This window comes from Tachyglossus aculeatus, chromosome 15 (assembly GCF_015852505.1).
Source record: "Tachyglossus aculeatus isolate mTacAcu1 chromosome 15, mTacAcu1.pri, whole genome shotgun sequence".
NCBI classification, from domain to species: domain Eukaryota; kingdom Metazoa; phylum Chordata; class Mammalia; order Monotremata; family Tachyglossidae; genus Tachyglossus; species Tachyglossus aculeatus.
Window position 1 is genome coordinate 13,083,405 of NC_052080.1, and position 263,017 is coordinate 13,346,421.

At 46.0% G+C, this 263,017-nt stretch overlaps 7 protein-coding genes and 1 long non-coding RNA gene across 11 annotated transcripts; 3 read left to right on the plus strand and 5 right to left on the minus strand.

The window, feature by feature from the left end:
• Positions 1-10,750: 10,750 nt before the first annotated feature.
• Positions 10,751-37,712, minus strand: ARSF (arylsulfatase F). The gene is made up of 13 exons (XM_038757130.1): positions 37,698-37,712; positions 35,995-36,072; positions 34,256-34,452; positions 33,611-33,706; positions 31,086-31,235; positions 26,746-26,867; positions 23,128-23,250; positions 19,139-19,562; positions 16,493-16,629; positions 14,930-15,064; positions 14,187-14,349; positions 12,371-12,492; positions 10,751-11,140 (listed from the first exon to the last, which is right to left on the minus strand). Exons 1-13 carry the CDS (start codon positions 37,710-37,712, stop codon positions 10,755-10,757), a joined length of 2,148 nt encoding a protein of 715 aa, XP_038613058.1. The 3' UTR covers positions 10,751-10,754.
• A 21,565-nt stretch (positions 37,713-59,277) lies between these two features.
• Positions 59,278-101,058, minus strand: ARSH (arylsulfatase family member H). Its single transcript, XM_038757131.1, has 10 exons — positions 101,024-101,058; positions 95,106-95,213; positions 93,081-93,202; positions 88,642-88,767; positions 87,293-87,716; positions 86,257-86,393; positions 65,578-65,712; positions 64,931-65,093; positions 61,242-61,363; positions 59,278-59,678 (listed from the first exon to the last, which is right to left on the minus strand). The coding sequence occupies exons 1-10, from the start codon at positions 101,056-101,058 to the stop codon at positions 59,278-59,280; spliced, it is 1,773 nt and encodes a 590-aa protein (XP_038613059.1).
• Positions 101,059-110,669: 9,611 nt separating this feature from the next.
• On the plus strand, positions 110,670-123,790 carry LOC119937579 (arylsulfatase L-like). Its single transcript, XM_038757132.1, has 7 exons — positions 110,670-110,685; positions 111,676-111,775; positions 114,063-114,184; positions 116,717-116,839; positions 118,891-119,314; positions 122,222-122,354; positions 123,689-123,790. The coding sequence occupies exons 1-7, from the start codon at positions 110,670-110,672 to the stop codon at positions 123,707-123,709; spliced, it is 939 nt and encodes a 312-aa protein (XP_038613060.1). The 3' UTR covers positions 123,710-123,790.
• A 4,001-nt stretch (positions 123,791-127,791) lies between these two features.
• Positions 127,792-152,335, plus strand: LOC119937673 (arylsulfatase D-like). Its single transcript, XM_038757254.1, has 10 exons — positions 127,792-127,864; positions 138,918-139,067; positions 139,951-140,072; positions 141,279-141,401; positions 142,285-142,708; positions 143,318-143,454; positions 144,759-144,893; positions 146,636-146,798; positions 150,553-150,674; positions 151,920-152,335. Exons 1-10 carry the CDS (start codon positions 127,848-127,850, stop codon positions 152,288-152,290), a joined length of 1,764 nt encoding a protein of 587 aa, XP_038613182.1. The 5' UTR covers positions 127,792-127,847; the 3' UTR covers positions 152,291-152,335.
• Positions 152,336-152,400: 65 nt separating this feature from the next.
• Positions 152,401-184,785, plus strand: LOC119937477 (arylsulfatase D-like). Of its 4 annotated transcripts, XR_005454122.1 has the most exons (14): positions 152,401-153,082; positions 155,500-155,624; positions 158,182-158,318; positions 160,598-160,738; positions 164,448-164,569; positions 166,636-166,758; positions 167,973-168,396; positions 171,083-171,219; positions 171,360-171,494; positions 173,304-173,466; positions 174,843-174,964; positions 178,635-180,148; positions 183,365-183,420; positions 184,703-184,785. XR_005454122.1 is itself a non-coding variant. In XM_038756988.1 (11 exons), exons 2-11 carry the CDS (start codon positions 158,296-158,298, stop codon positions 179,003-179,005), a joined length of 1,761 nt encoding a protein of 586 aa, XP_038612916.1. In that variant the 5' UTR covers positions 154,564-155,624; positions 158,182-158,295; the 3' UTR covers positions 179,006-180,167. The 4 variants fall into 4 exon arrangements, 1 of the variants encoding a protein (XP_038612916.1); XR_005454123.1 differs by lacking the exon at positions 155,500-155,624; XR_005454124.1 differs by lacking the exons at positions 152,401-153,082; positions 155,500-155,624 and adding an exon at positions 157,540-157,748.
• Positions 184,786-200,617: 15,832 nt separating this feature from the next.
• On the minus strand, positions 200,618-233,014 carry GYG2 (glycogenin 2). Its single transcript, XM_038756989.1, has 10 exons — positions 232,871-233,014; positions 222,685-222,826; positions 220,241-220,415; positions 218,916-219,078; positions 217,698-217,824; positions 214,472-214,694; positions 212,136-212,276; positions 206,780-206,884; positions 204,210-204,320; positions 200,618-200,927 (listed from the first exon to the last, which is right to left on the minus strand). Exons 1-10 carry the CDS (start codon positions 232,884-232,886, stop codon positions 200,766-200,768), a joined length of 1,365 nt encoding a protein of 454 aa, XP_038612917.1. The 5' UTR covers positions 232,887-233,014; the 3' UTR covers positions 200,618-200,765.
• A 6,055-nt stretch (positions 233,015-239,069) lies between these two features.
• On the minus strand, positions 239,070-241,290 carry LOC119937865. The gene is made up of 3 exons (XR_005454240.1): positions 241,254-241,290; positions 239,783-239,899; positions 239,070-239,279 (listed from the first exon to the last, which is right to left on the minus strand). It is a non-coding gene; the product is annotated as an uncharacterized LOC119937865 (long non-coding RNA).
• A 4,144-nt stretch (positions 241,291-245,434) lies between these two features.
• Positions 245,435-259,304, minus strand: XG (Xg glycoprotein (Xg blood group)). Its single transcript, XM_038757133.1, has 7 exons — positions 259,166-259,304; positions 258,850-258,921; positions 251,339-251,380; positions 250,428-250,475; positions 247,788-247,847; positions 245,669-245,737; positions 245,435-245,499 (listed from the first exon to the last, which is right to left on the minus strand). The coding sequence occupies exons 2-7, from the start codon at positions 258,911-258,913 to the stop codon at positions 245,435-245,437; spliced, it is 348 nt and encodes a 115-aa protein (XP_038613061.1). The 5' UTR covers positions 258,914-258,921; positions 259,166-259,304.
• Positions 259,305-263,017: the final 3,713 nt, after the last annotated feature.

Below are 263,017 nucleotides of genomic sequence, written 5' to 3' on the forward strand. Positions count from 1 at the left end.
GGAAAAGTCACTGAGAGATGCAGCTGCTGTTGCTGACTATAGCGTCATGAGAAGGTGTAAAATAGTGTCACGTCCTCAGAGCACAAATCGATAGATGCTGTTGATAATAATAATAATTATGGTATTTGTTAAGCACTTACTGCTCTAAGCGCTGCTTTGGTACTGATAGTGACAAAACGAGTAAAACTAGAGCATCAATTGTCTCACAGAGACAGGTCGAAAGACTTGGAGATGTGATCAGAAGCAGTGCAGTCTAGTGGAGAGAGCACAGGCCTGAGAGTCAGAAGGACCGAGGTTCTAATTTTGACTCCATCAGTTGTCTGCTGTGGGACCTTGGGCAAGTCAGTTAACTTCCCTGAGCCTCAGTCACCTCATCTGTAAAATGGGGATTAAGAGTGTGAGCCCCATGTGGGACAGGGGCTGTGTCCAATCTGATTACCTCGTACCCACCCTAGTGCTTAGTACAGTGCCTGGCACATAGTAAGCACTTAAACACCACTAATTATTATTATTATAAAGAACATAAGATCACAGGAAATGCCATTCTTTTTAAAAAAAAAAATGGTATTAAGGGCTTACTATGTGCCAGGCACACAGTCTGTGTACCACGTGGGGCTCACAGTCTTAAATCCCATTTTGCAGATGAGGGAACTGAGACCCAGAGAAGTGAATTGCCCAAGGTCCCACAGCAGACAAGTGGCAGAGCCGAGATTAGAACCAGGACCTCTGACTCCCAAACCTATGCTCCTTCCACTAGGCCACACTAATAATAGTAATAATGATGATGATGGCATTTTATGAAGTGCCTACTATGTGCAAAGCACTGTTCTAAGCACTGGGGGGGAGGTTACAAGGTGACAGGTTGATCCATGGGAGGCTCACAGTCTTAATCCCCATTTTACGATGAGGTAATTGAGGCACAGAGAAGTGAAGTGACTTGCCCAAAGTCACACAGCTGACAATTGGCGGAGCTGGGATTTGAACCCTTGACCTCTGACTCCAAAGCCCGGGCTCTTTCCACTCACTGAGCCACACTATTCCTCTATTGGATCAGACAAACAGTTTTTCCAGCCAATATCCCGGCTCCGACACTGAAAACAGGATTTTCTGAAGGAACAGTGTGATAACTGCTCTCTTTGACATCTTTTCTCGTGTTTATTGTTGTTTGATCTCTAAATTTTCCGCCAATGATCCATTATAGACCATTCATATGAGACTTTTTCCAAACCCATGTTGGACGTGCTGATATTTTTGGCATGTAGAACGTCCTGCAGTAAGAATTTCCATATGTATAACACCTGCTGCGTAAAGAACTGATCTTTATGTTTATCTTGAACAATCACCAATAAGCTTCCATAGATACCCCTCTTCCTGTTGTTTTAGGATTTGGTGGAATGCGATTTTCCATTTGTCCTTCACTCTTCATGAGGTTTACTAAATTTTCCATCCTGTTCTTCCCTCCATCACTGTCTTCCAGTGACTAGCTTCCAGAGAAGCAGCGGGGTCTAGTGGATAGAGCCTGGGCCTGGGAGCCCGAGGAACTGGGTTCTAATCTCAGCTCCACTACTGGCTTACTGTGTGACATTGGGGAAGTCACTTCCCTTCTCTGGGCCTTAGTTACCCTCAACTGCAAAATGGGGCTTCAGTAACTGTTCTTCTTTCTGCTTGACTGTGAGTCAAGACTGAGCCCCCTTTTTCTTCTCCTCCTCCTCCCCATCCCCCCCCGCCCTACCTCCTTCCCCTCCCCACAGCACCTGCATATATGTTTGTACAGATTTATTACTCTGTTTTACTTGTACGTATTTACTGTTCTATTTAGTTTGTTAATGATGTGCAGTTAGCTTTAATTCTATTTGTTCTGACGACTTGACACCTGTCCATGTGTTTTGTTTTGTTGTCTGGCTCCCCCTCCTAGACTGTGAGCCCGTTATTGGGTAGGGACCGTCTTGATATGTTGCCAACTTGTACTTCCCAAGCGCTTATTACAGTGCTCTGCACACAGTAAGAGCTCAATAAATACGATTGAATGAATGAATGAGTCCCATGTGGGACAGGGGCTTTATCCAGCCTGATTTAGTTGCGTCTACTTCAGAGCTTAGAACAGTGCCTGACACATAGTAAGCCCTTAACAAATACCATTAAAATAGAGAACAAAAAAACAAGAGTTCTGCCTTTTTCAGTCTATTCCTAATGAGAAATATCTGTATAATAATAATGATAATTATGGTATTTGTTAAGCTCTTACTATGTGCCAGGCACCGTACTAAGCACTGGGTACTGTACTAAATGCGCTTTGAACATCTGGGCTTCCCTTTTTTGAACCTTCTCTGGCTCTTTTATGTCCTCTCTAAGACTCTTCACAGAAGGAGGATGGTCTAGTGGAAGGACCGTGGGCTTAGGAGGCAGAGGATATGAGTTGTAATCCTGGCCCTGCTACGTGTTGGCTGCATGAGCTTGGCCAAATCACTTCACCTCTCTGTGCCTCAGTTACCTCACCTGGAAGCTGGGGGTTAAGACTGTGAGCCCCATGTGGGACAGGGACTGTGTCCAACCAGATCATCTCATATCTACCCCAGTGCTTAGAAGAGTGCTTGGCACATAGTAACAAACACCACAATTATTTTTATTATTATTATTATTAGTAGTAGTAGTTTGGAGAGCTGTGGGGAGCCAGGAAAACTGAGTATGGGATAGAATAAATCCATCAGTGGAATTTATTGAATACTTATGGGTGCAGAGCCCTGTACTAAGCACTTGGGAGAGTGATATGCAATAGTTGGTCAACACAATTCCTGCCCAAAAGGGGCTTGCAGTCTAGACATGCTTGCAGTCTTATGTTGCCAACTTGTACTTCCCAAGTGCTTAGTACAGTGCTCTGCACACAGTAAGCGCTCAGTAAATACGATTGAATGAATGAATGAATAGACGTAATCAATCAATGGTATTGAGTTTTTACTATGTGCAGAGCACTGTACTAAGCACTTGGGAGACTATAATACAAAAGATTTGGTAGACACATTCCCTGCCCACAACAAGCTTACAGTCTAGAGGTTGTGGTCATAAATAGAAGCTTCTATAAGTGTTAGAGTCTTGACTCTAAGTCTTTTACTCTGGTAAAATATGGAAGGCTTTTTATTATATTTTAATTTGTTGTTCATGCCTAGTTGTGTAGAGGTTCACTAAAAGTTTGATGTGCCTTTGGAGAATGACTGGCTGAATTATATTTCTCTATTACCAGCTTGAAATCTGGGAAAAATGGATTTAGTGTGTATGGGATTATAATACATTTTTCAGACAAATATGAGAGGGTTAATATGGAGGAGATTCTGGCTTTGTAATTTGGGGTGATGTATGTGTATGTATAGAGAGAGAGAGAGAGAGAGAGATGACATTTTTCTTGAATCATGTTCAGGAAATGGAACAAACATAAAAAATACTTACTGTATATGATTTATGACATCTGAATTCCATCCATCCCATAGCACTTACATACCTGTCCTTAAAACTGTTGCTTCCCCATATCTATCGTTTATTTTAGGTTTGGTCTTCTTTACTAGACTGTAAACTCCTTGAAGAAGGTATTGGAGCTAACTCTCTTGTGTACTCTCCCAAGTGCTTTATACAGTGCTGTGGATTTATACTATTTTAAATTGTTAGACTGGGGTTCTCCCTTCTTAGTCACATCTAGGGAACTGCGTAGGCTACTGGGAAGAGCTCGGTCCTGGGAGGCAGAGGACGTGGATTCTCTTCCTGGCTCCACAGCTTGCCTGCTGTGTAGCCTTGGGCAAGTCACTTAACTTCTCTGTGCCTCAGTTCACTCCTTTGCAGAATGGACTGTGAGCCCCACGTGCGACAGGGACTGTCCAACCCGATTTGCTTGTATCTACTCCAGCGCTTAGGACAGAGCCTGGCACCTAGTAAGCACTGAACAAATGCCACAATCAGTCAATCAATCAATTGTATTTATTGAGCGCTTACTGTGTGCAGAGCACTGTACTAAGCGCTTGGGAAGTACAAGTTGGCAACATATAGAGACAGTCCCTACCCAACAGTGGGCTCACAGTCTAGAAGGGGATTATTATTATATTATTATTATTATTGTTGTTGTTCTTCCTCCGCTTGACTGTGAGCCCATGGTGGACCAGGGACTGGGTCCAATCCAATTACCTTGTAACTATCCTGGTTCTCATGACCGTGCCTGGCACTGTTAAGCGCTCAAGAAATACCTTTTTTTAAAAAAAAGAGGGATAGCAACCCCATCAAGAACTAAATGGCCACAATGCAGGGACATTAAACCAGTAAAAAAGCTGACCAGATTTCCATAGCTTGCTTAGGGCAAACTGGCAAGGGATCATTTTTCTTCACTAGAGTGGAACCATTCATAATATGAATCAGGAAAGTGAAGAAAAAGGCAAGGGCTTTGGAAAAAAAAAGCAAAGTTTAAGAGCTACACCTAGTGGTACTAATTATTAAGTTTGTTGAAAACATATGGATTTGAGGGGATGAAAGAAGCTATGGAAAATTAAAATTATGTAGTAAAAAAATGGTAAAAACCTTTGTGTCCTTTTTTCTTTTTCCTGGAAAAAGAAAAAGAGAAAGAAAATTGCATTGCAATCTGAAAATCGGTCTGGTTTGCGGAGCTAGTCCGGGATTAAATTGAACGATTTCTCCATCTAGTGGATCAACTCCTGCAGCAGAAGAAAAATTATGGATTGAGTAGTGCATATAATTAAGATAAGCATTCCATAAATCACACTTGCATTTGGTAGTGAATCCCTCTAGTCTAATGGAAAAAATAAAGGGCTGGGAGTAAGGAGACCTGGGTTCTAGTACCAGCTTTGCCACCGCCATGGGCAAGTCACGTCACCCCTCTGTGCCTCAGTTTCCTCGACTAGAAAGTGGGGTTGAAAGAAAACCAGCCTCTGCCTACCTGAGAGATGTTGCGATACTAACATGAGGTAATCGATGTGACACCGCTTTGGAAAAATAGAAGTGCTATAAAAAAGCGATATATGAAAGAAAAGCTCTGGGAAACAAACTGCCTAAAAACGACAGTTTAGGAGTCCCAAAGACCTATTTTGGTACCTGACAGAAAGGGAGATGTTTGGTTTTTACGCATGTTCATCTTTGCACTGGTAGAGATACCTTTGAAGCCACCAGATAGTGGTCTCAAAGCATCCTCTTCCGTCCTTTTTTAGTAATAATTATAATTATAATAATAATTGTGGTATCTATTAAGCGCTTATTATGGCCCAAGCACTGCTTTAAGCACTGGGGTTAGATATAAGATCATTGAATTGGAACCAGTCACTATCCCACATAGGACTCACGGTCTTAAAACCCATTTTGCAGATGAGAGACTGAGGCACAGAGAAGTGAAATGACTTGCCCTAGGTCACCCAGCAGACAAGTGGCGGAGCCAGGATTGGAACCCAGGTCCTTCCGTGCTCTACCCACTAGGCCACGCTGCTCGTCTGCCAACACTCATTCGTTCATTCATTCAATCGTATGTATTGTATCTTGTACATATTTACTATTCTATTTATTTTATCTTGTTAATATGTTTTTGTTGTCTGCCTCCCCCTTCTAGACTGTGAGCCCGCTGTTGGGTAGGGACCGTCTCTACATGTTGCCGACTTGTGCTTCCCCAGCGCTTAGTACAGTGCTTTGCACACAGTAAGCGCTCAATAAATATGACTGAATGAATGAATTGAGCACTTACTGTGTGCAGAGTACTGTACTAAGCGCTTGGGAAGTACAAGTTGGCGGCTCCACGGTTGAACGCAGAGGACAAGTTCACTTTCTCGGTTGCAGCATCGGTGAAGTCTTGAATAGTGGTTTTCATTAGATAGTTCCAGTGTATGGCTATTTAATAAACACACAGACAGAAAGGGAAATAGCCAAATACTAGACACCAGAGGGAGCCTCGAGAACTCATACATTGATTCAGTCCTATTTATTGAGCGCTTACTCTGTGTAAAGCACTGTACTAGAAGCAGCGTGGCTCGGTGGAAAGAGCATGGGCTTTGGAGTCAGAGGTCATGGGTTCGAATCCCGGCTCCGCCAATTGTCAGCTGTGTGACTTTGGGCAAGTCACTTCGCTTCTGGGCCTCAGTTCCCTCATCTGGAAAATGGGGATTAAGACTGTGAGCCCCACGTGGGACAACCTGATCACCTTGTATCCCCCAGCGCTCAGAACAGTGCTTTGCACATAGTAAGCGCTTAAAAAACGCCATCATTATTATTACTAGGTGTTGGGGAGAGTACAATCCAACAATAAACAGACACGGTCCCTGCCCACAATGAGAATTCAATGGAGAATGTAAAATTGATAGGCTTCAATCAACAGTCTTTATTGAATGCTTATACTAGTGACCGGTTTTCAAGAATCCTAACGCAATATACGTAGGGTGCGTATCTTAATTCCCAACAAAGGTTCATCATCCCGGCAACGACCCTTCAGAAACCGCTCCTAAATGCGCAGGAGAGAATGAAATCGGGACGAGAACTCTCCAGGTGCAGTGGGTGGGATTCATTCATTCATTCATTCCATCGTATTTATTGAGCGCTTACTGTGTGCAGAGCACTGTACTTAGCGCTTGGGAAGTACAAGTTGACAACATATAGATACGGTCCCTACCCAACAGTGGGCTCACAGGCTAGAAGGGATCCATAGTTTGAAGGGGCTTCAGCTTCCTCCAAATCAAATTCGGAGTGCTTCTGGCTTCTCATCATATATATGTATGATGGCATTTAGTAAGCGCTTACTATGTGCAAAGCACTGTTCTAAGCGCTGTTTCTACCATTCTTCTCTCTTTAGAGTGTCATTTCTAGCCCAAGCCTGGGTTGACAGAGGCTGCTAGATATAGGGTGGAGAAACGGGTGGTCAGAGCAGGGATAGTTGTTCTGTCCAGGAATATTTCATTAGACGAAGGACAGGGGTATGCAGGCTTGTAAAATCTGGGTTTTAGCAGCGTTCTGTCCGTCCACGATGGGTAATGAGTCTCTGGCATGATGGTGCTGATCTCTAGTGAAGAAGCATTGTCCTCACTCTGGGCTTCAAAGCTGTCCATCACCTCGCCCCCTCCTCCCTCACCTCCCTTCTCTCCTTCTGCAGCCCAGCCCGCACCCTCCGCTCCTCTGCCGCTAACCTCCTCACCGGGCCTCGTTCTCGCCCGTCCCACCGTTGACCTCTGGCCCACGTCCTCCCCCTGGCCCGGAATGCCCTCCCTCCGCACATCCGCCAAGCTACCTCTCTTCCTCCCTTCAAAGCCCTACTGAAAGCTCACCTCCTCCAGGAAGCCTTCCCACACTGAACCCCCTCCTTCCTCTCTCCCTCCTCCACCTACTCATTTCCCCATCTTACCTCCTTCACCTCCCCACAGCACCTGCATATATGTACATATATATTTGTATATAGGTGTGTACATATTTATTACTCTATTTTACTTGTACATATCCTATTTATTTTATTTTGTTAATTTGTTTAGTTTTGTTGTCTGTCTCCCCCTTCTAGACTGTGAGCCCGCTGTTGGATAGGGACCGTCTCTATGTGTTGCCAACTTGTACTTCCCAAGTGCTTAGTACAGTGCTCTGCACACAGTAAGCGCTCAGTAAATACGACTGACTGAATGAATGAATGAAGCAGAGGCCGCTTCTTGAGAAGCAGCGTAGCCTAATGGATAGAACACGGGCCTGGGAATCAGAAGGACCTGGGTTCTAATCCTGGCTCCTCCACTTGTCTGCCTGGCCCACATCACTTTTCCGGGCCTCAGTTCCCTCACCTGTCAAATGGGGATGAAGAGCCCTAAGTGGTACAGGGACTGTGTCCGACCTGATTAGCTTGTGTCTACCGCAGGGCTTAGTACTGTGCCTGGCACATAGTAAGCGCTTAACAGATACCATCATCAGTGGAGTCGCACATATGCTGTCCTGTGGAACAAATCCCATCCCGTCCAAAGCGGCTAACCCTGAGTGGCTTTGAAGGAATCTCATCGTCACTTTTCGGACAGTCCCCTCATGGTGCCCAAATGGGAAGGTCAGTCAGCCCAGGTGGCATGCTATTAGAGAAATTGTGGTAGAGGACCCCAGAAAGAGTGGGAAAGCAATGAAACAAAGCTTTTCCAGGTGCACCCCTTATTTCTCTTAGAAATAGCCTGCTGCTTCCCTTTCTTTCTTTTATCCCTCAGCTCATCCCTCTTATCCCACTCAAGAAGAACCTTTGTTTCTAGATAATCCCAATCACAAGTTCATTGGCGTACTATTCATGGAAAATTTCAGGGAAGATTATATTCAAAGAGGTTTTTAAACCCGATTCACTTTCGTTACACCAAGTAGCTGTCCCAGTTCATTCCCATCACCCTAAAACAAAATTCGGAAAAGAAATTGTTATGTACGGTTAAATCGATTTTTGATCCCGGACTGGACTATCTCCATGCCCTCCTGATTTTGGAGGAGGAAATTAAAGATGATTTTTATAAGCAGTGATAGCAGTCCAGGCTAGGAAGAGGAGTAGGGTCAAATCCTATCACCACAGATATCGTCTCATAGTAGGGATAGGCTAACCGAGGCATGCAAACTCTGAAGAGGAAGGGGATGGAAAAGCGTTGTGGCCTCATGAAGAGATCCTGGGCCTGGGAGTTAGAAGGACCTGGGTTCTAATTCTAGCTTCGCCTCTTAGTGGCTGTATAACCTTGGGCAAGTCACTTCACTTCTTTGGGCCTCAGTTCCCTCATCTGGAAATTGGGGAATGAGACTGTGAGCCCCATGTGGGACAGGGACTGTGTCCAACCCAATTTGCTTGTATCCACCCCGTGCTTAGTACAAGGCCTGGCACATAGTAAGCGTTTAACAAACGTCATAATAGTTATTATTGTTATTCTCTGGACCTCAATTACCACATCTGTAAAATGGGGATGAGTGCCAGGTGGGACCGGGACTGTGACCAGCCTGATTTGCTCAAATCCACCCCGGTGCTTAGTACAGTGCCTGGCCCAACGTAAGCGCTTAGCAAATACCACAGTAACTACCACCACAATGTCATGGAGGGCTTACTCTAATTGATTGCCTGCCTATTGTATATAGAACTAGTAAGAGATATAGTCTCAACTACCCATTTACCTTCCTATTTTTCCTCCTTTTCCGCTCCTATTTTTCTTCTCATTTTTACTTTTGTTCCACTTAATCCTAGACTCGATTCCCCACGTATTATCCCCTCCCCTCTTCTGGGGTTGCAAAACTTATGTCCCAAAATGGGCCATTAGGCAAGTGAATATGGTAGCCAAATCAAGTTGAGGTCAATTTAGGTCAGCCCCTTCCTCCTCTCTGTCCCTCAAAATCCAGTGGGAGAGGGCAACAGGATTTGAAAAGCCTACCTTCCTCGCCCCTCCAAGACCCTCTGGACAATAATAATAATAGTGATGGTTTTTATTAAGCGCTTACTATGTGCAAAGCACTGTTCTAAGCGCTGGGGACGTTACAAGGTGATCAGGTTGTCCCACGGGGGCTCACAGTCTTCATCCCCATTTTCCAGATGAGGGAACTGAGGCCCAGAGAAGTGAAGTGGCTTGCCCAAAGTCACACAGCTGACAAGTGGAGGAGGCAGGATTTGAACCCATGACCTGTGATGCCAAAGCCCGGGCTCTTTCTACTGAGCCACGCTACTTCTCGGCCTGGCTCGAGAGGTGCCCAGCACAGGCACTGGCTGGCGGTGCTGTAGAATTGCAGTCGTGAAATCTCAGGAAACCTCGGCTCAGACTTCCTGACTAAGCTCCCCTTTCCTCTTCTTCCCCACCCCCCTTTTGGCGCCCGGACTCACTCCCTTTATTCACCCCCGCTCCCAGCCCCAGAGTGCTTACGTACGGATCCGTAATTTCTTTCTTTCAATTAATGTCGGTCTCCCCCTGTAGACTGTAAACTCATTATGGGCCGGGAATGTGTCCGTTAGGTGGTTATTTTGGAGAAGCAGCATGGCTTAGTGGTTATAGAGCACAGGCCTGGGATTTAGAAGTTCATGGGTCCTCATCCTGATTCAGCCATTCGTCTGCTGTGTGACCTTTCATTCACTCATTGTCATATTTATTGAGCGCTTGCTGACTGCAGAGCACTGAACTAAGTGCGTGGAGCGTACAGTACAACAATAAACAGACACATTCCCTGACTACAACGAGCTTACGTCCAGACGTTAAGCAGCGTGGCTCAGTAGAAAGAGCCCGGGCTTTGGAGTCAGTGGTCATGGGTTCAAATCCCGGCTCCGCCAATTGTCAGCTGTGTGACTTTGGGCAAGTCACTTCTCTGGGCGTCAGTTACCTCCTCTGTAAAATGGGGATTGACTGTGAGCCCCCCATGGGCCAACCTGATCATCTTGTAGCCTCCCCAGCGCTTAGAATAGTGCTTTGCATATAGCGCTTAATAAATACCATCATTATTATTATTTTTAAGTCACTTCACTTCTCTTTGCCTGTCACCTCATCCATAAGATGGGGATTGATACTGTGAGCCGCATGTGGGACAGGGATTGTGTCCAACCCAGTTTGCTTGTATCCACCCCAGCGCTTAGTATAGTGCCGGGCACATAGTAAGTGCTTAACAAATACCACTATTATTATTATATTGTACTTTCCCAAGTGCTTAGTATAGCGCTGTGCACATGAGCTGACCAAGAATTTATCGTTTTCCCCAAAGCCATTCATCAGTAATGGAAATCTCAGAAAAAAAAAAACCCAAAACAACCCGCTGAGTGGTGTGGAAATGAACTAGGCCGATTTGTCTCCGTCTCCCTGAGCCATGGAATGACCGTCCTCCTTATCGCACAGGCAGAACGGGAAGAGCCCACAGCACGGCTTCCTCCACGCGGAGTACTCATTCTGCTCCGAGAGCACTTGGGGCACGGGGGTCAGTGACCTACGATGACGCTTCAAGGCTTCCCCGACCGTTCGGATCACCGAGTCGTACAGGGGCTCGCTCTCCCGGGACAGGGGCTGGGACTCCGACGGGTCTTTCGAGAGATCGAAGAGCAGAGGAGGGTCGTGATGGGTTACATTTTCCCCAAAGCAGGCGCAAAATATTGTATCGTAACAGGCGCCCGCTCCCTTGGGTTGAAAGATGGGGGTCACATAATGGACCTTCCAGACGGCGGCACCTGGGAAAAACGCACACACAAACACACGCACGGAGAAACAGGGATTAGGAAGACCCCCGGCCGTACGTACAACCTCGCCTCCACTCTAAGTCCAGTCCATCTGCGTTAGGTTAAAACTTCTTTTCACTATCTCCCCTCTGGGGAGATAACCACAATAATAATTGCAGCATTGGTTAAACGAGAAGCGGGGTGGCCTAGTGGAAAGAGCACGGGCCTCAGAGTCAGAGGACCTGGCTTCTAATCTTCTGGGTGACCTCAGGCAAATCACTTGGTTTTGGGCAGGGAAGGGTCTTTTCACTGTTGTACTTTCCCAAGCGCTTAGTACTGTACTCTACACACAGTAAGCGGTCAATAAATACAACCGAATGAATGAATCTTCCAGGAAGGCAAGGCCCAGAATAATAATAATAACGATATTTGTTAAGCGCCGGGAAAATAGAACTTAATCAGGTTGGACACAGTCCCTGTCTCACATGGAGCTCACACTCTTAATCCCCATTTTCCATATGAGGTATCTGAGGCCCAAAGAATAATAATGGCATTTGTTAAGCGCTTACTATGTGCAAAGCACTGTTCTAAGCGCCGGGGAGGATACAAGGTGATCAGTTTGTCCCACGTGGGGCTCACAGTCTTCATCCCCATTTTATAGGTGAGGGAACCGAGACTCAGAGAAGTGAAGTGACTTGCCCAAGGTCACACAGCAGACAGGTGGCGGAGCCGGGATTCATTCATTCATTCATTCAATCGTATTTATTGAGCGCTTACTGTGTGCAGAGCACTGTAGTAAGCTCTTGGGAAGTACAAGTTGGCAACATACAGAGACGGTCTCTACCCAACAGTGGGCTTACAGTCTAGAAGGGGAAGACAGAGAACAAAACATATTAACACAATAAAATAAATAGAATAAACATGTACAAATAAAATAGAGTAATAAATACATACAAACATATATACATATATACAGGGATTAGGACCCATGACCTCTGACTCCAAAGCCCGGGCTCTAGAAGCGAAGTGACTGCCCAAGGTCACACAGCAGACACGTGGCAGAGCCGGGATTTGAACCCAGGTCCTTCTGATTCCCAGGCCCGGACTGTATCCACTAGGCCACGTTGCTTCAGAACACGTGAAAACAAGACCACCCAGCTTTGGAACAATTCCCCCAGGGAATGTCGCACACTTCACCGTGGCCCGGAATGCAGGGGAGGTGGGGGAGTTGTCTCTACTCACTGTTTTTGGGTTGCCAGCGCGCGGCGTGTAGATAAGTCCCACAGTAGTGGAACAGAAACTCGTGGTCTGAGTGCTGAATGTCTCCGCGCAATAATGGCATCAGGTCCCGGCCGTCAATCACCCTGTTGGGGACGGAGAGAAAAATCATTCATTCATTCATTCATATTGAGCACTTACTGTGTGCAGAGCACTGTACTAAGCGCTTGGGAAGTCCAAGTTGGCAACATACAGAGACGGTCCCTACCCAAAAGTGGGCTCACAGTCTAGAAGGGGGAGACAGAGAACAAAACATATTAATAGGATAAAATAAATAGAATAAATATGTACAAGTAAAATAAATCAATAAAAAGAGTAATAAATATGTATAAACATATATACATATATACAGGTATAATAATGATGGCATTTGTTAAATTGCTTATTATGTGCAAAGCACTGTTCTAAGCGCTGGGGGAATACAAGGTGATCAGGTTGTCCCACGTGGGGCTCACAATCTTAATCCCCGCTTTACAGATGAGGTAACTGAGGCTCAGAGAATAATAATAATAATAATGTTGGCATTTATTAAGCGCTTACTACGTGCAAAGTACTGTTCTAAGCGCTGGGGGGATACAAGGTGATCAGGTTGTCCCACGTGGGGCTCACAATCTTAATCCCCGTTTTACAGATGAGGTAACTGAGGCTCAGAGAAGTTGAGTTGCCCAAGGTCCCACAGCTGACAAGTGGCAGAGCTGGGATTCGAACCCATGACTTCTGACTCCCAAGCCTGGGCCCTTGCCACTGAGCCATGCTGCTTCTCATCATTCATTCATGAATGAAATCATTCATTCAATCGTTCAGTTGGATTTATTGAGCGCTTACTGTGTGCGGAGCACTGCACTAAGCGCTTGGGAGAGTACAGTGCAACAGTAAACAGGCACATTCCCTGCCCCACAATGAGCTTACAGTCTAGAGAAGAAAAGATGTCTCCCTCTTGGATCTGAGACCTTTGGACTTTGATACTTGCCCCAACCCCACAGCACTTATGTCCATGGCTTTATATGTCACAAATTACTCATTTATTCACATAAATGTCCGTCTCTCCCTCTAGACTGTAAGCTGGTTATTCATTCAAACATATTGAGTGCTTACTGTGTGCAAAGCACTGTAAAAAGCACTTGGGAGAGAACAGTATAACACCAAAGAGGCCCATTCCCTGCCCACACCGAGCTCACAGTCTAGAGGGGCAGGGAGCGTGTCTGCTAATTCTGTTGTGTTGTACACTCCGAGATGCTTAGTACAGTGCTTTGCACAGAGTAAGCACTCAGTTAATAACACGGATTAATTGATGGATTAGGCAGGCCCGTGACCCCTTGAGGGATATGTACTGAGCGCCAGCTGGGCCCAGGGTGGTGAATTAGTTGCGGTGGAGAGTTATAAAGCAAATCATAGGCAAAATCTTTGACCTCCAGGAGCTGCTCATCAAATAGGGAATAGGAAACACTCGAATGAATCTCGTAAACACAGGGGACAGAAGCAACGTGACTTAGTGAGGACAGCCCGGGCGTCAGAAGGACCTGGGTTCTAATCCCGGCTCCATCACCTGCCTGCTGTGTGACCTTGGGCAAATCACTTCACTTCTCTGGGCCTCAGTTCCCTCATCTGGAAAATGGGGATGAAGACTGTGGTTCCCACGTGGGACAGGGACTGGATCCCACCTGATGATCTTGTATGTACCCCAGAGCTTAGTACCATGCCTAGAATATAGTAAGTGCTTAAGAAATCCCACGGTGACGATGATGATAAAGTTTGTGGAGTAAAGGCGTGATTTCCATACCTGTCTTTTGGCACCGTCCCTCCGCCTAAGGCGGCCATGGTTGGGTAGAAATCCATGGAACTAGTGAGTTGGTTGATGACAGTTCCCGCCGGTAGCACCCCGAGCCATCTGGCGATGGCTGGCACGCGAATTCCTCCTTCCCAGCCGCCCATCCCTTTACCGCCTGTGGGGCAGACACAACCACTTCAGTTTCCCTCCTCTCTAACTTCCCCAACCAGTCAGTCAGTGGGATTTATTTAGCACCTACAGTGTGAGGAGCATTACCCCCTACTACCTCACCTGGCTACTCTCCTATTCCAACTCAACTCTGACAGACAATTCCTGTCCCCTCCTTTTCAAAGCCTTATCAAAGGCCCTTCTCCTCCAAGAGGCCTTCCAGACTAAGCCCTCCTTTCCTCTCTCCCACTCCCTTCTAAGTCTCCCTGACTTGCTCCCTTTTTTCATCCCCCCCTCTCATCCCCACAGCACTCATGTCCATATCTGTCATTTCTTTACTTCTGTTAACGCCTGTCTCCCCCGCTAGATTTTAAGTTCGTTTCCGGCAGACAATGTGTGTGTTATATTGTTGTATCATAATCTCCCATGGGCTTAGTACAATGCTTTGCCCACAGTAAGCACTCAATAAATACGATTGAATGAATGACTGGACGTTACCATCTGGGGGCTGCCTTAGAATACGAAGGACAGCTCCAGCCGATTATAACGACCGATCATAAGGACCGTTACAAGTCACTACAAGTCACCTTTGTATATTCCGTTCCAGCCTCCCATCTGGATATGCCCATTCCTGGCTTCCAAATGGCCTCCGTGGTCTGAGGTGAATAGGATCAGGGTGTTGTTCCCCAAACCGTTAGCATCGATGGCATCCACGAGCTTCCCTGAGAGAATAGAAGGATAAGCTCAGAATCGTCATTTGTGCGGGAATGGAGAATGGTAGTTGGATTTGGTGGCGAGCTGGGGCTGCCGGCTTTCTCAGAGCAAGGGAGTTGTCAGGCCACCCTCTCCTCTGTGTCTGTAGCACCACCCTCCTCCACTTGTCCGGTGGGCAACTCACTTCACTTCTCTGGGCCTCAGTTCCTTCATCTGTGAAATGGGGATTGAGACTAGGAGCCCCGAATGGTGGCCCTGGGGATGTCATTTCACTTCTCCGGGCCTCAGTTCCCTCATCCGGGGTAGAGAAGCAGTATGGCCTAGTGGATGGAGCCTGGCCTGGGATTCAGAATAATAGTAATAATAATAATGTTGACATATATTAAGCACTTACTATATGCCAAGCACTGTTCTAAGCGCTGGAGAGGGTACAGGGTGATCAGGTTGGCTCACAGTCTTAATCCCCATTTTACAGATGAGGGAACTGAGGCACAGGGAAGTTAAGTGTCTTGCCCAAAGTCACACAGCTGACGAGTGGCGGATCTGGGATTTGAACCCATGACCTCTGACTCCAAAGCCCGGGCTCTTTCCACTGAGCCACGCTGTTTCTCTAGAACCCAGAAGGACTTGGGTTCTAATCTCAGCTCGGCTGCTTGTAAACTGGGTGACCTTGGGCAAGTCACTTCACTTCTCTGGGCCTCAGTTGCCTCATCTGGGGTAGAGAAGCAGGATAGCCTAGTGGATACCTTCGGGGCCTGGAAGCCAGAAGGACCTTGTTTCTAATCCCGGCTCTGCCGCTTGTCAGCTGGGTGACCTTGGGCAAATCACTTCATGTCTTTGGGCCTCAGTTACCTCAACTGTGAAATGGGGATTAAGACTATGAGCCCGTTGTGGGACAGGGGCCGTGTCCAACCCGGTTTGCTTGTATCCACCGCAGCGCTTAGTACAGTGCCCGGAGCATTTGACAGATGTCACAATCATCATCTGTAAAATGAGGATTAAGCCCATGAGCCCCATGTGGGACAGAGGCAGTGAGCTTAGGCAAGTCATTTCACTTCTCCGGATCCCGGTTACCTCATCTGGAAAATGGGGATTAAGACTATGAGCCCAATGTGGAACAGGAACTGTGTCCAACCTGATTAGCGGGTCCCTACCCCAGTGCTTAGTACAATGCCTGGTGCATAGTAAGTGCTTCACAAATACCATTTTAAAAAAGGGGAATGACAGTAATAATACGGTAGACACTTAGTAGGTACCGAGCGCTGTGATAGATATTATAATTCTGGTATTTATTAAGCATTTTCTCTTTGTCAAGCACCGTTGACACTGCCACACTGCTTCTAAAGGTTAATGCACAGGCGCTGCTCTTTCCAGTAGGTCTCACTGTTTTTAAAGGTTAAAGGAATGACCCTTTCTGCCGATCTCAGTTCACTCACCCAGCAGGGAGTCCATCTCTTCCACATTGTCCCCGTACAAGCCGTGCTGGCTGACTCCGAGGAACTCCTTCGTAGTGGGGAGGGGCACGTGAACGTGTAAGAAGGAGAAAAACAAGAGGAAAGGGCCCTCCCGGTTTCTGAAAAGACAGAAATTGCCTCATTCCACCTCCGTTGCGCAGTCAAACTTGGATTTTTGTAGCTGCTGTTCTTGGCTCTCTGTCTCGCTGCCGTCACCTCGCCCACGTCCTGCCTCTGGCCTGGAATGCCTTCCCTCTTCAGGCCCGACAGACGACCGCCCTTCCCCACCTTCAGAGCCGTACTCAAGGCCCATCTCCTCCAAGAGGCCTTCCCCGACTAAGCCCCCCTTTCCTCTTCTCCCACTCCCGTCTGCATCCTCCTGGCACTTGGATTCGCTCCTGGAAGCAGACAGTTTCCCCACTTCTGAGGAAGCCCTCTTGAGCCCATCAGGGCTATCGTTAGCCCCGAAGTGGCTGCTAACACTGTCCAAGCAAGGGTGGCCAGTTGACGTCTGAAGCGCCCCGTAATAATAATGATAATTATGGTACTTGTTAAGCGCTTTCTGTGTGCCAGGCACTGTTCAAGCGCAGGGGAGGTTACAGGGAGATCAGGTTGTCCCACGGGGGGCTCACAGTCGTAATCCCCATTTTACAGATGAGGGAACTGAGGCACAGAGAAGTGAAGCGACTTGCCCAAAGTCACAAAGCTGACCATTGGCAGAGCTGGGATTCGAACCCATGACCCCTGACTCCGAAGCCCGGGCTCTTTCCACAGAGCCACGCTGCTTCTCTATACTTGCTTCTCTAGACTATGTTGCCAACTTGTACTTCCCAAGCGCTTAGTACAGTGTTCTGCACACAGTAAGTGCTCAATAAATATGATTGATTGATTAAGCGCTTTCTTTGTGCCAGGCACTGTTCTAAGTGCTGGGGTAGATAGAAGGTAAGCAGGTTGAACAGAGTCCCAGTCCCACATGGTGCTCACCCATTATTCTGCGTTTTACAGGTGAGGGAACTGAGGCCCAGAGAAGTGAAGTGACTTGTTCCTCAGACCCTGAAATCGTCCCATCACTAAGGCTGGACTTCTCTGGGATTGTTTACTTATCTGTAAAACTGGGATTAAGAGTAGAGAAGCAGCGTGGCCCAGTATCCCGACTCTGCCATTTGTCAGCTGTGTGACTTTGGGCAAGTCTCTTAACTTCTCTGTGCCTCAGTTTCCTCATCTGTGAAATGGGAATGAAGACTGTGAGCTCTCCGTGGGACAACCTGATCACCTTGTAACCTCCCCAGCGCTTAAAACAGGGCTTTGCACATAGTAAGCACTTAATAAATGCCATCATTATCATTATTACATAGAGCACAGGCTTGTGAGTCAGAAGGACTGGGTTCTAGTCCTGGCTCCACCACTTGTCTGCTGCGTGACCTTGGGCAAGTCACTTCCTTTCCTCTGGGTCTCAGTTTCCTCAGCTGTAAATGGGGATTAAGACTGTGAGCCCTGTGTGGATTGCGATTCTACCCCAATGTTTAGAACAGAGCCTGGCACATTGTAAGCGCTTGACAAATGCCATGAAAAAAGACCGTGAGCCCTGTGCGGAACATGGACGGTGTACAGCCTAATTAGCTTTTGCCTATCCCAGCGCTTAGTACAGTGCACTGCACACAGATGTGCTCAGTGAGTAGGATTGACTGATCTACCAGCTAACAGTTCGCTTTTTTTTTAATGGCATTGGTTCAGTGCTTACTTAGAGAAGCAACGTGGCTCAGTGGAAAGAGCCCAGGCTTTGGAGGCAGGGGTCATGGGTTTGAATCTTGGCTCTGCCAATTGTCAGCTGTGTGACTTTGGGCAAGTCACTTCACTTCTCTGGGCCTCAGTTCCCTCATCTGTTAAATGTGGATTAAGACTGTGAGCCCCCCGTAGGACAACCTGATCTCCTTGTAACCTCCCCAGCGCTTAGAACAGTGCTTTGCACATAGTAAGCGCTTAATAAATGCCATCATCATTATTATCATTATCACTATGTGCCAGGCACTGTACTAAACGCTGGGGTAGATACAAGTCCTTGTCCAACATAGGGTTCACAGTCTCAATCCCCATTTTACTGATGGGGCAACTGGGACCGAGAAGTGCTTTGCTACGGTCACAAAGCAGACAAGTGGCCGAGCCTGGACTAGAACCCAGGCCCAGGTTCCATCCACTAGACCACGCTGCTTTCACACCCTTAATTTTCCCTCTTCCCTTTGTATTTACCCAGTGAGGAAATGAGGAGTTAGGGGCATTTGTCCATGGCAACCGGGAGCGGTGTCACAACTGATTTTGCCAGGAAACGTCAATGAGAAAAACAGCAAAGGAACCGAACGACTAATTACATGATTAAATGCCCCCTGGCAGTTGGATATGTACTCTTAATTCTCCCCTCCCTTCACCCCCGCAGAGCTTAGGTACCTATCATAACTTATTTTTACATCCGCCTCTCCCTCTAGACTGTGAGCTCCTTCCGGGCAGGGAACGTGACTTCCCACTCTGTAATACGGGACCTTCCCAAGCGCTTAGTACAGCGCTTTGCCTGTGGGAAGCGCCCAGCAAATACCATCGCGTGACAGATGGGAACCTAGGGTGGTGGCACTATACCTCTGAAGAAACGAAACCGCCTCCTTAAGCATGATCAACCCCGCTCGTTCTCCTTTCATGGGCTGCTCCGTGATTTCCTGGTTCTTCATCAGAATGCAGTCCCAGTAGAGGCTGGAGGTGTAACTGGAATACCAGGAAAGGGCCAGGAGGAAGCCAAACGTAGCAATGGAGAGAATGAGGAGCCAGGGAGAGTGGAGCCAGCCCTTCAGCTTCATGAAGACCAGGGTGACCAGAGCGATCAGGAGGAGCTGCATGCAAAGCCACAGCCTCCCCTCGAAGGCCAGCTCCGTGTCCCTGGATGTGTCCGGCCAACAAGGAGATATGAGAGTGAAGGGCATGCCGTAGTACGATTGAAACCCGTAGTGGATTGGGTGGTGGCAGTGGTCGTTGTGAGTTCTACAGTTTAGTCCCTGGTGCCACTTCCCTGAACGAAAAACAAAATCACCTCATGAAAACTGGGGGTCTGGTTCAGTCATTCAGTCGTATTCACTTAGCGCTTCCTGTGTGCAGAGCGGTTCAGAAGCAGCCCGGTCTAGTGGCCGGAGCCCGGGCCTGAGAGGCACAAGAGTCACAATTCATTCAATTGTATTTATTGAGCGCTTCCTGTGTGCAGAGCACTGTACTAAGCGGTTCAGAAGCAGCCGGGTCTAGTGGCTAGAGGTCATGGATTCATTCATTCAATCATCATCATCATCATCAATCGTATTTATTGAGCGCTTACTGTGTGCAGAGCACTGGACTAAGCGCTTGGGAAGTACAAGTTGGCAACATATAGAGACGGCCCCTACCCAACGGCGGGCTCACAGTCTAGATCCCGCCTCTGCCCCTTGTCTGCCGTGTGACCTTGGCCAAGTCACTTCACTTCTCTGGGCCTCAGTTATCTCATCTGGAAAACGGGGGTTGAGACTGTGAGCCCCCCGTGGGGCCAGGGACTGTGTCCAGCCCAATTTGCTTGTCTCCACCCCAGCACTTAGTACAGTGCCTGGCACATAGTAAGCGCTTAACAAATACCGTGATTGTTATTATCATTATTATTATTGTTGCCTTCCCGGACTCAGTGCTGTTTATTGAGCGTCTGTTTCACGCCCATCTATTCACCCCACTTTCAGCCGCACAGCACTTATGTACATATCCGTATTTATTCGTTCATTCAGTTGTATTTATTAATTTCTTAATGTGTGCACACACTGTACTAAGTGCTTGGGAGAGCATGATAGGATAATAGACACAGTTCCAAGCCCACAACTAGCTTAAAGTCTAGAGGGCGTGACAGTCATTAATAGAAATCAACATTAATTCATTGTCATATTTATTGAGCGGTTACTGTGTGCAGAGCACTGTACTAAATGCTTGGGAAGTACAAGGTGGCAACGTATAGAGACGGTCCCTACCCAACAACGGGCTCACAGTCTAGAAGGGGGAGACAGACAACAAAACAAAACACGTGGACAGGTGTCAAGTCGTCAGGACAAATAGAATTAAAGCTAAATGCACATCACTAACAAAATAAATAGAATAGTAAATATGTACAAGTAAAATAAATAGAAAAATATGGAACGATTCACAAATTTGCGTGTCATCCTATACTACAGTAATCCATTAATATCAATAAGTTAAAGATATCATTCATTTATCATCAGACGGATTACCATCATACAATTCATTTATCATCAGTAGTATTTATTGAGCACTTACCGTGTGCGGAGCACTGTGCTAAGCACTCAGGAGAGGGCAGTATAACAGAGTCGGTAGATACATTCCCTACCTGATCACCTTGTAATCTCCCTGGCGCTTAGAACAGTGCTTGCACATAGTAAGCGCGTAATAGATGCCATTATTATTATTATATTATTATATTATACCCACAATGAGCCTTATGGCCCTGATTTATATTAACGTCCTTGCTGGTGGGGGAACGTATCTATCAACTCTGTACAAACCCGAGCACATAGTACAGTGCTGTGCACACAGTAGGCTTTCAATAGATAGGATTGATTGATTGATTGCAGAGCAGGGAACCCAAAGAGAACAGTAGAGTAAGTTGATACGATTCCTGTCTTCAGTGAGGTTTACATTGAAATAATAATAATAATAATGATGGCATTTATTAAGCGCTTCCTATGTGCAGAGCACTGTTCTAAGCCCTGAGGGAGATACAAGGTGATCAGGTTGTCCAACGTGGGGCTCACAGTCAATCCCCATTTTACAGATGAGGTAACTGAGGCACAGAGAAGTTAAGTGACTTGCCCAAAGTCACACAGCTGACAATTGGCGGAGCCGGGATTTGAACCCCTGACCACTGACTCCAAAGCCTGTACTCCTTCCACTGAGCCACGCTGCTTCTCTGCAAGGAGAAGAAGTCTTCATGATTCCTCTCCACAATGAGCTTACCATCTAGTTACTTGTAACCACTTGGGTCATTGCTGTTTGGGAGGAGAATCCCCTCAAACTCTTTAAATTCACCATTCTCCACTTATACGCATGTCCATCTGAGTTACTCCTGTGTATCATCAGGTTGGCTGCTGTAGACTGTAAGCTCACTGTGAGCAGGGATCCCGTCTACCAACTCTGTTATGTTGCACTCTTCTGAGCACTCAGTACAGTGCTCTGCAAACAGTAAGCGCTCAATATATACCATGGATTGACTGCCCGGTGGAGAGAAGAAGCGTGGCTCAGTGGGAAGAGCCCGGGCTTTGGAGTCAGAGGTCGCAGGTTCAAATCCCGGCTCTGCCAATTGTCAGCTGTGTGACTTTGGGCAAGTCACTTCACTTCTCTGTGCCTCAGTTACCTCATCTGTAAAATGGGGATTAAGACTGTGAGCCCCCTGTGGGACAACCTGATCACCTTGTAACCTCCCCAGCGCTTAGAACAGTGCTTTGCACATAGTAAGGGCTTAATAAATGCCATTATTATTATTATTATTGTTCGAGTGGGCCGAACTGGTGCCATCTTCCCGTTTCTTTCCGTGAAGGAGAACAGGTTGGTCTTCTAATAGGCAAACTGGCAGTGCTTATTTTTCCTCCCAGAGGATTCAGGGAAACCTACCTCACCTACTCTCCATCTATAACACGTTATAGTTGTGTTAGTTATATAGTTATAGTTATATATGCTCTGTATATATGTATATATGTACGTATTTATTACTCTATTTTATTTGTACATATTTATTCTATTTATTTTATGTACGTATTACTCTATTTTATGTGTACATATTTATTCTATTTATTTTATTTTGTTAATATGCTTTGTCTTGTCTGTTTCCCCCTTCTAGACTGTGAGCCCACTGTTGAGTAGGGACCATCTCTATAAGTTGCCAACTTGGACTTCCCAAGCGCTTAGTTCAGTGCTCTGCACACAGTAAGCGCTCAATAAATATGATTGAATGAATGAATGAATGAATATAACCCAGCCCTCACACTTGACTCCTCGCCAGCCTTCTCACTGCACCTCCAGCTTGTCTATCTCACCGCCGACTTCTTGTCCGTGTCCTGCCTCTAGCCTAGAATATTTCCCTCCTCATATCCGACAGACAATTACTCTCCCTTCCTCAAAGCCTTATTAAATGCACATCTCCCAATTGCTTAATACAGCGCTCTGCCCAAAGTAAGTGCTCAGTAAATACGATGGAATGAATCTCCTCCAAGAGGCCTTCCCTGACTAAGCCATCCTTTCCTATCCTCCCACCCCTTTATGCGTCACCGTGACTCGCTCCCTTTATTTGTCCCCCATCTTAGCCCCACAGCGCTTGTGTACAAATCATATGTACCTTATATATATAATTTCTTTCTATTGGTGCCTGTCTCCCCCTCTGGACTGTAAGCTCATTGTGGTCAGGGAGTGTGTCTGTTTATTGTCCTATTGTCCTCTCCCAAGCGCTTAGTCCAGTGCTCTGCGCACAGGAAATGCTCAGGAAATGCGATTAACCAACCAAGTGACCGACTCCATCATCCTGGAATCGCAGAGGTGAATCCAAAGAGCTTCCCACTTACCTATAAGCCCCGTGCTATAGCCTTGCTTCTTCAGTAAGGCTGCAAAGGTAGTTTCATTCCGAGGGAGCCCTCCGGAGACATCCAGGGATACTAACACCCGCTTATCATTGTTGGAAGCCATTCCTAAAGACACAGAAGAAGCGGACAATTACCCCAGGTCCCCTCTGAGTGTACTACCAACTGACCGGCTTGGGTTCAGAAATCCAGTTTGGTTTCGTCTGGTGTTGCTTTAAGTCAGGAATGCCACTAGTGGCCTTTCCGGTAGGTCAAACCGCTCCCAAAGTGGGAGCATAAAATTTTTCCTCATTTTCCCCCTCACACTCTCCCCGCATTGTGCCACGTTAGCAGCAGCTTACAGGGAAGCAGTGTGGCTCAGTGGATAGAGCCCAGGCTTGGGAGTCAGAAGGACCTGGATTCTAATCCCATCTCCACCATTTGCCTGCTGTGTGACCTCGGACAAGTCACCTCTCTTCTCTGTGCCTCAGTTCCCCCATCTGTAAAATGAGGGATTAGGGTTGGGAGCCCCATGTGGAACAGGAACTGTGGCCCACCTGATTTGCTGATATCCACCCCAGTGCATAGTGCAGTGCCTGACACCTAATAAGCGCTTGGGAAACATCGACCCCCGGCCCACGTCCTCCCCCTGGCCTGGAATGCCCTCCCTCCGCACATCCATCAAGCTCGCTCTCTTCCTCCCTTCAAAGCCCTACTGAGAGCTCACCTCCTCCAGGAGGCCTTCCCACACTGAGCCCCCTCCTTCCTCTCCCCCTCCCCCTCCCCCCCCGCCTTACCTCCTTCCCCTCCCCACAGCACCTGTATGTATTTATATATGTTTGTACGCATTTATTACTCTATTTTATTTGTACATATTTATTCTATTTATTTTATTTTGTTAATTTGTTTTGCTGTCTGTCTCCCCCTTCTAGACTGTGAGCCCACTGTTGGGTAGGGACTGTATATGTTGCCAACTTGGACTTCCCAAGCACTTAGTACAGTGCTCTGCACACAGTAAGCGCTCCATAAATACGATTGAATGAATAGCAAATGCCTAAATTATTCTTGTGATTATTATTAACCCGCACAAGTTTGCTCGCATCAGAATCGTAGTGAGAAAACTCAGGGCTGGAGAACAGAATCTGAAGATTTTGGGGGGTGCCTGTTGCCTTTCTGTGGGGTTCGAACTTTCCGGAGGGGGAGAGGGTGACCGGGGGAGTCGTAGAAGGTGCTTCAGGGGTGGCCTCGTTCATTGGCGATGGGCGTGTGTCTAACTGCGGGGAGGGGAAGAACCGGGAATCAGCCAAGTCTAGTGGCCTGAGCCCAGACCTAGGGATCAGAGGATCTGGGTTCCAATCCCAGCTCCTCCACTCGTCTGCTGTGCGACTTTGGTTAAGTCACTTCACTTCCAAATAGTGATTTAATCCTACTCCCTCCTACTTAGGCTTTGCACCCCGTGGGGACAAGGGACCAGCTCCAGTCTGATTATCTTATCTTATCCCTAGTGCTTAGCACAGTGCTTACCACAATTGTTCATTTAGTCGTACTTATTTCTAGACTGTGAGCCCGCTGTTGGGTAGGGACCGTCTCTATATGTTGGCAACTGTACTTCTCAAGCGCTTAGTACAGTGATCTGTACGCAGTAAGCGCTCAATAAATACGATTGAATGAATGAATGAGTGCTTACTGTGTGTAAAGCATTGTACTAAGCGCTTGGGAGAGTACAATAGAACAATAAATAGACACATTCCAGCCCACAACGAGCTTACAGTCTAGAGATAGTAAGTTCTTAGAACAGTGTTCAGCGCTTAGAACAGTGCTTTGCACTTAGTAAGTGCTTAACAAATGCCATAAAAAAGTACATAAATTAAAAGCACTAGGGTTTGTAGGAGGGAGTGAACACCACTAGGTTCCTTGGTAGGTTTTTCCCAAAGTGGCTTGTCAATGAGAGGGCATTTTGTGTGGCAAATGGCCAATTTGACCCGTGGTCTGTGACCTCTTCTAGACTCTGAGCCCGTTGTTGGGTAGGGACCGTCTCTATATGTTGCCAACTTGCACTTCCCAAGCGCTTAGTACAGTGCTCTGCATACAGTAAGCGCTCAATAAATACGATTGAATGAATGAATGGTGTGGCCCACCGCATAACTGTTGTTGACAAGTGGGTTATTGAGGCATCATCTTTCACTCTCATGCCTTTTGTTGTCATATGAGGAGCCAAGAGAGTGGTCAGGGGGGTTGGTTTCCCAAAGCATTACTAGATGTTTACAACCACAGTTCCTAGAACGCAGTGAGAAATAAGCTTGCTGTAGCTTGGGCTGGGGAGACTTAGCGTTTCAAGCAAGCTAGAGCGGAGGAAGATGGGGCTAGAGCAGAGGAAGACGGGGCCAACATCAGCCAAGTGAACACCTGAGACCATTCCGATTCCAGCACATTTGGTATTCTCTTTTCCCACTGTCTAAGATGGCTTTCAAAAGCCCAGGATTGTCCCCAGCCAAACTAGGGAATGCGGTCAGCCTCCCAGACTTAAATACCGACTCTAGATTCTCCAGATGCCAGGTGTTTGTTTCATTATTGTGCTCTCCCAAGCACTTAGTCCAGTGCTCTGCACATAGTGAGCGCTCAATAAATACAACGGAGTGTTTTTTGGTTAAGTGGTTATGTGTCAAGTGCTGTTATGAGTGCTGGGGGAGGTATAAGTTGATTAAGTCAGACACAGTCCCTGTCTCTCAAGGGGCTCACCGTCTAAGAAGGAGGGAGAACAGATAATAATTGTTATATTTGCTAAACACTTACTATATGTCAGGCACTGTACTAAGTGCTGGGGTGTACACTAGCAAATTAGGTTGGGACACGGTCCTTGTCCCATGTGGGGCTTACAGTCTCTATCCCCATTTTAATAATGATGGCATTTGTTAAAGCGCTTACTATGTGCAAAGCACTGTTCTAAGCGCTGCAGTAGATACAAGGTGATCAGGTTGTCCCACGTGGGGCTCACAGTCTTAATCAGCAGCGTGGCTTAGTGGTAAGAGCATGGGCTTGGGAGCCAGAGGTTGTGGGTTTGAATCCCAGCTCCGTTGCTTATCAGCTGTTTGACTTTGGGCAAGTCACTTAACTTCCCTGTGCCTCAGTTACCTCATCTGTTAAATGATAATTAAGACTGTGAGCCCCACGTGGGACAATCTGATTACCTTGTATCTACCCCGGTGCTTAGAACAGTGCTTGGCACACAGTAAGCGCTTAACAAACACCATCATTATTATTAATCCCCATTTTACAGATGAGGTAACTGAGGCAGAGAGAAGTTAAGTGACTTGCCCAAATTCGCACAGCTGACAAGCAGCGGTGCCAGGATTGGAACACATGACCTCTGACTCCCAAGCCTGTGCTGTTTCCACTGAGCCACGCTGCAGACGAGGGAACAGGGGGGCCCAGAGAAGTGAAGTGACTTGCCCAAGGTCTCCCCGGCAAGCAGTTGGCAGAGCCGGGATGAGAACCCAGATCCTTCCGATTCCCAGGCCCGTGCTCTTCCCACTAGACCATGCTACTTCTCTCCAGTTTGGGAGGAGGCGACCAGGACTGTTGTGTCTTGAAGGATAGAACAGGGTTTGCGGGGCGACACCAAACCTGATCGGACGGGATATCTGCCGGTCAGGATAGCGGCTCGACTCGGAGTGCACATGGAAGCAGCAGATATGTGCTGTGTCAATCTCACTCCTTGTTTCGCAAGGCGGTCGATATTAGGGGTTCTAAAAAGAAAAGGAAAAATCGGGTTGCAGCCAAAACTATTTTTTTTTCCAATTGTCTCAGTAAAATATCCTGTATTTCCACTGATCAATCTAGTGATATTTACTGAGCACTTACTATAATAAGTATGGTACTTTTTAAGCTTTTATTACGTGCCGAGCACTGGGGTAGATACCAGTTAATCAGGTTGGACACAGTCCCTGTTTTATGGCGCTCACAGTCTTAATCCCCATTTTACTCTAGAGGTGTCTGAGGCCCAGAGTAGTGAAGTAACTCACCCAGGAACACACAGCAGACATGTGGCGGAGCCAGTTTTAGAACCCAGCCCCGTGCTCTGTAAACTAAGCCACGGTGCTTACTGTGTGCAGAGCACCGTGCTGAGAGCTTGGGAGCCGACCTGTTCCCTGCCCATAATGAGCCTTCAGTCTAATCAATCATTGTTGAGGATCTCCTGTGGGCTGAACCCTGTTCAAAGAACTAAGAGAGAAGCAGCGTGGCTCAGTGGAAAAAGCCCGGGCTTTGGAGTCAGAGATCATGGGTTCAAATCCCAACTCTGCCAACTGTCAGCTGTGTGACCTTGGGCAAGTCACTTCACTTCTCTGTGCCTCAGTTCCCTCGTGTAAAATGGGGATTAAAACTGTGAGCCCCTCGTGGGACAACCTGATCACCTTGTAACCTCCCCAGTGCTTAGAACAGTGCTTTGCACATAGTAGGCACTTAACAAATACCATTATTATTATTATTATTAAGGGGAGTACAATAGAAGTAATAGATGTGGCCCCTGTCCTTGAGGACCTTAGTTGAGTAGAGGATTTTATGACAACTTCAAAGAAATTGACCAAATTCACTCTCTTGGAAACACACAAAATGCGTAGGGAGCTGTGCAACAGGGTAGGTAATAATAATAATAATAATAATCATGATAGCATTTATTAAGCGCTTACTGTGTGCAAAGCACTGTTCTAAGCTATGGGGAGTTTACAAGGTGATCCGGTTGTCCCACGGGGCGCTCACAGTCTTCATCCCCATTTTCCAGATGAGGGAACTGAGGCCCAGAGAAGTGAAGTGACTCGCCCAAAGTCACACAGCTGGCAATTGGCAGAGCCGGGATATGAACCCATGACCTCGGACTCCAAAGCCCGTGCTCCTTCCACTGAGCCACGCTGCTTCTATGAAGTAGATAGTCTCCAAAATACAGGAAAATCAAAATGCACATTTAGATTTCAGGTCAAAATTTTCTTCCTTTATAGGACCTTTTTTTTTTAGGGTATCTGTTAGGCCCTTACTGTGTGCCAGGGGCTGTACTAAGCGCTGGGGTAGATACAAGTTTATCAGGTTGATCTTCTAGACTGTAAGCTCATTGTGGACAGGGAATGTGTCTTGATTAGTGCCCAGTAAATACGATTGACTGAATGATCTAGTCCCTGTCCCCCTTGGGGCTCGCACTCTTAATCTTCATTTTACAGATGAGGCAACGGAGGCCCAGAGAAGTGAAGTGACTGACCCAAGGTCACACGGCAGAGAAGTGGCAGAGCCAGGATTAGAAGCCAGGTTCTTCTAACTCCCAGGCCTGGGCTCTATCCACTTGGGCCACACTGCTTCTCCAGTGAGATATACCAGGTTGCCCCTCTTGAAATTTAAGGGGAGCATTGTGTGCGTGTGTGTGCATAGGGGGAAAAGCGAGGTAATTGTACAGAGAAGCAACGTGGCTCAGTGGAAAGAGCCCGGGCTTTGGAGTCAGAGGTCACGGGTTCAAATCCCGCCTCTGCCAATTATCAGCTGTGTGACTTTGGGCAAGTCACGTCACTTCTCTGGGCCTCAGTTCCCTCATCTGTAAAATGAGGATTGACTGTGAGCCCGCTGTGGGACAAACTGATCAACTTGTAACCTCCCCAGCGCTTAGAACAGTGCTTTGCACATAGTAAGCGCTTAATAAATGCCATTATTATTATTATTATTATCAGACATTTGCTCGAAATCCTGACCAGTTGTCACCTCAAAACAGCTAATCATCAAATTAACTTGAATGTATTCATCAGTAGTATTGAGCGCTTCCTGTGTGCAGAGCAGTAAGCACTTGGGAGAGAACAATAGGAAAATAATAAGATCAACATCAAGAAAAACAATTACCTCTTTTTCACTAACATAAGGCACATGGCTTTGCATTCTGACCGTGGGTGTGTCAGTGAGATCAAGTAGGAATGTAGTAGACATTGATGGAATTACAAAAAACAAAAAAAAAAATTGGTATTTTGAAATCTTTTCAGGAGTAACTAAAATGAGGCAGGGGAGAGAACCACGGGAGGAAATTTATTTATTATTTAGTTACTAATATTGTTGTCTGTTCATTCTATCGTATATATTGAGTGCTGACTGTGTGCAGAGCACTGTAGTAAGCGCTTGGGAAGTACAAGTCGGCAACATATAGAGACGGTCCCTACCCAACAATGGGCTCACAGTCTAGAAGGGGAAGACAGACAACAAACCAAAACATGTAGAGAGGTGTCAAAACTGTCAGAATAAATAGAATTATAGCTATATGCACATTGTTAACAAAATAAATAGAATAGTAAATATGTACAGGTAAAATGGGATAATAAATCTGTACAAATATATACAAGTGCTATGGGGAGGGGAAGGAGGTAGGGCGGGGGGGATGAGGAGGAGGACACGACAAGGGGGCTCAGTGTGGGAAGGCCTCCTGGAGGAGGTGAGCTCTTAGTAGGGCTTTGAAGGGTGGAAGAGAGCTAGTTTGGCGGATGTGTGGAGGGAGGGCATGTCTCCCCCCTCTAGACTGTGGGCTCATTGTGGGCAGGGAATGTGTCTATTTATTGTTATATTGTACTCTCCCAAGCGCTTAGTACAGTGCTTTATACACAGTAAGTGCTCAATAAATACAATTGAGTGAATGGATGAATGAATCTAATAGACACTTCCCTGCCCACAACGAGCTTCCAGTCTAGATTATCCCAAGTCATCCATTCCGGGGGAGGACGGTAACCCCCAAAACTTTCTGGCCCAAGCAGGGCTGAGGGAATCGGACTCTTTCCAGCATCAACAAGCCTCAGCTCCATGAGAGGAAGAATTGGGAGTAAAGCCCACTCCCGCCCGCCCATTGAAATCTGGGCAGAAGCTTGGCACCCTAAAAGTAAAGTCTTGCTATTCCTAAGATGTCCAACTGTCAGTCTTTAGTATGCAATTCAGAATGTCCACCTGGCTCTTTGAAGAACAACACTTTCATTCATTCATTCATTCAATTGTATTTATTGAGCACTTACTGTGTGCAGAGCACTGTACTAAGAGCTTGGGAAGTACAGGTTGGTAACATACAGAGACAGTCCCTACCCAATAGCGGGTTTACAGTTCAGGTGAGAGGCACCGCCGCCCCAGACCAGGCTCGATCATTCCAGCAGTCAGAGGTTATTTCTTGAGTGCCCGCTGGGTACAGAGCACTGTACTGAGCGCTGGGGAGAGCACGATCGAAAAGAGTGGGTAGGCATGATCCCTTCTGTTGAGAAGGTCGTGAGAGGCTTGTCGTGTAGTCCTCTCCCAAGCACTTAGTAGAGTGTTCTGCACACGGTAAGTGCTCAATAAATACCATTGATTGCTTGCTTGAAGTTATAGTCCTCTAGACTGTAAGCTCATTGTGAGCAGGGATTGTGTCTATCAGAATGTGTCTGTTATATTGTTGTGTTGTATTCTTCCCTTAGTGTTCTGTACACAGTAAGTGCCAGTAAATACGGTTGATTGTCACCAACTCTGTCGTACTGTACTCTCCCAAGTGCTTAGAACAGTGCTCTGCACATGGTAAGGGCTCGGTAAATACCATTGATTGATGCCAACTCTGTTGTAGTAATAATGATATTTGTTAAGCACTTACTATGTGCCAAGCACTGTTCTAAGCACTGGGGTAGATACAGGGTAAACGGGTTGTCCCACATGGGGCTCACAATCTTAATCCCCATTTTCCAGATGAGATAACTGAGACACAGAGAAGTGAAATGACTTGCCCAAAGTCACGCAGCTGATAAGTGGCAGAGCCGGGATTAGAATCCGCGACCTCTGACTCCCAAGCCCGGGCTCTTTCCAGTAAGCCACGCTGCTTCCCTCTCCCAAGCGCTTAGTACAGCGCTCTGCATACGGTAAGCGCTCGACAAATCTGATCGCTGGGTCGAAGCTTGTCTAGAGCCCTCGCTGCCCAGTTGAGGCGAAATCTTTACCTGATGGTGTCGTTGCCATAGCAACCCAGGTCCCCAATCCCGAGGTCATCGACGATTATCAGCACGATATTGGGCTTGGAGCCAGCCTCCCCGCTCGATCTGCAGGGTTGCCACAACAGTCCCACCAAGGGCAGGAGAAAGAGACCGTTCCTAAAGTGAGCACCAGAAGAGAGACGTTTTAGTAGACAGCTCCCCCACCCAGCCCATTTTTCCCCAGCTCGCATTCATTCATTCAACCGTATTTATTGAGCGCTTACTGTGTGCAGAGCATATCACGTGCATACCTTTAAATTACTTTATAATATGTTGCCAACTTGTACTTCCCAAGGGCTTAGTACAGTGCTCTGCACACAGTAAGCGCTCAATAAATACGATTGATTGATTGATGATTTATAAATTAAGCATTTATTCACATCAGTGTCTGTCACCCCCTCCAGACTGCAAGCTGATAGTGATAATAATCCAAGGGAGAGCCCAGTCTCCGGAGACAGACTTGGCCTTTGGTTTGAGAGAGTTGAGACCCTGACAGTCCCTGGGCTTGGGGTATTTATTGGGCATTTCCTGGGTGCAAAGCACTGAACTAAACACTTGGGAGAGGACAGTACAGGAGCATACATTCTGGGAAAAAGATGAGGAACTGGTGGAGGGAGCAAAACAGCTTGGCTTAGGTGGAAAGAGCACAGGCCTGGGATTCAGAGGACCTTGGTTCTAATCCCAGCTCCGCCACAAAGGCCTGGGAGTTAGAAGAGCCTGGGTCTAATCCCAGCTCTGCAACTTGTCTGCTGTGTCATCTTGGGCAACTCACTTCACTTCTCTGGGCCTCAGTTACCTCGTCTGTAAAATGGAGATTAAGACTGTGAGCCCCATGTGGGACAGGGACTTTGTCCAACCTGATTTCCTTGTCTCAGTGCCTGGCATACAATAAGCGCTTACCAAATACCTCAATTCTTCTTAATCAATCAATCAATCAATCAATCAATCAATCGTATTTATTGAGCGCTTACTATGTGCAGAGCACTGTACTAAGCGCTTGGGAAGTACAAATTGGCATCACATAGAGACAGTCCCTACCCAACAGTGGGCTCACAGTCTAAAAGGGGGAGACAGAGAACAGAACCAAACATACCAACAAAATAAAATAAGTAGGATAGAAATGTACAAGTAAAATAAATAAATAAATAGATAAATAGAGTAATAAATATGTACAACCATATATACATATATACAGGTGCTGTGGGGAAGGGAAGGAGGTAAGACGGGAGGATGGAGAGGGGGACGAGGGGGAGAGGAAAGAAGGGGCTCAGTCTGGGAAGGCCTCCTGGAGGAGGTGAGCTCTCAGCAGGGCCTTGAAGGGAGGAAGAGAGCTAGCTTGGCGGATGGGCAGAGGGAGGGCATTCCAGGCCCGGGGGATGACGTGGGCCGGGGGTCGATGGCGGGACAGGCGAGAGCGAGGTACAGTGAGGAGATTAGTGGTGGAGGAGCGGAGGGTGCGGGCTGGGCAGTAGAAGGAGAGAAGGGAGGTGAGGTAGGAGGGGGCGAGGTGATGGACAGCCTTGAAGCCCAGGGTGAGGAGTTTCTGCTTGATGCGCAGATTGATCGGTAGCCATTGGAGGTTTTTGAGGAGGGGAGTAATATGTCCAGAGCGTTTCTGGACAAAGATAATCCGGGCAGCAGCATGAAGTATGGATTGAAGTGGAGAGAGACACGAGGATGGGAGATCAGAGAGAAGGCTAGTGCAGTAATTATTAATTATTATAGGCTTAATTATTATAGGCTTGTAACACTGGAAAATGTTTTCACCGAAATGCAAAATTATGGAAAAAATGCAAAATCTAACATGCTGAAAGTAGCACACTTCCTGATTAGGCTGGTTTTCCCCACTGTGGAAGCTCTCAGGGCAGGAGAGAAAGAAGACAGTAAGGAGGCAAACAGCGTGGTCTAGTGGAAAGAGGCCGGGACTGGGAGTCAGAGGACTTGGGTTCTAATTCCTCTCTCATGTGTGACCTGGGGCAAGCCATTTCGCTTCTCCAGGCCTCAGTTCCCTCATCTGTAAAATGGGGAGGAAGACCGTGAGCCCCAAAGGGACTGGGATTGTGTCCAACTTGATGACCCCCCAGTGCTTAGTACAGTGCCTGGCACTTTGTAAGCACTTAACAAATACCACTTAAAAAAGAAGACAGGGAGAGAAAGGACTGGTGTGAGATGCTCATATTTACTGAGCGCTTACTGTGTGCCAAGCATTGAATGCAGGGCCTCCGGGATGAGGAGAGAAAGAGCTAGATGGGTAACAACGGGAAGATGAAATAATGAAGGGGAAGAGAGAACAGGCAGAGGAAAGGGAAAGATTGTCGTCCGTCTCTTTCCCTCTGAGATTCTCCTTTTGGGTGCACATTTCAATTAAAACATGACCTTTTTATTTTCTCCCCTTTCTGCCTTTTCCCTCCCCCTGAATGCCTCTTTCCTTCTCCTCCCCGCTCCCCAATTCCACAACCTGTCTGGCCTCCCCGAGCCTAAGGCATACATACTCCAGCCAAGAAACCCAGCCTTGAAATGCCTCAGATTTACCATCAGTCATGGTGCGGACCAGTGATTTTTGACATTCAGAGAAAGCAACAACCTTCCTATGGAAGCAGAATGGAACAAAGGAAATGCTGACATTGAGCATAGGCAAAAAGATGTGTCTAATTAGTGGGATGGGTAGAGGAGAAGGGGGATTTGAATGTCAAGGGAGTTTTACCTGTACATATCTATTCTATTTTTTTTTGTTAGTATGTTTGGTTTTGTTCTCTGTCTCCCCCTTTTAGACTGTGAGCCCACTGTTGGGTAGGAACTGTCTCTATATGTTGCCAACCTGTATTTCCCAAGCGCTTAGTACAGTGCTCTGCACACAGTAAGCACTCAATAAATACGATTGATTGATTTTGCTTTCTGTACACCTCATCAGATGAGATTTCCTGTTAGAGGTGGGAGATATTGATTGAGCTGACAAGCAGAGAGGTGGATTGTGATTCCTAGGTGTAAGGGGGAGAGTCAGCTGCTGAAGAGAACTTTAACATGTTGAAGAACTCATTAGCGGGTGTTGGCTGGGTTATAGTATGGGGATTTGAATGTCAAGGAAGTTTTGCTTCTGTTACACCTGAGTTGAGACTTCCTGTTAGAGCTGGCTCTACCAGAGGTACTGAATCAGCTGACAAATAGAGAGGAGGATTGCAATTCCTCGGTGTAAATCCGATGAGGAAGGGAGTTCTAGTGGTTTGACGAACTCAGGGAAATAGCCTGGGAGAAAAGTGGGACTTTCAGAGCCTAAGAAGGATTGATGTGTCATCATCTGTTCTTTGCCAGGGCTAAATCGGGAGAGGATGCGGTACTGAAACTCCAAGGATAAAAGGAGGTTTTTTATGTAGGAGATGTCCCAAATGAAAATCAGTTTTACTTATATAGTCTCCTTACCAGGGCTTCATCAGGTGTGTCCCAATTTCCTTATCGATTTCTTAGAAGCGGATCTACGATGATAATCTGTAAAATCAAGATGTAAGCATCTTTAAAGTCAGAAAGCTCTGTGTGTGTGTGTGTACATATATACATATATAGTAGATACATATTTTAGATGATTGAGATATATGTATATATAGCTGAGCTATATGAGCTATATTTTAGATTGAGATATATATAAAGTGTATATATATAGGATGATGATGGTGTTGAAGGTAACACTCATGAGCTATATTTTAGATGATTGAGATATAAATTATATAAATATATATGAGCTATATTTTAGATTGAGATATATAAAGTATATAAAATATATATAAAGATATATAAAGTATATATATAAAGTATATATCTCAGTCTAAAATATAGCTCATATATTTATATGATTTATATCTCCATCTTCTAAAATATCATAGCTCATGAGTGTTATCTTCAACATCGTCATCGTCATCATCATTGTCAGTATTTGTGGAGCTTCTTAACTTTTTATAAAGGCATTGTACAAGTCGCTTAATAATTGTGGTATTTGTTAAGCCCTTACTATGTGCCCGGCACTGTACTAAGCACTGGGAGTACAGTGACCGCAAAACTGACTTTTCTTTAAGGGACCTGTGTGGAATATTTAATTTATATATATTAACCTGCTCCCAGACCTTTTCTCAAAGGGAGGATCACCTGAAATCAGTCAGTGGTATTTACTGGGCTCTTACTGTGTCCTGAGCACTGTGCTAAGTGCTTGAGAGAGGACAGTACAAGCGTTGGTAGACACATTCCCTACCACAACGAGCTTACAGTCTAGAGGGGGAGATACACCTTAATATAAATAATCAAGCGCATTAATTAAGCGCTTAAGTGTGTGCTGAGCACTGGACTAAGCGCTTGAGAGAAGACAACCCAGTGGAGCTGTTAGGCATGTTTCTTGCCCACAACGACTTTACAATCTACAAGAGGCATTTAGCTGTCCAGTACCTCATTCAAGCACTGTAACTAAGAGGACTGAGTTTTAGGATGAGGGAAGAGTCACTCCTCCAAAGGCTGGATTCCCTGAAGCACCCCTTAAACGCTCAGACAGAAGCACACATTCATTCATTCATTCATCATATTTACTGAGCGCTTACTGTGTGCAGAGCACTGTACAAAGCGCTTGGGAAGTACAAGTTGGCAACATATAGAGACGGTCCCTACCCAACAGTGGGTTCACAGTCTAGAAGGGGGAGACAAACAACAAAACAAAACTTGTGGACAGGTGTCACACATACATCTACGCTCCCAGAATTCCCTCTGCAGACTCTCCCTCCCGAGAGCACCCAAATTCCCCTTTCACAGCTCCAAGGATTTTCAGAGGGTTTCAGAAAACTGGAACCCATCCTGGAAACAAGGATTTGAAAGTGCCCTAAATGCACAAACATTCACAAACCTCCAACGGCAGCGAGGTCAGGGGACGGTATCGAAGGAAAGGAGAACCAATGTCGAAGTGGTTGCTACGTGCCGAGCACTTGCAAAACCCCAGAAAAGCTGCAGTTCAGTGTTCCACCCTTAAACACATGAGGCTTACAGTCTAAGCGGGAGGGAGAACACGTATTGAATCCCCATTTTCAGATGCGGAAACTGAGGCACAGAGAAGTTAAACGGCTTGTGCAAGATCATACCGTAAGCAAGTGGGAAGCAGCATGGTCTAATGGGTAGAACACAACCTGGGGGTCAGAGGATGTGGGTTCTAATCCCGGCTCCCCTGCTTGTCTGCTGTGTGACCTTGGGCACACACTAATTTGGGCCTCAGTTTCCTTTACTGCAAAATGGGGATTCAGTACGTGTCCTCTCTCCTTGGACTGTGAGCCCCATGTGACACGGGGACTATATCTGGCCTGATTTAACTTGTAGCTGCCCCAGTGCTCAGAACAGTGCTTTATCCACGAGCACGGGCTTCGGAGTCAGAGGTCATGGGTTCGAATCTCGGCTCCACCACGTCTGCCGTGTGACATTGGGCAAGTCATTTAACTTCTCTGGGCCTCAGTTCCCTCATCTGTAAAATGGGGATTGAGACTGTGAGCCCCATGTGGGACAGGAACTGTGTCCAACCCTATTTGCTTGTATCCATCCCAGTGCTTAGTACAGTGTCTGGCACACAGTAAGTGCTTAACAAATACTATTATTATTATTATTATTATGAGCTAATCAGGTTACATCAGTTACCTTGTCTGTAAAATGGGGATGAAGACTGTGAGCCCCACGTGGGACAACTTGATCACCTTGTATCCCCCCAGAGCTTATAACAGTGCTTTGCACATAGTAAGTACTTAACAAATGCCATCATTATTATTGTTATTATTATCCATAGTAAATGCTTAACAAATATCATTAAAAAAATAGCAGAGCCAGGATTAGAACCAAGTCTCCTGCTTCCCAGGCCGGGGCTCTTTCCACTAGACCACACTGCTCCCAAAAGGAGAAAGAGTAAAACATATAAAGAGAAGCAGCGTGGCTCAGTGGAAAGGGCCCGGGCTTGGGAGTCAGAGGTCATGGGTTCTAATCCCGGCTCCGCCGCTTGTCAGGTGTGTGACTTTGGGCAAGTCGCTTAAATTATCTGTGCTTCAATTCCCTCGTCTGTAAAACAGGGATTAAGACTGTGAGCCCCACATGGGACAACCTGATTTCCTTGTATTCCCCCCTATCACTTAGAATAGTGCTTGGCACATAGTAAGCGCTTAACGAATACCATTGTTATTATTATTGTATTGTGAGAAGCAGCGTGGCTCAGTGGAAAGAGCATGGACTTTGGAGTCAGAGGCCATGGGTTCAAATCCAGGCTCTGCCAGTTGTCAGCTGTGTGACTTTGGGCAAGTCACTTAACTTCTCTGTGCCTCAGTTACCTCATCTGTAAAATGGTGATGAAGACTGTGAGCCCCATGTGGGACAACCTGATCACCTTGTAACCTCCCCAACACTTAGAACAGTACTTTGCACATAGTAAGTGCTTAACAAATTCCATCATCATAATAATAATTACTATTATTATAAAAAGGCGAGTCAGTGGGAAGAGTGGGAAAAGAAGAAGAATTTTTCTGATCCGTATCTACCCTGGAGACCCTCTCCCAGCTCTTTCTCCCTTTTCACTCTTACCCTCCTCACCCTCATGTTCCCCTGGGGACATATACACAACTTGGGAAAGGGTTTTTTTAAAACGTATTTTTTATGGTATTTGTTAAGCGCTTACTATGTGCCAGACACTGCACTAAGAACCAGGGTAGAGAGAAGCTGGAGAGTCGTCCCCATCCCGCTGCTGGAACACCCACTCTCTCTCTCCTCTTGTGGATTCACTGTCTGTCACTCCAGAAAAAAAAAAAAAAATAATAATGGCATTTGTTAAGCACTTACTATGTGCAAAGCACTGTTCTAAGTGTTGGGGGGGATACAAGGTGATCAGGCTGTCCCACATGGGGCTCACAGTCTTCATCCCCATTTTACAGATGAGGTAACTGAGGCTCCGAGAAGTTAAGTGACTTGCCCAAGGTCACACAGCAGACCTCTGAAGGGCTCTGTCCCGAGAAGATGCCCTCTTATCTTTCCGGAACGCCCTCCACTCCTTTCCCGAAGCAGTCTGAATCACCCCTGAGCCCATTCCTATGTCAATACAGCATTGTCCACTGTGAGTAAAGACACCACCCCGCCCCAGCCTCCGCTGACTCTGGAGATACTACCCACCAAGACCTGGAATATCATTCATTCAGTGGTATTTATTGAGCGCTTACTGTGTGCAAAGCACTGTACTAAGTGCTTGGGAGAGGACAATATAACAATAAACGGACACATTCCCTGCCCACAACGAGCTTACAGTCTGGGGAAGGGGTGGCGAAGACACAGGGAACTAGAAGCTCTGCCCCCCACTCCAAATTTCATCTAAGGCCCATCCCTTACCTACAACACACACGCCGAGGAGCACTGTTGCCTAGGGAATAGAGCATGGATCTGAGATTGAGAAGGGCCTGGGTTCTTATATCCCTTGTCTGCCGCGTGACCTTGGGCAAGTCACTTCACTTCTCTGGGCCTCAGTTCCCTCATCTGTAAAATGGGGATTGAGACTATGAGCCCCACGTGGGACAGGGACTGTGTCCAACCCGATTTGCTCGTATCCATCCCAGTGCTTAGCCCAGTGTCTGGCACATAGTAAGTGCTTAACAAATACTATCATTATTATTATTATCAGCTAATCAGGTTGGATCCAGTCCTGTCCCACATGTGGTTCACCATCTTCATCCCCATTTTGCAGCTGACTTCACTGAGGCCCAGAGAAGTGAAGTGACTTTCCTTAGGTCGCGTAGCAGACAAGTGGCAGAGTTGGAATTAGAACCCATGACCTTATGACTCTCAGGCCCATGCTCTATCCACTATGCCATGCTATTCTTGTATTTGTCCCAATGCTTAAGACGGCGCCTGGCGTATAGTAAGCACTTAACGAATATCATAAAAGAAACACACACATGTGTTTGACCCCTGGTCAAATTTTGGCTTCCAGATTCTTTCAAATTCCCCGCTCTCTCCCTTGGAATTAAAAAAGACAAAGCAAAAACAGCTTCATCAGGTATATGCCAGTCTCCTCCCCTCAAGCATCCGAACATCCCCAAACTTACCCGGCTGATTTCCCCGTGCGACGAACTTCAAGAAGGAACTGGCTTCGTTCTCCCTTTCTTGTATCCAGTGGACAGAGTGTATCCGGAAACACCCTCTGTAGCCCTGCCAACTCCCCGAGAATCCCAGCGATCCCCAGTGGAGCAGGAGTCTGACTGGCAGAGGAGGAGGAGGAGGAGGCAAGGTGTGGTTGGGGTTGGAGAATTTGGCTGCGGTTGATTGGGTGCAACATCTTTCTTCTACCTGCCCTTGTCCCTGATTAATCAGTCAATCGTATTTATTGAGCACTTACTGTGTGCAGAGTACTTGTCCTTGGCCCTGATTTGCATCACTTATCAGGAGTCTGTGGTTGAGTCTGCCCTGGCCTAACCCTGCTCAGGGGAAAAAAGAACATGGAGGCAAGGGGTGTGTCTCTTTAGTGGGGGGTTGTCCTCTCTCAAGTGCTTTCCACATAGTAAGTGCTCAATAAATGATTGAATCAATCAGTCAGTCAATCGTATTTATTGAGCGCTTACTGTGTACAGAGCACTGTACTGCAGAGCGCTTGGGAAGTACAAGTTGGCAACATATAGAGACAGTCCCTACCCAACAGTGGGCTCTCATTCTAGAATGAATGACTGAATGAATGAATAGTAATAATACTGCTAATAATAGGGGCTTGTTTAGCGCTTACCACACTGTACTAAGCGCTGGGGTGGCTACATGCAAGTTGGGTTGGACACAGTCCTTGTCCAGCGTGGGGCCCACAGTCTCAATCCCCACATTATAGATGAGGTAACCGAGGCCCAGAGAAGTGACTTGACCAAGATCACACAGAATGATGATGATGATGGCATTTATTAAGCGCTTACTATGTGCAAAGCACTGTTCTAAGCACTGGGGAGGTTACAGGGTGATCAGGTTGTCCCACGGGGCTCACCGTCTTAATCCTCATTTTCCAGATGAGGTCACTGAGGCCCAGAGAAGTGGAGTGAATTGCTCGAAGTCACACAGCTGACAACTGGCAGAGATGGGATTTGAACCCATGACCTCTGACTCCACAGCCCGGGCTCTATCCCCTAGGCCAGTGGTTCTCTAGCCACCTAAATGAGGAAAACTTTCTCCTCAAAAGGAGAATCAACCAATCAAGCAGTGGTTTTTCTTGAGCCCTTACTGTGTGCAGAGCACTGTACTGTTTGGGAGAGTACAATATAATAGACACATTCCCTGCCTACCAAGAGCTTACAGTCTAGAGAAGTGGCCTTCCCCTGGCAAAGGGAATGGGAAGGCTCTCAGACTTCAAGGTACACTGATCTTGGCCCGATATCAATTAGTGGTATTTAATAATAATATAATAATAATAATGGCATTTATTAAGCACTTACTATGTGCCAAGCACTGTTCTAAGCGCTGGGGAGGTTACAAGGTGATCAGGTTGTCCCACGGGGGGCTCACAGTCTTAATCCCCATTTTCCAGATGAGGTCACTGAGGCACAGAGAATTGAAGTGACTTGCCCAAAGTCACACAGCTGACAAGTGGTGGAGCCGGGAATTGAACCCATGACCTCTGACTCCAAAGCCCGGGCTCTTTCCACTGAGCCACGCTGCTTCTCTAATAAACACTATTTATTGAGTGCTTACTGTGTGCAGAGCACTGTACTAAGCCCTTGAGAGAGGACGATGGGACAGAGTTGGTAGACACATTCCCTGCCCACAGTGAGTTTACTGTCTAGAGAGGAGACAAATGTTAATCATTGGTGTTTATTGAGCATTTACTGTGTGCAGAGCACTGTACTAAGAGCTCGGGAGAGGACAGTAGAAGAGTATAACAGAGTAGGGGGTAAGTCGTGTGGACCCTGAGTGCCCTGACCCCCTGCTTGACTCTGGGCCCACAGAGGTTTTTCCCCCTCCTTCCCTTCATCAAAAGGACCTGGGTTCTAATCCCAACTGCGCCACTTTTCTGCTGTGTGAAGTTGGCCAAGTCACTTCACTTCTCTGGGCCTCAGGTCCCTTATCTAGTCCGTAATGAGCAGGGGACGTATCTGCTAATTCTGTTGTACTTTCCCAAGTGCTTAGTACAATGCTCTACATACATTGAGCACTCATCCATCTTGCTGCCAAACCCCCACCCACGTCCTGCCTCTGGCCTCCCTCTCTCCTCATATCCATCAGACAATGACTCTCTCACCTCTTAAAAGCCTTGAGGCCTTCTCCGATTTCCCTCTTCTCCCACTCCCTTCTGGGCCACCTGCTCCCTTTATTCATTCCCCGCTGGCAGCCCCGCACCACTTATGTCCGTATCTGTAATCTCTATGTATTTCTGTTAATGTCTGTCTCCCCCTCTAGACTGTAAGCTCGTTGTGGAAAGGGAATGTGTCTGTTTATTGTTAGATTGTACTCTCCCAAGGGCTTAGTACAGTGCTCTGCATAAAATAAGCACTCAACAAATACGAGTGAATGAGTGAATGAATGAAAATATTGTTGCGGAACAATATTTTGCCTCTACTTGCAGTGTATTTTTACACACACACACACACACACACACACACACACACACACACACACACATTTACATGTAAGACTAATGTGTTAAGCAATTATTATGTGCCAAGCACCATAGGAGATAAAATGCAGTCACCTCAGACACAGTTTCTATCCCACATAAGAATAATAATAATAATAATGGCATTTATTAAGCGCTTACTATGTACAAAGCACTGTTCTAAGAGCTGGGGAGGTTACAGGGTGATCAGGGTGTCCCACAGGGGGCTCACAGTCTTAATCCTTATCTTACAGATGAGGGAACTGAGGCACAGAGAAGTGAAGCAACTTGCCCACAGTCACGCAGCTGACAATTGGCAGAGCTGGGATTTGAACCCATGACCTCTGACTCCAAAGCCCGGGCTCTTTCCACTGATCCACGCACATGGGGCTCACTGCCTAGGACAGAGAAATAACAGGGACTTTATCCCCATTCTACAGTTGAGAAAGCTGAGGGCCCAAGAAGTGAAGTGATTGGCCCGAAGTCACACAGCAGGCAGGTGGCAGAGCTGGGATTAGAACCCAGCTCCTCTGATTCCCTGTATTTCTGTTTGTCCTTATACTGTACTTTCCCAAGTGATTAGCCCAGATGGTGGGAGAGTAAGGAAGGAGAGAGAGAGATGTATATGAATGTCTTTCTCCCCCTCTAGACTATATGCTGATTGTGGGAAGGGAATGCGTCTGTTTATTGTTCTAGCGTACTCTCCCAAGGGCTTAGTTCAGTGCTCTGCACATAGTAAGCGCTCAACAAATAAGATTGATTGAATGAATGAATGAATGAAAGAGAGTGATAGAGAATGAGTCCTCCCCATCCCCCCCACCTTACCCCCTTCCCCTCCCCACAGCACTTGTATATATTTGTACAGATTTATTACTCTATTTATTTTACTTGTACATATTTACTGCTCTATTTATTTTGTTAATGATGTGCATGTAGCTGTAATTCTATTTATCCTGTCAGTTTTGACACCTGTCCATATGTTTTGTTTTGTTATCTGTCTCCCCCTTTAGACTGTGAGCCCCTTGTTGGGTAGGGACCGCCTCCATATGTTGCCGACTTGTACTTTCCAAGTGCTTAGTACAGTGCTCTGCACACAGTAAGTGCTCAATAAATAGGATTGAATGAATGAAGAAATGTCTTCCACGTTCAAACATGACGGCTGACTGTGAGATTTCCCTCCCATTTGTGATCGTGGTAGAAAAGACCATCTGTACTTCACCGTAGACACCTAGATAAGTAAGACTTCTCTACTGACCTCTCGGTTAATAGAGGGAAGCAATTTGTGTCTGCCCAGACCCCTGCGGACTCCTCAGAGAAATTCCGGGGAAAGTTTCTCCTGCCTTCCCAGAGACCACAGAACCACAGGGGCCATCTGAGCCGCAGCTGGACATTTCAGAAGTTACTCAGTCTTTTGAGTGAGCACAAAAAAGCAGTATAACAGACACATTTCCTGCCCACAATGAGCTTACAGTCTGGAGAGGGAGACGGACAGTAATAGAAACAAATTAAGGATATGGAAATAAGTGCTGAGGAGTTGGGAGGTGGGGTGGTTGAAGGGAGCAAGTCAGGGTGACGCAGAAGGGGAAAGGAGAGCTTAGTCGGGGAAGCCCTCTTGGAGGAGATGGCTTTGAAGAGGGAGAGAGGCATTGCTTGTCAGGTATGAAGAGGAAGGGCATTCCAGGCCAGAGGCAGGACGAAAGCGAGTGGTCGGCTGCGAGAGACACGAGATTGAGGTACAGTGATGATTGGTATTAGAGGAGCAAAGCGCGCGGGCTGGGTTGGAGTAGTAAAGTAGTAAGGTGAGGTAGGAGAGGGCAGAGGTGATTGAGGGTTTTAAAGCTGATGGTGAGGGCAAAATTTACAGAATGGGCCGGGGACGACAGGGGAGAGACATTTGGTGAGGAAGAGAAGAAAGTTCCTCCCATAGCCCTCAGCACGGTAGTCTTCAGAAGGGAAGCAGAGTGGTCTGGTGGGTAGAACACCGACTGTGATCCAGGAGGACCTGGGTTCTAATCCCGGCTCCACCACGTGTCTACTGTGTGACCTTGGGCAAGTCACTTCTCTTCTCTGGGCCTAAGTGACCTCATCCGTAAAATGGGGGTTATATGTCACCAACTTGTACTTCCCAAGCGCTTAGTACAGTGCTCTGCACACAGTAAGCGCTCAATAAATACGATTGAATGAAGACTGTGAGCCCCATGTGGGACAGGGACAGTGTCTAACCTGATTGGCTTGCATCTCCTCCAGCGCTTCGTAGAGAAGCGCTGAACACATAGCACCAGGAAAAAACAAAAAAAATGAGTCAACCTCCTGTATTCTCCAGCAAGTTCAGGCGGTCTTTCCCAAGCTTCTCCGGGAAGTCAAACCAAGTGGGAAACTGCTGACTTGCAGCTGGCTTTGGAGAGGGCTTTGCCCTGCATGTTCAGGTGTGGCATCTGCTCCAGACTGCTCAGTGGGGATGCCTCAACAGCAAATGGGTGGTTATTCTGTGAAGAAACACTGAGGCCTGGACTCTAAGCTTCCTGTGAGCAGGAATCGGTGCCTGCATGGCCTACCGGCCGGAGCCCACGCTTGGGGATCAGATTCTGGGTTCTTATCCCGGTCCGCACCTTCCCCGCTGTGTGCCCTTGGGCAAGTCACTTGGCTTCTCTCGGCCTCAGTTCCCTCATCTGGAAAACGGGGATTAAGACTGTGAGCCCGGTGTGGGACGGGGACGACGTCCAACCTGATTAGCTTGTCTCTAATAATAATAATAATGATAATAATGATGACATTAACCGCCTACTATGTGCAAAGCACTGTTCTAAGAGCTGGGAAAATTATAGGGTGATTGGGTTGTCCCACATGGGGCTCACATTAAGTCCCATTTTACAGATGAGGTAACTGAGGCACAGAGTAGTTAAGTGACTTGCCCAAAGTCACACAGCTGACAATTGGCGGAGCCGGAATTTGTACCCATGAGCTCTGACTCCAAAGCCCGGGCTCTTTCCACTGAGCCACGCTGCCCCAATGCTTAGAGCAGTGCTTGACACATAGTAAGCACTTAACAAATGCCATCATCATTATTACCAACTCTTCTTTATGGTATTTGTTAAGCGTGTACTATGTGCCCAACACTGTTTTAAGCGCCGAGGTAGGTAAAAGCGAATTAGGTCAGATACAGTCCCTTTCCTGCACGGGTTTTACAGGCTAAGCAGGCAGGAGAACAGGAATGACATCCCCATTTTATTAATTAATTCATTCAATCAATTGTATTTATTGAGTACTTACTGTGTGCAGAGCACTGTACTAAGCGCTTGGGAAGTCCAAGTTGGCAACATATAGAGACGGTCCCTACCCAACAACAGGCTCACAGTCTAGAAGGGGGAGACAGACAATAAAACAAAACATATTAACAAAATAAGAGGAATAGAATAAATATGTACAAATAAAATAGAGTAATAAATCCGTACAAACATATATACATATATACAGGTGCTGTGGGGAGGGGAAGGAGGTAAGGCGGGGGGATGGGGAGGGGGAGGAAGGGGAGAGGAAGGAGGGGGCTCAGTCTGGGAAGGCCTCCTGGAGGAGGTGAGCTCTCAGTAGGGCTTTGAGGGGAGGTGAAGAACAGTTGAAGAAACTGAGGGACGGAGAAGTGAAGTGACTTGTCCACGGTCACACAAGGGCTCGGCAGGCCCGGGCTCTTTCCAGTAGGCCACACAGCTTCTAGGCCGCGCACCACTTCCGTAGTGTCGTCTCCCAAGTACTCTGGACATAGAAAGCACTCCGGAAATACCACTGATTGATTGATATGTGGTGCCGTATTAGGGCAAACCGCGTTCCCTGCCCAGAAGCTTACAGTCGAGAGGCACTAGCTCCAGAAATCCGCCCAAGATGGGCTGCCGTTACAGACTCGGTGGGGAGGGGCTGACGAGATTATTCTCCGATAGTCTCAATTGCCAGCAGGCCAAATTAGCCTGCTGAACCCATGGTTCTCCTCCCTATGGCTCCAGTCCAGTGTTTGGGAGGCTTAGGTGAGACCAATTCAGTAATTCCTTTTGTTTTTTTTTTTTTTTTTTTTTAAAATGGTATTTGTTAAGCGCTTACTATGTGCCAGGCACTGTAGTAAGCACTGGGGGGGTGGATACAAGTTAATCAGGTTGGACACAGCCCCAGTCCCACCTGGGGCTCGCAGTCATCATTCCCATTTTACAGGTGAGGTCACGGAGCCCCAAAGAGGTAGAGAGACCGGCCCAAGGTCCCGTAGCAGACAATTGGCGGAGTGGGGATTAGAACCCAGGTCCTTCTGACTTCCAAGCCCAGGCTCTATCCAGTCAGCTTACCCCTTCCTACCTCACATCACTGATCTCCCGCTCCAGCCCAGCCCACTCACTCTGCTCCTCTAGTGCCATCTCCCCCAGTGGACCCCAGTCTCGCCTATCTCGCCGCCGACCCCTTTCCCACGTCCTCCCCCTTCATAATAATAATAATATCATTTATTAAGCACTTACTATGTGCAAAGCACTGTTCTAAGCACTGGGGAGGTTACAAGGTGATCAGGTTGTCCCACGGGGGCTCACAGGCTTAATCACCATTTTACAGATGAGGGAACTGAGGCACAGAGAAGTGAAGTGACTTATCCAAAGTCACACAGCTGACAACTGACGGAGCTGGGATTTGAACCCCTGACCTCTGACTCCCAAGCCCGGGCTCTCTCCACTGAGCCACGCTGCTTCATATACACCAGGCCACCCCTCTCTCCACCTTCAAAGCATTATTAAGGTCACATCACCTCCAAGAGGCCCTCCCTGATTAAACCTTCTTTTCCCTGCCTTGCTCTCCATTCTGCGTGTTCTACACACTTGGCTCTGTGACCTCTGGGCGTTTGATATTGGCCCCGTCCACCAACCCCACAGCACTCATGTCCATAACTTTACATACTCTAAATTCCCAGTGGAAAGAGCACGGGCTTTGGAGTCAGAGGTCAGGGGTTCAAATCCCGGCTCTGCCAACTGTCAGCTGTGTGACTTTGGGCAAGTCACTTAACTTCTCTGTGCCTCGGTTATCTCATCTGTAAAATGGGGATTAAGACTGTGAGCCTCCCCCCCCCCCCCCCACTTGGGACAACCTGATCACCGTGTAACCTCCCCAGCTCTTAGAACAGTGCTTTGCACATAGTAAGCGCTTAGCAAATACCATTATTATTATTATTATCATCATTATTATTTTATTCATATCAATATCAGTCTCCCCCTCTGGACTGTAAGCTCCGCGTGGGCCGGGAACGTGTCTGCTAATTCTGCTGTATTGTCTCCCTCACATTGTACGGGAGAGGGAGAACAGCATGGCGCAGTGGCTAGAGCCAGGGCTTGGGAGTTAGAAGGTCATGGGTTCTAATCCCAGCTCCGCCACTTGTCTGCTGTGTGGCCCTGGGCAAGTCACTTCACTTCTCTGGGCTTCAGTGACCCCGTCTATTAAATGGGGAGTTAAGACTGTGAGCCCATGCGGGACAGGGTCCGCGTCCAGCCCAATTTGCTTGTATTCACCCCAGTGGTTAGGACGGTGCCTGGCACATCATAAGCGCTTCACAAATACCACAGTTCTTAATATTATAGTGATCTGCATGTTGTAAGTGCTCAGTAAATACCATCGATCGATTGTTTGATGTTGGGTCGTAGTTCAACCCCTTTGCCTCTGGATGGGTCGAAGGGCTAGGATGCCCAGAAAGACCTGTAAGTGTCTTGCGTTTGTCACATAATGTTAAATGAGGTGCAGAGGGATTGAGATCTGCCTCTGTAGCACTCTTAGAAAGAGGAAAGAGGCCCGGGTATTTGAGCACAATTGGCAAAGACCAGTCTGAGATGCCTGTACCTCATTTGGGAATCACTACTAGCTTTTATCAGAATTAATTTGGGTGATCTGGTTTTTGTTGTTTGGGTTTGGGGCTGTGCCATACCTTTTTTTTTGTCAATTTTCCTATTTTACGTATGACTGTAGTCAGTGCCTGTTGTTGGGTAGGGACAGTGCCCTGCACACAGTAAGCACGCAATAAATATGATTGGTTGAATGAATAAACCAAACACCTCTTATGCAAATCCCACCCCCATCGCGGATGCAGGAGGAGTTCCTTGAGAGGGTTGGGTTGGCCTTGGCAGCTTCCAGGTGATGACTTGGTCACTTGAGCGTCCATAAATCATGCCCATCGTGACACGAGCGTCACCCTTTCCAGAGCAGTTTTCCAGATTCTGGAATGTTCTCAATTCACCCAGGCTATTCCACCCCCCGACCACCATCAGAAATCCAACAGGGCCCAGCTTGGCTCTGCGGAGTCAGGGGTTGGCCTGGCTGGACACAGATTGGCACGGATTCCTCCAACACAATCAATCATCAGCATTTTGATTTCGCAGTTCTTATCTCCTGTTGAGGTTCAAACCCTACCCAGCCCTGTAGCGTTCTTCCTAGTAGGAAGGCAAGATTGTCTTGTGACAGCAGTAATCTCTTATACCCTCCCATGGGCTTAGTACAGTGCTCTGCACACACTTAAGCGCTCAGTAAATACCGATGTTGACGACGAAGTGTAGTATTGCCAGATCTTTTTGAGCGAGAAAGAATAACCATTTTTATTGAGAGAGATGGACCAGTCCTCTAGATTATAAAATCGTTGTGGACAGGGAATGCGTCTGTTTATTGTTCTGTTGTAATCTCCCGAGCACTCATTATAGTGCTCTGCACACACTAAGTGCTCAATAAATAATAACGATGGTATTTGTTAAGCGCTTACTATGTACCAAGCACTGTTGTAAGCGCTGGCACTACTGGATGACTGGTGTATCTTACTGACGTAGATTCCTAGGTAAGGCTCCTATCTCAGTTGCCAAGGAACTCTCACAGCACCTGTATATATGTATATATGTTTGTACATATTTATTACTCTATTTATTTATTTTATTTGTACATATGTATTCTATTTATTTTATTTTGTTAGTATGTTTGGTTTTGCTCTCTGTCTCCCCCTTTCAGACTGTGAGCCCACTGTTGGGTAGGGACTGTCTCTATATGTTGCCAATTTGTACTTCCCAAGTGCTTAGTACAGTGCTCTGCACATGGTAAGCGCTCAATAAATACGATTGATCAATCAATCAATCAATCAATCAATCGTATTTATTGAGCGCTTACTATGTGCAGAGCACTGTACTAAGCGCTTGGGAAGTACAAATTGGCATCACATAGAGACAGTCCCTACCCAACAGTGGGCTCACAGTCTAAAAGGGGGAGACAGAGAACAGAACCAAACATACCAACAAAATAAAATAAGTAGGCTAGAAATGTACAAGTAAAATAAATAAATAAATAAATAGAGTAATAAATATGTACAACCATATATACATATATACAGGTGCTGTGGGGAAGGGAAGGAGGTAAGACGGGGGGATGGAGAGGGGGACGAGGGGGAGAGGAAAGAAGGGGCTCAGTCTGGGAAGGCCTCCTGGAGGAGGTGAGCTCTCAGCAGGGCCTTGAAGGGAGGAAGAGAGCTAGCTTGGCGGATGGGCAGAGGGAGGGCATTCCAGGCCCGGGGGATGACGTGGGCCGGGGGTCGACGGCGGGACAGGCGAGAGCGAGGTACAGTGAGGAGATTAGCGGTGGAGGAGCGGAGGGTGCGGGCTGGGCAGTAGAAGGAGAGAAGGGAGGTGAGGTAGGAGGGGGCGAGGTGATGGACAGCCTTGAAGCCCAGGGTGAGGAGTTTCTGTCTGATGCGCAGATTGATCGGTAGCCATTGGAGGTTTTTGAGGAGGGGAGTAATATGTCCAGAGCGTTTCTGGACAAAGATAATCCGGGCAGCAGCATGAAGTATGGATTGAAGTGGAGAGAGACACGAGGATGGGAGATCAGAGAGAAGGCTAGTGCAGTAGCTAGTGCTAGTGATGATGATGAAGATGATGGTTTAGGGGAGTCTAGGCAGTAAATATTCACTTCATTTCATCTTCTCTTTTTATACTAGAGTGGCTTTTAACTATCAAACAGTGGCATTTATTGAGTGCTTACGGTGTGCAAAGCGCTGTACGAAGTGCTCGGGAAAGTCCACAACAGCAGAATTAGCAGACATGTTCCCTGCCTAAAATGAGCTTCCAATCGAGAGGATCACCATTTTGCTTCTGTTATAACATGAGAATAATCACCACTACTAGTCAGAGCACAGACCTGGGACTCAGGAGCCGTGGGTTCTCATACCAACTCTACCACTCACCTGTGGTGCGACCTTGGGCAAGTCACTTAACTTCTCTGGGCCTCAGTGGTCTCAGGAGGTGTTTTGTTTTCAGGCACCGCTTTGTGTCACTGGTGACATTCGCTTGAGTTATCTGTGATGACCAAATCTTATTCATCTCTGCAAGAAAAAAACAGCATGGCCTAGTGGGTAGAGCACAGACTTGGAGTCAGAAGGACCTGGGTTCTAATCCCGGCTCCGCCACTGGCCTGCTGTGTGACCTTGGGCAAGTCAGTCACATCTCTGTGCTTCGGTGACCTTGTCTATAAAATGGGGATTCATTCATTCATTCAATCGAATTTATTGAGCGCTTACTGTGTGCAGAGCACTGGACTAAACGCTTGGCAAGTACAAGTCGGCAACATATAGAGACGGTCCCTACGCGATAATGGGCTCACAGTCTAGAAGGGGGAGACAGACAACAAAACATGTAGATGGGTGTCAGAATCATCAGAACAAATAGAATTAAAGCTATATGCACATCATTAACAAAATAAATACAATAGTAAATATGTATAAGTAAAATAAATAGAGTAATAAATCTGTACATATATATATACAAGTGCTGTGGGGAGGGGAAGGAGGTAGGGTGGGGGTGATGGGGAGGAGGAGAGGAAAAAGGGGGCTCAGTCTGGGAAGGCCTCCTAGAGGAGGTGAGCACTCAGTAGGGCTTTCAAGGGAGGAAGAGAGCCAGCTTGGCAGATGTGCGGAGGGAGGGAATTCCAGGCCAGGTGAAGGACGTGGGCTGGGGGTCGACGGCGGGACAGGGGAGAACGGCGTACAGTGAGGAGGTTAGTGGCAGAGGAGCGGAGGGTGTGGGATTAAGACTGTGAGCTCTATGTGGGACAGGGACTAGGTCCAACCTGATTAGCTTGTACCTACCCTAGCGCTTCGTACAGTGCCCGGACTATAAAAAAAAATGATAAAAAAGCGTTCATTTCAGTGGCCTGTTGAAATAAAATGCTTCATTTATAGGAAGTGTGGTCCTTGAAGTCAGCCCTTGGTTACGCATCATAGCCCCCACAATACTTATGGAAATAGTCTTATACTTGACTAGTTCTCCTATCTCTAATCTCTTTGGATGTCCATGCCCCCCTATAAACCGTAAGCCCCATGTGGACAGGAATCGTGTCTACCAACCCTGTTGCATCGTAGTAATAATAGTAATAATGGCATTTATTAAGTGCTTACTATGTGCAAAGCACTGTTCTAAGCATTGGGGAGGTTACGAGGTGATCAGGTTGTCCCACGGAGGGCTCACAGTCTTAATCCCCATTTTATAGATGAGGGAACTGAGGCACAGAGAAGTTAAGTGACCTGCCCAAAGTCACACAGCTGACAATTGGCAGAGCCAGGATTTGAACCCATGTCCTCTGACTCCAAAGCCCGGGCTCTTTCCACTGAGCCACACTGCTTCTCAAGCTTCGTACTTTTCCGAGCAGTTAGTACAGTGCTCTGCACACAGTAAGTACTCAGTAAATACTATTGATTGTTAAATTGGGATTGTCTGTTCTCCTTCTCCTTTACCTCTGTGAGCCCTGTGTCTGATCTGCTTGCATACATAGTATGCAATAATAAATATTATTATTATTGTTAGTAGTAATAGTAATAATAATCACATCAGCTCGGAAACTCTCAAGAATATGCAGAATACAACACTCGGGGGATAAGTCTTTGAGTGATTTTTTTTTCAGTTCTCTCCAAGTCTAACCAAAACTCCAAAGTTCTCCGTCAATGAATCAGTGACATGTGTTGAGCACTTCATGTTGACAGAGCACTGTAGTGAGCACTTGGGAGAATATGGTACAATAGGATTGGTAGACATGATCCCTGCCCATGAGGAGCTTACAGTCTACAGGGGGAGGCGGACAAAATGAACTGCAGATCAGGGAAATAGTAGAGTATAAGGCTATGGTCAAGAGAAACAGGGTGGCTCAGTGGAAAGAGCATGGACTTTGGAGTCAGTGGTCATGGGTTCAAATCCCGGGTCCGCCAGTTGTCAGCTGTGTGACTTTGGGGAAGTCACTTCACTTCTCTGGGCCTCAGTTACCTCATCTGTAAAATGGGGATTGACTGTGAGCCCTCCATGGGACAACCTGTTCACCCTGTAGCCTCCCCAGTGCTTAGAACGGTGCTGTGCACATAGTAAGCACTTAATAAATGCCATTATTATTATTATTAACTTCTGTGGTACTGGGGTGGGTATTAAAGTGTTGAAGCATATCAGTAGCGTCTCCATCACAGCCTTGACAGCGTTCCCACCAGTTGCTGAGACCTTGACCAGACCTAGAGAGAACAGGCAGCTTTACAAGTCAGGTTTTATTCGTGACAAGATAGAAGATTGATCGATTCATGACAAGTCGAATAGGTCAAAAATAGGTCTTTTCCCTTAATGCAGCATGTATGTGTTTGAGCCCACATTCTACATTGGAGAAGCAGCGTGGCTCAGCGGAAAGAACCTGGGCTTTGGAATCAGTGGTCATGGGTTCAAGTCCCGGATCCCCCAATTGTCAGCTGTGTGACTTTGGGCAAGTCACTTCACTTCTCTGTTCCTCAGTTAACTCATCTATAAAATGGGGATTAAGACTGTGAGCCCCCCGTGGGACAACCTGATCACCTTGTAACCTCCCCAGTGCTTAGAACAGTGCTTTGCACATAGTAAGTGCTTAATAAATGCCATCATCATTATTGTTATTCATTCATTCATTCAATCGTATTTATTGAGCACTTACTGTGTGCAGAGCACTGTACTAAGCGCTTGGGAAGTGCAACTTGGCAACATATAGAGACGGTCCCTACCCATTATTCCCCCAAAACACTTTGATATTCACCCCCTCCTCCACCCCCACTTACGTACGTATCATTAGGCTCTGTTGCTTTCCCTAACTGGAATTTATCAGCTGTACCTCTCCCCACTAGAAAAAAAAGAAAACACCCCCCCCCCAAAAAAAAAACCCCTCTTTTTTGTTTTTTTTTTTTAAGCAATTACTATTTACCAAGCTCTGTACTAAGCCCTGGGGTAGATACAATCTAATCAGGTCAGACATAGCCCCTGACCCACATAGGGCTCACAATCTTCATCCTCATTTGACAGGTGAGGGAACTGAGGCCCAGAGAAGTGCAGCGACTTGCCCTAGGTCACACAGCAGATGGATAGCGGAGTTGGGATTGGAACCCAGGTCCTTGTGACTCCTAAGCCCGGACTCTTCCTGCTAGGCCCTGCTGCTCTTCTCCTTGAGGGGAGGAATCATGTCTACCAACTCTCTTGCATTGCACTCTTCCAAGTGCTCTACACAGTAGGCGCTCAATAAATAATAATAATAATAATAATAATGGCATTTGTTAAGCGCTTACTATGTGCAAAGCACTGTTCTAAGCGCTGGGGGGGATACAATGTGATCAAGTTGTCCCACGTGGGGCTCACAGTCTTCATCCCCATTTTTACAGATGAGGGAACTGAGGCTCAGAGAAGTTAAGTGACTTGCCCAAGGTCACACAGCAGACTTGTGGTGGAGCCGGAATTCGAACCCACGACGTCTGACTCCAAAGCCCGGGCTCTTTCCACTGAGCCACGCTGCTTCTCTAAATAAATGCCATTGTTAGATTGGCTCCGCCAAGTGTCAGCTGTGTGACTTTGGGCAAGTCACGTAACTTCTCTGTGCCTCAGTTTCCTCATCTGTAAAATGGAGATTAAGACTGTGAGCCCCATTTGGGACAACCTGATCACCTTGTAACCTCCCCAGCACTTAAAACAGTGCTTTGCACATTGTAAGCGTGTAATAAATGCCATTATTATTATTATTGCCCAATCAGCAGCAAACGAGTGCTTTCAAAACAGAATTTGTCAGCAGGGTTGGGCTATGATTCAAAAAAGCCAATATGATGCAGGGAGGTAACAAAGGAGAATGACAAGCAGGAATCCAAAAAGGAGACCATTTCACTCTGCACTTCTCTGACCTTGATCAGAGTACTGGATTCCAGTTCTGTCAGTGCCGCTGAAAAATGATTGAGGAAATAGGAGAGGAAATTCATTCATTCAGTCATATTTATTGAGTGCTTACTAAGTGCAGAGCACTGTATGGAGAAGAAACACAAATGGAATAAAGAGTGTGATCTCCTGAGGGGTTGTTTTGTCAGGAGAACAGCAAGCTCAGGGATGAGAAAACAGTCATCAAACATATAAAGAAGTTTTGAATAAGCTACTGTTCACATTCTCTGATGTACTACAACCATAAAGAGGAAAGGGCTGAAAGTAAAGCAGGAAAGAGTTCCGTCATCAAACATTTAAAGAAGTTTTGAGTAAGCTGCTGTTCACTTATTCTCCGGTTGTACTACAACCATAAAGAGGAAATGGGCTGAACATAAAGAAGGAAAGAGTTCAGTTAGAAACAGAGAGGCAGTGTGGCCTAGTGGGAAGAACACAGCCTTAGAGTCAGAGGACTAGGGTTCTGATCCCGGCCCTGCCACGTGCCTGCTGTGTGACCTTAGATAAGTCACTTCACTTCTCAGTGCATGTTCCTCCCACCTGAAAAGTGGGGATTAAATATTTGTTCTCCCTCCCCCTTAGACTGTGAACCCCTTGTGGGACAGGGACTGTTTCCGACCTGACGATTTCGGACCTATCCCAGTGATTGGTGCAGTGTCTGGCACCCAGTAAATGCTTAACAAAGATGACAATTACTGTTATTGTTATTGTGAGGACAACAATAGACCCACAAACTCCCCAGGACAGGGGATTGGACCAGATGAACTCTTTCGGCTCCTATCATTGATGTGAGTCTATGACTTTGTTTGGAAACCATTTAATGGTTTCGTTTGTGCAAAGTATTGCAACACGGAAGTGAAGCTTGCGGTGCTTATTATACACACTCGTTAATGCTAATCTCCAGTTACGGTGAGCAGATTGCATTTCCTAGACCTACACACTCCCATATTGCTGCCGCTATCGTTACGCAATTCTTCTGTTTGTTGACAATATCCCTGCCTGACTCCTGTCACCAGGAAGGTTAAAACATTTTTATAGGCTCAGACTCCAGGCCACAGTTTTTAACTCGGTTCAAAAGACCCCTACGGATTCTTTCAAGGATCGGGGAAGCTTTGGCATGTATTAGGCCTTCCGCTGCCATCTTCTTTGAGTTGGGGGCAAGCCAGGATAATAAGAACGATAATTATTATTATACTCATGTATGCGTTAAGCACTTATTATGTGCCAAGCAGTGAGGAAGGTACCACCTAACCAGATCACAGTCCCTATCTCACGAGGAGACCAGGTTTTGAATCCCCATTTTCCCAATGAGGAAACTTGTGCTGAAATTCCCAAAGCATGTAGTTCATTTCCACACTAGGGAATTGGCCGTGGTGGTGGAATTGAAAGTTCGTTGTTAAGCGCTATCAGGTTAGACCCTGTCCCACATAGGAGTCACCGTCTAAGTTGGAGGGAGCAAGATTCAGCGCTTTAGTACAGTGCCTGGCACGTAGTGAGAGCTTAACAAGTACCAGAATAATTATTCATATTACTATTGAATCCTCATTTTAGAGATGAAGTAACTGGGGCATAGAGAAGTGAAATTACTTGCCCAAGGCCCCACAGCCAGCAGTGGTCCACTGATTATCAACCCTGGGCTCTTTCCACTAGGCCACGCTGGTCTCACTTCTGCCTAGAAATGTACCACATGGTCTGTGTCCGACTTGATTATCTTATGTCTGTCACGGTGCTTAGTATAGTGCTTTCCTTCATTCAATCATATTTATTGAGCACTTACTGTGTGCAGAGCACTGTACTAAGCGCTTGGGAAGTACAAGTTGGCAACATATAGAGACGGTCCCTACCCAACAGCGGGCTCACAGTGCTTGGGACCTAGTCGGTGCTTAACAAATAGTATTCTTCTTCTTCCTCTTCCTCCTCCTCCGCTTATTCAAGTTGAAATAAAGAAATGAAGACACTAGTGCCTCTCTCCCCCTCTAGACTGTAAGCTCACTGTGGGCAGGGAACGTGTCTACCACCTCTGTTATACTGCACTCTCCCAAGGGCTTAGTCCAGTGCTCTGCATACAGTAACTGCTCAATAAGTACCAGCGATGATGAGTAAGAACTCTTTATTACAGGCCGAGTACGTGTGAGTGCATTTGCCTTCGGCACATTAGTAGCCAAAGTAAACAGGACTGCTAGTAATATATTGCTTTTGAAACTGCTGAGCTTTATTTTCCCATTCATTCAATCGTATTTATTGAGAGCTTAAGTGTGCTGAGCACTGTACTAAGTGCTTGGGAAGTACAAGTTGGCAACACATGGAGACGGTCCCTACCCAACAACGGGCTCACAGTCTAGAAGGGGGAGACAGACAACAAAACATATTAACCAAATAAAATAAATAGAATAAATACGTACAAGTAAAATAAATATTCATTCATTCATTCAGTCGTATTTATTGAGCACTTACTGTGTGCAGAGCTCTGTACTAAGCGCTTGGGAAGCACAAGTTTGCAACATAATAGAGACATCTGTTGGAGGGTGGGTAATCTTAGGCAAATAAATAATAATTGCCTAAATAATCTTAGGCAAATAAAGGTAGTCTGCCAGGGTGTCCAGAATTACCAAACAATGGTACCTTGCCTCTTGCCTACAGCATGTTTATATCTGGCAGCAGCGCAGAAATCAAACCTCACACCCTTCATACCCTGAAAGGTTCCTGAGCAGATATACTTACCACTAGAAGCAATGTGGCCAAATGGAAAGGGAATGGCCCTGGGAATCAGAGGACCTGGGTTCTAATCCAGGCTCTGCCACTTGTCTGCTGTGTGACCTGGGGAATCACTTGGCTTCTTTGGGCCTCAGTGACCTCATCTGTAAAATGGGGATTAAAACTGTGAGCCCCCCGTGGGACAACCTGATAACCTTGTAACCTCCCCAGCGCTTAGAACAGTGCTTTGCAGAGTAAGCACTTAAAAAATACCATCATTATTATTATTATCATCTGTAAAATGGGAATTAAATCCTACTTAACAAATGCCATCATTATTATTATTATCATATGTAAAATGGGGATTAAATCCTACACCCTCCTACCTAGTCTGTGAGCCCCATGTGGGATGGGAACCGGTGTCCGACCTGAATATTTCGTATCTATCCCAGAGCTTAGAACAGTGCTTGTCACAGAGGAAGTGCTTGACAATAACAACGATAAGAAGGGTCATGATTGTCCAAGATTATGAGTGTCTGGAGAGCCCCAGAACCTGTAAAGAAAGAGGCCTTCGGACCGTAGCGTTAGAAATCACGTAAGCTCGTCCTCTAAACCGTAAGCTTCTTATGGCCAGGGAGTGTGTCTGCTAATTCTGTTGTATTGTACTCTCCCAAGCGCTTAGTACAGTGCTGTACACATAGTAAGCACTCAAAGAATATGATTGATAGATTGATAGATCGTGAACTTGGAGAAGCAGTGCAGCCTAATGGAAAGAGCACAGGCCCGAGAGGTAGATGGCTTGGTTTCTAATTCTGGCTCTGCCGTGTTCTTGCCCTGTGATCTTGAGCAAGTTCGCTTTAACTCTGCTCTGAACCTCAGTTCCCTCACCTGTAAAATGGGGATTAAGTGCTATTCCCTCCTATCTAGGCTGTGAGCCCCGTAGGAGACAGGGACTGGGCCCTGATTTTCCTGAATCTAGCCCAGCATGTAAAACAGCGCTTGGCACATAGTAAGCATTTAACAAGTGCGTTAATCACAATAATAATAATAATGAGGATAAAATGGGATTGGCCAAGAATTAATGAGAGTCTGGAGAACTCCGAACCCTGAAAAGGAAGAGGCGTTGGGAATGCAGCTTTAGAGATCATGAAGCATGAATTTGGAGAAGTGGTGTGGCCCACTGGAAAGAGTCCAGGCCTGGGTGTCAGAACACTTCTAATCCCGGCTCTGCCCTGTGCCCGCCTTGTGACACGGGGCAGGTCGCTTCACTTCTCGGTGTCCAAATTCCCTCCTCTGTAAAATGGGGATTCAGTCCTATTCCCTCCTATCTGGACTGTGAAGCCCCATATGGGACAGGGACTGTGTCCTGATATTCTTGAATCTACCCAGCGCTTAGAACAGTGCTTTACACATAGTAAGTGCTTAATAAATGTCATCATTATTATTATTACCCCCACATTTAGAAGAGTGCTTGGTGCTTAATGAGCACTTAAAGACAAAACGAATAATGATGTGATAATCGTCCAAGAATATGAGTGTCTGGAGAACCCCAGAATCTGGAAAGGAAGAGGGATTGGGGGGCGTAGCATTAGAAATCATACCTTGTAACCTCCCCAGCGCTTAGAACAGTGCTTTGCACATAGTAAGCGCTTAATAAATGCCATTATAAAATCATGAGTCATGAATTGGAGAAGCAGCGGGGCCTGGGAGTTGGAACACCTGGCTTCTAACACTAGAACCACCACCTATCTGCTGTGTAACCTTGGGCAAGCCAATCAACGTCTCTGTGCCTCAGTTCCCTCATCTGTAAAATGAGGAACCAATCCCTGTTCTCCCTCCTACTTAGACCATGAGCCCCATGGGAGACCCGACGATCAGACACTTAGCCAGTCAGTCAGTCGTATTTATTGAGTGCTTACTGTGTGCAGAGCACTGGACTAAGCGCTTGGGAGAGGACGATATGACAAACAGACACATTCCCTGCCCACAAGGAGCTGACAGTCTAGATGGGGAGAAAGATGTTAATAGAAATAAAGGCAATTACAGCTATGTACATCAGTGCCATGGGGCTGGGGCAAGGTGAATGAAGGGAGCAAGTCAGGGTGATTCAGAAGGGAGTGGCGAAAGAGTCTTGTGAGCGGAGAACATGCCTACCAACTCTGTTATATTGTGCTCTCCCAAAAGCCCAGTACAGTGCTCTCAGTTCTTAAAATAGGGCTTGAATCATAGTAAGTGCCTGACAATTACCATTTCATCTAGGAAGGGAGAAGCACCATGGCTTAGTGGATAAAGCATGGGCCTGGCAATCAGAAAGTCATGTGTTCTAATCCCCAGCTCTGCCGCTTGGCTGCTGTGTGACCTTGGGCAAGTCACTTCACTTCTGTGGGCCTCATCTGTAAAATGGGGATTGAGACTGTGAACCCCGTGTGGGACAGGGACTGCGTCCAACCCGATTTGCTAGTATCCACCCCAGCGCTTCCTACAGTGCCTGACACTGCTTAACAAACACCATCATCATTATTATTATCATTGTTATTACTATTAACAAACACCACGATGATGATCGTCTTCCAGATGATGTCTTCCAAATGATAACCAGGGTTCGGAAGCGAGTCAGACGAGCTTCTGGCTAGCCCCCAGGGCTGCCCAGCTTTTTTCCTCGTGGGGCGGTGGGAAAGGTGCCGTTGTCCTCTTTGTTGCAGCCACAGAAGGGGAAATTGCCACAGCACGGCTGCAGCCATGGCTTCCAGAGAGAGTTGAAGAAGGAGAATTGTTGAGGCGCCGGGGAGAGACGCTCCCTGTGCTCCCTCACCGCCTCAGCCATTTTGGCCACGACGGCGTGGAAGAGGGCTTCGTTGTCGGGGGTCAGGGTCACCACCTCACGGGGGTCCCGCGAGAGGTCAAAGAGCAGAGGGGGGTCGTGTCGGTTCACCTCTCCAGAACAGGGGCACAGCTGGCTCCCGTAGCAGGCTCCGGCCTCCGGCGGGGTAAACTTGGGGGTCACGTAGTGGGCCTTCCACACCGTCCCACCTGGAGGAGGACACTTAGTGAGCGGGGCGTTCCGGGTCTTCCGAAGGGAAGCGCGGTGGCCGAACAGAGGGATCCCAGGCCTGGGAGCTGGAGGACCCGGTCCCGGCTCCACCACTTGGCCGCTATGCGGCCCCGGGCGAGCCGCTTCACTTCTCTGAGCCTCGGTGCCCTCGACTGCAAATGGTGATACGATACCTGTTCTCCCTCCCGCTTAGTCGGTGAACCCCATGTGGGACAGGGACTGTATCTGGCCTAATTAGCTTGTCTCTACCTTCATGCTTAGAACAGTGCTTGACACATAATAATAATAATGGCATTTATTAAGCATTTACTATGTGCAAAGCACTGTTCTAAGTGCTTGGGGGGATACAGGGTGATCAGGTTGTCCCACGTGGGGCTCACAGTCTTAATCCCCATTTTACAAAAGAGGTAACTGAGGCACAGAGAAGTTAAGTGGCTTGCCCAAGGTCACACAACTGACAAGTGGCGGAGTCAGGACTCGAATCATGACCTCTGGCTCCCAATCCTGTGCTCTTTCCACTGAGCCACAAAGCGCTTAAATGCCATTAAAAAAACTGTAACAAATGGCAGTTTGCACGCCTCCTCCAGGAGCCCTTCCCCTGACTTATCTCATCCCCCCCCACCCTATTTCCTCATGACTGACACTTCTGCCATTCCTCGTCACCCAAGTGCTTGAGTCCCTCACCCCCCAAGCCCCTTCAAAGCACTTATGTGCATATTTATTCATTCATTCAGTTGCATTTATTAAGCGCTTATTACTATCAAGTGCCGTCGGGTCATTTCCGATTCACAGCGATCCTACGGATCTACTTTCCCCAGAACGTCCTGTCTTCTGCCACAATCCTTACCCTTTCCAACTGTTCTTCCGTTATTGTTGTTAGGGTCTCTATCCATCTAGCTGCAGGTCTGCCTTTTCCACGTTTCCCTGGACTTTTCTGAGCATTAGTGTCTCCTCCAGAGAATTAGTTCTCCTGATTATGTGTCCAAAATACGCTAATCTAAATTGAGTCATGAAGCGCTTTAACAATATTGTTATTTAACAAATAACAATAATTTTGTTATTAACACAACAGTAAGCATATTTACATACTATAGATAAATCCCAGGCCTGGGAATCAGAAGGACCTGGTTTCTAATCCCGGCTCTTCCGCTTGTCTGTGGTGTGACCTTGGGCAAGTCACTTCATTTCTCTGATCCTCAGTTCCCTCATCTGTAAAATGGGTATTGAGACTTGAGACTTTGAGCCCCTTGTGTGACAGGAACTGTGTCCAACCTGATTAGCTTGTATCTACCCCAGCGTTTAGTACAGTGCCTGGCACACTGAAAGCGCTTAATAAATACCATTAAAAAAATTATACACTAGAGCTCCCTCCTAACTGTAATGTATTGTAGCATCCGTCTCTGCCTTTTAAGTGAAATTCTCCTTGAGGTCAGGGAACTTGGGAACTTGTCTGTCAACTCTGTTGTACTCTCCTAAGCGTCTAGTACGGTGCCCTGCATGGGTAAGTGCTCTAGAAATACCACTGATTGATTGATACTCACAGTCTTTTTGGTGCCACCTTATCGCGTGCAAATATGTCCCACAGTAGTGAAACAAAAACTCGTGCTCTGATTGATTGACTTCTCCCCGCAGTAAAGGAAAAAGGTTCCTCCCGTCGATCACCCTGAGAGAAAGCACAGAATGCAGAACAGAGAGCTTAGTACAGTGCCTGGCACGTAGTAAGCACTTAACAAATAACATAATTATCAGAGAGGAGTCCAGGAGGAAACGAATGGTGTGTCCGATCCTCTTACAGAACAAAAGGGAAAATAATTCAAGGTGTTGCCTATTAGAAATTATTCATCTGTATTATCAATCAGTCAAATCTGTCGTTTTTATTGAGTGTCTACTGTGTGCAGAGCGCTGTACTAAGCACTTGGGAGAGTACACTATAGCAATATAATTAGTGTCTTTTGTCCCCCTCTAGATTGTAAACTCGTGTGCAGGGCTTGTGGCTGCTAACTCTGTTGGACGGGACTCTTTCAAGCGCTTAGTACAGTGCTCTCTCCAGAGTTAAGCACTCAATAAATGCCATTGATTGATTGATTATTCTGTGCATTGTAAGTGCCCAAGGAATAATTTTGGACAGTTGGATGCATTTACTTGGAGGTACCTCCTATTCAACACATCAAAGCTAGGGAATCACACCCACTTACAGATAATCCTGTCACCTGGGCAAGATTTACTAGAAAAACTGAAATGCTTTTTCCAGCTTTTGGCGAGTTCCTGGGCGTGTCAGTCTCCTTCATTTCCTCATTCCCTGGTATTTCAAGTTAGTGTTCCTATATTTAGGAAGATGCTTTGTGGCCAAGTGGAAGGAACTCAGCCCTGGGAGTCAGAGCACCTGGGTTCTAATCCCAGCTCCACCCCTTAACCTGGGGCAAAGTCACTCCACTTCTCTGGGCTCTGTTTCCCCATCTGCAAGATGTGGATTCAATACCTGTTCTTCCTCCTACCCATACTGTGAACCCCATGTGAGGCCTGATTCTTTTGTATGAACCCCAGGATTTAAAACAGTGCTTACCACATAGTCAGTGCTTAACAAATAGTACAGTTGTTATCTCAACTCCACCAGTTGTCTGCTGTGTAAAATTGGGCCAAGTCACTTAAGCAGCGTGGCTCAATGGAAAGCGCACGGGCTTTGGAGTCCGAGGTCATGGGTTTAAATCCCAGCTCTGCCACTTGTCAGCTGTGTGACTTTGGGCAAGTGACTTCACTTCTCTGGGCCTCAGTTCCCTCATCTGTAAAATGGGGATTAAGACTGTGAGCCCTCCGTGGGACAACCTGATCACCTTGTAACCTCCCCCACACTTAGAACAGTGCTTTGCACATAGTAAGTGCTTAATAAATGCCATTATTATTATTAATATTATTAACTTCTCTGTGCCTCAGTTCCCTCATTTGCAAAATGGGCATTCATGAGAAGCAGCGTGGCTTAGTGGAAAGAGCACGGGCTTGGGAGTCAGAGGTCGTGAGTTCTAATCCCGGCCCTGCCACTTTCCAGCTGTGTGACTTTGGGCAAGTCACTTAACTTCTCTGTGCCTCAGTTACCTCATCTGTAAAATGAGGATTAAGGCTGTGAGCACCACTTGGGAAAACCTGATAACTTTGTATCTCCCCCAGCATTTAGAACAGTGCTTGACACATAGTAAGCACTTAATTAATGCCATCATCATTATTATTACATGTTACATTATTATATTGTTACATTACATTATGTACATTATTACATTATTATTACATTTAGACCGTGAGCCTAAAAGGATTATCTTTTCTCTAACTCAGCGCTTAGTACTTAGCATATAGGATGCCGCTATCATTATTATTAATAATAATATCGTTGTGATTATTATTATTATATTCCAGATAGACTGTCGCCCCACGCCCCCTAGTGGTCATCCACTAAAATACGGTTTCAGGATCTAGACCGTGTCTACCAACTCTGTTGGATTGTCCTCTCCCAAGCGCTTAGTACAGTGCTCTGCAAACAGTAAGCACTCAATAAATACCATTGTTTGAATCACAAGGAGAAATTCTGCTCCTCTAGCCAAAGCTCCCTACTACCATTTTTGTTTTTATTTTGTGTACTGCATGTATTTGGCTTTGTCCCTTATGCTGTTTTATTGTTTTAGTCTTTCATTGTTCCCAGTGTGTCTACATCCAGTCCTCCCCAGATCCCCTCTATATTCACGCAGAGTGGATAAAGCACAAGTCTGGGAGTCATCCCACCTCTCTGGATCTAATCAGTTGGTCATAGGTTCTAATCCCGGCTCTGCGACTTGTCTGCTGTGTGACCTTGGGCAAGGCACTTAAATTGTCTGTGCCTCAGTTCTCTCATCTGTAAAGTGGGGATTAAGACTTTGAGCCGTCTGGGGGGACAGGGACGGGGTCTTGTATCTACTGTAGCACTTAGAACAGTGCTTGGCACATAGCACTTAAAAAATTGCACAATTATTGTTATCCCAGTCCTTGACACATAGTAAGTGCTTAACAAATACAATTTTTTAACAAGTTATTGTTGCAGCTTTGAGTGAAATGAACAATTTAAACAGGAAACCCTATCTAATCAGCTGGTGGTAACAGTAGTAGTAGTAGCAGCAGTAGTAGTAGTATTTATTAAGAGCTTACTATGTGCAGAGTATTGTGCTAAGCACTGGGAGAGTACTTAGGTGGAATTAGATACCATCCCTGTCCTTCAGGGGACTCACAGTCTAAAATAAAAAGAGGGAGAGCAGAAAGGTGACAGACATGTCAGGGGAGATGAAACAAAGCATTAAGACAACATAAAGAGAAAAGGCAAAGATCTGTAAGGGGCAGGGGCAAAATAATGTTGACTGGTTCAAACTAATCAATGGTATCTAAAGAGCACTTACTATGAACAGAGCCCTATAGTAAACGCTTGGGAGAGTACGCTACAACATAATGAGCAGATTGGTTCCCTGATCATAGCGAGCTTATCGTGTAGAGGGGGAGATAGGCATTAATATGAATAAGTAAATTTATACTAGATCATTTAAAGCTACCTACATAAATGCTGGTGTTGGGGGTGGAATCTATGTGCATAGATGATGGAGAAGGGAAAGCGAGCTGAGGAAAAGAGGGCTTAATTGGGAAGGCATCTTGGAGGAGATGTGACCTTAATAATGCTTTGGAGGTAGGGAGAGGATTGATGTGTCGTCAGAGGTCAGAGTCAGAGGTCATGGGTTCAAACCCCGGCTCTGCCAATTGTCAGCTGTGTGACTTTGGGCATGTCACTTAGCTTCTCTGGGCCTCAGTACCTCATCTGTAAAATGGGGATTAAGACTGCAAACCCCCCGTGGGACAACCTGATCACCTTGTAACCTCCCCAGTGCTTAGAACAGTGCTTTGCACATAGTAAGTGCTTAATAAATGCCATTAGTATTATTATTTGGTGTATATGAAGGGGGAGAGAGTTCCAGGATAGGGGGAGGACGTGGGAAAGGGGTCAGTGGTGAGATAGACGAGTTCGGGGTCCAGTGAGGAGCTAAAAGGAGCGAAGTGTTTGGGCTGGGCTGGAGTAGGAGATCATTGAGCTGAGTTAGGAGGGGGCGAGATAGTGAGTGCTTTAAAGAAACCATTTGGAAATCGGGGACGTTGGTCGACATTGGTTTTACTGTAGAGAACTGGTATTGAGATCTTAGAAGAGGTTCAGTGGTTCTGGAGTCCCTACCTGTTGCGGGGCAGGGTTCCTCCACCCAAGAAGGTCACGGTGGGATAAATATCCATAAGGCTCGTGGGTTCGTCGATGGTCACGCTGGCAGGCAGCACTCCCGGCCACCGGAAAATCCCGGGCACGCGGATCCCGCCTTCCCAGCCTCCCATTCCTTTGCCACCTGCAGGTCAAAGCAGTTTGCCAGACTTCACCTGAGGAAAATGCTGAGGAAAATGCTATCGTACTCCCCCAGTAATAATAATGATGGTGTTTGATAAGCACTTACAATGTGCCAGGCACTGTTCAGCGCTGGGGTAGATCCAAGATAATCAGGTTGGACACAATCCCTGTCCCACATGGGGCTCACAGTCTTCATCGCCGTTTTACGGAGGAGGCCACTGAGGCCCAGAGAAGCAAAGTGACCTTTCCAGAGGCACACAGCAGACAAGTGATGGAACTGGGATTAGAACCCGGGACCTTCTGACTCGTAGATCCGTTGCTCTATCCACCAAGTCACACTGCTTCTAATTAGCTGATGAGTTTGTATCTACCCCAGTGCCTAGTACAGTAGCTGGCGCACATTCAGTGCTTAACAAATGTCATAAAAGAAAAAAAAATATTCAGCCCATTGGGCCCTACTCACGGTCAGCCTCTTGTTTCCTTACCTCTATATATTCCATTCCATCCGCCTAACTGTGACATTTCATCTTGAGATTCCAAATGTCCTCCATTGTCAGAGGTAAAATACACCAGGGTGTTGAATCTCAAGTTTTCCTTGTCGATTGCATCGAGAATTTTTCCTACAGAGCACGAAATCAAACAAGAAGAAGGTGGGTTCTAGTTAAGCTGGTTCGTGTATATTTTTAGCAGGTGACAATATGGGGAAATATCACAGGATGGGGAAAATTCAGAAAGGTAGAATCAAGACAGCCCCAGAGAGCCACTTTTGATTAGCTAATGAAGACAGAAGAGGGAGACCAAAAGTTTGGTCATCATGGAATTTATTGAGCACTTGCTGGGTACAGAGCACTGTGCTGAGCACTTGGGAGAGTACAGTACAATAGATATCCATCAGTCAGTGGTATTTATTGAGGGTTTATTATATAGACCACTGGCCTAAGCACTTGGGAGACTACAGAACAGTAAAGCAGTTTAGCCTAGTGGATAGAGCACAGGCCGGAAGTCAGAAGGTCCTGGGTTCTAGTCCTAGCTCTGCCACTTGTCTGCAGTGTGACCTTGGGTAAATCACTTCACTTCTCTGTGCCTCTGTTGCCTCATCTGTAAAATGGGGATGAAGACTGTGAGCCCTTGTGGAATAGGAACTGTGTTCAACCTGATCTACCTCATATCTACTCCAGTGCTTAGAACAGTGCCTGGCACTTAATAAGCACTTAATACTACAATTATTATTATTATCATCATTATTAGAGTTGAGTTGAGAATCTAGTGAGTTTAGAATCTAGTAATCTTACCTTATCCCAACTACTCCTCATTTCTCTCTCCACTTATCCTCTTTCCTTCAAAAGACTAAGGGTCAGCTTAAACAATGAGAAAATAAGCCCCTATGAAAAAGACATATTTTTCTCTGCACACATTTGAGATGCCTTCAACTTTCTTCAAGTTCTCCTAATGCCCCACTCACAAGAATGGGTGACAGCCAAATGGAAATGTTCTTCACAGGTAGAAGAAATCTCCAGAGGAATTAGTGACCTCCTTTCAGGATTAGGGGAGTGGGTGTGGAAAGTTAGCCTTAGTAAATTAGGGAATTTTATCAAGTGTTTACTATGTGCCGATCACTGTGTTATGTCAGGGGTAGGTACAGACAGCACTTGAATCAAATGCTTTGGTATTAATTTTAACATCATTCCTCCAATATGGTCTTCCTGAAGTTGAGGAGAGGAAGGAAAAACAAGGGAGAGAAAGTAAATCATTTCAGGAATCTGGTTCAGGAAGAGAAAACAGAAGCAGCAGAATTAGATATTTATACATCATATTTATATATCATGTACATATTTATTACTCTATTTATTTATTTATTTTACTTGTACATATCTATTCTATTTATTTTATTTAGTTAGTATGTTTGGTTTTGTTCTCTGTCTCCCCCTTTTAGACTGTGAGCCCACTGTTGGGTAGGGACTGTCTCTATATGTTGCCAACTTGTACTTCCCAAGCACTTAGTACAGTGCTCTGCACACGGTAAACGCTCAATAAAAGGAAGCAGTGTTTGTGTACAGGGAGAAAACAGAGAGAGGCTCCTAAATGAGCCACCTAAAAACACTGCAAAAAAGAATCTTCATGTATTAACTTTTATCATTGAATAGAGCACATCTTTTTTTCCCCAAAGAAATTCAAAGATCTTTTCTTCATTTACATTATGAACAACAGGACATCCCAGCTTGACCCCCGTATCTCTAATTATGGCCACCATATTATCATACTGCCCTTCATTTGGATTAAAGTAATATTTAAATATTTACACTGTATTTTTCTCCCGAGTTGCTAATAGCATGTGTTTTTTAAGCACACCCCAGAGGTAAGAAACCTTGCGAGATCCTTGGGTTGGAAGATGGGAAGTGTCATAGACTAGACACAGTCCCTGTCCTTATTATCATTGCCGATAAACTTTCCGTTCAGTCGTATTCATTCAGCGCTTACTATGTGCAGAGCACTGTACTAAGCACTTGGGAGAGGAGACTACAACAATAGACATATTCCCTGCCCACAAGCTTAGGGTTCCCCAGAGAAACATCTGAGGCCCAGAGAGGATAACTAAGGGGCCTGAGGCCCCAGATGTCATCTGTAACAAAGCCAAGGCTAAAGAAATACCTAATTTTTTCTAATGCTGTTCGTTAAGCGCTTTTTGTGTGTCAGGCACTGTACTAAACCCAGGGGTAGATAATCAATCAATCAATCAATCGTATTTATTGAGTGCTTACTGTGTGCAGAGCACTGTACTAAGCGCTTGGGAAGTACAAGTTGGCAACACATAGAGACGGTCCCTACCCAACAGTGGGCTCACAGTCTAGAAGGGGGTGACAGAACAAAAGAAAACATATTAACAAAATAAAATAAATAGAATAGATATGTACAAGTAAAGTAAATAAATTAATAGAGTAATAAATCTGTACAAACATATATACATATATACAGGTGCTGTGGGGAAGGGAAGGAGGTAAGGCGGGAGGCATGGAGAGGGGGAGGAGGGGGAGAGGAAGGAGGGGGCTCAGTCTGGGAAAGCCTCCTGGAGGAGGTGAGCTCTCAGTAGGGCCTTGAAGGGAGGAAGAGAGCGAGCTTGGCGGATGTGGGGAGGGAGGGCATTCCGGGCCAGGGGGTGTATGGCGGATGTGTAGCGGGCCAAAAGCGAGGAAAATGGAGGAGCTGGATGTTCCCCAATACTGCAGGTGCGAGACCCAATTTTTCTGCATAAAACCGAGTTACTAAGCAGAAGCCATCACGAGGCCAAAATTCCAGGGTTCTGCCGAAGCGGTAGCCCGCCGAGACTAGATGGCTCCATCCTAACTCCTCCTAAAGATGATTTCTTCCTTTGTCATTGGCAGGCATTGACTGAAAACGTTTGTCTGCAGGGTGTGATGAAACCAATCCAATAATCTGTTTTTAACGCCCAACTCCTCCTCTAAACTGCTTGTGGGCAGGGGTCCCATCTACCGACTCTGTTGGAGTGTACCCTCCCGAGTGTTTTGTACGGGGCTCTCCACAAAACAAGCGAGCACTCAGTACATATCAGAGATCAATCGATAACCATCGCTAGGTAAGCAGTATGGCATGGGGATAGGGCACGGGCCTGGGAGTCACAAGGTTTGCTGCCATTTGTCTGCTGCATAGGGATAGAGCATGGGCCTGGGAGTCACAAGGTTTGCTGCCATTTGTCTGCTGCATAGGGATAGGGCACGGGCCTGGGAGTCACAAGCTTTGCTGCCATTTGTCTGCTGCATAGGGATAGAGCACGGGCCTGAGAGTCACAAGATTTACTGCCATTTTTCTGCTGCGTGACCCTGGGCGAGTCACTCAACTCCTCTGTGCCTCAGTTCCCTCATCTGCAAAATGGGGATTGAGACTGTGAGCCCCACGTGGGATAGGGAGAGGTTCCAACCCAATTTTCTGGTTTTCATCCCAGCTCTTAGAATGGTGCCTGGCACGTGGTAAGTGCCTAGCAAACAAATAATAATAATAATAATCATAATAATGATAGCATTTATTAAGCACTTACTATGTGCAAAGCACTGTTCTAAGCCCTGGGGAGGTTACAAGGTGATCAGGATGTCCCACGGGGGGCTCACAGTCTTCATCCCCATCCTACAGGTGAGGGAACTGAGGCACAGAGGAGTTAAGTGACTTGCCCAAACTCGCACAGCTGACAAATGGCGGAGCCGGGATATGAGCCCATGACCTCTGACTCCAAAGCCCGTGGAGCTCTTTCCACTGAGCCACACTGCTTCTCATGCAAGTACCACAGTTATTATCATTATTATTAGTATTATCATTAATTAGGCTGCCCCCTGAATTCAGTCCCAGCAGGAGGAAGGAAAGGATCATCGCGCCAAGCCTATTTCACAGATGGAGAAACTGAGGCTCAAGGGATCTGAAAACCCCAGATCAGGCTAGATCAGACTCAAACTTCCCTCTGAATCGAACCTCCCCGATTGCTGCTCCTGCATATTCCCCTTGGAGCCAAGATGCCAGCAATCCCCGCTACAGTCTTCCCCATGTTGCTCATTCTCGCTTGACAACTGCGGGAGACGGAGGCTGAATGTTAAGTGTCCAGTCACACTCAGCTAAGTATCAATCAATCAATCATATGTATTGAGCGCTTACTGTGTGCAGAGCACTGTACTAAGCGCTTGGGAAGTACAAGTTGGCAACACATAGAGACAGTCCCTACCGAACAGTGGGCTCACAGTCTAGAAGGGGGTGACAGAGAACAAAACCAAACATATTAACAAAATAAAATAAATAGAATAGATATGAACAAGTAAAATAAATAGAGTAATAAATACGTACAAACATATATACCTATATACAGGTGCTGTGGGGAAGGGAAGGAGGTAAGGCGGGAGGGATGGAGAGGAGGAGGAGGGGGAGAGGAAGGAGGGGGCTCAGTCTGGGAAGGCCTCCTGGAGGAGGTGAGCTCTCAGTAGGGCCTTGAAGGGAGGAAGAGAGCTAGCTTGGCGGATGTTCCGAGGGGGGGCATTCCAGGCCAGGGGGTGTATGGCAGATGTGTAACGGACCAAAAGCGAGGAAAATGGAGGAGCTGGATGTTCCCCAATACTGCAGGTGCGAGACCCAGTTTTTCTTCAGAAAACCGAGTAACTAAGCAGGAGCTATCATGAGGCAAAAATGAAAGGGTTTTGCTGAAGCGGTAGCAAGCCGAGACTAGATGGCTTCATCTTCACACCTCCTAAAGATTATTTTTCCTTTGACATTGGCAGGCATTTACTTAAAACGTTTGTCTGTGGGGTGTGATGAAGCCAATCCAATAATCTGTTTTTAATGCCCAACTCCTCCTCTAAACTCCTTGTGGGCAGGGGTCCCATCTACCAACTCTGTTGGAGTGTACCTTCCCGAGCGTTTTGTACGGGGCTCTCCGCAAAGAAAGCGAGCGCTCAGTACATAGGTAGATAGCCATCGCTAGATAAGCAGTATGGCATGGGGATAGGGCATGGGCCTGGGAGTCAGGAGGTTTGCTGTCATTTGTCTGCTGCATAGGGTTAGGGCATGGGCCTGGGAGTCACAAGGTTTGCTGCCATTTGTCTGCTGCACAGGGATAGAGCACAGGCCTGGAAGTCACAAGGTTTGCTGCCATTTGTCTGCTGCATGACCTTGGGCGACTCACTTAACTCCTCTGTGCCTCAGTTCCCTCATCTGCAAAATGGGGATGGAGACTGTGAGCCCCACGTGGGATAGGGAGAGGGTCCAACCCAATTTGTTGGTTTCCACCCCAGCTCTCAGAATGGTGCCTGGCATGTGGTAAGTGCCTAGCAAACAAATAATAATGATAGCATTTATTAAGCACTTACTATGTGCAAAGCACTGTTCTAAGCGCTGGGGAGGTTACAAGGTGATCAGGATGTCCCATGGGGGGCTCACAGTCTCCATCCCCATTCCACAGGTGAGGGAACTGAGGCATAGTGGAGCTAAGTGACCCGCCCAAAGTCGCACAGCTGACAAGTGGCGGAGCCGGGATTTGAACCCATGACCTCTGACTCCAAAGCCGGGCTCTTTCCACTGAGCCACACTGCTTCTCATGCAAGTACCACAGTTATTATCATTATTATTAGTATTATCATTAATTGAGCTGCCCCTTGAATTAATTCAGTCCCAGCAGGAGGAAGGAAAGGATCATCCCGCCAAGCCCATTTCACAGATGGGGAAACTGAGGCTCAAGGAATCAGAAAACCCCAGATCAGGCTAGATCAGACTAAAACTTCCCCCTGAATTGAACTTCCCAGATTGTCGCTCCTGCATATTCCCCTTGGAGCCAAGATGCCAGCAATCCCCGCTATAGTCTTCCCCACATTGCTCATTCTCGCTTGACAACTGCGGGAGATGGGGGCTGAATGTTAAGTGTCCAGTCACACTCAGCTAAGTATCAATCAATCAATCAATCGTATTTATGGAGTGCTTACTGTGTGCAGAGCACTGTACTAAGGGCTTGGGAAGTACAAGTTGGCAACACATAGAGACAGTCCCTACCCAACAGTGGGCTCACAGTCTAGAAGGGGGTGACAGAAAACAGAACCAAACATATTAACAAGATAAAATAAATAGAATAGATATGTACAAGTAAAATAAATAAATAAATAGAGTAATAAATACGTAGAAACATATATACATATATACAGGAGCTGTGGGGAAGGGAAGGAGGTAAGGCCAGAGGGATGGAGAGGGGGCGGAGGGGGAGAGGAAGGAGGGGGCTCAGTCTGGGAAGGCCTCCTGGAGGAGTTGAGCTCTCAGTAGGGCCTTGAAGGGAGGAAGAGAGCGAGCTTGGCGGATGTGCGGAGGGGGGGCATTCCAGGCCAGGGGGTGTATGGCGGATGTGTAGCGGGCCAAAAGCGAGGAAAATGGAGGAGCTGGATGTTCCCCAATACTGCAGGTGCGAGACCCAATTTTTCTTCATAAAACCGAGTAACTAAGCAGAAGCCATCATGAGGCAAAAATGAAAGGGTTCTGCTGAAGCGTTAGCAACCCGAGGCTAGATGGCTCCATCTTCACGCCTCTTAAAGATTATTTCTTCCTTTTTCATTGGCATGCATTGACTTAAAACGTTTGTCTGCGGGGTGTGATGAAGCCAATCCAATAATCTGTTTTTAACGCCCAACTCCTCCTCTAAACTCCTTGTGGGCAGGGGTCCCATCTACCGACTCTGTTGGAGTGTACCCTCCCGAGTGTTTTGTACAGGGCTCTCCACAAAGCAAGCGAGCTCTCAGTACATACCAGAGATCAATCGATAACCATTGCTAGATAAGCAGTATGGCATGGGGATAGGGCACGGGCCTGGGAGTCACAAGGTTTGCTGCCAATTGTCTGCTGCATAGGGATAGAGCACGGGTCTGGGAGTCACAAGGTTTGCTGCCATTTGTCTGCTGCGTGACCTTGGGCGAGTCATTTAATTTCTCTGTGCCTCAGTTCCTTCATCTGCAAAATGGGGATGGAGACTGTGAGCCCCACGTGGGATAGGGAGAGGGTCCAAGCCAATTTGCTGGTTTCCACCCCAGCTCTTAGAATGGTGTCTGGCACGTGGTAAGTGCCTAGCAAACAAATAATAATAATAATAATAATAGCATTTATTAAGTGCTTACTACGTGCTAAGCACTGTTCTAAGTGCTGGGGAGGTTACAAGGTGATCAGGATGTCCCACCGGGGGCTCACAGTCTTCATCCGCATCCTACAGTTGAGGGAACTTAGGCACAGAGGAGTTAAGGCCTCCTTTTAGACTGTGAGCCCACTGTTGGGTAGGGACTGTCTCTATATGTTGTCAACTTGTACTTCCCAAGCGCTTAGTACAGTGCTCTGCACACAGTAAGCGCTCAATAAATATGATTGATTGATTGATTGATTAAGTGACTTGCCCAAAGTTGCACAGTTGACAAGTGGCGGAGCCAGGATATGAACCTATGACCTCTGACTCCAAAGCCTGGGCTCTTTCCACTGAACCACACTGCTTCTCATACAAGTACCGCAGTTATTATCATTATTATTAGTATTATCATTAATTGGGCTGCCCCTTGAATTAATTCAGTCCCAGCAGGAGGAAGGAAAGGATCATCGTGCCAAGCCCATTTCACAGATGGGGAAACTGAGGCTCAAGGGATCTGAAAACCCCAGATCAGGCTAGATCAGACTCAAACTTCCCCCTGAATTGAACCTCCCCGATTGTCGCTCCTGCATATTCCCCACGGAGCCAAGATGCGAGTAATCCCCGCTACAGTCTTCCCCACATTGCTCATTCTAGCTTGACAACTGTGGGAGACGGAGGGTGAATGTTGTGTCCAGTCACACTCAGGTAAGTATCAATCAATCAATCAATCAGTTGTATTTATTGAGCGCTTACTGTGTGCAGAGCACTGTACTAAGCACTTGGGAAATACAAGTTGGCAACACATAGAGACAGTCCCTACCCAACAATGGGCTCACAGTCTAAAAGGGGGTGACAGAGAACAAAACAAAACATATTAACAAAATAAAATAAATAGAATAGATATGTGCAAGTAAAATAAATAAATGGAGTAATAAATACGTACAAGCATATATACAGGTGCTGTGGGGAAGGGAAGGAGGTAAGGTGGGAGGGATGGAGAGGGGGAGGAGGGGGAGAGGAAGGAGTGGGCTCAGTGTGGGAAGGCCTCCTGAAGGAGGTGAGCTCTCATTAGGGCCTTGAAGGGAAGAAGAGAGCTAGCTTGGCGGATGTGGGGAGGGGTGGCATTCCAGGCCTGGGGGTGTATGGTGGATGTGTAGCGGGCCAAAAGCGAGTAAAATGGTGGAGCTGGAAGTTCCCCAATACTGCAGGTGCGAGATCCTATTTTTCTTCAGAAAACTGAGTAACTAAGCAGAAGCCATCATGAGGCAAAAATGACAGGGTTCTGCTGAAGTGGTAGCAAGCCGAGATTAGATGGCTCCATCTTCATGCCTCCTAAAGATTATTTCTTCCTTTGTCATTGGCAGGCATTGACTTCAAACATTTGTCTGCAGGGCGTGATGAAATCAATGCAATAAACTGTTTTTAACGTCCAACTCCTCCTCTAAACTCCTTGTGGGCAGTGGTCCCATCTACCGACTCTGTTGGAGTGTACCCTCCCGAGCGTTTTGTACGGGGCTCTCCACATAGCAAGCGAGCGCTCAGTACATACCAGAGATCAATCGATAACCATTGCTAGATAAGCAGTGTGGCATGGGGATCGGGCACGGGCCTGGGAGTCACAAGGTTTGCTGCCATTTGTCTGCTGCATAGGGATAGAGCACGGGCCTGGGAGTCACGAGGTTTGCTGCCATTTGTCTGCTGCATAGGGTTAGGGCACGGGCCGCCAGTCACAAGCTTTGCTGCCATTTGTCTGCTGCATGACCTTGGGCGAGTCACTCAACTCCTCTGTGCCTCAGTTCCCTCATCTGCAAAATGGGGACGGAGACTGTGAACCCCCGGGGGATAGGGAGAGGGTCCAACCCAATTTGCTGGTTTCCACCTCAGCTCTTAGAATGGTGCCTGGCATGTGGTAAGTGCCTAGCAAACAAATAATAATAATAATGATAGCATTTATTAAGCGCTTACTATGTGCAAAGCACTGTTCTACGCGCTGGGGAGGTTACAAGGTGATCAGGATGTCCCACGGAGGGCTCGCAGTCTCCATCCCCATTCCATACATGAGGAAACTGAGGCACAGAGGAGCTAAGTGACCCACCCAAAGTCGCACAGCTGACAAGTGGCGGAGCCGGGATTTGAACCCATTACCTCTGACTCCAAAGCCCGGGCTCTTTCCACTGAGCCACACTGCTTCTCATGCAAGTACCACAGTTATTATCATTATTATTAGTATTATCATTAATTGGGCTGCCCCTTGAATTAATTCAGTCCCAGCAGGAGGAAGGAAAGGATCATCGCGCCAAGCCCATTTCACAGATGGGGAAACTGAGGCTCAAGGGATCTGAAAATTCCAGATCAGGCTAGATCAGACTCAAACTTCCCCCTGAATCGAACCTCCCCGATTGCCGCTCCTGCATATTCCCCTCGGAGCCAAGATGCCAGCAATCCCTGCTATAGTCTTCCCCACATTGCTCATTCTCGCTTGACAACTGCGGGAGACGGAGGCTGAATGTTAAGTGTCCAGTCACACTCAGCTAAGTATCAATCAATCAATCAATTGTATTTATGGAGCGCTTACTGTGTGCAGAGCACTGTACTAAGGGCTTGGGAAGTACAAGTTGGCAACACATAGAGACAGTCCCTACCCAACAGTGGGCTCACAGTCTAGAAGGGGGTGACAGAAAACAGAACCAAACCTATTAACAAAATAAAATAAATAGAATAGATATGTACAAGTAAAATAAATAAATAAATAGAGTAATAAATATGTAGAAACATATATACATATATACAGGAGCTGTGGGGAAGGGAAGGAGGTAAGGCGGGAGGGATGGAGAGGGGGAGGAGGGGGAAAGGAAGGAGGGGGCTCAGTCTGGGAAGGCCTCCTGGAGGAGTTGAGCTCTCAGTAGGGCCTTGAAGGGAGGAAGAGAGCAAGCTTGGCGGATGTGCGAAGGGGGGGCATTCCAGGCCAGGGGGTGTATGGCGGATGTGTAGCGGGCCAAAAGCGAGGAAAATGGAGGAGCTGGATGTTCCCCAATACTGCAGGTGCGAGACCCAATTTTTCTTCATAAAACCGAGTAACTAAGCAGAAGCCATCATGAGGCAAAAATGAAAGGGTTCTGCTGAAGCGTTAGCAACCCGAGGCTAGATGGCTCCATCTTCACGCCTCTTAAAGATTATTTCTTCCTTTTTCATTGGCAGGCATTGACTTAAAACGTTTGTCTGTGGGGTGTGATGAAGCCAATCCAATAATCTGTTTTTAACGCCCAACTCCTCCTCTAAACTCCTTGTGGGCAGGGGTCCCATCTACCGACTCTGGCATGTACCCTCCCGAGTGTTTTGTACAGGGCTCTCCACAAAGCAAGCGAGCGCTCAGTACATACCAGAGATCAATCGATAACCATTGCTAGATAAGCAGTATGGCATGGGGATAGGGCACGGGCCTGGGAGTCACAAGGTTTGCTGCCAATTGTCTGCTGCATAGGGATAGAGCACGGGTCTGGGAGTCACAAGGTTTGCTGCCATTTGTCTGCTGCGTGACCTTGGGCGAGTCACTTAATTTCTCTGTGCCTCAGTTCCCTCATCTGCAAAATGGGGATGGAGACTGTGAGCCCCACGTGGGATAGAGAGAGGGTCCAAGCCAATTTGCTGGTTTCCACCCCAGCTCTTAGAATGGTACCTGGCACGTGGTAAGTGTCTAGCAAACAATATTAATAATGATAAATAGAGTAATAAATACGTACAAACATATGTACATATATACAGGTGCTGTGGGGAAGGGAAGGAGGTAATGCGGGAGGGATGGAGAGGGGGAAGAGGGGGAGAGGAAGGAGGGGGCTCAGTCTGGGAAGGCCTCCTGGAGGAGGTGAGCTCTCAGTAGGGCCTTGAAGGGAGGAAGAGAGCTAGCTTGGCAGATGGGGGGGGTGTGGGGGGGGGGGGGGCATTCCAGGCCAGGGTGTGTATGGCGGATGTGTAACGGACCAAAAGCGAGTAAAATTGAGGAGCTGGATGTTCCCCAATACTGCAGGTGCGAGATCCAATTTTTCTTCATAAAACCGAGTAACTAAGCAGAAGTCATCATCAGGCAAAAATTCAAGGGTTCTTCTGAAGCGGTAGCCAGCCGAGACTATATGTCTCCATCTTCAGGCCTCCTAAAGATGAGTTCTTACTTTGTCATTGGCAGGCACTGACTGAAAACGTTTGTCTGCGGGGTGTGATGAAACCAATCCAATAATCTGTTTTTAACGGCCAACTCCTCCTCTAAAGTCTTTGTGGGCAGGGGTCCCATCGACCAACTCTGTTGGAGTGTACCCTCCCGAGCGTTTTGTACGGGGCTCTCAACAAAGTAAGCGAGCACTCAGTACATAGATAGATAACCATCGCTACATAAGCAGTATGGCATGGGGATAGGGCATGGGCCTGGGAGTCACAAGGTTTGCTGCCATTTGTCTGCTGAATAGGGATAGAGCATGGGCCTGGGAGTCACAAGGTTTGCTGCCATTTGTCTGCTGCTTAGGGATAGAGCACAGGTCTGGGAGTCACAAGGTTTGCTGCCATTTGTCTGCTGCGTGACCCCGGGCGAGTCACTTAAGTCCTCTGTGCCTCAGTTCCCTCATCTGCAAAATGGGGATGGAGACTTTGAGCCCCACGTGGGATAGGGAGAGGGTCCAACCCAATTTGCTGGTTTTCACCCCAGCTCTTAGAATGGTGCCTGGCACGTGGTAAGTGCCTAGCAAACAAATAATAATAGTAATAATAATAATAGCATTTATTAAGCGCTTACTATGTGCAAAGCACTGTTCTAAGCGCTGGGGAGGTTACAAGGAGATCAGGATGTCCCACCGGGAGCTCACAGTCTTCATCCCCATCCTACAGGTGAGGGAACTGAAGCACACAGGAGTTAAAGCCCCCTTTTAGACTGTGAGCCCACTGTTGGGTAGGGACTGTCTCTATATGTTGTCAACTTGTACTTCCCAAGCGCTTAGTACAGTGCTCTGCACACAGCGCTCAATAAATACGATTGATTGATTGATTGATTAAGTGACTTGCCCAAAGTCACACAGCTGACAAGTAGCGGAGCCGGGATATGAACCCATGACCGCTGACTCCAAAGCCTGGGCTCTTTCCACTGAACCGCACTGCTTCTCATGCAAGTACCACAGTTATTATCATTATTAGTAGTATTATCATTAATTGGGCTGCCCCTGGAATTAATTCAGTCCCAGCAGGAGGAAGGAAAGGATCATCGTGCCAAGCCCATTTCACAGATGGGGAAACTGAGGCTCAAGGGATCTCAAAACCCCAGATCAGGCTAGATCAGACTCATACTTCCCCCTGAATCGAACCTCCCCAATTGCCGCTCCTGCATATTCCCCACGGAGCCAAGATGCCAGCAATCCCCGCTACAGTCTTCCCCACATTGCTCATTCTCGCTTGACAACTGTGGGAGACGGAGACTGAGTGTTGTGTCCAGTCACACTCAGCTAAGTATCAGTCAATCAATCAATCGTATTTATTGAGGGCTTACTGTGTGCAGAGCACTGTACTAAGCGCTTGGGAAGTACAAGTTGGCAACACATAGAGACAGTCCCTACCCAACAGTGGGCTCACAGTCTAGAAGGGGGTGACAGAGAACAAAACAAAACATATTAACAAAATAAAATAAATAGAATAGATATGTACAAGTAAAATAAATAGAGTAATAAATACGTACAAACATATATACACATATACAGGTGCTGTGGGGAAGGGAAGGAGGTAAGGTGGGAGGGATGGAAGGGGGAAGAGGGGGAAAGGAAGGAGGGGGCTCAGTGTGGGAAGGCCTCCTGGAGGAGGTGAGCTCTCAGTAGGGCCTTGAAGGGAAGAAGAGAGCTAGCTTGGCGGATGTGGGGAGGGGTGGCATTCCAGGCCAGGGGGTGTATGGTGGATGTGTAGCGGGCCAAAAGCGAGTAAAATGGAGGAGCTGGATACTTCCCAATACTGCAGGTGCGAGATCCAATTTTTCTTCAGAAAACCGAGTAACTAAGCAGAAGCCATCATGTGGCAAAAATAACAGGGTTCTGCTGTAGCGGTAGCAAGCCGAGACTATATGTCTCCATCTTCACGCCTCCTAAAGGTGATTTCTTCCTTTGTCATTGGCAGGCATTGACTTAAAACGTTTGTCTGTGGGGTGTGATGAAGCCAATCCAGTAATCTGTTTTTAACGCCCAACTTCTCCTCTAAACTCCTTTTGGGCAGGGGTTCTATCTACCGACTCTGCTGGGGTGTACCCTCCCGAGCGTTTTGTACAGGGCTCTCCACAAAGCAAGCGAGCGCTCAGTACATACCAGCGATCAATCGATAACCATCGCTAGATAAGCAGTATGGCATGGGGATAGGGCACGGGCCTGGGAGTCAGGAGGTTTGCTGCCGTTTGTCTGCTGCATAGGGATAGAGCACGGGCCTGGGAGTCACAAGGTTTGCTGCCATTTGTCTGCTGCATAGGGACAGGGCATGGGTCTGGGAGTCACAAGGTTTGCTGCCATTAGTCTGCTGCATGACCTTGGGCGAGTCACTCAACTCGTCTGTGCCTCAGTTCCCTCATCTGCAAAATGGGGATGGAGACTGAGCCCCACGTGGGATAGGGAGAGGGTCCAACCCAATTTGCTGGTTTCCACCCCAGCTCTTAGAATGGTACCTGGCACGTGGTAAGTGCCTATCAAACAAATAATAATAATAATGATAGCATTTATTAAGCACTTACTATATGCAAAGCACTGTTCTAAGCGCTGGGGAGGTTACAAGGTGATCAGGATGTCCCATGGGGGGCTCACAGTCTCCATCCCCATTCCACAGGTGAGGGAACTGAGGCACAGAGGAGCTAAGTGACCCACCCAAAGTCGCACAGCTGACAAGTGGCGGAGCCGGGATTTGACCCATGACCTCTGACTCCAAAGCCCAGGCTCTTTCCACTGAGCCACACTGCTTCTCATGCAAGTACCACAGTTATTATCATTATTATTAGTATTATCATTAATTGGGCTGCCCCTTGAATTAATTCAGTCCCAGCAGGAGGAAGGAAAGGATCATCGTGCCAAGCCCATTTCACAGATGGGGAAACTGAGGCTCAAGGGATCCGAAAACCCCAGATCAGGCTAGATCAGACTCAAACTTCCCGCTGAATCGAATCTCCCCGATTGCTGCTCCTGCATATTCCCCTCGGAGCCAAGATGCCAGCAATCCCCGCTACAGTCTTCCCCACATTGCTCATTCTCGCTTGACAACTGCGGGAGACGGAGGCTGAATGTTAAATGCCCAGTCACACTCAGCTAAGTATCAATCAATCAATCAATCGTATTTATTGAGCGCTTACTGTGTGCAGAGCACTGTACTAAGTGCTTGGGAAGTACAAGTTGGCAACACATAGAGACAGTCCCTACCCAACAGTGGGCTCACAGTCTAGAAGGGGGTGACAGAGAACAAAACAAAACATATTAACAACATAAAATAGAATAGATATGTACACGTAAAATAAATGAATAAGTAAAGTAATAAATACGTACAAAGATATATATATATATACAGGTGCTGTGGGGAAGGGAAGGAGGTAAGGTGGGAGGGATGGAGAGGGGAAGGAGGGGGAGAGGAAGGAGGGGGCTCAGTCTGGGAAGGCCTCCTGGAGGAGGTGAGCTCTCAGCAGGGCCTTGAAGGGAGGAAGAGAGCTAGTTTGGCAGATGGGCGGGGCGGGGGGGGGAGGGGCGGCATGCCAGGCCAGGGGGTGTATGGCGGATGTGTAGACTGTGCGCCCACTGTTGGGTAGGGACCGTCTCTATATGTTGCCCACTTGTACTTCCCAAGCGCTTAGTACAGTGCTCTGCACAAAGTAAGCGCTCAATAAATACGATTGATTGATGTGTAGCAGGTCAAAAGGGAATAAAATTGATGAGCTGGATGTTCCCCAATACTGCAGGTGCGAGACCCAATTTTTCTTCATAAAACCGAATAACTAAGCAGAAGCCATCATGAGGCAAAAATGAAAGGGTTCTGCTGAAGCGATAGCCAGCCGAGACTGGATGACTTCATCTTCACGCCTCCTAAAGGTGATTTCTTCCTTTCTCATTGGCAGGCATTGACTGAAAACGTTTGTCTGCGGGGTGTGATGAAACCAATCCAATAATCTGTTTTTAACGCCCAACTCCTCCTCTAAACTCCTTGTGGGCAGGGGTCCCATCTACCGACTCTGTTGGGGTGTACCCTCCCGAGCGTTTTGTACGGGGCTCTCCGCAAAGCAAGCAAGCGCTCAGTACATAGATAGATAACCATCGCTAGATAAGCAGTATGGCATAGGGACAGGGCACGGACCTGGGAGTCACAAGGTTTGCTGCCATTTGTCTGCTGCATAGGGATAAAGCACGGGCCTGGGAGTCACAAGGTTTGCTGCCATTTGTCTGCTTCATTGGGACAGGGCACGGGCCTGGGAGTCACAAGGTTTGCTGCCATTTGTCTGCTGCATAGGGATAGAGCATGGGCCTGGGAGTCACAGTGTTTGCTGCCATTTGCTGCATTACCTTGGGTGAGTCACTTAACTCCTCTGTGCCTCAGTTCGCTCATCTGCAAAATGGGGATGGAGACTGTGAGCCCCACGTGGGATAGAGAGAGGGTCCAACCCAATTTGCTGGTTTCCACCCCAGCTCTTAGAATGGTGCCTGGCACGTGGTAAGTGCCTAGCAAACAAATAATAATAATAATAATAATAATAATAATAGTGATAGTGATTTCCTACTACACCTGCTAGACTGTAAGCCCGTTGTTTGGTTGGGATTGTCTCTATTTGTTGCTGAATTGTGCTTTCCAAGCACTCAGTACAGTGCTCTGAACACGGTAAGCACTCGATAAATATGATTGACTGGATCAATCCCAGACCCCATGCTTCACTTCTCTAATGGTAACCTACTCACTGTAGCTTGATCTTGTCTATCTCACCACCAGCACCTTAGCCACATCCTGTCAAAGCATTACGGAAGGCACATCTTCTCTAAGAGGCATTCCCCAACTAAGCCCTCATCTCCTCTTCTCCCACTCCCTTCTGTGTCACCCTTGGCCTTGTATCTGTATCCTTTAGTCAACCATTCCCCCAGCCCCAAGGCACTTATGTTCACCTACCCTTCATTTGTATTCAATGTCTCTCTCCCTCCTCTAGACTGTCAGCTGGTTGTGGGCAGGGCACTTGTCCACCAACTTTGTGGTGTACTCTCCTAAGCGCTTAGTACAGTGCTCCGCACACAGTAAGCACTCAGTAAATAGGATTGATCCCTCAACTAGACAAAAGGCAGACACACTGTAGCCTTGCTCTCTTTCTCCCAAGTCCCACCTCCCATTCTTCACCACTGGTTAGATTACAATAGGTTCTGGCTATGACAACTCTGAAGATTTCTGAAAATTTCACCTTGCTTTGACCAAGAAACCCTTCTCTTCATCCCCTTTCTCTTCTGTGTACCCCAACACTTTGGGGAAACAGCACGGCCAGGACCAGTTTCATTTCATCTCATGGTGTAGTAGATAGGGTACAGGCCTGGGAGTCAGAAAGTCATGGGTTCTAATTCTAACTCCACCACTTGTCTGCTGGGTGACCACGGACAAGTTATTTCACTGCTCTGTGCCTCAGTTACCTCATCTGCAAAAAATGGGGATGAAGAATTGAGCCCACTGTGGGACAGGGACTGTGTCTGGCTGTATTAACTTGTTCCTACCCCAGTGCTTAGAATGGGTCTAGGCACATAGTAAGTGCTTAACAAGTACCATAACTCTCATTCATTTTATTATCAACAACAAATATTATGATGGTGATGATTTTCCTGAAAAACTTTCAGTCCACACCTCCCCATTCCTCAAAAAAACTCCAATGGCTGTCCATCTCCTTAACATTGGCTTTAGGGCTTTCAACCAGCTTTCTTGATTCTACCTAAACCTTGCTGATCTCCTGCTATAATGCCACCTGTACAGTGCAAGCGCTTAGTACAGTACTTTGCACACGGTAGGTGCTGAATAAATAAGATTGAATGAATGAGTCAATGTACATTTTTCTACTTGAACACCACTCTACTCAATGAACCTCAATCCAGTCTTTCTCACCACTGAGCGAGCCCTTGCCCACATCCTACCTTGGGCCTGGAACTCCCTCTCCATTCTCATCTGACAGACCACCACTCTCACCACCCAGAGCTCTACTGAATTCACCTCTTGAGCAAACAGGGGATTAAGTACAATATTTACACCTTTTATTCACCCTTACCTCAACTCCACATGTACATACCCCTAATTCATTTCTTTATATCACTGTCTGTTTCCTCCTCTAGACTGTAAGTGTCTTTTGAGCAGGGAGTGTGTCGACCGACTCTCCCAAGCATTTCATACAGTCCTCTGCAAACAGTAAATTCTCAATAAATACCACTGACTGATCGACAGACTGATCTCCTCCAAGAGGTCTTCCATGATTAAATCCTCATTTCTCCTATCAGCCTTTCCTTCTGCATCATCTGTGCAATTGGTTCTGTAACTCTTAAGCACTCAGTTTTGCATTCCACACCAACGGCGCACACTTACATATCCAACTGCAGTTCTGAGGTAATTCTACCCTTCTAGTCTGTAAGCTCTTTGTGGGCAGAAATCGTGACTACATACTCTTCCCAGCACTGAGTATAGTGCTGTGTACAGAGTGTGCACTAAATACTACTGAATGGTTGATTGATTCTCCAATTGCAGCCAAGTCATCACTCATCCTCCCTGGCCAGTTCCGACACACTATGCTCCCCCTTTGACTGCAGGGGAGGTGGGAGTGCAGGACAGTTAATCATTCAAGCACCTAGTACAGTGCTCTGCACACAGTAAGCGCTCAATAAATACGATTGGATGAATGAATGAATAGTATTTATTGATCACTTATTATGTGCAGAGCAGTGTACTGTTTGGGAGCATCCGGTATAACAGAGTTGGCGGACATGCTCCCTGTTCATAAGGAGCTTACAGTCTAGAGGGAGAGACAGACATTAATACAAATGAGTAGTTCAGAAAACCGACCCAGGACGCCCATCCCGGCTAAGGAGGAAATCCGGAGCTCCGGTTGGGTTTACAGCGGGTGGCCTGCCTTCTATCCGGTTAATAGCTGACTGGCAAGCTATAAATAGCCCGCTGCGCTGTGTAATCCCAGAGACCAGAGTTGCCGCTAGCCTTGTAGCTTTAGTTAGCGTTAGTGTGGCCACTAACGTCCAGGGCTTCCTGGGGCCCCTAATAAGTTTCATCCAACTTCTGCTTCCTAACATTTTCCACTTGCCACTGCCAAGATCTTCCAATCTTTCAGCTATCTGATTCTACCTCAACTGCCGGTATTTTGGAGGTGAGGATGCAGACGAACATGTACACGCATGCGCTCTCTCTCTCTCTCTCTCTCTCTCTCTCTCTCTCTCTTCCCCCCACCCCCCCCCCCCCCCCCCGAAGGTAGCAGCATTACTGACTTAAGAAGCCAAGTTTGCCCCAGTCAACAGCAGTGGCAGTCGCCCATGGGGAATGTTTCTTGGGTGTCCTTTTATGATATTTGTTATACGCTCACCATGTGCCGGACACTGTGCTAAGCGCTGGGGTGGATACAAGCTAATCAGATTGGACACAGTCCCTGTCCCCCACGGGGCTCACCCTCTTCATCCCCATTCCCAGATGAGAGAACTAAGGCCCAGAGAAGTGAAGTGACTCGTCTGAGGTCGCCCAGCAGTCAAGGGGCGGAGTTGGGATTGGAACCCAGGTCTTCCTGACTCCCAGGCCCGGGCTTTAATAATAATGATGGCATTTGTTAAGCACCTACTGTGTTCCAAGCACTGTTCTAAGCGCTGGGGTAGATACAAAGTAATCAGGTTGTCTCAAGTGGGGCTCACAGTCTTAATCCTCATCTTAACAGAGGAGGTAACTGAGGCACAGAGAAGTGAAGTGACTTGCCCAAAGTCACACAGCTAAGTGGCGGAGTCAGGATTGGAACCCATGACCTCTGATTTCCAAGCCCGTGCTCGTTCCACTGAGCCACAGGCTCGAGCCACTGGGCCACGCTGCTTTTGACGGACGGGACCCGCCGACGGCCGCGGTGACCACAGCCGGGCCGCAGCGCCTGGGCCCCGAGGCCGGGAGCCTCAGTAGCCACCACAGTCTTCCCCACCAGGGTTGGCGGGCCCCTTCAGACTTCCCGCTGGGCCTGTCCACCTTCCGGAATGTTGTTCTTTCCCAAGTGCTTAGTACAGTGCATTGCAAACAGGAGGTGTTCAAAAGTACTCTTGACTGATTCCCATCCAAATGGCAAAGTTCCAGAAAAATCAGCTGGAGCAACACAAAATCTCCAGGACAGTGGATTCAAAAGCTAAATCCAAGAGGCGTAATCAAACCCATGAAGACTTAACCAGAAGAGAAATACTGCTGTAGACGCAGGTAAAAAAAAAAATAAAAAAATCAGTAGCTATTTGAAAGCCAATTTCTAGAGAGAGTTAAACATCTAAACAACAATATGATTTCATTATTCATGAGAATTTCTTCAAGCTACAGCTGGCGTAGACAGTGGAGAAGCAGCTTGGCCTAGTGGCTAGAGCCCAGGCCTGGGAGTCAGGAGGACCTGGGTTCTAATCCCAGCTCCGCCACTTGTCTGCTGTGTGACCTTGGGCAAGTCGCTTCGCTTCTCTGGGCCTCAGTTCCCGCATCTGTTAAATGGGGATTAAAACTGTGAACCCCAAGTGGGACAGGGACTGCGTCTAACCTGATTATCTTCCATCTACCCTGGAGCTTTGAACAGTGCTCGACACATAGTCAATACTTAACAAAGACCACCGTCATCATCGAAACGAAGCGAGACGTAAGTCCGATATGACGAAAGAGAACGTGGGCTGCAGTTCCACCTGATTATTCCAGCTGGTCAACGGGAAATGAACCGCTGTGGCCTCATTAAGACAGAGGGCCCCATAGCTGCCTTCTCTCCCACACTCAGAGCGACCTTCGGGCGCTAAGCATGTACATGTACAACCGTCACCTCAGAAAGTTCCCGCAGACAGGCCCTGGGGCACCGTTTACAGCGGTGGCACTGCCTGGCCCTACTTAAGGATGGCGGCCACCCGGTCCTAATCAAAGATAATCAGGTTGGACACAGCCCCTGTTCCCCATGGGGCTCACAGTCTTAATTCCCATTTTAGAGATGAGGTAATAGACCCAGAGAAGCAAAGTGGCTTGCCCAAGAATCAGCCAGCAAACAGGTTTCAGAGCTGGAATCAGAATCCACGTCCTTTTTACTCCGAGGCCCGTGCTCTATCCGGTAGGCCACACCGCTTCACGTGTAGAAATTGGGTTGGAGTCAGCCTCTGCGGTGGGTGTCTGACTGTGAGCCCACTGTTGGGTAGGGACCATCTCTGTGTGTTGCCAACTTGTACTTCCCAAACGCTTAGTACAGTGCTCTGCACACAGTAAGCGCTCAATAAATACGATTGATTAATTGATTGATTGATTGAAAAGCCTGAGAGCCCCTTACCCGTCATCCAATCCATGTCTTCCACATTGTCTCCGTAAGAGCCGTGTATGCTCTGGCCAACAAATTCCTCTGTGGTCAACAGGGGAGTCCGGACATGTAAGAAGGAAACGTAGAGGAGAAAGGGGCCATGCTTGTTCCTAGGGGGAAAGAGATTCAGTTATTATTTTTATTTAATGTTTTTACGGTCTTTGTTATCAATCAATCAGCGGTATTTATTGAGCGCTTACTGTGTGCAGGGCAGGTACTAAGCGCTTGGGAGAATTAGCAGACAGATTAGTGGTTCCCTGTGCATAATGAGCTAAGTGCATACTACGTCCCAGTCACCGTACTAAGCGCTGTATGATGCTGGGCAAGTCACTTAAGTTGTGTGTGCCTCAGTTACTTCATCTGAAAAATGGGGTTTAGGACTATGAGTCCCATGTGGGACCTGGACTGTGTCTAACCTTTCATTAACCCCAGCTCTTAGTACAGTGCCTGACACATAATAAGTGCTTAACAAAGGAAAAATTCAGCTCTGCCTTCATTGAAACGTTCAGAATGATTGGGAATACACTCTTTGCTACTCAGATATCCCAGAGACCATTAGCCCGCTGTGGGCAGGGGATGTGTTTACCAATTCTGTTGTCTTGTATTTTCCCAGGTGCTTAGTACAGTGCCCTGCACGTAGTAAGCGCTCAGTAAACACCATTGATGATGACTGTCATTTAGAGAAAGGAAACAAGAAAAACAGCTTGGCTCAGTGGAAAGCACAGGCTTTGGAGTCCAAGGTCATGGGTTCATATCCCGGCTCTGCCAATTGTCAGCTGTGTGACCTTGGGCAAGTCACTTAACTTCTCTGGGCCTCAGTTATCTCCTCTGTAAAATGGGGATTGACTGTGAGCCCCCCGTGGGACAACCTGATCACTTTGTAACCTCCCCAGTGCTTAGAACAGTGCTTTGCACATAGTAAGCGCTTAATAAATGCCCTTATTATTATTATTATTATTAAGGAAAAAAAGGGGGGCTTCATCTAAGGACAGAACTGAGGGTTCCTTGCCTTTCGATGAAGGCCAGGGCCTCTTTCAGCATAAGGGAATTCACTCTTTCTTCCTCCATTGGCTGCTGAATGATGTCATGGTTCCTCATGAGGATGCAGTTCCATCGGCGGACGAAGCCGTAACTCGAAAACCAGGACATGAAAAACAGCAGGGCGCCCATGGCGGCGAACGCGACGACCGTCCAGGGGACGGGGTACCAACCGACGAACGTGGGGATGAGGAGGAGGGCGGGGACCAGGCCCAGGGCGACGCTGGAAATCCAGAGCTTCCTTCGGAGGTCCCTGTGCAGTTCGGGAGTCCTGGAGGGCTGGCAGTCATTTAACACGGTGTGCGGGAGCCCGTAGAAATAGTCAAATCCGTGGTTCCGCGGGTGGTAACAGTGGTCGTTGCGTGACGCGCAGCTCAAGCCTAGATGCCATTTTCCTGGCCAGAGGAAAAAAGAGGTTCTGTCATGAGAAGAGGCGTGGCACGATAGAGAAGTGGCAGGGCCTAGTGGATTGTACTTATTTACTATTCTATTTATTTTGTCAATGATGTGCATCTCCCTTCACTTCTGTTTATTCTGATGACTTGACACCTGTCCACATGTTTTGTTCTGTTGTCTGTCTCCCCCTTCTAGACTGTGAGCCCATTGTTGGGTAGGGACCGTCTCTATAGGTTGCCAACTTGTACTTCCCAAGCGCTTAGTACAGTGCTCTGCACACAGTAAGTGCTCAATAAATACAAATGAATGAATGATTGAGCACGGACCCGGGAGTCAGAAGGTCACGGGCCCTGATCGCGGCTCCGCCACTAGTCTGCCGCGTCATTCATCCGTTCACTCAGTCGTATTTATTGAGCGCTTACTATGTGCAGAGCACTGGACTAAGCGCTTGGGAAGTACAAGTCGGCAACGTATAGAGACGGTTCCACAACGGACTCACAGTCTAGAAGGGGGAGACAGACAACAAAACTAAACATGGAGACAGGTGTCAAAATCGTCAGAACAAATAGAATTAAAGCTATATGCACATCATTAACAAAATAAATAGAATAGTAAATATGTACAAGTAAAATAAATAGAGTAATAAATCTGTTCAAATATATACAAGTTCTGTGGTGAGGGGAAGGAGGGTGGGGATGGGGAGGAGGAGAGGGAAAAAGGAGCTCACCTCACCTCTCTGAGCCTCAGTTCCCTCGTCTGGAAAATGGGGATTGAGAATGTGAGCCCCACCTGGGACGGGGACTGCGTCCAACCCCATTTGCTTGGTTCCACCCCAGTGCTCAGCACAGGGCCTAGCACATAGTAAGCGCTTAACAAATACCACAGTTATTATTATTATTAACCGAGAGGCCCCATTCGTTTTACCTATCAATCCCGTCCGATACCCTCGCTGCTGTAGCAGCGTCGCGAAGGTGGTTTCATTGGCGGGAAGCCCCCCTGACCCTCCTAGCCACACGAGGGCCCGGTTCATGTTGAAAGAAGACGTCATTCCTGAAATGGAACAGAAGCAGTTAGGTGAGTTTTAGCTACTCTCGAAGGAGACCGCAGTCATCCTGAACCACCAGAATCTGGTACATCAAGGTTCATTTGGAAATGATTTAGCGATACCCATCAGAGACGCTCGTATTCATAATTCATTTCGTATCCTGGTTACTGTTGCCGGTATCCAGTTAATTCGTTCATTCATTCGTTCAGCCGTATTTATTGACCGCTTTCTGTGTACAGAGCACTGTAGTAAGCGCTTGGGAAAGTGCAACGATAAACTGATACATTCCCTGCGCACAGCGAGCTTACTGTCTAGACGGGGGAGACAGACATTAATAGAAATAAATGACAGATGCAGACATAAGCGCTGTGGGACTTGGAGAGGGGAAGAGCAAAGGGAGCAAGTCACGGCGACGCAGAAAGGAGTGGGAGAAGAGGAAAGGGGGGGCTTCGTCTGGGAAGGCCTCTTGGAGGAGATGTGCCTTCAATAAGGCTTTGAAGGCATGGAGAGTCACTGTCTGTCAGATTTGAGGGAGGCAGGACGTTCCAGGCCAGAGGCCAGACGTGGGCCAGGGCTCGGAGCGATGGCAAGAGAGGTGAGAGCAACAGTGAGAAAGTTCATAATAAGCAGTACAGAACATTAGAACAATTAAAACAAAATTACATTCACCACCTTACCCTCCCCTGGAATTTTTCCTTTCAATCAGAAATGATTAATGAAAAGGAAAGTATTACTTTTCATTCATTCAAATGTATTTATTGAGCACTTTCTGTGTGCAAAGCACTGGACTAAGTGCATGGAAGAGTACAGTAAAATAACAGGTACATTACCTGCCCACAGTGAGTTTACAGTGTAGAGGGAGAGAAAGACACTATTAGAAATAAGTAAATTACAATTATGTACATAGGTGCTGTGGCGCTGGGATGGAGGATGAACAACCAAACCTCCATCGGACTTACTATTGCTCTTTTCTCCTATCACGTGATGTGCATTTATTTGAGTTCTTAAGAATACCTGGATTAGGACTGTCTAGAATTCGAAAGCATGCAAGGAAGCTCTTAGAGATGTAGTTCTGAGAAATAAATACATTCATATGGAAATTATTACATCTGCATCTAATTTTAAATAATCCTTGATATAAGATATGTGCTGATTAGCTGATGGAATAAAATGTCCACAGAACAACATGAAAATGCATTTGTTTTCGAGAAGTGCTGTAGAAAAACAGAATGTTTATTCCTCACAGTTTCTGGCATAATTTGGAGGGGTTCAGACTCCCTTCACCTAGAAAATTGTTTGTGTCTAGTGGGAAACAGTTGCAATAGAAAGTTCTCTAATCGAAAAAGAGGTAACATCAAATGCCCATAATCTCCTGTTCATGCTTCCATGCAGGAATTCTAAACCAACAGAATTCTCTTGTAAGATGTGGCCATTTGAACCAAAGAAAAGGGGCTGTAATTATCTGGAAAGTTCAGGTGAAAACACATATTGTTGGTGTGGATAATAATAGTAATAATGATGATGATAGTTTTTATTAAGCACTTGCCATGTGCCAAGCACCATATTAAGCACTGGGGTAGATACAAGATAAATAGATTGGCACAGCACCTGTCCCACACGGGACTCACAGTCTAAATCAGAGGGAGCAGGATTTAATTCCCGTTTTACAGAGGAGTAAAGTGACTCGCCTAGACTTTCCCAAGTTCACCCAGCAGCCAAGTGTTGGAGCCGGGATGAGAACCCAGGTCCCCTGACTCCCAAGTATGTTACCAATTTGTACTTCCCAAGCGCTTAGTTCAGTGCTCTGCACACAGTAAGTGCTCAATAAATACAGTTGAATGAATGAATGAATGAAAGCCCAGGCTCTACCCCCCTGGCCACACTGCTTCTCTAGGTATGGTCTGCCCAGCCAAAGGCTCTGTTTGGGGAGAATTCAGTGAGCTCATATACTGATGTACTCCTACCACCCATCACAAACCCATCACCCATTTTCACCCATCTTCTTTTAAACCAGATTTTGGGTTTGAGGAGCTTTCCACAGCCTTGATCAGAGCTGGAGGCCACCAGGAAATAATAATAATGTTGGTATTTGTTAAGCACTTACTATGTGCAAAGCACTGTTCTAAGCGCTGGGGTAGATGCAAGGTAATCAGGTTGTCTCACGAGGGGCTCACAGTCTTCACCCCCATTTTACAGATGAGGGAACTGAGGCCCAGAGGCCCAGAGAAGTGAAGTGACTTGCCCAAAGTCACACAGCTGACAAGTGGCGGGGCTGGGATTTGAACCCGCGGCCTCTGACTCCAAAGCCCGTGCTCTTTCCACTGAGCCACGCTGCTTCAAGGAAATGGCTCAGATGGTAGGGTGCTTTTGGGGGCAGGAATTGGGGGCGGTTTATGGAATTTGTTAAGTGCTAACTCTGTGCCAGACACTCTACTAAGCTCTGGGGGGAGACACCGGTTAATCAGATTGGACACAGTCCTTGTCCCACATGGGGCCCACAGTCTTTTCTTTTTTAAAAAAATTGTATTTGTTCATTCATTGATTCATTCAATCATATTTGTTGAGTGCTTACTGTGTGAAAAGCACTGAACTAAGTGCTTGGGAGACTGCAATATAACAATAAACAGACACATTCCCTGCCTATAACTAGTGTGGCTCAGTGGAAAGAGCCCGGGCTTTGGAGTCAGAGGTTATGGGTTCAAATCCCAGCTCTGCCAATTGCCAGCCATGTGATTTTGGGCAAGTCACTTCACTTCTCTGTGCCTCAGTTACCTCATCTGTAAAATGGGGATTAAGACTGTGAGGCCCCTGTGGGACAACCTGATCCCCTTGTAACCTCCCCAGCATTTGGAACAGTGCTTTGCACATAGTGAGCGCTTAATAAGTGCTATCATTATTATTATTATTACTACGATTACTACTGTTACTATTTGTGAAGCAGAATGGTGAGGTGGATAGTGCCCAGGCCTGGGTGTCAGAAAGACCTGTGTTCTAATCCCGGCTCCACCATTTGTCTGCCATGTGACCTGGGGTAAGTCACTTCACTTCTTTATGCCTCAGCGACCTCATCTATAACATCAGGATTAAGACTGTGAGCCTCATGTGGGACAGGGATTGGTTCCATCCCAATTTTTTTGTATCTGCCCCAGCCCTTAGTACAATGCCTGGCACATAGTAAGCACTTAACAAATACTATTATTATTATTCATTCATTCAGTCATATTTATTGAGCACTTACTGTGTGCAGAACACTGTACTAAGCGCTTGGGAAGGACAAGTCGGCAACATATAGAGATGGTCCCTACCTAACAGTGGGCTCACAGTCTAGAAGGGGGAGACAGACAACAGAACAAAACATGTAGACAGGTGTCAAAACTGTCAGAATAAATAGAATTATAGCTATATGCACATCATTAATAAAATAGAGTAGTAAATATGTACAAGTAAAATAGAGTAATAAATACATACAAATATATACAAGTGCTGTGAGGAGGGGGAGGAGGTAGGGTGGTGGGGGGCAATAGGGAGGGAAGGGGAAGAGGAAAAATGGGGCTCAGTCATTATTATTCTTATTATTTCCATGTGCCAGGCTCTAAGCACTGGAGAAGGCATTTGTGAAGACCATGGACTGCCCGAAAAACAAACAAATGGGTTTTGGAGCAAATTAAGCCATGGTGGTCTTTGGAGGGCCAAATGACTCGATTTAGATTAGCATATATTGGAGACATCATCGGGATGACTAATTCTCTGGAGAAGACACTAATGCTAGGAAAAAGTCCAGGGAAAAGGAGGAAGAGGCAGACCAGCAGCTAGGTGGTTAGAAACCATAACAAGGATAATGGAAGAACTCTTAGCAAGGTTATGGATTATGGCAGAAGATGGGACGTTCTGGAGAAAGTATATCCATAGAGTTGCCATGAATTGGGAATGTTGACAGCATTTGATAATAATAATAATAATAATAAGCGTTGCAGCAGATAGAAGATAATCAAGTCCCAGGTGGGACTCTCAGTCTTTTTTTTTATTTTAAAGGTATTTTTAATGCTTACTATATGCCAGGCACTGTACTAAACTCTAGGGTAGATACAAGCTACTCAGGTTGGACACAGTCCATGTTCCCACATGGGACTCACAGTCTTAATCCCCATTTTCCAGATGAGGTAACGGAGGCCTAGAAAAGCCCAGTGACTTGCCCAAGGTCACACAGCAGACAAGTGGCAAAACCAGGATTAGAAGCCAGGTCCTCTGACTTTCAGGCGCGGGCCCTCTCCCCTAGGCCACGAGAAGCTGACTCCCTTATCCCTGAGGTTTTCCCGACCTGATCGGATGGGATATCTCCCAGTGAGGAAAGCTGCTCTGCTCGGGCTGCAAACTGAGGCTGCCGCCAGGTGTTGAGTCAGCTTGACTCCTTCTCTCGCAAGACGGTCGATGTTAGGCGTGCTAGAAAGAAAAAAATGGACAGTTCAGGGACAGTTTAATTCCATCAGTCAGTCAGTCAATCAGTGCAACAGGGACAGGTGGATAGAAGACAGGCCTTAGAAGGACTTGGGTTCTAATCCTGGCCCCACCACTCGTCTACTGCGTGAGCTCAGGCTAGTCCCTTCACTTTTCTAGGCCTCAGTTACCTCATCTGTCAAATGGGGGTTAAGACTATGAGCCCCATATAGTACATAAACTGTGTCCACCTGATTATCTTGTATCTACTGAAAGCTCACCTACTGAGAGCTCACCTCCTCCAGGAGGCCTTCCCAGACTGACCCCCCCTTTTTCCTCTCCCCCTTCCCATCCCCCCGCCCTACCTCCTTCCCCTCCCCACAGCACCTGTATGTATGTTTGTACAGATTTATTACTCTATTTATTTTACTTGTACATATTTACTATTCTATTTATTTTGTTAATGGTGTGCATTTAGCTTTACTTCTATTTATTCTGATGACTTGACACCTGTCCACATGTTTTGCCCTGTTGTCTGTCTCCCCTTTCTAGACTGTGAGCCCATTGTTGGGTAGGGACCATCTCTCTGTTGGGTTTCTCTAAATCTTCTAGGTTGTTAGCCCACTGTTGGGTAGGGACCATCTCTGTATGTTGCCAACTTGTACTTCCCAAGTGCTTAGTACAGTGCTCTGCACACAGTAAGCGCTCAATAAATACGGTTGAATGAATGAATGAATGTCGGTCTTATATTTAGCACGTCTAAGTGTGGCAGCAGTAAACAGGAGAAGAAACAAATTATGAACATGTGCATCTTTGGGTATCTAAATCGTTTCCAAATAAAACTCAAGTGCACTTTTAACTCAGGTCAAATAAAGAAAACAAATGCTTGTTATGGGTAATTAAACTGTTATGGGTAATTAAAAAAATCACTCAGTGTGGACTTATTTTAAATATCAGAGCACCTTTTATTTCTGATTTTCATGTGTTCTCCTTACAGAGGGCTCCCAGGCAGTATTAGAAAAAAGGTCTTCAGGAATTTCTAGTCTTTGGAGAAATAACTGGAAATCCTTTAGGATAATCTTCGTTGATTTAAGACATTTTGTTAGAGTAATATCTTACCTATCAATCATTCATATTTATCGAGTGCTTACTGTGTGCAGCGCACTGTACTAAACACTTGGGATAATTCAGTATAACAATATAACAGACGCATTCCCTTCCCACAACAAGCTTTTATCAGAGAGGTTTGACAGTGAAAACTTGAGGGTGAGAACTGAGTGTAAAGAAGTGCATTTTATATAGAATTGAATCAATCAATGGTATTTATTGAGTACTTACTGTGTGCAGGGCACTGTACTAAGCGCTTGGGAAAGTACAACACAGCCGAGTTGGTAGGCACGTTCTCTGCCCACAACGAGGGGTACAGTTAGTGGGGGAGACAGACACTGATAGAAATTAATAATTTATAATATGCAATTTAAAGTTAAGTACAAAAGTGCTGGGGGGTTGAGGCAAATATCCAGAGATCACAGACCCAAGAGCATAGATGTCGTAGGAGGAAGAGGAAGCCTGGGAAAAGAAGGTTTAATCAGAGAATTTTGTGGTATTTTATCTGTGGTATTTGCTAAATGCTTACTCTGTGTCGGGCACTGTAGTAGACTTTGGGGTGGATATAATCAAATCAGGTCGGACACAGTCCCTGGCCCCTATGGGGCTCGCTTTCCTAATCCCCATTTTAAAGGTGAGGTAACAGGCCCAGGGAAGTGAAGTGACTTACCCAAGGTCAGAAAACAGACAAGTGGCGGAGTCAGTATTAGAACCCAGGTCCTTCCCACTCCCAGGTCCAGGCTCTATTCACTAGGCCACACTGCCTCTCTATATTAGAAAGGACTTTGAGGGAAATCTTTACCTCATGGTGTTGTTACCATAGCACCCAAGGTCTCCAATTCCAAGATCATCAGCCATGAGCAAGAGAATGTTGGGTCTAGAGTTTATTACAAGATGAGGCGACGTGATTCTCCAAAACAGGCAGCACACCGACACAAAAACCCAACTGCTCCTGAAACATTTTTTTCATTAGCAGAGCCATCGCTTGAGTTAGTACTTGGAACAGTCCGATAAGATAACAGAACAGAGAAATAAAAACTCCTCTTCATTTGCTAGTGGGGAAAATGGAAATCAGGAATCTCTACAGTGGTATTGAATCGAAAGGGAATGGAAAATGAGAAGCACTGTGACCTAGTGAAAAGAGCAAGGGCCTGGGACTCAGAAGGCCTGGCTTTTGATTCCGGCTCTGCCACTTGTCTGCTGTGTGACAGTCATTTCACTTCTCTGTGCCTCTGTTCAGGGGGCTTAGTACAGTGATTTTTTTTTATGGTATTTGTTAAGTGCTTACTCTGTGCCGGGAACTCTACTAAGCATTGGGGTAGATAGAAGCTAATCAGGTTGGACACAGTCCCTGTCCCACATGGGGCTCACAGTCTTAACCCCCATTTTACAGATGAAGGAACTGAGGCACAGAGCAGTAAAATCAATCAATCAATTAATTGTATTTATTGAGCGCTTACTGTGTGCAGAGCACTGTACTAAGCGCTTGGGAAGTACAAGTTGGCAACATATAGAGACAGTCCCTACCCAACAGTGGGCTCACAGTCTAAAATGACTTATCCAAGGTTACACAGCAGACAGGTGGTGGAGCCAGAATTAGAACCCAGGCCCTCTGACTCCCAAGTCTGTGCTCTTTCCACCCAGCAAGCAATTGACAGAGGCCAGGTCCTCTGACTCCGAGGCCTGGGCTCTTTCTACAAGTCCATGCTGCTTCTCATTATTATTATTGAAATTATGTTGAAGCTCTAAATTCCATTCTCCTGTTTTGGACTTGGAGACTCTCTGCCATCCTGCCCCTCAGGGTGAAGGGTTTTTGGCCTTCCAAGTGCTTAATACAGTGAGTGGCACATAGTAAGCGCTCAATAAACACCACCTCTGAAGCAGCGTGGCTTAATCAGTTGTATTTATTGAGAGCTTACTATGTGCAGAGCACTGTACTAAGCTCTTGGGAAGTACAAGTTGGCAACATATAGAGACGGTCCCTACCCAACAGTGGGCTTAATGGAAAGAGCCCGGGCTTGGGAGTCAGAGGACGTGGGTTCTAATTCCGGCTCTACCACTTGTCTGCTGTGTGACCTTGGGCAAGTCACTTAACTTCTCTGTGCCTCAGTTTCCTCATCAGTAAAATGGGATTAAAACTGTGAGCCCCACATGGGACAACCTGATTATCTTGTATGTACCTCAGCGCTTAGAACAGTCCTTGGCACATAGTAAGTGCTTAACAAATGCCACAATTATTATTATTATTTCCTCTGATGATGATCTTCCCTATTCTAAAATCCTACTTCTCACAGGCTAGATCATGCCCTCTCGAGACCTAGCTGTCCATGAAGAATTAGCCCGTCCAAACACAAGACTTAAAAAACAGCTACCATGGCCACCATAGGCCAAACTTTGGCTAGCTTCAGTCCTGGCTGAGGTTCCCCTGGAAGGGGATCTTGTACTGTGTCTGTTGTATTGTTCTTTTGTCCTTTCCCAAGTGCTTATTACAGTGCTCTGCAAACCATAAGTGCCCAGTAAATGCTATTGCCTGCCTGATTCCTGGGCTGGGTGAACCCTGGGAGGATTTGTCTACTGTGTGGCCTTGGCCAAGTCACTTTACTTCTCTGGGCCTCAGTTCCCTCATTTGTAAAATGGGGATTGAGACCATGAGCCCCACGTAGGACAAGGGACTATGTCCAACCTGATTTTCCTGTATCCACCCCAGTGCTCAGTACAGTACCTGGCACATAGGAAGTGCTTAACAAATACCACAATTATTATCAAGTGTTTGGTTTTGTTCTCTGTCTCCCCCTTTTAGACTGTGAGCCCACTGTTGGGTAGGGACTGTCTCTATATGTTGCCAATTTGTACTTCCCAAGCGCTTAGTACAGTGCTCTGCACATAGTAAGCGCTCAATAAATACGATTGATGATGATGATGATATAGCTATAATTCAGTTTATTCTGATGGTTTTGACACCCATCTACATGTTTTGTTTTGTTGTCTGTCTCCCCCTTCTAGACTCTGAGCCCATTGTTGGGTAGGGACCATCTCTATATGTTGCCGACTTGTACTTCCCAAGTGCTTAGTACAGTGCTTTGCACACAGCAAGCACTCAATAAAAATGATTGAATGAATGAATGAGTAGCACAGGGCAGCGCTTAAAAAATACCATGATCATTATTATAATTATCAAAGAAGGGTATAATGCCTGCCTCCACTTGTAATGCTTGCAGATCACCTTTGATCCTCTGGAACTTCCTTCTCAAAAGCCTATCATAGGGATTTTTTTGCGGGGAAGGGGCTGTCTCTTTTAGTTGTACTTCTACCCCTAAATCAATTTTTTAAAATTAGAGGTAAATCTGGGAAAAATTTCATTTAAAAAAACAAAAAAAAAGCCCTTAAACTGCCACAGTGGGCATGTCAATTTTTGAAGCCATCTTAATTCTGCCCTCCGGATCCACCCTGTCGACCCCTCTGTGGCCCCTCTTTCCACTTTCTCCGAAATGGCCCCACGGTGCATCTTTGTCCGGGCCAAAGATCTAGGTTCCAAACAAAGTTGTCCCTCTGATCCTCTCCAAACTTCCCAAATTCGTGTTCACTCCAGCTCCTAACTCAGGACCGAGCAACTATCTTGTCATCTCAGACTGTTTTAGGAATAGAATTAGTATCAACTGGGATAAGACAAGGCCTAAACACCAAATGTAGCTGCCTTGGGAAATGACTTTCAGTGAGCTTTGCGGAGAGGAAAAGTGGAAGAATTCTAAATATTTTTCGGTTCCCAAGGCCAGATCTCAACTCAAGTCAGTGATTAGAGACGTATACATCTCCTGAGCTTCCCCCTGATGCCTTGTAGATGCCGGAAGAAACATTTCTTAATCATATATGAGAACAACAACAATGATAATAATAATATGCATCTTTATAGTGCCTTTCATCCAAAGACTAAAAAAATTTCTGAGCAGCCCAAGGAGGAAATTGGGAGATGAATACCTCAACATCTTTACATTTAACATGAGGAAAACCAGCTCCAAACTAGTAAAACCACTTGTCCAAGCCTATGAAATAAATTCCAGTCAGTCAGTCAATCGCAATCGTATTTATTGAGTGCTTTGTGTGCAGAGCACTGTACTAAGCACTTGGAGGAGTACAATGTACTAATGGACACATTCCCTTCCCAAAATGGACTTACAATCTAGAGGGGGAGACAGACATTAATAGAAATAAATAAATTACGGATATGGACATAAGTGTTGAAGGGCTGGGAGGGGGGATGAATAAAGGGAGCAAATCAGGGCAATGCAGAAGGGAGTGGAATTGGGATTCTGGTGAATCAAGCCCCGTGATTGGGAATATTGTTTAGGATAAATCCCTGCACATGCTGTTTCTTGGTCAGGTCTTCCTGAACTAAAGTTTAGCCCAAGCATGATGGGCACATGTTGCTGAGGAAGTCAAAATAATAATAATAATAATAATGGTGGTATTTGTGATTGCTTAGTGTGCCAAACAGATGGAACACAATCCCTGCCTCACATAGGACTCAAAATCCAAAGGGGAGGAAGAACAGTATTTTATTTCTATTTTACAGATGTGAAAACTGAGGCACAGCGAAGTTGCATTAGTTGCCCAAGGTTACAAAGCAGTCAAGTGGCAGAGCTGGGATTAGAACCTAAGTCCCATGACTCCCAAGTCCGGGCTATTTCCACAAAATATGTCCCTGGCTGATTCAAACTCTTAATATTTCTTTTGAAATGGTACTTGTTAGGCGCTTACTATGCGCCAGGCACCATGCTAAGCGCTGGGGTAGATACAAGAGAAATCAGTCCATGTCCCACAAAGGGCTCACAGTCTAAATTGGAGGGAGGGTTCTACAGATGAGGTAACTGAGGTGCAGAGAAGTGATGTGACTCTCCCAAGGTCACACAGTAGAAAAGTGGAGGAGGCAAGATTAGCACCCAGTTCCTCTGAGTCCCACAGCTTCCTCCCCCTTACCCAAGCTATCGCTCCTCATATTAGAAATCACATGAGTTTTTTTTTTGAAACGTTTCTTGGGCTTTTCTTTTCTTTTATTGCCCATCTTGGAAGGTCATAGATTACGGCTTCCTGTCTCGATATGTTAAAACAAACCCCAAAAAACCCAGTTCCTATTTTAGGGTTGGGAGGGGAGGGAGAAGGATGGGAGGGAAAAGAGCCAGAATCCTAAGGGCCAGCAGAACAGCAGGTAAGAAGGAGAAAAGAGAGAATCGGTTTTACACGTTTGTTTTCTTCTTTTCCTCTTCCTCCTCAACTGCTCCTGCCTCTGCTACTAGTGCAGCACTTCTGTCCGTCCATATCCACAGTTTGTTTATTTTTATTAATGACGACCTCTCCCTCTAAACTGTGAGCATGCTGTGGTCAGGGAACATGTCTACCACCTCAGTTGTATTGTACTTTCTCAGTCGTTTAGTCCTGTGCTCTGCACACAGTAAGCACTCAATAAATACCGGTGATTGATTTTTTTTATGGTATATATTAAGTGCTTACTATGTGTCAAACACTGTTCTAAGCACTGGGGTAGATACAAGTTAATTAGGTAGGACACAGTCCCTTGTCCCACATGGCCCTCATAGTCAAAGACAGAGGGAGAATAGGTTATTTAATCCCCATTTTACTGTTGAGGGAACTGAGGCCCAGAGAAGTGAAGTGACTTACCTAAGGACACACAGCAGACTAGTGGCAGAGCTGGGATGAGAACTCAGGTCCTTTAGGCTCCCAGGCCCAGGATCTTTCCAATAGGCCGTGCTGCATTGATAGCAACTCTGGCCCCACCCTGCTCAGTGCCCTTGTGGTTTGGAACCCAACCTGAGGTCTGATACCATAATAAATAAATAAATAATAAATAAATGCCAATTCATTCATTCATTCGTATTTATTGAGGATGACGGAGAACTCTCTCTAGGAGTTCTAGTAAAACAAGGAGTTGAATGTAATGTAAGTCCAAAAAGCTCAGCACTGGGAATTTTCCTTTGAGAAATGTCAATTCTTTTTTTAGTTTTGAAAGAAATGGCAAGTTTATTTGTACTTGTTCATCAGGACAGTTCTTGGTTCTCATCTTTTTTTTTTCCCAGAGTCTACCTGATTACGTTAGATTTCATTCGAGTGTATCAAAGAATTTATCTCCCCTACAGAATCTCTACATTCAGTCCTACCCAGTTTTTCATTCTGGCACTGTAGCAGTCCCACCCCAATTTCCATTTTCCTTCTTAACTTCCCCTTAATTTGGAGTCTATTAGAAAGGTACTCTCCAGAGAATTCATTAATTCATTCATGTTTATTGAACGCTTACTGTGTGCAAAGCACTATACTAAGTGCTTGGGAGAGTACAAAATAAGAATAAACAGACACATTTCCTGCCTTCTACGAACTTACAGACAGTAGTGAATGAGAGGTTTTCATATTATCACATGTAAAGATGTAGCTACTCTCTGTCTTAACTTCTCCGAACCTCAGTTCCCTCATCTGTAAAATGGGTACTAAGATCATGAGCCCCATGAGGGATTGGATTCAGTCCAACCTCGTATCTACCCCAGCACTTAGTACAGTGCCTGACACATAGTAAACGCTTAACAAAAAGTCCAGTATACCGAGGTTCAAACACTTTGAGGAAGGTCTAACCATCCTTCCCTCCTTCGTCGTCCACAATAATGACAAAACATATCTAGAATGGAAGCTAAAATTCAACTTGGCAAATTCACTTACTTGAAAGCCGATAGCGTCTCTTCTGCCTCCTCCATTTGTGTAAGCCGTGGATACTGCCAAGTTCCTGAGACAACACTCCACTTTAGTTACTGACTTTACATAATATTTATTGAGCTCAAACAGAATGCTGGCCTCTGCCATGCAGAACATAGAATTAGCCCATCTACCAATTACTTTTATAATTAGAAAATAACCTATCAGGCAGTGGTATCGAGTCACGATGGATAGAGTCAATTAGTCACGTTCTCACCGATGGCTAAATCGCATTTATTACTGAGGCAAATAGAAGGAATCAAGCATATAATAATAATAATAATAATGGCATTTATTAAGCGCTTACTACGTGCAAAGCGCTGGGGAAGTTACAAGGTCATCAGGTTGTCCCACGGGGGGCTCACAGTCTTAATCCCCATTTTACAGATGAGGTAACTGAGGCCCAGAGAAGTTAAGCGACTTGCCCAAAGTCACACAGCTGACAATTGGCGGAGTCAAGATTTGCACCCATAACCTCTGACTCCAAAGCCTGTGCTCTTTCCACTGAGCCACGCTGCTTCTCTATATGTAAAAACTGAATCCAGTGGCAAGTTAAGCCCTCTTAACCGAAACTTAACTTCAGCCCGAAATTGCCAGCCGGGAAAACTAGCAGAATGATCCCAGTGTGATGATAACACAGTTAATAATGCTTTGCACTTTATAGCTTGCCTTTCATCCTTTGATATCAAAGATATTTTAAATATTACTTCATTAAGGCTCACAACACTCCTCCGAAGCAGCTAAATAGCATTAGCCTCAGTTAGTAGAAAGGGGACTGAAATCACAAAGGACACCTTAAGCACAAGGTCTGGGGTTAAGGTTAGAAGGCTGCAATTCCTGACAATATTCCAGACACCAAATAGTTCTCCGTACTCTCTCTCCCCTGAGAGGCCCCACTCCCCGGAAGTCCAATTAGGGTGTCATAGGAGGGACCCCTTAAGCCGTATAAGTTTAATGACCATCTTGATTTTCTCCCTGGGAATGATGTGTGCTGAGAGAATATTACAATTACAATTTCTACAATGTTGTGAATTGTTCTAGACTGTGAGCCCACTGTTGGGTAGGGACCGTCTCTATATGTTGCCAACTTGTACTTCCCAAGCGCTTAGTACAGTGCTCTGCACACAGTATGCACTCAATAAAGACGATTGATTGATTGATTGTTATAGAGCTTGGCATGTATAGTTTCACCAGTTGGGGACAGTGTTTGGGGTTGCCAACTTGTACTTCCCAAGCACTTAGTACAGTTCTCTGCACACAGTAATCGCTCAATAAATACGATTGATTGATTGATTGTCTCCCCGTTCTAGACTGTGAGCCCACTGTTGGGTAGGGACCGTCTCTATGTGTTGCCAACTTGTACTTCCCAAGCGCTTAGCTGCACACAGTAAGTGCTCAATAAATACGATTGATTGGTTGATTGATTGATTGAATAAGCGCTCAATAAATACAATTGAATGAATGAATAATAATAATAATGAGCCCGTTGTTGGACCGTCTCTATATGTTGCCGGCTTGTCCTTCCCAAGTGCTTAGTGCAGTGCCCTGTGCAGAATAAGGGCACAATACGATTGAATGAATGAATGAATATCAATAAATATGATGGAATGAATGAATAAATAATAGCAATAATAATAATGAGCCCGTTAGTTGGACCATCTCTGTATGTTGCCAGCTTGTCCTTCCCAAGCGCTTAGTACAGTGCTCTGCACAGAATAAGTGCTCAATAAATATGATTGAATGAATGAATGAATAATAATAATAATAATAATGAGCCCGTTGTTGGACCGTCTCTGTATGTTGCCATCTTGTCCTTCCCAAGCGCTTAGTACAGTGCTCTGCACAGAATAAGTTCTCAATAAATACAATTGAATGAATGAATGATAATAATAATGAGCCCGTTGTTGGACCGTCTCTGTATGTTACCGTCTTGTCCTTCCCAAGCGCTTAGCACAGTGCTCTGCGCAGAATAGATGACTGAGGCACAGAGGAGTTGAGTGACTCGCTCGGGGTCACGCAGCAGACAAATGGCAGCAAACCTTGTGACTCCCAGGCCCATGCTCTATCCCTGTGCAGCAGACAAATGGCAGCAAACCTTGTGACTCCCAGGCCCATGCCCTATCCCTATGCCATACTGCTTATCTAGTGATGGTTATCTGTCTATGTACTGAGCGTTTGTATGGATTTATTACTTTATTTATTTTACTTGTACATATCTATTCTATTGTACAGATTTTTTACTCTATATATTTATTTATTTTACTTGTATATATCTATTCTATTTATTTTATTTTGTTAATATATTTGGTTTGGTTCTCTGTCACCCCCTTCCAGACTGTGAGCCCGCTGTTGGGTAGGGACCGTCTCTATGTGTGGCCAACTTGTACTTCCCAAGCGCTTAGTACAGTGCTCTGCACACAGTAAGCGCTCAATAAATATGATTGATTGATTGATTTAGTTTTGGTTTTTTTATGGTACTTCTTAAACAATTACTAGATGCCAGTCATTGCACTAAGCGCTGGGGTAGATATAAGCTAATCAGGTTGGACACATTCTTAATCTTAATCCCCATTCTACAGATGAAGAAACTGGGGTACAGAGAAGTTCAGTGACTTTCCAAGGACCACACAGCAAATACATGGCCGAGTCATTCATTCATTCATTCAGTCATATTTATTGAGCACTTACTGTGTGCAGGAGCACTGTACTAAGCGCTTGGGAAGTACAAGTCGGCAACATAGTCGGGATTAGAACCCATGTCCTTCGGATTCCCAAGCCCGGGCTCCTTCCAGTTGGCAACACCTTCTTCAATATTAAAGTGAATCAGTCCACAGTATTTCTTGAGTGCCTATTGTTTTGCCTGGTATTGTACTAAATGCTCGGGAAGGTATTTCTTGAATCAGTAGGCATGACTCCTAACCTCAAGGAGCTTACTTTCTTTGGGTGGTTGTTTTCCTACTCCTATGTGTGTACATATTTATTACTCTATTTATTTTACTTGTACATATCTATTCTATTTTATTTTGTTAATATGTTTGGTTTTGTTCTCTGTCTCCCCCTTCTAGACTGTGAGCCCACTGTTGGGTAGGGACTGTCTCTGTATGTTGCCCACTTGTACTTCCCAAGCGCTTAGTACAGTGCTCTGCACACAGTAAGCGCTCAATAAATACGATTGATTGATTGATTGATAAATCCTTTGAATCCATCAGCAGTTTTTGTCACTGTCTGCACGTAGCGATTCTGTCTCTTATTCCTATTCGCTGTCTTCTCAGCATAGCACTGTCCACTTCTGCATAACAATATCTGAGGTTTGGGCTTTACTGTGTATTTCTTCTGTCCTTGCCTATACTTACCTCAGTTTATGTCACCATAGAGTAGCGATTTGCGTATCCTGCCATCGTCCATAGCAGAGAAGCAGCGTGGCCCAGTGGAAAGAGCGCGGGCTTGGGAGTCAGAGGTCATGGGTTCAAATCCCGGCTCCACCACTTGTCAGCCGTGTGACCTTGGGCAAGTCATTTCACTTCTCTGTGCCTCAGTTACCTCATTTGTAAAATGGGAATTAAGGCTGTGAGCCCCACGTGGGACAACCTGATCACCTTGTATCCCCCCTAGCGCTTAGAACAGTGCTTCGCACATAGCAGCGTGGTTCAGTGGAAATAGCGTGGGCTTTGGAGTCAGAGGTCATGGGTTCAAATTTTGACTCCGCCACTTGTCAGCTACGTGACTTCGGGCAAGTTACTTAACTTCTCTGGGCCTCAGTTACCTCATCTGTATAATGGGGATTAAGGTTGTGAGCCCCTCGTGGGACAACCTGATCACCCTGTAACCTCCCCAGCGCTTAGAACAGTGCTTTGCACATAGTAAGCGCTTAACAAATGCCATCATTATTATTATAGTAAGCGCTTAACAAAATGCCACTATTATTATTGTATGTCGCACCCAGCAAAAAGCATGATGTGAGAAGTAGAGAAGCAATGTGGTCTAGTGGATAGACTGCCAGGCCTGGCAGCAGGAAGGACCTGGGTTCTAATTCCGCCTCCACCACTTGTCTGCTGTGTAACCTAGAGCAAGTTGCTTCATTTCTCTGGGCCTCAGTGACCTCATCTGTCAAATGGGGATTAAGGCTGTGAACCCCATGTGGAACATGACTGTGTCCAATCTGATTAGCTTGTATCTATCCCACTGCTTAGTACAGTGCTTGGCACATAGTAAGCACTTAACGGATACAATAAAAAAAGCATTGGTTCTACACTTCATTGTTTGTGATCCTCTCTCTTGAGATAAAGGGCTATATGTAGAGGGCAGTGATTGAACTGTGCAAGATATTGAAGTGGGTTGAACGTTTACATTTACACTTTACCCTGTGGGGAAGTTTTGTGGCCTAGAGGAAAGAGCCTGGGCCTGGGATTCAGAGGACCTGGGTTCTAAACCAGCTCTGCCACATGTCTGCTGTGTGAGATTGGGCAAGTCCCTTAACTTCTCTGGGGCCTCAGTTACTTCATCTGTAAAATGGGAATGAAGAATGTGAGCCCCATGTGGGATAGGGAGAGTGTCCAACCTGATTCGCCTTGTATCTCCCCCAACGCTTAGAACGCTGCTTGGCACATAATAAGCGCTTAACAAGGACCATATGTATTATTATAATTATTAATGTTGTCTGCTGTGGGACTTTGGGCAAGCCACTTCAGTTCTGTGTGTCTCAGTTCCCTCATCTACAAAATGTGGATTCAATACCTGTTCTCCCTCTTACTTAGACTGTGAGCCCCGTGTGAGACCTGACGATCGTCTGTTTACCTCAGTGCTTAGTATAGTGTTTGGCTCATAGTAAGCGCCTACCAAACACCGTGATTATTATAGTCTGTGGGGTTATTTCAGCAGTGCGCGTCCACTGGTCTGTAGAAAGGATATTCAGGACAGAATGCACAGAGACACTAACAATTATCCCAGCCAGTAAACATACTGCAATTCCTAATTACATTTACAACGAAGCCTCATTAGAGCCCAAGTAGGTCCAGCAGATGAGCAGGTGTTTATTACTGTCAGGCTACCTGGAATCTCTCAGTTGAACCAACTTGAGGCTCATGTGAAAAAAAGAAAAATTAGGGTATTTGTTCAGTGCTTACCCTGTGCCAGGCACTAAGTGCTGGAGTAGATACAAGCTAATCAGATTGGACACAGTCCCACGTCCCACATGGGGCTCATGGTCTTAATCCCCATTTACAGGCGAGATAACTGAGGAAAGTGAAGTGACTTGTCCAATTTCACCCAGTAGAAAAGTGGAGGAGCTGGGATTAGAATCCAGGTCCTTCTGATTCCCAGGCCCATGCTCTATCTGCCAAGCCATGCTGCTTCTTGAAGCTTGGCATGTAATAAGCACTCAACAAATACCAGCTCATTGTCAATCCAGAACTCAGATGACCATGAAGTGTTTCAATAATGACCGGCTCTCCGGGTGGGCAGGTATCATGACAACTACCTGGCCTTCCCCTGGCCTGGAATGCCCTCCCTGCACACATCCTCCAAGCTCGCTCTCTTCCTCCCTTCAAAGCCCTTCTGAGAGCTCACCTCCTCCAAGAGGCCTTCCCAGACTGAGCCCCCTTTTTCCTCTCCTCCTCCCCATCCCTCCGCCCTACCGCCTTCCCCTCCCCACAGCATCTGTATATATATATTTGTACAGATTTAGTACCCTATTTTACTTGTACATATTTACTATTCTATTTATTTTGTTAATGATGTGCATAGAGCTTTAATTCTATTTGTTCTGACGATTTTGACACCTGTCCACATGTTTAGTTTTGTAGTCTGTCTCCCCCCTCTAGACTTTGAGCTCGTTGTTGGGTAGGGACCATCTCTATATGTTGCTGACTTGTACTTCCCAAGCGCTTAGTACAGTGCTCTGCACACAGTAAGCGCTCAATAAATACAATTGAATGAATGAATTTTGTGAATGATGTGCATATAGCTTTAATTCTATTTGTCTGACGATTTTGACATCTGTCTACATGTTTAGTTTTGTTGTCTGGCCCCCCCTCTAGACTTTGAGCCAGTTGTTGGGTAGGGACCGTCTCTATATGTTGCCGACTTGTACTTCCCAAGCGCTTAGTACAGTGCTCTGCACACGGTAAGTGCTCAATAAATACAATTGAATGAATGAATGAACTAGTCAAATACAAAAGAGATAGAGATAGAAAAGCAGCATGGCCTAGTGGCTAGAACCTGGGCCCGAGAGTCATAAGGACCTGGCTTCTAATCCTGGCTCCACCATACGTCTGCTGGGTTACCTTGGTTAAGCCACTTCATTTGTCTGTGCCTCAGTTGGTCTTGTCTTCGGCTGTTGAGTCGTTTCTGCCCCATAGCGACACTGTGGACTCATCTCTCCCAGAATGTTTCCATCTACAATCGTTTTGGTAGCGTATCCAAAGAGTTTTGGGATTGAGAATTGAGACTGAGACTATGTCCAACCCTATTTACTTGTACCCATCCCAGTGCCTAGTACAGTCCCTGGCACATAGTTGGCGCTTTTACAGACACCACAATTATTATTGTTATTAAGTCACTTCACTTCTGTGGGCCTCAGTTGCCTCATCTGCAATATGGGGATGAAGACTGGGAGCCCCAAGTGGGACAGGGACCGTGTCCAACCAGATCAGCGTATATCTACTCTAGAGCTTAGTACAGTGCCTGCCACATTAGTAAGCATTTAACAAATACCATAAAAAAGGGTACAGCTCTCATTCATTCATTCATTCAGTCGTATTTATTCAGCACTTACTGTGTGCAGAGCACTGGACTAAGCGCTTGGGAAGTACAAGTTGGCAACAGATAGAAACAGTCCCTTCCCAACAACGGGCTCACAGTCTAGAAGGGGGAGACAGACAACAAAACAAGCGCTTACCATGTGCCAAGCATTGTTCTAAGCACTGTGGGGGGGTTACAGGGTCATCAGGTGGTCCCATGTGGGGCTCACAGTCTCCATCCCCATTTAAAGATGAGGTCACTGAGGCCCAAAGAAGTGAAGTGACTTGCCCCGAGTCACAGAGCTGACAAGTGGCAGAGCCGGGATTAGAACCCACAACCTCTGACCCCCAAGCCCGGGTTCTTTCCACTAAGCCATGCTGCTTCTCCCAAGATCAGCCTGCCTCCCCTCCTTTCGCCTCAAAACCCAAAATTATTATTTTTTTTATGGTACTTGTTAAGCGCTTACTATGTGCTAAGCACTTGGGTAGAAACAAGCTAGTTCATTCATTCTATATAGATACAAGCTTTACCTGGGGACCTGCAAAATTTTGGGTTATGTAAAACAAACATCCCAGATTGCTAGTAGACTGTAACTGCCCAGGTTCCCTACCAACTTTTGTCTTTACGGGGATTGGAAGGGAGAGACGGGGAGAGCAATTTGGAGAGTGGAACCAGATTTAATAGCCTGAAGGTGACAAGATCCAGAAACGAGTCTGAGCCATTAATGCCAAGAGGAGAACTCCCCTGCTGCAAAGCCAAATTCGTGCATTTTTCAGTCTCGTTCATGAGGAGTGTTTGACCAGAATAAAGACATGTCCCGTTGGCGACCGTATTTGGTAGTAGGAATCGCTAGACAAATTTCAGTCGAGTCCCCTGCCAGATCCTAATGGAAGTGAGGTCAGCAGTGATGTCAGAGAAAGGAAGTTTCAGCTCGAGGTGGGGTGGGGGGGGGAGAGAGGGAGAGGGGGGCAGAAAAAGGATTCCAGTTCAAGGGCAAGGAGTTGGAAGGCTGTTGGATAGTTCTGAAAAGAAGACAATTCTGGAAACCTATGAAAAGGTTAGAAAGCAATAAATATTCATGCAAAGCTCATGGTGGGAGATTAGTGGTTCTAGGATAGGAGAGAGGAGGAGAAGGGCAGGAAAAGGACAAGGCAAAATCAGAATCTAGCTTTCTGTGCCAGTGTCATCTTTGAAGTTCAGTCCAAAAGCAAATATGAATTAGCTTAAGCATAGAGTTGTGGCAGATATTTGCAGTTAAAACTTCAAAGATCTGAAAAGTCGTTTAGAGTTAGCTTGCCTTCATGCATTTTAGAGCGTGCAATGCATCTCACTTCTAAATGCGTTTGAGATTTAGATGCCGTTCAACTCGGAACTAATGAAATGCATTCCTTTGTGAATGCATTCCTGGAGGCTTCTTTGCGGGATCTGTGTCCAAAAGTTTTGTTGTTTCCCAAGTGCCAAAGTGAGACGTCAGGAGGAAAAAGAAACATTCCTTTGTGATTCCAGGCTTCTTTGCGGGATCTGTGTCCGAAAGTTTTGTCGTTTCCCGAGTGCCAAGTTGATACGTCAGGAGGAAAAAGAAACATGAAAATGATATGATTGCCTTTTGAATTCAAGGATGTGGCTTCAGCCAAACAATTGCAGCTGTGGAGGGTTATCATAAATATTTGGGATCTTTTTTTGTTTTTCCTAGATCCTGGAGCTCTTAGTGCCCAATGTGAATCACGTACTGTTTTGCCGATAGCCTCGCATGAGTGGTTTGAATGTTACTCTAGGTAAACAAGAACAGGAGGTTCCATCCTCTGAATAAGGCTCAAATAAAACGAGCCGTTAGAGCAGTCTTGGAATGTCTCTGGGCTTGGTTCTCCCAGAGCAGTCTGAAACAAGGAAGCTTTGTCAATGAAACGGCTCTGGTTTCCGTACAGTCTGGCGTTCATTTGGTGCTGCTACTCCAGCCTAAAATATAAATAGACGATACATTCCTGCCTGCCAAGGAATGAACTGAGAGTGAGGAAGGAATCGCTCAATTCAAGGGCTCACCAGACGTGGAGAACTCTGAAGCCCCCCTCTTACGGGGTCACCCCTTCAGGTATTGATCGCCTATGCCGGTTTTTTTTTCAATAGTATTCGTCAAGCGCTTACTGTGTGCCAGGCACTGTACTGAGCGCTGGGGTAGATACAAGCTAATCAGATTGGACACAGTCCATGTCCTGCATGGGACTCACAGTCTTAATCCCCATTTTATGGATGAGGGAACTGAATCCAGGAAAGTGAGGTGAATCCCCCAAAGTCACACAGCAGATGCGTGGTGGAGCCATGATTAGAACCCAGGTCCTCTGGATCCCAGGCCTGAGGTCATTCTACTAGGCCACACTGCTTTCCTTTTGTTTTTCCTTGTTCAGAGATAGGCAGAACCCCTTTTTTATGGTATTTGTTCAGCGCTTCCTCCATGCCAGGCACTGTTCTAAGTGCTGCGGAAGATACAGACGAATCAGATTGGACAAGGTCCCTGTCCTGTATGGGGCTCGTAGGACTGCATGGCTACTTTTCTCCTTCCAGCACAGCAGAGGTGGCAGACACATTCCCTGCCCAAAACGAGCAGCGTGGTTTTTATCGCTTTTGTTTTCTTCCAGCCGCAGAGAGCTGGGGGGAGCAGAGATACAAGCAGTTGTTTGAAGGTGGGGGGGTCTTACTCCTCAGCTCCCAGCATGGCTTGGTTCTACCAACCACCCCCTGCACCCTTCCTCCCAATCTGTCTCATTCTGTTTGTTCATTTTTGCCAACAGGACTGGCTGATCAAGTCCTTTCTTCTAGAAGCCCGCTTCGCTGTTGACATGACCCTGATCTCGTCTCACCCCTCAGTGTGAAGAAGAACATGAGGTACCCGGCAGGTTGCTGGTAAGACATATTTCTTGGAATTAAAAAATAGCCCCACTCTAACTTTTGGTTTTTAAATCCTAACTATTGAGGGTCCTTGGAGTAGCTTTAGTTTCCCTGGGCCTCTCAGTGGAAGGTTAGAGACAGATAAAACAGAACCTGTGGCTCTCAAAGAAATATTGGGAATTGATGCACATCTTTTTTTTTTCCCGATGGTATTTGTTGAGTGCTACTATGTGCCAGGCACTGTACTAAGCACTGGGGTAGATATAAGATAATCAGGTTGGACACAGTCCACGTCCCACATGAGCTCACAGTCTCAATCCCTGTTTTAAAGGTAACTGAGGCACAGAGAAGTGAAGGGCACTTACCCAAGGTCACACAGCAGACAAGCGGAGGAGCTGGGATTAGAACCCAGGTCCTTCTAACTCCCAGGCCTTGGCTCTCTCCACTAGGCCACGCTACTTGATTGCATGAGATAGACGCTCTCCTCTAAGGGGGCTCACTTATCCCGGGTCTCGGGCATCTCATGGTCTGGGAACTAGGAGAGGGTGAAAGAATGCTCTTTTGGCGCAGAATTAGTCAGTCAGTCAATCGTATTTGTTGAGCGTTTACTGTGTGCAGAGCACTTTACTAAGCACTTACAATAGAGTACAAAAGAACAACATAATAGGCGAATTCCCTGCTCACAACGAGCTTAGAGTCTAGAGGGGGAGACAGACATTAATGTAAATAAATAAATTACAGAAATGTACATAAGTGGTGTGGGGCTGGGAGGGGAGATGAAAAAAGGGAATAAGTCAGGCGACGCAGAAGGGAATGGGAGAAGAGGAAAAGAGGGCTTAGGGAAGGCCTCTTTGAAGGACGGAAGAAGAAGCACTTACTACAGTGCTCTGCACATAGTAAGTGCTCAATAAATACCATTGATTGATTGATTTCTTATCTTGGTTCCAGGCACTATGTGCTGATCACCCTTGGTCTGTTCCTGGTTTTGCATTCATCAGGATCGATTGATTTAGCCGGCTCCCGGCCCAATATCGTCCTGTTCCTGGCAGATGATCTTGGAATCGGAGATCTTGGCTGCTATGGTAATGACACCTTAAGGTAAGAAGTCATTCTCTCTCCCTTCTATATCACCTCTGCACTTTGGTCTTATCCTTTAAGCCCTTGATAAGCAGTACAACCTAGTGGATAATAATAATAATGGTATTTGTTAAGTGCTTACTATGTGCCAAGCACTGTTCTAAGTACCGGGGGATGGATACAAGGTAATCAGGTTGTCCCACGTGGGGCTCAAAGTGTCTTAATCCCCATTTTGCGTATGAGGGAATTTAGGCCCAGAGAAGTTAAGTGACCTGCCCAAGTCACACAGCTGACACGTGGTGGATCCGGGATTAGAACCCATGATCTCTGACTTCCAAGCCCGTGTTCTTTCCACTGAGGCATGCCGCTTCCCCCATTCCTTCAACCCCATATCAAAAGACTTGCCCCTTCCCTTCTTTCCTCCATAACTGCCATCTTCCACTGTTGGTTCTCCAGTGGCTTCTTCCCCACTGCTTTCAAACATCCTCGTGTCTGCCCTATCCTTAAAAAATACCCTCCCTGGACCCCACGGCTCCCTCCAGCTATCACTCCATCTCCCTCCTCCCATTCTGCTCCAACTCCTTGGGCGAGTTGTCTACACCCACTGTCTCAGGTTCCTCCTGTAGTGCTACATGCCAGGCATGTGTTTTAAGCGCTGGCGTGGATACAAGGTAATCGGCTTGGACCCAGCTCATGTCCACATGGGGCTCACAGATTATAAATGAGGGAACTGAGTCATGGAGAGTCAGTCAGCCCTACTGAGAGCTCACCTCCTCCAGGAGGCCTTCCCAGACTGACCCCCCTTTTTCTTCTCCCCCTCCCCATCCCCCCTGCCCTACCTCCTTCCCCTCCCCACAGCACCTGTATATATGTTTGTACAGATTTATTACTCTATTTATTTTATTTGTACATATTTACTATTCTATTTATTTTGTTAATAATGTACATATAGCTTTAATTCTATTTATTCTGATGACTTTGACACTTGTCTCCATGTTTTGTTTTGTTGTCTGTCTCCCCCTTCTAGACTGCGAGCCCGTTGTTGGGTAGGGACCGTCTTTATATGTTGCCATTATACTTCCCAAGCGCTTAGTCCAGTGCTCTGCACACAGTAAGCGCTCAATCAATACGATTGAATGAATGAATGAGAAGCGAAATGACTTGCCCAAGGACACACAACAGACAAGTAGTGGAGTTGGTTTTTGAACCCAGGTCCTTTGAACTCCCAGGCCTATGTTCTCTCCCCCATGCCATGCTGCTTCCCTAGGTCACCATAATAAGCACCATAATAGCACTTTTTTTTTTCTTTTTTGGTATCTGTTAAGCCCCACACTCTGTGGTACTTACGCTTAACAAAACATATTTTGTTATATTAAGCTTATATTAAACAGAGGCATAACGAAAAGAACGTAGGCCTGGGAGATAGAAAAACCTGCATTCTTATTCCGGCTCATACTCTTGCCTCTGGATCCCCTGGGTGAACTCACTAGGCTTCTCTGCTCCTCGGTTTCCCCATCAGTAAAATGGGAATTCAATTTCTATTCCCCTTCATTCATTCATTCATTCAATCGGATTATTGAGCACTTACTGTGTGCAAAGCACCGTACTACGTGCATGGGAGAGAACGATATAACAATAAACAGACACATTCCCTGCTCACAGTCTAGAGCGGGGGACAGACATTAGTATACATAAATTAATTAAAGATATATCCATAATAATAATAATGATGGCATTTATTAAGCGCTTACTACGTGAAAAGCACTGTTCTAAGCACTGGGGAGGTTACAAGGTAATCAGGTTGTCCCACGGGGGGCTCACAGTCAATCCCCATTTTACAGATGAGGTAACTGAGGCACAGAGAAGTTAAGTGACTTGCCCAAAGTCACACAGCTTGTCAGCTGTGGCGGAGCCGGGATTTGAACCCCTGACAACAGACTCCAAAGCCCATGCTGTTTCCACTGAGCCACGCTGCGTACCATTTCTAGACTGTGAGCCCACTGTTGGGTAGGGACCGTCTCTATATGTTGCCAACTTGTACTTCCCAAGCGCTTAGTACAGTGCTCTGCACACAATAAGTGCTCAATGAATGAATGAATGGAGCTGGGAGAGGGGATGAATGAACAGAGCAAGTTAGGGTGAGCTTCATAAAGGGACAGGGAACATGGCCTTGGAGCTGATGGGATTATCGGGTCTCTACCCCAAGGCGGGACACAAAGAGGGAGGATGGGGAAAAATGATGGTGATAATTGAACAGGCTCAACTGTCGTAACATGGAGTGTTTGACTTGTGTTTGTTCCCATTCTAGAACTCCCAATATTGATCGCCTGGCCCAGGAGGGAGTGAGACTGACCCAGCACATCTCGGCAGCGTCTGTCTGCACCCCGAGCCGAGCAGCCTTCCTCACAGGGAGATACCCCATCCGCTCAGGTCAGCCTCATTCATTTCCTTTCTTTATTTATGCCATTTGGTAAGCCCTTACTCTGTGCCAGGCACTCTGAGCACGGGCCTGGAGTCGTGAGCCCGTTGTTGGGTAGGGACCGTCTCTATATGTTGCTGACTTGTACTTCCCAAGTGCTCTGCGCACAGTAAGCGCTCAATAAATACGATGGAATGAATGAATGAATGAATCCCGGCTCTGCCACTTGTCGACACCTCACTTCTCTGGGCCTCTGTTACCTCAACTGTAAAATTCATTCATTCAGTCGTATTTATTGAGCGCTTACTGTGTGCAGAGCACTGTACTAAGCGCTTGGGAAGTCCAAGTCGGCAACATATAGAGACGGTCCCTACCCAGCAACGGGCTCACAGTCTAGAGGTGGGAGACAGACAACAAAACAAAACATGTGGACAGGTGTCAAGTGGTCAGAACAAATAGAATTAAAGCTATTTGCACATCATTAACAAAATAAATAGAATAGTAAATATGTACAAGTAAAATAGAGTAATAAATCTGTACAAACATATATACAGGTGCTGTGGGGAGGGGAAGGAGGTAGGGCGGGGGGGATGGGGAGTAGGAGAGGAAAAAGGAGACTCAGTCTGGGAAGGCCTCTTGGAGGAGGTGAGCTCGCAGTAATAATAATAATAATAATAATGGCATTTGTTAAGCACTTACTATGTGCAAAGCACTGTTCTAAGCATTGGAGTAGGGGTTTGAAGGGAGGGGATTAAGACCGTAAACCCCTTGTGGGACAGGAAAATGCATCCAACTGATTACCTTGTATCTATCCCGGTGCTTAGTATGAAGCACGTGGCTTAGTGGAAAGACCATAGGCTTGGGAGTCAGAGGACACAGGTTCTAATCCTGGCTCTGCCACTTATCTGCTCTGAGACCTAGGGCATGCCACTTAACTTCTCTGTGCCTCAGTTAATTCATCTGCAAAATGGGGATTATTCATTCATTCATTCAATTGTATTTATTGAGCGCTTACTGTGTGCAGAGCACTGTACTAAGCACTTGGGAAGTACAAGTTGCAACATACAGAGACAGTTCCTACCCAACAACAGGCTCACAGTCTAGAAGGGGGAGACAGACAACAAAACAAAGCGTGTGGACAGGTGTCAAGTCGTCAGAACAAGTAGAATTAAAGCTAAATGCACATCATTAACAAAATAAATAGAATAGTAAATATGTACAAGTATATGACTGTGAGCCCCATGAGGGACAACCTGATTACCTTGTATGTACATCAGTGCTTAGAACAGTGCTTGGCACATAATAAGCACTTAACAAGTGCCATAATTATTATTTATTATTATTTACAGTGCCTGACACCTAGTAAGTGCTTAACAAAACCCACTATTATTATTATTACTATGTCCTGAGGTAGGTACAAGCTAATCAAGTTCGTGTCCCATGTAGGGTTCACGGTCTTATTCATCCCCATTTTGCAGACGAGGGAACTGAGGCCCAGAGAAATGAAGTGACTCGCCCAGGGTCACCCGGAGTGCAAGTGGCGGAGCTGGGATTAGAACTCAGATCCTTCTGACTCCAAGCTGTAGCCACTGGGCCACACATGATGCAACAATGTGAATTTTACTCAAGCTACTAAAATGTTCATATGAGAGAGACAGGATGCTTACGCAATCCATCAATCAGTGGTATTTATTGAGCGCTTACAGTATACGGTGTAGTACAGTGCTCTGCACACAGTAAGCGCTCAATAAATGCGATTGAATGAATGAATAAATGTACAGAGCACTGTAATAAGCAGCATGGCTCAGTGGAAAGAGCACGGGCTTTGGACACAGAGGTCATGGTTCAAATCCTGGCTCCGCCACATGTCTGCTGTATGACCTTGGGCAAGTCACTTAACTTCACTGAGCCTCAGTTACCTCATCTGTAAAGTGGGGATGAAGACTGTGAGCCCCACGTGGGATAAACTGATCACCTCGTATCCCCCCCAGTACCTAGAACAGTTGTTTGTACATAGTAAGCGCTTAACAAATGCCATCATCATTATTATTATTATTATTATTAATAAGCATTTGGGTGGTTTCAGTACAGCAGTGAAAAAATGTGCTGAAAGAAGGAGCCCAGGCTCTTTCCTTTTGGCCATGTTGCTGCTCCTTGTTTCAATTATTTCTGTATTTATCAGTGTATTTATTTATCAGTATTTATTTATTTATCAGTACTGCATTTATCAGTCTTTTACATTTTTCTTTTTTCATTGTTTGATGATTATTTGTGCATCTGTGTATCACTTGCTCTCCCCACCCACTTATTCTTACACCGTGAACCCGTAGGAAGCCAGGGACTACGTCAAAATTTTCCCCATGTAACTTTTCCCAGCACATAGCACAGTGCTCTTCACCCAGTGGGTGTTTAATAAATACTACCATGACACACCTGGGCAAATGGGGCGAGAGGAATTTCTCCGAGCTTTAGAACCGAGTCGATTTTTTTAAAAGCAAACAAGTTCTATCTCCTTTTCCACAACAACATTTGGCTCCCCTCAGGCATGGTCTCCAGTGATGGATACAGAGTTCTTCGATGGACTGCAAGTTCGGGGGGGCTCCCCCCAAATGAAACAACTTTTGGAGAGATACTACAAGAGCAAGGCTATTCCACTGGATTAATAGGTACCGTATGTCCATTCTTGTCTTGTCATATGCTGTTGAGTCGTGTCCGATCCATAGCGACACCATGGATGCTTCTGTCCCAGAACTCCCGCCTCCATCTGCAATCATTCTGGTAGTGTATCCATAGAGTTTTCCTGGTAAAAATATGGAAGTGGTTTACCATTGCCTTCTTCCGCACAGTAAACTTAAGTCTCTGCCCTCGACTCTCTCCTGTGCCGCTGCTGCTCAGCACAGGGGAGTTTTGACTTGTAGCCAATTGCCGTCAATCAATCAATCATATTTATTGAGCGCTAACTATGTGTAGAGCACTGTACTAAGCACTTGGGAGAGAATGGTAGCATAATTAGATACTCTCTCAGCCCTCAAGGAACTGTGCATATTCTTTCCCAGTGCTTATTCTGCACACAGTAAGTGTTTAATAAATACTGTTACTACCACTTGCAATCTAGTGAGGTGTCCTAGGAGCACATGAATCAACTGATGTTTGTCACACACTCTGGAGGAAATACAAATAATTAATTATTTAAATATGGTATTTGTTAATCACTTAGTGTGTGTCAAGCACTGTTCTAAGCTCTGGGGTAGATACAAGTTAATCAGGTGGAGACTCACAGTCTGTGTAGGAGGGAGAAAAAGTAGGCTTCCAGGCTGGTGTAGACTCTGGTTTAAAACTCTGCCCACAAATCCCAACCATAATATAATTTCAAATAAGAAAATCTCATGATGGTGAGGAGAGAGCAATAAATAAATCATTGGTATTTGTTGAGCATTTACTATGTGCAGAACGCTGTACTAAGTCAGACATCTTCCCTGCTCATAAAGAGCTTACAGCCTAAAGTGAAGAAACCAAGGTAGCAGCAACAGATTTTTTTTATGGTATTTGTTAAGCGCTTCCTATATGCCAGGCGCTGTTCTAAGCACCGGGGTAGATACAAGCTGATTAGGAACTATGTCCAACCCCTGTCCCATTGGGGGCTCACAGTATTAATCCACCATTTTTCAGATGAGGGAACTGTGGCCCAGAGAAGTGAAGTGACTTGCCCAAGGTTACACAGCAGCCAAGTGGCAAAGCCAGGATTTGGACCTTTTGATTCTCAGGCCTGGCCTCTATCCAATAGGCCGTGTTACTTCTCTTTCAATAAATCAATCAATGGTTTTTATTGAGTGCATACTATGTGCAAAACACTCTACTGAGGCTCTTGGGAGAGTACAGTACAACAAAATTAGCAGACATTCCCTTCCCAGAATATGCTTACAGTCTAAAATTCTCTGTACCAACTCTGTTATATTGTTAATAATAATAATGGCATTTGTTAAGTGCTTACTAAGTGTAAAGCACTGTTCTAAGTGCTGGGGGGGATACAAGGTGATCAGGTTGTCCCTTGTGGGGCTCACAGTCTTAATCCCCGTTTTACAGATGAGGTAACTGAGGCCCAGAGAAGTTAAGTGACTTGCCCAAATTCACATAGCTGACAAGTGGCAGAGCCGGGATTCGAACCCATGACCTCTGGCTCCCAAGCCTGGGCTCTTTCCACTGAGCCACGTTGCTTCTCAATACAATACAATGCAACAGTATTGTTGTATTGGCCTCTCCCAAGCCCTCAGTCCTGTGCTCTGCACAGAGTAAGCTCTCAATAAATCTGACTTGTTAATGGATCGATTGATAGATAAAAGTGCTTGTTGCGGGCAGGGAATTTGTCTTATTGTTATATTGTACTCTCTCGCACTAAGTACAGTGCTTTGCAAACGGTAAGTGCTCAGTAAATATGATTGAATGAATGAACGAATTGAACAAGTTGGCTCTGAATTCAATCAGTAAATCAGTGGCAGAGCACTGGGCCGAGCACTTAGGAGAGTCCAGTACGGCAGAATGAGCAGATACAAATGTATTTATTTCTGTCAACATCTTGCTCCCCCTCCAGACTGCAAGCTCTTTGAGGGCCAGGAATGTGTCTATCTACTGTTGTAGTGTCCTCTCCCACAGTGTTGTGCACACAGTGAGCGCTCAGTCAGTACGATCGAATGAATGAATGTCCCCGGTCCGACTGCAGGGAAATGGCACCAGGGGCTCAACTGCGAACGGCGTTCAGACCACTGCCACCACCCGCTGAACCACGGGTTCGACTATTTCTACGGGATGCCCTTCTCCCTCATGGGGGATTGCAAGCTCTCCCTGCACTCGGAGAAGCGGGCCCGCTTAGAGAGCCAGTTCTCCCTGGCCGCCCAGAGCCTCGCCCTCGCCAGCCTCACCCTGGCCCTGGGCCGGGCCGCGGGCCTGCTCCCGGCCCCGTGGAAGCTGAGCGCCTCCGTGGCCGGGGCCGCCGTCCTGGCGTCCGCCGCCTCTCGCCTCACCCACGCGCTCATCAAGCACGGGGACTGCTTCCTGATGAGGAACCACCTGATCGTCGAGCAGCCCATGGTCTTAGAGAGGACGTCGCCCCAGATGCTCAGGGAGGCCGTGGCCTTCGTCGAAAGGTAACTACGGCCTGCTCAGTGGGCCCTGTTGGCCTGTGTGCCCACTGTTGGGTAGGGACTGTCTCTATATGTTGCCAATTTGTACTTCCCAAGCGCTTAGTACAGTGCTCTGCACATAGTAAGCGCTCAATAAATACAGTTGATGATTGATGATGTGTCTCCTCGGGGAGAGTCGAGCTTCCCCAGGGAAGCCACGTTTCAGTCAGTCAGTCACTCAGTCGTCGTTGTTGAGCGCCGAACCGTGTACATGGCACTGGGTTTCAGTCAGGCAGTCGATCAGTCATGTTTGTTGAGCCCTGACAGGGTGCAGAACACCGTACTAAGCGCTTGGGAGAGCATAATATAACAGAGTTATCTGTCCCTGTGGAAAGAGCCCGGGCTTTGGAGTCAGAGGTCAGCCCGCTGTTGGGTAGGGACCGTCTCTATATGTTGCCAACCTGTCCTTCCCAAGCGCTTAGTACAGTGCTCTGCACAAAGTAAGCACTCAATAAATACGATTGAATGAATGAATGCGTTCTAATCCCGGCTTTGCCGCATGTCAGCTGTGTGACCTTGGACAAGTCACTTAACTTCTCTGGGCCTCAGTTCCCTCATCTGTAAAATGGGGATTTCATTCATTCATTCATTCGATCGTATTTATTGAGCGCTTACTGTGTGCAGAGCACTGTACTAAGCGCTGGGGAATCAATCAATCGTATTTATTGAGCACTTACTGTGTGCAGAGCACTGTACTAAGCGCTTGGGAAGTACAAGTTGACAACATATAGAGACGGTCCCTACCCAGCAGTGGGCTCATAGTCTAGAAGGGGGAGACAGAGAACAAAACAAAACATTTTAACAAAATAAAATAAATAGAATAGACATGTACACATTAAATAAACAGAGTAATAAATACGTACAAACATATATACAGGTGCTGTGGGGAGGGGAAGGAGGTAAGGCCGGGGGCATGGGGAGGGGACTGAGACTGTGAGCCCCACGTGGGACAACCTGATCACCTTGTAACCTCCCCAGCTCTTAGAATAATGGCTTAATAAATGCCATTATTATTGTCATTGTTTTTCATGATATTCGTTAAGCTCTTATTATGTGCCAGGCACTCTGCTAAGCGCTGGGGTAGATACAAGCTAATCAGTTAGGACACAGTCCCTGTCCCACTTGGGACTCCCAGTCTAAGTAATAATAATGATAATAATGATATTTCTTAAGTACTCACCAAGTGCCAGGCACTGTACTAAGTGCTGTAGTGGATACAAAAAAATCAGGTTAGACCCTGTTCCTGAGCCACATGGGGTTCATAGTTTTAATCCCCATTTTGCAGATGAGGCCCAGAGAAATGAAGTGACTTGCCCAAGACCTCACTGCAGACAAGTGGTGGAGTCAGGATTAGAACCCAAGTCCTTCTGAGTCCCAGGCCTGTGCTCTATCTCCTTAGGCCATGCTGCTTCTTACATGTAGTTCTTATGTTTTTCTATTGTACTTTTTAAGCACTTTCTAAGTGCCAGGCACTGTTTTAAAACGCTGGGATACATACAAGCTAATCAGACAAGACACCGTTTCTGAAATTTCTTAATTGCGGTTTCTTCATTCTTAATTCCTAATTAGCAGGTCCTGTTTAGATTCTGCCAGCAGAGGGTAGAGCTAGAGTCCTCTGTTCACAAAAAAAAATGAGATTGGGAAAAGTGATACTAACCCTCTCTCTCCTCTCTCCACTTCCTCAGCAATACAAATGCAGCTTGCCCTGAAGGAGTCAGGAGACTGGCAGACAGCCAGAAGCACGGGGAAAAAATGGGGCTAAAACTAGAATAAATGGAAACTCATAATAAATGAATGAATAAAATGAGTAACGGAACACCAGATAAGCTTAGAATAATAATAGTGATTTGTTAAACGCTTACTGTATGTTAAGCACTGTACTAATTGCTAGGGTAGAAAAGCAGGTCTCACATGGGGCTCAGAGTCTACACAGAAGGGAGAACGGGTATTGAATCCCCATTTTGTAGATGAGGGAACTGAGGCCAGGAGAAGAGAAGTGATTTGCCCAAGGTCACAGAGCAGACAAGTGGCGGAGCCCGGATAAAAACCCAGGTTCTTTGACTCCCAAGCCCGTGAGCTTTCCATTAGGCCATGCTAAGCGCTTAGTACAGTGCTCTGCACACAGTAAGTTCTCAGTAAATACGATTGGATGAGTGAATGAATGCTACTTCTCCAGGGTGGCTGTTGGAGTGATACAGTCAGGGTGAGGAAATTCTTTGGGGAATATGTCTGCTGGCCTAAGTGGGTATTTTTTGAATGCTTAACCGTCCAAAGCACTGTACAGAGCACTTGGGAGAGTACAATCATTTTTTTTAATGGTATCTGTTAAGTGCTTACTATGTGCCAGGAACTCTACTAAGCGCTGGGGTATTTACAAGCTAATCAGGTTGGACACAGTCCCTGTCCCACATGGGGCTCACAGTCATAATAATAATAATAATAATAATAATAATAATAATAATAATAATAATAATGTTGGTATTTGTTAAGTGCTTACTATGTGCCAAGCACTGTTCTAAGCACTGGGGAGGTTACTAGGTGATCAGGTTGTCCCACGGGGAGCTCACAGTCTTAATCCCCATTTTACAGATGAGGTAACTGAGGCACAGAGAAGTTAAGTGTCTTGCCCAAAGTCACGCAGCTGACAATTGGCAGAGCCGGGGTTTGAACCTATGACCTCTGACTCCAAAGCCCGTGCTCTTTCCACTGAGCCACGCTAGATGAGCAAATTGAGGCGCAGAGAACAGAAGTGACTTGCCCAAGGTCACAAGGCAGGCAGAAGGGGATTAGAACCCAGGCTCTATCCACTAGACCACACTGTATTAGATGTTATCCTGCCTTCAAGAACTGTAATGCATTTTCTATTTTTAGGAACAAGAAGGGACCTTTCCTCCTCTTCATCTCATGGTTGCATGTCCATTCCCCACTGGTGACCACAGAGAAGTTTCTGGGAACAAGCAAACATGGCTTGTACGGGGATAATGTAGAAGAGATGGATTGGATGGTAGGTAAGTGACTTCTTATCACATTTCCATTTTGAAATTGGGGAAGCAGCAGGGAAAGAGCCTAGGCCTAGGAGCCAGAGGTTCTAATCCCAGCTCCATCACTTGTCTGCTGTGTGACCTTAGACAAGTCTTTTCACTGCTCTCTGCCTCAGCTACCTCATAATAAATGTCATTATTATTATTACTTAGATTGTGAGCCCCATGTGGGACCTAATTATCTTTTACTTACCCCAGTGCTTGGCACAAAGTACGTACTGAACAAATAACAAATACCACACCCAGACTGAGCCCCCCCTTCTTCTCCCCCTCCTCCCTCTCTCCATCCCCCCCCGGCCTTACCTCCTTCCCTTCCCCAGAGCACCTGTATATCTATCTATCTATCTATCTATCTATCTATCTATCTATCTATCTATATGTTTGTACGGATTTATTACTCTATTTATTTTACTTGTACATATCTATTCTATTTATTTATTTATTTGCAAAATGGGGATTAAGACTGTGAGCCCCATGTGGGACAGGGACTGTGTCCAACCAGAGTATCTTGTATCTAACTCAGTGCTCAGTACAATGCCTGACACATAGTAAACGGTAAACAAATACTATAAAAAAAAAAAAACCCGGGGTGTGGTCGATCAGTTGGATAAAGAGAGCTCAGTGATGGACTTAAAGCCAAGAGTCAGGAGTTTCCGCTTGATGTGGAAAGGAATTGGCAGCCATCGCTGGCTTTTGAGGAACGGGGAGAGTGTGGAGAAACTAGCTGAAAAACAACAGCTTTGGAGAATAAAACAAAACCTGCGCGGATTTTAAAAGCCTGCCCAAAGTTCCTTACTGCTTGAGGTCATGCATGAAAATTTGTTTTATGACAGACCCAAGCCTCTAAATGACTTGTTGTGCTGATTAATGTGTATATGTGAATGGATTGGAATGAAAACTCATAGCGGGCAGGGATTCCAACTCTGTTGTAATCTCACAAGTGAGATTGATGACATTTATTAAGCGCATACTATGTGCAAAGCACTGTTCTAAGCGCTGGGGTGGTTACAAGGTGATCAGGTTGTCCCACGGGGGGGCTCACAGTCTTAATCCCCATTTTACAGATGAGGGAACTGAGGCACGGAGAAGTGAAGTGACTTACCCAAAGTCACACAGGTGACAATTGGTGGAGCTGGGATTTGAACCCAAGATCTCTGGCTCCAAAGCCCGGGCTCTTTCCACTGAGCCACACCGCTTCTCTGGTACTCACGGAAGAAGCACCATCTTTGGAAATGAAGCCCTCTCTCTTTAAATACACCTCTGACTGATTAAATGTGGTGGGTTTTTATCTTCCCAGGCCAAGTTCTGGATGCTTTAGACAAGGCGGGTTTGACAAACCGCACCCTCACGTACTTTGCCTCCGACCACGGAGGATCCTTAGAATCCCGAGAAGGGAATGCCCAGCGTGGCGGCTGGAATGGAATATTTAAAGGTAAGAATTCCGAAGTGGCAAAGGACATAGGTTCCCAAGCGCTTAGTACAGTGCTCTGCACGCAGTAAGCGCTCAGTAAATACGATCGAATGAATGAATCGGGAGCAGTGGTCCGTCGTTATTTTGTGGAGGAGGAGCAGTGTGGCCTAATGGAAAGACCAAGGGCTTGGGAGTCGGAAGGACTGGGGTTCTAATCCTACCTCTGCTAGTTGCTTGCTGTTTGACCTTGGGTGAGTCACGTTACTTCTCTGTGCTTCGGTTCCCTCAACTATAAAATCGGGATTCAATACCTGTTCTCCCTCCTACTTAGATTGTGAGCCCCATGTGGGACAGGGACTGTGTCCAATCTAATTAGCTTGTACTTTCTCCAGAGTTTAGAGCAGTATTTGACCTATGGAAAGCGCTCAACAAATACCATTAAAAAAAGGAGGATTGGGGTAGGAGGAGGAGAGGAGGGGTGGGAAGAGGAGATGGGGAATGAGAAAAAAGGAATGGGGAAAAGGTAGAGATAAGGAAAGGAATGAGGTACAAGTCTTTGCTCTTCTGTTATCACCATCAGTGTGGCCTAGTGGATAGAGCATGAGCCTGGGACTCAGAGGACCTGGGTTCTAATCCCAGCTCTGCCACTTACTTACCTTCTGTGTGACCTCGGGCAAGTCACTTCACTTCTCTACACCTCAGTTCCCTCATCTGTAAACTGGGGATGAAGACTGTGAGCCCCATATGGGACATGGGTGGGATCTAACTTTGTGTCTACCCCAGTGTTTAGTTCAATGCCTGGCATAGTAAGCGCTTAACAAATACCCTTAAAAAAAAAGAAAAAAAGAAGCACTACCATCAGGGCAGTAAAGAAGAAGGGCAGTGGCCCTGGTATATGGAGCCCCACATGCTGATTTAATAATTAATAATGATGGTATTTGTTAAGTGTTTACTATGTGCCAAGCAGTGTTCTAATTGCTGGGGTAGATAAAAGATTTTCAGGTGGACACAGTCCCTGTTCCACATGGGACTCACAATGTAAGTATTAATCCTAGCTTGTCAAATGAGGAAACTGACACCCAAAGAAGTTAATACCGTAGAAAAAATGCTTAGTTGATTAAAGATTGCCCACATACCTGGCAAGCCTCAGGATTTCCAAACAGCAGTCATCACCCTTACTGTTATCCACACGGAAGGCCCAATGGGCTTTAGGATAGAGAAGGCAAGGCTTCCAAATTTCCCTCCAGGGAAACTTAATTGTAAAAACGAGACCATCCGAGATTTTTAAAATGTAAAGGAAATCTGGCTGTTGGACTAGTTTCAATAAATGCCCAGATTTTTTTTTTTAAATCTTACTGCAGGGTAGGGTCAGGGTAACAGAAGAGGATTATTGAAGCCTAAATTAAGGAAGTTTGTCAGGACACATCATGACTTCTGGAAAGAATCCACTGGGTTTTTTTTTATGGAATATGATTTTTTTAATGGAAGTTTTTTAATGGAATATGTCAAAGACTGTAGACTCCAGACTGTAAGCTCATTGTGGGCAGGGAATGTGTCTGTTTATTGTTATATGGTACTCTCCCAAGCGCTCAGTAGAGTGCTTTGCACACAGTAAGCGCTCAATAAATACGATTGATTGAATGAATGAGTGAATGGAAAGACTGTTCTAAGCATTGAGGTAGATACCAGCCAATTATGTTGGACACTGTCCCTATCCCTCGTGATGTTCAATCCCCATTTTACAGATGAGGGAACTGAGGGACAGAGAAGCGAAGTTACTTGCCCAAGGTCACACAGCAGACAAGTGGCCGAGCCGGGATGAGAACCCAGGTCCTTTTGGCTCCCAGGCCCGGGCTGTAGTCACTAGGCCACACAGGTTTTATGATATCACATCTGGGCTTTTTCCACTAGGCCATGCTGCTTTTAACTCTGCTGTCTTTCTTTCTCACTCTTAAAACTGCAGGAGGCAAAGGAATGGGAGGCTGGGAAGGCGGAATCCGCGTGCCCGGGATTTTCCGTTGGCCGGGCGTCCTGCCCGCCGGCGGGGTCATCGACGAACCCACGAGCCTCATGGATATTTTGCCCACCGTGGCCTCCTTGGGCGGAGGAACCCTGCCCCGCGACAGGTAACCAAAACTTGACTCCATTCGCCGAGGCAATTTTCATTATCCCTGAATTGCTCGTTACAATTCGGTGGTAACAGGATAGTGAAAAAATAATAGACGAGCCCCCCTGACTGTCAGTCAAGCAATCAATCAGTGGTATTTATTGAGTGGTCCTTGTGTGCAGAGCACTGTAATATTAATAATAATAATGATGGCATTTATTAAGCGCTTACTATGTGCAAAGCACTGTTCTAAGCACTGGGGAGGTTACAAGGTGATCAGGTTGTCCCACGGGGGGCTCACAATCTTAATCCCCATTTTCCAGATGAGGTAACCGAGGCCCAGAGAAGTTAAGTGACTTGCCCAAAGTCACACAGCTGACAATTTGCGGAGCCAGAATTTGAACCCGTGACCTCTGACTCCAAAGCCAGTGCTCTTTCCACTGAGCCACGCTGCTTCTCTAATCGCTAATCTCTGTACTAATCTGTACAGTACAGTACATCTGTACTGTACAGTAGTCGCTGTACTAATTGCTTCTCCCCTATGCCAATAATAATAATAATAATGGTATTCATTAAGTGCTTACTATGTACAAAGCACTGTTCTAAGCGCTGGGGAGGTTACAAGGTGATCAGGTTGTCCCACGGGGGGCTCACAGTCTTAATCCCCATTTTTACAGATGAGGTCACTGAGGCACAGAGAAGTTAAATGACTCGCCCGAAGTCACACAGCTGACAGGTGGCGGAGCCGGGTCTTGAACCCATGACCTCTGACTCCAAAGCAGGGGCTCTTTCCACTGAGCCATGCTGCTTCTCTCTGTACCTCGATCCCGTCTATCTCGCCGCCGACCTCTCGCCCACATCCTGCCTCTGGCCTGAAACGCCCTCCATCCTCAAATCCATCAGATAAATTCTCCCCCCATCTTCAAAGCCTTATTGAAGGCCCGTCTCCTCCAAGAGGCCTTCCCTGACTAAGTCCCTCCTTTCTTCATCTCCCACTCCCTGTATGTCACTCTGACTTGCTCCTTTAATTCATCCCCCCCACTAGCCCCACAGCACTTATGTATATAGCTATAATTTCTTTGTTTATATTCATGTCTGCCTTCCCCTCTAAACTGTAAGCTGGATGTGGGCAGGGAATGTGTCTGTTTATAATTTCATTGTACCCTCCCAAATGCTTAGTACAGTGCTCTGCACACAGTAAACACTTAATGAGTACAACTGACTGACTGAGAGTACACTCCGACAGAATTAGCAGACACATTCCCTGCCCATAAGGAGCTGGTACATTAGCCAAATTAATAATTGTTATGGTATTTGGTAAGGGCTTACTATGTGCCATTCATTCAGTTGTGTTTATTGATCGCTTACTGTGTGCAGAGCACTGTACTAAGTGCCAGAAACTGAACTAAGCGCTCGGGTGGATAGATACAAATCACATTGGATGTAGTCTTTTAGACTGTGAGCCCACTGTTGGGTAGGGACTGTTGCCAACTTGTACTTCCCAAGCGCTTAGTACAGTGCTCTGCACACAGTAAGCGCTCAATAAATATGATTGATTGATTGATAGTCCCTGTCCCACATAGGGCTCATAGTCTCAATCCCCGTTTTCCAGACGAGGTCACTGAGGCCCAGAGAAATGAACTGATTATTATCCCAGGATCACACGACAGACAAGTGGTGGAGCTGGGAGTAGGAGCCATGGCCTTCTGACTTGCAGGCCCAAGCTCTACGCACTAGGCCATGATACTTCTAATAATAATAATGATAATAATGGCATTTATTAAGCGCTTACTATGTGCAGTCTAGCCCATTCTCCTCTCTCTTCCACATCAGGGTGTTGGACGGGCAGAACCTGATCCCTTTACTGCAAGGAACCACCCAACGATCGGATCACGAGTTCCTCTTTCATTACTGCGAAACCTATTTACATGCAGTACGATGGCACCACAGAGAAAGTAAGTAAAAATACCTTCATCAAATTCCAAATTCTGAATGGTAATGATAATGACAGTATTTGTTAAGCGTCTACTAAGCGTCAAGCGCAGTCCTCCGCACTGGAGTAATAATAATAATAATAATGATGGCATTTGTTAAGCTCTTACTATGTGCGAAGCACTGTTCAGTTGAGCAATCCTTCCCTTAATTCATTCAATCGTATTTATTGAGTGCTTACTGTGTGCAGAGCACTGTACTAAGTGCTTGGGAAGTACAAATCGGCCACATGGACGGTCCCTACCCAACAACGGGCTCACAGTCTAGAAGGGGGAGACAGACGTGAATACAAATCAATAAATGACGGATTAATAATTTTGGTATTTTTTAAGCGCTTTCTATGTGCCAAGCATTCATTCATTCATTCATTCAATCATATTTATTGAGCGCTTACTGTGTGCAAAGCACTGTACTAAGCGCTTGGGAAGTACAAGTTGGCAACATATAGAGACGGTCCCTACCCAACAGCGGGCTCACAGTCTAGAAGGGGGAGACAGAGAACAAAACAAAACATATTAACAAAATAAAATAAATAGAATAAATATGTACAAATAAAATAGAGTAATAAATACATACAAACATACATATATATATATATATATATACAGGTTCTGTGGGGAGGGGAAGGAGGTAAGGGATGGAGCGGGGGAGGAGGGGGAGCACTGTTCTAAGTACTGGGGGAGATACAAGGTGATCAGGTTGTCCCACGTGGGGCTCACAGTCTTACTCCCCATTTTCCAGATGAGGTAACTGAGGCACAGAGAAGTTATCTTACTCCCCATTTTCCAGATGAGTTAACTGAGGCACAGAGAAGTTAAGTGACTTGCCCAGAGTCACGCAGCTGAGAAGTGGCGGAGTCGGGACTAGAACCCATGACCCCTGCCTCCCAAGCCCGCGATCTTTCCACTGAGTCACGGTGCCTCCCTCCTCACAGGCGGTGCCGTCTGGAAAGTCCACTACATGACACCCGTCTTCCACCCCAAGGGAGCGGGAGCCTGTTACGGGAGATTGGTCTGCCCGTGTTTTGGGGACCGCGTGACCCACCACGACCCGCCGTTGCTGTTTGACCTCACCAGGGACCCGTCGGAAGCCAGGCCGCTCGCCCCCGACACCGAGCCGCTGTTCGGCACGGTGCTGGAGAGCGTGCGGCGAGCTGTGGAGGCCCACAGGAGGACCGTCACGCCTGTGCCGCTCCAGCTCAACGCGTTTAGTAACGCCTGGAGGCCGTGGCTGCAGCCCTGCTGTGGCACGTTCCCCTTCTGTTGGTGCGATTCGGAAGGGAGCGGCCCACAGCCGTTCGCTCCACACTCAGAGTCCCGTGGGATTGACTGACGCCAATGGCGTTGGATGGCTTTTTCCCACTCCCTCACAGTCCCTCAGAAACCAGAGAAGTAGCGTGGCCTAGTCATAATAATAACAATGATGGTATTTGTTAAGCACTTACTCTATGTGAAGCACCATTCCAAGTGCTGGGCGGGATACAAAGTGCTTAGGTTGTCCCGCATGGGGCTTTCAGTCTTAATCCCCATTTTCCGGATGAGGTAACTGAAGCACAGAGAATAATAATGATGGCATTTATTAAGCGCTTACTGTCTGCAAAGCACTGTTCTAAGCGCTGGGGAGGTTACAAGGTGATCAGGTTGCCCCACGGGGGGCTCACAGTCTTAATCCCCATTTCACAGATGGGGTCACTGAGGCCCAGAGAAGTGAAGTGACTTGCCCAAAGTCACACAGCTGACAGTTGGCGGAGCCGGGATTTGATCCCATGATCTCTGACTCCAAAGACTGGGCTCTTTCCACTGAGCCACGCTGCTTCTGGTAATGTTGGCATTATGATGGCATTTATTAAGTGCTTTCTATAATAATAGTAATAATGATGGCATTTATTAAGCGCTTACTATGTGCAAAGCACTGTTCTAAGCGCTGGGGAGGTTACAAGGTGATCAGGTTGCGACACGTGGGGCTCGCAGTCTTAATCCCCATTTTACAGATGAGGTCACTGAGGCCCAGTGAAGTTAAGTGACTTGCCCAAAGTCACACAGCTGACAGTTGGCGGAGCCGGGATTTGAACCCATGATCTCTGACTCCAAAGCCCAGGCTTTTTCCACTGAACCACGCTGCTTCTCAGCCACGCTGCTTCTGATAATGATGGCATTATGATGGCATTTATTAAGCACTTACTATGTGCAAAGCACTGTTCTAAGCGCTGGGGGGGGGATACAAAGTGATTAGGTCATCCCACATGGGGCTTACAGTCTTAATCCCCATTTTCCAGATGAGGTCACTGAGGCACAGAGAAGGTAAGTGACTTGCCCAAAGTCACAAAGCAGACAAGTGGCGGATTTGGAATTAGAACCCATGACCTCTGACTCCCAAGCCTGTACTGTTTCCACTGAGCCACGCTGCTTCTCTAGTGCATAGATCACGAGCCCGGGAGTGTCAGAGGAAACTGGGTTCTCATCCCGGCACTGCCACTTGTCTGCTGGGTGACCTTGGGCAAGTCACCTCACTTTTCTGGGACTCAGGTACCTCATCTATAAAGTGGCGATCAAGACTTGTGAGCCCTATAATGGACAGGGACTCTGTCTGACCTATCTAGCTTGGACCTATCCCAGTGCTTAGTAGAGCACCGGACACATAGTAAAGTGCTTAACCATATCAAAAAAAGCTCTGATATCAGCCCTCTGATGAGCTGATTCTTAAAGAGATTTTCCCCTCAATCAGTCATTTAATCAATCGTATTTGTTGAGCACTTACTGTGTGCAGAGCACTGTACTAAGCGCTTGGGAAGTACAAGTTGGCAACACATCGAGACGGTCCCCACCCAACAGTGGGCTCACAGTCTAGAAGGGGGAGACGATATTCTCGATAGATATTCTTGCCAAATGTGGTTTTTGCATCCTCTACCTGTATCAGGGAATGAACAGTAATCTGTTCATCATCGTGGTGTGGAGCAAATAACTTCTGATATTTTTTTTCCCTTGGTTGGGTTTAAATTTCCAGCTCACTGGCACAGGTCGCTGGAGAATGAGGAGTGTGGCCTAGTAGTTAGAGCACAGGCCTGGGGGTCAGAGGACCTGGGTTTTAATCCCAGCTCCGTCCCTTGTCTGTGATGTGACCTTGGGCAAATCACTTCACTTCTCTGTGCCTCAGTTACCTCATCTGTGCATTGTAGGCAGATCTACTACCTCTGTTATTTTGTCTTTTCCCAAACGTTTACTATGGTATTCTGCACGCCGTAAGCACTGAATAAATACCATTGGTTGATTAAAATGGGGATGAAGATTGTGAGCCCCATGTGAGACATGGACTTTGTCATCCTGATTAGCTTGTATCAACCCCAGCGCTTAGTACAGCACCTGGTGCATAGGAAGCAGCATGGCTCAGTGGAAAGAGCACGGGCTTTGGAGTCAGAGGCCGTGGGTTCAAATCCCGGCCCCTCCACTTGTCAGCTGTGTGGCTTTGGGCAAGTCACCTCACTTCTCTGGGCCTCCATTCCCTCATCGTAAAATGGGGATGAAGACTGTGAGCCCCTCGTGGGACAACCTGATTACCTTGTATATTACCTTGTACCTTGTATATGTTGCCAACTTGTACTTCCCAAGCGCTTAGTACAGTGCTCTGCACACAGTAAGCGCTCAATAAATACGATTGATTGATTGATTGTATCTACCCCAGCGCTTAGAACAGTGCTTTGCACATAGTAAGCACTTAACAAATACCAACATTATTATTATTATTATAAGTGCCATTTTGTTTTAAAAAGGTGGCGTAATCATACAAGTTAATCATAGATGCATGGAGTAGCCATAGATACAAATTAACCAGGTTGGACAAAATCCATATCCCACATTGGGCTCAAAATTTAAGGAGGCGAGGTATTGAATTTCCACTTAGCTTGTATCTGCCCCCGTGCTTAGTACAGTGTGCTTAGTACAGTTCCGGACGCATAGTAAGTGCTTAAGAAATACCATTTAAAAAAAAAGTCTGGGAGCCAGCTCTGGGACAGAGAGAATCTATCCCTGGGGGTGGGAGATGAGAGGCTGATCCTTTGGGAAAGGCAGGTTACTGGTCTGATTCAATTGCTCAGGTTCCTGGATTCAAAGAAAATATGTCCCTCCGCTTTGCTCTGTGCTACCTAGCTAAGGGTTATTGTTTTCACTCCATCTCAGTTATTTAAAAGGCCACACCTTTTTAATCCTTTGGCCCTGGGGCAAGGCAGCATTTTCTTTCAGTGCTTGTGAGGCTCAGCAGGTGGGATTAAGCTGGTAAATTCTAGGCCCCTCCCCACCAAAAGGACCACCAGGTAAAACTGAGGGTAAATAATGACCCACAGCCTGGATAAGGGGAGAGCTTCATTTTTTACTCGCTGTGGGTCGGAAACGACTCGACAGCACAAAACAAGAGGGGGGTTTTTTTGTTCATTTCTGAATATTATGAGAAACACTTGGATAGTTAAAGGTAATATTTACAGTTATACACACAATAAAATCCAAATGCAGAATCACTGCTACTTGATCCTGTTCCAGACCCAGCCCAGAAAGAGCACAGGCCTGAGAGTCAGTGGAACCTGGGTTCTAATCAATCAATCAATCAATCAATCAATCAATCAATCGTATTTATTGAGCGCTTACTATGTGCAGAGCACTGTACTAAGCGCTTGGGAAGTACAAATTGGCATCACATAGAGACAGTCCCTACCCAACAGTGGGCTCACAGTCTAAAAGGGGGAGACAGAGAACTGAACCAAACATACCAACAAAATAAAATCTGCAGTGTAACTTTGGGCAAATCACTTCTCTGCACCTCATTTACCTCATCTGCTAAATGGGGACTAAGAGTGAGTCCTGCATGGGACAGAGACTGTATCCCACCCGATTAGCTGGTATCTACCCCAGCACTTAAAGCAGTTCTAAGCACTCAGCAAATACCATCATTATTTTCAACAAGTAACGTAATTATTATTAAGCCCCTGGAAAGCCCATAGTGATAAACAAGCAAGACTTTATTTTTATTAGATTCCCATCGTTGGCTTTTTCATTGCCTTTACAAAATCCCCTAGCTTTGGGGGGTTTTCTGCTGTAAAACTGAGGCATTTAATGAGGATTAAGTGACTGCTCAAGTCCTTCCACGGCTGAGAGCACTTATAGGCCATCAATCAATCAATCAATCAATCAATCGTATTTATTGAGCGCTTACTATGTGCAGAGCACTGTACTAAGCACTTGGGAAGTACAAATTGGCAACATATAGAGACAGTCCCTACCGAACAGTGGGCTCACAGTCTAAAAGGGGGAGACAGAGAACAAAACCAAACATACTAACAAAATAAAATAAATAGGATAGATATGTACAAGTAAAATAAATAAATAAATAGAGTAATAAATATGTAAAAATAGATATACATATATACAGGTGCTGTGGGGAAGGGAAGGAGGTAAGATGGGGGGATGGAGAGGGAGACGATGGGAGGCCATCATACTTCCCCTATAGACTACCTATTATACTGTCTACCTATTATACTGTACTCTCCCAAGTGCTTAGTAATAATAAAATAATAATAACGATGGTCTTAAGTGTTTACTATGTGCCCAGCACTGTTCTAAGCACTGGGGTAGGTACAAGCAGCGTGGCTTAGTGGAACGAGCAGGGGCTTGGGAGTCAGAAGTTGTGGGTTCTAATCCCAGCTCTGCCACTTTTCTGCTGGGTGACCTTGGGCAAGTCACTTAACTTCTCCATGCCTCAGTTACCTCATTGGTAAAATGGGGATTAAGGTTGTGAGCCCTACGTGGGACAACCTCATAACCTTTTATGCTCAGAACAGTGCTCAGAACAGTACTTGACTCTGTGCCTCAGTTACCTCATCTGTAAAATGGGGATGAAGACTGTGAGCCCCACGGGGGACAACGTGATCACCTTGTATCCTCCCTAGTGCTTAGAACATTGTGCTTTGCACATAGTAAGCACTTAACAAATGCCATTATAATATTATTATTAAGTGCTTAACAAATACCATAATTATTATTATTAAAATGGGGATTAAGTCTTTGAGCCCCATGTGGGACAACCTAATAACCTTGTCTCCACCCCAGCGCTCAGAACACTGCTTGGCACAGAGTAAGCGCTTAACAAATACCATAATTATTATTATTGTTATTAAAATGGGGATTAAGTCTTTGAGCCCCATGTGGGACAACCTAATGACCTTGTCTCCACCCCAGCACTCAGAATACTGCTTGGCACAGAGTAAGCGCTTAACAAATACCGTAATTATTATTATTGCTATTGAAACGGGGATTAAGGCTGTGAGCCCCATGGGGGACAACCTAATAACCTTGTCTCCACCCCAGCGCTCAGAACACTGCTTGGCACATAGTAAGCGCTTAACAAATACCAAAATTATTATTATTATTGTTATTAAAATGGGGATTAAGGCTGTGATCCCCACGTGGGACAACCTAATAACCTTTTCTGTACCCCAGTGCTCAGAACACTGCTTGGCACAGAGTAAGCGCTTAACAAATACCATAATTATTGTTATTACTGTTATTAAAATGGGGATTAAGGCTGTGAGCCCCATGTGGGACAACCTAATAACCTTGTCTCCACCCCAGCGCTCAGAACACTACTTGGCACATAGTAAGCGCTTAACAAGTACCATAATTATTATTATTGTTATTAAAATGGGGATTAGGGCTGTGAGCCCCACGTGGGACAACCTAATAACCTTGTCTCCACCCCAGCGCTCAGAACACTGCTTGGCACATAGTAAGCGCTTAACAAATACCCTGATTATTATTATTAAAAAGGGGATTAAGGCTGTGAGCCCCACGTGGGACAACCTAATAACCTTGTCTCCACCCCAGGGCTCAGAACACTGCTTGGCACATAGTAAGCGCTTAACAAATACCCTGATTATTATTATTAAAAAGGGGATTAAGGCTGTGAGCCCCACGTGGGACAACCTAATAACCTTGTCTCCACCCCAGGGCTCAGAACACTGCTTGGCACTTAGTAAGTGCTTAACAAATACCCTGATTAGTATTATTAAAATGGGGATTAAGGCTGTGATACCATCATCATCATCATTATTATTGTTATTACAAGGTTTTCGGGTTGTCCCACATGGGGCTCACCATCGTAATCCCCATTTTCCAGATGAGGGAACAGAGGCCTAGTGAAGGGACCTGCCCAAGGTCACACAGCAGACAAGTCGGGGGAGGAGGGGAGGAATAGAACCCAGGTCCTTTGACTCTCAGGCCCCAGGAGAGTGAGAGACCTGAGGCTGGGCCTTATCCCTGCCCCGCCCCGGGGGGTGTCACTTTCCCCTCCTCCTTTCTCCTCCTCCTCTTCCTGCTTTTCCTGCTTCGTTGCTGCTGCAGAGTTCCGAGGGACCGGTTGGCTCCCGCAGGTTTGGGGGGGTCACGGGGGGGTCACTTTGGTCCTGGACTTGCTGGAGAGGGGGCTGGGGGTCGCTCAGATAGGGTGGGGGTCGCTTTGGGGGTTGGGGTGGGGTAATAACAATAATAATAATAATTGGCATTTGTTAAGCGCTTACTATGTGCAAAGCACTGTTCTAAGCGCTGGGGAGGATACAGGGTGACCAGGTTGTCCCACGTGGGGCTCACAGTCTTAATCCCCATTTTACAGATGAGGGAACTGAGGCCCAGGGAAATTAAGTGACTTGCCCAAGATCACACAGCAGACATGTGGCGGAGTTGAGATTCGAACCCATGACCTCTGACTCCAAAGCCCGTGCTCTTTCCACTGAGCCACGCTGCTTCTCTGAGTAATAATAATTATTATGGTATTTGTTAAGTACTGAGCTAAGCGCTGAGCTCTTTGAGATGACCTGGGATCGCCTTTGGGGGCTCCGGATGTCTGGGGGTTGCCTAGGGGGAATCCGGTGGTCTGGGAGTTAATAATGATGGAATTTGCTAAGTGCTTAGTATGTGCCAGGCACTGGACTAAGCGCTGGAGAGTTGGGGACCACGGGAAGCCGGGGATGCGACCCTTCTGCCCGTGGGGGGAGATCCCGGAGAGATCCGGGGGTCCCAGGACAGCAGTGGGGGGCTCACACAAATCACTGCAGTGTTGGTTACGTGCTGGCAATGTGTCAAGCACTGTACTAAGCGCTGGGGTAGAGCCAAGCTCAACCAGTCCCCCGGAGAGCTTGCAGTCCCAGGGGGAGGAGACCAGTTAGTAAATCTCTGTTTGGCAAATGAGGGGACTGAGGCCCAGAGAAGGGGAGTGACTCTCCTAAGGTCACACAGCAGCCAAGTAGCAGAACCGGGATAAGAAGCCAGGTGCTCTGACTCGCAGGCCCAGTCACATTCATTCATTCACTCATTCAGTCATATTTATTGAGCGCCTACTGTGTGCAGAGCACTGTACTAAGCGCTTGGGAAGTACAGGTCGGCAACATATAGAGACGGTCCCTACCCAACAACGGGCTCACAGTCTAGAAGGGGGAGTCAGACAACAAAACAAAACAAGTAGACGGGTGTCAATACCATCAGAATAAATAAAATTACAGCAGTATACACATCATTAATAATGGGGAAGCAGCATGGCTCAGTGGAAGGAGCACAGGCTTTTGAGTCAGAGGTCATCAGTTCAAATCCAGGCTCTGCCACTTGTCAGCTGTGTGACTTTGGGCAAGTCACTTAACTTCTCTGTGCCTGTTACCTCATTTGTAAAATGGGGATTAAGACTGAACCCCACGTGGGACAACCTGATCAATCAATCGTATTTATTGAGCGCTTACTGTGTGCAGAGCACTGTACTAAGCGCTTAACCTGATCACCTTGTAAACTCCCCAGCGCTTAGAACAGTGCTTTGCACATGGTAAAGCGCTTAATAAATGCCATCATTATTATAGAGTAATAAGTATGTGCAAATATACACAAGTGCTGTGGGGAGGGGAAGGGGGGAGGGCAGAGGGAGGGAGGGGGGCGATGGGGAGGGGAGGAAGAGGAGAGGAAAAAGTTGGGAGCTCGGACTGGGAAGGCCTATTCTTTCCACTATTGCTGCTTCCCCAACCCCTCACTGGGGAGAGGGGGGGAATTCTGGTGGCCAAACTGTGAACCCCTGGGTGACAACTTTCTTCCCACATCAGAATCCCTGCCTCTGACACTTTCCATTATTTATCATTCTCTATAACCTTTTATTTCTATTAATATCTGTATCCCCCTTTAGACTCTAATCTCATCATGGGCAGGGAAGTCTACCAACTCTGTTGTGGTGTACTCTCCTTTACCAACTCTGTGGTAGTGTACTCTCCCAAGTGCTTAGTACAGTGTTCCGCACACAGTAGGCGTTCAATAAATTCCACCCATTCCTCTCTCCAGAAACATCCCTTACATGATGCTCTTAGGTGGCAGGCCCCTCGAGAGATTAATTTTTAAGTTGATGCTGAAGTAGAGACTCCTTTTGGTACCTGTGGGGCTGACCGCAAAGTTTAGATTGTCTTCGCTCGGTTTTCTGCATTTCCTCTTTCCAGCTGTCAGTAGTATGTATTGAGTGTAATGTGTATTACATGCCAGGGCATTGTAGTAAAAGCTTGGAAGAGTACAAAATAATTAGCAGGCAGGATCCCTGCACTTAAGGATGTTGAAGGATCTGTGTCTAGCAGAAGACACAGATACGGAAATGATTTGCAGGTACAAAAATGATTTACACACAGCTGACAATCGGCAGAGCTGGGATTTGAACCCATGACCTCTGACTCCCAAGCCCGTGCTCTTTCCACTGAGCCACGCTGCTTCTCAATGTATTTCAGTCAGTTACTTTGAATACTATATATGGTGTTAACACATTTGCAGCCAAACAATGACTGAATCAAGGATTCTTGATCAGCAGTTGAAATCAAAATTGTTCAGATTTCTCAGCAGTAGCATATATTCACACACACATGTTAATCAGTGGTGTTTATTGAACGCTTACTATGTGCTAAGCGCTGTCCTAAGCATTTGGGGGAGTACAGTACAACAGAATTAGCAGACATGCTCCCTGCCCATAATGAGCTTACAGTCTAAAGGGGGAGACAGATATTAATACCTTTAAACAATCTATTATAAATTATCTGTATGTACATATGTGCTGAGGGGTTGGGACAAATATCGAGCGTCGATAGGTCAAAGGCTCAAGTGCACTTTCAGTTGGAATTACCTCTGAGCTGCTTCGTTTTATTTTTTTCTATGCCACCTGCAAGATCGACATAATAGTAGTAATAGTAATAATGATTCACTCAGCCTTATTTATTGAGTGCTACTGTGTGCAAATCTCTGTACAAGCACTTGGGAGACTACAATATAACAATAGTGTGGCTTAGTGGAAAGAGCACGGGCTTGGGAATCAGAGGACATGGGTTCTAATCCCAGTTCTGCCACTTGTCTTCTGAGTGTCTTTCGGCAAGCCACTTTACTTCGCTGTGCCTCAGTTACCTCACCTGTAAAATGGGGATTAAGACTGAGCCCCACGTGAGACAACCTGATTATGTTGTACCTACCCCAGCGCTTAAAATAGTGCTTGGCACGTAGTAAACACTTAAATACCATGATTCTTCTTATTATTTATAGACTGTTCTTCTTTATAGACTTGTAGACTGTGAGCCCATTGTTGGGTAGGGACTGTATAAGTTGCCGATGTGTACTTCCCAAACGCTTAGTACAGTGCTCTGCACATAGTGCTCAATAAATATGATTGAATGAATGAATTATTTATATTCCCTGCCCACAACAAGCTTACACTCTGAAGATGACATTTAAGCACTTACAATGTGTCAAGCACTGTTCTAAGTGCCAGGGTAGATGCAAGCTAATCAGGTTGGACTCAGTCCCTGTATAGGAACTTGTCTTACATATTTGTTCTTTGCTTTAAAATGTACTGCAGTGTACGTTTGATCATTCAGATCCAGTACTTGCACTTTGAGTCGGTTGATGTGGTTGAATTCAAGTTCTTCCCATGTGAAAGAGTTTCGATACCAGCGTGATTGATGAATTGATTGTTTTTCAGGAGCAGCTTTGCCATTATGCCAGTCATATGCCTGCTTCTTGGGGCCCTGGGCCTGTGTTCGGCAGCTGATTCCAAGCCCAATATTCTCCTGATAATGGCCGACGACCTTGGTATCGGAGATGTTGGTTGCTATGGAAATGATACTCTCAGGTGAAGATTCCGTATCTAAGGATACATGCTTGGGTTGTCCCGTCAGCCTGTGTGGTATTTAGTGAGCACTTCCCACATGCAGAGCACTGTACTAAGCACTTTGGAGAGTACCCTGGAGTGCAGAGGAGTAATTTGTGTAATGCAAAAAAACTTCCACACACCATGAGGAAATTTTTCCGGAGAAAGAGGGCTTCAAAATGATTACTGGCAGAAAGAAATCCAGTTGTGGGTATCTCTCGGTCTCTTTGTGTGGGTCTCTCAGTCTCTGTGTGTGGGTCTCTCGGCCTCTGCGTGTGGGCCTCTCTCGGACTCTGAGAGTGTATGTCTTGAAAATCACATTCATTGTGGTTTTATCTGGGTCAGAAGGCCAGCCTGGGGCTAGGTTTAGCAAAAACCACCAGAACTCGTAATTGAGGAGGAGGCTGAGACTCCTTCCGTGGAAAGAATCGGATGGAATCCTTGAATGTAGCACTTCCCCCTCCTTTCTTCTCCTCCTGTGGTCCAGGCGGGAGGTCCGGCAGGTGGGGTGGGCCTCCATGGGCTTCAGTCCAGCCCCACCCTGTTGTAGGGCCTGAAACAGTCTGACAGACTTGGAGTCCTTTGCATAGCCTCGATGAGGTGTAAATAAAGTCATTTAGGGAAACAGAGCTCCTGTGGTCAGGGAATGTGTCTGTTCTTGTATTGGACTCTTCTGAGTGCTTAGTACAGTGCTCTGCACACATAGTAAGTGCTCAAAAAATATGACAGAATGAATAAATGAGTCTGTTTCTCAGGGAGAGCTTTTCAATCCGGTGAAATGTTTTTCCATTTATTTTCAGTTTTGTGATGCACAGTTTGGAATTTGCCAGTAGTAGGCATGGAATTCTCGTTCTGTCTCCCTTAGGACCCCAAATATCGATCGTCTTGCGATGGAAGGGGTGAAACTGACCCAGCATTTAGCCGCCGCTCCCTTGTGTACCCCAAGTCGAGCTGCTTTTCTAACTGGCAGACACGCCTTCAGATCAGGTGAGCCGTTTTTTGGCCAACAGTGGATTGCGTGGAATTGGTGCAGGTTTGAATACACCTCTGGAAAGCTTTATCCGGCGAAATAAGGCTTAATGGAAAGAGTGAAAGAAAGTGTTCAAGATAAAGAAAAAAGAATCCTCAGCGTCTTTTTTGCATACCACAAGAGCAACCAACCTACTTTGGATAAATCAGAGAAGCTGCATGGCCTAATGAATAGAACAAGGGCCTGGGAATTAGAAGGACCTAGGTTCTAATTCCAGCTCTGCCACATTTTTTTTTAAAGGTATTTGTTAAGTGCTTAGTATGTGCACTTAACACACTTAGGACCATAACGCAGGGGGTAGATACAAGATAATCAGGTTGGAAACAGTCCATGCCCCACAAGGGGCTCACAGTTTAAAACTCCATTTTACAGATATCTGTGGCCCAGAGAAGTGAAGTCACTTTAAGAAGCAAAGGTCACACAGAAGATGAGTGGCGGACTGGGATTAGAACCCAGATCCTGCTGACTCAGGCCCAGGTTCTATTCACTAAGTCATGCTGCTTCCAGTTGGTTTATATCATTGTTCTTCTACTAAATATCTTGAGTTCATTCATTCATTCATTCAATCGCATTTATTGAGCACTTACTGTGTGCAGAGCACTATACTAAGCGCTTGGGAAGTACAAGTTGGCAACATATAGAGACTATCCAACAGTGGGCTCACAGTCTAGACGGGGGAGAAGTTGTTACAATGGTTTTTGGTACTCTGTTCTAAAGTGTGTCGGTTCTATTTCGCACACTCTGACCTTCACAGAAACTCATCTGTGTGCTCTCTTTCTTCTCGAAAAATATGAGTCTGCTCTCTGGTCAGTGATCCGTTCCTTAACCCAAATAATCTCAGTGCTGTAATTTTGCCTTGTTCAATTCAGTTGATTAGTGCCAGAGAGAGGCTTGTTCAGACACGGAATGCTAGCCCTGGTGTATAACTAGTTTAATAATAACGATGGCATTTGTTAAGCACTTACCATGTACAAAGCACTGTTCTAAGCACTGGGGGGATACAAGGTGATCATGTTGTCCTATGTGGGGCTCACAGTCTTAATCTCCATTTTACAGATGAGGTAACTGAGTCTCAAGTTAAGTGACTTGACCAAGATCATCGGCATAGTTTTGCGTCGGGTTTTTTAGTGGTCAAAAATGAATCCGCTTTTAATGTTCCTTAGGCATGGAAGCCAGCGATGGGTATCGTGCCCTACAATGGAATGGGGGGTCAGGAGGACTCCCCATCAACGAAACCACCTTTGCCAAGATATTGCAACAACAAGGCTACGCCACGGGACTTATCGGTAAGCGGAAGCCTGTTCCATATCGCATTAGTGCAGTAATGCTTCCCAGAGGGAGGAACAGTTTTGCTTTCCTGCGATCTAATTAGAATGAAAGGGGGTCCTGATGGTCACCCTATGATTGGGGAGAGGGGAAAAACAACCTCCCCACCCCAGTGAACCGAAAGGTTTATTTGACCCACGGTGGTCTGTTACCCGTGGATAGGGTAGAGGGGCAGCGTCGTCTAGATCAAAAGCCTCAGACAGTGGATTCATCTCCCCCCTCCCAAGAGTAATCAATGGTATTTATGGAGCACTTTCCGTGTGCAGGAGTGTTTTACTGAGCCCTTGATAGAGCACCAGGAGACAGAGTGGGTAGGCATGCTCCCTGCCCATAGCGAGCATCCAGTCTAGAGAGATATGCAGGTCCCTCTTTGGTCATATTTTCGTCGGAAAAAGGAGGAGACCCATTGTTCTCACAGGTTCTATTTCTGAGCTTGCACCTTGCATGCAGTAAGTGCTTAATAAATACCTTTGATTAACAAATACTTTATTATTGTTAATAAACAAATACCTTATTATTATTAATCTAATAGCATTATCAGGAGGGTGATGAGCAGTAGACAGTGCCATTTTAAAACCAGGTGGCATTCAATCCATACTCACTGTGGGTAGGCAACGTATCCTACCAACTCTGTTGTGGTGTATGGCCCAATCAGTGGTATTTATTGAGCGCTTACTGTGTGCAGAGCATTGTACTATGCGCTTGGAAGAGCCCAAAACAACAGAATTAGCAGGCCCGCTCCCTGCCCAAAATGAGCTTACAGTGTACAGGGCTCTGTGTGTACTGAGCACTCAGTGAATACCATCGATTGATTGAGTTTTGTATTTTTTTTTTAATCTCCAGGGAAGTGGCATCAGGGAGTGAACTGTGAATCTCGGAGTGACTTCTGCCATCACCCTTTGAAGCATGGCTTCGACTACTTCTACGGCATGCCTTTCACCCTGATAAACGACTGTCAGATAGGCAACCCCCCTGAGCTGGATGCAGCCTTTCGGAGAAAACTTAGGTTTTCCACACAGGTTGTGGTCTGGGCAGTGCTCACACTCACCCTGAGTAAACTGACCGGCTCAGTTCCCGTTTCCTGGACCGTCATCTGGGGTTCCTCTCTCCTGACGCTGCTGTTTTTCCTCTCCTGGTACTCCAGTTTTGGATTTGTACGCTACTGGAATTGTCTCCTGATGAGAAACTACGAAATTACTCAACAGCCAATGGTTTTAGAGAAAGCAGCCACTCTTATGCTGAAGGAGGCGATTTCATTTATTCAGAGGTAACCCAACTTTCTCATTTTCTCGGGGACTGTGGGTTGCTTGAAACATCCTCGATGGTGCTTATTGAGAGCTTCCTATGTGCCGAACACTGTACTAGGCACTTGGGTCACCCTAGGCTACAGTTTCGAGTAATAATGGAAAATTGTGGTATTTGTTCATTCATTCATTCAGTTGTATTTATTGAGCGCTTAACTGTTTTCAGAGTACTGGAGTAGGCTCTTGGAAAGCATAATTCAGTAACAGAGAGACAATTTATGGGCTCACAGTCTAGAAGCGGGGACAAGACATCAAAACAAGTAAAGAGGCAGTGCTTACTATGTGTCAGACACTCTGCTAAATACTGGGGATGATGCAAGATAATCAGATTGGACACATTTCTTGTATGCTCCTTGTGGGTAGGGAACAGGGCTACCAACTCTGTGATTTTGTACTTTCCCAAGTGCTTAGTACAGTGCTGTGCACACAGTAAGCGCTCAAACTCCATTGATTGGTTGACAATGTTCCTGCCTCTTGGTATCCAAAGAAATCGAAGCAGAAAGTTAACTGTGCCTTTCGATCGGAGTCAAAGGGAGCCCGGTTATCTTAAAGAGATGATCTGATTCTTTTAGAAACAGGAAGGGGCCGTTCCTCCTCTTCGTTTCTCTGCTGCATGTCCACATTCCACTGGTCACCACCGAGAGATTTCGGGGAAAGAGCAAGCATGGAGCCTACGGAGACAGTGTCGAGGAGATGGACTGGCTGATAGGTTGGTGAATTTACAGCTGGATCATCTCTCGAACTTAGACAGGCAGGCCAACAAATATATCTTTTTCCATCAATTTCATAAGTCCTAATACTTGAGCCTGTTGGTCCTGCTTTTTTTTAATGGTATTAATTATTTGGGGAAGAGGTGTGTCCATGGAGTTGCTACAGGTTGGAAACGTCTTGATAGCGTAAGACAAGAATCATTAACTATGTGTCAAGCACCAGTTCTAAGCACTGGGGTAGATACACGTTTTTCAGGTTGGACACAGTCCCTGTCCCACGTGGGGCTCACAGGCTAAGTAGGCAGGAGTAATAATAACTGTGATATTTGTTAAGGGCCTACTCTGTGCCGGGCACTGTACTAAGCATTGGAGTATGATTTAATCCCCATTTTTTAGTTTTTCAGTTCTCTGAGGCCCAGAGAAGTTAGATGACTTGCCCAAGGTCACAAAGCAAGCAGGCGGCAGAGCCAGGATTAGACCCCAGGTCCTCTGATTCCCAGGCCCCTGCTCTTCCCACTGGGCTGCGCCACTTCCTGGTTGTCCTGGAAGAAGGAGTAGTATTTATTAAGCACTTACTGTGTGCAGAGCACTGTACTAAGCACTGGGAGAGAGAAGACAGGTGGGAATTAGACATAGTCCCTGTCCCTCAGTGGGCTCACAATCACTGTCAGAGTTTGAGCATTGAGTGAGGTTGACATAGCCCTTTGAGGGACCCTGTCTAATTCCCAGCTTTGTATTCTCTCCCAGCACTTAGTACAGTGTCCTGCACACCACAAGTACTTAACAGATACGATGATTACTATGGTAAGCAGCATGGCCTAGTGGATAGAGCGTAGGCCTGGGAGTTGGAAGAACCTGGGTTCTAGTTCCAACTCCTTGGGCAAGTCACTTCACTTCTCTGTGCCTCAGTTAGCTCATCTGTAAAATGGGGATGAAGACCGTGAGCCCCATGTTGGACAGGGACTGTGTCCAACCTGATTAGCTTGTATCCACGAATATAAATATATTTCTTAAAGGCCCACCATGAAAGCATTCTGCTGGCTTCTTTGTGTAAAATAACACAGCACGGTCCTGTGGAGGAAGTTTACCCCTGCTGATAATAATAATCCTGGTATTTAAGCCTGGCACATACTAAGCGCTTCACAAATACCATTAGAAACAAAAAACAAAACATCCCGAGTGGCCCGACAGCGATACCGTCCTTCCCCCACCACCAATTTCATGGTTTCATTTGTCGAATCCGGAGACAATGGGGTCCATTCATTCCCACGGTATTTTTCACCACCTTTCTCTTTCATTGCAGGAGAAATTCTTGCCACCATTGAAGAGGAAGGCTTGACAAATAGGACTCTGACTTACTTTACCTCAGACCACGGAGGCCACTTAGAGGCTAGGGAGGGGGTCTCTCAGCTTGGAGGCTGGAATGGAAAATATAAAGGTGAGACCAGCAGGATTTCTTAAAGCAATAGGCAAGCAGGAGACGGGTCGTTTAAAGCAGTGTAGCCTAATGGAAAGAGTCTGGGAATCATAGGACCGGAGTTTTAATCCCGACTCTGCCACTAGTTTGTTGTGCGATCATTTTACTTCTCAGGGCCTTCCGTTTTCCCTCAGCTGTGAAATGGGGATTAGGACTGCGGGTTAGAGACGGTGTCCAACCTGATTAGCTTTTACTACCCCAGTGCTTTCTACAGTGCTTAACAAATATAAATGTATTTTTTAAAGGCCCACCAAGAAAGTGTTCTGCTGGTTTCTTTGTGTAAACTAACACAGCACGGTTCCATGGAGGAAGCTTACCCCTGCCCATTTTATTGTGTCTTATGCCTTCAGCAGCAGACATTGGTGTTTTAGCTCTCCTTTTCTGGGAGGGAGGCGGCTTAACGGGATCCATTATATTTATTGAGCACTTACCAAGTGCAGAACACCATGTTGAGCATTTAGGAGAGTGCAATAGAGTTGGAAAATGTGATCCAGGAATGCGATAACATGTCTCCTAATTTTCTTTTTTAGATCTTTTTAAAAATGGTATTTGTTAAGGGCTCTCTTTGTTCCAGGCACTTTAATAATAGTAATGATAATAATAATAATAATAATAATGGTGGCATTTATTAAGCACTTACTATGTGCAAAGCACTGTTCTAAGCTCTGGGGAGCTTACAAGGTGATCAGGGTGTCCCACGGGGGGCTCACAGTCTTCACCCCCATTTTACAGATGAGGGAACTGAGGCCCAGAGAAGTGAAGTGACTTGCCCAAAGTCACACAGCTGACAATTGGCGGAGCCGGGATTTGAACCCATGACCTCTGACTCCAAAGCCCAGGCTCTTTCCACTGAGCCATGCTGCTTACTAAGCGCTTACAAGCTTATTGGGTTGGATTCAGTCCCTGTCCCCCAGGGGGCTCATAGTCTTCATCCCCATTTCATAGATGAGGAAACTGAGGCACAGGGAAGTGAAGTGACTGGCCCAGTGTCACACAGCAGACAGGTGACGGATCCAGGGTTAGGACTTAGGTCCTTCTGATTCCCGGGCCTGTGTTCTATCCATTAGGCCATGCTGCTTCTCATTTTGTACTCTTCCAGGAGCCTAGTACAGTGCTCTAGCACATGGTTCGCTGTCAATAAATACCATTAATCGATTGATTCCAGCCCTCAAGGATATCTTGTGTTCTTTCCCACTTAGGAAGCCTGATCGTAACAAAGACAGTCTTAGTACATCACATGGCTGATAGGGAGCTGTACTTTTTTTCTTTTTTTGTTTGTTCCCTAGTGGTCTTCCCACTAGAACTTGGGATCTAATTCTGGATCTGTCACTCCCTTGCTGGGCAAGTCACCCTTGCTTACCTTGGGCAAGTCACTTCTTTGTGCCTCAGTTTCCTCCTTTAGACTGTAAGCCCCATGTAGGACAGGGACTGCGTTCAGCCTCACTAGCTTGTATCTACTCTCCTAAGTGGTGGAGCTGGTTTAGAAGCTATTCTCTCGCTCTTTCCACTAGGCCACGCACAGATGCTCAAATATCACTTACTGATTTTTATCAGTGGTATTGATTAAGCACTGACAGTGTGCAGAGCACCGTACTAAGGGCTTGATTTATCCCTAGGCTTGCCCAGTCTGGTAAAGAATGATGCTGTCAACAACTTGAGAGGCTCACGGGCTCATTGAGGTTTCTGCTATTGTCACCCTGCAGGAGGCAAAGGAATGGGAGGCTACGAAGGTGGGATCCGCGTGCCCGGGATTTTCCGGTGGCCAGGTGTGCTTCCCGCCGGCAGGGTCATCGACGAGCCCACGAGCCTCATGGATATTTTGCCCACCGTGGCCTCCTTGGGCGGAGGAACCCTGCCCCGCGACAGGTAGGGAAACGAAAAACCATCCTGGACGATTTCGTTCCCGTGTGAATTTCTGTCGCGTTTCTTCCTTTCTTCAAGCCTCATCAGTGGTGTTAGTGTGGAGGGAAATTTTGTTCCAAAGGGATTTTATCCCGTGTTTTCCATTGGAGTGGGACAGGATGATTTCGGAAAGCCAATAGTCAGAAACCTGCAGGATTTGATGCAATTATAGATTGTGTGGGCCATTTATTTTGGAAAGGTTGACCGTGTTTATGATGATGAAACCTCCAGTGGATTTGTTTTTTCAAAAGCTATCAATGATTACCTAAAGTTAAGTGACTCCACCACATTTTGGCCACCGGATATATATGTCTTAGTTTCCCCTCCTGGATCTGGGCATGTGTTTGGATAATAATGATAGTGATGGTATTTGTTAAGCCTTACTATGAGTAAAGCACTGTTCTAAGCACTGGGGGGATAGAAGGTGATCAGGTTGTCCCACGTGGGGTTTGCAATCTTAATCCCCATTTTACAGGTGAGGTAACTGAGGCAGAGAAGTTAAGTGACTTGCCCAAAGTCACACAGCCGTTAAGTGGCAGAGCTGGGATTAGAACCCATGACCTCTGACTTCCAGTCCCATGCTATTTCTGCTAAGCCACGGTGCTTCTCTGAGCCACGCTGCTTCTCTTGTATGTAAAAGTGTGAGCTTTTTAATAAAGTAGGGATGATCACCAAAGGATGTATGTGCTGTGTGATCTTAGACAATGACTTGAACTTCTCTGTGCCTCCATTTCCTCACCGGTCAAATGGGCAAAGAAGAGTCAACTGGTCATAAAAGCCCACTGTTCCTAACACTTAGCCCTGAGTCCTGTTAAGACTGGGGTTTTGGTCTGATCTGATTACTTCCCTCTTCTCTTGGCATTTAATAGGGTTCTTCTGTTCAAAGACAGAATTGCCGATGGGGAGATTGGATTGATTGGTCAGAATGTCACACTGCTACCCAGCCTAAGAAAAGAAAGCAGGGAATCTCATCCATATGGAATGAGCAAGACTGCAATGACTAAGAGCAGGGAAGCTTAACGTTCCCTATCACCTCATCATCATCATCATTGATTTTTATTAAGTGCTTGCTATGTGCAGAGCATGGTACTAAGCGCTTGGGAGAGTGCAGTACAACTGTCAGCCAACACGTTCCCTGACCACAGTGAGCTTTACAGTCTAGAGGGGGAGGTGGACACTAATATAAATAAATGATAATATAAGTGTAAAGATATGTAGGTTCATGCTGTGGGATTGAGGGTGGGGTGATGACTCTATTGCCCAAAACCAAAAGCGGGACATGCGCCTGAAATGTTTTTGCAGTAGAAATTTGTCGTTCCCCATCCGGTATTCCCACAGCACCAAAAGACCTGGAGGCTTACAGTGCTATAGCACTTATAGTCATATCTTTTTATTATGGTTATTATTGTAGTAAGCACATATTATGTGCCAAGTGCTGTTCTAAGCACTGGGATGCATACAAGAGAAGCAGCGTGGCTCAGTGGAAAGAGCACGAGCTTTGGAGTCAGAGGTCATCAGTTCAAATCCCGGCTCCGTGCTTGTCAGCTGTGTGACTTTCGGCAAGTCAGTTAACTTCTCTGTACCTCAGTTACCTCATTTGTAAAATGGGAATTAAGACTGAGCCCCACGTGGGACAATCTGATCACCTTGTAAACTCTCCAGTGCTTAGAACAGTGCTTTGCACATAGTAAGCACTTAATAAATGCCATCATTCTCATTATTATTATTATTATTATTATTATTATTATTATTATTATTATTATTCCCCCAAACCAAAAGAGGGATATGCGCCTGAATTGTTTTTGCAGTAGAAATTTGTCGTTCCCCATCCGGTATTCCCACAGCACCAAAAGACCTGGATGCTTACACTGCTATAGCACTTATAGTCATATCTTTTTATTATGATTATTATTGTATTAAGCACATACTATGTGCCAAGTGCTGTTCTAAGCACTGGGATGCATACAAGAGAAGCAGCGTGGCTCAGTGGAAAGAGCACGAGCTTTGGAGTCAGAGGTCATGGGTTCAAATCCCGGCTCCACCACTTGTCCGCTGTGTGGCTTTGGGCAAGTCACTTAACTTCTCTGGGCCTCAGTTACCTCGTCTGTAAAATGGGGATTAAGACAGCCCCACGTGGGACAACCTGATCACCTTGTATCCCCACCCAGCGCTTAGAACAGTGCTTCACACATAGTAAGTGCTGTTTAGAACAGTGCTTTGCACATAGTAAGTGCTTAACAAATGCCATTATTATTATTACTACAAATGCCATCATCATTATTATTATTATTATCATATGCCATTGATTGATCTTGGGCAAGTCACTTAATTTCTCTGTGCCTCAGTTACCTCATCTGTCAAGTGGGGATTAAGACTGTGAGCCCCCCGTGGGACAACCTGATGGCCTTGTAACCTCCCCAGTGCTTAGAACAGTGCTTTGCACATAGTAAGCGCTTAATAAATGTCATCATTATTATTATACAAGGCGCTCAGGTCAGATACAGTCCCTGTTCCACACGGAGCTCACAGTCTAAGTAGGTGGTAGCACAGATGTTGAATTCCCATTTTCCAGATGAGGAAACAGAGGCCTGGAGAAATTAAATGTCTTAACCAAGGTCTCACAGCTGCCAAGTGGCAGAGCTAGGATTAGAGGCCAGGTCCTCTGATTCCCGGGCGCAGGCTCCTTGTATTTGCTTATTTTATTTTATTTTATTTTACTTGTACATACTATTCTATTTATTTTATTTTGTTAATATGTTTTGTTTTGTTGTCTGTCTCCCCCTTCTAGACTGTGAGCCCATTGTTGGGTAGGGACCCCATCTCTATATGTTGCCGACTTGTACTTCCCAAGCGCTTAGTACAGTGCTCTGCACAAAGTAAGCGCTCAATAAATACAATTGAATGAATGAATGAATGAACTTGTACTTCCCAAGTGCTTACAGTGCTCTGCACACAGTAAGTACTCAATAAATATGATTGAATGAATGCTGTATCCCTACTCTCATACTTCCTCCTGCCTGAAATTTATTTCCCCTTGCCCCAGCTTGATTACCAACTCCTTGAGGGCCTGGATAATAACTAGTAATTGTTTTGTGCTCACTGAAGAGCTCAGTACAGTGCTTTTCACACATAAGATGTTCAGTTAATCAATCAATGATATTTAGGAAGGAGCTCTGCCACACATCAGGTGTGTAACCTTGGGCAAGCCACTTGACTTCTCTGGGCCTCAGTTACCTCATCTGTAAAATGATGAATAAGACTTTGAGCCCTACCTGGGACAGGGACTGTGTCAAACCTAATTTGCTTGCATCCAGCCAGCACTTAGTACAGTGCCTGGTAATAATAATAATAACAATAATGATGGCATTTATTAAGCACTTACTATGTGCAAAGCACTGTTCTAAGCGCTGGACACATGCCACAAACATTATTATTTTTTGTTCTGTTGTACTCTCCCAAGCAGTTAGTACACTGCTGTGCACATAGTAAATGTTCAGTGAATATTATGGGTTGATTGGAATGTGACCTTCCTGGGCTTAATTTAGTGTCTGACTTTGGTTATGGATATCGAGTAACTTAGTATTCTGTCTCCCTTCTGACTTTCCCCTTCCTGGACATGCTGATGTCTTAATTTAGCATCTGAGTTTAGCTCACGATATAGAGTATGAAATTAGCATTCTGCCTCCCCTCTGACTTTCCTCTCTCTCCACTGAATCAGGGTGATTGATGGCCAGAATCTGATGCCTTTGCTAAAAGGAACAGTTCAACATTCTCCACACGAGTTCCTGTTCCACTATTGTGGGAAACACTTGCATGCTGTTCGATGGCATCAAAAGAGCAGTGAGTGTAAATCGGTGTAGACTCAACTCGGTTTTTAAAATTGATTTCCTTAGAATCGAATGGATAATGCTGGAATTGAATCAGGACCTGAGTTCTACTCCCTACTCTGCCACTTGTCTGTTGTGTGACCTTGGGCAAGGTGGTGAGCCCCATGTCTCCTCCCTGATTAGCTTGTATCTGCTCCAGCGCTCAGTACAGTGACTGGCACATAGTGAGCACTTAACAAATGCCGTAAAAAAAACAAAACAAAAAACCACCGAGTGACAGCTGAAAGAGGAGAACAAGAGACCAAGTGGCTTCACTCAAGAGTTTGATGATAGTCCTGATCTTCCAAGTATTCCTTTGGAGAACCCCCCAAAAAGAGATAGTCAACTACAATCAGGCAAAGTAGAATCCAATACTGAATAAACTTATTGTCCAGTGATTCAGTTTTTTGCTAAGGGAGTTGGAGACAATTCATAGAATAAATTATGATGGTGAGAGGGAGAAATACAACTGGCAAGCGACAGGAGTCGGAAATGGGCAGAGCACTATATTAAGTGCTTAGTACTATAGAAGAGATTTGGTAGTTTCCCTGCCCACAATGAGATTTATTACTCTATTTATTGTACTTGTACATATTTACTATTCTATTTATTTTGTTAATGATGTCCATATAGCTATAATTCTATTTATTCTGACAATTCTGACCCCTGTCTACAGGTTTTGTTTTGTTGTCTGTCTCCCCCTTCTAGTCTGTGAGCCGTTGTTGGGTAGGGACGTCTCTATATGTTGCCGACTTGTACTTCCCAAGCGCTAAGTACAGTGCTCTGCACAAAGTAAGCGCCCAATAAATACAATTGAATGAATGAGCTGCCAGTCTAGAAGGGGGAGGAAGAAATAATGAGAGTTAAGATAATGAAAATTTTGTGTCAGTTCACGGGACCCAGCTCTGAACTTGAACATATTTTCCGATAAGACAAAACTCGAAGTCTTCTGGTCAAAAGATGCCATTTAACAAATGGTTAAACCTTTGCCACAACCCTTAGAGGAAACTAGATCATTGAAAAATTTTGCTCAGAAATGGATTCCACCTTTCCCATATGTAGTGTCTGATTTTGGCGGGTTATTCATCTGGAAGGCAAGGACTTTTAGAGAATCCTGGTACGTGAGGCAGCTTCAATATGAATTGTCCTTCTGAGAAAGCCTCAAAATCTCCTTGTCCTAAAGCGACTTCCCTAACAGAGCTTTCTCCTACCCTTCCAGGCGGTGCTGTCTGGAAAGTCCACTACATGACGCCTGTCTTCCACCCCAAGGGAGCTGGCGCCTGCTACGGGAGAGGGATTTGCCCATGTTTCGGGGCCCATGTGACCCAACACGACCCCCCTTTAATGTTTGACCTCTCCAGGGACCCGTCGGAAACCAACCCGCTCGCCCCCGACACCGAGCCGCTGTTCGATACGGTGCTGGGGACAGTTGAGCGAGCCGTGGAGGCCCACGGGAGAACCATCACTCCTGTTCCCCAGCAGTTCTCCGTGTCCAATATCATGTGGAGACCGTGGCTTCAGCCTTGCTGTGGGACATTCCCCTTCTGTTTCTGTGACACTGAAACCGATCCCTCTTCTCCCCTTCCCTGAACAAATCTGGACTGCAGTCAGCCAGTCAATCCATGGTATTTATTGAGCGCTTACTGAATGCAGAGCGTTGTAGTAAGCACCAGGGAGAGTACTGCAGAGAATGCGTCTGTTATATTGTACTCTCCTAGGCGCTTAGTGCTGTGCTCTGCATACAGAAAGTGGTCAATAAATACTGTGAATTGTTTGATAATCTCTTCCCTGAAGGCACTTACGGTCAGTCAACTAACATTTGGCAAAGACAGTATCAAAACCTTGTACTGGGCAGCTTGTAAAGGAAGGGGGTGACCCATTTTTGGCTTTCATCAGATTGATTATCTGATCATTTTGGCCCATCCCGACCGCTGTGGCTCACACCAGATGAGCCCCAGTTTGCGTACAAGTTTTAATGGAGTCTTTTTTTCCTCTTGTATATGCTCAAATATTTGAGATACCGGGTTGATGTGCACTTTGTATGTACAAACATTACGTGGCAATGAAAAGTACTGTAGACTAGCTCCCAGCCCAAAGCAGCCTTCAAATCAATGCTTTCTCAGTGGTGGTTGAAATTTAGGGGTCCCTGGAGTCCTGAGAATATTGTATTTTTCCTCATTTTCCCATTGAGATTTCCGAGGAACTTGACCATTAGCCTAATGAGTTTTTCATTCATTTTGACATTTTTGCTTTGTCCCAAAACTGTTTGCAAAGTAATTCTGGTTTAGCCAATTTAGGGTTGAGAGCATCAGAGCTTAGGAGCATCCCCAGCTTTTCCATCCAAGGCTGACTGTTCCCCACATTCATCTGGAACTAGTGAAGGTAAGAGTGGAGCCGGGACTGAGGGTGTGACTGAAAGATCTATGCACTCTCACCAGCCTATTCCATTTGGGGGTGGAAAGTTGTGCATTTTGTGAATGGCATCAGTCTAGCACTGTATTTCCAGTTTTTGTCGTGTGAGAGGAGGAGAGAGGAAAGGGGTGAGAGAGGAGAGAAGGGAAGATAAAAGAGGTGAGAGAGGAGAAGAGAAGGAAGGGGTGATAGAGGAGAGAAGGGAAGATAAAAGAGGTGAGAGAGGAGAAGAGAAGGAAGGGGTGATAGAGGAGAGAAGGGAAAATAAAAGAGGTGAGAGAGGAGAAGAGAGGGAAGGGGTGAGAGGAGAGAAGAGAAAGTAAAAGAGGTAAGAGAGGGAAGAAAAGAGAAAAGGGATGAGAGGAGGAAAGAGGAAAGTTGTGAGAGAGGAGAAGTGAGGAAAGGGGTGAGGGGGAGAAAAGAGAAGAGAGTGGGGGGAGAAGAGGGAAGGGGGTGAGGGGAAGAAGAAGGGGATGGGGAAGAAAGAAGGGGGGAGGAGAGAAAAAGGAAGAGAGGGGGGAGAAGAGAGAAGGGGAGAAGAGAAAAAGGAGGAGGGGGGAGAAGAGAAAGGGGGGGGAAAGAGAAAAGGGAGAGAAGAGAAAGCGGGAAAAGGGGAGAAGAGAGCAAAGTGGTGAGAGCATTCACAGAGTATGAAACTAGAGTTCAGGCAGTAGTTTTCTACACTGACTGTGTGATTCTGTCGCTACCTTCCCAACTGCCTGATGCCTTTGCTTACCCAGACTGTTGCAGTCCTGATTCCTGATCAAGTGCCCCCCTGACTTGGCCCTGACAGGTTCGATAGATCCGACAAGGTCCTCTGGGCACCCCCTTGCCCGCCAGTGTCGGAGGCAGGAGGGGCCACTGGCTGCCACGCTGAGGCAGCAGTCCTCGTTCTGTACACAAATGGAACAGTTCATTCATTCATTCAATCGTATTTATTGAGCACTTATTGTATGCAGAGCACTGTACTAAGCGTGTGGGAAGTACAAGTTGGCAACATATAGAGACGGTCCCTACCCAACAGTGGGCTCAGTCTAGAAGAAATCTGATCTTTAAAGTATTCATGGTTCCTGCTTTTACCTTCCCTCTGCGGTGGAGTTTTTTGAGGGCAGATCCTGGGCCTGATGAATTGTGCCTCAGATTCTTTGCTGCCTTAGGAAGTTGATCAGTAAATCACCTTTGATGATGCTCGCGATGTGATTGTGATAAGTTTGCCAGCAGGCCCAGGCTGAGCCGTATGGATTGGATTTGTGCTGTCACTTGTCCTGATAACAGTTGTCCGGCTGTGATCTCTTCCTTTTCCTTCCTGGTTAGCTGCTCTTTGAATTATTATCATTCTCATTATTATCATTATTATATTTGTTAAGCACTTACTGTGGTTCAAGCACTTTAAAAAAAATGTTAGGTGTTAAGCGTTTACTATGTGTCAAGCACAGTTCTTAGTACGAGGGTAGATTAAAGGTATGTTATCAATCAGTGGCATTTATTGAGTGCTTACTGTGTGCCAAGCACTGTACTAAGTACCTGGGAGAGTACAATACAACAGAATTGGTATTCACTTTCCGTACTCACAAGAAGTTAGAGCATACGGTCACTGAGATTGACTTTCTATGAGAACAGTCATTATGAAAGGGATTGATAAAACACAGATCAACCATTAGAGAGAAGGGTCATCCCCAAATTCCCACGGGAGAAAGTCTGGCCTTTCAAGATGGACTGGGGAGAGAATTGCTTGATTTCAACATACTTTCTACCCTTTTAGAAAATCAGCCAACTCCACAATATCTGAACCATAATCAATCAGTGGTATTTATTGAGCACTTACTATGTGTGGAGAACTGTACTAAGGTCTTAAGAGAGTATTAGGTATCCCTCAGAAATTACCCATCTGTCCCTCAATTGCAACAAAGAGGTGAGGAGTGAGATGAGAAGCAACGTGGCCTAGTGTAAAGAACAAATGAATGGGACTCAGGCGACCTTTGATGGTATTTCTTAAGCGCTTACTATGTGCCAGGTTCTGTACTAAGCACTCTGGGAGATACAAGTTAATCAGGTTGGACAAAGTCCATGTCCCACATGGGGCTCAGTCTTAATTCCCTTTTAACAATTGAGGATTAAACAGTTGTAACCACCCCACTCAGACTCTGAGTCCCTTGTGGGACAGGGGCTGTGTCTAATCTAGCCTAGTTTTAGGCATGTACTATGGGCCTAAGAAATACCTCACTTGTCATAATTAATGATGATTGTTATTAACTCTGAAAAGGAGACCTTGCTTAGCAAAGGAGCATGTACAGATTTTGTCCTCTGAACTTTTAACTGATACTAAGGCTTGGAGTTAGTAAATAAAGTAAAACTTTAACTCACCCGGTCCTGTGAACTATGCACAGGAGATAAGGGAAGAGGAACAAAAGGCAGGAAACAGCTGTAAGAGGTGAGAAATATCACATCTTGGAAAACCAGAGACATTCAGCTTCTCCTCTGAAAGCTCTGGAGACGAGGGAAATAACTAGAGGTGAGTCAGGATTTTGAAACGACTCTATTTTCTGAGCATTCTCCTTCTGGGCTTACTTTGTGATGCTTATCCTCTCTCAATTGCATGGTACAGTGCTCTGCGCACAGTGAATGCTCAGTAACTACAATGATGATGATGATAGCATTTATTAAGCGCTTACTATGTTCAAAGCACAGTTCTAAGCACTGGGGAGGTTACAAGGTGATCAGGTTGTCCCACGGGGGGCTCACAGTCTTAATCCCCATTTTACAGATGAGGGAACTGAGGCCCAGAGTAGTTAAGTGACTTGCCCACAGTCACACAGCTGGCAATTGGCGGAGCTGGGATTTTAACCCATGACCTCTAACTCCAAAGCCAGGGCTCTTTCCTCTGAGCCATGCTGCTTCTCTAACTGATTGATTGATAGATTTTGCTCTTCCGATCACTGGGCCTGAGAGTCATCACTGAACAGCGAGAGAAGCATTCATTCAATCGTATTTATTGAGCGCTTACTGTGTGCAGAGCACTGTACTAAGCGCTTGGGAAGTCCAAGTTGGCAACAGATAGAGACGGTCCCTACTCAACAACGGGCTCACAGTCTAGAAGCAGCGCATTCTGGGAGTCAGAAGGACCTGGGTTCTAATCCCAGCTCTGCCACTTGTCTGCTGGGGGACCTTGGACGAGTCACTTCACGTCTCCGTGCCTCAGGTTCCTCATCTGTAAAATGGGGGTGAAGACTGTGAGCCTCATGTGGGATAGGGTCTGTGTCCAATCCCATTTGCTCGTATCCATTCCAGAATTTAGTACAGTGCCTGGCACATAGCGCTTAACAAATGCCACAATTATTATATTGATCTTGGAGTGCTTGTCTGTTCTGACTGGCCTGAGTTTGGTTGTGAACCGAGGGATATGGTTAGGCTGTTAGCAGCCCTGAATGCTCTCTGTCTCTTAAAGAAACACCCTTCCTTAATTAATGGCATTTATTGAGTGCTTTTCGTGTGCAGAGCACTGGACTAAGCGCTTGGGAGAGTCCAGTTCGAGTGCTACGGCCTAATACGCTTATGGCCTAGTGGAGAAAGTCTGGGCCTAGATGTCAGAAGGACCAGGGCTCTAATCCTGGCTCTGCCATGTGGCTGCCGAGTGACCCTGGGCATGTCACTTCACTTCTCTCATCTGCAAAATGGGGATTAAATCCTTCCGATTTAGACCGTGAGCCCCATGTGGGACAGGGACTGTGTCCAACCTGATAAACCTGTATCAACCCCAGCATTCCTCTTCACCTCTTGACTGCGATAAACATTCACTCCACTTTCCCGTATGCTCACAGATAATAATAATAATAATAATGGCATTTATTAAGCGCTTACTATATGCAAAGCACTGTTCTAAGCACTGGGGAGGTTACAAGGTGATCAGGTTGTCCCACAGGGGCCTCACAGTCTTCATCCCCATTTTACAGGTGAGGGAACTGAGGCCCAGGGAAGTGAAGTGACTTGCCCCAAGTCACACAGCTGACAGTTGGCAGAGCCGAAATTCAAACCCATGACCTCTGACTCCAAAGCCCGGGCTCTTTCCACCAAGCCACACTGCTTCTCTCTTGGGATCCTGTAGGTGCCTCACCTCAGAAAAGGAGCCTTGATCAATCAGTAAATCATACTGGATTTTTTTATGGTGTTTGTTAAGCACTTACTATGTGCCAGGCACCATTTTAAGGGCCGGGGTAGATACAAGCTAATCAGGTGGAAAACAGGGGCTCACAGTCTTAATCCCCATGGTTTACAGATGGGGATTTCACCTCATTTGTTACCTCATTTGTAAAATGGGGATTAAGACTGTGAGCCCCACATGGGACAACCTGATCACCTTGTATCACCCCCCGCCCAGGGCTTAGAACAGTGAGCGCTTAACAAATACCATCATCATCATCATTATTATTATTATTAATGCTTGGCACACACGTAGTGCTTAATAAATACCACAAATAGCTTTGTCCTTTTACATCTGCTCTCCTTTGCCCCTTGTCCCCCACTCACACGCTTTATTCCTTCCAAGCTAAACGTCTACTGGTATCTTCTACCAAGATCCCGCTCCAGGGAAAGCCGTGAGGTAGACAGTTCCTGGAACCCGAAAGGCAGTTTCAAGTTGGTAAGGGTCATGGGGTGTGGAGGCCACGCTCAGACTCCCTCCACTTGTCGGGCGGGCAGGGAGAATGGTCTGGCCTTTGAACTGCGGTGACCTACTTGGCTCCAGCCCTTCCTACATGTAGGATAATCCATCCCTGCCCACCCTGCGAAGCAGCGTGGCCTAGTGGGTAGAACACGGGCCTGGGAGTAGAGGACTTGGGTTCCAATCCTGGCTGTGTGACTTTTGGGCAAGTCACTTCATTTCCTTGTGCCTCAGTTCCCTCATCTATAAAATGCGGATAAGAGGGTGAGCCCCATGTAGGACAGGGACTGTGTCCGGCCTGATTAACTCGTGTCTACCCCAGCACTTAGTACAGTGCCGGGCACGTAGTAAGCTCTTAACAAATACCAAAAAAAGAAGAGCCTTGTTTCTAAAGTCTTTCCTTTCTCCTCAGGTCTCAAGCCCCGCTCTGCCTCGCCTTGCTACGGGACGAGTGTTTCATTAGAAGAACATTTCCTCTGCTACGGAATTGTGATTTAGCCTCCTCTGGGCCTGCAGAAAAGGAACCATGAAATACCTTTCAAGATACAGGTAGGAAATTCTGACTGTGTAGCCAGCTGCCCTGGCTTCAGTCAATCAATCAGTGGTATTTATTGAGCATTTACGGTGAGCAGAACACTGTACTAAGCGCTTGGGGAGGGCACAGTATAACAGAGTTGGTAGAAACGTTCCCTGCCCACAGTGAGCTTGCGGTCTAGAGTTCCTTATGGGCAGGGGCTGCATCTGCCAAATCTATTGAATTGTAATTTCCCAATCAGTCAGTGGTGGTTTTTGAACATTTACTACGTGCGGGGCTCTGTGCTGAGCACTTGGAAGAGTACAATACAACAGATTTAGTAGAAGTGCTATCCTAAATGCTTAGAACAGTGCTCTGCACAAAATAAGCACTCAATAAACACTAAGGAATTTTTAAAGAAGCAGCATGGCTCAGTGGAAAAAGCACAGGCTTGGGAGTCAGAGGTCATGGGTTCTAATCCCGGCTCCACCACATGTCTGCTGTGTGACCTTGGGCAAGTCACTTAACTTCTCTGTGCCTCAGTTCCCTCATCTGTAAAACGGGCATTAAGACTGTGAGCCCCACGTGGGACAACATGATAACCTTGTATCTACTAGCGCTTAGAACAGTGCCTGGCACATAGTAAGCGCTTAACAAATGCCATCATTATTATTAATGGCATTTCTTAAGTAAGTACTTTGTACAAAGGCACTGTTTTAAGAGCTGGGGTAGACACAGTTCTGTTTTCAGTCAGTAGTATATTTTTGAATGCTTATTGTGTGCAGAGCACTGTACTAAGCGCTTGGGAGAGTACAATGCAACAGAGTTGGAAGAAGTGCTTTCCAAAATGTTTAATACAGTGCCCTGCTTCCAGTAAGCACTCAGTGAACACCACTGATTTTTTTTTTTAATGTTTTTTGTGAAGTACTATGTGTCAGGCACTCTACTAAGCGCTGGGGTAGATCCAAACTAATCAGGTTGGACACAATCCCTGTCCCACATGGGGCTCACCGTCTTCGCATTCATTTCACTGGGCGGGTGGGGTAACAGAAAAGTGTAGTGACTTTGTCCGAAAGCAGGCAAAGTGGCAGAGCCGGAATTAGAACCCAGATCCTCTGACTCCTGGGCCCGAGCTCTCTCCGCTGGGCCATTTCACTCCTCTAACGGCAAGAATTGGTAGAGGAGGGAGGGCTTTTCCAAGATTCTCCTAACCAAGAGCACAGAGCCACATAGCCCAGGTGAGGATGGCAAGTATCTGCTACAAAGGAGCCACACTAGTGAGGGTTTAGAAGACAACCACTCTCAAAACTTTGGGATCGCTGATCCTTGGGGGTTTAAAACATCGCTGTTCCTCTTCAACTACTGGAAAAAGCAAGGAATTAGCCGTGGTCCACCGTGGAGTGCGTTTTCTGAGGGCCCCAGCCCTGAGTTAGCTTTCTCTCACAACCTCCCTCCCTCTCCCCCATGGGCACATCAGGAACCCCGCTCCAATCAATGCCACACACCACTTGCAAGAATCATCCACTTGGCAAGAGAAGTAGCATGGCCCGCTGGGTGTAGCACATAGGCTAGCGGGGGTAGAAGGATCTGGGTTCGAATTCCAGCTCTGCCACTTGTCTGCTGTCCAACCTTGGGCGAATCACTTCACCCCTCTGGGCCATCTATAAAATGGGGATTGTGTGTCTCATGTGGGAACTGGGTCTGATCCGCTTATATTGTGTCTAGCCCAGTGCTGACACACAAAACCGTCATTATTATTCCTGTTACTATCCTCATTTTTATCATTAGTATTATTATTACATTACCGGCAGTACTTAAAATATCACCAGCTTCAGGTTTCCACAATTACCCAGAGTTTCTGTTTCAGTATCTAGGAAATGACACTTCAAGAAATAGTAAACCTAAGGCCATTAGCAAGTAAAACGAGTTGAATTTACTCAGTGAACACCATTGATTTTTTTTAATGGTTTTAAATTGCTTAATTGCTTAATTTCATGAATTTAATGAAATTGCTTAATTTCAAATTCAGTGATGAAAAAAGAGGTGAACTATTCTCATCTTAACACTTCTGTTTCTAGGTTGATATATTGCCACCGCTTTCTCTCATTTTTTTTTTCATATTTGTTAACTGTCTACTATGTTCCAGGTACTGTAGTAAACCACTGGGGTACATATAAGATAATTGAGTCAGGAAACCCATTATCAGTAACCAGAAACACAGTTAGAAATATTCAGGTCTTCGGTCCCCCCTGATGGCCTCCCGAAGAACCATTGCCAGACTGACTTTTTTTCCTTACATCGTTTTGATTTTCAGGAACTACTTTGCCCTTGGGCTGATTTTGTATCTGAGGGTGCAGCTGTCTGTGTCAAGCACGAACAAACCCAATATTGTGCTGATAATGGCAGATGACCTGGGAATCGGTGACGTCGGATGCTATGGAAATACCACAATAAGGTAAGGGGGTTTTGCATATGCAGTAAATACTAGCCACTCTAGAAGGGTTCAAAATATGCAGCCAACTTGCATATAGTGGTGGCCACAATCTCCTACTCATAAGAGGAAGTCTTTTAAATAGCCGATCATAGACAAACATATGAAAGCTAAAAATGAAAGCTTTTCATTGATTTGTCTATGGTATTTGTTAAGCGCTTACTATGGGCCAGGCACTGTACTAAGGGCTGAGGCAGAGACAAGCTAATCGAGTTGGACACGGTCCATGTCCCACAAGGGGTTCACAGTCTTAATCCCCATTTTGCAGATGAGGCAATTGAGGCACAGAGAAGTGAAGTGACTTGCCCAAGGTCACACAGCAGAGTGGCAGAGCCGGGATTAGAAACCAGGTTCTTCTGATTTCCAGGCCTATACTCTATCCAGTAGGCTACGTTGATTCTCATTCTGCTACATACATTTTTGCTTTCATATAGAAAACACTAGACTGTGAGCCCACTGTTGGGTAGGGACCGTCTCTATATGTTGCCAACTTGTACTTCCCAAGTGCTTAGTACAGTGCTCTGCACACAGTAAGCGGTCAATGAATACGATTGAATGAATGAATGAATGAAAACACATTTAAAACATGAATAAGTGCAGGATTTTCACACTAGGCACTAGTAATCCTCAGTTTCTCTTTATGTATCAATTTCTACATTGTCATGGAATGAGAAGCTGTGTGACCTAGTGAAAGGAGCAGGAGCCTCGGAGTCAGAGGACCAGGTTTCTAATTCCAGGTCCACCACTTGTCTGCTGTGAGACCTTGGACAAGTCACTTCACTTTGCCTCAGTTATCTGTAAAATGGGGATTAAGACAGAGAGCCCTATGTGGGACAGGGACTGTGTCCAACTCATTTATCTTGTATCTACCCCAGCGGTTTACTACAGTGCCTGGAACATAGGAGTCACTTAACAAATATCATGAAAAAGAAAATGAGAAAAAGTGGTGACAGTGTCTCAACCTTGAAACAGAAGTGTTAAGATGAGAATAGTTCACCTCCTTTTTTGTCACTGAATTTGAATTTGAAATTAAGCAAATATGTCTCTTTGGGCACTTTATCCTTTCCTTTGACTCAGTTGTGAGCACTGAGCGTTTTCTTGAATATAGACATATTCTGAATATTGAGTTGCTCAGGAATTGTCCAGATTGGTTAATTAGCTACAAAACCCACGTCGCATGCATGTTTCTGCAAAAATGGTGGGGTAAATCAGTCAATCAATCAATCGTATTTATTGAGCGCTTACTGTGTGCAGAGCACTGAACTAAGCGCTTGGGAAGTACAAGTTGGCAACACATAGAGACAGTCCCTGCCCAACAGTGGGCTCACAGTCTAAAAGGGGGGGACAGAGAACAAAACCAAACATACTAACAAAATAAAATAAATAGCGGCGGAGGCGGGATAAGAACCCACATCCTCAAGCGCTTAGTATAGTGCTGTGCACACAGTAAGCGCTCAATAAATATGACTGAATGAGTGAATGAGTGAGCAAAGTGTGGTCTCTTCCTGAATACAGAACACCTCATCCTAAAGATTTTGCTCTCCGCTTAAACGACAGGGAAAGCGATTCCTATTTAGTTGAGTTTTTTCTGGGCCGTAAATAATAACAATAATAATAATAATAATAATAATAATGGCATTTATTAAGCGCTTACTACATGCAAAGCGCTGTTCTAAGCGTCAATAACACCTCAGTGTCATTAGAGAAGCAGCGTGGCTCAGCGGAAAGAGTCCGGGCTTTGGAGTCAGTGGTCGTGGGTTCAAATCCTGGCTCCACCACTTGTGTGACTTTGGGGAAGTCACTTCACTTCTCTGGGCCTCAGTTCCCTCATCTGTAAAATGGGGATGAAGACTGTGAGCCCCACGTGGGACAACCTCATCACCTCGTAACTTCCCCAGCGCTTAGAACAGTGCTTCGCACATAGTAAGCGCTTAATAAATGCCATTATTATTATTATTATTAAATAGAATAGATATGTACAAGATAAATAAATAGAGTAATAAATATGTACAAACATATATATACATTTCTCGTATATACAAGTCTCGTATTGCTTCTTCGCCGCCATTAGTTGCTGTGTTATTCTTGGGGTAATCTGTAAAGGAATGATGGAGAATATCTTCTAAGTCGCTTAAGTCATTGACAGTTGAACAGAGAGTGCCAGGCATTTATTTTCTGAGCAGCCACTATGCAGCGAACACTCTACATTCCCTAGCCTCAGGAAGCTTACTATCAAATGGGCCAGATTCTCCTTCTGCCGTAAGCAGAGAAGCAGCGTGGCTCAGTGGAAAAGAGCCCAGGCTTTGGAGTCAGAGGTCATGGGTTCAAATCCCGGCTCCGCCACGTCAGCTGTGTGACTTTGGGCAAGTCACTTCACTTCTCTGGGCCTCAGTTCCCTCATCTGTAAAATGGGGATGAAGACTGTGAGCCCCACGTGGGACAACCTGATCACCTTAGAACAGTGCTTAGGAAAGTGCTTGGCACATAGTAAGCACTTAACAAATACCATTATTATTATTATTATTATTAAGTTCCCCTTCTCTCTAGCTCTTGGTCACCAAACCATGGAAAGGGAGAAAAATGTTCAATCCATCAATGGTATTTATTGAACACTTACTCCGCACAAAGCACTGTACTAAGTGCTTGGGAGAGTACAATAGAACAGAGTTGGTAGACACATTTCCTGCCCACTAGGAGCTTACAGTCTAGAGGGCGAGAGACAATGATAGTAATAAATGATCAGTGGTATTTATTGAATGCTTACTGACTAGAGAGTGCTGCACTAAGTGCTTGGGATAGTTCAGTAGAACAGAGTTGGTAGACACGTTCCCTGCCCACAAGGAGCTTACAGTCTAGAGGGTGAGGCAGACTTTAATATTAATAAATTATCAGTGGTATTTATTGACTTTCTGTGTGCAGAGCACTGTACTAAGCAATCAATCGATCGTATTTATTAAAAACTTACTGTGTGCGAAGCCCTGAACTAAGTGCTTAGGAGAGTACAGTACAACAGCCCAGTGGAAAGAGCCCGGACTTTGGAGTCAGGGGTCATGGGTTCGAATCCCGGCTCCGCCAACTGTCAGTTGTGTGACTTTGGGCAAGTCACTTAATTTCTCTGTGCCTCAGTTACCTCATCTGTAAAATGTGATTAAGACTGTGAGCTCCTTGTGGGACAACCTGATCACCTTGTACCCTCCCCAGCACTTAGAAACAGTGCTTTGCACATAGTAAGTGCTTAATAAATGGTATTTATTATTATTATTATTATTTTGACTCCCAGGCCTGGGCTCTATCCACTAGGCCCTGCTGCTTTTCATGATATTAGCGATATTTGTTTGAGCCTTGTTTTATGCCAAGCACTGTGGGTACATACCGAATATGCAGAGTCTGTAAAATGGGGATGAAGACTGTGAGCCCCCCGTGGGACAACCTGATCTCCTTGTAACCTCCCCAGCGCTTAGAACAGTGCTTTGCAAATAGTAAGCGCTTAATAAATGCCATCATTATTTATTATTATACATTCCCTGCCCACAGGGAGCCTCCAATACGGCCTTTGTCCAACCGAAATATCTGGTCCAGAGTGACCTTACCACTCTGGTTGAAGTCATCACCAGGGGCCGTTACTACAATCCCGTGACCCGATTTCTCTTCCTTCTACCTGATTTCCTCCCAGGACCCCCAATATCGATCGTCTGGCGAAGGAAGGCGTGAGATTGACCCAGCATCTCGCCGCGGCCCCCCTCTGCACCCCGAGCCGAGCCGCGTTCCTGACGGGAAGATACCCCATCCGATTAGGTTTGTGCCCCCGTCTCCCCACTCCTCGAGAACCACCGCTGGTGGCCCACCCACCTCTGCCCTCAGTTGGATTTATTGAGCACTTACTTTCTGAGTACTGTACTAAGCGCTTGGGAGAGGACAATAGAAAAGACACATTCCCTGCCCACAGCAAGCGTACAGTCTAGCGGGGGACAGACATGAATGGAAATATATAAAATTACAGATATGGACATAAGCAGACACTCCTCATCATTGGCTTAAAAAACTCAATCCCCTCACCCCCTCCTATCAATCAATCAGTCGTATTTAGTACAGTTTTTATTTTTTATCCTAATGGGATTTGCTAAGCACTTACTATGTGCTAGGCACTGTATGCACCGCTCGGGGAGACACAAGATAAGCAGGTTGGGCACAGTATCTGTCCCACATAGGGATTGCGACTGTAAGCCCTATATAGGATAGGGACTGTGTGCAACCTGTACCCCAGCACTGAATACAGCACATAGTAAGCACTTAACAGATACCATTTAAAAAAAAAAAAAAGGATCTTGCGGTCTACAACTGATTGATGGAGTGAGTGATAAACGAATACCGAGTGGATGACAAATGTCCCCTAGGAGAAAATGATTTGTGATTTCCCCAGAATTATTCCTGACCTTTCATTTGTACCATTCTCAAAGATGAAAGGCAGACACCGCAACGAGACCTGACCTTTCCCAGTGCCTGTTTCACCTCACAAAGGTGTCTCTACGTTTGGTCTACTTGGAAAGAGCATAGGCCTGAGAGTTGGGAGATCTGAGTTCTAATGCCTGTGTTTTGCCCCTTGCCTGCTGTGTGAACCTGGGCAAGTCACAACTTCTCTGGGCCGCAATTGCCGTTTCTGGAAACTTGGAGTTTGACAGATCCCGGTCTCCCTCTCAGACTGTGAGCCCCGTGTGGGATGAGCACTGTGTCCAATGTGATTATCTTGTATTTACTCTAGTTCTTAGTACAGTGCTTAGCACATAATAAGCGCTTAACAAATACTGTAATTGTTATTTTCTCCCGTACTTGACCGCAAAATATTGGCCCCCTTAACTCCTCACTGTTGAACTCCACTTGCACAGCTGGTGAGATTCTAAATTTGGATCTTTCCAAACTTCTGGGACAACCAGTGTTATGTTGCCAACTTGTACTTCCCAAGCGCTTAGTATAGTGCTCTGCACACAGTAAGCGCGCAAAAAATACGACTGAATGAATGAACCAGTGTTGGCCTGAGAGATCTGGGAAAGGAGTGGTTTTTGCCACTACGCAAGGGCATAGAGCTCGCCAAAGAGGTTTTATTCTTAATCAATCAATGGTATTTACTGAGTGGTTACTGTGGGCACAGCACTGTACTAAGAGCTTGGGAGACAGAGTTGTTAGACACATTCCCTGCCCATGAGGAGTCTAGAGGGGGAAACAGACATTAAATCAATTATGGATGTAGGCATAAGTGTTACAGGGCAGAGGGCAAGGTGAATATCAACTGCTTAAAAGGGACAAATACAAATTCAAAGGCAATGCAGAAAGGAAAGGGAATTGGGGAAATGGGGTCTTAGTCGGGGAAGGCCTCTTGAAGGAGATGTGATTTTAATAAGGCTCTGAAAGTGGGCAGAGTGGTGATCAATCATCTACGATGATGATGACAGTATTTGTTAAGCGCTTACTATGTGCAAAGCACTGTTCTAAGCGCGGGGGAGATTACAAGGTGATCTCACAGGGGGCTCACAGTTTTGATCCCCATTTTCCAGATGAGGGAACTGAGGCCCAGAGAAGTGAAGTGACTTGCCCAAAGTCACACAGCTGACAATTGGCGGAGCCAGGATTTGACTCCTGACTCCAAAGCCCGGGCTCTTTCCACTGAGCCACGCTGCTTCTCTTGTTTGTTTAATTTAAGGAACGTGTAATTCATGATGAGGACGTGCCAGAGGGTGAAGCCAGGAGAGCAGGTGGCCCCTGCACCTCCAACTTGGGTAGCACCCAAACACGGTAGCTAGTGGAACCCAGGGCTGAGGCCCAGAATATGCTCACCGTGATGTCTTTTTTTGTATCCCCAATTTTAGGGATGGGCTCCAAAGAATTCCCGCGGGTTATTTATTGGAACGGGGCTTCCGGAGGGCTTCCTGCTAACGAAACCACCTTTGCCAGAATCCTGCAGCAGCAAGGTTATGCCACCGGCTTAATAGGTCTGTAAGTCTCCCTCCTGCTCTGTCTGGACCACTCCTCTTCTTTCTCCGGTGGGATCTGATGGTTGGGTGGCCGCCCCAGACGGGAGGGAACCGAAGCGGGAGGGTGGCGGAACGGTTGTTACGCCTCCATTTCATCTGTATCGTGCCGCCGACCCCTTTCCCACGTCCTTCCCCTCCAAATACACCAGACCACCCCTCTCTCCACCGTCAAAACGTTATTAAGGTCACATCCCCCCCAAGAGGCCTTCACCAATTAAACCCTTTTTTCCCTGGCTCCCTCTCCCTCCTGCATCATTTATGCACTTGGATCTGTGACCTTTGGATATATGATATTCGCCTCACTTCCAATTCCACAGCACTTACATATCTATCTTTAAATTGTATATCATAAATTATTTACTTCTGTTCATGTCCATCTCCCCCTCTAGACTGTAAGCTCTTTAAGGTCTGCTAATTCTGTTGTATTATACTCTCCCAAGCACTTAGTGCAGTGCTTTCTGTACATAGTAATGATCATAATAATGGTGGCATTTGTTAAGTGCTTACTATGTGCCAAGCACCGTTGTAAGCGCTGGGGTAGATACAAGGTAATCGGGTTGTCCCTGGTGGGGCTCACGGTCTTAATCCCCATTTTACAGATGAGGTCACTGAGGCACAGAGAAGTTAAGTGATTTGCCCAAAGCCACACAGCTGATAAGTGGTGGAGCTGGGATTAGAACCCACGACCTCTGACTCCCATGCCCGGGCTCTTTCCACTAACCCACACTGCTTCTCATAGTAAGCATTCAATAAATACCACTGATTATAATAATAATAATGGAATTTGCTAAGCGCTCGCTGTGTGCCAGGCACTGTACTCTGTGCTCAGGTGTATACAGGCCAATCAGGTTGGACACAGTCCCTGTCATCATCAATCATCATCATCATCAATCGTATTTATTGAGCGCTTACTGTGTGCAGAGCACTGTCCTAAGCGCTTGGGAAGTACAAATCTGTCCCACACAGAGCTAACAGCCTTAGTCCCCATTTTGCAGATGAGGGAACTGAGGCCCAGAGCGGCGAAGCGACCTGCCCAAGGTCTCCCAGCCGACCAGTGGCAGAGCCAGGATTCGAACCCGAGTCCCCGTGACTGCCAGTGCTCTGTCCGCTAGCCCCCGCTGCTTCTGCCTTGATCGGTGACTGATTGCTGGATGGATTCCACCCTTTGCTAGGGAAATGGCACCAGGGCGTGAACTGCGAGTCCCGCACCGATTACTGCCATCACCCCCTCAGTCACGGCTTCGACTATTTCTTCGGCATGCCCTTAACCCTGCTGAATGACTGCGAGGAGGGGAAAGGCACCGAGATCGCCTCGCACGTCCAGATCCGGCACCGCTTCCACACGCAGATGATGGCCTGGGCGCTGCTCGCGCTCACCGTCGCCAAGATCGCCGGCTGGATCCCGTTGGGCTGGAAGACCATCTTGGGCTGTGCCGTCTCCGCTCTCCTCTTTTTCCTTTCCTGGTACTCCAGCTACGGGTTCCTGCGGCGGTGGAACTGCATCATGATGAGAGGCTACGAAGTCACGGAGCAGCCCCTGGTCTTGGAGAGGATGATGCCCGCCATCCTCAGGGAAGCCATCTCGTTTCTGGAAAGGTAACGGAAGCCACTGGCAGGTTTCTTCCTTCGAACGGTTTCACCCTGAGTTTGTTGTTAATGATAATAATGATGGCATCTATTAAGCACTTACTAGGTGCAAAGCACTGTTCAAAGCACTGGGGAGGTTACAAGGTAATAATAATAATGATGGCATTTATTAAGCGCTTACTGTGTGCAAACCACTGCTCTAAGCAGTGGGGAGGTTACAAGGTGATCAGGTTGTCCCACGGGGGGCTCACAGTCTTAATCCCCATTTTACAGATGAGGTAACTGAGGCCCAGAGAAGTCAAGTGACTCGCCCAGAGTCACACAGCTGACAAGTGGCGGAGCCGGGATTTGAACCCATGACCTCTGACTCCAAAGCCCGTGCTCTTTTCCACTGAGCCACGCTGCTTCTCCCACGGGGGGCTCACAATCTTAATCCCCATTTTACAGATGAGGCAGCTGAGGCCCAGAGAAGTTCATTCACTCATTCAGTCGTATTTATTGAGCGCTTACTGTGTGCAGAGCCCTGTACTAAGCGCTTGGGAAGTACAAGTTGGCAACATATAGAGATGGTCCCTACCCAACAGTGGGCTCACAGTCTAGAAGAGGGAGGCAGAGAACAAAAGAAAACAGAAAATAGAATAAATATGTACAAATAAAATAGAGTAATAATAAATAGAGTAATATAAATAAGTAGAGTAATAAATAGAAGTGACTTGCCCAAAGTCACACAGCTGACAACTGGCAGAGCCGGGATTCGAACCCATGAATTCTGTCTTCAAAGCCCGGGCTCTTTCCACTGAGCCACACTGCCTCTGCCACTAATAGTAATAATAGCGATGGTGATGTTTAATAAGGTTGGTATTTGTTAAGCGCTTACTATGTGTCAAGCACTGTTCTAAGCTCTGGGTTAGATGCAAGCTAATGAAGTTCGACACAGTCCCCGTCAGTTAATCCCCATTTGACAATTGAGGTAGCTGAAGCCCAGAAAAGTTAAGTGACCCACCCAAGGTAACACAGCAGACAAGTGGTGGAGCCGGGATGAGAACCCAGGTCCTTTTAGAGAAGCAGCGTGGATCAGTGGAAGGAGCCCGGGCTTTGGAGTCCGAGGTCATGGGTTCGAATCCTGGCTCCACCAACTATCAGATGTGTGACTTTGAGCAAGTCACTTAACTTCTCTGTGCCTCAGTTACCTCATCTGTAAAATGGGGATTAAGGCTGTGAGCTCCTTGTGGGACAACCTGATCACCTTGTAACCTCCCCAGCGCTTAGAACAGTACTTTGCACATAGTAAGTGCTTAATAAATGCTATTATTATTATTATTATTATTATTATTATTATTTTGACTCCCAGGCTTGGGCTCTATCCACTAGGCCCTGCTGCTTTTCATGATATTAGCGATATTTGTTTGAGCCTAGTTTTGTGCCAAGCACTGTACTGAGAACTGTGGGTACATGCAGTATATGCAGAATGTTCACAGTGAACATCCCATACGGGGCTCATTTTCTGGAAAGAAGGGAGAACAGGTATTTCATCCCCCTATTACAGATGAGGAAACTGAGGCCCAGAGAAGTGAAGTGACAAATGGCAGAGCCAGAATGAGATCTCAAGTTATTATTATTATTTTATTATTTATAGTTATTATTATTATTATTATTATTATTATTATTATTATTATTTTATTTTGTTGGTATGTTTGGTTCTGTTCTCTGTCTCCCCCTTTTAGACTGTGAGCCCACTGTTGGGTAGGGACTGTCTCTATGTGATGCCAATTTGTACTTCCCAAGCGCTTAGTACAGTGCTCTGCACATAGTAAGCGCTCAATAAATACGATTGATTGATTGATTGATTGATTACATTTGTTAAGTGCTTACTTTGTACCAAGCACTGTTCTAAGCGCTAGGGTAGATTCAAGCTAATCAGGTTGGACAAAGTCCAACATGGGGCTCACGGTCTTCATCCCCATTTTGCAGATGAGGTCACTTGAGGCCCAGAGCAGTGAAGTGACTTGTCCAAGATCACACAGCAGACAAGTGGCAGAGCTGGGATTAGAACCCAGGTCTTTACGACTCCCAGCCGGGCCTGTGCTCTGTCCACTAAAAGACATGCTGCCTGAAGATCCAGTCTGGGCTCGGCCAGTTTTTACTCTCAAGGACCATGGAGATGGGGCTGGAGAGCTTCGTCAGTGCCAAAGAATCAATCCTCAGAAATCCCCAATTTGGTTAGCTGCTGCAAGGATTCCCCTGGGCCCAGGGATTGGTTTGTTTTTGTTTTTTTTTAAATGGTATTTGTTTAGCACAACTAGGTGCCAGGCACTGTACTAACCAGTGGGGCAGATACAAATTAATTAGGTCCATGTCCCACATGGGAGTCACAGCATTAATCCCCCATTTTCTAGATGAGGCCACTGGGGGACAGAAAAGTGACATGTGCAAGTTGCCAACTTGTACTTCCCAAGCGCTTAGTACAGTGCTCTGCACACAGAAAGCGCTCAGTAAATGTGATTGATTAAATGAATGAAGTCCTTTTGACTCCCGGGCTCTGGCTCTATCCACTAGGCCATGCTGCATTTTTAGTTTCAGCTGATAGTCCAGGAGGGGGAATGTCACCTTCCACTCCTTTTAAGCCCTCAGTGACTAATTTGTACTCCAAGACCCGATGGACATTAACACGCCATCGTGTTGGTTTTCCCTTCAGGAACAGGCAGGGACCCTTCCTCCTCTTTCTCTCTTTCCTACACGTCCACACCCCACTTTACACCACAGAAAAATTCCGGGGAGTCAGCCAGCATGGCTTATACGGAGACAACGTAGAGGAGATGGATTGGATGGTGGGTAAGTCGTTAAAGTCTTTCACGAGACCCTTCTGGTTCAGCGTAAATATGTTTTGTGCCGTTCTAATTTCCTTAACCTGGTTTACGGGTTTTCCTGAATGGTGTTCGGTCTCGTCTCACTCGGTCTTTTTGTATTCTCAGGCCGAGTTCTCGATGCCATCGACAAGGAGGGTTTGCGGAAGAACACGCTGGTTTATTTCACCTCAGACCATGGAGGATTCTTGGAGATTCGGGATGGGAACGTACAGGTTGGAGGCTGGAATGGCATATACAAAGGTAAGAGCAAGCCAGGTTGTGATTTGTACTTTTTATTCACCCCACCCTCAGCCCCCAGCACTTAATAATAATAATGATGGCATTTGTTAAGTGCTTACTATGTGCAAAGCACTGTTCTAAGCAGTGGGGGGGATAGAAGATGATCAGATTGTCCCACATGGGGCTCACAGTCTTCATTCCCATTTTACAGATGAGGTAACTGAGGCTCCGAGAAGTTAAGTGACTTGCCCAAGACCACACAGCACACATGTAGCGGAGCCGGGATTCGAAACCATGACCTCTGACTCCGAAGCCCGTGCTCTTTCCACTGAGCCACGCTGCTTCTCATAGCTTCTCCTTCTCAGCTTCACTTCTCATTCATTCATTCATTCATTCATTCAGTTGTATTAATTGAGCGCTTACTGTGTGCAGAGCACTGTACTAAGCGCTTGGGAAGTACAAGTTGGTGACATGTAGAGACAGCGCGTCCACCATTCATTTCTATCATTGCATCTCCCCCTCTGGAATGTAAGCTCCTTGTGGGCAGGGAACGTGTCTACCGACCTCTCTTTTACTCTCCAAAGCACCCAGTACAGTGCACACAGAAAGCGCTCAATAAATAACATTGGTTGATGGACTAGCATCTGTCTCCCCCTCTAGGCTGTAAGCTCCCTGTGGGCAGCAACCATGTCTATCAACTCTGTTCCGTTGGACTCTCCGAAGCAGCGTGGTTCAGTGGGAAAAGCCCGGGCTTTGGAGTCAGAGGTCATGGGTTCAAATCCCGGCTCCGCCAACTGTCAGCTGTGTGACTTTGGGCAAGTCACTTAACTTCTCTGGGCCTCAGTTACCTCACCTGTAAAATGGGGATTAAAACCGTGAGCCCCCCCGGGGGACAACCTGATCACCTTGTAACTTTCCCAGTGCTTAAAACAGCGCTTTGCACATATTAAGTGCATAACAAATGCCATCATTATTAGAGAAGCAGCGTGGCTCAGTGGAAAGAGCCCGGGCTTTGAAGTCAGAAGTCATGGGTTCAAATCCCCGCTCTGCCAACTGTCAGCTGTGTGACTTTGGGCAAGTCACTTAACTTCTCTGTGCCTCAGTTACCTCATCTGTAAAATGGGAATTAAGACTGTGAGCCCCCCGTGGGACAACCTGATCACCTTGTGACCTCCCCAGTGCTTAGAACAGTGCTTTGCACATAGTAAATGCATAACAAATGCCATCATTATTAGAGAAGCAGCGTGGCTCAGTGGAAAGAGCACGGGCTTTGAAGTCAGAAGTCATGGGTTCAAATCCCCGCTCCGCCAATTGTCAGCTGTGTGACTTTTGGCAAGTCACTTAACTTCTCTGTGCCTCAGTTACCTCATCTGTAAAATGGGGATTAAGACTGTGAGCCCCCCCGTGGGACAACCTGATCACCTTGTGACCTCCCCAGCGCTTAGAACAGTGCTTTGCACCTAGTAAGCGCTTAATAAATTCCATCAGTATTATTATAAGATACCATAGTCTCACGGAGCAGATCCGTATCACTTGCAAGATGAAGCAAAAGTTCCTAGGAATGGGTCTAAGAGGAACTCTTGGTGGTCAGGGAATGTGACTCTTCCAAGCGCTTAGTAAGTGCTTAATAAATACGGTTGATTGAATGAGTGAAAGAACAGCCTATCTACTCCAGTGCTTAACACAGGGGTTGGCCCATGGAAAGCGCTTAAAAAATACCACAGTCATTGTTAAGGAATCTGAATCATTTAACAGTGATCCTCAAAGAGTTTGTGACCTAATTAGTTTCAGCCTTAACTCCCTTTGCTGACGCTGTTCCTCTCACACCAGGAGGCAAAGGAATGGGAGGCTGGGAAGGCGGGATCCGCGTGCCCGGGATTTTCCGGTGGCCGGGCGTGCTGCCCGCCGGCAGGGTCGTCGACGAACCCACGAGCCTCATGGATATTTTGCCCACCGTGGCCTCCTTGGGCGGAGGAACCCTGCCCCGCGACAGGTAGGAAGGAGTCCAGCATCCTTTCACTTTTGTTCATTTTTCTTTCTCGCCGTCGACCTCTCGTCCACATCCTGCCCCTGGCCTGGATGATGATGATGGTATTTGTTAAGCGCTTACTATGTGCAAAGCACTGTTCTAAGCGCCGGGGAAGTTACAAGGTGATCAGGTTGTCCCGCGGGGGGCTCACAGTCTTAATCCCCATTTTACAGATGAGGTAACTGAGGCCCAGAGAAGTGAAGTGCCTTGCCCAGAGTCACACAGCTGACAGTTGGCGGAGCTGGGATTTGAACCCATGACCTCTGACTCCAAAGCCCGGGCTCTTTCCACTGAGCCACGCTGCTTCCCTAAACCTACTGGAACCTACTCCCTCCTCGTATTCGACAGACAGTTGCTCTCCCCACCTTCAAAGGCCCGTCTCCTCCAAGAGGCCTTCCCAGACTAAGCCCTCATTTCCTCTTCTCCCACTCCCTTCCACGTCACCCATGTACTTGGGTTTGCTTCCTTACTTCACCCTTCCCGCAGCCCCACACCTCATATGTCCGTATCCGTAATTTAGCTGCACGCAGAGAAGCAGCGTGGCTCAGTGGAAAGAGCGCGGGCTTTGGAGTTGGAAGTCATGGGTTCGAATGCTTGTCATCTGTGTGACTTTGGGCAAGTCACTTAACTTCTCTGTGCCTCAGGTACCTCATCTGTAAAATGGGGATTACGACTGTGAGCCCCACATGGGACAACCTGATCACCTTGTAATCTCCTCAACGCTTAGAACAGTGCTTTGCACATACTAAGCGCTTAATAAATGCCATCATTATTATTATTATTATTAGTGTCTGTCTCCCCCTCTATTCTGTAAATTCATTGAGGGCAGGGTATGTGTCTACTAATTCTGTTATATTGTATTAATAATGATGCATTGATAATAATAATAATAATAAATAATAATGATGGTAATAATACAATAATTATATTGTATTAATAATGATGGCATTTGTTAAGCGCTTACTATGTGCGAAGCACTGTTCTAAGTGCTGGGGGTGGGGGGGGAATGCATGGTGATCAGGTTGTCCCATGTGGGGCTCACAGTCTTAATTTCCATTTTACAGATGAGGTAACTGAGGCTCAGAGAAGTTAAGTGACTTGCCCAAAGTCACACAGCTAAGTGGCAGAGCCGGGATTAGAATTTAGGACAGTGCTCTGAACACAGGAAATGCCACTGATAATGATGCCCCGCTTAAAACACTGCTTGACACACAGTAAATGCTTAACAGATACCGTCGTCGTAATCATTATTATTATTATTATTATTATTATTATGCTGATACGGAGGAGCAGTCGTGCTCCTGAATTTCTTCTGACGTGTTTTCTGTCCGTCCCATCAGGGTGATTGACGGCCGGGACCTGATGCCGTTACTGCGCGGAGACGTTCAGCGCTCAGACCACGAGTTCCTGTTCCACTACTGTGGGGTCCATTTGCACGCCGTGAGGTGGCACCCCAAAGACGGTGAGTACTGCCGCCCAGTCGGCATGTTTTGGGGCAGTTTTAGAGGGCGGTTCTGTCGCGTAAAAAAGGTCAATTTGCTTGTAAATTTGAGAAGCAGCCTGGACTAGTGGATAGCGCATGGGCCAGAGAGTCGGAAGGACCTGAGTTCTAATTCCGGGCCCACCACTTATCAGCGGGGTGACCTTGGGCAAGTTATGTCACTTCTCTGTCCCTCAGGGACTTGGTCTGGAAAACGGGGATTGAGACTGGAAACCCCAAGTGGGACGGGGACTGTGGCCAACTGGTTTAGCTTGTATCTACCCCAGCGTTTAGAACGGTGCCTGGCACGTTGTAAATCCTTAACAAACGCCATCCTCAGCACCTTTTCAGCCAGGTAACAATCAAAAAAGCACCATGGCTCTGTGGAATGGACACAAGCCTGGGCTCCACGGTTGGCCTGCTGGGTGAGCTCAGGCAAGTCGCTAAATGATTGGCAAAACTAATAATAATGGTAATTGTGGTGTTTTTTAAAAATAAGAAAATCAGAAGGGCTGATTTTTGAGTCTGAATGTTCACATTCATTCGTTCTTTCACCCAATCATATTTATTGAGCACCTAGTACAGTGACTGGCACATAGTAAGCACTTAACAAATATCATTATTACTGAGTCTATTCTTTTAGACTGTGAGCCCACTGTTGGGTAGGGACTGTCTCTATATGTTGCCAACTTGTACTTCCCAAGCGCTTAGTACGGTGCTCTGCATACAGTAAGCGCTCAGTAAATACGATTGATTGATTGATTGAGTGCTTACTGTGTGCAGAGCACAGTACCAAGCGCTTGGGAGAGGACAATATAACACTAAACGGACATATTCCCTGTCCACAACGAGCTTAGAGTCTGGAGGAGGAGACAGACATGAATCAAAATAAAGAAATGACAGAGATGGATGTAAATGCTTTTGGGCTGGGCCGGGGGAGATAAAGGGAGCAAATCAGGGTGAAGAAGAAGGAAGCGGGTAAACCAGACCAGCTTCAAACAGCAGACAGAAATGGGGGACCTTAATCGTGTCAGGTTAATTATGCCACAGCAATTTCACGGTCCCCTGGGGCAATCCTTGTAGGTGATGATAATCGTGGTGTTTTTTAAGCACTTACTACGTGGTAAGCACAGGGACTGATACAGGCAAATCCACAAGAGAACAGTATGGCCCGCGTAATAATAGAAATAATATTAATCAATGATCCGGGGAAGCTCTGAGGTTCACCTGATACCCGGGACCCCGGAAGCCCAACTCCATCAGCCAGCCCCGCCGCTTGCGTTCCCTGTGCAGTTTGAGCCTCGTCAGCCCACAGCCTGATCCTGGAAAGACAACGTCTCCCTTGGGGAAGGAAATGATAATAAGATAATAAGGAGAGTAATGATAATAAGAACAATACTAATAAGTCCATCGATTGTATTTATTGAGCACTTACTGTGGGCGGAGCACTGTACGAAGCACTTGGGAGAGTACAGTAGAACAACATAACAGACACATTCCGTGCCCACAAAGAGAGGGATGGTATTTGTTACTCAGTAGGATTTATTGAGCGCTTACTGTGGGCAGAGCACTGTATTGAGCGCTTGGGAGGAGCAGCGTGGCTCAGTGAAAAGAGCCCGGGCTTTGGAGTCAGAGGTCATGGGTTCAAATCCCGGTCCGCCAATTGTCAGCTGGGGGACTTTGGGCAAGCCACTTCACTTCTCTGGGCCTCAAATTATCTGTAAAATGGGGATTAAGACTGTGAGCCTCACGTGATCAACTTGTAACCTCCCCAGCGCTTAGAACAGTGCTTTGCACATAGCAAGCGCTTAAAAATGTCATTATTATTATTATTATTATTATTATTATTAAGTGCCGGGTGAGGCAGAAGGGAGTGGGAGAAGAGGAAATTTAATTGAAGCAGATGGCTGTATGGACTAGAAGGCAAGCCGTTAGCTTGGTAACTGGGCGATAAGCTGATACAAAATATAAAGAATGGAACAGGTAACGTTTAGTAGCTCAAACAGCAGGCAACGCCGTAATACAAAATGTATGAAATATAAATAACAAATTCAGAGTCTTTTTAAAACAGCAGGCAGCAACCTCATACGAAATATATGAGATATAAATCAGAAACCTAGGATCTCAAACAGCAGGTTCTAAGCTGGTTATAAAGTAAGGAAACATGGTGATATAAAGTATAGAATGTCCTTTATCCTATTAATCGGTACAGCATAATTAATACAGAATATAAACTGACATAGACTACAGTATTTTATCTAATTTATTGCTCGCTACCAGAGGTCATGGGTTCAAATACAGGCTCCGCCAGTTGTCAGCTGTGTGACTTTGGGCAAGTCCCTTAACTTCTCTGTGCCTCAGTTACCTCATCCATAAAATGCGGATTAATACTGTGAGCCCCACGTGGGACAACCTGATCACCTTGTAACCTCCCCAGTACTTAGAACAGTGCTTTGCACATAGTAAGCGCATAGTAAATGCCATTATTATTATCACCTCAAACACACCCACAAGCATATATCTCGTGAGGTGATGTAATGAGGAATATATATTTGTACATACACATATATATGTCATCTAATGAGGTGGTGTGTGTGTGCACGCGTATATATATATATACTATATAGTATATATATATATACATATATATGTGTGTGTGTGTGTGTATATATATATATATATACTAGTATATACTATAGTATATATAGTATATATAGTATATATATATACACTATTCCTCCTCCTTAGACTGTGTGTGGGAGTGGATTATCTCATATCTATCCCAGCGCTTAGTCCACTGCTTGACACATAGTAAGCGCTTAAAAAAACCCTGCAATCAGCCAGTTGGTTTTATTTATTTTATTCCCTTCTAGACTGTGAGCCCACTGTTGGGTAGGGACCGTCTCCATATGTTGCCAACTTGTACTTCCCAAGCGCTTAGTACAGTGCTCTGCACACAGTTAGCGCTCAATAAATACGATTGATTGATTATTTATTTATTTATTATTTTATTTGTACATATTTATTCTATTTTATTTTGTTAATATGTTTTGTTTTGTTCTCTGTCTCCCCCTTCTAGACTGTGAGCCCACTGTTGGGTAGGGACCGTCTCTATATGTTGCCAACTTGGACTGTCCCAAGCGCTTAGGACAGTGCTCTGCACACAGTAAGCGCTCAATAAATACGATTGAATGAATGAATGAATGAATTTATGGAGCACTTAGTGTGTGCAGAGTACTGTACTAAAGGCTTGGGAGAGGGCAGCATGACAGTAAACAGGCACATTCCCTAACCATGATGAGCTTACAGTCTAGACATGACTGTGACTTTTAGAATGTGAGCCCACTGTTGGGTAGGGACTGTCTCTATATGTTGCCAACTGGTACTTCCCAAGCGCTTAGTACAGTGCTCTGCACACAGTAAGCGCTCAACAAATACGATTGATGATGATGAATGGAAGTAAATGACGGATTAGGGACGTGAATGTCGTGGGGCAGGGAGGGGGCGATGAATAAAGGGAGCAAGTCACAGTGACGCGGGAGGGAGTGGGAGAAGAGGAAAGGAGGGCCTCTTGGAGGAGATGGGCCGTCAGTAAGGTTTTGAAGCGGGGGAGAGGAACTGTGTCGGAAAACTGTGTCGCTGTATCCCACAGGCGGGGCCGTCTGGAAAGCTCACTACGTGACTCCGACCTTCCACCCGGTAGGAGCGGGGGCCTGCTACAGTCGCCGGATGTGTCCCTGCTTCGGAGAGGGCGTCAGCCGGCACCAACCGCCCCTGCTCTTCGACCTCTCCCGGGACCCCTCGGAGAGCCGCCCCCTGTCCCCGCGGGAGGAGCCCCGCTTCGAGGCCGTGACCCGGAGGGTGGCCGAGGCGGTGCGGGCCCACCGGGGGACCCTGGCCCCCGTCCCCGACCAGCTGGCGCTGCGCCACAACACGTGGAGGCCCTGGCTGCAGCCGTGCTGCGGCACGTTTCCCCTCTGCGGCTGCGGCCGGGAGGCGGGCGGCCCCCACGGCGAGCTCTGAACCGGGAAGGACACGGGACGGCGGAGCCGGCCGGTGTCATCGACCAGTCCGGTGAGACGCCGCCACGGTCCTCGTTGCTTCTTTTTCGTGGCATTTGGGAAACGCTTACTATGTGCCAGGCACCGTGCTAAGCCCCCAGGAGGGGAGATACCAGATCCTCAGGGCCCACGAGGGGCTCACAATCTAAGAAGGCCCTGAGCATGGGAACACGTATCTCCTAACAATCAATCATTGTATTTATTGAGCGCTTACTGTGTGCAGAGCGCTGTACTAAGTGCTTGGGAAGTAACTAGTGCGCTTCTCACTGCATACCCTACATGGGCCAGGAAAAAGTTCCAAAAACTGTTCAGAAAAGGTTAAAAAAAACTTAGAAATAACATGTCTACTACATTACTACATTGCTTTCTCCCAACCACTTAGTACAGTGCTCTGTGCACCTTAAATGCATATTATATGGCAAGAACGGGGGTAGATCTGGGAGTCCAGATGAGGAAACAGGCACAGAGAAGTTTTGTGGCTTGCCCGGGGTCACGAGAAGCAGTGTGTCTAGTGGAAAGAACACAGGCCTGGAAGCCAGAGGTCCTGGGTTCTAATCCTGCCTCGGCCACTTAGCTTGGCACAGCGCTCAGCACGCTGTAAACGTTCACCAAATACCACGGACTGACTAAAAGGCCAATGTGAACAAAGGACAATTGTTGCTATTTTTTTTTAAAAAAGGAAATGTCACTAACCGTCTTTCCCTTGACCCGGAAGTTTCCAGGACCTTCGTGGGACTTTCGCACTTGTTAGTTTGCACGTATACGCTATACAGGATGACCCCCCTTCAATCTATTCGTCAGTGGCTTTATGCCTTTTTTAGCCACCAAACTGCAAGCTCCTTCTGGACAGGGATCCTATGTTCTTTTGTACTTTTCCAAGTACTTAGTATTGAGCTCAGCACACGGCAGTTACTCAATAAATACAATTTATTGATGGAGCTTTACTCCTGGGTTTGAGTGACCGTCCCTTTCTTTGGAACAACGCACAGTCACAGGTGGTCTTTCTTTTATGCTGACGTACTCACGGCCTTGTAGCGCCTTCAGTTTGTGTCTTTCAGGGTCCCCGCTTATCTCGGAGTTTCTTCTCTTGCCGGCCGCTTTCCAGGTGAGTCAGTAATGGCGTTTGGTTATTTAATGTGAAGGAAGAACTAGGTCAAATGCTGGGCGTAATCAAGCAGTCGGTTGCGCTTACTGTGTGCAGAGCACTGTACTGGGCGCTCGGGACAGTATGAAGGTGGGGCGAGAAATTTGTTTGGAGGATATGAAGAGGAAGGGCGAACCAGGCCAAAGGCAGGACCTGGGCGAGAGGTCGGCGGCGAGATCGAGGTATTCATTCATTGTCGTATTTACTGAGCGCTTACTGTGTGCAGAGAAATGTACTAAGCGCTTGCAAAGTACAATTCGGCAACAGATAAAGACAATCCCTACACAGTCTCGCCTGGCTGCAGCATCTGTTTGCCAAGGTCCAGCGTAAGCTCCTTGTGGGCGTGTCTATCACCTATCATACTCTCCCAAGCGCTTAGTACAGTGCTCCGTACCCAATAACCCCTCAATAAGTAGCATTGTTAGCACGTGATATGTGAATCGGGGCTAGGCTGCCCCTACTCTGTCCCTCCCACTGCTTAGAACAGTGCTTGGCACGTAGTAAGCACTTAACAAATGCCATTGTTATTATTATTATTTTCCATCTGGTCATTTGTCAGCTGTGTGACTTTGGGCAAGTCACTTCTCTGGGACTCAGTTACCTCATCTGTAAAATGGAGATTAAGACTGTGAGCCCCCCGTGGGACAACCTGATCACCTTGTAACCTCCCCAGCGCTTAGAGCTTTGCACATAGTAAGCGCTTAATGAATGCCATTATTATTATTAAGTAGGAGCTGTTGGAACAATGAGTCACCCATTTTGCACCATTCATTCAGTCGTATTTACTGAGTGTTTACTGTATGCAGAGCACTGTACTGAGCGCTACACTGACCCTTCCAGAGCTCCTTTGTGTGTTCCCCTTCCCATTGTCCAGCCAGCTTATGAATAGCATGGCTCAGTGGAAGGAGCCCGGGCTCGGGAGTCGGAGGTCATGGATTCTAATCCCGGTTCCGCCACTTGTCAGCTGTGTGACTTTGGGCAAGTCACTTCACTTCTCTGGGCCTCAGTGACCTCATCTGTAAAATGGGGGTTAAGTCTGTGAGCCCCACGTGAGACAACCTGATTACCTTGTATCTACCCCAGCGCTTAGCACAGGGCTTGGCACATAGTACTCATTTAACAAATACTATTATGATTATTATTATGAACATATTTCTACTTCACTTTAGTAGATTGCAGTCTCCTCCAACAACAGGGCCTGTGTGCTTAAACTGTACACTTCCAAGTGTCTGACAAAGCCCTCAATCAATGGTATTCATTGAGCACTTCCCCTATGTAGAGCACTGTACTAAGCGCTTGGGAGAGTATACTACATCTGATTTGGTAGACATATTCCCTGTCCACACCACACTTACAGTCTAATCAATCAGGGGTATTTATTGAGCACTCACTGTGTGCAGAGCACTGTACCAAGTGTTTGGGAGAGGACAATATAACAAATAAGACACATTCCCTGCCCACAGCGAGCTTACAGTCTAGAGGGGGAGTCTAATAAAGTGGTATCAACTGGGCTCAGAAGCCGTGTAGCAGCGCTGCTTCTGCTCTGAACTATACCTACCCCATCACATCTAATTTTTTTTTTTTTAATTATCCTTAATGGTCGGTGTGGAGAGGCTCAACAAATTGTGAACAAATTTAATTGCTAAATAATTGTGGTGTTGAAGAGCTAACTATGTGCTGGGCTAGATTCCAGTCATATCAGACACAGTCTAAGGGGGAGGGAGAACAGGCATTTTGTCATCATCATCATCAATCGTATTTATTGAGCGCTTATTATGTGCAGAGCACTGTACTAAGCGCTTGGGAAGTACAAATTGGCAACATATAGAGACAGTCCCTACCCAACAGTGGGCTCACAGTCTAAAAATTTTGTCTAAATTTTGTCTAAATTTTGTCGCCATTTGACATGAGGTAATGGCCATAGAGAAGTTAAGCCACTTGTCCACGGTCACACAGCCGGCAAGTTGGTGGACCAGGATTAGAACCCAAGTCTCCGGACTCCCGGTCCTGTTCCCTTTTCCCTAGGTCATGCTGCTTCTTGCGGTGTACCCTCCAGAGCGCAGGAAAAAGCGACTAAACTGTTCAGCGAAGGTGAAAAAAACAACTTAGAAACATGCCTATTATATTGTTTTCTTCCAAGCACTTAGTACAGTGCTCTGCATACATTAAGTGCCTACTGTGTAGTAAAAGTGGGGCTTGGAGACAAGATTCAAAGCCATCTCTGTCTAACAGGAGATTCAAAGTATCCCCATTTTTCCAGTTATGTGACTTGCCTAAGGTCACTAGAATAATAATAATAATAATAATAATGATGGCATTTATTAAGTGCTTACTAAGTGCAAAGCACTGTTCTAAGCGCTGGGGAGTTTACAAGGTGATAATTATGGCATTTACTAAGCGCTTACTATGTGCAAAGCACTGTTCTAAGCACTGGGGAGTTTATAAGGTGATGATAATAATAATAATAGCATTTACTAAGCACTTACTACATGCAAAGCACTGTTCTAAGCGCTGGGCAGCGTGGCTTCGTGCGAAGAGCACAGGCCTGGGAATCCGAGGACCTGGGTTCTAATCCCGGCTCTTCCCCTTAACTGCTGTGACCTTAGACAAGTCACTTCACTTCTCTGTGCCTCTGTGCCTATTTTTCAACTGCAAAATAGGGATTCTGTACCTGTTGTCTTTCCTACTTCGCTGTGAGCCCTGTTTGGGATTTGATTTTCTTGTATTTACCCAAGTGCCTAACAAATAGCCCAACTGTTATTACTACTATTGCACATAGTAAGTGCTTAACAAATACAGTTACCATTATGATTACTGTCATTGAGAAGCAGTGTGGCTCAGTGGAAAGAGCGCGGGCTTTGGAGTCCGAGGTCATGGGTTCAAATCCCGGCTCCTCCAGTTGTCAGCTGTGTGACTTTGGGCAAGTCATTCACTTCTCTGTGCCCCAGTTAACTCATCTGTAAAATGAGGATTAAAACTGTGAGCCCTGCGTGGGACAACCTGATCACCTTGTATCCCCCTCAGTGCTTAGAACAGTGCTTGGCACATAGTAAGCGCTTAATAAATACCACTATTATTATTAGTAGTAGTAGTAGTAGTATTGTTATTATTATTATTGAGATGATGATAGTAATAACGCCATTATACCTACTTTCATTCCTATTCTCTTTTCTTTAGGCCTTGCTGCCCAGCGTACACAGCCCAGGAAAAAGCTACCAAACTGTTCAGCCAAGGTAAAAAAAAAAATCAAACTTACTATTATCATGCCTACTATATTGTTTTCTCCCAAACATTTACTACAGTGCTCAGATAGAGTTGACTGATAATGGTGTATTTATGAAGTGCTTGCTGTGTGGTAAGGACAGGGGAAGATACAAGATCAAAAGCTTCCCCACTTTTCCAGGTGAGGAAACAAGCACAGAGAAGCGGCGTGGCCTAGTGGAAAGAGCATAGGCTTGGGAGTCCGAGGACCTGGGTTCTAATCCATCATAATTATTGTTATCCTGACTCTGTCCCTTGCCTGCCGTGTGACCTCAGACAAGTCACCGAGCTTTTTCTGTGCTTCTGTTCCCTCATCTGCAGAACAATAATGATTATAGCATTTATTAAGCGCTTACTATGTGCAAAGCACTGTTCTAAGCGCCGGGGAGGGGACAAGGTGATCAGGTTGTCCCACGGGGGGCTCACAGTCTTCATCCCCATTTTCCAGATGAGGGAACGGAGGCCCAGAGAAGTTAAGTGACTTACCCAAAGTCACACAGCTGATAAGTGCTTAGTCCAGTGTTCTGCACACAGTAAGCGCTCAATAAATATGATTGAATGAATGAAATTGGCAGAGCAGGGATTTACTTATCTATTCTATTTATTTTATTTTGTTAGTATGTTTGGTTTTGTTCTCTGTCTCCCTCTTTTAGACTGTGAGCCCACTGTTGGGTAGGGACTGTCTCTATATGTTGCCAACTTGTACTTCCCAAGCGCTTAGTACAGTGCTCTGCACACAGTAAGCGCTCAATAAATACGATTGATTGATTTGAACCTGTGACCTCTGACTACAAAGCCTGGGCTCTTTCCACTGAGCCACGCTGCTTCTCATAGGGGGTCGATCCCTGTTCTGCCTCCCACTTAGCGAGCCCCACGTGGGACCTGATCATCTTGTATTTACCTCAGTGCTTAATAATAATAATAATAATAATAATAATGGCATTTGTTAAGTGCTTACTTTGTGCAAAGCACTGTTCTAAGCGCTGGGGAGATTACAAGGTGATCACACGTTGTCCCTCGTGGGGCTCACAGTCTTAATCCCCATTTTCCAAATGAGGTCACTGAGGCCCAGAGAAGTGAAGTGACTTGCCCAAAGTCACGCAGCTGACAACTGGCGGAGCCGGGATTTGAACCCATGACCTCTGACTCCAAAGCCCGGGCTCTTTCCACTGAGCCACGCTGCTTCTCAACGAAACTCACTAGTGAGTGCCTTTAAGCTCGTGTGGGCAGCCAACAGGTCTCCTCTGGTCTTAGGCAGGCGAGTGGTCTCCGGCGCTGAGCGACACCGCCCAGCAGCCAGCCGCGGCAGTTACCGGACTCTCCCAAGCGCTCAGCACAGCGCTGTGCACAGGGTAAGTGCAGATTACAGTCCCCGAGGCCTCCGGCTGGCCGGGTAGAGCCAGATGATCCAGACTGGAGCGGGGGCTCAGTTTGGCAGCGCTCCCCACCTTCTCATATCCCACTCCTCCTTCCCAGGTTTGTTTTCCACACGTTCCCACCCGGCCCTCCCGGCTGCGGACCCCGTGTTTATTCCGACACGTCATCTCCCCCGAGGACGACGATCGTGTCTTTTATATGTCTGTAGTAGTCTCCTCGGTGCTCAGTCTGCCACTGGTCAGCGGCTAGCACCTTGCCATTTTCTGAAGTACAACACCGTCCTCCGAGGAGCCTGGGCCCCGAGAGTCTCGGGTTCTTGACCGCCTATTTCCACGGGAATCGTAAAGCCACCCTGAACCTGCCGGCTTGAACTGGTCCGCCAAAAGCGGTGGCAGATCGCCTCTAATCCTCGGTTGTTTTGGATCAAAAGCAGGGGTCCCGGCTCCCGGGATCCCTCAGAAAAGAAACACTGGTTCTGCGAAGGCTCTCATCCTCTTGTCTTTAAGATGCATTTTCATGACTCTTCTCCTTTTTTGCAGGCTCAGCGGTTCATCGGGCAGGTGCGTGTAAAGATCGGCATTGGCAGACAGTCTGAGATTTCATGATGGAGAAGAGCCCCTGTCCTCCGGAGAAAGACGATAAGGTGAGCGACCCCCGAGCACTTGTTTATTCCTAGCTCTACGGCCGGGTGAAGAAGCGGCAGCAAACCGGATGCGCTCGAAAGGAGTCTGGAACTTTTTCCCTCAGAATCTCCTGCCACGCCTTGGACTTTTCGTTTAGGTGACCACCGTGGGAGATTTTCCTGAGGGGAACAGGACAAACAGCTTTAAACAGCTTTTAGCCCAAAGACACCCTTTACAGCCAAACCCTTCTTCTCTTCACACTGAAAGACAGAAAAAAGAGGGGAAGAACACAGCAACTGCAAAGGGAATCCCCTTTGTAGGTTTTCTTTAGGTAACAGCGCCGGAGATGGCCCGGATTTACGTGAAACCGTCCTTTCGGCCTCGAGGTAAGTCTTTGCTAGGAGTTTTTTCCTTTTTCCTTTCTCACAGCAGAGAGATAAAGAGGAAGGCCAGACGTAGCACTCCCTTCTCCTCCTTGCCTTTTTTAATTTCCCCTCCAAAGTTTGATTCTTCCACAGCCAGAAGCCCAAGGTGGGATTACAATCCCCAACCTCTGGCTCTGGAGGCCAGGCTCTTCCCTCCTGCACCACTCGGCCTTTCCTCCTCCCGACTCCTACCCTAGCATAGCTTTGGGTTTACTTGCACTAAAATGGTTAATATGGAACACCTGGTATTCCTCCTTTCTCCAGTTTTAGCAGGTCCTCGTAGATCAATCAGTTGAGGACTCACACCATCTCCTCCTCGAAAGAAGGGATGATGGTATACATCCTTAACTGACTTATCCGGGAGGTCTGGCTAAGCTGGAGGAGGAAGGAATAAAATTAATTTAGCCATCAACTTCTGGCCAAACCCTGAGTTCCTCCAAACTTAATCAGGATTATTCCTTCTTCCTCCAGTTGATCAAGACCTCAGGGCTGACCTTTAGGACTTTATGTTGCCAACTTGTACTTCCCAAGCGCTTAGTACAGTGCTCTGCACACCGTAAGCGCTCAGTAAATACGATTGATTGATTTTAGCTTTGCGGTGCAGCTAAACTGGAAGAGGAAGGAATAAAATATTTTTATTTTCAGTTTCATTCCTTCTGCCCTCAGTGTAGCACTTTCTCACAGCTGATTCCTTCCTCCAATTTAGCAGAACCTCACAACAGCTAATGCTAGTTTCATTCTCTCCTCCTAAAGGTTAATGAGACTTCACAGCTGATTTAGCTTTGAGCTCCAGCCCAATTGGAGGAGGGAACGTATAAATACAGCTCACTCCGTCCATTCTTTCTTCCTTCCTCTTTCAGTTTAGCAGCACCTCTCAGGTAGGCAGGTTGATGTCTTCTTTTTCTTTCTCCTCCAGCTCCTCAGGGCTTTAAATCCAAGGCAGTTTCATTCCTTCCTCCTCTAGGGTACTAGGGCCTTGCAGCTGACTTAGCTTTGAGGTTCTGGCGCCATGGAGGAGGAAAGCACAAAACTGGTTTAGCTTTGAGGTGCTGCTAAAATGGAGGAGGAAGGAATAAAACTGTCAGTTTTGTTCCTTTCTCCTCCAAGGTCTTAGAGGTGTGTTGGTGTTTAGGCAATGCAAAACTGGAGGAGGAAGGAATCAAACTGACTTGGTTTTGAGGTGCTGCTAAACTGGAGGAGGAAGGAATAAAACTCATTTGGTTTTGAGGTGTTGGTAAACTGGAGGAGGAAGGAATAAAACTCATTTGGTTTTGAGGTGCTGGTAAACTGGAGGAGGAAGGAATAAAACTCACTTGGTTTTGAGGTGCTGGTAAAATGGAGGAGGAAGGAATAAAACTGTCAGTTTTGTTCCTTTCTCCTCCAAGGTCTTAGAGGTGTGTTGGTGTTTAGGCAATGCAAAACTGGAGGAGGAAGGAATCAAACTGACTTAGCTTTGAGGTGCTGCTAAACTGGAGGAGGAAGGAATAAAACTCATTTGGTTTTGAGGTGCTGGTAAAAGGGAAGAGGAAGGAATAAAACTCACTTGGTTTTGAGGTGCTGGTAAAATGGAGGAGGAAGGAATAAAACTGTCAGTTTTGTTCCTTTCTCCTCCAAGGTCTTAGAGGTGTGTTGGTGTTTAGGCAATGCAAAACTGGAGGAGGAAGGAATCAAACTGACTTGATTTTGAGGTACTGGTAAACTGGAGGAGGAAGGAATAAAACTGTCAGTTTTGTTCCTTTCTCCTCCAAGGTCTTAGAGGTGTGTTGGTGTTTAGGCAATGCAAAACTGGAGGAGGAAGGAATCAAACTGACTTAGCTTTGTGGTCCTGCTAAATTGGAGGAGGAAGGAGTAAAACTAATATTTCTTTGAGGTCTTGCTAAATAGGAGGTATGAATAAAACTAATATTTCTTTAAGGTCCTGCTAAAATGGAGGAGGTAGGAATACAATTTATTTGGCTTTGAGGTGCTGGTAAACTGGAGGAGGAAGGAATAAAACTAAAATTTCTTTGAGGTCTTGCTAAATTGGAGGAGGTAGGAATAAAACCACTATTTCTTTAAAGTCCTGCTAAATTGGAGGAGGAAGGAATAAAACTGTCAGTTTTGTTCCTTTCTCCTCCAAGGCCTCAGAGGTGTCTTAGTGTTTAGGCAATGCAAAACTGGAGGAGGAAGGAATCAAACTAATATTTCTTTAAGGTCTTGCTAAATTGGAGGAGGTAGGAATCAAAAACTAATACTTTAAGGTCCTGCTAAATTGGAGGAGGTAGGACTAAAACTACTCAAGTGGAGGAGGAAATAAAAAAAAAAAACTGACTTAGCTTTGCGGTCCTGCTAAAGTGGAGGAGGAAAAACTCAAGTTAACTTAGATTTAAAGAAGAGAGCAAAAACAAACACAACACGCTCTTTGTCTCATTGCCTAGTTTGAATTTCCCTAAAAAGTTAAATTTCTCATCGCCACCACCCCAAGGTGGGACTTGAACCCCCAACCTCTGGCACTGTAGCCTGCCATCTTGCCTCCTGTGCTATGGAGGGCTCCTCTCTCAGCAGAGCTCACTACCATACCCTTATCTCTTCTTTCCCTACCTACCCACTAAAGGACCCCCGCATTCCTTCCTCCTCCAGCTGAGCGGGCCCTCCTGGGTAAGGCAGTTGAGGCCTCCCACCATCTCTCGCTCCTAGGGAAAAGGAGTTGCCCAAAAGAACTCCTCCCTAGGAGGAAGAGACGATGGTCTATGTCCTCAACTGCCTTACCCAGGAGGTCCCGCCAAGCTGGAGGAGGAAGGAATGAACCCTAACTAAATTTTTAGGTGCCCTAAAGTGGAGGAGGGAGGCCTAAAATTAAATTTAGCTTTGAGGTCCTGCCAAACTAGAGTAGGAGAATATTAAGTTGTTACAAGTTTTTTACCTATAAAAATTTTAATAATTTTAAATTTCGGTCCTGCTAAACTGGAGAATAAAGGAATCTCACTTAGCTTTGAGAATTTTGTTTAAGTGGAGGAGAAAGGAATAAAACTGACTTGGCTTTGAGGTCGTGCTAATCTGGCAAATTTAATATAATTTTATATTTAAAATTCACCTATAAAAATTTAATAATTTTAAATTTCGGTCCTGCTGAACTGGAGAATAAAGGAATCTCACTTAGCTTTGAGAATTTTGCTTAACTGGAGGAATAAGGAATAAAACTGACTTGGCTTTGAGGTCGTGCTAATCTGGAAAAGGAAAGCATAAACTGGAAAATTTAATATAATTTTATATTAAAAATATCACCTATTTAACCTATAAAAATTTAATAATTTTAAATTTCGGTCCTGCTAAACTGGAGAATAAGGGAATCTCACTTAGCTTTGAGAATTTTGCTTAACTGGAGGGGTAAGGAATAAAACTGACTTGGCTTTGAGGTTGTGCTAATCTGGAAAAGGAAGGCATAAACTGGAAAATTTAATATAATTTTATATTAAAAATTTCACCTATTTGACCTATAAAAATTTAATAATTTAAAATTTCGGTGCTACTAAACTGGAGAATAAAGGAATCTCACTTAGCTTTAAGAATTTTGCTTAACTAGAGGAGTAAGGAATAAAACTGACTTGGCTTTGAGGTTGTGCTAATCTGGAAAAGGATGGCAAACTGGAAAATTTAATATTTAATATTAAAAATTTCACCTATTTAACCTATAAAAATTTAATAATTTTAAATTTGGGTCCTACTAAACTGGAGAATAAGGGAATCTCACTTAGTTTTGAGAATTTTGCTTAACTGGAGGAGTAAGGAATAAAACTGACTTGGTTTAGAGGTCATGCTAATCTGGAAAAGGAAGGCATAAACTGGAAAATTTAATATAATTTTATATTAAAAATTTAACCTATTTAACCTATAAAAATTTAATAATTTTAAATTTGGGTCCTACTAAACTGGAGAATAAAGGAATCTCACTTAGTTTTGAGAATTTTGCTTAATTGGAGGAGTAAGGAATAAAACTGACTTGGCTTAGCGGTCATGCTAAACTGGAAGGGAAGGCATAAAAGTGGCTTGGCTTTGAGGTCCTGCTATACTGAAGTAGGGAGGGATAAAACTGATTTAGTTTTGAGGTCCTGTTAAATTAGAGGAGAAAGGAATCAAACTGACTTAGTTTTGAGATGCTGCTAAATTGGAGGAGGAAGGAATCAAACTGAGTTAGCTTTGAGGGCCTGCTAAATTGGAGGAGGAAGGAATCCAGCTGACGGCTTTGAGGTCCTGCTGAACTGGAGGAGGAAGGAATCCAACTGACAGCTTTGCTGAACTGGAGGAGGAAGGAATCCAACTGACAGCTTTGAGGTCCTGCTGATCTGGAGGAGGAAGGAATCAAACTGACTTACCTCTCTGGTCCTGCTAAACTGGAGGAGGAAGGAATCAAACTGACTTACCTTTCTGGTCCTGCTAAACTGGAGGAGGAAGGAATCAAACTGACTTACCTTTCTGGTCCTGCTAAACTGGAGGAGGAAGGAATCAAACTGATTTAGCTTTGAGATGCTGCTAAACTGGAGGAGGAAGGAATCAAGCTGACTTAGCTTTGAGGTACTGCTAAATTGGAGGAGGAAGGAATCAAACTGACTTAGCTTTGAGGTGCTGCTACACTGGAGGAGGAAGGAATCAAACTGACTTAGCCTTGAGGCCCTGCTACACTGGAGGAGGATGGAATCAAACTGACCTACTTTTCTGGTCCTGCTAAACTGGAGGAGGAAGGAATCAAACTGACTTAACTTTGAGGTGCTGCTACACTGGAGGAGGAAGGAATCAAACTGACTTAGCTTTGAGGCCCTGCTATACTGGAGGAGGAAGGAATCAATTAGCTTTGAGGTCCTGCTAAATTGGAGGAGGAAGGAATCAAACTGACTTAGCTTTGAGATGCTGCTAAATTGGAGGAGGAAGGAATCAAACTGACTTAGCTTTGAGGTGCTGCTAAATTGGAGGAGGAAGGAATCAAATTGACCTGCTAAACTGGAGGAGGAAGGCATTAAATTTACTTGGAGGTCCTGCTAAACCTGAGGGGAAAGGAATCAAGCTGACTTAGCTTGGAGGTCCTACTAAACTGGAAGAGGAAGCGATAAAAATGATGTAGCACTGAGGTCCTACTAACCTGGAGGAGGAAGGAAAAAACCTGACTTAGCTTTGATGTCCTATTAAGCTGGAGCAGGAAGGGATAAAACTGTAATTATTACTATTATTATTAATTAACTGGAGGGGGAAAGAATAAAACCGACAGCTTTGAAATCCTATTAAACTGGAGGAGGGAGGAATAAAAGTGACTTAGCTTTGAGGTGCTACTAAACTGGAGGAGGAAGGAATCAAACTAAGTTTTGTTCCTTCCTCCTGCAGTTTAACAAGGCCTCAGAGCTGACGGTTTTAAGGTCCTGCTAAACTGGAGGAGGAAGGAATAAAACTGACTTGGTTTTGAGGTGCTGCTACACAGGAGGAGGAAGGAGTAAAACTGACAGCTTTGAGGTCCTACTAAACTGGAGGAGGAAGGAAAAAAACCTATTTAGCTTTGAGGTCCCACTAAGCTAGAGGAGGAAGGGATAAAACTGTCATTATCATTATTATTATTGTAAACTAAACTGGAGTGGGGGAAAAGAAAACCGACTTAGCTCTGAAGTCCTATTAAATTGGAGGAGGAAGGGATAAAACGGACTTAGTTTTGGGGTCCTACTATACTGGAGGTGGTAGGGATAAAACTGAATCAACTTATAGGTCCGGCTGAACCGGAACAAGAAGGAATCAAACGGACTTCGCTTTGAGGTGCTGCTAACCTGGGCCGTCCCTCCCCACTATCAGCAGTGCTACCTTGGACAGGTTTCCATGGAGACTGCCGTTAGCAAAAAGTCGCACGGCACTTACTGTACCTGAGACGTACCCGGGCAGCTGATATCGCAGACTCTGGCCTTGCTTTTAGAAATGGGTTTTCAGCTACGTTGAGTTTCTGCAGAGCCTGAAATAACGAAGATATGTTAAGTTGAGGTAGAAGGGCTCAGATTTAGGATGAACTGCCTTCGGTAAATTCTAAAGGGATTGTTGGGCCTCTTGGCAACACGACTCCGGGCCGTCCACGCCGTTGTCATTCTCGGGGCTGGCGCTTTCCTTGGCCAAGTCCCGTGGATGACACAGCGCCCTTTGGGCCGCCTGCTCACTTGGTCCTTCTGGGGGAGGGTTGTCAGATCTCCTTTAGCAGCACCCTTGTCAAATAAGCCTTTCCTCCACTGCAGTTTCCTTTACCCTGGGGGAGCCCCCTGGGTCCACTCGGTGTGATGTTTCCCGAGGGTTAAATTTAGGGTTGAATTTGTTCCTGCTTTTTTGTTGTTGTTGTTTTTTGTTTTTATGAGCTAGAGAGATGGATGTCAGCATCTCTTAAGCGTACCCGAGCCACTGCAACTGTTCCCCAAACACTTCTCCTTCAAGAGGGATCTGCCCCAGGACTCCGTGCCGCAGCGTTAAGATGTCGAGGGCCGGGCCGAGGCACGGGAGGCCCTTAGGAAACCTACGACAAACTGGAGAGTCAAGTTCAAGAAAATGAACTCCCGGGAAATACATATTCTTCCCATCAAAAAGCAACGGCTGTCTGCCCTTTTTCCAAGGAACTATATTCTTCCCATCAAAAAGCAAGGGCTGTCTGCCGTTTTTCCAAGGAAGTAAATTATGCCTTTTTAAAGACTTTTCAGATTATAATATTATGACGAGAGAGCGATGTACTTGGTTAAAAAATGCATTTAAAATGGAAAACTGTCTTTGTAAGTTATTTTTGGGGGGGGGGGGGAATGGGGAAGCGGGGCGGGGGGAGGAAGAGACAGGGATTGCCTCGAAGCTGGTTTCATTCTGTTTTTGGGGTGTTTTTTTAAAAAATTTCAGACTTTTCACGAGAGAGTAAATAAAAGCAACCTATTTTTCAAGCAGATTGCACATTTTTGCATCCTTAATGGAGTAACGGATGAATCGGGGATAAAAGCAATTTTCACTGCCATAAAGTGCTCTGATGAGTTAATGCCTAATCAGAGGTAGAATAAATATTTCAAAATAAACGTTTGTATGTGCTGATCGGTCGCAGCGTTCTGTTGCTTACAAACGTACTCTTAGCTGGTGGATTGTAGACAGGGAAGATGGTCGATGCTGACCAATTCCCCCTGGCTGAGAACCGGTCCACTGCTCACCCCCAAGGGAAGCGGTGTGGCTCAGTGGATAGAGCCCGACTCTGGGAGTCAGAAAACCTGGGTTCTTGCCACATACCTGCTGTGTGACCTCGGGCAAGTCACTTCACTTCTCTGTGAGCCCACTATTGGGTAGGGACTGTCTCTATATGTTGCCAAATTGTACTTCCCAAGCGCTTAGTACAGTGCTCTGCACACAGTAAGCGCTCAATAAATACCATTGATGATGATGATGATGTTCCTCCTATCTCCCCCCCCCCCGCTACAATAATAATAATAATAATGACGGCATTTATTAAGCGCTTACTTTGTGCAAAGCACTGTTCTAAGCGCTGGGGAGGTTACAAGGTGATCAGGTTGTCCCACGGGGGCCTCACAGTCTTAATCCCCATTTTACAGATGAGGTAACTGAGGCCCAGAGAAGTGAAGCGGCTTGCCCAAAGTCACACAGCTGACAACCGGTGGAGCTGGGATTCGAACCCATGAGCTCTGACTCCAAAGCCCGGGCTCTTACAAAATGGGGGTTCAATGCCTGTTCTCCTTCCTACCTAGATTGAGCCCCCGATGCTCGACAACTAGTAGCGTTTAACAAATCCCACAATCACCGTGCCCGAAAAAGGCCATTCTTACCCAGCATAGTTTGGAGCAGGAAATGCCAGCGGCGGGGTGGCAGTGAGGGCAAGCGATCAGGCCCCATGGTCCACGCAGGTCTGGCCAGCAGTGCGGGAGAGAGCTGTCGGTCAGGAAAGTCGCCGTCTCCGGATGGGATCGCCGCCCGTGCTGGAGGGAAACAAAGTCATCTGTTACCTGGCCTTGTTTGAGTCACCCGAACGAAATGAATGTCAGTGTACACTGGCACCCAAACCTGCCAAGTGGCACAGGTGCTAAAGCTGGCCTGGCAAAAACCCCAATGTTGCGTGTCTCCTTTAGGACTTAAAAAGTCATTTCACCTGTCATTCCGCAGAATGGTATTTTTTTTTTTAGAGGAAAAAAATGGTAAAAAAAAAAAAAATGGTATTTTTTTTTTAGAGAAGCAGCGTGGCTCAGTGGAAAGAGCCCAGGCTTTGGAGTCAGAGGTCATGGGTTCAAATTCAGCCTCTGCCACTTGTCAGCTGTGTGGCTTTGGGCAAGTCACTTCACTTCTCTGGGCCTCAGTTCCCTCATCTGTAAAATGGGAATGAAGACTGTGAGCCCCACATGGGACAACCTGATTACCTTGTATCTACCCCAGAGCCTAGAACAGTGCTTGGCACATAGTAAGCGCTTAATAAATGCCATTATTATCTCCCTTCAAAGCCCTACTGAAAGCTCACCTCCTCCAGGAGGCCTTCCCAGACTGAGCCCCCTCCTTCCTCTCCCCCTCCTCCCTAATCACCTTGTATCCCCCCAGCGCTTAGAACAGTGCTTTGCACATAGTAAGCGCTTAATAAATACCATCATTATTATTATCCCTCCGCCTTACCTCCTTCCCCTCCCCACAGCACCTTTACATATGTACATATGTTTATACGTACTTATTACTCTATTTTACTTGTACATATTCTACTTTATTTTGTTAATATGTTTTGTTGTCTCCCCCTTCTAGACTGTGCGCCCACTGTTGGGTAGGGACCGTCTCTATATGTTGCCAACTTGTACTTCCCAAGCGCTTAGTACAGTGCTCTGCACACAATAAGCACTCAATAAACATGATTGAATGAATGAATGAATGATTGAATCTGCCCCAGTGCTTAGTAAAGGGCCCAGCAAACACTTAACAAATAAGTCAGCACTTAACGAATACCACCATTATCTTATTCTGAGTAAGTCGGGGGCCCGGAAGATGTAGACTGTGGCTACTGAATCCACGCGTAATGTGGTCTGGCCCTCTCTGGGGTCACCTGCCCTGTCACTGCTCGTTAAACACCAGCCCATCTGTGGTCTTCTGGAGAAGAGCAATTTTCAGGATTTGCCTCCACGGCACAGACTCCCAGGACGGGGAGGTGGGGGTAACCTTCTCCGTCAACCCTGCTCCTGAGAAGCAGTGGGGCCTAGTGGAAAGAGCCTGGAGATCAAAGGAACTGGGTTCTAATCCGGCTCTGCCACCTAACTGCTGTGCGACCCTGAAAAAGTCCCTTCGGTGACCTCTGTGCCTCAATTCCCAAGTCTGAAAAATGGGGGTTTCAATACCTATTCTCCCTCTTACTTAGTGAGCCCCATGTGGGACCTAATTATTTTGTATCTGCCCCAGTGCTTAGAACAGTGCTTGGCACATAGTGGGACCTGATTATTTCGTATCTACTCCAGTGCTTGGCATCTAGTCAGGGCTTAGCAAATGCCACAGTTGTAACATATCACAGCATAATAGGGCTTGCACATTTAGTGATTTTTGTCACCACTTACCTGCCTCGGAGAAACCCGTGGGATCTGAGGAAAAAACTTAAATGGTTCAGGTTATTTTGGAATAGAAAAATGCACACACAACATTTCTTCCCCTGAGAAAAATCAGTGTTTCATTGCGTAAACCACTCAAAAACAGCCCCCCTCTACTTTTGAGGAGTTATAATTACGCCTTCAAATCCTTCAACGACTGCAGTTCTTATTAAAACCCGAAGCTATCTGTCCAGAACGCTCAATAGGCTCGGAACAGAAACCAGAGCGTTCACTCTCAACTGCCAAAAGCAGGTGAGGTGCTGGGAAGCTGCGTGGCTCGGTGGAAAGAGCCCGGGCTTTGGAGTCAGAAGTCATGGGTTCAAATTCCGGCTCCGCCCATTGTCAGCTGTGTGACTCTTCACTTCTCTAGGCCTCAGTTACCTCATCAGGAAAATGGGGATTAAGATTGTGAGCCCCCCGTGGGGCAACCTGAGCATCTTGTAACCTCCCCAGTGCTTAGAACAGTGCTTTGCACATAGTAAGCGCTTAATAAATGCCATTATTATTATTATTATTATAGGTGCACTGGAAAATAGTAGCCCCATGATGGAAAAGAAAAACGGGAAGCAGTTTGTCTTACTGAGTAAAGCCTGGGGGCTAGAGGGCCTGGGTTCTAATCCCAGCTCTGCCAATTGCATGCTGTGTGACCTTGGGTAAATCACTTAGCTTCTCTGTGCCTCGGTTCCGTCATCTGTAAAATGGGGATTCGACACCTGTTCTCCCTCTTAGACTGTGAGTCCCACGAAGGACAGGGGCCGTATCTGGCCTGATGATACGCCCGGTGGGGTGACTCCAAGAGCTAGCGGATGGCGGACCTTGGCGGGAAGAGGAGAAGCAGTGCAGTCTATTGGACAGAGCACGGATCTAGGAGTCAGAGGGACCTGGGTTCTAATCCCGGCTCTGACGCTTGTCTGCTGTGTGACCTTGGACAAGTCACTTCACTTCTCTGGGCTTCGGTTTCCTCAACTGTAAAATGGGGATGAAGACCGTGAGCCCCATATAGGACACAGACTGTGTCCAACCTGATTATCTCGTATCTACCCCAGGGCTTAGTACAGTGTCTGGTACATAGTAAGTACTTAACGGAGACCAATAAACAAAATAAGTAAATAAGGCCCACGGTGAGACCACTTCAAAAGCAGGAGAGGAGAACTGGTCTCCATGGAGACGAGAAATCCGAGATCACTCACTGGTCTCGGGACAAAGGTAAACTGAGTCACGCTCAAAGCAAATCCAGCCCTTGTGAAAGAGGCCACTCTGTGAGCCTGTTGGCCCTTCATAGTTGAAGACAGCAACTTGATTTACCTTCCCCATGGGACCCAGCTCAAAATCCTCTTTCCACTTTCTCCCAAGGCCTCGAGGGAGGGGAGGGTGGGCAGGGAGGGGAATTCTGGACAGGCGTCTTTCGTGGTTAAGGGCTGAGACGCGGTCCTTGCCCCGTATGGGGGTCACAGACCCCTTAAACCCCCACATACAGTTTAGACCGGGCGCCCCAGGTAGGATGGGGACTGTTTCCAAAGTTATTCCCTGGAATCCACCCCAGGGCTTAGCACAGTGCTTGGCACAGAGTACGCACTTAGCACACCACCACCACAAGGGAGAGGGTCCGTTACTGCTTCGAGGGTTTTGTTTTTTAGGCAGGGGAGCTGCCCCCTCAGTCAGTCAATCAATCGCATTTACTGAGGGCTTATTTTGTGCAGAGCACTGTAAGTGCTTGCGAGAGTACAACAGAACTAGACTGTAAGCTTTTTGTGGGCAGGGAATGTACAAAATTTACTCCAGGAAATAATTGAAACCCTCACCTTACCCCTTAAGAGAAATAAAAGCCCATCGATGAGCAAACACTGGTAAACTATTAAATGAATCAAAGGAAAGTACAGTGCTCTGCACACAGTAAGCGCTCAACAAATACGATTGATTGATTGAAAGTGAATAGTAGGGTCAGCAAGAAACAACTGAATAGGAGAAAGGGAGGTGAAATTTCAGCCTTGGTTTCCAGTCCTTGGGTGGAATAAATGAGAAGCACTCAGACATGGACACTCCGTTACTGAGAAAAATCAGGCACCTGGTTTTGGAGAGGGCTTCGCGCGTTGCAGACATAGCCGCCTAGGTCTCGCAGTCAGACACTTACCAGGAACAGGCCTTCCAGATCTCCCCAGATGGAGTGAAGTGACAATCCGGTCTCTGGAGCCATCTCCCTTTCCCCAAACACATCCTGCTCCGATGTTCCTAGTTGTGAGGAAAACAACTGTACATTGTTTGTGGTTGCTGGGGAGCTTTTTGTTAGAGGGGGCTGGTTTCTGGGGCATTTTTTTTTTTGTTTTCCCCGATTTTCACTAGGAAATGGTAAAGACCTATTCAGGTCATAATAAGCCCTGCCTAAGAATTGTACTTACCTTTTGGATAAAGAGTAAGATTATATATACATACATATATATACGTGTATATATATGCATATATATATATATATATATATATATATATGTATATTTTGCTGTTCTGTTGGGTAGGGACTGTCTCCATATGTTGCCAACTTGTACTTCCCAAGTGCTTAGTACAGTGCTCTGCACACAGTAAGCGCTCAATAAATACGATTGATGATGATGATGACAAAACACTCAGTTTGTGGACCTTGAGGTTGTAGGTTCCAATCCCACTGATGCCAAGAAAAAACTGTGTGTCTCTATGTGTGTGTAAATGAGTAGGAACATGAGTGGGAGAGTGAATGGGAATATGTCCAGGCCGGAGCTGGTGGGGGAAATATGCCTGGGCATGTGAATGGATGAAATGAGTGGGAGGGTGCGAGGAGCATTAGTAGACACCCAAAGAGTGGCATGTCACTACTGCTATGGTATTTGTTAAGTGCTTACTATGTGTCAGGCACTGTATTAAGCGTTGGGGTGGATACAAGCAAATCGGGTTGGACACAGTCGCTGGGGGGAAGAGGAGACACTGAGAGCCAAGTCCCTAAACCAAAACCGCCTAGACCGCCATCTCAAACTAGAGTACTCTCCGAAGGTAGGAAGGAGGTGTAACAATGGCAGGTTGAATGAGGGAGAAAAAGAAAAGAGAGGAGGGGGAAGGAGAGGAAGGGGAAGGAGGAGGAGGAAGAGGGAGAAGGAGGCACTAGCCATATCTGTGTGAGTGGTCTGTGAACGAGTGCAGTTTCTGAAATCAGGCGGAACCCATTTGTCCGAGCGGAGGCTGTCCCGAAACATCGTAGCGACTCTGGCCGGCCCTGGCCGCTTCACCTGCAGGCCAGATTCCTTCTGGTGACTGTCTCCATCGACAGCAGCCCTGGGACTGGGGAGTAGGCGAGTCTAGGGGGCCCCCCTCCCTCCACCCCCATCTCTTGCCCACCACCAACTGGGAAACGAAGAAGCAAGACTGGTAAAAAAAAAGACACACTATTCTAAACCTATTTGCGTTTGCTCGGAGTGGGCAGGAAGCAAAAAGGCTTCCCCCTCCCTGGCAACCCATAACAACAAGGGTCTGTCCGATCGATGGTATTTATTGAGCACTTACGGTGGGCGGAGCACCGTACTCAGCACTCGGGCAGAGAGTGGAAGAGTGGAAGTGGGGGAAGGGTCGGAAGCCAGAAACAGTTTGGGTAGAGAGGAATGGGCAGATCCGGAAAGTGTCACGGCCCAAAGAGCCAGCAAGATGACGGTGTCATCGACTGTGGTTGATCCGCTTTAGACATGTTGCATTTCAGATGCTGGTGGCCTCTGGACGCTCTACAAAGAGAAGGGAGCGCGTGCGCCCAGAATGTCCTCCGGACGCTCTATAGGAAGAAGGGTGTGCGCACATTTGGATGAGTGTCCTCTGGACGCTCTATAAAAAGAAGGGTGCGGGTACGCACCCAGAATGTCCTCCAGACGCTCTATAGGAAAAGCGCTCAATAAATAAGATTGAATGAATGAAAAAGGGCGTGCAAACGTGCCCAGAATGTCCTCTGGATGCTTTAATTCATTCATTATTTCATCACAGCTGATATCCATTAGGCAATTAATTTCTTGATCACTTAATTGAACACAGCCAAAATCAATTAATCATAGCTAACTATTAAGCAATCCATCAGAGCACATTCATTTCGGCCCATGGCTCCCTTTTGGGGGTATCTAGCAAGAAGCCCCGGGTAGGGGGTTAGGTGAGCGTGAACACGCCTTTCGTTTCGCCGCCTGTCAATGAGCGCCGGGGACCTTGGTTGGGTCTGGGGGCGAGCACTGTCGTCCCTGCGATGGATGACCTGAAGCACCTGCCCCACTTCCAACGGGAAACTCCTTCAACGGACACCAGGAGCCGGGAAACCCAGTGGATTTCCAAATCCCGACTTACCCCACCATTCCCGGGACACACAACCATCCACTTGGAACCTAGAAAATCCAATCGCACGGACACGATCCTCCAACTGTACACTCGTGGTGCGATGACAGCTATTCCAAGCAATTTAGAAAAGACCTTCTTATTGACAAAGCACATTTCCCTTACCGTTTCCCCTTATACTGGAATTGCCTCAACACATCATCACGACCTGGTGAAATGTACTGCCGCCCGTCCACTGTGGCGGCGATTCGGACGTCTTTTGGAATCTAAGGCTTCGCTTTGGGAGGAAAGAAAAAGGGGACAATTCTCACAGAACTGAGAATTCTCTCTAGAGGTGTCGAAAGGTTTACCGAGCACATTGTTTCGAAGCTAGTTTTGAAAACTGAAATAGTGGACGCTAGAGACGTTTGGCTGACGGAACCGTACGGTCAGGATTCAGCAAAGCAGCCAATACTACCTCCGGGTCTCGTTACAGTAGAGAACGATCACATCGCTCCTGTCAAAATGAATACCAAGAGGCACCACAACACTGAAAATTCCCAGAGGCTTTAAGGCCTAAAGATACAATCCCATCTCCCCCTCTTTCCCCCAAATCCCTAACAGAACATCTCCCGGCAACTCTGCGGAGCTGTTTTAAACTTTAGAAACAGCATTCCGTCCCAACGTGATGGAGGCGGCATTGCACATCTGTTAATCGGGTTGGCAAATTTATTTATAGAAGGCTGAAAATATATTTAGTTCTCACCTCCTTAGTCAAGGTTAAATGTAGTAAAAAAAAAAACACCTGACAAAATTATTCTTTCGCGTCTGCTGGGAAATTGGAAGCTGATTTTTTTGGGTCTGCACGAAATGAGGTGTCAGAAATAGAGGCACACAGTTGAAAAGTCTACTTCGCTCCAGGTCTGGAGAGAGGATTTCTCTTCCACAAAACCTGAGGGATACCAAGGCAGCTTCTACTAATCCATCAGCCTCTCCGCGCGATCTACTGTAAAAATCGATCGAGCTTCTTTTGAATACGTTCGAATGAGTGTTTTCCCAGGTAATCTACCTGTCCCTCTTCCCACTTCCTCCTTTCTTCCTCTGGGCTGGGTTCAGTGGGTTTGAGCGGAATGGGCAGCTCTGGAACAGAAATGGCCACGTCAACCTAGGGGAGATGATAAACACGATGAGTCTAAAATCCTGTCATTCACTCACTGCAGTGAAATGGTCACCTACGGCTCCCGTGCGGACATTTGGCGGGCTGGCAAATTAATCAAAAAACCTTCAGCGAAAGCTTCCCGAGAGCACATCAATCCGACCGACTCAGCCAGTCGCTATCACAGACATGGAAGGCATAGTGAAGAGACTGATTTTACCTTTCTCCTCCCCTAGAACATTGGAGGATTAGATCATTTGATTTTACATTTGTCACACAACTCACATTTACAGCGGGAAAGGCTGATGGGGGCATTTTTCTTTTAAGTCGAGTGCCTATGAAATCCTGATTCATTCCCAGACTATCGGTGAAATGTAGCAAATTGTCAATTACTCACTTTTCTCACTTAACTTGTACTTCCCAAGCGCATAGTACAGTGCTCTGCACACAGTAAGCGCTCCATAAATACGATTGATTGATTTTCCTTTAGGGTTCTGGAAACTTCCATCTCCACGGACAAACACATGTATGCACTCATACACTGAGGATTTTGTAAATTACCCCGTGCTTGGTTTATTGTAGGTGCGTATGGGGGATAGGCTTCTGCTAGAAAATTTTTAGAAGTCTGATTTTCAAGTTCTTTCAGGGACTGGGTCTTCTCAGATCCAGTAGCTGGGTGATTGAGTAACTATCCACTTGATAATCTGGCTCCAAAATTCCACTGGGGATGACTGAATTATCTATCCGAGCTGCATACCTAAAGCAGATCAACCATAAACTGTTCAGATATTCCACTCTGTGTGGCCTGTGTGTGTGTATAAGTATGCTATCACTTTTGGCAGAATGTGTGTTCCTGATGTGTGAGCCTTATGTGTTCCTGATGTTTGACCAGTAGTTCTTAGCACCAAATACAAATTTTGTTGCTTCTCCTTCATCGGTTTCAAAGCCAGCTGTTATTTGTGGCATTCTGTCTCTGGGCCTCAGTGACTGCCCATTCTGGGCAGGGATTGTCTCTCTTTATGGCTGTATTGTACATTTCAAGCGCTCAGTACAGTGCTCTGCACACAGTAAGCACTCAATCAATATGACTGAATGAATGAATGAACCACCCCCCAGTCCTTAAGAGCAAGGATCGTCTTTACTCACTGTATTGTACTCTCCCAAGCATGTAAAACGGTGCTTGGCACAAAGTGTTCAATACATACCATTTGTTGATTAAGGGCTATAAACCAGAGTGACTTCTCAGTTGTCGAACGATGGCGAAACTATCCCAAAATCCTCCCAAAATTCCCTAGGGAGTCTCCCTGTGCAGCCACCAAGTTCCTCCCTATTGTTTTTAAACCATGCTTTACACTGCAGCTAGAGAACTGAACATAACCCCAGGCAGAGACTCACTAGGTGAAAGCTAGAATTATCTGTACATAAACTTCCACCTGCCTACATTATATTAGCTGAAACCACAAAAGCTATGGAAAAAAAATCATCAACAAAGGAAAAATGAAACTGCCTGCTCAGGGTATAGTTTAGTTCCAAGTAGTAATCAAAAATTAAAGCAGGAACACACGAACACCTCAGAGGTGAGTCCTAAAAATACTTTAAGCATTCACCAGTGAGATGCTATCTGAAGCAGTGAGCCACCCCCCTTCATTAAATTATTGATATGAAGCCACATGCCAAATTTCTTTTCAGACTGAGGCAATCGGCTGATACTCTGTGCCCCTGACCACAAAATCCACAAGACACTTCACTTCTCTGGGCCTCTAACCTCATCTGTAAAATGGGGATTAAATGTGAGCCTTATGTGAGACACTGACTGTGAGACACTGACTGTGTCCAACCTGATAATCTTGCACTTACCCCAGCGCTTAGTACAGTGCCTGGCACATAGGAAATGCTTTACAAATACCAGAATTAGTATCCTGGATTTGCCAGTTGTCTGCTGTGTTACCTTGGTTAAGTCACTTCACGTTTATGTGCCTCAGTTCCCTCATCTGTAAAATGGGGATTAAGACTGTGAGCACCATGAGGGACATGGGCTGTGTCCAAACTGATTATCTTTCACCTACTCCAGCGCTTAATACAGTGCCCAGCACATAGTAAGCACTTAACAAATAACATTTAAAAAAATATCCAATTGGAGAATACAATCCAGAGACTACTTCCCTTTGGAGAATACAATCCAGAGACTACTTCCCTACTTCCCTAAGGAGAAGGTTGGCAACAACACTTCGCTTCATTCCTAAATGTTTTGTTTTGTTGTCTGTCTCCCCCTTCTAGACTGTGAGCCCATTGTTGGGTAGGGACCATCTCTATATGTTGCCGACGTGTACTTCCCAAGCGCTTAGTACAGTGCTCTGCACACAGTAAGCGCTCAATAAATATGACAATGAATGAATGAGTGAATGAAGGAGAATTCCTCACTAAACTTCTATCATGTTCCCCCATGCTAAATTTACTGAAGCTAACTTTACTCCCATTCAATACAAATGGGATTGATGGCTCTCACTAGCCAGAGACACTTTCAATGAACCTCATTTCTCATTTTAAACCATGTTATACCAAAGAGGGGAGAAAATGATCCACAGTCATGAGCTCAACCATTACCCATTAGGCATGCACCAAACTCAAGGATAAAATATTTACAGGAAGCCATTAAAACCAAGCAAAATGAATGGGGGGCAAAGGGGGGTGGCTCTCCTTGGAAATAAATGGAAATGGAACAATTTAGTAGAGAAAGGCCAATGCTTTCAAGTTTGGTTTTGTTCTCTGTCTCCCCCTTCTAGACTGTGAGCCCATTGTTGGGTAGGGACTGTCTCTATATGTTGCCAACTTGTACTTCCCAAGCGCTTAGTACAGTGCTCTGCACACAGTAAGCACTCAATAAATACGATTGATTGATTGATTAATGAAAGAATCGAAATTGGCTAAGATGATCAGAAAGTTTGGGATACAAAATAGAGTTATATATGTATATAACTACGTATTCTCTCTATATACATATATACCATATATAAGCAGCGTGGCTCAGTGGAAAAGAGCCCGGGCTTTGGAGTCAGAGATCATGGGTTCAAACCCCGGCTCCACCAATTGTCAGCTGTGTGACTTTGGGCAAGTCACTTAACTTCTCTGTGCCTCAGTTACCTCATCTGTAAAATGGGGATTAAGACTGTGAGCCCCACGTGGGACAACCTGATCACCTTGTAACCTCCCCAGCGCTTAGAACAGTGCTTTGCACATAGTAAGCGCTTAATAAATGCCATCATTATTATTATTATTATTATGCACACCCACCACCAGTGGCTCCTGAAGAATAGGCTCTGGGAAGAACAGGATCCGTGATGATTCTAGGTTTTGATCTGTGACGCAGTCCGCAGAATTGTATTCCTCTTCATGGACTGGAGGCTAGAGAGAATCATTTTAGGTTAGTCATCGATTTTATTGCAGTTGACGGCAATACTAATCACTTATTCAACCTCCTCTAATTACTTCTTCTACGATGAACAAAAATGTAGTGTCATCACTTCGTTTTCTCCAAGCAACACTTCATTTGTTTCATCGGCTAAATGACAAATTACCTAAAATTAATGTTTCAGAGGGTGCCTTTTTTGATTAAATATCTATAGATTATTTATATTAATGTCTGTCTCCCCTGCTAGGCTGTAAGCTCATTCATTCATTCATTCAATCACATTTATTGAGCGCTTACTGTGTGCAGAGTACTGTACTAAGCGCTTGGGAAGTACAAGTCGGCAACATATTTTGTAGGCAAGAAATGTGTCTGACAACTCTGTTGTACTCTCCCAAATACTTAGTACAGTGCTCTGCACATAGTAAGCACTCTGTAAAAACCATCACTGGACCACTTCACACTTCTCAATATACAGTATGTCTCAATGGAAAATCTGTGGGGTAGTAATAATAATAATAATGATGGGATTTAAGCACTTACTGTGTGCAAAGCACTGTACCCAATCGATGGTATTTGAGGGCTTACTGTGTGCAGAGCACAGTACTAATGGGCTTGAGCGGTGATTAGAGAAAGTTTTGGGGATAAGATTTTTATTTCCTCCCCTAAATTAGACTTCTCAGTTGAGGAGATGATTCCCATGTGCAGAAGACTGTACTAATCATTTGGGAGAGTACAATGTAACAGAGATGGTAGATACGTTCTCTGCCCACAATGAGCTTTCAAATGATAGATGCTTTGCGTGAAATTCTCCAAAGAATATTGCATAAAACGATCTAATCTTGTTTTTAAAAAGTGTCAGTCAGCAAATAGCTTTGTGATTAAAAAAAAAAAAACTTGTCTAAGCAATAATTTTCTAATGTTCTAAGACTTTCCAGTGAGTTTTAGGAGAGAAAAAAGGCCTATCCTCCAAAAGCTTTTAGATTAACGTTTATAACGTTCCTCTTCAGTTGTACTTGGATTTAGGGTAATTTCCCATTAAGACAGTGATAGCTAGAGAGCTATTTGCAGTTGAACAAAGGATACATCTACTGAAAATTTTGCCTGAAACAGGAAATTCCATAAATGCCTAAAGGTTTCAAACTACTGTCTGATTGCTGTAATGGATATTATCTATTCTATCACTTGGGGAAGAAAAGCGCTTTCAAATCCCGGCTCCGCCATTTATCAGCTGTGTGACTTTGGGCAAATCACTTAGCTTCTCTGGGCCTCTGTTCCCTCATTTGTAAAATGGGTATTAAGACTTCGAGCTCCACGTGGGACAACCTCATCACCTTGTAACTTCCCCAGCGCTTAGAACAGTGCTTTGCACATAGTAAGCACTTAATAAATGCTATCATTATTATTATTATTACCTCGGACTCACTGTCCAGGAATGGGGACAGAACAGGTACTTAATCCCCATTTTCCAGATGAGGAAACTGAGGCACAGAAAAATGTTAAGGGACTTGTTTCGAGGCCACACAGCCAGGATTACATCTTGTGCGCCCTGTCTCTCATTCCTATGCTCTTTCCAGAATGTGAGGCCTAGTGGAAAGAGCCCGGACCTGGGAATCTGGAGACCTGGGTTCTAATCCCAGCCCTGCCACCTGTCTGCTGGGTGACCTTGGGCAAGACACTTGACTTCTGTGGGCTTCAATTACCTCATCTGTAAAACCGGGGATTAAAACTGCGAGCCCCACATGAGGATTGGAATGAATCCAACCCGACTGGCGTATATCTTCCCCAGCACTTAGTTCAGTGCTTGGTGCGGAGTAAGCTCTTAAAAGATGCCACAGTTGTTATATTATATCATGCTGCTTCTCCAATATGACCTATTCAAACGGTTAGGAAAAAAGGACTTTCAGTTTTTCATCCTATGGGGAGAGGGGCACAACATGGAGAATTAAGATCTCGGATTTTGGGTCAACTGGGCGAGTACCAACTCTCTCCCTAGCTTTCCAGACGTCACCTTTACAATTTGCTTCCTCCGAATTCCCTGCCCTTCCTCCTAGAAGGAGTGAGCAAGCGTGGAAACACAGGCCAAAGACAGGCAACTGTGGAAAGAAGCGGCATGAACGGCCTAAAAGTTGGACCTTCAACCAGGTAAGGGCAGGGGCGGGGCAGCCAATTTGGAACAACCCCTAGACTGTGAGCCCTTTGTGGGCAGGGACTGTCTCTCTTTATTGCTTTATTGTACTTTCCAAGTGCTTAGTACAGTGCTCTGTGCGCAGTAAGTGCTCAATAAATATGATTGGATGAATCAATGAACCCCAGGGGGGTTTGGGAAAGCCGGATGGATGCCCACCCTAATCATCCCTTGGGTCCTACTGGGAAGATCCAGCGGGCCACAGACTTGGTTATTTATCACTGCCTATCACTTTCTACCACGTTTAAATACTCTGTTTGGAAATACCGGGGTGACTTGAATCTCTGTGAGGTTCGTAAGGCTTGAGGCAGTTGGTCTTCCAGGTTCGCAGAAAACAGGATCAGAACTTTCAGTCCCAGAGGGCTCTACCATCTGCAGGAAACAAATGAGAGAAAGAAAGTACAGGAGTTATGTAAGGTCAAATAAAAGGCTCCCGGAATAAGATTACTGTGAAGGACAAGAAGGACTTTAAGCCTGTTTTGCCAGCATGGAAAGGGGCCCAAGATGAGTTGACCACTTCACTGGCATGTAAACCAAGGCCTGAAAAAACCGGCAGGTAATCATAGGGCAGAGTAAGTTGAGGGTCAGAGAAGGTAGAGGGAGGAAATGAACATGAGTCAAATAATATTCTCCAATCCTCTTAAGGCCTTGCTTTTTGCCAGGATCTGAACCAGGGGTGGGGGAGAGATCCCTAGAGCTCTCTGTATCCTCCCAATCAAACAGTGGTATTTATTAAGCGCTTACTGTGCCATAAGGCCTCCTACCTCCTTCCCTTCCCCACAGCACCTGTATATATGTATATATGTTTGTACATATTTATTACTCTATTTATTTATTTTACTTGTACATATCTATTCTATTTATTTTATTTTGTTAATATGTTTGGTTTTGTTCTCTGTCTCCCCCTTCTAGACTGTGAGCCCACTGTTGGGTAGGGACTGTCTCTATATGTTGCCAACTTGTACTTCCCAAGCGCTTGGTACAGTGCTCTGCACACAGTAAGTGCTCAATAAATACGATTGATTGATTAGGCCTGAGAGGGCTAGCCTCCTGGGCTTTCCTGACCCTTGACATGTTTACTAAATCCACTATATTGTCCTCTTCCAAACACTTAGTCCAGTGCTCTGCACACATACCAGAGGGGAGCAATCCTACAGCCTTGAGAAACAGATCCTGTTGAAGATTAACTTTTCAATTCCAATATGTACAATTATTTTGACCCCAACATGCAATACGCCTACTGTCAAGGAAAAAAAACCACTATTAGTAATACAATATCTTCCGACTATTCCAGTACGATAGTCTGGCAGGGAGCGGTCTTGCAACGTGATTAATGACATCAGTCGACAGGTTTATAGGGGACAACGTTAACTAAAGAAATTCAAGGTCTTAAATATGGATTAAAACTAGTGGTGTGGAAAGTACTTTAGAAGGAGTGCCCCAAAGGACCATTTAGACCGACTGAATAACTGATGGAATGTCCAGAAGGGGATCTGACGGAAGGGCCATTGTATTTGGCTTCTGTTTCATCATTTTGGTCAATCGCATTTATTGAGCACTTACTGTGTGCAGGGCACTGTACTAAGCTCTTGGGAGAGTACAAAACAACAACAGAACAGACACATCCCCTCCTCACAATGAGCTCACTTCACAGAGTCCTGCCTGACTTCTGTCAGGCAGATAACACATACATTTAAGGATAGTTTTGACATGTATAAAAGTTGTCCTTCATTTCTAAAGATGCTATTCATGGTGAAATCTTGTCCAGGCATGCAAGTTTGACTAAAAAATAACATGCATAATGAATACTTCCTCCTAATTTTTTTGTGGGGAGAGGTTAATGGTATTTATTAAGCATTTACTATGTGTCAAGCGCTGTTCTGAGCAATGGGGTAGAAAAAAGTTTATCGGGTTGAATACAGTCCCTTCCCACGTGGGGCTCACAGTCTAAGTTGGAGAAAGAAGGATTTAATCCTCATTTTACAGGCGAGGAACACAAGTTAAATGACTCATCCAAGGTCATGCAGCAGACTGGTGGCAGAGCCGGAATTAGAACCCAGCTCCTCGGACTCCCAAGCCTCTTCTCTTCCCACTAGGCTATACCAAAAAGATAGCTCTTTTCCACCCCCACTAGATTGAAAGCTCCTTGCAGTTAGGAATCGTTGTATACCAACTTGGTTGTCCTATCTCAAACACTTAGTACACTGCTCTGCTCACAGTAAGCGCTCAATAAATAAGATTTATGGATCGCCACCAGGCCTGCCTCCAATTTCTAGTTTGTCTCTTGGTGATCAGAACGGGGCAAAATCTTTTCTGGAGGAGAAAACTACTCTGATATCAGGGCTCGGAAGAATTTCAAGGTGAGCAAGACCAGACTGCGAGGCTTGGCTTTGAAGATTATGAGTACTTTCTTTCTTTGCCTCAAAAAAACCTACTGGTTAGAGCAGCAATGAGAAGCAGTGTGGCCTAGTGGATAGAGCACGGGCCTGAGAGCCAGAAGGACCTGGGTTCTAACCCCGACTCTGCCACTTTTCTGCCGTGGGGCCTGGGGTAAGTCACTTCACTTCTCTGGGCCTCGGTGACCTCATCTGGAAAATGGGGATGAAGACTGTGAGCCCCACAATGGACACAGACTGTATCTAACATGGCTATCTTGCTTAGTGCTTAGAACAGTACCTGGCACATAGTAAGCGCTTAACAAATACCAGCAAATAGAAGCAGCGTGGCTCAGTGGAAAGAGCCCGGGCTTTGGAGTCAGAGGTCATGGGTTCAAATCCCGGCTCCGCCAACTGTCAGCTGTGTGACTTTGGGCAAGTCACTTAGCTTCTCTGGGCCTCTGTTCCCTCATTTGTAAAATGGGTATTAAGACTGTGAGCTCCACGTGGGACAACCTGACCACGCTGTAACTTCCCCAGCGCTTAGTACAGCGCTTTGCACATAGTAAGAGCTTAATAAATGCTATCATTATTATTATTATTACCTCAGACTCACTGTCCAGAAATGGGGACAGAACAGGTACTTAAATCCCCATTTTCCAGATGAGGAAACTGAGGCACAGAAAAAGGCACAGAAGGCTTCTCTGGGCCTCAGTGACCTCATCTGGAAAATGGGGATTAAAACTGTGAGCCCCCCGTGGGACAACCTGATCACCTTGTAACCTCCCCAGCACTTAGAACAGTGCTTTGCACATAGTAAGCGCTTAACAAATACCATTATTATTATTATTATTATTACCATAAAAAATGGTTAAATGTGTTTATGAATTACTTCACAGGGCTTTGGAGAAAGCTCTTAACTGAAGTGAAGCTGCACCCTCTCGTGGCTCAGTGGAAAGAGCCCGGGCTTGGGAGTCAGAGGTCGTGGGTTCTAATTCCAGCTCTGCCACTTGTCAGCTGTGTGACTTTGGGCAAGTCATTTCACTTCTCTGGGCCACAGTTCCCTCATCTGTAAAATGGGGATTAAGATAGTGAGCCCCACAGGGGACAACCTTGATTACCTTGTATCCCCCCTCAGCGCTTAGAACAGTGCTTGGCATATAGTAAGCGCTTAACAAATACCAACATTATTATTATTATTTTCTGCAAACAGCACCAGGGCTTGAATTCAGTGTTGTGACTGAGCTTAAATTCACTGTACACTGAGCTCAGGACTGCCCTTTCGAAGCGTCTTCTGAGAAAGCAGTCTCTAAACCAAACTGTGCACTGCCTACAAGTAATGCTCATATTGTTTTCTAATTCATTCATTCTGTCAATCCTATTTATTGAGCGCTATGTGCATTGCACTGTACCAAGCACTTGGGAGAGTACAGTACAACGAGCATATTCCCTGCCCCTAACAAGCTCAGTCTGGGGCCGGGGGGAGACAGACATTAATAAACGTACGTAAATAAACTACAGACATATAGCTATGTGTCGTGGGGATGGGAGGGAGGATGAATGAAGGGAACAAGTCTGGACGACGCAGAAAGAAGCAGGAGAAGAGAGGAGGGCTTAGTCAGGGAAGGCTTCTTGGAGGACTGTGAGCCCACTGTTGGGTAGGGACCGTCTCTATATGTTGCCAACTTGTACTTCCCAAGCGCTTAGTACAGTGCTCTGCACACAGTAAGCGCTCAATAAATACGATTGAATGAATGAGTGAATGAGATGGGCCTTCAATAAGGGTTCAAAGTGGGGGAGAGCAATTATCTATCTGATATGAGGACGGGGGGGGGGGGGTCGGGGGAGGTGTTCCAGGCCAGAGGTACACTTTGCTTGGCACACAGTAAGCACTTAATACCATCATGATGATGAACATGGTGTAGTGGACAAACCACAAAAGACTGTAGGTTCTATTTCCAGCTCCGCCACCTGTCTGCTGCGTGACAATATAAGCATGTCTGGCATCAGAGCAAACTACTCTGGTTTTTTTTTAAAGCGCTTACTATATATATGTATATATGTTTGCATGTATTTATTACTCTGTTTAGTTATTTTATTTGTACATATTTATTCTATTTATTTTATTTTGTTAATATGTTTTGTTTTGTTGTCTGTCTTCCCCTTCTAGACTGTGAGCCCGCTGTTGGGTAGGGACCGTCTCTATATGTTGCCAACTTGTACTTCCCAAGCGCTTAGTACAGTGCTCTGCACACAGTGAGTGCTCAATAAATACAATTGAATGAATGAATGAATATGCCAGGCACTGTACTAAACACTGGGACACATACAAGCTAATCAAGTTGGACACAGTCCATGGCCCAGCAACGTAACAATAATAACTGTGATATCTGTTAAGCACTTACTGTGTGCCAGGAACTGTACTAAGCACTGGGGTGGATACAACCATCGTATCACCTGGGGCTCACAGTCTTCAACCCCATTTTTCAGATGAGATCACTGAGGCCCAGAGCAGTAAAGCGACCTGCCTAGGGTCACAGGGCAGACAAGTGGCAGAGCCGGGATTAGAATCCTTGTCCTTTTAACTCCCAGGAATGTGCGCCACTCTGGGGGCCAGGATTAGAACTCATGTCCCAGGCCTAGCTAAACTCTATCCACTGGGCCACGCTGTGGTTGTGTTCTACATGTTCTACATTTGGCGGGGTAAGGGGGTGTCGAATGAGTGGCAAAGTTCCGAGAATAGCATGATCTCAGGGATCCCTTGCTAGTTTTTTTTAAGTTATTTGTTAAGCGCTTACCATGTGCCAGGCACTGTACTAATCGCCGGGGAGGATCCAAGCTAATCAGGTTGGACACAGTCCCTGTCCCACATGGGACTCACGCTCTCCCTCCCCATTAGTCAGCGCTTAGAACAGTGCTTTGCACATAGTAAGCGCTTAACAAATGCCATAATCATTATTATTATTATTATTATTATTTTATAGATGAGGGAACAGAGGCCCAAAGAAGTAAAGTGACTTGCCCAAGGTCACACAGCAGATAAGTGGTGGAGCTGGGATGAGAACCCAGGCCAAGGCTCTACCCACTAGGCCACCCTGCTTCTTGAGCAGCTTCCGAGAATGGCAGGATCTTAGGGTTCCCTCACTAACTACTGCGCCTCATCAACGCGATACTTGATTTCTCTCTACCTTTGCTCCAACCTCACCTCTCCCGAGCTCCTCACACACACAATCCCAGCCGGTACTTACATCTCGCTTTTCCAACTCCTCCGAGGAGAGTTCGGGAGGACATTCTGCCGGGGTCGGTTCTGGATGAGGAAGCGCAGGCACAGCCAGCCCAGTCGCTGGGCTCGACGGTGTCGGGAACATTTCAGTCCCACTGGAGCAAAGCTAACAAAATAAGACATTGTCAAAACACATCCATAATTTATCAGACTGGAAAAATATAGCAGTGACACACACCCCTTCGCAAGCACACCCAAATAACACCCCCCGCAATTTGCTTTATCTGCATCAGCGGGAGATACATCTTTCCCCCTGCTCGCTGCCGGAAGGTTGGCTGATTTCTTAAGAAGCTTTTGGCTCTAGAAGGAATCGCAGGGAGCTGTTTCTTTTTATTTCCCCCTTCCATAACGGCAGCTGGATTTCAGTGCCCTATCAACCCTGGAGTTCTGTCCACGGAACTGCTAGAGTCCCTGAAAAAAATCCGTTCTGACGGCCAGGCCCAAGGGGATGAGGGAATCAGATTTGTCCTTGAAGAACCCAGGCCCTCAGAGTTAAACTGTAATGAATAACTCAAATAAGGCCGACCACTCTTCCGTCGACTACGGCTGGTGGCCGTCGAGTTTCTATTCATTCGACTGTATTTATTAAGCATTTACTCTGTGCAGAGCATTGCACTAAGCTTGGGATGGAGGAATCTGGAAATAGGAGAGCGCTACTGTGGATAGGAAAAGCTTTTACATCCTGAAGAGGGCTCAACGTCTCAGGAAGACTGACATACCCGTTTGAAAAACACTGCAGCATGGCCTAGTGGAAAGAGCCCAGGATCGGGAGTCAGGGGACCTGGGTTCTCAACCCGGCTCTGATGCTCATCTGCTGTGTGACCTTGGGTAAGTCACTTCACTTCTCTGAACTGCAGTTCCCTCATTTGTAAAATGGGGATTAAGACCACGAGTCCCATGGGGGACAGGGATTGTGTCCAACTTGATGATCCTGTTTCAACCCCAGTGCTTAGTACGGTGGCTGGCATACAGTGGTGCTTAAAAGATGCCATTTAAAAAACCGCAGCCACTTCACTAGTTGAGAGACATATGTTCTGGTCATGAAATGCAAAACCAAAATCAAACATACGTCAATCAAAGACTAAAGGATCCTCCAGGGACATCTCCTTCTGTCGCTCCTTCAAACTGGGATTTCAAATCAGAAAGCCTACATAAACTAATCAGCAAACTACGCTAACAACTTGCCCCTTAGTAGCTCTCTCCTTGACGGAAGAGGCATTTGAAATAAAATATTTAAAACTAATTTAAACAACCCACTGGGGCGTCAGTACTTGAAAATACTGAAGGTCACTCTTTTGGCTAGTTACTCCATTCTGGCCCGTGAGATATTCATCATTTCATTTAAATCACCGGCACTGATTGGTCATATTGCTTGGGGAATAGATAAAAGCCGCAAGATAGATGTGATTCCTGGTTGTGGTGGTGGTATGTTAAGCGCTACCTATATGCTAAGCACTGTACTAAGTGCCAAGGCAGATATCAGGTTGGACACAGTCCCTGACCCACATGGGGCTCACCGACTAATTATAATTGTAGTACCAGTTTACTGCTTACCAAGAATTGGAATAGATAGAAGTTGATAAGGTCCCACAAGTACTGAAGCCCCCATTTTACAGACAAAGAAAGTGAGGCCCAGAGAAGTTATGTGAGAGCCAGGATTAGAACCCAGGTCTCCCGAGTCCAGGCCCATGCTCTTTCCACTTAGACTCGCTGATTACAACCTAAATCCTCTAGATTTGTACACTTACTGTGAGCAGGGACCCTTTTGACCAACTCTACCATGGGGTACGCTCCCAAGTGCTTAGTACAGTGCTCTGCAAATAGCAGTCGCTCAATAAATACCAGTGATTGTTTGATTTGGGAAAACTATGCTATGCAGAAAGCAGTGTACTTAGTTCTTGAGAGAGTATAATACATAGAGTTGGTAGACACGTTGCTGAATATGAAGTGACAGTGAGGTTCAGATAGTGCAGACGAGTATAATCAAAGGAAAAGCCAGATATCACTCATGCCATTTCTTTGGGATCTATTTTCCTTTTCCATCCTTGAGCTGACTTGCCTAGGCTGAACTACCGAGACTTTGATGGGACGCTTAGCACAGTGCCTGGCACACAGTCAGCGCTCAATAAAAATGATTGACTGGCTTGATAGGATGTGTTGCCACAACAACAGCTCACTGCGGGCACGGAACACGTCTGTCGTATTGCTCTACTGTACCCTCCCAAGCACTTAGTACAGTGTTGTGTGCACAATAAGCGCTCAATAAATATCACCGATGGATCCAACGGACAACCAGCTCACCTTCGGGCCTGGGGATTGTTCGTCTTCTCCCGGCTGAAGGGTCTCGAAGAAAGGCAGCACGTGGCGATTGTAGGTTCTCCACCAGAGCTGCAGGAAGGGGTTCCAGTGCTCCGCTTCCTCGGCCTGGTTGTCCTCGGATACCGATCCAGTCTGGGGGTGGTACTTGTAGTGCCACGGCTTGGAGGCCCCCAGAAAGTGAACGACTCTGGCATCAGAACCAAATCTGGAAAGACAGACCCACCGCACTGTCATAACTAGTACAGTGTCTTGCCCACAGTAAGTGCTCAATAAATACGATTGAATGAAATGGTCTTAGTGGACAGAGCCCGCGCTCAGGAGTCAGAGGACCTGGGCTCTCATCCCGGTTCTGCCATGGTGACCTTGGGCAAGTCACTTCACTGAGGCTCAGTTCTGTTCTCCCTTCTACTTAGACTGTGAGCCCCATGCAGGACAGGACTGTGCCCAACCTGACTGACTTGTATCTACCCCAGTGCTTAGAACTGTGTTTGACACACAGTGAGTGCTTAGCAAACACCATAAAAACCTCATTCGCTCCCAGGGCTTCAACTATCATCTCTATGCTGATGACACCCAAATCTACATCTCCGCCCCTGCTCTCTCTCCCTCCAGGCTCATATCTCCTCCTGCCTTCAGAAATTCTCTATCTGGATGTCTGCCTGCCATCTAAAACTCAATATATCCAAGACTGAACTCCTTATCTTCCCTTCCAAACCCTGTCCTCTCCCTGACTTTCCCATCACTGTAGATGGCACTACCCTCCTTCCTGTCTCACGAGCCCACAATCTTGATGTCATCCTCGACTCCGCTCTCTCGTTCACCCCACACATCAAATCCATCACTAAAAACTGCTGGTTTCACCTCCACAACATTGCCAAGATCCACCCTTACCTCTCCATCCAAACCACTACCTTGCTGGTTCAGTCTCTCATCCTATCCCGACTGGATTACTGCATCGACCTCCTCTCTGATCTCCCATCCTCCTGTCTCTCCCCGCTTCAGTCTATACTTCACTCTGCTGCCCGGATTATCTTTGTACAGAAATGCTCTGGGCATGTCACTCCCCTTCTCAAAAATCTCCAGTGACTGCCTGTCAACCTATGCATCAGGCAACAACTCCTCACTCTGGGCTTCAAGGCTTTCCATCCCCTCGCCCCCTCCTACCTCACCTCCCTTCTCTCCTTCTCCAGCCCAGCCTGCACCCTCCGCTCCTCTGCTGCCACTCACCTCCTCACTGTTCCTCATTCTCGCCTGTCCCACTGTCGACCCCCAGCCCACATCCTCCCCCTGGCCTGGAATGCCCTCCCTCCGCACATCCGCCAAGCTAGCTCTCTTCCTCCCTTCAAAGCCCTACTGAGAGCTCACCTCCTCCAGGAGGCCTTCTCACACTGAGCCCCCTTTTTTCTCTCCTCCTCCCCATCCCCCTGGCCCAACTCCTTCCCCTCCCCACAGCACTTGTATATATTTGCACAGATTTATTACTCTATTTTACTTGTACATATTTACTATTCTATTTATTTTGTTAATGATGTGCATAGAGCTATAATTCTATTTGTTCTGACCATTTTGACACCTGTCTACATGTTTTGTTTTGTTGTCTGTCTGCCCTTTCTAGACTGTGAGCCCATTGTTGGGTAGGGACCGTCTCCATATGTTGCCGACTTGTAATTCCCAAGCTCTTAATACAGTGCTCTGCACACAGTAAACGCTCAATAAATAGGAAGGAAGGGAGGAAGGGAGGGAGGGAGGGAAGGAAGGAAGGAAGGAAGGAAAATTAGCAGAGATGGGCTAGACATGGAGAGTGCAGTAACAGCATTGGTTTGTGAGACAATAAATATGATTGAATGAAGGAAGGAAGGAAAATTAGCAGAGATGGGCTAGACATGGAGAGTGCGGTAACAGGATTGGTTTGTGAGAGATAGGAGAAGCTCAGTGAAATTTATTCTCAAATCCCTTGGGTTGTGATCACTTCTATCATAAATTTCTTATAGCTTGCCATGGGTAGGGGACGAGTCTACCACTTCTGTTATTCTGTACTCTCCCGACCGCTTAGTACTGTGCTCTGCACAGAGTAAGCACTCAATAAATGCCGCTGAGTGATTAACATCTGCTTCCCCTCTAAGCTCATTGTGGACATAATAATAATAATAATAATGATAACAATAGTGATGGCATTTGATAAGGGCTTACTATGTGCAAAGCATGGTTATAAGTGCTGGGGAGGTTACAAGGTGATCAGGTTGTCCCAAGGGGGTGCTCACAGTCTTAATCCCCATTTTCCAGGTGAGGTAACTGAGGCCCAGAGAAGTGAAGTGACTTGCCCAAAGTCACACAGCTGACAAGCGGCAGAGCCGGGATTTGAACCCATGAACTCTGACTCCAAAGCCCGGGCTCTTTCCACTGAGCCACGCTGCTTCCGGAACATGTCTACCAACTCTGTTCTACTGTACTCACCCAAGCACTTAGTACAGTGCTCTGCACACAATAAGCGCTCAATAAATACCACTGAGTGACTGCCACTCAGCAGATTCCAACCCTTGCAGATTTAACTGCAATATCGTGCCCTTCTCTTCACCTGGAAGCATTCAATTTTGAGGGCTTGGCTTTTCAAAAATGCCTCCTACAAAATCTTCCAAATTCCTGAAGCAAGGGTTGTCACCTCGAGCATTTTGACTGTTGCCCCGAGGGACCGACATTCAATCAGTGAAGAGGATGAATCATAAAAGAGCTTTTTAATGCCCTCTGGCTCTAAAACGGTGGGTGTACATCTCAGGGCGTATGTCCTGTCTAAATTCCCACCTGTGCATTCTTTCCCAGTGCTTACTACAGTACTCGGTGCACAGTAAACGCTTAATAAATACAATCATTACTAGTTTGAGGTGAATCTGTGGCAGTCTGTCCTCTGACTGTCCTTCTCAACCTGCCTAGAGTATATCCGATGCCTCATGTGAAGTTACTGCAGTTGGAGAGTCTGCTGAGGCAAACAGTTTCCCCTTTGAATAAGAATCCTGTTCCCTTAGGCAGGAGTGAAGGGGGAAAGGAAGGAAGGAAGGTGGGGTGGATGGCATGAATTGTGGATTAGCAGAATCCACAATGAGGTTTGCATTTTTAACCTTTTGACTACCTCGACCGGCGAGAGCGAGTAAAGAATGGGTTAGTCTGTGGACGGAACTAAAGATCAGACACTGGAAAAATAAAAAAAACTTACTGTTTGAAAGCAGGGACGTATGTGTAGGTTGCACTGCTGCTCAAGTTATAAATAAACGGCAAATGTCTGTGAAGGTCTGCAGTTGCCCAGTTACTGAAGAAACTATTCAATAAACCTTGGTCAGCCCCTAGATGATAAATAAATTTAAAGGCCTTAAACAAGAGTACAGAAAAAATAAGGGATTGAACAAAGGTCTTCAAAAAGAGCTAAACTAAAATTAGATCCCTATTGTGGTTGGGAAGTATGACGAATATTTCGCCACTTTTCATGACCTGATAATACTAATAATAATAATGATGATGGCATTTGTTAAGCGCTTACTATGTGCAAAGCACTGTTCTAAGCGCTGGGGAGACTACAAGGTGATCAGATAGTCCCACGGGGGGCTCACAGTCAATCCCCATTTTCCAGATGAGGTAACTGAGGCACAGAGAAGTTAAGTGACTTGCCCAAAGTCACACAGCTGGCAATTGGTGGAGCTGGGATTTGAACCTGATTAGAAGCAGCGTGGCCCAGTGGATAGCACGTGGATCTGGGAGTGGGAAGGACCTGGGATCTCATCCCAGCTCTGCCATTTCTCTGCTGTGAGACCTTGGGCAAGTCACATCAATTCTCCATGCCTTAGTCCCCCCATCTGTCAAATGGGGATGATGAAGACTGAGAGATCCAAATGGGACAGGGACTGTGTCCATCCTGGTTATCTTATATCTTCCCCAGCACTTATTAATAACAGCACATAGTAAGCACTTAACGGATACCATAAAAAAATATGAAAACTTGGGTCTACCCCAGTGCCTAAAAAATATCTACCAGCCCCCCAAGTGCTTTAGTACAGTGCTCTGCACACAGCAAAAGCTCAATAAAAAGCATTAACTGATTGAGTGGCACTGTACTAAGTACTGGATTAGATACAAGCTAATCAGTTTGGACATAATCCATGTCCCACGTGGGGCACTCAGTCTTAATCCCCATTTTACAGAAATAGGAACTGAGGCACAGAGAAGCGAAGTGACTTGCCCAAGGTCACACAGGAGACACATGGCGGAGCCGAGATCAGACTTCTCATTTCTTGGATTCTCCCTTCACAGCATCCAATCCTAACCACCAACTTGACAGTTTCCCACCCACTCCCACCCGACTTTTGCGTCTACTAATAGACAATGCTCCGTATGAGTATACGTGATTTCTAATATTTCCATCTCCCTCTCCTTGACTTACCATCAAAACTTCCATGTTCCGCAGCATGCTGTAGCAGGAGGTTGTAGGTTTTCAGAGAAGGTCTGAAGACGAAAACTCCACTATTGAAACAGTCTGGCCATCCAGAATCCGGGGCTGCTGACAATTCCTCCCGGTCGAATAATTCGTCGATATTACAGAGCGCCTAGGAAACAAACGCAGGCCCGAAATTTGAACATACGGCCTCTTGGTTCTGAAGTGTTGTAAACGGGCCTGACGTAAATGGAATTGGGCTGGATCCATGGGATTTGGGTACGGTTCTTTTAAGGGATTCTAACTTTAGTGTGTTCAGGCTGTATAAGCCCTTAATAAATCGCCCGGGACAAAATGAAGCCGATGGCTGTGAAACTTCATTCCACATTGTCACGCGATTTCTCGGGGCGAAAAAGCAGGAAGATTTCCAAGAGATCCCCAAAGATATCCTGCAAGCTTCTTCTACTCAGTGTGGCATATAAAATTGTGAGACACGTGAATCTGAAGACTCGTCCCTTGATAATGGTTGGAACATTTACACTTGAGCGGCACACGACCACTACAATGAGTGTTGTCTAAATTAAACTCTCTGTGGAAAAATGAGGGGAGTCAAAAAGCTCATTTTTCCATCTCTCCTGTGCCCGATTCCTCTTTAAAACTAGGCAATTTTCTCACAGGCTGATGGCCCCTTTAGAATCATTTGGGAGCAGTTTCCTGAACTCAGAATCTACTTCTCAGAAAATGGCCTCTTACGGAGACACGATAATGACTTTCTCAGCTTGTTATCCTCCCAACAAATCGATCCTTTCGCCTCTCTTCCCTCACTCTTTCCTTTCCCTTTCTCCTCTACACATGCCACCTGAACTCAGCACCATAGGAATTACCTCGCAAGACTGCTGACTTGCCTCCCCATCTCCTGACAAGAATTACGCCTCCACGATTCCCAAGGTGAAGAGAAATTGCACCGAGTGTCGATACGAGGGAAACATCTCGGTATCAAGCTGGATATGTGCGTAAGTAGGGTGGTGGCTAAACCAAGTCTCAGCTACTTTTCAACGGCTGGGACTTCCCAGCGCAATGAAGTGGAAAATCGACTAGTAACCCAGTTGACTAGCTTGTAGGCAGCCCCCAAAATTCAGCCTGTCAGAATGGATTTGGGAGGAACCCAATTACTGAACAGCTGCTCGAGCTATGTGGAGTGAATCGTATTTGTCAGGTCAGGCTAGGGAGTGTCTTCATCATCCATGTCGTCCCAGAAAAGGTCACCGGGGACTCTGGTGACCTCATAGAAAATATCGGGAAAGCAGGTTGGCGCCATTTCTAATGGGACTCACCAATGTGTCCGCATCCATGAACACGCATTTGCTATACTGAGTGAGAGTCCAGCAGTGGAGTTTGGTCAGAGCAACGCCAAGCTCCGGCCTCCTCAGCAGAGCCAGGGATACAGGGTCGGCACTGTCCATCAGATTCACTTCAGTGACTTCATCGAACACTCGAGAGAGGGCCTTCCTGTGGAAAAAGATGAGGGGAAAATGTCTGAAGCCATCCAGCAAGGTGAGAATCAATCAGTCGTATTTACTGAGCGCTTACTGTGTGCAGAGCACTGTACTAAGCACTTGGGAAGTACAAGTTGGCAACATATAGAGACAGTCCCTACCCAACAGTGGGCTCACAGTTTAAAAGGGGGAGACAGAGAACAAAACCAAACATACTAACAAAATAAAATAAATAGAATAGATATGTACAAGTAAAATAGAGTAATAAATATGTACAAACATATATACAGGTGCTGTGGGGAAGGGAAGGAGGTAAGATGGGGGGGATGAAGAGGGGGACGAGGGCAGCGAGGCCTAGTGCCCGGATAGAGCCCAGGCCTGAAAGTCAAAAGAATCTTTGTTGTGGGCCAGGAATGTGTCTGTTAATCATTATATTCCCATGTGTTTAAGCGCTCAATAAATACAACCGAATGACCTGGGTTCTAATCCCGGCACTGCCGCTCGTCTGTTGTGTGGCCTTGGGCAAGTTGCTTCACTTTTCTGGGCCTCAGTTATCTCATTAAGACTGTGAGCCCCATGGGGGACTGTGTCCTACTTGATTAGCTTGTGTCTGCCCCAGAGCTTAGTATAGTGCCTGATACATAGTAAGTACTTAACAAATACCATTTTAAATGCCCACCCCCCCCGAAAAAAAACACCCAAAAAAACCAAGCCAAACAGCCAGGACTCAAAGAGTATAGCATAGTGCTCTACATGTTATTAACGCTTAATAGATACTATTACAGCTACTTCATATTTACTCCTTAAGCACGCTGTCATTCATCCCACCCCCACTGCATTTCTACACGCATCCATCCACAGATTATTGTCACGTCTATCTCCCCCGCTGGCCTGTAAGCTCCTTGTGCACATAGATCATGTCTACCTCCTCTATTGTATTCTTCCACGCCCTTAGTACAGTGCTCTGCACACAGTGAGCGCTTGGCTCAATAAATGTCACCTATTTATTTTGTTTTTCTTCAGAGATCTGATGGGCTTGGCTCATAGCTAAAGACCTAGGAATGCTTTGGAAACAAGACAAGTTTAACTCATGAATCTTCCCTAGACTCCAAAGGCAACAGTCATAAACCTTACTGGACCATTTATAAGTCTGTGAAGAAGGATTACTCTAGAAGTATGGATCCTCTGGAGAAAATACACAGCCACCAACATGTGAAACTTAAATAATAATGAATAATAAATGATGTATCTGTTAACTATGCGCCAGACACTGTACCCCGTGCTGAGGTAGATACAAGATAATCGGGTCCCACATGGGGCTCACAGTCTTACATAGGAGGGAGCACCAGGATTGAATCCCCATTCTGTAGATGAAGAAACTGAGGTACAGAGAAGTTAGGAGCCTCGTCCAAAGTCACACAGCAGGTAAGTGGTGGAGCCGGAATTAGAACCCAGGACCTCTGACTCCCAGCCGTGCTTTATCCCCTAGGCTACGCCGCTTCTTTGCAAATCTAAGAATCCTTTAGGAGAATCCTGAAGGAGCTCCAGGTAGATTTTTAGAAAGCTTATGTGAGGGGTGGGGGACAGAGGTGAAGATGCATTGATATGAGATGGTGTGGAGAAATCAAGATTTAAATCACAAAGATTAAGACTTTGCAATGGCTTCTGGGGGCAGGAGCCAAGGAAGAGTTAAGAGTTCACACCATGCCCCGGTATTTTTCATCAATACGGCTGCATTTTATAAGACTTCACACCATGGCTGTGTTTTGCTCTCCCTGGGCAACCATTTTAGACAATTGTAATAATGTGGTTTGCAGGGCACAGGGTTAGCGGTTGTTAGAGCAGCCTCTAAGCACTAATAAAGCTCTGCTTAACTGGTTTTTACTGAGCATTTACTGGATGCTTAGAGATCAGACAGAAGCAAAAAAAAAGTGAACTCAGAACATAATGTGAGACTAGGAGAAATACATTAAAGAATAGACATAAGCCAAATATCATCGACCGTACTCTCCCGAGCGCTTAGTCCGATAGCCTGCACGGAGTAAGCGCTCAGTAAATACCTCTGATTGATTGAATTATGCATCTCTAACACTGTACAGATTTTACCAGTTCCACTCGGCTTCATAGCTGAAAGCATAAAGCATTCTATAAACAGCAGTCAGGATCATTATTACGCCAGTGGTAATGTTTCTGTATAATTAGAACACAGTGAGGAATTCAATACCACCTGCTGGTGAAAAACAAATGCTTAGTGGTAGGGAATTGATTTTTCTGAGCCTTACCTCAGTAGGCCGGAGACTTGAGGGGTAATTAGGATCACCAGTTTTCTCGTTGTCCTGTGATTTCTCAAAGATTGTCCAAGCACCAGGGCCCCGTGGCAGTAAACATCGCTGGTACTAAGGGTCACAAACGCCTGGTCTGTCGCTAGGAAGATGAAGGAAAATACCCGTTTTCACTATTTTGACCACATTCGCCGTGAATCTTATTGAGACTGAGGCAAATCATAATACAAGACAGCCACTTTTTAAAATATGTTTTAAGTGCTTATTATTTGCCAGGCGCTGTATTAAGTGCTGGGGGGGGCGGGGGAGATGGAAGCAAATTGGGTTAGACACAGTCCCCGCGTCCCACGTGGGGCTTACAGTCTCAATCTACATTTTTCGGATGAGGGAACTGAGGCGTAAAGTGACTTGCCCAAGGTCACACAGCAGGCAAGTAGTGCAGCCAGGATTCCTAGGCTCTACCCAGTACCCCAGGTTACATACAGTTCCTGTCCCATATGGAGCTCACAGTCAGTCCCACTTTACAGATGAGGGAACTGAGACCCAGAGAAGTGAAGTGACTAGGCCACGGTCACACAGTAGACAAGTGGCGGAGCCGGGATTAGAAATCAGGTTCTCTGACTTTCCACTAGGCCATACTGCTTCTCAGGAATTCCTAAATATCAGAATTCCTAAATATCAGAACAAAGTAGAAGAAGCAAGAAAAGCAAATTGAGACAATAGGCCCCCTCTAGGCTGCAGGCTCGCTATAGGCAGAGAATATGCCTGCTCATTCTATAGCAAAACACTCTCCCAAGCGCTTAGTACACTGCTCCGCACATAGTTGGTATTCAATAAATACCACTGATTACTACCATCAATAACAGATTGGTAAATGAGTAAGTAATGGGTAATGCATTTATCTTAATATCTATCTCCCCCTCTAGACTGTAAACTCTTTGGAGACATGGAATATGCCTACCAACTCTGTTGTAATAATAATAATAATAATTGCATTTATTAAGCACTTACTAAGTGCAAAGCACTGCTCTAAGCGCTGGGGAGGTTACAAGGTGATCAGGTTGCCCCAAGGGGGGCTCACAGCCTTAATCCTCATTTTACAGATGAGGTAACTGAGGCCCAGAGAAGTTAAGTGACTTGCCCAAAGTCACACAGCTGACAGTTGGCGGAGCCGGGATTTGAACCCCTGACCTCTGACTCCAAAGCCCAGACTCTTTCCACTGTGCCACGCTGTTGTACTCTCCCAAGTGCTTAATACAGTACTCTGCACCCAGTATGCGCTCAATAAATACCATTGATTGACAGGGACTGGAGACAGTCTTGGATTTTCTCAGTCAAACATCTTTTTTTTTTACTGCTGGAGCTGCTATTCCACTGATACTCATATTACGATAAGCAGGACAGGCAGACAGAGCCGATTAAAAGAAATACACCAACTCAGGCTTTGAGTTCCAGTACTCTCCCTTGGGATGTAAGAAAGGAAAACTGTTTTCTCTCTCCACGTAACCAGCCAAACACAAACCAGTACTATTGACTTGTGCACTGACTTTCCATCACAAAGATCTTTCTCCTAGAAGCTCAAAGGGCTACTTATTGCTTAGCCAACTGAAGGACTGCACCGCTTTGGGAAAATCTGAGGGACTGAGAAATTATTTCATTGGCTTAAATTCTCCGTAATGGCTTAAAATGCAGGACTTCTTAGCAAACAGCTCTTCCCCCAGAACACTCAATCCGTCCAGTTAACACAATCTTCCCTTCAAAATGATATGACCTTTTTGATGTGGTTTTAAAGGACAACCTATGGTAACCATACAGAGAGCAAGGAGCCGAAGAAATATGACATATGAAAGGGAAGAAAAGTATTTCTAGTCTGTGAGCCCACTGTTGGGTAGGGACCATCTCTATATGTTGCCAACTTGTACTTCCCAAGTGCTTAATACAGTGCTCTGCACACAGTAAGCACTCAGTACGATTGATTGATTATTTAGGGAAGCAGCATAGCCTCGTGGAAAAAACCCGGGAGTCAGAGGATGTGGGTCCTAATCCCGGTTCCGCAACATGTCTTCTGTGTGACCTTGAGCAAGTCACTTCACTGGGCCTCAGTGGGCCTCAGTCACGTCATCCGTAAAATGGGGATTAAGACTCTGCGCTCCATGTGGGACAGGGACCGTGTCTAAACGGACCACTGTGTATCTAGCCCAGCGCTTAGGACAGTGCTTGGCACAATGTGAGTGCTTAACAAATGCCACAATTATCATTCTTATTATTTACGATTACTTCTTTCAAGCCAAGCTCCTAGTGGTTGCCACTATCAGCCTGAGATGAGACTAAAGAAGCCAAGATTCCAAGGTCACCACAGCAGATATTTCATCTAACTGGAAGTCCGTTGCCACAGATAAACCAGCGTGACACACTGCAACTGGGAAAGGAGCCACACTTTCTGAGCAGAAGCTATTTTAATTTATTTTAGCCATAATACATATTTTATCCATTATGATTTATTTATTACATTTATTTATATTCATGTCAGTCTCCCCCTCAAGACAGTAAGCTCATTATAGTCAGGGCACATGCCTGCTTATTCTGTTGCATTGCAAGTGCTCAGTACAGTGCTCTGCCCATAGTAAGTGCTAATATCATTCATTGATTGATCGCTAGGATTACTATTACTACAACTGAGATGTATTAAGTGCTCATTACCAAGACAAGAATGTATCTTCCAAATCTGTAACACTGGACTCTCCCAAGTGCTTAGTACAGCACTCTGCACGCAGTAAGTGCTCAATACCATTGATTGATACAATTACTATTAGTAGGACTATGATGTATTAATTGCCTACTACCAAGACAATAACGTGCCTTCCAAATCCATAATATTGGACTCTCTAAGTGCGTAACAGAGTGCTCTGCCAACAGTAAGCCCTCAATAAATACCACTGATTGAAGAAAATCAATAGAGTCACTTTACCACGAAAAGCTTACGCTCTAGAAGAGGGAGGATATACACGGAATGACTGTGAATCATCTTCAACTCTTTGCTCTCCAATGGCTTCTTCCCCACTGCTTTCAAACATGCTCCTGTGGACCGCCCCCATCTGTCCTGTATATATGTATATATGCTTGTACATATTTATTACTCTATTTGTTTTACTTGTACATATCTAGTCTATTTTATTTTGTTAATATGTTTGGTTTTGTTCTCTGTCTCCCCCTTCCAGACTGTGAGCCCACTGTTGGGTACGGACTGTCTCTATATGTTGCCAACTTGTACTTCCCAAGCACTTAGTACAGTGCTCTGCACACAGTAAGCGCTCAATAAATACAATTGATTGATCTCCTGGAAACACGAGCCAATCTTGGCTTCACTGACACTATTTATTACATTTATTTATATTCATGTCGGTCTCCCCCTCTAGACAGTAAGCTCATTATAGTCAGGGCACATGCCTGCTTATTCTGTTGCATTGTACTCTCCCAAGTGCTCAGTACAGTGCTCTGCCCATAGTAAGTGCTAATATCATTCACTGATTGATCGATAGGATTACTATTACTACGACTGAGATGTATTCAGTGCTCATTACCAAGACAAGAACGTATCTTCCAAATCTGTAACATTGGACTCTCCCAAGTGCTTAGTACAGCACTCTGCACGCAGTAAGTGCTCAATACCATTGATTGATATGATTACTATTAGTAGGACTATGATGTATTAATTGCCTACTACCAAGACAATAACGTGCCTTCCAAATCCATAATATTGGACTCTCTAAGTGTGTAACAGAGTGCTCTGCCAACAGTAAGCCCTCAATAAATACCACTGATTGAAGAAAATCAATAGAGTCACTTTACCACGAAAAGCTTACGCTCTAGAAGAGGGAGGATATACACAGAATGACTGTGAATCATCTTCAACTCTTTGCTCTCCAATGGCTTCTTCCCCACTGCTTTCAAACATGCTCCTGTGGACCGCCCCCATCTGTCCTGTATATATGTATATATGTTTGTACATATTTATTACTCTATTTATTTATTTATTTTACTTGTACATATCTATTCTATTTATTTTATTTTGTTGCTATGTTTGGTTTTGTTCTCTGTCTCCCCCTTCCAGACTGTGAGCCCACTGTTGGGTAGGGACTGTCTCTATATGTTGCCAACTTGTACTCCCCAAGCGCTTAGTACAGTGCTCTGCACACAGTAAGCACTCAATAAATATGATTGAATGAATGAATTTAACCCACATACTCAATCACTAAATCCTGTCAGTTCAACCTTCTCAACATTGTTAAAATCTGCCCTTTTGTATAACAAATACCATAAAAAAAAAACGCCAAAATCCCCTGGGCCAGGAGAAAGGGATGTTTAGAGCTGCTACATTTCTTGCTGATCTTCAGGCACTTCAAATCAATCAATGGTACTTACTGAGTTAGTCGGTCACTTGTATTGAGTGCTTACTGTGTGCAGAGCACTGTACTAAGCACTTGGGAGAGGAAAATATAACAATAAATACACATTCCCCGCCCAATATGAGCTCAAAGTCTAGAGGGGGAGACAAGTCATTAATATAAATGAATTCCAGATGTAATAAATGACAGATATAGTAAGCAAATGACAGATATAAGCACTTCTGGACAGGATATGAAGGCAGGGAATAGCCTTCAGGACTCGTGGGACTTTTGCTGTGGAAGTTTTAGAGGCCTTTTATGGAATTTTTAAGAGTTTATTATGTGCCAGGCACTGTACTAAGCACCGGGGTAGAGTCAAGCTAATCGGGTTGGACACAGTCCCTGTCCCACGTGGGGCTCCTCAATCAGTCAGTCAGTAGTATTTACTGAGGCCGTATTGTGTGTCACACATAGACGAGCACGGCGGCACACTGCAATTATGAAAGGAATCCCACTTTTTGAGCAGAAACTAATACGGCATCCCAAGGCAGACTCAGTAACTCCCCATGGCCTTAACACATCCAAAACAGAACTCATCTTCTCACCCGAACCCCACCCTCCCCGTGACTTTCCCATGACTGTAGCCACCATCCTCTGTTTCACAAGCCCATAACCTCAACTTCTCTCATTCATTCATTCTTTCAATCGTATTTACTGAGCGCTTACTGTGTGCAGAGCACTGTATTAAGCGCTTGGGAAGTACAAGTCGGCCACATATAGAGATGGTCCCTACCCAACATTGGGCAAACAGGCTGGAAGGGGGAGACAGACAACAAAACAAAACATGTAGACAGGTGTCAAAACTGTCAGAATAAATAGAATTATAGCTATATGCACATCATTAATAAAATAGAGTAGTAAATATGTACAAGTAAATAGAGTAATAAATCTGTACAAACATATACACAGGTGCTGTGGGGAGGGGAAGGAGGTAGGGTGGGAGGGTGGGAAGGAGGAGAGGAAAAAGGGGGCTCAGTCTGGGAAGGCTTCTTGGAGGAGGTGAGCTCTCAGTAGGGCTTTGAAGGGAAGAAGAGAGCTAGTTTGGCGGATGTGCGGAGGGAGGGCATTCCAGGCCAATCAATCAATCGTATTTATCTAGAGCTTACTGTGTGCAGAGCACTAAGCGCTTGGGAAGTACAAGTTGGCAACATATAGAGACAGTCCCTACCCAACAGTGGGCTCACAGTCTAAAAGGGGGAGACAGAGAACAAAACCAAACATACTAAAAAAATAAAATAAATAGAATAGATATGTACAAGTAAAATAAATAAATAAATAACTAGTGTAATAAATATGTACAAACATATATACATATAAACAGGCCAGGGGTCGATGGTGGGACAGGCGAGAACGAGGCACAGTGAGGAGGTTAGCAAATCTCATGGTACTTGATAAGTACTGGCTGTATGTCAAGCACTGTCCTAAGCGCTGATCTTTTGCTCTACAAATATTCTTGTCCTCGATTTACATCACAGAAACATAGGGTAAGAGACAACACAAGTCATACCTGAGAAACACTCAACTGATGAAACTTAGTATAAGAGATATTTTCATCAAAGAAAACTCAAAGACATAGGCTAGTTCTAGTGTCGACTGAAATATTTGGTGCGTCAGAATAACTGTACTCGGTAACTCGCCCTCATTCGACCACATATTCAGTCCATCACCAAGTCCTGTCGGCTCCACCTTCACAACATCGCTAAAATCTGCCCTTTCCTCTCCATCCAACCTACCACATTGATCCAAGCACTTCTCCTATCCCGGCTTGATTACTACGTCAGCCTCCTTGCTGACCTCCCTGCCTCCTGTATCGGCTCACTCCAGTCCAGAACTGTCTTAAAGCATTCATGAAGTGGATCTTAGGGACCAGGATTGAGAACCCCTCCAAGAATTCAACCCATCTACTAATAATAATGACAATAATAACCATTATTACTGTGGTAGTCAAGAACACATTTCATGCCAAACATTGATTTTTGCACTGGGGTAGAATCAAAATTATAAAATATGACTTGACACCTGTCCACGCGTTTTGTTTTGTTGTCTGTCGACCCCTTCTAGACTGTGAGCCCGTTGTTGGGTAGGGACTGTCTCTATATGTTGCCAACTTGTATTTCTCAAGCGCTTAGTACAGTGCTCTGCACACAGTTAGTACTCACTAAATACAATTGAATGAATGAATCAAATAGGACGCAGTCGTCTCTTTCCCACGTCTCACGTGGCTCACGTCTAAGGGAGAGGGCGAACAGGTTTTGAATCTCTGTCTTATAACTAAGGAAGCCAAGATCAAAAGACATTAAATAACTCGCCAAAGGTTATATAGGCAGCCAAGAGAAGCAGTGTGGCCTTGTGCCTGAGAGGCAGAAGGGCCCGGGTTCTAATCCCCGGCTCCACCACCGGTCCGCTGTGTGATCTAGGGCAAGTCAATTCACCTCTCTGTGCTTCGGTTACCTCATCTGTAAAATGGGGATGAAGTCTGTGAGCCCCAGGTGGGACGGAGACTGGGTCCAACCCAACTGGCTTGCAGCCACTCCAGTGCTTAGTACAGTGCCGGACACATAGTAAGAACTTAAATATAACAAAACAAACAAGTGGCAGAACCAGGGCTACTACTCAGATCTCTCTCCCAGCCCCCGAGGTCTTTCCTGCCATCCACGCTGCTTCCCAATTCTGAATTGCTTACAAATCATCTACAACTGGAATGCCAGAGACAACATTAGCTTTTTGGAATCTGATAATGGCCACTGTAGAAATGAAATCACTCCAGAAATCCATGTGTCTTGCCACAGATCCATAGGCGAAGCAGGTTTTCCAAAATCAGATGCTCATGACCCCGTCCTTGTGGGTGTCAGAGTCTTAAAATTCAGAGAGGAATCGGGAGAGTTAGAGGATCTGGGTTCTAATCCTGACTCCACCAACTGCCTGCCAAGACCATGGGCAAATCACCTCATTGTGCCTCAGTTTCCACCTCTGACCTGGGTTCTCATCCCGGTTCTGCCACTCGTCCACTGAATGACGTTTGGCAAGTCGCTTCTGTGACTCAGTTGCCTCCTCTGTGGGCCAGGGACTGCCTTAGTATAGTGCCATAGGAAGCACTTAAATACCATTTTTTAAAAATGGGAATTCAATACTTGTTCTCCTTCCAACTTGGGAATGTGTCTGCCAACTCTGTCGGATTGTGCTTTCCCAAATGCTTAGTACAGTGCTCTGCACATAGTAAGCCCTCGATACAGTTGATGGACTGATTACACTGTGAACCCCACGTGGGACAGGGATTCGATTAACTCGTATCTAGGATTCAGGACGGTGCTTGACACAGTAAATCAATCATATTTATTGAGTGCTTACTATGTTCAGAGCGCTGTACTAAGTAAGCACTTCGAGAGTACAATATAACAGAGTTGGTAAACAGGTTCCCTTGCTCACAGCCTTATAGTCCTAGTGCTTAAAATACATTCATGATCATCATCAGAAGAAGAAATACTAGTGCATATCTGGGCTCCTAGAGTCATGTTTTAGTCTGTAGAGAGGCTGGGAGGAAGGAGAGGCTGAAATGGGCGAAGGGTAATGCACTCCCTGGCAGCAGCTGGGTCACATTAACGCTCGGTACTCATCAGGATCAGCTGGGGGGGTGGGCGTGGCCTGCCCACGGGGCACAGGGAGGGGGGAGGAGGAGGAGGGGGAGGAAGGGGGGCAGAAAAGGGGGGCAAAGAGGGAGAAAGGGAAAAGAAGGAGAAAGACAGGAAAGGGGGAAAAGGGGGGAGAGGGAGAAATAAGGGGAAAGGGAGAAAGGGGGGAAGGAAGAGGGGGAGAGGGGGGAAGAGGGTAAAGGAAGAAAGAGGGGAAAGGAAGAGGGGGAGAAGAGGGGAGAGGGGAGAAGAGGGGAAAGGGAGAGGGCAGAAGAGGGGAAAGGGAGAGGGCAGAAGAGGGGAAAGGGAGAGGGCAGAAGAGGGGAAAGGGAGAGGGCAGAAGAGGGGAAAGGGAGAGGGGAGAAGAGGGGAAAGGGAGAGGGGAGAAGAGGGGAAGGGAGAGGGGAGAAGAGGGGAAGGGAGAGGGGAGAAGAGGGGAAGGGAGAGGGAGAGAGGGGGAAGAGGAGAAGGAAGGGGGAAGAGGGGGAAAGGGGGGAAGAAGGGGGAAGAAGGGGAAAAAGGGCGAAGAGGGGGAAAGGGGGGAAAGGGGGGGAAGGGGGGAAAGGGGGGGGAAGGGGGGGAAGGGGGGGAAGGGGGGAAAGGGGGGGAAGGGGGGAAAGGGGGGAAAGGGGGGAGAGGGGAAAGGGGGGAGAGGGAAGAAGAAAAGGGGGAGGGGAAAAAGGGGGAGAGGGAGAACGAGGGGGAAAAGGGGGAAGAGGGAAAAGGGAAGAGGGTTAGAGGGAGGAAGAGGGGGAAAGGGAGGGGAAAACAAGGGGGAAGGGTGCGGGGGTGACTGACCAGGCATGGCGGCGGGTCCGGCGGGGCCCTCGGGGGTCTGTCTCGGGGGTCTGCGGGCAGCAGGACAGGAGCCAAGCGGCCCGAGCTCCCGGCCGCCCCGCCCCGCCCCGGGCCTGGCCCGGGCCCGCCCCCAGCCCCCAGCCCCACCCCTCCACCCACCAATCACCGCTCTGCCCCCGCCGACACCCGCCCCCCCCATCCACGCCACGGGCCCCCACGGGCCCCCACGGCCCCCTAGCACACAGCCCCCTAAAGACTCCTCCCCACTCCCCAGCCCCTCTCTCTCATCCCCCATCTCCCTCACCTCCCCAGCCCCTCTCTCTCATCCCCCATCTCCCCAGCCCCCTCTCTCATTCCCCATCTCCCTCACCTCCCCAGGCCCTCTCTCTCTCATCCCCCATCTCCCTCACCTCCCCAGCCCCTCTCTCTCATCCCCCATCTCCCTCACCTCCCCAGGCCCTCTCTCTCTCATCCCCCATCTCCCTCACCTCCCCAGGCCCTCTCTCTCTCATCCCCCATCTCCCTCACCTCCCCAGCCCCTCTCTCTCATCCCCCATCTCCCTCATCTCCCCAGCCCCTCTCTCTCATCCCCCATCTCCCCATCCCCAGCCCCTCACCCCCATCTCCCCCATCTCCCCACCCCCATCTCCCCCCACCCCCATCTCCCCCATCCCTGTGAGCCCACTGTTGGGTAGGGACCGTCTCTATATGTTGCCAACTTGGACTTCCCAAGCACTGTGCACTGCACAGTGCTTTGCACACAGTAAGCACTCAATAAATACGATTGAATGAATGAATCCTGCATCTCCCCCATCCCCTCTCTCCCATCCCCCATCTCTCCCATCCCCATCCCCACCATCTCCTCTCTCCCAAAATAATAATAATAGTAATAATGGCATTGGTTAAGCCCTTACTATGTGCAAAGCACTGTTCTAAGCGCTGGGGGGGATACAGGGTGATCAGGTTGTCCCACGTGGGGCTCACAGTCTTCATCCCCGTTTTACAGATGAGGCAACTGAGGGTCCGAGAAGTTAAATGACTTGTCCCAGGTCACACACCAGACATGTGGAGGAGCGGAATTCGAACCCATGACCTCTGACTCCAAAGCCTGGGCTCTTTCCACTGAGCCACACTGCTTCCCATCCCCCCATCCTCTATCCCCCATCTCCCCCTCCCATCCCCCCATCTTCGCCCCCCAAACCCCCTGCAGCACCCACCTTCACCCGGTGCCGAGCACTTAGAACAGTGCTTGGCACATAGTAAGCACTTAAATACCATAATCACGATCGTTATTATTATTATTATTATTATTACCCAACACCTCCTCCATCAACCCCTGCTATTCCTCCAGCACTTCCCGGGTGCAGATCTCCGTCTATCTGGTTGCAGGGCACTGTACTAAGCGCTGGGGAGAGGCCATTCCAACCGGGTTGGTTGACCCTGTCCCTGCCCACAGGCAGCTCCCGGTCTAAGTCCTCCCCATGCCCAGCTCTGCCCAGCCCCTGGACATATGTGCCCAGATTGGTGGGGGGCGAGGGGGAGGGTCAGCGAGGAGGAAGCTGGGACCACTCCCTTCACCTCCCCCACCGGCAGCGATGCTATTTACTGAGCGTTTTCTGCATCCACGGCACTGTACTAAGCACTCTCAGGAGAGTACAACGCTCTGCAAACAGTAAGCACTCAATAAATATGATTGAATGAGTGAAAAGACACAAACATTCCCTGCCTAGGCCTGCTCAGGCCGGGGCTGTGACTTTTACCCCTTGCCATTCACCCCCAAAGTCAATATTTGTTTCCCCGAGGGGCAGGTTGCCTGACCCCACTACCCTGCCTGGAATCCCTCCTACTGACTGCAAAAACCTTCCAGCTCAGCCGCAGGTGGTCCTGTCCTCAGTTTCCCCACAGAGATCAGGGGGCAAAGGGCGAGAAGACACTGGAGTTGAGCCAAGGCCCAATTTTCAGCTACGTCAATCGGCGGATGTACAGCATTTCTTGAGCCTGTGGGGCACTGAATTAAGTGCTTGGAAGAGTACGATACCACAGAGCTGGTGGAAAATGCTGTGGGCACTTCACACACTGTACCGGTAGTTGTGTTGGAAAAGGGGGTCTTCCGAACAGTATCGATGCCAAGCTGGTTACTGATTCCTATTAATGTCTGTCTCTCCCTCTAGACTACCAAGCTCATTGTGGCAGGGAATGTGTCTGTTCGATTGCACTCTCCCAGGCGCTTAGTACAGTGTTCGGCACACGATAAGAGCTCAATAAATATCATCGATTGCTTGGTCCTAGTGGGTTGGGTGTGGGCAGGAAATAATAATAATAATAATGATGGTATTTGTTAAGTGCTTACTATGTGCAAAGCACTGTTCTAAGCGCTGAGGAGGTTACAAGGTGATCAGGTAGCTCACAGTTTTAATCAATCGTATTTATTGAGCGCTTACTTTGTGCAGAGCACTGTACTAAGCGCTTGGGAAGTACAAGCCGGCAACATATAGAGACAGTCCCTACCCAACAGTGGGCTCACAGTCTAGAAGTTTTAATCCCCATTTTACAGATGAGGTAACTGAGGCACAGGGAAGTTAAGTGACTTGCCCAAAGTCACACAGCTGACAGTTGGCGGAGCTGGAATTTGAACCCATGACTTCTGACTCCAAAGCCTGGGCTCTTTCCACTGAGCCATGCTGCTTCTCCATATAACGGAATAAGTCCGTTATATGGTGCTCTCCCAAGAGCTTACGTAGTGCTCTGCACACAGTAAGCATTCAATAAATATGACTGACTGACTAGCAGAGAAGAGAACAAGAACTCTCTTATCCCCAACTGCTCTTCTTACTGTGGTCTGTGTCTGCTGAATTTACTCTGTTTTCCTCCCTGTGACTGAGCTCCTATTTAAATTGTGAGTTCCGGCACAATAAGCCCTCTTCCAAGTCTTTACTATAACGTTTCCACGTTCTAAACTTAATGAGTGCTTTTCAGTACTACTTGTAGTAGTAGTACCAGCGCTTAGAACAGTGCTTTGCACATAGTAAGCGCTTAACAAATGCCATTATTATTATTATTATTACCAGGGCTACTTGTACAATGCTGCAGTTCTGTGGTTTGAAGAGTCAATTTAAACATTTACGGAGGGCTCGCTGCGTGGAGGACATGGAGCTAAGCAATTGGGAGAGTAAGAAGGTTAGAAGACCTGATCCCTGCCCACTGAGAGGTAATGATCTTGCAGAGAAGCTTTTACAGGCTCTTATTTGCTGAATATAGGAGTATCTCAGTGTTTCAGGAACCATCACCTGCAGTTTACTCAGTGGTCTAGAGGAAAGAGCCCAGATCTGGGAGCCAGAGGACCTGAGTTCTAATCCCTGCTCTGCCACTTGTCTGCTGTGTGGCCTTGGGAAAGTCACTTCACTTCTCTGGCCCTCAGTTCCCTCAACTGCAAACCGGGGTTTCAATAACTGTTCTCCCTCCTACTTATCAGTGAGTCCCATGTCGGGCCTGATGATCTTATATCTACCCCAGTGCTTAGTGGGGTGCTTGGCATACAGCAATAATAATAATAATAATAATAATAGCATTTGTTAAGCGCTTACTATGTGCAAAGCACTGTTCTAAGCGCTGGGGGGATACAAGGTGATCAGGTTGTCCCACATGGGGCTCACAGTCTTAATCGCCATTTTACAGATGAGGTAACTGAGGCTCAGAGAAATTAAGTGACTTGCCCAAGTGACACAGCAGACATGTGGCGGAGCCTGGATTAGAACCCATGACCTGACTCCCAAGCCCGTGCTCTTTCCACTGAGTCAAGCTGCCTCTCTAGTAAACGCTTAAATACCAGATTTATTATCATCTCTTCACCCCCTTTATCATAATACATAAAATATACAGTAGCTCTGACTCTTTATCATCAATCTCCGACAACACAACGTACCCCTCTGTTCAGAGCAATGCGAATTATGATTATCATCAGATGAGACGCCGTCCCTTTCCCACACGCGGCCCACAGTCTAAGCGGGAGAGGTATTTAATTCCCACTTTGCAGATGAGGTCACAGGCACAGAAAAAATGAAGTGACTCACCCAAGGCCACACAGCAGGCAAGTGGCGGAGACGATCGGATTAGAAGGCAGATCTCCTGATTCCCATCCTGGGCTCTCTCCAATAGGCCACGGTGGTCCTTCTTCGAATTGTTTATTCCAGATACACAGACGTGTGTACGCACTCACACACGCTTGCACACGTAGGTCTGATGACGGTAGTGAGAAGACTCGGGCGCACTGGTGAGCTGTCCTGTTGCAACACAAATCTAGCTGCATGATGCGGCTATAAAAACACACTCTCCTCTCCCCAAGTTGCAGGGTAGATTCTGGATAATCCATTTATCCAAGAGCTTCAGGAAAGAACTCAGAGGTTGGATCTTGTCTCAGACCTTCAGAATTCCTGTCGGGGCCAAATCCATCTAGGATTGGGGAAGGGAAAGCAAGATCAAAGCTGCCCTCAGAAAAAACACAGACACACCCTTCCCCTCCCTCCTCTCACACAGTCACGGATATTTATGGAGTGCTTCCTCAGTGCAGAGCACTGTACTAAGCAGTTGGGGGAGGACAACACACCAGAGTTGGTAGAAACGTTCCCTGCCTGCAATGATGAATCATTGGCATTTATTGAGCGCTTACCTTGGGCAGAGCAATCAGTCGATGAATCAATGATATTCACTGAGTGCTTCCTGGGTGCAGAGCACTGGATTAAGCACCTAGGAGAGGACAGTACAACAGAGTCGGTAGACACAGTCCCTGCCCACAATGACTTTACAGTCTAGACAGGAGATGGACATCAACAGAAATAAATAAATGATGGATACAGACATACAGAGAAGCAGCGTGGCTCAGTCGAAAGAGGTCATGGGTTCAAATCCCGGCTCCGCCAATTGTCAGCTGTGTGACTTTGGGCAGGTCGCTTCACTTCTCTGGGCCTCAGTGACCTCATCTGTAAAATGGGGTTTAAGACTGTGAGCCCCAAGTGGGACAACCTGATCACCTTGTAACTTCCCCATGTGCTCGTATGTTGCCAACTTGTACTTCCCAAGTGCTTAGTACAGTGCTCTGCACAGTAAGCGCTCAATAAATACAATTGATTGATTGATTGATCCCCATTTTACAGATGAGGTAACTGAGGCACAGAGAAGTGAAGTGACTTGCCCAAAGTCACACAGCTGACAATTGGCGGAGCTGGGATTTGAACCCATGACCTCTGACTCCAAAGCCCGGGCTCTTTCCACTGAGCCATGCTGCTTCTCTACAGCACTAACCTGCTGGGGGACGTTGAGCAAGTCACTTCACTTCTCTGGGTCTCAGTAACCCCATCTGTAAAATGGGGATTAAGACTGTGAGCCCTATGTGGGGCAGGGAATGCGTCCAACTGGATTAGGTTACATCTACCCCAGCATTTGGGATGGTGCCTGGCATTTAGTAGATGCTTAATAAATACCCCCAAATAAATAAATAAATGATTGACTGATTAATCGTGGATGTGCTTTTACGGCTTGACCCTCAAGCTCTCGGAGACTCTTCAGTGTTTTGGTTTTGGGGGTTTTTTTTAGTGGTCTTTGTTGAACGCTCACTATGTGTCAAACACTGCTCTAAGGACTGGCGTAAGTGCAAATTAATTAGGTCGGACACAGTCCCCGTCACGGTCTAAACAGGAGGGAGAGGCAGCCTAAAAACCTGAGGTGGGGAGAGACAGATTCAAGCACGTTCTGAACCCCAACTCAGGGACTGTACCCCCAGAGATGGTAGATACCTTCTCTACCCTCAAGGAGCTTCAAGGCTAGCACTTCATATTAACAAACTGACCGTCTCCAGAAGCTGAAATCAGATCTCCCTCCGGCTTCGGCCTCTCCTCTCCGCTTCATCGTCTGCGACCGAGCACGACTGAACGAGACAATGAGGAATTGCGAACACTGAGGTGAACCTGCCAACGATCAAAGGAGAACTGGAAAAACACATTCATTTATTGAGTGGTTAAGGAGAGTGACTTTTCTGCAATTGGCGAATATTTTACCCGGTAGTTTTACATACATTACAGAAAGCACATGCAATGTAGGAGCTTAACCCAGGAAGCAAAACTTTATTTTTTTCTTCTCCTTCCTCATTTTTTAAAAACAATCCAAATACTTTTTATCAAAGACCCAGAAAAGGCTGAATGTTCGCGTTCAAAAACTACAAAATCCTTACAAAGCTGTGAGGACTGGTTGGCTACATTAACAGAAATATTAACAAGAGTTAACAGCAACATTCAATGAGGCAATTCAAAAACGTATTTTTCTCTGTAAACCAGCCGTATACACCGACAGAAACGTGAAATTTTACACTGAAACCGATGTTGTTGAATGGCCTTTTCGGTTGGAAGATCTTCAGATTGTATTGAAACGTAGATAAGATCAAAGATGACAAGGTTATGATAACTGTATTTTTGGCTACCTTAGAAATTGCCAGAAAAGGAACCCTTTTAAACTGCCCTAGCTGTTCCATTTCAAGTGTTTCAAAATACCAGAATGTTGGAAAAAAAATAACTACTCACATTAAATAGGACACTGTGTTTATATCAGTATTGGGTACAAAAAATTAAATCAAGCCAAAAAACCCCCATAATGTTCGCATCTTGGATGCCTTAGACAATCCCCCACCTCTAGACTACAAGCTTTCTGTGGTTAGGGAACACGTCTACCACCCCTGTTGAACTGTACTCTCCCAAGCGCTTACTACAGCACACTACACACCGCAAGCCCTGAATAAATACCATTAACTGACATTTGAATTTCCCATTTTTGTATTGGAAACATGGAAACTCTTTCCCAGAGCAATCCAGTTGGTTTCGGTATCTAGATTTCAAGATTTTTCAAACGCCCTGCTTGAACCACTTTTTTTTTTGCACAGTACAATAGCTTCCTCCGGGAGTTTTGAGGGAGAGCCCAAAGAATGTACAAGCCATTCGGGAATCACTCAAAATTAAATGTGGCCAGCGGGGAGTCAGAGGAGGAGTTTGCATCTGTGTACCTCATCTCTGCCTGAGTTTCCTAAATATCTGGAACCCGATGGGTCTGTGGATCGAACCGCTCAACCGCTGAGTGACTGAAGTGGGCCAGCTAACCTGGGAGTCAAAAGCCCAGGTCTCTGCTGCATTAATTTGTACTGTAGTCTCCTGAGTGCTTAATACAGTATTCTGCACACATTCGGCGCTCAGTAAATACCATCGATTGACTGACTGAATAATGAGAGATTTCCTCTACCAGCCAATTTGGTCCTTCCACGGGAGACCACCATGCGGTATTCAGTTCTTGGATGGAGAGATTGTCCAATGGAAGTCAGAGTTCTCCATAATGTGCCAAAGAGGGAAGCAAGGTCTGCTGTGTGACCTTGGGCAAGTCACTTCTCTGGGCCTCAGTTACCTCATCTAAAAAATGGGGATTAAGACTGGGCGCCCCATGTGGGACATGGCCTGGGTCCAACCTTCTATCTACCCTAGCGCTTAGCACATAGTAAGCACTTAACAAACATCATCCAGAAAAAAGAGAGAGAGAGAGAGTAAAGGGAAGGAAAGATTTTCAGATTGGTGGGTACGACCCCATCGGATTCCTGCTCTATAACGTTTTTCCAAGTGAATGGCAAATATCACTCAAGCCTCGGGCCGGGCTTGTAGGCTTCTGGTTTCTGTCTCTCAGACGTTCACAGGGTCTGGAAAGAAAGATTGGGAAAAAAAAAGTGTTATCTGAATTGAGTTACTAGAAAGGCTTAGGGCGCCCTTTCTATCCTTGCCGGCCATCTCTATAACTATAGTGCTTTGAGAACCTGTAATGGAAAGTGTAATGAGAAAGGAAAAATAGTAAATCACACTGAAGGGCAACTGAGAGAGTGCTATATATATATAGTCCTAAAATACACGGCCATAATACCCTGAAAACCACACCAAGGGAAATCAATCAATCTTATTTATTGAGCACTTAAGAGCACTGTACTAAGCACATGGGAAAGTACAATATAACAGAGTTGGCAAACACATTCCCTGCCCACAATGAGTTTACAGTCTAGAGGGGAAAGGTTTTAAGAATCCACCAGATTAATTCATTATAATTGCATGGCCATTTGAGAGAGGCAACTCAGCCTGAATTCATCAAAAAGGGGGTTTATTTCCACTAAGCCCAATAAGAGGGGGAAAAAAAATCTACTTTACTCCTTACCATCTGTTCTGAAACAACTTCTCCTCTTCTGGTATGCACAATAACTTGTCGCTGCTCCAATAAGTGAGACCACAGCCACAGAAACTATTGGAGATACGATCTGAGCTATTCTGTTGCCTGGGGCAAAGAAAATAACGTTATTTTTAGGTGCTTAACAGTCTGGGGAGTCTATTTTTTACTGTAAGGTACACACCCTCTAGCCATTCACTCTGCACTTTGTATCCACAAAGATGATTTCCTGTCCACATGTTTGGTTTTGTTGTCTGTCTCCCCCTTCTAGACTGTGAGCCTGTTGTTGGGTAGGGACCCTCTCTACATGTTGCCAACTTGTACTTCCCAAGCGCTTAGTACAGTGCTCTGCACACAGTAAGCGTTCAATAAATACGATTGAATGAATGAATGAATGAATGAAGGATTTTGGAAAAATAAGAGTATCAGCAACATCAGGGCCCAAGTCCAGTTTTTGTCTCCAACATTCAATCAATGGTATTTACTGGACGCTTACTGGGTGCAGAGCACTGCATAAAGAACTTGGGAGAGTATGAAATGAACCAGTTGGTCAATATGTTCCCTGCCCACAACAAGTTTACAGTCTGGGGGTCGGGGGGGGAGCAAGACATTAATAGAGAGAGAAAAAGGTGGAGAGAGGGGGTGGGGAAGAGAGGGAAAGGAAGGAAGAAAGGAGGGAGGGAGGAAAAAGAAAAAAAGGAACAGAGAAATCCACCAGAAGCAACAGGATGCCTGGAGATAATAACCCATCACAAGCCTAATCTCCAAAAGTCTATCTGCCACTTCCCAAGCCTTCTGATGAAATAAGAATTATGGCATTTAATACGCACTTCCTATGTGTCAATGCACTGTGCTAAGTGCTGGGGAAGATATAGATAATCATATTGGATACTGTCCCACAAGGGGCTCAAAACTGGTGGGGAGAGCAGATATCTAATCCCCATTTTAGAGGTGAAGTGATGCTCAGAATGGTTAAGTGACTTGTCCAAGGTCACACAAGAGACACAGAGTTGGGATCAGAAGTCACATCTTCAGACCCCCAGTTCCCTGCTCTTTCCACTAGGTCACCCTGCTTCCCTAATCTTTTTCCCTCCAACAGGCTCAATTTTTCTTTCTAATGACCCATATGACTTCATCCTCAGAAACCTGGTCACAAAAAACAGTCCAGGGAACAATTTTCCTAGTCATGGGACTGAGGGTATTCTATTTCTATCACTGAGCTGGGAACTGTCAGCATGAATATTTGTTAGGAAACACTGCTTCACTACCATCGGCTTTCATGGAACTTGGAGAGAGGACAATGGCAAAGTTTTGACCCCTCTATCTGGTACTCAGAATATAATAGTAGGGAGAGCATTAACACTCACAAAGGTAATTTCCCTTTAGAAAAAGACTGAGATTTTCTCCATTATTTTAAAAGGTGAATGTGCCAAATAATGTGTAACCACATTTTTTTATTTACCGTGGGTGGTTCCGTAATTTGAATATCCACCTCCACCTGAAGGGAAGGAAAAAATGCGTTAAGGAAAATAAATGTTTTCAGCCAATGGATTACACCCAAGCCCCACTCACCCCCACCCTACCTTTTGGCTGATGACAACACACCCCAAACAAAACAGCACAGAGAGCACACAATTTTCTAGGCCTGAGAAAAGGGAGTTGGGTTTTTCAGATGGTAGACCTCCCTTTTTCACCTTTCCAAAATTGCGTGCTTACCGTAAGAGTTCCCATAGGGGTTGTTGGGATTATATCCTCCTCCTCCTCCTCCTCCTCCTCCTCCTGCAGGGTGGAAGATTGTCACATTGAACTGAGGCTAGTTTCCAGGAATCCGGGGAGCTATAGCAATAAGTTTGCTTCTACACAACAGCGAGATGTGCAAAGTTAAGCTGCCATCTGGGGCTTGTGAAAGTCACTAGCAGAACAGCCTGAGTTTTGTTAGGGTTCATGAAGAGAGAGAGAGAGAAAAAAAGACCCCTATCAATCATTCAGTCCCATAGCTCCTGCTTACATTCATTCAATCATTCAATTGTATTTACTGAGTGCTTACTGTGTGCAGAGCACTGTACTAAGCGCTTGGGAAGCACAGATCGGCAAATGCCTTAAGAAGGAAGTCACGCTGGAGTCTCTATCATTTTCTCTGAGGTTATAGGAATATCTGCTAAGTGCCAAACAGACAGACTGAAAATCATCAAACTATATGCAAATACATGAAAAAGGTAAAATTGAGTTTTATGCCATTGAAGTCTTAATAAAAGGACCTAGTTATGACTGCTCTGATGAGAGGTCAAGAGAAAACATATTTATTCTATTTATTTTATTTTGTTAATATGTTTTGTTTTGTTCTCTGTCTCCCCCTTCTAGACTGTGAGCCCACTGTTGGGTAGGGACCGTCTCTATATGTTGCCAACTTGTACTTCCCAAGCGCTTAGTACAGTGCTCTGCACACAGAAAGCGCTCAATAAATACGATTGATTGAATGAATGAATGAATGAAAAAATAGAAGCAAATTTGTGCCTGGGAAAGATGAATGAAGGAGAGTGATTTGAAAAGCAGCGTGGCTCAGTGGAAAGAGCCCGGGCTTTGGATTCAGAGGTCATTGGTTCAAATCCCGGCTCCGCCCATTGTCAGCTGTGTGACTTTGGGCAAGTCACTTCACTTCTCTGTGCCTCAGGTACCTCATCTGGAAAATGGGGATGAAGATTGTGAGCCCCCCGGGGGACAACCTGATCATCTTGTAACCCCCCAGTGCTTAGAACAGTGCTTTGCACATAGTAAGCACGTAATAAATGCCATCATTATTATTATTATTATTATTAAAAGATATTAGGCCATTCTACAAGAGGGGGGAAATATAGTTCTGGAGAGAAGGTTTTTCAGTCAATTAATCCATAAAGTTTATTGATCTTCAACAGAGACCCATACACTATATTCAGCATTTGGGAATAAAGCACAGAACGGCAACCCAAAAGACTAAGATTCTACCTCTACAGGTAGTGTGGCCTTGTGGAAAGAGCCCAGGCCTGGGAGAGGAGCTGGGTTCTAATCCTGGCTCCACCACTTGCCTGCTGTGCAAACTAGGGCAAGTCACTTCACTTCTCTGTGCCTCAGTTCCTTCTTCTGTGAAATAATAATAACTGGGGTATTTGTTAAGCGCTTACGATGTGCCAGGCACTAGTCTAACCACTGGTGTAGACACAAGATAATGGGGTTGGACACATTCTCTGTCCCACATAGAGTTCACAGTCTTAATCCCCATTTTTCAGATGGGGTCACTGAGGCCCCAAGAAATGAAATGACTTGCCCAGGTCACACAGCACACAAGTGGCTGAGCCAGGATTAAAATCCAGGTCCTTCTGGCTCCCAGGGCCCGTGCTGTGTCCACTAAGTCTTGCTGCTATAACAGAGTCAACAGACACAATCCCTGAGTTTTTCCATAGTTCTTGCCCTGCGGACTCTAACCCCTCCATCTGAATAAAAGGAAACAAGTCCTAACTCTAGATGAACAAATATCTCCAGGCAAAGTCGCTCCCACGGCTGTAGTCAGCCAAGTTGCCAAGCTGCGTGTGGTCACAACCGAGACTATGCAAAAAAACACACACACAGGGTGGTTTTTTGTCACCAGTGAGTTTGCCACAGCACGGTCAATAAGCATGCGCTACAGACTCGATATCAATGTGTTCAAGTCCGGCCACAAATTCCCTTCTTCTCCGCCTTTCTGGGACATGCATTTGCTATAAGTGTTGCCAAAAATATTGGAACTAAATCCCTCTCCTCTGTAGAAAACAACAACATCATCACCATCAGTGGTATTTACTGAGCACTTCCTGGGCGCACAGCACTGTACTGAGCGCTTGGGAGAGAACAATATGACAGAGTTGGTAGACCCGTTCCCTGCCTGCTTCGAGCTTACAGTCCAGAGGGACACACACTCTTATACAATTTCCCAAATGACTTGCCAGTTGTCAACTGTAGCAGAGATCCTTGGTTGCCCATTGTTCAATCCCTCGCAAATGGGTTTGCAAGATTTTTCATTTGCCAAAGGGAATTTATTAAGATGCTTCTCCCATCTCAGACCATTTAGATTTTATTTTAGGGTGTCTCTGTTGCAATCTATCATATTTATGGAGCGCTGACTGTGTGTACTAACCGGTTGGGAGAGTACGAAATAACAGAGTCGATAGACATGTCCCCTGCCCACAACAAGCTAGTCTAGAGGGGGGAGACTGGCATTAATAGAAATGAATAAATGACTAATGTGGACATAAGTGCCGTGGGACTGAAGGAGGGATGGATAAAGAGAGCATATCCAAATGCAAGAGTGATGCAGGAGAGAGTGGGAGAAGAGGAAATAAGGGCTCAGTCAGGGAAGGCCTCTTGGAGATGTGCCCAGAGGAATTCAGATGCTCCTTTGGGTGATGGAAAGGACATTATCATTATTATTATTACTAATACCAATAATACTGTGTGTAAAGCACTGTTCTAAGGGCTGGGGAATACACAAGTGTTCATCAGGTTGGACACAGGCCCCGACCCAAATGAGCCTCACAAACTGAGTAAGAGGAGGACTATTCAGTTTCCTGGGAGAAGCATTTACTAAGCGCTTGCTATGTGCAGATCAATGTACTAAGCACTTGGGAGAGTCCAACATAATAATGATGGTATTTGTTAAGTGTTTAATATGTGCCAAGCACTGTTCTAAATGAACTCACAATCTAGAGGCCCCTATCCTAAACTGAGGACAAAGGATCAGGCCTGAAAGAACTAGAAACCACCATCATTTGAAAAACGAATCCGGATACTAAGTCTATAGTTGCAGCCTTAATTCCAAATAGTGTCACCCTAGCTTGGGTCTTTTATACTGTTGCTTGTGGCTTACACCCTACTCGCTCACCTGGAACTGGATTGGCCACTTTGGGGATTATCTGGGGCAGATTTTATTTGGGACAATTCATCAGCTTCAAGCCGGCCCTCTCCCTGAAGCTCCCAAGGTGACAACGCCTGCAGTTCTGCCCCAAATCCTCCTTTCAACTCCATTGATTTGGGACTTCTGGCCCTAACCCTCACTCTCTCCTACCTCTAGACCAGAACCTTGCAACTGCCTTTTCTACCAGAAGGAGAAAAATCTTCCGAAAGGCCCCTTGCAGCCAACCCGAGACTGCATGCCGGTCTCATAGACGCTTCTCCCCTTCTCTTCTGCGTCACCCTGACTTGCTCCCTTTCTTCAGCCCCACAGAGCTTATGTCCAATCTCTGTCCTTTATTTATTTCTATTAATGTCTGTCTCCCCCTCTAGACTGTACGCTCACTGTGGGAATGGAATGTGTTTATTGTTTTATTATCCTCTCCCAAGTGCTCAGTACAGTGCTCTGCACAGAGTAAGTGCTCAATAAATACGATTAAACGAATGCAAGCGGAAAAAATGGGTACTGAAAGTTGGGGAGGCAGGAGGAACAGCCCACGGTGGATGGGAAGGAACTTAGTACAGGGTTTTGCACACAGGAAGCGCTCAATATGACTGAATGAATGAATAAATCAACCTAGACTTGGGAACATATTGGGCTCCCTTCTCCCCAAAATCCACTCATCTTGGCTCCTGAACCATTTATGCAGTTTTGGGGGTCCACGAGGTAGGAAGCCTACCCCTCTACCGTTCGGGTTCGTTCCTTGGAAAGGACCGCCAGAAGCGATAGAGTCCCGCCCCCGTTGAGCCTGTTGACGAACCAATGAGGTAGGAGGGAGAGGTTGAGCATCACTAGGAGCCCGTTGTTGGATAGGGACTGTCTCTATATGTTGCCAACTTGTACTTCCCAAGTGCTTAGTATAGTGCTCTGCACACAGTAAGTGCTCAATAAATATGACTGAATGAATAAAATCCTACCTCCGGGCGGCCTGGGTCTGGGCTTGGGTGGGTACCGCCCATCGTTCAGGTCGGAATCCTCGAAGCCTCCTGAGGAAAGAAAGCAAAATGCAGGTCAGCAAGGCTGGATGGCTTTGTGAATCCATCCGTGGTCTGCTGTGTGACCCTGGGCGTGTCACTTCACTTCTCTGGGCCTCAGTTCCCTCATCCATAAAATGGGGGTTAAGACTGTGAGCCCCACGTCGGGGCAGGTACTTTGTCCACCCTAATTTGCTTGTATCCACCCCAGCACTTAGAACAGTAAGTGCTTAACAAATATCACAGTCATTATTACTATTACTGTTATTATTATTACTATGGTATTTCTTAAGCGCTTATTAGGGGCCAGGCACTGTACTAAGCACAGGGGTAGAGATGAGCTATTTGGGTTGGACACAGTCCCTGTTCCACATGGGGCTCAGAGTCTTCATCCCCATTTTGCAGATGCGGGAACTGGGGTCCAGAGGAGTGAAGTGACTTCAAGGTCAACCCCAGGCATCTCATTCCTTTTTGTGAGAAGACGGGATCTAGATGATCCCATCATCTAGAAATCTGAACAACCTTCTCCCGGTCTCTGATTTGCTTGCATCCACCCCAGCGCTTAGTACAGTGCCTGGCATACACTGAATGAATACTACCGGTGTTAATTATTATTATTATTACCCTGTGGGAGGCCCGTTCATAAGGTCTGATGTGGAAACTTCTCTTTCACTTGAGAAGGCTTATTATTCTCGTTGAGAAGGCTGGCAACCAACTTTTCTCTATTCCACCCTATTGGTTGCCACTCCCATAAAAAATGCCACATCCAGGGCGGAGTGTGGCTGGTCTGTTACTCATGGCTTTCTGATCCATTGTAGGAGAGATGCAGGGTGTGTCTTTTTTATTTATTTTTTATGGCATCTGTTATGCGCTTACTATATGCCCGGCACCGTACTAGGCGCTTAGGTAGATACAACCTAACCAGGTTGGGCACAGTCTCTGACACACATGGGGCTTACAGTCTTAATCCCCACTGCAGTGGTGAGGGAACTGAGGCCCAGAGAAGTGAAGTGACTTGCCCAAGGTCACACAGCGGACAAGCGGCAGAGCTAGGATTAGAACCCAGGTCCTTCTGTCTCCCACTTGCTCATACTGCTTCTTACTGGAAAAAAGCAAGATAGACTGGAAGCTCACTGTTGTCAGGGAAGGTGACTGTGTGGTTTAGTGGATAAAGCATGGGTCTGGGGGTCAGGAGGACCTGGGTTCTAATCCTGGCTCTGCCACATGTTTGCTGTGTGACCTCGGCAAGTCACATAACCTCTCTGGGCCTCATCTGTAAAATGGGGATTTAGAGTGTGGTCCCCAAAGGGGTCAGGGACTGTGCCCTACCTGATTAGCTTTTATCTACCTCAGTGTTTATGCCTGGCACAAAGTAAGCACTTAACAAGTACTATTATTATTATTACTGCTATTAATAAGCATTTTCACAACCACCTCTATTTTACCTGCAGGATTTGTGGTGGGCATGAGAGGCGCAGATAGTGTTATCCTCATTGGACAAATATCGCATTGGCCTCTCTAGAGAGCTTCGTACACATGCTCTGCATTCACTAAGTGCTCAATAAACAGAGAAGCAGAGTGGTCTTGTGGATTGAACTCAGACCCAAAAATTAGAAGGAACTGAGTTCTAATCCCAGCTCTGCCATTTATCTGCTGTATGACTTTGGCCAAATCACTTCACTTCTCAGGGCTTCACTTCCCTCGTCTGTAAAATGGGGACCCAAATCACTTCACTTCTCAGGGCTTCACTTCCCTCATCGGTAAAATGGGGACTAAGCCTGTGAGCCCCATGTGGGACACGTACTGCTTAGCTTGTCTCTACCCCAGCATTTAGTACAGTGCCTGGTACAGAGCAATTTAAATTAAAAAAAAATTAATAGATAAAGTATCACTGATTGATGGATTGAGGAGGAAAATGAAGTACAGAAAGGTTCAGTGATCTGCCCAAGATCCCTCAGCAGGCTGGTGGTAGAGCAGGAGGTAGAAACCAGTTCTCCTTACGCTCCCAGACCTGTGCTCTTTCCTGAAACCCCAAACTGGAAGACCTGGAATTCTTACTCACCGGCATTGCTGGGATGTCCAGGCTGTGGGCGCCAGGGAGGCTGGGGTCTTGGGTGGTCTTCTGGAGGAAAACAAATATTCTCAGAAAACGAAGCAGGGAGAAAACCTCGAATAGTCAGCCTAAGAAGCAACGACTCTGAGGTGAGACATCGGCATTCAGGTTGTTTCTCTCTGACTGAATAAACTCCCCACTGCCCACTTCAAAATCCATACCGACTTAAACCGATGCCTTCCCAAACCTTGGGTAAAAGGCACTTTTCTTGCTCCTGCTAGGTGGAGGGAGGCCAGATTTCATTGCAGGGATTTAATGGCCTACGGACAGAAGTCATCAGGGTGAAAGGATTCCACAGCTACTTTGTGAAATCACATGGTGGCTCAAGAAGGATATCTAAGAAGCAGTGGCCTGAATACTTCAGTTCTTGACCTTGAGTCAGGGCAGAAGTGACAATGACAAAGTCTACCCTCCCGCTATTTATGGGCTCACTAAATGCACTCTGCCTATTGTAAGGAAAGTTCTCCGTTTATCATTTCAATCCCAAGCCTTAGAACGCACGGATAGCCTGACCAGCCAGCTAAAAAACTTTGGCTTTTTCACCTATTCTCTATCAGCAGAGAAGCAGCGTGGCTCAGTGGAAAGAGCACAGGCTTTGGAGTCAGAGGTCATGGTCATGATCACCTTGTATCCCCCCCAGCGCTTAGAACAGTGCTCTGCACATAGTAAGCGCTTAACAAATGCCATCATTATTATTATTATTCGGCTGACAGAGGGGAAAATGAGAAGTAGCTAGCTCTGCACACAGTAAGTGCTTAATAAATACCAATTTTTTTTAAAGCCCATAGTTTCCCTCTAATTACCAGCTCTCATTTATTAAAGATGGGTAGCTGGGATTAATCTATGCCTCCTGCATGTTCTTCTCATCTAATTTTGTCCAAATTTGGGGCAGAAAATAAGTTCATCTGAGGGAAGGGAGAAGAGATGACGCTGATATCCAGAATTTTGAGGAGTGCTTTCTGACTTTCACACGATCCCACAACCACACTGAATTACCAAGACAGTTTTGGGGATGAGTTAGCACAGTTGTCAAAGATCTTTCCTACTGTTACAGCTATTTGGGTTTTGAAAGAACATCACAAGTGACTTCTCCACTTATCTAGAAGTCTGAAGGCCAAATTTTAATACAGGCAGCAAGTTGGTGACTAATTTCCCATAAAAGCTAACCCTAATTTGAGACGATCTATGTTAACATTTTCTTCCAATCCCCAGAGTCACCGAGAGTTGGCTGAAAGTGCAATCTAGACTTTGGAAATCCAAGGTCTAAAGAAACTTTTGCTCAGCATTTACCTCCGCCAACTCCATCGTCTAAATTAAAACCATTTCCTTAAAGAAATCAGAGTGTAATTTAGTAGTGTTTTTGCAGGTTCCTTTAAAAGGAAGAATACTAGTTTTTGTGAAGGACTGATTAATCAGCGAACCTATGGAGAAAAAATAACCTACACTGCCTTGACTTCTCTGTTCTTTCACTACTTGATAGGAGAAGAGGTTGACAATGCCTCTTTCCAATGCAGAATAATTGGAGTATTTGTTAATTCTGACTATGAACCAAGAACTGTATTAGGTGCCGAAGTTTCTATAGGATAGTCACATTGGACAGAGTTCCAGTCCCAAATGGGGCTCACGGTCAAATCAATAGTATTCACTGAGTGCTTACTATGTGCAGAGCACTGTATTATGGGCTTGGGAGGGTACAGCACAATAGAATTAGCAGACACGTTCCCTGCCCGTAATGAGCTTACAGTCTGGAGGGGGAGACAGACATTCATAAAAATAGAGGAGGAAGAAATCAGTCAGATCTGGGAATAAATTCTAAGACCTTAACACTCAGGGCTGGACGTCTGGGCTCCTTTCAAGTCAAGGCATGAAATCAATGGTATTTATTGAATGCTTACTGTGCGCAGAACCCTGAACTAAGCACTTTATCCAAGACTTTGCTGCGGTACCTCTTAGTTGGCCGGTTAAGTTCACCTTCCCCTGAGAATCAAATGAGACTTGGCTTTTTTCCTGGGCAAAATTTAGCTACACATACATACTTGATTATCAATCAGTTGATCAATCAATCATATTTACTGAGCACATACTGTGCACAGAGCACTGTAATAATAATAATAATGATGGCATTTGTTAAGCGCTTACTATGTGCAAAGCACTGTTCTAAGCGCTGACTACTAAGCTCTTGGGAGAGAACAATATAACAGAGATGGTAGGTTCCCTGCCCGCAATAAGCATGGAATCTAGAGGAGGTGACAGACCTTAGTAGAAATAAATGAATTAAGGATATGGATGGAAGTGCTGTGGGGCTGAGAGAAAGGTGAATAAAGGAAGCAGATCAGGGTGACAGAAGAGGAAAGGAGGGCTTGGTCAGGGAAGGCGTCTTGGAGGAGACAAGCCTTCAGTAAGGCTCTGAAGCCAGGGAGAGTCACTGTCTGTTGGCTATGAGGAGGGAGGGCATTCCAGGCCAGAGGCAGGACGTGGGCGAGAGGTCATTGGCAAGTTAGACAAGATTGAAGAACTGTGAGTAGGTTGGAATTAAAGAAGAGAAGTGCATGGGCTGGGTTGCAGCAGGAGAGCAAATAGGCCACTCACCAGGCACTGGCCTCTTGGTAACTGGATAGGGTTTCTGAGTAACATCGTCTATGATATGGAGAAAGAGAGTAGAACATTACAATGGGTCAAACTGTTCAAAGAAGGAACTCTGAAATCTTGTAACTCATGGTGAAAGATAAATGGAACATCCAGGATTAGCATATGTGCCATTTTGGCTACAAGAAAGGGAAGAACATCATCCCCACATGAGTTTACTGACTGGCATTTTCTGGGCATTTTCTCTGCTGCAGGCTGGTCATGACAGACAAAAACCTACCTGTGGCATTTCATTTTCCCACATGGCAAGAAGCAGTGTGGCCAAGTGGAAAGACCACGGGCCTGGGAGACAGAAGACCTGGGTTCTAATCCCAGTTCTGCCACTTAATAATAATAATAATAATAATGGCATTTATTAAGCGCTTACTATGTGCAAAACACTGTTCTAACCAGTGGGGAGGTTACAAGGTGATCAGGTTGTGCCACGGGGGGCTCATAATCTTAATCCCCATTTTACAGATGAGGTAACTGAGGCACAGAGAAGTGAAGTAACTTCCCCAAAGTCACACAGCTGACAATTGGCGGAGCCGGGATTCAAACCCATGAACTCAGACTCCAAAGCCTGTGTTCTTTCCACTGAGCCACGTGCTTCCACTTGCCTGCTGCGTGACTTTGGGCAAGTCACTTCATTTCTCTGTGTGTCAGTTCCCACGTGAGTAAAATGGGGATTCAAACTGTGAGCCCCACATGGGGCAGGAACTGTACCCAACTTTATTATTTTGGATCCACCCCAGTGCTTAGTTCAGTGCCTGACATAGCAATCACTTAACAAGTACAATAAAATAAATCACTGCCTCCTATGGAGAGCAAACTTCTTTATTAGAAAGAATATCTTGTAGAGGAGAATCACTCACCGGAAGGGTCAAGAGCGTCGGCCAAATCAAAGTCCCGCTGGCCTATAGGAAAGATGGAACAACTGTGAGATTCCACACATTAGAAATCATTTTTAACTCCTTTTTTAATTCCTTTAGCGACTCTATTACCAGATGTGTGTTGCCTCATTACTACTATCTCTGAGGGAAAAGGCCCAGAAATAAAGTCCAATTTGATCCCTCCTCCACACACGTTGGCCTACGGGAAAATCCAACAGTCCAGAGTTACATTTTCAAGGGCCTGAGAGTCAGAAGGACCTGGGTTCTCATCCTGGCTCCGCCACTTGTCTGCTGTGTGACCTTGGGGAAGTCGCTTCACTTCTCTGAGCCTCAGTTCCCTCATCGGGAAAATGGGGGTTGATCGTGAGCCCCATGTGGGACAGGGACTGTTTCCACCTAATTAGCTTTTATCCACCCCAGCGTTTCGTAGTGTGCCTGGCACAGAGTAAGCTCTTAATAAACACCATTAAAAACAAACCACAAAATTGGGAGGAATAAGAGTGGCCTACTGATTTAGAAAGAGCAGGGGTGGTAAAATGGAATTAGCAAGGCCAGGCCACCTCTGGGACGGGCACTTCATAGCCCTGGCACCTCTAGAATGGACAGTTCATAACCCTGGCAGCTCTGGAATTGGCAGTTTAAAGCCCTGCTATCTCCGGGTTTGGCAATTCAAAACCCTGGTATGTCAGGGTTTGGCCATTCAATTGTGAAGTGAGTGATAAAGTCTGCATGTTAGATCTGTAATTATCTTAGATGCTGGGCTCCAACAGTGGCTAGGATTGTTCTAGTGGCCTGCTTCTTCAGCCCCATGTGGGGCAGCGACTGTGTCCAAACTGATTATTTTGTACCTACTCCGGTGCTTAGGGGAGTGCTTTGCACATACATTAAACAAACAATTTTATCTGTTAAAAGTTTACTTTGTGTAAAGCATTGTTGTAAGCCCTGAGGTAGATACAATAGAAATCCAATCAGATACAGTCCCTGTACCACAATCTAATGGGGAGGGAGAACAGGTGTTTCATCCCTGTTTTACAGATAAGGAAACTGAGGCACCGAGAAATCAAGGGACTGGCCCAAGGTCAGGCAGTGGCAGAAATGCCTGGCCTAATGGACAGCACATGATCCTGGGACTTGGAAGGATCTGGGTTTGAATTCCAACTCCTCCACTTTTCTGCTGTGGTCACCTTGGGCAAATCACTCCACTGGGCCTCAGTTCCCTCATTTGTTAAATAGGGATTAAGACTTTGAGCCCTATGTGGGGCAGGGACTGTGTCCAACCCGATTATCTTATGTCTACCTCAGTGCTCAGTACAGTACCCAGAACGCAATAAGCCCTTAACAAATCCGATTTTTAAAAAAAGGGCCAGGATTCGAATCCAGGATGATTAATTCCCAGTCCTGTGTTCTTTCCCACTTAGACTCTGCCCTGACTCCTGAAAAGACGATGATCTGGAGTCCTCTCAGCAGAAGTAAGGCCGGACCTGTGACTCAGTACTTCAGGTCATGTGAACAGAGTTCCCGGCCCTCAAGCCCAAGAGTTAAGAAATGATCCTTTGGCGTGTGAAGTGGAAGAACTGGATTGTGAATCTGATTTGCTGTTGACAGATGCCAGGGCTGAAGGATGATGATTCCTTCAGCCCAGACAGGGGCCTAAGGTAGGCTATCTGGGCAGCAGCAAGGCCTAAAGTCAACTCAGTGTTGGCTGAGAGGGCACAATTTTTTTCTTTTTTTTTTTGGTATTTGTTAAGCACTTACTTCATTCCAGGCACTGTACTAAGCACTGAGGTAGATACACAAAGCACTTGCAATCTGCAGGAGAAGCTAACTGCTGTCATCATCATCTTCATCTCCTTGCCCTCCACAAAATAGCAGATTCTTTCTCGTTGTGGGCAGGGAATGTGTCTGTTAAATAGTTGCATTGTACTCTCCCAAGCGCTTAGTACAGTGCTCTGCACAGAGTAAGCACTCCATAAATATTTTTGACTGATTGATTTGGAAACAACTCAGCACACTACTGCCACCAACATCATCATCATCAGTATATACTGTCCCTGAATAAGGGAAGACCACAGTGCTCAGAGCTTATAGAATATATTGAAGCGTATAAATTGTTCCTGACTGCTGTAGTAATATCTGTCTCCCCCTTTAGACTGTAAGCTCGTTGTGGGTCTGGAATGTGTCTGATATACGGTTATATTGTACTCTCCCAAGCCCTAAGTACAGTGCTCTGCACATAGTGAGAGCTCAATAAATGCAAATGACTAACTAGGACCTTAAACTTAAATGACAAAGACACGCATATATAAACTGTCAAATATATGCTAGTTTAAATAGACTGTGAGCCCTTCTGGACTGTGAGCCTGTTGTTGGGTAGGGACCGTTTCTATATGTTGCCAACTTGTACTTCCCAAGTGCTTAGTACAGTGCTCTGCCCACAGTAAGCGCTCAATAAATACGATTGAATGAGTGAATGAATGAATAGAATAACTAATTATGGTATTTGTCAAGCTTACTATGTGTGGAGCCCTGTTTTAAGCGCTGGGGTAGATGCAAGACGGACCCTGTTCAACATGAGGCACACAGTCTAAGTAGAAAGGAGAGAGGTATTGAATCCTCATTTTACAGATGAAGAAACTGAGGCAGAGAAAAGTTAAGTGACTTGCCCAGGGTCACACAAAAGGCAAGTGGTGGAACCAGAATTAGAATGCAGGTCTTCTGACTCCCGGGCTTGGGTTCTTTCCACTAGGCCATGTCGCTACTGTGACTACATTCTCCAAGGTAGTAGTATTGCTATTTATTGAGCTCCCACTGGCTGCAATGCACTGTATTACTTGGTATAGTATGATAGAAAGAGACCTGTTAACTGACATTTTGGGTGTGCGTGGGGAGTGGGCGGAACAGACCCAAAAATATTTAAAATAAAGGAATCAATCAGAATAAATAATTGAAACTACAGCGGACTCTACATAATAATAATAATAATGGCATTTATTAAGCGCTTACTATGTGCAAAGCACTGTTTTAAGCGTGGGGGCGGGGATACAAGGTGATCAGGTTGTCCCATGTGGGGCTCACAGTCTTAGTCCCCATTTTACAGATGAGGTAACTGAGGCACAGAGAAGTTAAGTGACTTGCCCAAAGTCACACAGCTGACAAGTGGCAGAGCCGGGATTTGAACCGACGACCTCTGACTCCAAAGCCCGGGCTCTTTCCACTGAGCCACGCTACATATGTACAGGAAGAATTTGTTAATGCCATTTATTATGTGTTAACTCTGTGCCAGGCACTATACTAAGCTCTGGGTTAGATCCAAGCTAATCAGGTTGGACACAGTCCCTGCCCCACATGGGGCTCAATCTTAACCCCCATTTTACAGATAAGGTAACTGAGGCACAAAGAAGCCGAGTGACTTGCCCAAGGTCACACAGCGGACGAGTGGTTGGACTCAGGTCCTTCTGATTCCCACGCCCTTGTTCTGCCCACTAGGCCACCGAGTGAATGCTTGGTTTAAACAACTTGGGAGGTTGAAAATGAATCCAAATGGGCTGTGGGAGGAGTGAGATTTCTTAGTAAAAGACCATAAACACAGGGAGAAGGTTCTAGGCCTGGGGGAAAATAGTGAGAGTGAGGAATGTTGATCTTCAGTGAGATACGATATTTCTGTTACTGCCAAAATCTGTCAGTCTCCCACAGGACTTGCTGGGCTTCCTGATTCAGTTCTTGACATCTGTGTTGAGGCGGTGTGAGCACATCTTTGGAGATGTCAATTTGACATCTGACAATGTGACACCCCCTTAGAGAAGGGGGTGGCTAGCTGTCTGGAGAGGAGTTGATGAGCTCCCCGAGACAGCAGGTATAAAGTGAGGAGACAGAGGGCCAACGGCTAATCGTATTTATTTCAATCGTATTTACTGAGTGCTTACTATGTGCAGAGTACTGTACGAAGCGCTTGGGAGAGAACGATAGAATTAGGAGGCACGTTCCCTGCCCACAATGAACTGACAGTCAGTTAGCAGGGAGGAAGAAAAACAGTGTGGCCTAGTGGATAGAGGCTGGGAGTCAGAGGACCCGGCTCTGCCTCTTGTCTGCTCTGTGAGTTTGGGCAAGTTATTTCACTTCTCCGAGCCCCAGTTGCCTGATTTGTAAAACGGGGATTCATTCCTCTTCCCTGCTTAAGACTTTGAAGCCCTTGTGGGACAGAGACTGTGTCCAACCTGATTACCTTGTGTCAACCCCAGGGTTTAGAACAGCGCTTGACACATAGTAAGCGCTGAACAAATACCATTTAAAAAAAGCCCAGTCGGACTAAATGGCTTGTGAAACTTAGGGGTAGAAGGCTCTAAAAAGATACATTCCAACCTCGTGCGGTGAATTTCACTCTCAGTTTGGGATAGGGGGAGGGAGGGAAAGGGAAGAAAGGAAGGGGAAAACTATCTGGATTCAGTGGCCTTTCCTGGCTCACTAGTCCTTTCTTAATAGCCGGGGTAAATTGATCAATCAATAGTATTTGCTGAGTGCTTACTCTGAGTGGAGCACTGCACCAAGTGTTTGGAAGTACACAACATTCATTAATTCAATCGTATTTATTGAGTGCTTACTGTGTGCAGAGCACTGTACTAAGCACAACAGAGTTAGTAGACACGATTCCTGACCATAAGGAGCTTACAGTCTGGAAAGTCATGTGCTTTCAACTCCTTCAACTTGCTTGCATCACAGGATGGCGTGCATAACAAGGGAAGGACTCACAAAGGCAATGACAAAACTGTCATATAATCTCTTAATATAATGCACCTGACATCTAGAAAGAGCCCATTCATTTCATGATCAAAGGCAATTTTAGGATGAGTTAGAGCTTTCCTCTAGACTTTTAGCTCGCTGTGGGCAAGGAACCTGTCTACCGACTCTGTTCTGTTGTTATATTGTGCTCTCCCAAGCGCTTAATACAGTGCTCTGTACACAGTAAGCGCTCAATAAAAACCACTGACTGATTTTGTTGTGAAAATGGGACTCTTCCCAGCTATTTCAGAAAGGCAAGCACCTTTGTTGCTAAGAAACATTGTAAGTCTATCAGAATGGAAAAACATTGTGGCCTAGTAGAAAGAGGACAGGACAGGGAGTCAGGAGACCTGGGTTCTAATCCTGGCTCTGCCGCTGGCCTGCTAGGAAACCTTGGACAAGTCACTTTACTTCTCAGTGCCTCAGCTTTCTCATCTGCAAAATGCAGATTAATTACCTTTCCTCCCTACCCCTTAGGCAGCGAACCCCAGGTGGGACAGGGACTGTGTCTGATCTGATTGTATTGTAGCTACCCTACCCTAAGTATGAAGTACTTAAATATTATTATTATTATTCTTGTTATTGGAATGGAATGCCTCAAAGAGGTAAAGGTCAGCAATGATTCCTGAAATGGCTAACCAAGATGATCATCAGTGGTATTTATTGAGCGCTTACTGTGTGCACAGCCTTGTACTAAGCGCTTGGGAGAGTACAACAGAGTTGACAGACACATCCTCTGCCCACAGCAAGTTTACAGTCTAGAGGGGGAGACAGACATTAATATAAATAATTGTTAATTATTTAACAGACTGAGCCCCCTCCTCTCAGACAAAGCCCCTTCCTTCCTCTCCCCCTCCCCCTGCCTTGCCTCCTTCCCCTCCCCACAGCACCTGTATATATGTTTGTACACATTTATTACTCATTTATTTTACTTGTACGTATTTACTATTCTATTTATTTTATTTTTTTAATATGTTTTGTTTTGTTGTCTGTCTCCCCCTTCTAGACTGTGAGCCCACTGTTGGGTAGGGACCATCTCACCGTTGCCTTTAAGGTCCTCAATCCCCTCTCCTGTTCCAACCTCACCTCGCCATTCTTCTACTGCAACCCAGCCCGCACACTTTGCTCTTCTAATGTCAAACTACCCAGCCCACCTCGATCTTGTCTGTCCCTCCCCTGACTTCTCGCCGAAGTCCTTCCTCTGGCCTGGAATGCCCTCCTTCCTCATATCCGAAAGACAATTACTCTCCCCCCACCTCCAAAGCCTTACTGAAGGCACATCTCCTTCAAGATGCTTTCCCTGACTAAACCTTTCTTTCCTTTTCTCCCACTTCCTTCTGCATCATCCTGAAAGATTCCCTTTATTCACCCCGCCCCCCCCAGCCCCCCAGCCCCAATGTCCATATCTGCAATATATTTATTTCTAGTAATATGTCTCCCCCTCCAGACTGTAAGTGCACCGTTGGCAGGGACTGTGTCTATTATGATGTTAGATTGTACTCTCCGAAGTGCTTAGTACAGTGCTCTGCACGCAGTAAGCACTCAAATACGACTGACTGACTGACTGATTTTCCATGAAAGAGGCAAAAGAGATCTGATTGCAGAGAGAGGTCTACAGACGTGTTTGCGAATTCCTGGGGCTTCATACGTCCCTGACAACTCAATCATAGGCCTGTCCCAACGCTTGCTCACCCAGTAAACAGCCAACGCCCAACTTCAGATCATCCATACCCCAGATCAGCAAAGACAGCAAACAGGGACCTCATCATAACTCCTAATAAGTTCATTTCCCAAAAGGGGATCTGGAAAGTTAATGTCCAATGGCCGAGGGTGTTGGGGGGCTTGGGGGATTTTCCTTTGCTTTGCAAAATCTAAGCTCCTGGAAGTTCTCAGAACTTTTTAATCAGAAGCTCCAGACTTAACACCTTACCTAATCTGAGCTTGAAATCATAACTCCCATCCCACACCCTAGAACCTTAGTAATAACTCATCATTCTAGCAGAAAACTTGGATTATTTTTAGGGGCAAAAGAGAGGTTGGTTTCAAATAACTTTATTCAGGCAGGTTTAGAATGTACACATGTGCTGAAGTTTATCCAAACCTGCTTGTTTCCGCCCAAGGCTGGCAGAGCTATGCTTCAACTATATTCTGCACTGGTGCGAATGGCAAGTCCTTTCATTTTCAATTTATACAGCCCCAGTGGCAGAAAAAATGAAGTGGTTCAACATCAATGGTATTCACTGAGCGCTTACTATGTGCAGAGCACTGTACTAAGCTCTTGAAACAGTACAAGACAACAGAGTTGACTGATAGGTTCCCAGCTGGCGAGATTCCAGCTCTCATCTATCTACTCCTATATGGAAATGTTGGCTATAATTCAGGAGTGAAGAATATACCTAATCCTCCAAACCCCATGTCATCCTCCTAACCCCCTCTCTGCCTCCTCTCCCAATCACTCAAGCAGTAGTATTTACTGAATGCTTACTATGTGCAGAGCACTGAACTAAGAGCTTGGGAAAGCACAATACAATAGGGTCGGCAGACACGATCCCTGTCCACAAGCAGTTCACGGTTTATGTTTTAATTCCAGGCTCTTTTCTGGTGAATCTTCCACATGGGTGGAGTTTGGGGAGGGAAAGAAAGAGTTTGGCAGGAGGAGATCAGGGCTGCTGGCATATAGCGTTTAACCCCCTGAGACCCAGCCCCCAACATCCTACCTGTCGATGGAGTCAGGGCAAACGCCAGCAGGAGGAAGGTAGACACGACCCAAGGGTGTTCCATGGTTATCGCTGAAAAATACAGAATTTCCAACAACTCTTCAGGTCAACAGCTGGGTTCCAAGTTCCCTAGCCAATTTTCCCTTCCACCTTTGTGTCTTGTAATGCCCGAGTTGACCAGACGCAGGGGGAAGAGGTCAGGCTGCTGAGCCTCCGCTCCGTATCCTTTCGAGAGCCATCAGGTTTCCCAAACCACCCAGCCCTCTACCTGAGCTTCCAAATCCACCAGCTAAGAGCCGAGGTTGCAAGTACGTACCTGTGTAAGTATGTAGGGGTGACGTTCCCCGCGACCAATTAGAGGGAGCTAATTTGAGGACAAGTTTGGTCACCGAACAGCCAATCGGGAAACAGGATTTGTGGGGTTCGGCCAGCTAAGCACCTCCTCTATTCCCTTTGGGGGTGGGTGGGGCTGGGATCCTAGAGCCTGGCAGATAGAGAGGTATTTGTCAGTCCCAGGTGAAACACACCCAGTTTGACAGCACAAGGGTAAAGCACCTTGCTTCACTGGACTCTCCCAGGCGTTTAGTACAGTGCTCTGCACACAGTAAATGATCAATAAATATGATTGAATTAATTACCAAGGGCCGATCTCCAAATGTTCCGTAGGCAGGTCTGAATTGGCATTTAAATATCATGAACTCTTCCAGCTGCCACGAAGGCCTCATTTGGCAGTGTCGAATGGAAATCGTCAAAGATGGGTTTCCAACTTGATGTCGGCATTCCCCTTTCCCTTGGGTTCCGTTTTGGTTGCCTCGGAAGAGGGGCCTTCTCACGATCGAGACTGATGGAAAAGAAGTAAAATAAATGGGTGAAGAAGAGAAGGGGTCTTACGTCCCTCTTCCCAAGAGGGCAAAGATATCAAGAACGCAGGTCACGTGTATGTACGTACACCCGTGCTGAACGGTTTTCTCTGTATGCTATTCAACTATACAGAGAGGCAGTGTGGTCTAGTGGATAGAGCGTGGGCTTGGAAGTCAGAAGGATCTGGGTCCTAATTCCGGCTCCACCACCTGTCTGCTGCATTATCATGGGCAAGTCACTTCACTTCTCTGTGCCTCAGTTGCTATATCTGTAAAATAGGGATTAAGAGTGTGGGACATGGATTGTGTCCAACCTAATTAGTTTGCAACTAAACCCACCGTTTCTTAGAGTGTCTGGCACATAGTGAGAAAAATACCATAAAACACACGCACAAAAAACAAAAAAACCCCCTACTTTAATCAATTTATAAATGTATTTATTTCTGTCTCCCTTTGTGGACAGGGAATGTGCCACTTTTCTATTTTTTTCTTTACTTTTCAAGTTCTTAGTTTGGTGCATGCCAATAAATAGTACTTCTACTATTACTTTGAGGTTTTTAAGGCAAAACACCCAGTTATTAGCCCTACTGAGAAAACATGGCCCAAATGCATTCTTAGCATGGTATTTGCTAAGCTCTTACCCTCTTCTAAGCACTGGGGCAGATACAAGTTAATCCAGTTGGACACAGTTCCCATCCTAAGTAAGGCTCACAGTCTAAAATAGGAGGGAGAACAGGTATTTAATCCCCATTTTACAGATGAGGAAATGGAGGCCCAGAGAAGTGACTTGCCCGAGGTCACACACAGCAGACAACTGGTGAAGTTGGGATTAGAACCCAGGACCTCTCTCGGGCCTGTGCTCTTTCCACCAGGCAACCCTGCTTCTCATCCAGAAATCACCCTCTTAGAGGCTGAATGCTTACGAGAGCCTATTCATCAGATACCCTTCCCCTGGCTCCATTTCCAATTTTTCCTCCTGGTTTTGTCTGATTCAGCATCTCTAGACTATAAACTCATCATGGCCAGGGAACGTGTCTGCTAATTCCACTCTCCCAAGTGCTTGATTGATTGAGCTCTCTGCCTCCACTGGGAAGAGAATTTGCGAGGATTCAAGTATCAGGAAGATGGGCTTTGAACTCCTGAAATGTGAGCAGCAATTAAAATAGGAAAAGAGAAAGAAGCCAGAGTGCAGATCCTGGCTGACCACCAAACAAGCTATTAGGAAAAATGAGCCCCTGTGAATCTCAGAGCTTGCTGACCGATCGTTGTGGCTATCTGGCTGCCTGCCAAGCACAAGCCTTGGTGACTGACAGGATATTTTTCAGCCCACAGGTAGGTCTGAAATAGGAATGGGTCGTTTTCTCCCCAATTTCCCCTCTGTACTGCAAGCTCCTTCATTCATTCAACCGTATTTATTGAGTGCTTACTGGGTACGGAACACTGTACTAAGCGTGGGCCAGGAAACGTGTCTCCAACCTCTGCTATACTGTCCTCTCCCAAGGGCTTAGTACAGTGGTCTGCACAGAGTAAATGCTCAATAAATACCACTGGTCGATTAATATCTTGACTGCAAGTTCGTTATGGGCTGGAAACGTGTCTGCTAATTCTGTTGGATTGTACTCTCTCAAACGCTTAGTACAGTGCTCTGCACACAGTAAGCAACTCAATAAATACCATCGATTGACTGCTTTCCCCCGCCTGTTTAGAAACGTCTTCCATCAAGGCAAATGATGGAAAAATTTTATATTTTTCTCTGGATCATTATCCTCACAGTATTGACTAAGTATATGGAGCACAATATAAAGCTCTTTTTATACAGTCATTCACTACTCTTAACGAGACTACAGAAATATAATGGGGGAAGACAGCAGACATAAACTGACAGGTATACTATTACTGAAGGGGTAAGGATAAGTTCACATAGTAAACGTGAGGGAATAAATCAAAATATATGAATGATTAGGAGAATGAGATTATAGCAATCAATCAGTAGTATTTTTTTATGGTACTTGTTAAAGTGTCAGGTACTGTACTACGGGTTGGAGTAGATACTGTCCCACATGGGGCTCACAGTCTTAATCCTCATTTTACAGATGAGGGAAGTGAGGCCCAGAGAAGTGAAGCAACTTACCCAAGGTAACACAGCAGACGACTGAAAATAAGAATATTGGCCACACGAAAGCCCATGGGTTCATCTGATCCAGTTTTTATTCTCCAATATTGAATCAATGATATTTATTGAGCGCTTATTCTGTGCAGAGTATTGTACTAAGCGCTTGGGAGAGGACAATACAGCAGGGTTGGAGCTTACAGTCTAGAGGGGTTAGTCAATTCAAGGGTCCCAGTGACGGGACATCTGCTTCATTCATTGCCCCAACGGTGGTGAGATTTGTGTGAGAGGAGTTTGGTTGATGTACAGAGAAGTGAAGTGACTTGCCCAAGATCACTTGGCAGACAGGTGGCGGAACCGGGATTAGAACTCATGACCTTCTGACTCCCGGGCCTGTTCTGTAACCACTATGCCATGCTTCTTCTCAAAAAATTTGTTCACTTTTTCTTACCCAATAATCCTATTTCATTCAACCACAGCAGCAGAAGTACTAATTGAGCACTTTTTAGGGAAGGGGGGTGGTATTTGTTAAGAGCCTACTATTCAATTGTTTCCATCATATTTATTGAGCGCTTACTGTGTGCAGAGCACTGTAATAAGCACTTGGGAGAATACAGCAGAACAATAAAAAGACAGATTCCCCGCCCACATGAGTTTACAGTCTAGCTTACTATGTCCCAGTCACTCTTCTTAAGGACTGGGGTAGACAGAACCTAGTAGGGTTGAATGCAGTCCCTGTTACTACAGTCTTGATCCCCATTTTACAGATGAAGGATCTGAGGCCCAGAGAAGTGAAGTGGCTTACCCCAGGACACACAGCAGACAAGTGGCACGGCCGGGATTAGAACCCAGGTCCTTCTGACTGCCAACCCTGGGCTCCATCCGCTAAGCCACACTGCTTATCATCAAGCATCATACTAGGCACTGTGGATTCCTTGAGGTGTTCACTTCAAGATTTTCCACTTTTAACGATCCCATCAAAGACAAAGGTGCATCTCAGTAGATATTACAACCAGACCTCCTTTGTACTGGTTTCTCTTCTGCATATTCTAAAACCTTTCTGTTCAACAAATGGTCTTTGGTGTCTAGCATGTGTGAATAGCAGAAGGAAAATTAGGAAATCGAAGGTATTTGCTAATATATCATGGAAATGGCTTGGTATCGCTTTGCCCGCCAGCAATATTTTGGTTAAGAGTTC

Bases quoted from the DNA above. Each gene is read 5' to 3' on its own strand.
- LOC119937673 (XM_038757254.1), top strand. The intron at 139,068-139,950 runs GTGAAGATTCCG...TGTCTCCCTTAG, and splicing joins TATGGAAATGATACTCTCAG to GACCCCAAATATCGATCGTC. The intron at 146,799-150,552 runs GTAGGGAAACGA...CCACTGAATCAG, and splicing joins GGAACCCTGCCCCGCGACAG to GGTGATTGATGGCCAGAATC.
- GYG2 (XM_038756989.1), bottom strand. The intron at 206,885-212,135 runs GTAAGTACCGGC...TGTTTCCTGCAG, and splicing joins AGGAGTTGGAAAAGCGAGAT to ATGGTAGAGCCCTCTGGGAC. The intron at 204,321-206,779 runs GTATTTCCAAAC...GATTCTCTCTAG, and splicing joins CAGAGATTCAAGTCACCCCG to CCTCCAGTCCATGAAGAGGA.
- LOC119937579 (XM_038757132.1), top strand. The intron at 111,776-114,062 runs GTAAGAAGTCAT...TTCCCATTCTAG, and splicing joins TATGGTAATGACACCTTAAG to AACTCCCAATATTGATCGCC. The intron at 116,840-118,890 runs GTACCGTATGTC...GTCCGACTGCAG, and splicing joins CTATTCCACTGGATTAATAG to GGAAATGGCACCAGGGGCTC.
- ARSF (XM_038757130.1), bottom strand. The intron at 34,453-35,994 runs GTTTGTGAATGT...TTGGAGTTTCAG, and splicing joins TGACCTCGCTGCCGTTGGAG to TACCGCATCCTCTCCCGATT. The intron at 11,141-12,370 runs GTGAGTAGAGAC...CGTTTTTCCCAG, and splicing joins GCGCTGGCAACCCAAAAACA to GTGCCGCCGTCTGGAAGGTC.
- ARSH (XM_038757131.1), bottom strand. From the start codon at position 101,058: ATGGAGGAGGCAGAAGAGACGCTATCGGCTTTCAA. The intron at 87,717-88,641 runs GTAAAACGAATG...TCCTCTGGCCAG, and splicing joins GTATCGGACGGGATTGATAG to GAAAATGGCATCTAGGCTTG. The intron at 61,364-64,930 runs GTAGGGACTCCA...GCTTTCTCTCAG, and splicing joins GGAACCCTGCCCCGCAACAG to GGTGATCGACGGGAGGAACC.
- XG (XM_038757133.1), bottom strand. From the start codon at position 258,913: ATGGAACACCCTTGGGTCGTGTCTACCTTCCTCCTGCTGGCGTTTGCC. The intron at 250,476-251,338 runs GTGAGTGATTCT...TCCATATCATAG, and splicing joins CGACGCTCTTGACCCTTCCG to ACGATGTTACTCAGAAACCC. The intron at 245,500-245,668 runs GTAGGATTTTAT...GTTCGTCAACAG, and splicing joins CAGACCCAGGCCGCCCGGAG to GCTCAACGGGGGCGGGACTC.
- LOC119937477 (XM_038756988.1), top strand. From the start codon at position 158,296: ATGAAATACCTTTCAAGATACAG. The intron at 164,570-166,635 runs GTTTGTGCCCCC...CCCCAATTTTAG, and splicing joins AAGATACCCCATCCGATTAG to GGATGGGCTCCAAAGAATTC. The intron at 168,397-171,082 runs GTAACGGAAGCC...TTTTCCCTTCAG, and splicing joins GCCATCTCGTTTCTGGAAAG to GAACAGGCAGGGACCCTTCC.